Source organism: Carettochelys insculpta, chromosome 6 (genome assembly GCF_033958435.1).
Source record: "Carettochelys insculpta isolate YL-2023 chromosome 6, ASM3395843v1, whole genome shotgun sequence".
NCBI lineage: Eukaryota > Metazoa > Chordata > Testudines > Carettochelyidae > Carettochelys > Carettochelys insculpta.
In genome coordinates, this window is record NC_134142.1 from 105,520,781 (window position 1) to 105,809,138 (window position 288,358).

At 43.3% G+C, this 288,358-nt stretch overlaps 5 protein-coding genes, 1 long non-coding RNA gene and 1 other non-coding gene across 10 annotated transcripts; 3 read left to right on the forward strand and 4 right to left on the reverse strand.

Annotated features, from left to right (window-relative positions):
* Window positions 1–22,722: 22,722 nt before the first annotated feature.
* RPS13 (ribosomal protein S13) lies at window positions 22,723–31,919 on the reverse strand. Its single transcript, XM_074997735.1, has 6 exons — window positions 31,815–31,919; window positions 31,162–31,210; window positions 28,765–28,843; window positions 28,203–28,372; window positions 23,408–23,508; window positions 22,723–22,803 (listed from the first exon to the last, which is right to left on the reverse strand). The coding sequence occupies exons 1-6, from the start codon at window positions 31,835–31,837 to the stop codon at window positions 22,770–22,772; spliced, it is 456 nt and encodes a 151-aa protein (XP_074853836.1). The 5' UTR covers window positions 31,838–31,919; the 3' UTR covers window positions 22,723–22,769.
* LOC142015525 (small nucleolar RNA SNORD14) lies at window positions 28,442–28,532 on the reverse strand. Its single transcript, XR_012646179.1, has one exon. It is a non-coding gene; the product is annotated as a small nucleolar RNA SNORD14 (small nucleolar RNA).
* Window positions 31,920–41,663: 9,744 nt separating the features above from the next.
* Window positions 41,664–146,113, reverse strand: PIK3C2A (phosphatidylinositol-4-phosphate 3-kinase catalytic subunit type 2 alpha). 2 transcript variants are annotated; one of them, XM_074997736.1, is made up of 33 exons: window positions 146,011–146,113; window positions 127,894–129,064; window positions 118,037–118,137; window positions 115,810–115,967; window positions 109,754–109,874; window positions 107,795–107,906; window positions 106,235–106,314; window positions 106,030–106,093; window positions 99,777–99,920; window positions 89,903–89,945; window positions 89,606–89,816; window positions 89,392–89,514; window positions 86,801–86,968; window positions 82,086–82,197; window positions 81,700–81,842; window positions 80,298–80,486; window positions 79,562–79,655; window positions 77,417–77,511; window positions 76,363–76,543; window positions 75,660–75,764; window positions 69,656–69,748; window positions 68,826–68,955; window positions 66,129–66,265; window positions 64,592–64,761; window positions 62,281–62,437; window positions 61,441–61,550; window positions 53,665–53,872; window positions 48,580–48,704; window positions 46,586–46,703; window positions 46,411–46,492; window positions 45,928–46,037; window positions 45,571–45,696; window positions 41,664–44,885 (listed from the first exon to the last, which is right to left on the reverse strand). In XM_074997736.1, the coding sequence occupies exons 2-33, from the start codon at window positions 129,001–129,003 to the stop codon at window positions 44,703–44,705; spliced, it is 5,103 nt and encodes a 1,700-aa protein (XP_074853837.1). In that variant the 5' UTR covers window positions 129,004–129,064; window positions 146,011–146,113; the 3' UTR covers window positions 41,664–44,702. The 2 variants fall into 2 exon arrangements, with proteins under 2 accessions (XP_074853837.1, XP_074853838.1); XM_074997737.1 differs by lacking the exons at window positions 41,664–44,885; window positions 45,571–45,696; window positions 45,928–46,037; ... (2 more) ...; window positions 48,580–48,704; window positions 53,665–53,872 and adding an exon at window positions 60,730–61,075.
* An 80-nt stretch (window positions 146,114–146,193) lies between these two features.
* Window positions 146,194–153,835, forward strand: LOC142015496 (uncharacterized). The gene is made up of 3 exons (XR_012646162.1): window positions 146,194–146,293; window positions 146,383–146,537; window positions 150,874–153,835. It is a non-coding gene; the product is annotated as an uncharacterized LOC142015496 (long non-coding RNA).
* Window positions 153,836–179,423: 25,588 nt separating this feature from the next.
* On the forward strand, window positions 179,424–231,616 carry NUCB2 (nucleobindin 2). Of its 3 annotated transcripts, none has more exons than XM_074997739.1 (13): window positions 179,424–179,651; window positions 197,213–197,356; window positions 199,495–199,602; window positions 206,781–206,907; window positions 208,788–208,891; window positions 212,143–212,328; window positions 213,068–213,158; window positions 216,869–216,927; window positions 218,436–218,528; window positions 219,834–219,923; window positions 220,465–220,635; window positions 220,958–221,039; window positions 227,502–228,226. In XM_074997739.1, exons 2-13 carry the CDS (start codon window positions 197,213–197,215, stop codon window positions 227,621–227,623), a joined length of 1,377 nt encoding a protein of 458 aa, XP_074853840.1. In that variant the 5' UTR covers window positions 179,424–179,651; the 3' UTR covers window positions 227,624–228,226. The 3 variants fall into 3 exon arrangements, with proteins under 3 accessions (XP_074853840.1, XP_074853841.1, XP_074853839.1); XM_074997740.1 differs by lacking the exon at window positions 179,424–179,651 and adding an exon at window positions 230,310–231,616 and having other exon boundaries at window positions 197,195–197,356; window positions 227,502–227,543; XM_074997738.1 differs by lacking the exon at window positions 179,424–179,651 and having other exon boundaries at window positions 197,195–197,356.
* Window positions 231,617–240,814: 9,198 nt separating this feature from the next.
* NCR3LG1 (natural killer cell cytotoxicity receptor 3 ligand 1) lies at window positions 240,815–268,692 on the forward strand. The gene is made up of 11 exons (XM_074999041.1): window positions 240,815–240,933; window positions 243,535–243,888; window positions 245,668–245,994; window positions 246,669–246,779; window positions 248,452–248,850; window positions 250,606–250,917; window positions 251,983–252,297; window positions 254,120–254,431; window positions 255,836–256,150; window positions 258,043–258,102; window positions 265,601–268,692. The coding sequence occupies exons 1-11, from the start codon at window positions 240,849–240,851 to the stop codon at window positions 265,912–265,914; spliced, it is 2,904 nt and encodes a 967-aa protein (XP_074855142.1). The 5' UTR covers window positions 240,815–240,848; the 3' UTR covers window positions 265,915–268,692.
* A 14,821-nt stretch (window positions 268,693–283,513) lies between these two features.
* On the reverse strand, window positions 283,514–286,406 carry KCNJ11 (potassium inwardly rectifying channel subfamily J member 11). The gene has a single exon (XM_074999042.1). The coding sequence runs from the start codon at window positions 285,940–285,942 to the stop codon at window positions 284,743–284,745; it is 1,200 nt and encodes a 399-aa protein (XP_074855143.1). The 5' UTR covers window positions 285,943–286,406; the 3' UTR covers window positions 283,514–284,742.
* Between the last annotated feature and the right edge of the window lie 1,952 nt (window positions 286,407–288,358).

The following is a 288,358-nucleotide window of genomic DNA, read 5'->3' on the forward strand; positions in this document are numbered from 1 at the left end:
CCCCCAAATTATATTGTCCTTTACACCCTTAATATCCCATTAATGTCAACAAAATTCCATCAGTGTGAGAGGAAAATTTGGACTCTACATCATGGCAAAAATTGTAAATTCTAAACACAAGGTTGAATTGAATTTTATAGTAGTAGGCATCCTTCAGTCTACGTAAACTATGGATCGTGCCCTTTATAGTTTCAATTTAGGACTTAATTTACGGCGTCTATTGTGACTATGAACTAATAAAAATAAAAAGGGCAATCCCAAAACTTGTTTCTGATATACCTCCAGGAGAAATGGCATCAGAAATTAAAGACCATTCATTATGTTTAGTCATCAATGCACTGAGCTCTCAGAACATTTGTTGTACTACATCAGATTTTCACTTGCAATATTCAAATGTTTTGGTGGAAGAAAAAAATAAAAAATAAGCTAAGGCAGTCTGCTTCTCATATAACATCAGCACTGCTCTCTTGTGGCAAACACTTAAAGTGAAATATTTATCTGCACTAAGCACCACCATGCTAGGATATAGACCAGTCTGAACAGTGAAAGAAATACACAAACACCTGTCAATAAATACGGCTGCTGAAGTTGGTCATAAATAAGACAGAATAATGCCTAGGCTTTAAACTTCTCAGGTGTGAAGCATTCATCTGATCTTTTGTACTACAGCATTCATGCCAAAATTTCCTGGGAAAACACACCACTAACTGCTGTTATTCTATTTTCCATCCAATTCTTGAGGAAACTTTATCAGAGCAGAGTTAAGAGTCAGTCTGTTTGTTTCTACCCCTTCAGGAAATTCAGGTCAATGCCAGAAATGAAAGACAATTGCCTGTCCTTTAACTTAAGAGTCATATAGTACTTTAAAGACTAACAAAAAATGTATTAGGTGATAAACTTTTGTGGGACAGATCCACTTCCTCAGATCTATAGCATTTCCAGCTACTTCTCTGCCACTGTTCTTTAAGCTGTTGAGCTCTAAATCACTTGATACTTTGAATCAAAGTATCACTTGTAATTGAGTCACTTCCTCATTTTTCTGACCCACCCTCTGTACGGAGAATATAGAAGGCCGGACTTAGCAGCTAAGCAGCAATGCAAATACACACATAGACTCGCTCTCATAAACAATCCATGGCTTTGACTCAGTAAGGTTATTTACTCAAATTTGTCAAACTCAGGAGAAGCCCCACTGACTTCAGGGGGTTGCTGCCAGGTATAAAGCTACATGAATACTGAGCGCCTCGCTGAACCAGGGCCTAAATTTAGCAGTCAGTGTGATTTTAAAAATTGGTTTCATTTCTGTCCTTGTTCAAACAACTGGTAGTATTTTTTCCTCCATTTGAAAACATAGGATGTTTATGTACTCTTGCTAGAATGGGTTCAGAACTCAAAGCAGAGGAAACCGAAGACAGATTTGTAAAATTTAGGCATTGTATATTTGTCAGAAGCACCTGCCCAAGTAATTCTCAATAATTTCAATAGGAGTTGGGCACCTAAGTGCTTTTGAAAAATCCCACTTGATACCTAGATATATCTTGTAAAAATCTGGCCCAAATTACTCAAGGAGCTGATAGAGGAGGTTTTGGACCCTTTAGCTATCATCTATGAAAAGTCCTGGAAGTCCAGGGGGATTCCAGAAGACTAGAAAAGGGCAAATATAGTGCCCATCTATAAAAAGGGGAATAAGAGCAATCCCCTTGAGCTGCGTCTACACGTGCACGCTACTTCGAAGTAGCGGCAGTAACTTCGAAATAGCGCCCGTCACGTCTACACGTGTTGGGCGCTATTTCGAAGTTGAAATCGACGTTAGGCGGCGAGACGTCGAAGTCGCTAACCCCATGAGGGGATGGGAATAGCGCCCTACTTCGACGTTCAACATGGAAGTAGGGACGTGTAGACGATCCGCGTCCCGCAACATCGAAATACCAGGGTCCTCCATGGCGGCCATCAGCTGGGGGGTTGAGAGATACTCTCTCTCCAGCCCTTGCGGGGCTCTGTGGTCACCGTGGGCAGCAGCCCTTAGCCCAGGGCTTCTGGCTGCTGCTGCTGCAGCTGGGGGTCCGTGCTGCATATACAGGGTCTGCAACTAGTTGTTGGCTCTGTGTATCTTGCACTGTTTAATGAAAGTGTGTCTGGGAGGGGCCCTTTAAGGGAGCGACTTGCTGTTGAGTCCGCCCCGTGACCCTGTCTGCAGCTGTGCCTGGCTCCCTTATTTCGATGTGTGCTACTTTGGCGTGTAGACGTTCCCTCGCTGTGCCTATTTCGATGTTGGGCTGAGCAACGTCGAAGTTGAACATCGACATTGCCAGCCCTGGAGGACGTGTAGACGTTATTCATCGAAATAGCCTATTTCGATGTCGCAACATCGAAATAAGCTATTTCGAAGTTGGGTGCACGTGTAGACGTAGCCTTGGAGTATTGTGTCCAGGTCTGAGTACCACCTTTCAAGAGGGATGTGGAGAAATTGGAGAAGGTCCAGCAAAGAGCAACAAGAATGGTTAAAAGGTCTAGAGAACATGATCTATGAGGAAAGACTGAAAGAATTTGGCTTGTTTTGTTTAGAACAGAGAAGACTGAGAGGAGACATGATAGCAGTTTACAAGTACCTAAAACAGTGTTGCAAGGAAGAGAGAGAAGATTTGTTCTTCTTAGTCTCTGAGGACAGGACAAGAATCTTAAACTGAAGCAAGGGAGGCTTAGGTTGGACATTAGGAAAAACTTCCCAACTGTCAGGGTGGTTAAACATTGGAATGAATTGCCTAGGGAGGCTGCGGAATCTCCATCACTGGAGATATTTAAGAGCAGGTTAGACAGACATCTATCAGGGATGGTCTAGATGGTACTTGGTTGTGCTGTGGAGGTAGGAGACCGGACTGGATATTCTTATCAATAAACTAGGCATATACGACTTAGATGGGGCTACTATAAGGTGATTGCAAAACTGGCTGGATAACCATACTCAGAGAGTAGTTATTAATGGTTCTCAATCCTGCTGCAAAAGTACAACAAGTGGGGTTCTGCAGGGGTCTGGTTTGGGACCAGGTTTGTTCAATATCTTCATTAACGATTTAGATATTGGCATAGAAACTACACTGTTAAAATTTCTGTAATTCTGAAAAGTGGATTTTTTTATTACAGGAAGCTGAAGTGTTTAATTATCCTGCATCCTAACACAGTTGAAGGAAGAAATGAATTAAGAAAGGAAGTAAAGATTTGATATAATGCTGAAGTGAGAGATTATTCCTTCTTTCCATAAAAATGCCAGTAATCACTGAAGTAAATTACAAGAATGAGTCCCCAGAAGAAACTGCCAAACACTAGACTACTGAATTACAGTTAATACAAAACAATAGACACAGTTATGAAAAGAGCTGTACTGTTTAATTTATTTTACACCACATTGAATATTTTGTGAAGGGAAGCCTTACTACTTGTGAAAGACAGTTGGGAGAGGCATAGAAGGCAGTTGCAGAAGGCAGGACAAGAATTTTAACTGGATGTTTCCGATGGTCATCTTTAATTTTGCATTGATGATCTATTTACACATCAATATTCTTTCACTTCCTGAATTAGTGATGCCAGGAAATTCATACCTCCCATAACTATTGTATCATTCTGTCTGCAGATTCCAGTGATAAAAATACATGTGTAGAATAGCAATGCCATGCTTTCTCTTAAAGTATGAGGGCTAGTGTTTCTTCAGTGGTACCTTAGTCCTTGTATCATGATTTTTCAGAAAAGGGCAAATAGTCTGGTAAGCTTTGTGGCTGCAGAATTGTAGGGCACATGACAAAAATCAAAACGTGAATAGAGAAAATACTGGCACAAGCAGAATAACTTGAAGTACCTTTAACAGCTGAGGGACAGTTTCCAATTAAATGGTCAATACCATTTTTCATGGTTTCATATCACAAGCACATCAAATACAATAATAGCTTACCAGCTGCTGACTAGTTCTAAACTAAGACAAATATGGAATGCTTAAACATGGTATTAGTGATAAGCAAGCCAGAAGAAGCAGGGCCTTGGGTGGAAGAGGAGGAGCTGTGGCAGCTGGTCCTTAGTACCTCCTGGACTGTGCCACCCCCACCCCCTTAACATTACTACAGTGGTGGTGGCAGTGGCCAGAAACCGTAGGCCTTTGAATTTCCAGCGCCCAAGGAAGTTATCTTCCCCCACCCACCCCTACTCCCTATTGGCAGGCCTGGCACTAACATGTAAACATTAATCTCCAAGAAGGGTGTGCACAACATCAAGGAGCACTCAAGATTCAAGAGAGGGAAGGCAAGCAGAAGACATCAGTAAGATTCTCCAGCATCCTTGTACAACACTTAAAGTAGTGTTACCGCTACTCACAGTAATTCCTTGTCAGTGAGTCTCTGGTATCTAGCCATTAATCAAGGAAAGTAGCTCTGCAGTTCTGTTATTGCTTGCACAAGAAAGGTGACCTTTCTGGCGTAAAATAAACTGCTGTAGTTTCTGAGAATCTGTTACATTAATTCCATTAATACCTCTAACCAAAATCTACAAAAGAATCTGCTGTTCAGATATACACATTGACAAATCCTAGTGCTTCTGAAAAACAGTCAATTTAAAAAGAATTAGAGGGTCTCTTTATAGGACATAGAAGGACTGCCAAATAGCTGAGCTGTCATGAGGAACTTCAAAATGCTTTCATAAAGGGTGTTGTACCCAGTGATCTGTGAAACAAAGAAGACTTAGATTATCTCATGAAACAAGAATAGCAGCCATAGTAACAGTGGCAGTAATGAAGACTAGATTGGCCCAAGGTCAAACTAAATAGTAAGGACAAGAAGGATTTCAATAAGGGCTCTACTTTTTTATGCCTGCATTTGTGCACCCAACATGTTTGGGGAGAGGAGGCATTTGGGTACCCAGATTTATAAGATTCCACATGGAAACAGCATGTGCACTCATTTTGGAGTATTAAAGTGACTGTATTCATAAAGATGCCATTTGCTCATGCAAAGTCACAGTGCAAATGTAGAGGTTTCTTTGCAAACTATAGACCTAACAAGATAAAATTAAAGAAAGCTTTTAGTATATAGAGATGACTTTTCAGTTCTGAGGTTCAGCTGAGACTTCAACAAAACTGAAATCAGTCAGGAAAAGTTTTCATCAGTTATTTTGTAGTGGCTGGAGGGATTTCCTCCTGGAAAAGTCTGGGCACTCCAGTAGTTTTTTGGGTTTTTTTAGGTCATGTAGTCCCCACACAGACAATTGCTCCCTACTATTAATTAAAATCTATGGGAGATTTGCTTGGGTAAGGTTTCCAGCATTAGGTTTTCAGGGACTGATACCAAAGTCTACTGAAGTCAATGGGAGACTTTCCATTAACTTCAGTGAATTCTGTATCAAGTGCTAGTGAGCTGCCTTTATAATGCCATGAACAAACTAAGGGTAGATCTACTTTCGCAGTAAGTTGGCCTCAGATACACAGCTCCAGTTATGTGAATAACATAGCTGGAGAAGATGTACCTAAGGTCAGGTCACCATACAGTTGACCCCTGTAGTGCAGACAGGGGAAACTCTCCCATCCACTTACCTCTACCTCCAATGAGAAAAGTACAAGGATTGCATGGAGAGCAATCTGCAGTCAGTTTGGCAGGTCTTTGCTAGAACCACAAAATCAACTGCTGATGCACTGATCTCCCAGCTGTAGTGCAGATGTAACCTAAGATTTTAACCAGCTCTCTCTCTTTCTGATTCCAGTGTCCCAAAGTGCACAATAGCACTAGAATTGCAAACATCCACAGATACATATGGTACCACATTCTGTTCCCATTCACCCTCCACACACATACACACACACACTTTTCTTTTAAGTCATGTTGCTATATCACCATTATCATAAATCAGTATCTATTTAAAGTCAGTTACTGTGTAGAGACAAATTTAGTAAAGCAAAAAGCTCTTTTAGGATGACAATACTTATGTTCATGCAGAGCTGACCAGTACTATCTCACATATTGAACTCCAGAATTTTACACTGATTTACTCTAGGCACATCGCAAAAAAAAAAAAGCATCTGTTTCAATGTTAGGTTGCAAACATTGGCTATGTGATTCATTCATGCATCAATACTGCCGTTAAAGCAGATGCTGTAGAATGCTGATTTGAGCAATTACATGAACTTCATAGCTACAGGCCTGCTTGGGTTAGACTGATTCAGTGTGCCAGTTCACATGATTAGGGCCCTACCAAATTCACTGTCCATTTTGATCAATTGCATAGTTGTAGGATTTTTAAAATCCCAAATTCAGATTTAAATACCTGAAATCATGACATTTCCCAGTATGAATTGTAGGGATCCTGACCCAAAGAAAAAAAAAAAGAGTTGTTCTTACAGGGGGTAAGGACAAGGCAAAACAAACATATAGCAACTTTCACCCTGAAGGATCCCAAAGCACTATATAAATTTAACTGCAAGCCAGGATCACTAAAAGATGGAGTTATCCAGTTCATGGATCATAATGCTTTCTTTCAGATTCTTAAATATTTTTGTGTGCCTTTCATGTACTGGAAACTTTTGCCAAATTGCCAACATGCAGGAGTAACTGCACTCTGATAGATATATTTGCCTTTGCATTTTCCCTTACTGATGTGTTCTAGGCCTGGTCTACACTTAAAGCATATCTCCATAGCTATGTTGAATGGGTGTGAATGATCACACCCCCAAACACACACCAATAACACAGATATGACAACAAAAATCCTAGTATTGACATAGCTATGGCAACAGAAGAAGATTTCCATCAGTGTAGCTAGTAACAGAGAGGTAGCTGTGTTAGTCTGTATTCTAACAAAAAAAATAGTAGTCAGGTAGCACTGTAAAGACTAACAAAATGATTTATTAGGTGATGACCTTTCATGGAACAGACCCACTTCTTCTGATCTTTAGAATTTTCAGTCCAGATTCAATGGGGCTGTCCCACAAAAGCTCATCACGTTATAAATCATTTTGGTAGCGTAGCTAGTGGCATTTAGGGAGGCTCACACAAAATTCATGGAAATAAACGGGGAAGACCCACTGTATGGTGGCTTCAGAGGACTAAGGATCAGACCTTTGGTTATAGCCATAATTGCATTAATTAACTTTAATCTGCAGCACAGATGATTGATCTTAAAAACCCAGCCTTATATAAATTTTACAGTGATCCCAACTCCTATAACATTTTTGCACAATATGTGGTGTTTCTTTCATATTCCTTCGCTTAGGTCAAGGGCTGACCTAAGATTTTTCGCTTTAAATTTAAACAAACAAAAAACACACAAAAACAAAGAACTGGTATAATATATCAAATAAATAATTTCTTTCTCCTAATCCAGGATCTTCTGCATGCTATACATTTCCACCCTACTGAGTACACAGAATCATAGAAGTGGAAAGAACCTTGAGAAGTCATCAAGTCTAGGCCCCTGCACTCATGGGAGGACCAAGCACCATCTCAACCATTTCTGACAGGTGTTTGTCTAACCTGCTCTTAAAAATTTCCCTTAATGGAGATTCTACAACTTCCTGAGGCAATTTAATCCAGTGTTTAAGCACCCTGACAGGAAGTTTTTCTTAGACTCTAACCTAATTCTCCCTTGCTTCAATTTAAACTCACTGCTTCTTGTCCATCATCAGAGATTGCAGAGAATAATTTTTCTCCCTCCACCTTGTATCAGCCTTTTAAATACTTGAACACTGTTATCATATCCCTTTTCAGTCTTCTTTTCCAGACTAAATAATCTTAATTCTTTCGGTCAGTAATAACCCCCAGATCCCTCTCTATTGTACTCCTTCCTAAGCAGGAATTTGCCATTTTGTACATGGGAAATCAACTGTTCCTTCCTAAATGGAGTGCTTTGCATTTGTTCTGGTTGAATTTCATCTTTTTTACTTCAGCCATTTCTCTAGATCTTTCTGAGTTTTCATCTTATCTTCCAAACTACTTGTAACCCCTCCCAACTTGGTACAATCCACAAACTTCGTAAGTGTACTCTTTATGCCATTGTGCAAATCATTAACTGAAATATTGAACATTGCTGAGTGCCACATGTGGGCTACTCCGTGGCCTGGAAGCTATGGCCAGCCAGGATGTGTCAGAATGGGGCTGGCGGCCATGTGGCTGGACTGCTGCTGGCTGTGCTGGGGTGGCCCCATCCCCCAGCCTGGGGTGGCTGAAGTGCTGGTTACCTACCTGAGGGCCCTTCTTTCAAAAACTATTTTGAAAGAACATGCTATTGTAGACATGGCCTGAGTGTGTAGCATCATGTTCCAGTATAGGCTGTAGATAATGTGCTGGAGAGGTGTAAGGTGGGGGCTATAGGTGATGACAAGTGGTGTTCTGTTATTGACCTTCTTGGGCCTAGCTAGAGGTAGCTGGTTTCTGGGTATTCATCTGGACCTGTCAGTCTGTTCTTTTACTTTTCTCAGTGTGTAAGTTTTATGAATGCCTGGTAGAGATGTTTTAAGTTTTTTGTCTCAGTAGGGTTGGAGCAGATGCGGTTGCAACAGAGGGCTTGACTATAAATGATGGATCATGTGATGTGTCCTGGATAGAAGCTGGAGGCATAAAAGTACGTGTAGCAGTCAGTGGGATTCTGGTAGAGAGTGGTATTGATTTGGCCATCAGTAATTTGAACTGTGGTGTCCAGGAAATAGATCTTTTGTGTGAAATGGTCAAGGCTGAGATTGATGGTGAGGAGCACGTTAAAACCTCTGTGTAATTCTTTAAGATTCTCTTTACCATGGGTCCAAATGATAAAGATATCATCAATGTAGCTTAAGTAAAGGAGGAGTAATAGTGGACTAGAGCTGAGGAAATTGTTCTAACTGAGCCATAAAAATATTAGCATACCATGGGGCCATGCGGCTGCCGATAGCAGTTCCACTGATCTGGAAATATAAATTGTTTGCCAGATCAGAAATAGTTGATGGTGAGAACAAAGTTACATAGGTCAGCCACCCTAAGCCACCCTTAGGTGAGATCTGGAATAGTGTTCCTAATCGCTTGCAGTCCATCTTCATTTGGAATATGGGTGTATGAGGCTTCTACATCCCTGGTGGCAAGGATAGTATTACCAGGAAGATACCACTGACTTCTTTAGGAAACTACAAAACATCCAAACCAATATTCCACATGGTCTTCCCCACCCGCTTGTCCTATGTAGCGGATTTGTCAGTTTTCATTTCATTTTTTTTCTGTTAAATTCTGCTGTACCAGTTTACTTTCATCAGAATTTCCAGATCTGAAGAAGTGGGTCTGTCCCACAAAAGCTCATCACTTAACAAATCATTTTGTTAGTCTTTAAACTGCTACAAGACTGTTTTTGTTTTGTTTTTTTTAACTTTGGGAATCAGTTACACGCCCACCTTATAGAAGCTGTGTCGTGTTCAACTTGCCACCTGTGGCTCCTTGCATCTTCTTGGCCCTTTTATCAAAACCACAGCCTGGGAGATACAATCCTAGACTAGAGTTCCCCTCTCTAGTTCCCCTTAACATGCCCAGCGCTGGTCTGTCCAAGGCGCTTCTCCTTTGCTGAGAGCCAGTCCTGTAGTCTCCCTGGTCAGGACTAAATAGCCCACTGCTCAATTTCTTATAACAAGGCTGTCTCATCAAGCTACCCTCCAGTTAGCTTCCTATGAGTCTCTTCCTAATTGGCCAGGGGCCTGCACAGGTTCCCTACAGCCTGCTTTAACCCCTTCTTGGCCAGAGTGGGTCAGTCGCTCCACTACAAGCTCAATCTATGTTGTACTCACTAATTTGTAATTGAGGTCAAGCAAGACTGTATCAAAGCCCTACTGAAGTCCAGATATGCCATGCATACCTCCATCATGGCCTATTTCATGGCATGAAATAGAAACCTCCCTACCAGATTTCTCCATCTAGCTGAGCCAACTGCTGGCTTTTATAATCACATGATACGAAGCTGATCAGTCTCAGCAGGGAGGCAGGTGAGGGGAAGAGAGGGTAAGCTGATCCATCACAGGTGAGGCTGGAACTCAATCACCTTAACAAGACAAGTATCAGAGAGGTAGCTATGTTAGTCTGTATCAACCGAAACAAAAAGATGTCCTGTGGCACCTGATAGACTAACAGATATTTTGGAGCATAAGCTTTCATGGGCAAAGACCCGCTTCATCAGATGCATCTGATGAAGCAGGTCTTTGCCCACGAAAGCTTATGCTCCAAAATATCTGTTAGTCTATCAGGTGCCACAGGACTTCTTGTTGTTCTCTTAACAAGACAGCCACCCTCTGACTGGCTGTGGTATCTGGTCATGATAAAATAAATAGCTAGTAATATTTTTTTTTCTCTAGAGCAATGTTTCTGAAATTTTACATAGTGGGGAGACAGTTTTTTTCAGTACCTTTTTTGCGGTCCAAAAATATTAACGCATATAAAAAAAGAAAAATAAATAAATTTTCACTTTTTATTATTTATTCACAGTAATGATAGTAGATAGTGATAATCTGTATATTTTCCATGGACTGGTACTGGCCCATGGACCGCACTGTGGGAAACACTGCTCTAGAGGATTAATATTTTAGTGAAAGGGAGACAAGTATTAAAAGGGAACTACTTTTTCCTGACCATGGATACAGAACCTCTGAACTCTACGGCTACGTCTACACTAGCCCCAAACTTCGAAATGGCCATTTCAAAGTTTACTAATGAAGCGCTGAAATACATATTCAGCGCTTCATTAGCATGCGGGCGACCACAGCACTTCGAAATTGACGCAGCTCATCGCTGTGCAGCTCGTCCCGACAGGGCTCCTTTTTGAAAGGACCCTGCCTACTTCGAAGTCCTCTTATTCCCATTAGCTGATGGGAATAAGGGGACTTCGAAGTAGGGAGGGTCCTTTCGAAAAGGAGCCCCGTCGGGACGAGCCGCGTCAATTTCAAAGTGCCGCGGCCGCCCACCTGCTAATGAAGCGCTGAATATGTATTTCAGCACTTCATTAGTAAACTTCGAAATGGCCATTTGCATGGCCATTTCAATGTTTGGGGCTAGTGTAGACACGGCCTTACATGATAAATAGGGTCAGTCACTTGTCATCGGGCTACATGTTGGCATCTTTGAACATTAAATACTGCTAGATCATGCTGTTTCAGGAAATCTGTGGAACAATAACATAGTATTTTGTGTTCGCATTTTATGTTACCTAAGGGTAGCACAGAGTTTCTTTTAATTTGTCTTTAATTTTCATTCCTTGGAAAGTACATTTCTAGACTAATGCTTCGAGCACTCTGGAAAATGAGTGTCTTTTGTCCCAGTACTGTATACCAGATTGACTGCTTTTCACAGGTAATGAGCACCAATTAAGCTTATTGAAGGCTGTGAGAGCTGCGGGTATATACTGCTTTGCCTTTAATACTGGAGTATCCTCTCTCATTATGCATCTGCAACAGTAGCACTTATGGACATCTGTATGTCTAATGCCTCCACTGCTAGCCCCACTTTGAAAGCAGTGCCACTGCTTGGCTGCTCGGCCTATAAAGTGTGCCTCAAGAAACTCTTAGAAGTTCACCAGCACGTGAAGCTGACCGAGGATGGGGTTGCAAACAGGCAGCAAATAGCTGAAGTTTGGAAACCCAGGTATAGGTATTGAGGAAGCAGTATTAGGCCTTTTATTTGAAATTTTGCATATAGCCCCATAAAGGTTCAGGCCCCTTCTATAGCAGATAGAATAGAAGTGGCTGACAGGAATAGCATTAGGGTCCACAAGGCACATGAAAAACATCAATAAGACTTTTGTTCTCCCTCCACCTTGATGAAGACTATGGTCATTTAAAGGAGGGTTTCTGCTGAGAAGCCCATTGGTATTAGGGGTTTGCACAGTCAGACTTTTGCAGGCATAATGGCTAGTGATTAAAACTGAGATCTAAGAAGAAAGACTGTCTGTGCAACCTCAAGTCAGATGTTATCTCAGTTTTATATGCGGAAAAACGAAAGCACAGACAGGTTATTATAAACCTTTTGAGTCTGACTTCAGTGAAAGGATTGTCTTCAATTGGACTAGCTCATGACAGAGAACTTCAAAGTGCTATATAGATGCAAGGATGAATATTTAGTTTACTTAATTGGATCTGTAGACATCATTATTATTCTTACAATTAGGATTCCTTCATATAACTCTTTGATAATGTAGACTAAATAACGTGAATAAACATTTGAGCAACTGAACATCATTCCAGAGAATGAAACGTGTTTCTGTTTTCCCTATGAGAGAGAAGTACTGCTGCAGTCAAACTCCTGGCTGCTTGAATAGTGCTGTGCTTCTGTATAATGCAGCACTGCATATCAGTCTGAACACATCTCTGTTTTATTTTATATAATCTCACTATCTGCAGCATGACATTTCGGATTAGTCAGTTGCAGACAAATAGCTTAAATTTTTTCAGTTTGGGTAGGGAGAAGAAAATTATCTAATTGCTCCTAAAGTACATAACACTGCAGCAAGATGTGGTTCTGTTGCTCAAATAATATCATTATTTCATTAAAATGCACCATGCTGCTGCAAGGGATGAACGCTTCTCACATCATAATCCTCCCTATTAGGCCGATCCTGTGGATTAGATCAGAAGCAGCTCTTAAAGGCAAGCAGATGTCTGCTGTCTGAAATAGAATCTTTGGTACAAGCTTGTGAGGCTTAGAAATTTATCATAAAGCCAGGGTGCTGGGAGTTTTTGTAGCGGGAGTGCTGAGAGCTGTTGAACAAAAGCAGAAACCCTGTATATAATGGAAGCCACTTCAAGCCAGAGGGTGCTGACACCCCAGGCCGCTAGTTCCTGCACCTATGCATGCAGCTTCAGTTGCTGATGTGATTGCTGTATGCTAGAGATGGAAGACAGAAGTTGAATATTTCTAAAGAGTCCTGATGCAACCACAGGCTCTACATAGGCTGTGTATAAGGCTGTTAACTTGGAGTTTTGCTGGGTAGTATTTATAATTTAATCATTTCAAAGTATTGTAAACTTTTATATAATATCTTAACAATTGAAGTAGCTCAGATATATAGAAATCCAAAGTTCCCAGCTTCTGTTTTAAGTGTCCTAATTTGTAACTTTTCTCCTGGTAGTATATGTAAGGACACAATTAGTGGGTTAGTTAGACACCTTTACCCTTAGTAAGGGGCAGAGGGTAGCTGAAAGGCCCTGGGAGCCTGGCGTGGTCCATGAGACTCAGTTTTAGCTGTCTCCTTGTTAATCTAAGGAGGAAGTTAGTTGTGCCTAACCTATTCCTAGTACACTAAATTCCTCTCTCCGTAGCAGTAGAGTGATTCTGGATAGCCTATTGGAGAGTGGGCTTGTGGTTCTGCTTACTCGTTGCCAATGCTTTACAAAAATTAGCCCCATTTTACAGGAGAGAAACAGAGGAAAGTGAAGACTTGCTCAAGGTCAGTCAGCAAGCCAATGATATAGCTGGGAAGTGAACCCAAGTCTCCTAAACCCCCAGTGCAGTGACCTACCTTTAGGGAGCCAGCATGCCACTTCCAAAAGTTTTGACAAAAAAATTCCCCCCAGCAGGGAAACTAAAGTCTATTAAGAACCTGACTATGCAGGCCTGATACAGATAAGTCTCTTAGGAACATGGGTGGGAGTTTTCCTTTGGCCTAGTACCTGCACAGGTAATTGTTTTGAGGTTTTGCTAGCATTGAAAGCCATGATAGAGGCAAAATAATCTATTTGCTTAAGAAATGGTAACAGGATTAATTCATGGGAAGCACGTCACAATCTTTGCACAGATGCAGAAAGAGATAAATAAAATTCCTGTGCTGATGACCAAAATTTGGACTAACGTCTGTTTAGTAAGATGCCGCTAGTGCTTCCAGATTAATTGCTTGCTATTCCTCTATTTATAAAAATTAAAAAGTCATTAAGTGCTAAATTAGATACACTAGTTTGAATATCACATATCTTATTACCCTTCAGCAATTTGTATGTATAGCTTCTTTTCTTTTTATTAATTATAGACAAAATTGAGTGTCTTGCTAATTGATGTACTGTCTGTTTTGGTATAGGGATAACACCTGTGTATACTTAGGGATAAAAAAAGCTCACAACACTGCAAAGTTTAGGGATGCAAAATTCAAAGCCACCCACTCTGAGAGTTCAGGATTCAATCCAGCAAATATTTATTCATGAGCATAGTGCTTAACAGCTGCATTCTAAACCACAAGTGGCTGCATAACAGTCATGGCTAGAGGAACATCTAAATCTCTTCTACCTACCTCACAGGGATGCCAGGAAGCTTTATTAGGTAAAGCCTTTTGAGATCCTTGGTTGATTCTCATTACAGCAGCACTATTGTCAGCCAAAAATGTAATACAGAAGTATTGTTAAGGAGGCAGAGTTTGTGCACTAGCCTGAAAGTCAGAAGACCTAAGGTCTGTTTCTGCCCTCACATCTGTACAAATCAGGAGTGATACCAATTAAATGAGAGGCATTCGAATGATAAAAAATCAATGTTTGAGAACAGGCACCTGATATTCCTGGTTCTGCTTGTGCAAATCTCTGTGCCTTATTTGCTGTCTCTTCTTCTTCCCCCTCCTCCCAGGTAAATGAGAGGTAACCGGATTTACTTTCTTTTGCAAAGTATTTGAGTACTATAAATAAAATGTCCTGTACTAGTGCTAAGTATTATTACAGCTGCAGTTTCTAAAAAGTTACTAATTTTCAGCCCTGGTTTATTTCGGTTATTTTGCAAAATTGAATAAGGGTTGGGTGTGGGTGTGTGAAATTTTTCATTGTAACAAAAAGCCTAGTTTCCTCTTGTCAGAATTGTACCTGCCCACATACTGGATATATCCCCACTGTCCAGCTTTAATAGACTCACTTGCATCAATTTTTTTTAATGATTTTCCACATCGTTTCTCAAAATTTGTAACTGCTTATCCAAATCCAAAGCTTCAGCTATAAACCACATTGGGTATGTTTACACTAGCCTAAATCTTCAAAATGGCCATGCAAATAGCCATTTTGAAGATTACTAATAGGCATTGGAATACATATTCAGTGCCTCATTAGCATGCTGGCAGCCACAGTTCTTCAAAATGAGCTGATAGGAACAAGTGGATTTTGAAGTTTCCAGGGTCCTTTCTAAAAGGAGCTCTGTCTGGACGAGCTGCAGCAATTTCAAAGTGCTGCAGCTGGTGGCATGCTAATGAGGTGCTGAATATGTATTTGCATGACCATTTCGAAGATTTGGGCTCATGTAGATACGGCCATTGAGCAAGATTCCAGAGAGCCAGTTCCAATCTGCCTTTTCAGCTAAGCTGAACTTTATTTATGACTAGCACACATCCCACCACAGCTGAGCAGAGGATGGTTTCTCCAGCACAAGGTATTAGCTGCCTCCTGACCATATTCTCGATTTTTCCTTCCATCCATGTGCACAATAAATTTATATTTATTCATATGTGCACCTCACAAGAAGCACATGCTGGGTGCTGTGAATGCTCTGCTAATCTGCTGGGCCACATCTGAATTTCTTCTGCGGCCCCCCCCCGCGCACCCCATGCACCTAGCTTTCAGGAGACACTGCCTCCCCCCTTACCTATTGCAGAGTAACCTGAGATTGAGGGATAGATGCAATACTGTAGTAGTGCACCTTATTGTCTACATCTACACTTGGCCAAAATTTCAAATGGGCCGTGTTAATGGCCAAATCAGAGAATACTAATGAGGCACTGAATGTAATATTCAGCGCCTCATTAGTATGCTGCCAGCCATGGCACTTTGGAAGTGCCACGTTTTGATCATGCACGGAACATCTCATAGGAATAAGCAGCTTTTGATGTTTCGACATTTGCGGGGTCCCTTAGAAAAGGGGCCCGTGTAGATAAGCTGTGTGCGATCAAAAAGCGGCACTTTCAAAGTGCCACAGCTAGCAGCATGCTAATGAGGCGCTGAATATTTATTTCAGCGCCTCATTAGTATGCTCTGATTTGGCCATTAGTGCGTCCCTTTTGAAATTTTGGCCAAGTGTAGACATGGCCATTGTAGTGCAAAGTGCAATGGTTCTCCATCAGGAGAACTGCAGGAGCCATAAAAGAGGCTGCTTCTAACTACCCTGATTCAACTTGAAAGCCTCTTCTTTGGGCTGAAGAAGGAGAATGCTGACCTGGATAAGGGTCCTAAGTAAGCAGCATCAAAGAGAATAAAATATTAGCCCATAAAAATAGCCCAAAGGCAGTTGCTAGAAAACCCAGGCAACTTTTTAACTGTAGGTACTACCCTCACTCTAGGCAAAGCGAGCAGTAATTAGTTGCCACACTGTAGCTCAGGCTGACTGGTAGATGTCACAAGGCATGCTTCACGTCCTTTTGTCCTAATGCAGAGAAGTACAACTTTAGCTAACTCCCAGTAGTTCTAGGCTAGTGAGACCATTTACAGTTGTCTCTGGTATGTATTGTTCTGCCATTAGCATTAACCTTTTTATATGTATGTAAGGCCAGGTATACTTGGTCTGTGCTGATTAATGGCTTTAAAAAATCCTGATGAAAGGGAAGAGCTTGCACTAGTCAATACACTGTTCATTAGTGTTAAAGCCTTCCAACGTGCAGTCGAAGAAAAAGCTGTCATGCTGGAGAGCAAGGGGGAATCCTTAGCTCAGGAAACTGAGCTTTTCAAAAAAATCCTCCAGAATAAAAGGGCAATGAGCAGTTTGCAGCCATCCCAGTTGTATAGTGAATATTGCTGAATCATTTTCTGTTGCCACAGCATGCAGTGGTTGCAGGTTACTATGGTAAGGCAATGTATTATCATGCAGATTATGCCAAGTTGTTGCAAGGAACTGCCCAGCAACAGAGCAAATGTTTCACTTTTAAATACTTTCAGCATTGACAATGAAACATAGCTGCATAAGTGTGCATCTGCATCGGCCCAGCAACCCAGACGACTTGGAAGCCCAATCACACATGCAATAAATTTAATGGGAATTGTTCTGTTTACTTCAGTGGGAGTGGGAGCAGGCCCTTGAACGCCAGGCCACACGTGCAGTGTTTTTTAACTACACTGCTTGCTGCAAGCGTGATATTAACAGAGAAGAAACTGATCAGATGCCCTGCAGTCTGAAAGTACTGGTGGGAGGAGCCAGACCACAGATCTCTTCTGGGATCAAGGATATTCACAGCTGTAGTAATCATCAAAAAGATATGTACTGGGCATATATATTCTCTGTTTATCAACTATGAAGTATTAACCTAGATAATGTTCTTCTCTCCAAAGCATGGGGAAGATAGGGTTAATATACATTTTGTTATTGAGAATTAATTCATATATTTCATAATTCACACATTGAATACTGCACACAGGGAGAAAATGTGACTGGACAGATTTTTGAAATTCCATATTTTCCAGAGAAAGAACAGCATAACTTGCTGCCTTATGTTTTTAGCCACCATTAATCACCTCCTGCCCTATCTGATTGGTACACTCATAAATGTGCTGATAGTTTTGTTTTTTTGCTTCCCAAGCCCAAAGTTTAATATTTTCAGCTGCACAGTGGCAAAATGATTTATCACTGTGATAATCTGTGTTTCATTACTTGAAATAAATTACCTGAGGAAATCATATTTCCTTCTTAGGACTTGAAAATGGAGCTCTGGGCAGTTACAAAGTTTTGCGAAGATTACAGTTTGTGTCCATGAGCTGAGGAATGTCTTTCACAGTGGAGGAATGATTAAAATAAACAATCGCATATCAGCCAATCCTAAATGCACACTTAACATTCAAACAGCCCATTAAATCTTTAGACCACCCTGCAAACATTTAACTAAGCAGAGGCTTCATTCCATCTAAGACCCTTATCTGAGGCACTAATCTCTCACCATTGGCACCCACACCCACTCTCTACTAATGTCAAATACATAGTGATTTATTCCTTAGGCTGTAGGACGTACCATCCTAGGTCAGACTGTTGGCAGCTTCAAAGTAATGACTTGAAATTGGGCACAGGTGGCACTAATCTGAAATCACGTTCAGAAACTGAGACTGACAGTTGCATGGAAAAGCATGTGATACGTTGGGATAAGCAACCTGCCATCACTACACATTATTGTTCCAGAATAGTTGTCATGTGTTGAGCAGAGACAGATACTTCACGCTTTGGAGGAAAGGAACAATTCTATTCTCATGGCCACATTGGGCATCATTGTCCACATAGGTACTGCTCTTACCACTGTGCGTCAGTAGTCCTTCTGGGCTTCTATCCCATTGCATTTTGCACTGCACTAAGTTGCACCATTCTAGTGTTTTTTCCCAGTGAATTGTGAGAGGGCCTGTTTCTGGGTGCACGTCATGGAAGTTGAAGGCCCAAAGTAAATCAGAAGCATATGTCCTTACTGTGAAGCTGGCAGCTTACACTCCCCATTGAAAATACCTTTTAGCCTGTAACCCCAGACAAGGGGGATGCAAAGTTCCCCCCTGCTTGGTGAAGTTTTTTGTATGAATGGGGAATCAGGCTACTACTGAAATGAAGACCATCCCTGGGTATGGCAGAAAGAGAGAGCACACCCAGGCTGATAAACCAATGGCTTTCAACCAGCATACAGTGCACTTGTGTGCAACAAGTGTGCCATAAAAATTTCATCCATTTCCTTTCCCCCAACTCCGTGGAATGAATATAAGAAATTTTCATGCCACACTTAAATGATGCCTATGCCAACCAGGGGCTCACACAGCAAGGCTGCTAGAGTCCCAGCTAACACAGGGCAGTCCATTTCCCTTCCACAGCTGCTTTGCAAAGCCTCCCGGAGGGGAACTTGCCCAACCTTGCACTAGCTGGAAGTCAGGCAGCCTTGCTATGTGAGCCCTCAGCTGGGTGGGGTTCATCAATCCCACCCCTTCTAGCTCCCCCCCCCCCCCCAAAGAGTAAGATTAACCATAAACATAACTCAACATGACATTTATGAGCAATCAATTCAGCCAGGAAAAAGTGGGTGTGGCATGAAATTGTCTCATTGAAGTGTACCCTGTTCATGAAAAGGTTGGGAACTGCTGCAATACACTCCAGCTGCTAGGGAATCAGGTTGCTTCTTTCTCTATGCCTAAGATTCTGTTACATCTAGTAATTCACAAGCCTGTCCCTAACTTTTAATAAAAACACAGGGATGGGCACCAACAGCAGGAGCGCTGCTCAGGGGCAAGGCACAGGTCTGGCTCCAGGACTGGACAGTAGCTGCTGCTTTAGTGCCGATCACTGGCAAGCTGCTTTGGCTCAATCACACACAGTTCCCTCTTGCGCAAGGTTCATCCTACAAACACAGACCACACTTGTGGGGGGACACGTCACATCCATTGTTCTGGAAGTCTGCTGGGGTCCATAAAATCATCCTCACACCACCCAAAAAGTTGAGACCTACAGGTGCAACAGCCTGCAGGAACTCCCACCTCCTCTGCCACCATGTGCTCCTCCCACCCGGAGTGGGTCGTGTACAGGGGCAGACTCACTGGGGGGAGGAGCATATGGCAGTTCCAACGGCAGGTATACTGAGTGGCAGGGCTTTTTCTAGGGGAGAAGGGGGTGGAGCTGCATGGTCAGTAAACCCTTGTATTTAACAGATTTTCAGGAATAGTGGACAACCCCACCCCACAAGTCCGTTAAAACAAGGGTTTACTCTGTCTTAGTCCCAGCCACACCCTCCAGTTCTTGTTGCTGCTGCCCAGGGTCTCTGTCACTGACCACAGATTCCAGCCACCAGCCCTTCTGCTGCTCAGGGTCCCATCTTTTATCTGTTTGCACCCTCACTGTCTCCAGTTGGGACCATAGTGTGGGGCGGGGCAGGGGATGCTACAAAGCTTGGCACTGTGGCCAGCAATGAGGACCCTGGGTATGGGGCTGATGGCATGGACCCCAATTACCAGCGGGGCCATACGGGGTGCAAATGCCAAGAGTACTGCAGAGCATCATGTGCTCCTACTTCCTGTGTAGTAAGTACAGGCCTAGTATGAGGCCTTAGGCCTGAACCAAAGTAATGGTCAAGACTTTGCTAACAGAAAGCAAAGTGCAGCTGTGAGGTAAAGGAATGCATTACTCACAGAAGTTGGCAAGAAGAGGGTTGCTAGTGCATAAACATACATACCTAGCATATTGAAGTAGGTACATGCTACCAGAACTCCCTACCCCAGAAATTGCACAGATAAGAAAAAATAGGCCAATCCATCCCAATGACAGAGGCAAAAGGGTAGCATGGCAGGTACATGGTACAAAAACTCCCTACCCTGGAACATCCCACAAATAAGAAAATAGACCAATACATCCCAATGACAGGGGCAAAAGGATAATATGATGGATAGAGTTGTTTTGTTCAAACCAACATGTACAAAGGGGGAGGTGGCACCTAACTACGTAGAAGGGGTGTACCTCAATACGTCAGGAGTGATGTGTAAGTTGTTTGTACCTGTGTATAAGAATGTAATCTTGGGATGTGGTCTGGGTCCGGCCGAGGGGGCAGTGGAAAGTCCCGCCACTGACTGAGCCAAGTCCATTGACTGTGGGTGCATATTTGTAGTATGCCCTGACTTAGACTAAGAAATCTACAGGGAACTACTACTGTATCCAATACGGCAATAAACCTGGCCGACGTGCCTTCGCACCTTACTAGACTCTGGTCACTGGGGGTTCTCTTCGCGTCTGCTGCGTCAGCTATCTGCAGAGCCGGGGCAGCACACAGAGGGAACACACGCACGCAGCCAAGTGATACATTGGAGAGAGCAGAGCACCACGCTGGTGGCAACTCTGACGACATCCTGTACCTGCTGAAAGGCACTGGCACTCTGTGTTGCCCTCCCCTGGTTTGGGAAATTCCCTGGTTCAGCATGAGTTGGGTCTCAGAGGTGCCAGACTAGAGAGGTTCAACTAGTATTTTACTTGGATCAATGTCAGTATCTTCAGGCCAGCTAAATCTCTTGGAGACTGATACAGAGATTCTGTTCTAATTTGAATCTGAATTTCTGTCTGAACAAATCCTAGTGTAGGCTTCAAGGGCAATTATGACTCTGCCACTCTGAGGTCTGATTAAAAAGCTGAGAAATCAGATACTTTGTTTTAGAGGAGCGGGAGGTTGAATAATCTTCAAAAGTTGAGAAAATTAAATATTTAAACATTTGCCAGACTCTACTGCTGCCAACACAGGTAAATGGATATAGCATGGAGAATGGACTGAGTGTGGATCTTGTTAGATAATATGGAGATACACTCATCCCTCATTAAATGAGTACTTCATTTATATTTGCTTAAACAAGGGACACACTTACCTACCTTAGTTCACTCTATGAGTGAACTTTCATACCAGCCTTACCCTACTCCTCATAGCTCCAACCTCCCTTGTCTGACCTGCTCCTGCCAGCTCCGCAGCTCCAACCTGCTGCAGCCTGACACCCCACTGCTGCCTGCACTCCCCATGGTCCCAAACTGCTGTAGTCTGATGCCCCTGCCCACACCTCCACTGCCTGACCTCTGCTGCCCTAAACCTCAGCAACCAGACCAACCCCGCTGTGGCTCTGCAGCCTCCTGTACCCCTCCATGGCCAGACCCACCTGTGGCTCCAAACCATGGCAACCAGACCCCCTACTGGCCTGCAGCCACACCCCACCCCTGCCAGCCTGACCCCCCACCAACCTGCCACCAGATTTTCACCCTCCCTCCTGCCCACACCCCAAACTACCCCCAGCTTTAACCTTCCCCAACCCAGGGTTCGCTCACCTTTCAAAAGCAGTGCCACCTGCTGCCACTCCTTCCCTGACTTGGGAGCCCTAGGAACTAATCAGAGACTTTTACATGTAATTTAATAGGAATTTAGCATGCCTCTTACAAAGTTTCTGCCTAGGAGCAGAAAGTTGGGAACCAACTGTGCTCGTAAAGTAACGGATGAGTGTACACATCTCATAGAACTGAAAGGGACCTGAGGTCATTTAGTCCAGCCCCCTGCCCTCTTGGCAGGACTAAGCACCATCCTTGGCATCTATTTGCCCCTGACTCCTAAATGGCCTCCTCAAGGATTGAATGCACAACCTCCCCCACATCTAAAAAAAAGCATACTAGATTTAACATTCAAGATGAGACACTCTACTTTTATGGACAGAAAGCCTAAGGTTGCACAAACTTTGCCCTTCCATCAAACCAGATAACCAAAATTTTTTTTTAAATAACAGCAATTTAAAAATCTGGTTTTTTTAGAAAAGGCAGTGAGCAGGGCAGCAAAAGTGGAAGATGTGCATAAGAGTCAAGCACAGTTACACTGGGGTCTCAATCTATTAAATCAAGATGGACCAGACAGCCTTATATACAGTCGACTGGTACACCTGCAACTGGATTATATATTTTCTTCTACTGGTGGCTAATTTAGCCACACAGATCCACTAGACTCAGGGAATGCTATGAACAAGGAAATCCTACCTCTGCAAAATTCAAAAATGGGAGGGGTGAGCTGCAACATGTGTTGAGTCCTACCCATCTTTTTATGTTTAGAAACTAGCAAGATGGCTCCTGTCACTACATTTACAGATTAGGGTGGGCACAGGCTTCACTGAGAACCTATTATTTCGAAATGCAAAGATGTTCAACTCGTACGACCCATAATCCAGTATACTACGCATACCTCCACTTTTTAACATCCTTATGTATTAGATATAATTTACACCCACCCAGTTGCAAAACTTAGCTTTAATGACACATCCACACAATTTAGAAGACAAACACAGGTCTTTAATACGACTTTATTTTTCTAGTAAAAAGAAGAGTGAACTCTTATGCGACCAGAGCAGAGGCTGTGGATGACTCACTAGGAAATAAAAAAAAAATAAATAAATTATTTTCTTCTTATTTTGTATATTGTCAGAGCAATGGCAACTTCTCAGACAACTTTGCTGGTAAAAAAAAGATCTGCTTCAACTGACTTTGCTTTGTTTGACTGGAGCAAAGAACAGACGAGCTAACTGAATTTAGGCTTTTCAGAATTACAGAAGCTCACTCAGACATCCAAGGAAAGCTTAGCCAACACTAAGGAAAACCTTTCTAGTGGAAACTGCAAATGGGTGAGTCAGTCATCACAGTGAGCAGTCTGACCTAAGCAACTGAGTGATGTGAGAACTAAAAAATAATTTGAAACAAAGCAGATGAGACTGCAGTTTACACAATAATGTGTATTATAAAATACTGTGTAATAAATTACTCTAGCTGATGCAGTCACTATATCCACCTACAATTTCACTGGATTTTCTAACCCAGTTAAGTCTGGAACCAGGCACTGCCTTGCTTATTTACCAGCATATTTATTGTCCCTCTCACAGTTCTGATCCCTAGAATAAGGGTAGGGAACTCAACTCCACTATTAAAGAGTCCTGTTGGACATCCTGGTTGCAAGTAACAAGAAAACAGACACTTACTACTTCCAGTTGGGTGGGAGTACTCTCTTGGTCTTGTAGTAACGAGCCAGCCGGTGAATTCTGCTCTCAATCAGAATCAGACGAAATTTGGCATCTTTATCCTTAGAAAAGAAAGATGAAATAAAACAAACATTCTGATTAGGACATCTGAAGAGCTCTACCTATACTTTGATCAAAGTCTGCATATCAACAGGGAAATAGCTGTGGATACTACTCAGATATTTGATAGGGCCATCAACCCCAATGAGTTTAATCTCGCTCTTGGAGCCACGAACCAGACTTAGGGGACATCTACACTAGTGTTTCCCAAATGGGGTTCTTGGAAGTGAAAATAAGGATCCTGCAAGAAAATTCCATTATGATATTATCCCTTTAAAATATAAAATTTAATCATTTATGAATTTTCTTAAAAACAATTTTCATTTGTACATGCCATGGTAAGTGTCCCCATGTAACGCCAGTTTAGCCAGAGAGGATGATGATCACTACTCAGTGCTGCATGTTATGTATCACTGTATATCCCAGCACTCATTCTCAAGGCCAGTGAATCATTTTCGGACAGCTCGTGTCAAGAACATTCAGCTTTATCAAGATGTGCAAGTCGTCACTTACCCTTCGCCAGCATACACTTATGCAAAACTGGGTTCTTAAATTACGCAGCAACAAAAACAAAACACAGAAATTGACTCAATGCCACCCCAGATAATGCAAATCCAACTTTCATAGAATCACAGAAGAGTAGGACTGGAAGGGACCTCGAGAGGCCATCGAGTCCAGCCCCCTGCCCTCATGGCAGGACCAAGCACTTTCTAGACCATCCCTGAAAGCCATCTATCTAACCACTTCTTAAATATCTCCAGTGATGGAGATTCTACCACCTCCCTTGGCAATTTGTTCCAATGTTTGATCACCCTGACAGTTAGGAACTTTCTCCTTATGTCCAACCTGAACCTCCCCTGCTGCAATTTAAGTCCATTGCCTCTTGTTCTATCCTCAGAGGCAAGGAAGAACAAGTTCCCTCCTTCTGCCTTATGACACCCTTTTAGAAACCTGAAAACTGCTATCATGTCCCCCCTCAATCTTCTCTTTTCCAAACTAAACAAGCCCAATTCTCTCAGCCTTTCTTCACAGGTCATGTTCTCTAGACCTCTGATCATTCTCATTGCTCTCCTCTGGACCCTCTCCAATTTCTCCACATCCTTCCTGAACTGCGGTGCCCAGAAAGGGACACAATACTCCAGCTGAGGCCTAACCAGCACAGAGTAGAGCGGGAGAATGACTTCTCGTGTCTTGTTCACAACACACCTGTTAATGCATCCTAGAATCATGTTTGCTTTTTTTGCAACAGCATAAACACTGTTGACTCATTTAGCTTGTGGTCCACTATAACCCCTAGATCCCTTTCTGCTGTACTCATTCCTAGGCAGTCCTTTCCCATTCTGTATGTGTGACACTGATTGTTCTTTCCTAAGTGGAGCACTATGCATTTGTCCTTATTAAACTTTATCCTGTTTACCTCAGCCCATTTCTCCAGTTTATCCAGACCCTTTTGAATTATGACCCTATCCTCCAAAGCAGTTGCAACCCCTCCCAGCTTGGTATCATCTGCAAACTTAGTAAGTGTACTTTATGTCAATATCTAAATCGTTAATGAAGATATTGAACAGAACCCGTCCTAAAACAGACCCCTGCGGAACCCCACTAGTTATACTTTTCCAGCAGGACTGAAAGCCATTAATAACTACTCTCTGGGTACGGTTATCCAGCCAGTTTTCACCCACCTTACAGTAGCCCCATCTAAGTTGTATTTGCGTAGTTTATTGATAAGTATATTATGTGAGACCATGTCAAATGCTTTACTGAAGTCTAGGTATACCACATCCACCACTTCTCCCTTATCCACAAGGCTTGTTATTCTATCAAAGAAAGCTATTAGATTGGTTTGACATGATCTGTTTTTAACAAAACCATGCTGGCTGTTCCCTATCACCTTACCACCTTCCAAATGCTTGCAGATGATTTCTTTAATTACCTGCTCCATTATCTTTCCTGGCACAGAAGTTAAGCTGACTGGCCTGGAGTTTCCCCGGGTTATTCTTGTTCCCCTTTTTATAAATGGGTACTATATTTGCCCTTTTCCAGTCTTCTGGAATCTCTCCCGTCTCCCACAATTTTCCAAAAATGATTGCTAAAGGCTCAGACACCTCTTCTATCAGCTGCTTGAGGATTCTAGGATGCATTTCATCAGGCCCTGGTGATTTACAGACATCTAATTTTTCTAAGTAAATTTTAATTTGTTCTTTTCTTATTTCAACTTCTAAACCTACCCCTTTTTCCACTAGCATTCTCTATGTCAGGCATTCCTTCAGATTTCTCAGTGAAGACCAAAACAAAGAAATCATTGAACATCTCTGCCATTTCCAAATTCCCTGTTACTGTTCCTCCCTCCTCACTGACCAATGGCCCTACCCTCTCCTTGGTCTTCCTCTTGTTACCAATGTATTTGTAAAAAGCCTTCTTGTTTCCCCTTATGCTTGTAGCTAGTTTGAGCTCATTTTGTGCCTTAGCCTTTCTAATCTTGCTCCTGCATGCTCATGTTGTTTGCCTATATTCTTCCTTTGTAATTTGTCCTAGTTTCCATTTCTTATACGATTCCTTTTTTATTTTGAGGTCATGCAAGATCTCCTGGTTAAGCCAAGGCAGTCTTTTGCCATGTTTTCTATATTTCCTATGCAGCGGGATAGCTTGCTTCTGGACCCTTAATAATGTCCCTTTGAAAAAGTGCCAACTCTCCTCAGCTGTTTTTCCCCCTCAGTTTAGCTTCCCATGGGACCTTACCTACCAGCTGTCTGAGTTTACCAAAATCTGCCTTCCTGAAATCCATTATCTCTACTGTACTGTTTTCCCCTCCTACCCTTCCTTAGAAATGTGAACTCTATGATTTCATGATCACTTTCACCCAAGCATCCTTCCACTTTCAAATTCTCAATAATTTCCTCCCTATTTGTTAAAATTAAATCTAGAACAGCTTCCCCCCCGGCAGCTTTTTCAGCCTTTTGGAATAAAAAGTTGTCTGCAATGCAATCCAACAATTTATTGGACAGTTTGTCCCCTGCTGTATTAGTTTCCCAACATATACCTGGATAGTTGAAGTCCCCCATTACCACCAAATTCTGGGCCCTGGATGATTTTGTTAGCTGTTTAAAGAAAGCCTCATCCACCTGGCTAGGGGGCCTGTAGTAGACTCCTAGTAGGACCTCATCCTTGTTTTTTACTTCTGAGTCTAACCCAGAGACTTTCAACCTGTCCATCTCCTACATCCATCTCCACCTCTGTCCAAGTGTGTACATTTTTAATATACAAGGCAACACTTCCTCCCTTCTTTCCCTGTCTGTCCTTCCTAAGCAGGCTGTACCCTTCAATACCAACATTCCAATCATGAGTATTATCCCACCAAGTTTCTGTGATGCCAACGATATCATAGTTGTATTCACTTATTAGTACTTCCGATTCTTCTTATTTCCCATACTTCTTGCATTTGTGTATAGACATCTCAGACACTGATTTGGTCTTGCCTCCCAGTTTTGCCCTGGCCCAATTTTCACTCTCCCAGTGGAGCCCATACTCCCTCCCATTTCAGGTTCATCTCCCAGGTATCCATGCTCTCCACTTACCTGCCGGCTTTGCTCCCCTGCCCCCGTGGAACCTAGTTTAAAGCCCTCCTCACTAGGTTAGCCAGCCTGTGTCCAAATGTTAAATCGCATATAAAAAGAATTGCCACAAAAATAAAACTTCCAATGTAATGCATATTAGTTTGAGCTTTTTTTTGGACATTAAATGTGATTTTTGTTCTTAAATGTGTACAATTAAACTACATGTTGACCTTGTGACCACGTTTAGCATTTGTTTATTATCCTGACTTACTTGTGGTCTGTTTTTTTAAGCTCCATATATGAGACTTATCAGGGGATCTGCAAAATGCCTGCAAGTTTAAAAGGGTTATGTGGCCAAAGAAAACTGGGGAACACTGACTGATCTACACTACCCAGGATTCGATTTTGCACACCTAGTGGGGATGTGTGAAATTGAACCATCAGGTGAACAGTCGACTCCCTGAACTCATTCTCACGAAGAGAAAAGGAGGTTGACAGGAGAAACTCTCCTGTCAGCTTCCATCACTGAGAATGGCCAGATTGGAATCAATATGCCTATGATTGACCTACTATGCAACCACTGTAGCTGGAACTGTATCTACAACCAACTTTAATGTCTAGTGTACTCCTGGCCTCAAGTTTAAGGTAAAACAATAGTGCTAACAAAACAGTCAAGTCCAAAGTTGTTTGTATTATTTTACATGCAATACAAGGTTTAGCTTTATCAGCTGTGCCCCTAACATTTTACATCAAATAATGACCAACATCTCCTAAAGAAAATTCGTAACTTTGCCAGCCAAGCAAATATTTTAATCATGTAAAGATTGGAAAACAAACTCAACACTTAGTATCAAACACTTACTGTACTTTCTATAACTGTATGTAGTATTAATTCAAATATTTATGGCAATTTCAGAAGAGTATCACAAGTTTCTTCTTAAATTCAATTAAACTAATAAAATAAGGGAAGCTACAGCAGAGTTTCTCCATAGTTCAAGAAAAATTAAGAAAAAGCAAATATAATTCTATAATTCAGCTGATCAAACACTCCTCTGGGTTTAGCATAAGTTTTAAAGGTACTTCTATCTTGGTAAAAACCCTTTTTTATACCCTTTTGCCACTTCAGAAAAAGGAAAGTTTACCTTTCTGTTTCTCTCAAGATGTTTACGAACAGCAACGGCCTTCTTGATCAAGTGGTACAGATCCTCTGGAAGGTCTGGAGCAAGTCCCTTGGACTTAAGGATCCTCAAGATTTTGTTGCCAGTGACAAAACGAACTTGGGCAACACCATGAGAGTCTCTTAGGATTACACCTGAAGTTAAAGTTACATACTTTACACCAGAAAAACTTGCTAACATTTCTACTACTACATTACAGAGGCTCACTCAGACATCCAAGGAAGGCTTAGCCAACATTAAGGAAAACCTTTCTGGTGGAAACTGCGAATGTTTGGAAAACAATCATCACAGTGAGACACTTACATCTTACAAGAGCAATGCAAATGCTGAACCCCAAAGTGCTTTAATGATTAGTTTTACCTAATCCCTCCAGACCTCCCATATTGTAAACAGGAAAAGAAAATCAAAACACATTAAAAGTTTTCCATTAAGATGATAAATGTCATCAAAAGTTTTGGCAAAACTGAGAATTAAATCCAGGTTTGTGGTTTTATATCCGTTCTTCAGAAGAGTTCAGAAAACTTACCAATCTGTGAGGGAGTCAGACCTTTCTTAGCCAGTTTGTAGATCTGCTCTTTTACATCATCAGAAGTAAGTTTTAACCACTTAAAAAAAAAAAAAAAAAAAAAAGATGTAGACCCATAGTGATGAGGAAGTATCGATTACAAACAAGAAACTACACAGCTAATATTTTTAAAATCCATTAAGTCTAATTAAATATTTGTGTGCACTATAAATGAGATTCTTAGCATGTTTCACCATCAGCACAAAGCATGCATGGATCAGCACTAATAATTAGAAGCACGCATCTATGTGATTTTTCTACAGTCTACAGGTTGGAAGTAGACTGCTTTATAGTGTCCAACAGCATGAACCAAATTTGGACTAGCACAACACCATAACAGTTATGAAACAATTACATCACCATGGAGTTACCACTAAACTCATGGGAGCAATACAACCATAGGTTGAACAACTCTTATCTGGCACACTTGGGACATGACCATGCCGAAAGAAAATTTGCTGGACCACAGGAGGCCAATGTTGTCTAGTAGCATCAACAACACTCCCACTGTTTTCTGGGCTCTTAAAAGATTTTCAGGGCTAAATTTACTATAAAACAACAACACAGAACAGTGAGCCAGGACTGATGGCTATAAAACTGGAAGTGCAAGAAACTTCACCTCACCCATGATAACCAGCTAAATAAAATCAGGCCAAATTATGGATGTTGCCAGATGAGAGAGGTTCAACCTGTACTATGATCTCATTATCCACGGTGCATATAGAAAACCAATTCTGGTAAAAACCAAAGTCAGAAGCGAATCAGAAGTGATTCTGGAGAGTGAATTGTTAAAAGGTATTCTGTGGCTTAAAGATGGTCTAAGTGAAGAGATGACTACTAACAAAGCAGTTCCACAACAATCTGATAAAAACTAAAAGGAAATAAAGGGACTCATTTGTAATACCAAGAAAGTCCCCCCCACCACTGGATCTTCAGATACAGTCTCTAGTAATTTGATTTTACTGCCTGATTTAAGCAAACAAAACAAAATTTGCAGGGCTTAGCTTTCTACTGACAATAGCTACCATCCTCAGGCTATATCAGTAAGATTAGACACCAACCTGTGTCTCTGCTCGTGCAAATCACGTAACGAAATATGTACGTACTAGGAGCCATACTTTGCTTTTAAAACAAAAAGCAGTCAAGTAGCACTTTAAAGACTAGCAAATTGGTTTATTAGGTGAGCTTTCGTGGGACAGACCCACTTCTTCAGACCATAGCCAGACCAGAACAGACTCAATATTTAAGGCACAGAGAACCAAAAACAGTAAGCAAGAAGGACAAATCAGAAAAAGATAATCAACGTGAGCAAATCAGAGAGTGGAGAGGTGTGGGGGAAGGTCAAGAATTAGATTGAGCCAAGTATGCAGACAAGCCCCTATAATGACTCAGAAAGTTCCCATCATGATTTAAACCATGTGTTAATGTGCCGAATTTGAATATAAAAGCCAGCTCGGCTGTTTCCCGTTCCAAAACAGTGCGATAATTCCTTTTCAGTAACACACATACCTTTAGGTCATTGACAGAATGCCCCATTCCATTAAAATGTTGACTAAGTGGTTTGTGGATCTGGAGCGTTTTGATGTCTGTTTTGTGCCCATTGACCCTTTGTCTAAGGGAGTTAGAAGTCTGTCCAATATACAAAGCATCTGGGCATTGTTGGCACATGATGGCATATATGATGTTAGTAGAGGAGCATGAGAAAGTGCCCATGATTCTGTGAGTAACCTGGTTAGGTCCAGTGATGGTATTTCCAGAGAAGATATGTAGACAAAGCGGGCAGCAGGCTTTGTTGCAGGGAAAGGTTCCAGGACTGGTATTCCTGGGGTATACCGTTTTGGAAAGAGAAACATCTGAGCTGACTTTTATATTCAAATTCGGCACATTAACACATTGTTTAAATCGTGATGGGAACTTTGAGTCACTATAGGGGCTTGTCTGCATACTTAGCTCAATCTAATTCTTGACCTTCCCCCCCACCCCTCCACTCTCTGATTTGCTCACCCTGGTTATCTTTTTCTGATTTGTCCTCCTTGCTTACTGTTTTTGGTTCTCTCTGCCTTAAATATTGAGTCTGTTCTGGTCTGGCTATGGTCTGAAGAAGTGGGTCTGTCCCACGAAAGCTCACCTAATAAACCATTTTGCTAGTCTTTAAAGTGCTACTTGACTGCTTTTTGTTTTGATAGTGTATAGACTAGCACAGCTTCCTTTTCGTTTTTAAAGTGGGCAAAAACCAGCATCCACTAAACCAGAAGTGTGTGAAAATCAAGATTATTTAACACCATACACCTCAGCTGAACTCATATCAACTGTTAAAAAATTAATGTAATCTAACAAGCAACCTAGACCTTTACTTACTGTGGGCACACTGCGTCTATAGGGCAAGGCTGACTGAGACAGGCCCTTCCTGTTTAAAAGAGAGGAATAGGACACCGAGCAAAAAGATTAAAATAATGTTTTACACTTAAAAAAAGTGGACAGCGAGGCATCACGCGCCTGGGGCGGATATAACTTAGCGCAATCACTACCGCCGAACCCTTCTTTGGACCTCGGCTTTCCCCGTTTGGAAGTACCCCCCGGTGGAGAAATGCATCGATTAGCCCGTCCCAGCCCGGCCACTCCATTAACTGCTCGGCTCTCGCCACTGCTACTGGCCTCGCTCCTCCGAGGCAGGCCAAAGCCTTTAATAAGCGCCACTGAGACACATCCGAGGGGTTACAAGCGACGCTCCGAGGAAGATGGGTCAGAGCGGCTACCGCCGGCGCTGTCCGCGGCTAGGAGCGGGGTGAGGGCCTACCTTTGCCGCGGGGCCCTGCTGAGCGAAGCCAAACCCGACCTGGGTCCCAAACGCGGGCAGGGCCCGATATGGGGACTCGGCGCCGCGCGGGGGACAGGTCTCGATCTGCCCGACCCGCCTCTGGGCAGTTGCTTCCTTCCCCGCTAGGCTGGAACGCTGCGACCTCCACGCAGAGCCCCGAGGGAACAAACCCAGAGCCGTTACCGCAGCTTACCCCGGAGCGTGCATGCGACCCATGATGGCGGCGGGCAGCGAAAGAAAGACCAGAGCGAGGCGAGTGCCGTGTGTGTCCCCTTCCGGCGGAAGACACGTCAGTGCATAACTCCGCCCACTCGCCTGTCGGCCAACCGGACAGGTGGTATCCTCCAACGAGGGAGGGCCGTGAATCCCGGCGTGCACTGCGGCTCCTAGCAACTGAACTTGGCCGGCTCACGCCTAGGCTCGGACGCCGGTAGGTGGCGTCCGGGTGCCCCAACTGAAAATCCAGCCCCTCACCCCAGAGTCTCACCCCGCTGAAGGGGAATGTAGAAGCCTGGATCCCCAATCAAACGTATATCCCAGCCAGAGGGCGCAGGTTAGACCCGCAGCGCCCTCATCTTTGTAGCTGTGGCAAGATGCAGCAGTGGAGTGAACAGCCAGGTAGGAATGACCCAGCAAGGATACGGCCACAGCTACGTGTACACGTGCCCCAAACTTCGAAATGGCCGTGCAAATGGCCATTTCGAAGTTTACTAATGAAGCGCTGAAATGCATATTCAGCGCCTCATTAGCATGCGGGCGGCCGCGGCACTTCGAAATTGACGCGGCTCGTCCCGACGGGGCTCCTTTTCAAAAGGACCCCGCCTACTTCGAAGTCCCCTTATTCCTGTGAGCAGATGGGAATAAGGGGACTTCGAAGTAGGCGGGGTCCTTTTGAAAAGGAGCCCCGTCGGGACGAGCCGCGTCAATTTCGAAGTGCCGCGGCCGCCCGCATGCTAATGAGGCGCTGAATATGTATTTCAGCGCTTCATTAGTAAACTTCGAAATGGCTATTTGCACGGCCATTTCGAAGTTTGGGGCTAGTGTAGACACGGCCCACGTGTGTAGACAGCTTCCGCAGTCCGAATAGGTACAGGGGGTGGTACAGATTCAGATCTTATTAACGTAGCACTGCCCCCTGTCCTAACCTGCCTAGCAATGTGTTCCTTACTTCTCTTCATCTAGGGCCCCAGAAGTACTGCAGTTTCCAAACAAAATAGCAGTCCAGTAGCACTTTAACAAAGTAATTTATTAGACGGTGAGCTTTTGTGGGATAGAGCCACTTCGTGGTCTGACGAAGTGGGTCTATCCCATGAAAGCTCACCACCTAATAAATTACTTTGTTAAAGTGCTACTGGACTGCTATTTTGTTCTGATAGTGTATAGACTAACAGGGCTATCTCTCTGCCACCATTCAACCTGCGGTTTCCAGATCTGTTTAAAAATTTATACCCTAAAGTAGTTATATTCTCCTATTATTAAATTTGGTGACATTGACAAAGGCATTGGTTCAGATTCTTGCCCTTTATAGCTACGTCTACATGTGAACGCTACATCGAAGTAGTTTATTTCGATGTAGCAACATCGAAATAGGCTATAACGTCTACAGGTCCTCCAGGGCTTTCAACGTCGACGTTGCGCAGCACCACATCGAAATAGGCGCTGCGAGGGAACGTCTACATGCCAAAGTAGCACACATCGAAATAGGGATGCTAGGCACAGCTGCAGACAGGGTCACAGGGCAGACTAACACTTCCGGGGCAACAGCTAGCTGCTCCCTTAAAGGGCCCCTCCCAGACACACACAGCCTGCACAGCACACGGTCTGAAGAGCCATAGGCACACACACCTCGGGCAACGCAGTCATGGACCCCCAGCAGCAGCAGCCAGAGGTCCATCAAGCCCTCCTGGCAGGAGCAGGGCGAGCCCTGCTCCATGCCATGCGGGAGGCAGCTGAGCACTTCCTTGCCACACCGGAGGAGGAGGAGCAGCCTGCAGGGGAGCAGGACTCAAGCCCCAACTGTTCAGCACCCCAAACCACCCCCGCCACCTCCACCCTCTGGAGCTACCCCACTAGCACTGACTGGTGGGAGCGGCTGGTGCTTGAGGAGTGGGACGACGACCGCTGGCTCAGGAACTTCAGGATGAGCCAGCAGACATTTATGGAGCTGTGCCAGTGGCTCACCCCTGCACTCAGGCACCAGGACACCACCATGCGGTGTGCCCTCCCAGTGGAGAAACGGGTCGGCATCGCTGTCTGGAAGCTGGCCACTCCAGACAGCTACCGATCCGTGGGGCAGCAGTTTGGTGTTGGCAAGGCCACTGTCGGGGCTGTCCTCATGGAGGTAAGAGGACCCACGGGGGGAGGGCAGGGGACGGAAGGGCAGGGCAGGGCAGGGGAGGGCCCCGCACACCCAGCTCACCCCTCATTGGTGCTCTCCCATGTACTTTCCCTGCAGGTTGTGCGTGCCATCAACGCCATGCTCCTGCACAGGCTCGTGAGGCTGGGGGACCCAGATGCCACCATCGCTGGCTTTGCCACGCTGGGCTTCCCCAATTGCTTCGGGGCTCTGGATGGGACTCACATCCCCATCCGCGCCCCGCAACACAGTGGAGGACGCTACATCAACCGCAAGGGCTACCACTCAGTGGTCCTGCAGGCCTTGGTGGACAGCCGGGGCCGGTTCCAGGACATTTATGTGGGCTGGCCTGGCAGCACCCACAACGCCTGGGTTTTCCGGAACTTGGGCCTGTGCCGCCGGCTGGAGGCGGGAACCTACATCCCCCAGCGGGAGATCCCTCTGGGGGACACCACCATGCCCCTCTGCATCATCGCAGATGCGGCATACCCGCTCCGGCCCTGGCTCATACACGGGCCATCTCTCCGCCAGCCAGGAGCGCTTCAACCAGCGCCTGAACCATGCGCGCCAGGTGGTGGAGCGCTCCTTTGGCCACCTCAAAGGGCGCTGGAGATGTCTCCTCACCCACTTGGATGCGGGGCCCACCAACATCCCCCAGATTGTGGGTGCCTGCTGTGCCCTACACAATCTGGTGGAAAGCAAGGGGGAGGCCTTTTTTCAGGGCTCGGCTGTGGAGGCCAGTCGCCAGGTGGACCCCGAAGGGACCCGGGTCCGGGAGGCCCTGCGGGCCCACTTTGATGATGAGGCCGCGGCGTGAACTCTGCAAGGCCCCCACCGCCCCTCCCCTTCCTCCACCACACTCCCTTCCCCTACGCCCACACCACGGAGCACCCAACCGCAGCCCCCCCCACACTTTTCCTGGACAAAAGACAGCACGCACTTGTGGCTAAAATTTAACTGGTTTTTCTTTGAGAACTTTGTTTTTTTGAAACTGTAATTAAAACAAGAACAAACTATATACAAGATGTGTGTAACAAAAGTAATGTGTACAAATAAAACAATAGTAATAAAAAAGTTTCACTAAAAAGAAAACCAGGGATGATAAAGGGGAGAACTATTTACATAGGGGGGATGGGGCAAAGGGGGGCACAAAAAAAAGAGAACTAAAACTGTCCATCATTGTCCTTTTTTAAAAATCAACTATATACAAGGGGGGGATGGGCCACGTCCTGGGCCCCGCGCCCCTAAAGTCCGGCACTGGGGGTGGGCGGCCGGGAGCCCTGCCGCGGCCGCAGCCCTGTCCGGGGCTGGCTGGGGGCGGGGCGGACCGGAAGATATGTCCGGCGAGTCTCAGCTGGCTCCAGGGGTCCCTCGGCGGTCCGGCCTTCACTGGTGGATGGCGGGGCGACGGCGGACAGGACGGCGACAAGTGGAGCAGCAGGTGGTGCGGCGGGTGGAGCAGTCAGGGCGGGCGCTGCGGCGGCCAGCGCGGCATGGGTGGCCAGGTAGTCCGCAAGGCGGTTGAAAGTGTCCATGTAGGCCCCCCATGGCTCTTGGCGCCAGGCCAGCGCCCGCTCCTGCAGTTCGAGGCGGGGTTGCTCCACCCGCAGGTGCTGCTCCGCCACCTCCAGCTGCCGACGGTGGATGGCCAGCAGCTGGAGGTCCGTCGCCGTCGGCTGGTGGTGGTGCGGGGTCCGCCGTCTAGCCCGCCGTGGGGCCGGTCGGTCCTCGGCCAAGGGGCTTGCCTGGAGCGATGGCCCCAGAGGGGTCTCCAGGACCACTGATGCCTCGCCGGCGCTCTCTTCCGGTCCTTCCAATGGTGCAGCTGCGGGACGCAGGAGAGGAGGGGGGGAAGAAGAATGGAGACAGGTGTTAGTGTGGGCCCCGAGCCGTGGCCTTTGTCCCCCCAGCCCTGTGCTGCAGGTTCCCCATCCCCGTCCCCGGGAGATGCTGCTGTGATGGATGGGGTTCAGGGGTCCCCCTGCACTGCACCCCGTCCCCTGGTGGGAGCGACTCTCACTTCACTCCGCAGGGTCTGACAGGAGAGGTTTCTTAGGCCACAGATGCCCAGTTTCTCCCAGGAGTGACAGCACCAGCTGTCAGAAGAGACAGTCCTTCCAACCCGTCCTGGGGAGAAGACCCCAAGGGGTGCCCCTCTGGGATGTAGCTTTCCCCCTCCTCAGGCTGGCTGCCTTCCAGCTCTCCCTTCCCCTAGCCTCTACCTGCGGACACCCCCCCCTCCCCGATTCAAAGCCAGCTCGGCTCCTCCCTCCTCTTTGTTCAGGGCAGAGTTGTCACCTGCCAGCTGTAGCCCCAGGATCATCCTTTGCCCCTGGGAGCTATTCGGCTCTTGTTGCTCATATCTAGCCTGAGTCTCCCTTTTGCACTCCCCCCACTCCATCACATGCTGCTGCTGCTGCTGCGGGGTGTCCCACCCCCTCCTCCTCGGGGCCCCTCGAGGTTCCACTCCCCCCTGCCCCGGGGATGGGGCATGGCACTGTCGTGCGGGGGGGGGGGAGGGCAGGGGCTGATGCACTCCTGTGAGGGACATGGCCCTGCTGTCCTTGGGGCCATGGCCATGTGAGCATGTGGGGGGCCCTGGACACATATCTATTACCCCCGCCCCTCAACCCCAGGGGTGTACACCAGAGGGGGGTACATACCTGTCGGTCCACTCCCACGGTCCGGAGATCCCCGGGGGGCGGAGGCCCGGCTGCTGCTCCGGGATGGCAGGAGGAGCATCTGCAGCCCGGATTCTGCGGAGAAGGAGCCCCCCTCCTCCTCCTCCTCCTCCTCCTCCTGCCGCGATGGCCCGGGGGTGGGCTCCGGGGGGGGGGGCCCCCGGGGTGCGGGGCTTACCTCCGGGGCGGACTCTGGGTGAAGGGCCTGCTGGGGCTCGTCGGCCGAAGTATCAAGGGTGGCCAGAGGGGAGGAGGTGTGCCGGGGGCCCAGGATGTCCCTAAGCTCCCTGTAAAAGGGGCAAGTGATGGGGGCGGCCCCAGATCGGTCGGCTGCATCCCGGGCCCGGGCGTAACCCTGCCGCAGCTCCTTAACCTTACTCCTGACACGGTCAGGAGTGTGGGCAGGGTGACCCCAGGCGGCCAGGCCCTCGGCCAGCTGAGCAAACGCAGCCGCGTTCCGCCTCTTGCTCCCCATTACCTGGAGCACTTCCTCCTCGCTCCAGAGCCCCAGCAGGTCCCGCAGCTCGGCCTTCGTCCAGGAGGGGCCCCGCTGCCGCTTGCCAGCCTGGCTGCCCGCCTGGCTGGGCTGGCTGCCCTGGCTCCCCTTGGGGGGGGGGTCCCCTGGGGGCGCTGGGGGGGGCTGCCGGGCGGCCATTGAGGGTCCTGTGCCTCCTGTGGCTGCTGAGGGACGTGCAGGCTGGCCGCACGTCTGAGCTGCTGCCTGCACGTTCCCTCAGCTTCCTGCACAGGAAGGGACGAGGAGGGGACCTTTAAGGGGCTGCTCCACGCGGCCACCATTGAGCTGAGGGGCTGGAGAGAGCATCTCTCAACCCCTCAGCTGATGGCCGCCATGGAGGACCCCGGAATTTCAAAGTTGCGGGACGCGCAATGACTACACGGTCCCTACTTCGACGTTGAATGTCAAAGTAGGGCGCTATCCCCATCTCCTGATGAGGATAGCGACTTCGACGTCTCGCCGCCTAACGTTGAAGTTAACTTCGAAATAGCGCCTGACGTGTGTCGCCGTGACGGGCGCTATTTCGAAGTTAGTGCCGCTACTTCGAGGTAGCGTGCACGTGTAGACACGGCTTATATCTATTTAAGTTCAAGAGTCAAAAGGTTTCATTTTTCTTGTAAAGCAAGAAACTGAGCTTTGCAATTATAGCACATTGTACTTGTGCCAGAAGAGGGAGCCCATCTTAACAGCCAGCATAAGATGGGCCATCAGCAACTCATTCTAGTACCATTCAGCAGGTGTTCTCAGAACATCTGAGCACCCTGCTGCAGTGCTCCAGTAATTGAGATGGGCAAGGACAGCTGCACATATACTATTATCTTATTTCCGTTACCACAATGCAAGAAGAAAAAAAATATAATTTTCCAATGCTTAACACTTTTAATTCCTGAAAAGAAATGTTATATTTTTGTATATTTGCTAGAAAGTTGTGCTTGTTTAGTCCTACAGCTGGAACATAACCATATTAGGATTCCTTTAGGAAAAAAACCTGGTGCATGTGATTGTAAAGGGAGAAACATCCTGAAAAAGTTGAATCCTTCAAACAAAACTCTTAATACTAGTAATAGCAATTTCTCCATTACACGTTGTTACTGAATTTATAATCTAGTAAAGGTAAATCATTAACTACTTTCCTTTTACTTCAGTTGATTTTTAAAACCTATATCAAAACATTTCCTACACGTAAGTTTTACAGCGATGATTTATTTTTAAAAGGCATCAGGTTGAAAGGAGAAGAAACATTAAGATAGGTACGAGAGTATGATTCTAAAACATGGAAAATCAATTCCCAAATTAAGTGGTAAATGATTACACTCATCCCTCACTCTATGAGCACAGTTGGTGCTTGTAAGTGAAAACTGGTAAGAGGAACACCAAATTCTCATTAAAATATCCGTAAAAGTCTCTGATTAGTTCCTAGAGCTCAGTGAAGGAGTGGCAGCAGGTGGCACTGCTTTTGAAATGTAAGTGAACCTTGGGTTTGGGGGTTGGAAAAGGTTAAAGGTTGGGGGCAGTTTGGGGCCATGAGTGGGAGGGAGGGTTAAAACCTGGTAGCTGGTTGGGTCTGTGAGGGTTTCAGGCTGCTGAAGGTTGGGTGTGTGGCTGGCGGGGAGGTGTCACCATGCTGCAGTAGGTTAGGTCTACCAGGCTGGTGGGGAGGGGAGAAGTGGGGGTCAGGCTGTCATGGGGCTAGTCTGCGGGGCTGGTGGAGGTAGTGGGGGGAGTGTCAGGCTGCTGTGGGGCCAGTGGAGGGCAGGGTGGTCAGGCTGCTGTGGGGCTGGCGTAGGTGCAGGGTTCAGGCTGCTACAGATTGGGGCTGGTGGCAGGGGTCAAGCTGCTACAGGGCTGGGGGTGGGGGGCAGGCTATGGGGGTTTGGAGTCTGCAGGGGGTGGTCAGGCAGCAGGGGGTTGGAGCCACAGGACAAGGGTAAGGCTCATATTGGCAGGGGGAGTTCACTTGTAGAGTGAACAAAGGTAAGTAAAGGTGTCCCTTGTTTGAGTCAGTACTCATTAGTACTCCTTTAGCTGTAGCTTGGCTTATAGAACACTAGAACTGGGAGGGACTTCAGGGTCCTTGAGTCTAGTCTCCTGCCTTCACAGCAGGACCAAGCATCATCTATACTCTCTCTGATAGACATCTAACCTCCTCTTAAATATTTCCAGTGATGGAGATTCCACAACCTCCCTATGCAATTTATTCTAGTGTTTTACCGCCCCAACAGGTAGTTTTTCCAAATTTCCAACGTAAACTTCCCTTGCTGCAGTTTAAGCCCCTTACTCTTTTTCCTGTCCTCAGAGGCTAAGAGCTATTTCTCTCCCTCCTCTTTGTAACGTTTTTAGGTACTTGTAAATCACTGGCCGTGTCTACACTAGCCAAAAACTTCAAAATGGCCATGCAAATAGCCATTTTGAAGTTTACTAATGAAGCACTGAAATACATATTCAGCACCTCATTAGCATGCAGGCAGCCACAGCACTTCAAAATTGATGTGGCTCGCCACCGCATGGCTCATCCAGATGGGGCTCCTTTTTGAAAGGACCCTGTTTACTTCCAAGTCCCCTTATTCCTACGAGCAGATGGGAATAAGGGGACTTCAAAGTAGGCAGGATCCTTTCGAAAAGGAGCCCTGTCAGGACGAGCTACGCGGCAGCAAGGCACGTCAATTTCGAAGTGCTGCAGCTGCCCGCATGTTAATGAGGCACTGAATATGTATTTCAGCGCTTTATTAGTAAACTTTGAAATGGCCATTTGCGTGGCCATTTCAAAGTTTGGGGCTAGTGTAGACATAGGAAGGAATAATCAGCTTCACACATACAGGCTAAGTAGAGCACTATGCATTTGTCCTTATTAAACTTCATCCTGTTTACCTCAGGTCATTTCTCCAGATAATTTGAATTATGACCCCTCCCAGCTGGGTATCATCTACAAGCTTAATAAGCATACTCTGCCACTATGTGAATTGTTGAAGATACTGAACAAAACCTGTCCCGAAACAGATACCTGCAGAACCCCACTTGTTTTGCCGTTCCAGCATGATTGTGAACAATTAATAACTATTCTTTGAGAACAGCCAGTTATGCATCCACCTTATAGTAGCCCCATTTAAGTTTTATTTGCCCAGTTTATTGATAAAGAGATCATGCTTGAATGTTATCAGATGTCTTACTAAAATCTAGGTATACCACATCCACCACTTCTTCCTTATCCACAAGAGTTATTATTCTATCAGCTATCAGGCTGATCTGGCATAACTTGTTCTTCACAAATCCATGCTGGCTGTTGCCTATCACCTTATTTTCTGACACATGGTTGTAGGTGAATTCCTTCATTGCTTGCTCCATTATCTTTCCTGGCACAGAAATTAAACTGATTGATCTGTAGTTTCCTGAGTTGCTCTTATTTCCCTTTTTATAGATGGGCAGCCTGCTGCAATCTCGCCCAACTTTCAGGACTTTCCAAAGATGATAGCTGAAGGCTGAGGTACTTCTATGAGGTCCTTGAGTATTCTAGGATGCATTTCATCAGGCCCTGATGACTTGCAGACATAACTTTTCTTAGTAATTTTTAACTTTTTTTATTTTAATCTTCTAAACCTACCCCCTCACCAGTAGCATTCACTGTGTTAGGTATTCCTTCAGACTTCTTGGTAAAGACCAAAACAAACTCATTAAGCACCACAACCATATTCAAGTTGTGTTGTTTCTTCCTCCTCACTGAGCAATAGGCCTACCCTATCCTTGGTCTTCCTCTTGCTTCCAATGTATTTATAGAATGTCTTCTTGTTACCCTTTGTGTCTCTAGAACAAGAAGTCTTGTGGCACCTTATAGACTAATAGATATTTTGGAGCATAAGCTTCCATGGGCAAAGCTTATGCTCCAAAATATCTATTAGTCTATAAGGTGCCACAAGATTTCTTTTTGTTCTTGAAGCTACAGACTAACACAGCTACCCCTCTGATTTATGTCTCTAGGTAGTGTGAACTCATTTTGTGCCTTAGCCTTTCTAATCTTGCCCCCCTGCATATTTGTATTGTTTGCTTATATTCATCTTCTGTAGTTTGTCCTAATTTCCACTTTGACTCTTTTTATATAAGGTCTCGTAATTAACCCAAAGCGGTCTTATGTCATACTTTGTATCTTTCCTACACAGTGGAATAACTTGTTTTTGGGCCCTTAACATCTCTTTGAAAAATTGCCAATTCTCTTCAGTTTTTCCTCTTAGTCTTGCATCCCATGGGATCTTACCTACCAGCTCTCCAAATTTACCAAAATCTGCCTTTGTGAAATCCTTTGTTTTGCTGTTCTCCCTTCTACCATTTATTAGAAGCATGAAGTCTATGATTTCAGGGTCACTTTTTCCCAGGCTGCTTTCCACTTTATGTAGACTTCTCCTTTGCTTTCAAATAAAGTTGCATACAACTGAGGGTACAATTTGGCCTCAGATTTCTTTTTGCATGGAGATGGGAGGAAAAAGAGAAAGCACAAAGTTCTTTACTCAAGAATAGTATTTAATGTAGGACAGTTATGGAGTCACATAAAACCCATTCATTACAGGTAGAGTTTTGATGGCAATAATGTACATCTTCATTAGCTATCAGTATAATAGAAATATTTGGTTCTTACAAAATGTATAGACAATGTGAGGCAGACTACCATATTTGCTCCCAATGTGTTTAACCATCTGTGAAATATTTACATTTTAATCACAGTATGAGAGTAAATCACAAGAAAATTGCGTATGGTTTGTCAGAATCGTGCAATATTGCCCAAACATTTTTCCCCCTATGTAACATGCATATCCTGAAAATACTGGAAATAAGATTTAATTTGAAAAAATCATAATACTAGAAAGAGCAGTCACTTTAAGGCAAGATACTGAGATGTCTACATGATCTTATTTTTAAAATTATAGAAGTGAGAACTTCTTAATCAAAGATTGCACGTTTCTACATATAGGTACCAGTAGATCATAAAAAGGCAGTAATAAAAACTTCAGTGCAAAGTCCTAGTTTAGGTTATTTAGTAGAGAAAAATGAGGTGGTAACTATTCTGAGAGGAAGCCATTATTTTCCCTATATCAAAACATAGGCTCAGAGTATTTTATTTCTGACTGCAGAGTGGATATGTTGCATAAAATGCAGTATTTTTACTATATCAAATAAGGTATAAAAAGCTGTTGAGACTATATTCATTTTAAGACACCAAATGAATGTAGTAGCTAATTTCTCAGTTTTAATGTGTTTTTCTCTCATGCTTATTTTATTTCTCCTTTAATAATAAAAATATTAACAGATAATCAAAAGGCTTGACCACCGCTTTTTTCCCTAAATCCATCGAGTAGTGCAAAGAAATGCCAAGTCAGTGCAGTTCCTCTAATATTTTAGAGAGGACCCAAGACTAGACTTTGCAAACAAAAAAACCCATGACCCTAAAAAGATTTAGCCAATGTGAATTTTGTAAAAGGGAGGGAAAGGCACAGAAATCAGTCGAGCTATGAAGAATATTGTTAAACCAGAGATCAGGTCAAATGCTAACAATCATACAGTACTATATATTTTCTAACCAAAGTCCAGACAACCATTACACTCGCAAAAATCAATTTTAAAAAAGCATTAGGTTTCTACTTATATTTTTGTGCTGTAAGACACTGTGCTGTAATAACACTGCAAAAAGGCAGCATGTATTGCTTTAAATTTATTTAACAATGGAACGTTTCACAAAAACAGTAGTCTACTTTCCTGTATCTAAGTGACTTGTGGTTTTCATGATGGAATGGAGTTAAGTCTTAAAAACATCAAGTGAGCAGGAAATAAAAATCTAGTTATATTTACTAGGTTACTATTTACATGCTTTTCATCAATTGAATGAAAAATTATGCAAAAAGACAGCTAATAAAACTGGGATTTTGGAATTATTTTAATCAGCTCCCTTTAGTAATGACCTAGTTTAGCAATCAGACATTCTTACATTTTTATTGTAATCATTCCTAAGAAATTGGACTGTGGGTGTTTTAGGCACCATAAGAACATTCAATTGTACTTTGCTCTTCTAGTTACAAAGATGAACTGGTCATTATATTTGGGGGTGGGGAGGGCAGTGAATCTGAAGAGCAAATAAAATGGATTGTCAGTTTCCTGTTCTGTGTCTTCATCATTGCATATTTTACTTTCCTGGGTAGTGGCAATCAGTACTATGGTCGGTCATTGTCAGCCTTCATTGAAAAAAGTGTTCTAAAACAGTGCTAAAAATTGTGCAATTTACACAGTCTTCACACAGCTTTGTCAAAAGAGAATAGACTGTGGTCACCATAAACCCATTAGGTGAATAAGAAAATGTATACAGGTATAGTGCAGCCAGGCTCAGAGTAACTAAATCACATACGTGAGATAGTAAATTATATTTGCACCCTCTGATATTTTAAATACATCATCATACACAGGAGTAACAGTTATTTTTACAAGAGGTGAGGGACTGACAATTGTAGTTTGAGCCAACTAATCTAACAATGCAAATCATTTTGGACTTGGAACATATCTGCTGTTGAAGTCCTATGTTCTTCAAGTAAGGACAACCAATTACATGAAGTTGTAGGGTAGGGTATTTTTTACTGTGCAAATATCATTTGTGGCCTGATAGTTGAACCCACGTCCCTAGATGAATAGCTAATGCATTTGGGGATTGCACTACTGAGAGCCTTTAAATGTTAAGAACGGTTTTAAAATGCTAGAAGACCACACACTCACCTGGTACCACAAACTACCTGTTATCCTCAAAGTTTGCAAATGATCAGTGACTTGCACAGAAGACTTCACTTAAACAGACTGATTAGTCTTACTTAGATAGCTGGTAAGAAACTCAAACAATGTCTAGAAAACAAGAGTTTGTTAAACCTGGCTAACAGGTAAATATTTTTTAAATTTCAGAAATTAGGTACAAGAAGTAATTGAATTGCAAGTAAGGCACCACTATTTACATCTCCCATTTTGGGCACTCCGTCTGATAAAGGTTTCAAAGGCATTTAATCCCAAAATTTAAACAATTTTTTCCAGCTGTTTTGTCCAATTCCAAATCTGACCATTTTACTGATCACTGATGCACCAATGAATTGCGAATAGTGGGTACATCGTCATGCCCACCGTCTTTCTTCTGGCATTCCACAGCATCTTGCCATATATAATGAAACACAGGTAACAGAATATTGTACTATATCCACAGGCAAGTGATTAAAATGTGGCTGAACTGAGACAATGAAGCCAAAAGAAACTATCTGAATATTCCAGGGATGATTTAAAATATTAGTTACCTGCAAGAACTAGGATTACAAAATTAATTTACATTAATGCTTGGATATTGTCACATAAGCACAACACAGGTGGTTTCTAAAGAGCCTGTCATTTCAGCTTTGTGACAGCTGGTCCAACACCTGTTGAAACAGTCTCATTTTAAAATGTTCAAGTTAATTTCAAGTAGAAAGAAATGCACAAGTGAGCAGTTGTTTCACTCCTGGTATTGTCAGCTGTAGGAGTTCACAGACGTGTTGCAGCCGTCAGTTTATACCAGTTAACAGTCTCTTTGCTCAAGTTGAAATCCTTTAGGGACAACGTAACTCCACCCAGGTAGATGTTCTCACGCAACGATTCTGCGCTGAGCACACTTAACTGAAGGTCCCTCTGCTTCAATGTCTCCTTACTGTATCCATTATAAATAAGCTATAAAAAAAAAAAAAACAGCCAATGAAAGCTACAACAATTTGTTAGATGTCCAGAACAAATTGTAAGGACTGTTGGTTGGTAAATCCCGGGGACTTAGAGATGGGCTCCTGGGTTATTCTCCAGAGTCTACCACCAACTTTCTGTGTGATCCTGGGCAAGATTACATTTCACTTATCCTCTCTGAGGAGGGCATATTTCTCTGGCTGCTGAGTAACTTCACAGAGTATCCCAAATAGCTTGGATAGAATGCTGTTTTGTACAAAAACTTCTAAATCCAATCAGTTCTGAGCAACCAGAGAGCAACTAGAGATGAGTTAATGCTAACGTGTTTTGTGAATTCAAATTAGAGTTTGCCAGTCAATATTTGGTTCTAAGATTGCCCACCCCATCCTTCCAGAGTTAATCATCTTTACTGAGAAATTTCTCCTTTACCACATTTAAGGTATTCCTTAATTGTAATTGCTTAATTACACCATCTTTTTTGGATTATGGATAAGAAGCAGGGGAGAATAAACCTGGAACAGGAGCGTGCACATTCATAATGCATAATCTTTTGAGGGTGCAACGCAATTTACTGACATGTTTAACTGGAATTATTTGTCAGGCTTTAATATAAATTGTAGTATTGCATTTATTTATGAAAAAGTTACAGAATCTTTACCAAATAACCCATTTTTCTTACCATTTCATTGAATGTTGGGTTCCTTGTCTTCCGTGTGATTTTGGTTTTGCGTTTGGATGTTTTGTTTGTATCGGGAAGTAAATATGTTTTTACATAAGGATTTGGATCTGCACCATCTTCAGTAACCTGTAAATACAGGGAATGAAGGTTAGATATACAACTTGAAATGTCTGAGTATCTTTCCCTCCAAAGAAATGCATTAGATGCCTGTGTTCACCACAATTATCTACCAAGATCAACTGCTCATAATCAGACTAATAGAAGATAGATGTTTTTATAGATATTTCCATTCTGTCTCTCACATACACACTAACATACCACAGTATTCTGTGAGAGTTATTCACTTTCTTCACTCACCAGGTCTTTAATGTGCATCACCATGATAAACAGAGTGCCATTTCTATATGAGATGGACAATTTTACTTCTCCTCCCACTTTGCCCGAGGTAGGACTTGATGGACTTGCATCTAAAAATATGCACACAAGTTATTTTCCTTTACAAACTTTTCCATCTACCAATTTACTAATTAAATGTACTGAAAAAAGAGAATTAGTGAGAGTACTGGACTATATTTGATATGATTTTTAAAAAGATTAAAAAAAATCATGAATATACATGTTTTGATAGTTCCTTAAACCATACGATATAGGATTTGCCCCAATGAAATTTGCAAAGTAAAGGAGTCTTGAATGTAACATAAAGACTGTTTTTTATGAGGGGAAATGATTAAACTATGGAATCATTTCTATATTGTGCAGTACTGTGGTACTTTCAAGTCTTTCATATTATATTGCAGTCATCCAATTTACCACTTTGTCCCCAAAAACTAGTGTTCCTACCTGCATGCTTAGATAGTCCATCTATTCCTTCAGCTTTTTCATCACGGAGTAAAGGGTGAAAAAATGTATAAACAAGATCACACTGCATTTGGGGAAAAAATGTTACATGTTAGTTTAATATGTATTAATTTGTGAGAGTCTGAACTAATTCCGCTGAAGTTCTCTGAGCAGTCACCTCTGACACCTCTGCTGAACTGTTCATCACACTCTGTATGTAGCTGTTCAGCTCTACTTTTCTTTTGGCTGCTACATCCTTTATGTGAGTTCTTCCCAGAACCATCTTATTAGGAAAGCTACAAGAGAACAAGATGCACTTTGTTACTAATTTTACTGGTGTAAGTTAAGATTTAAGTATAATGTCAGTCCTGAAGTGTTGATATGTATTCTTGGCAATGAAGTCATGACTTGAGACAAAGCACATTAGTGTATTTGCTTAGAACATAACTATTGCATTTGCTATATTCCATGTTACTAACAAAAAATACTCTCAGACACATTAAGGTTGCAAAGTCTGGCACTCTGCAGTGCTAGAAATAAGGCTGCATTGTGCAAGTTGAATTCAGCCCCTTTGGGTATATACAACGCGATGCAGTCTTTAAAGTACATGGACAACATACTAACATTGACATACCTTCTATTGCAACATCTGCCTTAAATGAACAATGAATAAAAAGCTGCTCAGTGTTGTTTTCTCATTCTTCAATGTAGTTCAGAGTGCCTTATGCATTTTAAGCATAGCGTCCACTGATTTCACATGCAGTTGCGAATTAGACCCAATGGTCTCAAGACAGGCACCCAGGAAAAAATCAAATAGACAATTTGTGATTGTCTGTGAAAAGGTCTGTTTACAGGACTTGCCCAGCATCAGAGAGAAACTCTGACAGAACAGAGAATACAAATCAAGGGCAGCATTCAGCTGCCTTAATCATAAGACCATCTTATTTTTCTGCCTTCGTAGGCCTCATTCACTACACACACCTCTTGCACCTTGTGAAGCAGGGGTCCTAGAGACAACGTCCTTCACTGCATAACCCTGATTTGTACCAGAGCAAAGTCCAGCCTGTACACTAAATGAGGCTAGGGTCCTGTGGGGAAAAAATAGCATATGCGCATCTACATACACAAGGCCAATTAAGATTACCCAGCCCTTAATTCTAGCACTGAGTGCTTGACTTTGCAACCTTAATTTTCTGTAGTATGTAACCTAGCTTTTTCTTTTTTTTTTTTCTTTTTAAATAACCAAGACAGAAGTTCCATGATGTGTCATATCAACTCACAGGGGTCATTGGCAGGAATGGATTCTTGAGCTACATCACACCAACCTCTACCACTTGAGCTAATGCAGTTATTGACAGCAGGTAGACTGACTGGTTATCATCCTGTGTGGGGACCAACATCATACTGGGATGGGATACTTGCCCAGTGGGCTTCCATAATTATTTGCTGATAGAGTTTATGCTAGTCAACCACCCACACCTCCTGCTCTTGTTTCAGTCAGACGGCTTTTTCCTCCACAAGGCCTTGGCCCAGCAGAGGCAACACAGAGCACAGGAGAGAGAGACTGCCTGCTCTCAAATCCAGCCCTGGTACAGCCCAGCAATTGCAGAGCACATCCTGACCTGTTACAGCCTGAAAACTGCTCAATGCACACAAAGTCTTTGGGGAATTCAGCTGCCAAAATATAAAAGTCATCTCCACTGAACACATGCAAATTGATTTTTCAAAAGTTTACATCTTGGCCAAATATGAGTGGATTTTTCAAGGAACAAGGTAGATCCTTTACCAGATTTTATTCCAATCTTATCAGGGCATTATAGAAATGGTTGTGACTTAAATGGCAGCAGCTCTTAGACATTTCCAAAATTGAAATAACAATGGATCTTTTAAAAGAAAAGGGTGTGTATATCTAAATGATATGAACTTAGGAAAACGTAGTGCAGGAAGCTGATGTCTTGCTATGACAAGAAACTTGCCCTCTTCAAAGAAAGGCATCAGCTATTTTTGCTGTCATCTGCAATTAGATACATTTCTGGATATGAGCCAAATAGAGAAGTTATCCCCCTTTATTCCAACATTTATGCTAAACACTAAAAATTCAGTGAAAGAAAACTTTATAGAATCCCTTTTGCTGCTTATACAGGACCGGAGCTATCTTAATTAGGAACATACCCTGGTAACTTCCAAAGAGGAAAGCGAATACCAAGTTTGTTATGAAGTTCTTGAAACTCATCAAATGTCCGGAAGACAAATGTTGGTTCAACTTGCCCCTCTCTCAAGACTCTCACCACATAGATCTGCCAATGAAAACAGTGTTTTATGTTCTTATCTTCATAGGAGGACATTAAGTAGGTTCCCCTTGTAAGTTAGATTTATGTTTTAGCGCGTACAAATGAAGAGAATAGCACTAGTTTGGCTCAATAGTTACTTCACTCTTCTAAACCATGGTTCAGATCCCACACCAGGATGTAGGTTTATACAAATACATATACTAAAGTTTTTAATACAGTTGTAAGTTTAGCCTTCCATCAAGTGGGCAAAAATCTCACGTATGCAAATTTCCCATGGCAGTTTTCAGCATCCTTGTCTAAATCCTATCAATGGAACCAGTTTAGGAGGAGCTCTGTGAATCAAACAGTTGACATACTTTTGAAACGCACAAGCACAGCATAATCTCCAGGAGTAACAATATTAATCAGAAGACAGAGTGAATACACACACACACCTCAGATTCTCAATGATTCCACATTTTAAAAAAATGTAGTTTGGTCAGACAACTGCACAGAGCCGAACAAATCTATGATTACCCACAGACCATGTTTTTGGAATGCATGTAGATACAAACTTTGACTCAGCACAGGGCTGTACAATGATCATTTAATCAGATGCAGCAGTAAAATAAACTAAGTATATTCCAAATGAAACAATTATTCACATTATGCATCATAAAATAATCAAAGGGTTACTAAGAAAAAAATCAGACTATAGAGAAAAAAATCAATTGGACTGTAGTAAAAGAATAATATACACAACACAGATTGCAATATATAGATATTTATAAACCCATAACACTACGTGCAATACTGGTCACCAAGCCACAGGATAGGTTTTTTGTTTTTTTTTTTTTTTTTGGAGAGAATGCTGTGCACTGCAACAAAGATGACAGAAGACCATCTTAAAAAGAGAAAAAAATACCACACATGCTTGAGCAGAAAGCAAAGGCAAAGCAAAAGAATTGTAAAACAAAGACTGAGTGTGTCAATAGGCAGATGTTCGTAGTGTCAAAGCTGTGCAGTTTAGAAATTTGGTTAAAATTTAGTAAACTAAGAGAAAGAACTCCAAAGTTTACCTGATTAGATCAAACACCACCAGAAACCCTCACTAATCTGGCCATTTGATAATTCTAAGACTCCAGGAAGTCTCACCACACTTTTTGAACTGTTAATAGCAGTAAGATATATTACAAGAGGCACTGTTGTTATAAAGTTTTATCGAGGCTGTGCATCAAACTGCTGCAAGGTTGATGAAGTAATCCAATCTTTTTTCACATTTCCTAGTTTGAATTACACCTATCCCTCGATTTATGAACGTAATTTGTTCCACGAAAACTGTAAGGTGAAAATTCAAAATTAAAGTTGAAATTCTCATTAATTTCAATATAAAAATTGACCGGTTTTTGACTCCCCAAAAAAGTTATACGCCACTATACAATCATAAAAATAAGAACAATCCTACTATATTGCTAGTCAGTTCTTAGATAGTGGTGAAGAACTCGCGTGGACACAAGTTTCATGGGATTATCTGTATCATCATTGGAAACAGATGTGTAGCGATTTCAACCTCCTTAACTGGGGTTTTAATCTTCAGCTTTTGAGGTTGAGGATCAGCTGACTGAGTTTGGGAGGAAATGAGGACGACGAGGGTTGAAAAAAATTACAGAATGAAGAAGTTTGTACTACAGCCCTCTTTTTCCTGTTGTGCAACTTCTGATAGCCTGAAACAGCTTCATAAATTTGTTGCTTGCACGTTGAACACCATTTTAAGTTTGGGTCATTGTCATTGAGAATTAGTAAAGCTGCCTCCAATGCACAGAAGAACTGAGTGTGTTTTAGTGTCCAGCGTTGTGTGGTTCGTCCAATATTTCCTCCTCCTTTCTGATAACCTTTCTGCATCCAGATGAATTAATTCTTCATTAGTCAAATCTTAACTGTGTGACAACAGGTCTTTATCATCATCTGTATCTACCTCATTGAATTCTGCTCGAGTTAATCCAGTTGCATGATAGAATTTGAATGTCTTTCACTTCACCCTCAAAACCACAGAAATCATGAACATTTTGACAATAGCTTTTTCCAAACACCATTCAGGATACTTTGAGTAATTTTATTCCATTCAGTTGCAGTATTTTCTACAGCCATCTTGATGTAGTTCTTCCACAACTGCTTAATGGTTGGTTTGACTTCTGTCTGATAGAGATACCTCATCCCTAGTTGCAGATAGTAAACTTTAAATGTAGCAATGATGCCTTGATCTGTTGGCTGAAGGATGGAAGTGGTATTTGGGGGCAAAAAACCACTCAGATGTTATCAATGTCAAAGACTATGGTGATATGAGTGGGAGTATTATCGAGGATCAGCAGATGTTTATTATCCAGATTATTTTCAGCACAAATATTTAGAGATGAATGGTAGCTTGTTGTTACGTAACCAGCAAAAGCCTGCTTTGTCACGCATGTTTTTCAATTAGAACACCGGACCACAGGTAATGATGCCTTGTTTAAGCCTTTAAGCACCCTCAGATTTTCCAAATGATAAACAAGGAGAGGCTTCAATTTCACATCTCCTTCCACATTTCCACCAAGAAGTAGTGTCAGTTAATCCTTTCAGGACTTGAAACCTGTTGCTTGTGTTTTATCCCTTGAAATAAAGGTTTGAGAATGCATTGTTTTCCAGAAGAGCCGCATTTCATCAACATTAAAGGCTTGTCCTAGAAAATATCCACCATCAATTATTCATTGCAATGCGATTGGGAAAATGTTAGCTGCCTGAATATCAGCAGATGATGCTTCTCCTGTAAGACACAGACTATGATAATGTGAACGCACTTTAAAGCGCTCAAACCGACCGTGACTTGCTTTGAACTTTACTTGGGTGGCCCCAACTTGCCTCTCCTCTGCGGCTTTCTTCTTCAGCCTCCTCAAACAAAGACAGGGCTTTACTCCGTATGATGAGAAAGCTCAAAGACATGTTCCATTCATTATGGCTGTTGATCCAATGTATTAAGTCTATCAAGTTTACACATTATGGCTTCCCTGGCCTTTGTTATTCAATGCAACTTTTAACTCTACCAACATACACTTCTGACATTTCTTTCTACGTGAATACCATATGCAGGGTTGATGCTGCCAAGTTCATTTTGATTGCTGGCCCTTTTCAATTCTTTTAACAACTTCAAGTTTGGTAGCCATGGATATTGCTTTCCTTGGTTTTTTGGCCTTTGTGACAGCTCCTGAAGAAACTTTCACATTTAGGACCCATGATGATCACAAACAACAAAAGATATTGGAAGATTAAGATCACTCACAGTCAGGAGGACACAAATACAATGAAGCATGTGAACCAACTGGGAAGAGCTGGGCGGCTGAGGGAAATGAGACAACCTCGCACTGAGTTCTGCTATATTCCTCCATGCTTGTTATTCACAAAGCAAACACTCGGATGATTCTGATTCTTCTTTGTAGCAAAAGTGTTTGTAAATTGAAAAATAGGTATAAATTTAGATTGTTGTAGTGAAAATTCATAAATCAAAAGTTTGTAAATTGAGGGATAAGTGTAATCAGTTTTTAGCATAAATTAAGTTCTATTGCAAATGAATCCTTTCGTAGTAAATTTAAAATTATATATAGCTACTTGAAGGTTGCTTATTGCAGATGGCTTTTGTACTTGGTGTGTTGGAGGATTTGTATATATTTGCAGTGGTGGAGAGCTCTGGGTGGCAGGAGCTACACTGGTCAACTGGATCAAAATTCAAGTTTGGTGAACTTATATCATATGAAGTAAGTATTATAGTTTCCTTTCTAAAATTAGAATTCTGGTCATAACAGTATGTAGAATCCAGTGAATATTAGTGACTAACCCCCTTAAAAACAGGGACTGCTAGAACTGTCTCCACATATGATGGAGCTGGGTCACCTAGGCATAGTGTGACTGGCTGCTGGAGACTATATAAAGAAATACCCCAGGATCAATCTGGGGAAGATGAGGGGTTAGAGAAGACCCTGAAGGAAGCCACTCCACAGGGAGTTGGCAAGAGACCTATGAGATCAGAAGAAAAGCTACCTGGGAGAAGACTGTACCCTCTCTTGAGCCTTCTGAAAGGTCTCTGGTAGCTGGGACCAAGCATTTTGAATTACTTTGTTTGATATACATTGTGATGATAAAGCCAGGCCAGAGGGAAGAACCTTGCACCAACTAATGTGGGCTTTGTTTTACCTACCCCGAATGGTGCACCTGCCCCTTTTCTTACACAATCTTTCACATCTTTAACTAGATGAAAGATGTATATTACATATACTGGACTATCACTGCATATCATTCACTCTCTTGCTTTAGAATAATAGTTTAGAGGACGTTATAATTACAGCAGCAGCCTGAGACCATTATTTTAGACTAGAGCAATACACAGAGGTTCAGAAAGGCAACACAATTTGGAAATTGGACAGTTCTGGTGTCAGGTTTGCCTAGTTGTACTATTTTCAATTTAAGGTTGCACCTAGAAGTCTGCTTTTTCCAAAGATCATGGGGTTCATGATCCTATTCTGTCCCACATCATCAAAATCTTCAGTTTGAATCCACCAACTATGGAGTGATCAATTTCAATGCTTGCTGCCTCTAGAGTCTGTATTCTGGTTCTCAGAGCCCCAAGTGAAAGATTCTGAACAGATTGGCAGAGCAGCTGTACTCAAAGAAGAATATAGTGATTTATTATATAGTGTATAATAAACTAATATTTCAAAGTTAAGCACATTAAAGATATGGAAAAGTAGGTGCGACATGCAATAACCATAACTGTCCTGACACCATGAGGAAAGAAATCCAACAGGTCTTCGAAAACAATTTAATCCGGATCCACAAATAATAAATGCCTTAATTATACTGTTATTGCATAGGTCTACTACAGGGCTGTTTGAGTGGTGGAAAGAAAATGTGGTGGTAGCAGAAAGCACAGCATTTAAGGACAAATAAAACTCAAACTTACATAATGTTTATCTGGATTGTATCTCTTTTGGTATGTAAACACGGACACTTCTTTGATTCGACCATCTTGCCTAAGTGAATATGTTTTAGGAGAAAATGTGAGAATGGGCTCATCGTTAGAAGGTAGGCCTGAAAACCGCAGCTGAGCCAGGTTGTGAATGAAGAAATTAAACTTCGTGGCAACGCTTCCCAAACTAGATTCAATCAGCCTATAAAAAAAGAAAGAAAAACTTCAAATGATAGAACACAATTACATATTCAGCATACACATTCCAATTTTGTTAGTCAGCACCTGAACTTCTAAGTTCTAATCATCTCAGGATGGGGGTGGGGAAGAAGCAGTGTTAGTCTGTAGCTTCACAAACAACAAGCAGTCCCGTAGCACCTTAGAGACTACCAAATTTATTAGATCATAAACTGTTGCGGGTTAAGACCCACTACTTCAGCTTGGATTGTTTGTCTCCTCCAGTCATCTGAAGAAGTGGGTCTTAGGGCATGAGCTTTCATGAGTAATAAATTTGATCACTAAGGTTCAACAAGACTGCTTGTTATTTCCAAGTTCTTGAGTATAAATAAACCCTTGATTTAACAGGCTAATGGGGGGTAGGGGTGTCTGTTAATGCTGGAAGTCTGTTATATCCAAATGGTTATACTGTCTATTGATGCACTGACCTTCCCAGCTCATCACTCACTCCTGCTTTCTGCCCCCTCCTTCACTTCCCCACCTCCTGCCCCATTCTCTCTCTCACACCACCATCTCCCTCTCCCAGCTACCAGGAGAGAAGAGGAATGCTGGCCTGGCTCCTTCCACCTCCCGCACTCTCAGTGCTGTGGCTCCTCCAGCCCCTGACTCCAAGCCGCCCACATGAAGGTAGAGCCTTGCTGTCCCCAGCCTGCCAGTGAGCATCAGCAGCCATGGTGTTCGAGGTTGCTCAGTGCCACTGCAGGCAGTGGTGGCCGACCCCCAACATGCTCCATGCACATGGGGCGGGGGGGAAGAGAGCTCCTCCATATCACCACAGGCCACCCCCACGCTGGTTCCACTGGCCTGTGGCCCCAGCCTCTGTAGTGGCTCCTCCAGCCCTGGCAGCCCCAGCAGCAGCTCTGGTGAGATTTCAGCATTTATTTCGGAAGGGCAGGGGGGCTGGCAGACAGCATCCAAAGTCCGTTATATCAGGGTCTGGTAAATCGAGGGTTTACTGTATATAATATCCTCACTAAGGCAAAAGGACACATTACATTTAGACTAAAACATGGTCACTGTCCACTGACATGACGATGTTCTTTCATTTATTGAGCTATCCAATACACAACTTCTAGGTAAAGTTCAAACAAAGGTCATCAAGAATTTGTCAAGGCTGTACCCATACCACTTTTTTCATTAATTTAGGTTAAATATTCAATGAATAATACACTAAGAAACCCAGTAGTTCAGGGTTGTCAGCCAAGGTGCCCTCTATTCTTCCCCATCTAGGTGAAGAAAAAAAAACTTTGTTACATGCACAAAGCACATGTGGATGCATAAGTAGAAAACACATGCTGCCGGCTGTGGACACTCTGCTAATTAGCTGGGCAGCACCTCAGTCTCTCCTGAGTGACCACCCAAGCACATATCTCCCAGGGAACACTGTTCTCAATCCTTTTCTTTGAGCCCCTCCTTCCCCTGCTACCCCCGCCCCCATGCTCTTAAACAACAGTTCCCAACCTTTTCAGTAACACTGCACACTTCAATGAGACAAAATTCCACTGCACGCCCTTTTTTCCCCCAGCAGAACTGATTTTCATAAACATCACATTTACTTAGATTTACTACGGTTACATTAGTCTCACTAGAGAGTTTTGGAACATAAGATATGTCAACACTAGGAAAAAGTCAAATTTTCTGAAGTCGGCTTTTTACCACTAGATTTCATATAGTCAAAGACGAGTGTCAACAAATGTCCAGAAAGTTAGTGTCTCCATTACCTTAGCTAGGTTTGACTGTGTCAGCAATGCATTGCGAGTACCTATTATCCCACAGTGCCTGCAGCCCCATTGCACTCTGGGTTTTTGCACCAGCGAGTTATGGGGGAAAAAATGCACCTCAAGCACTTGCGGGTGTCTCACATCCCAAACAGCAATGCTCCCAGCTCCTTTGCCATTGGAAAACAAACAGCCCAAGGAATTTCACACCATTTTTGGGCCATTTTCCCAAAGCCTACCACTGGTTCATGCCACTGCATGACACCACCATGGATCCTGAATAGCTGTAGCACTGTGTGTTATGGCCACTTCCTGAACCGTCATTCAGTATTTTATTAGACAAAGCCAATGGGAGGATGAGATGGATGAGGGTGATTTGGATGATACTGAAGAACAGGAATGCAGAGCTGTTGGCTGCTCTGAACACATTGCTTGTAGTGGAGCCCCTGTTCTGGAGATGTGAAACCAGCACACGCTGCTGGGACTGCATCGTTTTGGAGGTCTGGGACAACGACCAGTGGTTGCAGAAATTCTGCATGCGCAAAGCCACTTTCATGGAACTTTGTTATTTGCTGTATTGCTGCGCTGCAGGGCAGGGGACCAGCATGAGACCTGCTTTGACAGTTAACTAAGTGGCATTGTCTCTATGGAAGTTCGCAATGTTTGACAGGTGTTGGACAGTGGGAAATCAATTTGGGGTGGGCAAAATCTACAGTGGAGCTGCAGCAATCCAGGTAGCCAAGGCAATCAGTGCCCGTCTACTGCAGAAGACCATGACTCTGAGAAATGTTCAGGACATAGTGGATGGCTTTGCTCCCATAGGGTTTCCTAACTGCAGTAAGACAATAGATGGAATGCACATCCTCATCCTGGCCTCAGAATACATAAACTGTAAGGGGTACTTCTCCCTGGTGTTGCAGGCATTGGTTGCTCGCAAAGGTCATTTCACCGACATCTGTGTGGGATGGTTGGGAAAGATGCATGATGCACACATCTTTAGAAATTCAGGTCTGTACAGAAAGCTCCATGGTGGGACTTTATTCCCAGGCCAGAAAATCCAGATTGGCAACATGGATGTTCACACAGTCATACCAGATGACTGTGCTTACTCTGCTCCCTTGGCTCATGAAGCCATAAAGAGGCACTCTGGACTGCCTGAGGAACTACAAGCCAAGCAAGTGCAGAATGGTAGTAGAATGTGCCTTTGGCCATTTAAAAGTCAGATTCAGGTGCCTTTTGACCCATTTGGACCTTTGCCAAGCCAGCATCCCCGCCCCCCCACGGTTGCAGCCTGCTGTACTGTGCATCATATTTGCAAATCAAAGGCAGAAAATTTCACTCCAGCCTAGAGGGCAGAGGGGGATGCCCTGGGCAGTGCTTATGCACAGCCAGACACACGGGCATTCAGCAATGCCCATGCAGAAGCAATGGCAATTGGACACTTTGAAAAATAGCTTTATAAATGAGCAGACAGCCACATGAATCTGCTGCATTTAAGTACTGTGATACCACGCAAGCCCCCCAACAAGGATGTGTTTGACCTTTAGAAAAGCACCTCCAACTCCCCATGTAAACCAATAAATGATACCATGGTTTTCACAGGAACATTTTTATTGTGGGGGGGAGGGTTATGATTTAGGAAGCAAGAAGGGAATTCTGGCATCATGTGTGGTACAACGTGAGCCCTTTCGTAGTGTGGAGAGGTCCTGGGCGTGGACTGTGAGACTGTCCTTACCCTCCCACCCTGTGTTTGGGGCCCAGGCAACAGGGTGAGGTGGCTGCATAATGAGTCCTGTGGGGGGTGTCCCTCTGCAGTTCCACCATGGACCGCAGGATGTCTTTGATCTTTGACAGCTGTCCAAAGCTCTGCTGAGTCCTAGTTCCTGGAGTGAAGCATGCTTTGTCAACCCTGCTGGGTCCATTTTCTGTCAGCAATGGTTTTGGCTTGCTCCCTTGTACCTTTTCAAGCTGCTGCAGGATGAGGTCCTGGGTGGATCTTTTCCTGTGTTGCATCACAGCAACTTTGTCCCGCCCACTCATGCTGCCTGTTGAAGGACAGTCAAGGTCAAAATTTAAATACAATTTTTAGATGTGACAGTGCACTGACCCATACAATGAATGGATCTATTTCATAATCACTGCGACTCCTAGAAGAAGCATGTGATGTTTCATTAAAGTTTGACCCCTTAACATCATTGCACTGCTCCCTGGCCACTTAAATTTCCCAGGACTGCCCTGTTGCACCACGTGGCTGGCAGGCTGATGTCTCCTAAAAGTAACAGTGAAAAAGAAAATATGCTCATACTGTGTAAGCACAGGGCTGGAAACTTTGCCAGAATGCTGTGTGGTGCCATGAAGCCAGATTACTTATTACTTGCCAGGCATGACAAGTGTGCTATTGTGGAAGCCAGAATGAATCAGACCTCCCCAAAAAAACCTCACGCAAAAAATAAATACCTAGATGAGACTTTTATTGAGATCTCCAAAAAGGATAAGCACTCCACCCCGCTAGAAACACCACCACCCTGTTCTAAAGGGCCTAGATCTACCGCACCTAACCCACAACCCACTGGTAACAGTTTAAAAAATATGCTCAGCACACGTAAACCTATAACCCCAACCCAGCCACAACCTGCATTTAGCAGTTTAAAAAAATATACTCACCAAAAGAGCCCTCTCCAGCATTGCTGGATCCCAGAGCATCAGGTCCTGATGAGGGGACTGGCTCCAAGGTGACGAGCAGCTCTGCAGGGTCAGGATCAGCCTCCTTGGATCTCTAAGTGGCGGCATCCTCCTTTTCATTGACCTCCGCCTCCTCTTCACCCTCTCATCTCCCCTGAATCCTGAGCAATGTAATTGCAGCATGGGTTTCCCAGACGCTCTGCTTGCTACCTGCTAACGCTGGTCCTGTCTTTTACATGCAGAAAGAGTTATTGGAGCACAGCTGGGTCATGGAGTTCTAAGATCAGTGGTTTTCAAGCAACGTGCCATGAAACTTCGGCTAGAGAAGTTATTATTCCCCTCTATTCGGCACTGGTGGCCTCATCTGGAATACTGTGTCCAGTACCGGGCCCCCCAGTATAGAAAAGATGTGTATGCATTGGAGTGGGTGCAGCGGAGGGCAAGGAAAATGATTCGGGGGCTGGAGCACATGACCTGTGAAGAGAAGCTAAGGAATCTGGGCTTATTTACTTCACAGAAGAGAAGAGTGAGGGGCAATTTGATAGCAGCCTTCAACTTCTTGAAGGGGGGCTCTGAAGAGGATGGAGAGAGGCTGTTCTCAGTAGTGACAGATGGTGGAATAAGGAACAATTGCCAGAAATTAGAGGGAGAGGTATAGGTTGATATTAGGCAAAACTATTTCACCAGGAGCATAGTGAAGCTCTGGAATGTATTACCTAGAAAATTACTGGACTCTCCATCCCTAGAGGTTTTTAAGTCCTGGCTTAACAAAGTCCTGACTGGGATGATTTAGTAAGGGTTGATCCTGCTTTAGGCAGGGGAGCTGGACTAGATGACCTCCTAAAGTCCCTTCCAGCCCTAGGTTTCGATGATTCTAACTTCCCCTCACTGTGGCATTTTGCAGAGCCATGATGGGTGGGGTTGGTGGGAAACTGATGTAACCTGTGCCCCAGCTGGCACAGGGTTCATCAATTCCCTGCCCTCCCAGCAGCCCTTTGCAAAGCCACTGTGAGGGGAAATGGTGTCCCTGCAGAACCCCATTCACACTGAGAGGCAGCTGAAATGCTGCTTCCTGGTCCAAACGAGCTGGCAGGGAGCCTGCCCCCAATCCTTGCTGTGGCAAGGTGGAGGGAGGTTGGTGGGAGCCTGTGTGAGCTGAGATGTGGTTTAAGTGCCACGTCCTGACTCCAGTGGGCTGGCGAGGAGGGGAGCCTGCTTTAAGTGGTTACTCATTTACTCCACATCCCCAGCATGGCATTGAGCAGATTGTGAAAATGTCTGCTCACTGTCTAAAAAGGCATAATCTGTGGTGGATCTGAAACAGTGATGCATCCGATCCTTGTTTAGTTCATAAGCACCACTATGGCCATGTCTACACTACAGCATAAGGTCGATTTTAAGCCACTTAGCTCGATATTACAACGAATGTCTTCACTACAAATGACATTAGGTCGATTTTAAGGTGCACTAAGGTCGACTTTCTCACCCCGCCCCTCCATTCCAATGTAAGGACGAGTTCGAATTAAAAGGTCAAATTAATGCCAGTATGGAAACAGTGTTACTTTAAATCCTTTTTACTGGCCTTCAGAGGTATCCCACAATGCTCCACAGATGTCTGTTCTGGCCGCTGCACTCCAGATGTGCAGGAAGCAGGTAACGGGGAGCCCAGGAATTTGAATTAATTTTCTCTCTGACCAGCATGGATAACACACCTCAGTAGCCATCACATCGAGCCCCCATCATGTGTTCTCAGAGTTCTGGTTCTGATCTGAGTCCTCAGGGTCACAAAAGAGCCCCAGCATGGAGCCATACTGAGCTCCCGGATCTCATTTCTGTGTGGGTGACAAATCTGTGATGAGCTGGCTGCAAATCAGCAAAAGAAGTGTGAACAATTATGGGAAGATTTTCCAGAGCATGATGGAGAAAGAGTATGCCAGGGACATTCACCAAAGCCAGGTCAAAATCAAGGAGCTCGGGCAGCCATATCAGAAGGTGAGAGAAGCAACAGGCAATCTGGGATATCCCCCATAACATGCTGCTATTACAAGCAGCTTGATCCCATTCTTGGGAAGAAACCAGTCACACTCCCTGAGGGTTGCATGAAGATCTCAGGAGACCATCCTCATCTCTTCTACAAACTAAATAAGCCCAGATTCCTCAGCCACTCCTCATAGGTCATGTGCTCTAGCCCTCTAATCATTTCCTTTGCCCTTGCTGCTCCTGCTCCAATGTATCCACAACCTTTCTATACTGGGGAGGCCCAGAACTAGACGCAATATTCCAGATGAGGCCTCACCAGTGCCGACTAGAGGGGAAAAATATCTAGCTGAAATTTCACAGCACACTGCTTGAAAACCACTGATCTAAGAAATCCATGGCCCAGCTGTGCGCCAATAACTCATTTTCTGCATATAAAAGACAGGACCAGTGTTAGCAGGTAGCAAGCAGAGCAATTGTCTGGGAACCCCATGCCGCAATTACATTGCTCAAGATTGAGATGCAGCCCTGGGGTCTTCAGATCCATGTGGCATGGCAGTGGCTTTCTGCACTGAGCCCCAGCAAATGCAATCACACCTGCAGCCCACCAGGGGCCCCTAGATTCCTGGTTGAGAACCACTAGACTAGTTCACTTCATGAAAAGTGGATGCTGTGAAAATATTTATAATTAGATTTCTGAACTGTTTCCAAAATGTAGGAATTGCAGTTTCAGTTGAAGTTGTTCTTTGTACAATCCAACTTTACGATGACAGGATGCCCACTGTAAACAGCTTTAAAAAAAAGAGTCATATTAGTTATCAACTTAGGGAATGTTTCCTTAGGAAAGTGCAAATCTGACAGACACTTCTAAGTCCAGCTGTTTAGCTACAACTACTCCAAGCATTCTATGCATTAGACTTTTTATAAGTTTTTTTAATAGAATAGGGGCAACATTTTAGCATTTGAGCAACTGACATTATTTTACTGATTTCAATTAGTATTTTGCTTAATAGTTAGGATAACTTCAAGAATATTAAACTTTTGTAAGTCTTAAGTATTTCAGTGTCTTGTTTTATGTCACAGTTCACAGCTTTTAATAGAAAAGGGTGATTAGTTTGTATATTTTGGTTCTATTTCATCTGTCTTTTATCAGTACCTTGTAAAGAAAATTGTAGCTTCTGCATCTGTAGTTTGGGGCTGCAGAGCATCTTGGACATATTTTAAGTCTTGAACTCCAGTAAGTTCTGGTAGTCCTGATGAAAGCATCTATAGAAGAAACAAAGTTTTCTTTCCAATGTAAAAATATCAAAGCTATTGCTATATTTTATTAATTAAATGCTAAGGTTCAAAACTTAAGGAGGCATCTGGGTACTACTATTAAATATTAGTATTAACAACTACTCCCACCACATATTGTCAAGTATCAGAGAGGTAGCCGTGTTAGTCTGTAGCTTCAAGAACAACAAGAAGTCTTGTGGCAGCTTATAGACTAACAGATATTTTGGAGCATAAGCTTTCATGGGCAAAGACCCGCTTCATCAGACGCATGAGTTGGTGGGTGGTTTCAGAGGGGTATTTAAAGAGTGGCGTCTCGGTAAGAGGGAGTGGCTTGCAGCTTACAAAGGCAGTTTCTCTGCTGTGGGTGCTAGGTGCCACAAGACTTCTTGTTCACATATTGCCAGTTAACATCCAAGCTGAACAAAAAATAATTTGGAAATTTAATATTTAGCAGTTAATGTAGTTTTAATTTCTGTAGCAAGAGGCAGGAATTCTACACACTATTTTGGTTTGCATAGTGGAAAAATGAAGTGAAAAATCTCTAACAGATACCCCTGGTATTTTCACAGGAACACTAAATTTCCAATTTGTAACTACATATTCTGAGATATGCAACTTTTAAAAGAGACTCGATTTGTCAGACTAACTCCCTAGGAGTAAGTTTACTAAAATCTACAGTGAAACCACAAAGAAAATTATGTGCAATAAAAACTATTACCAGTGAAAGCAGGTTGAGAAAGAAGCTTGCATGCTTCCTTATCAAATTATAAGCTTGGCAGCAGAGGTCCACAAACAACTGGAAACGAATAGTAGGTTTTTCACCACCATTAATGACATAGGCCATATCTGAAGTTAGCACAAAAGGAGCGCGATCCCTGTTTAAAAAAAAAAAGTTTATTGCAATGACTGTTTCTTGGACTTTCATGCACTACTAGTTGCACTTTGCTAAATGTAATTACTGTTCTAAAACAGTATTTTTCCCAACAGCTTGATCCACATGTTTTAATCACTGAACTTGGAGTGAGCAGGTTAATCTCACAGGGTAAGATCCAGTCTTGCTACTTCTAATAAAGAGCCAAAATTTCAAAGGGAAGAATATTCTTTTCCAATTTAATAGCTCATTAATACCTGGACACAGATTGAAACTTTAACACCAGGAAGTACAATTACTAGCCACAAACATTTAAATTAGTTTTAAAGTGTAAATGAACTATATTTGAAAAAAATCCACATACAGGGGAATTAGATCTTTTTTCTTTTTTAAATGGAACCTTAGATATTGATTCAGGACTTCCAAAGAACTTCAATCTGATCCTGACCAAAACACCAAAATACCATGCAGCCAAACATGAATTCACTTCCTCTTAGCTTTACCCACATACTGAGTCAGAAAAATATGGATGTTTCAACTCATCCTCTATATACGTGTTACAGGAAAATGTCTTCATTCGTCATTGGTCTGTGACCTAGACAGTGCCATTTATGTCTTCCACACTCCAGAGTATATAGCAGATAACGTCCCTGGGGTCTCACTAGATCTCATTCAAGTCTTGATGTGGTTTAGGGTATTCCATCATGCAATAAGTAACTGTATACCTTCCACAACCACACAGAGAAGCTATGCCATAAGTTGTACACATTTTCTTTATTAATCATAGCATGGTAGCTGGGGTCAGAGCTCCCCAACCATCTCCACATTTAAAAAAAGCTAAACTAATCTAGTCTTAGAAAGCCCTGGTCATATTTGGTTTTTACAACAATTTTCTTAAGTATTTTATTTACTGATTTGCCCAAAGCTCACTGCGTCCAGGAAAAATTCATTTTAAAAAGTAAAATCCTTAAAAAAAAAAAAGTGAGAATATAGAAATGAAATGTCATAGATTACATTTGTGCCAATTAGCACATTTTGGTCTTCCAGTTGCTCGAATAGTAACAAAACTATTTCAAAACTAAATCTGTGAGCCTCATTTTTACATGAGCAAGACAATTCCAGTATGCAGACACAGCCTTCACACTTTGGTGTTCTTCAAGCACAGTTATAACTACCAAAGCTAACTGCTGGGGATGACTGCAGAGACTTCTCAGAAGCCTGGTCATCTACAATGACAATCCAAAATAGACTTCGAAAATTGGGTAGTGCAAATTAAAAGTAATCACAGTAAGTGATTTTTCTAGATGTTTTATGCATGTGGATTCCACCCATGATGCAGTTGTGGTCTCTAAACAGGAGTAACTTTCTCTCTCTCCCTCCCTCTCTCTCTCTCTCTCTTTTTTTTTTTTTTTTGGCGCAGAGTCCACTGGGAGTCATGCATGGCCATGTCTACACTAGCCCCAAACTTCGAAATGGCCATTTTGAAGTTTACTAATGAAGCGCTGAAATGCATATTCAGCACTTCATTAGCATGCGGGCGGCCGCGGCGCTTTGAAATTGACACAGCTCGCCGCTGCGTGGCTCATCCCGACGGGGCTCCTTTTCAAAAGGACCCCGCCTACTTCGAAGTCCCCTTATTCCCATGAGCAGATGGGAATAAGGGGACTTTGAAGTAGGCGGGGTCCTTTCGAAAAGGAGTCCTGTCAGGACGAGCCGCGCGGCCACGAGCCGCGTCAATTTCGAAGCGCCACGGCCACCCGCATGCTAATGAAGCGCTGAATATGCATTTCAGTGCTTCATTAGTAACCTTCAAAATGGCCATTTGTGTGGCCATTTTGAAGTTTGGGGCTAGTGTAGACGTGGCTCATATGGTTCATGTGCTCACATGCTCCCCCACCCAAGAGCATAAAGGGCTGGATAACCTCAACTGCTACTCAAAGTTTTTGCCATCCAGAGTCCCAAAGATAAGAGTTTAAGCTACAGGAAGGGAGAGTGGATTGAGGGATCCATATGAGGGGGACTCACATACAGAGCAGCTCGAAGAGAATGCTAAATCCATACCAAGGACAGCGATAAAAATTTGCATGTTAAAATCATGCGAGAAAAAATGCAAAAAGGAAATAGCTTGCATTCTCAAATGCAGAGCTGCAGAAAATACCTTTTAAAACTGCCAAACATCTGTGCATGGCCCAAAAACTTTCCAAAGTCAATATGAAACATATGTCCCGTGGTTCGAAGCATTATGTTATCATTGTGACGGTCACAGATTCCCAACACATAGGTGGCTACACAGCATCCTGCGCAAGAATAGATGAAGTTTTCTGAAGCCTGAAATTAGCAAAAAGCAATGAGAAAAAATTATTTCAGTTTATGCAGGGTTCACTTCTTACAATGGGCAGGTGACTCTGGACAGCTGACAATTCTTAAGTAAACTTCCCTCAGATTATTTGGGAAACTACTCATTTAGTGAACAATTCTGTATGTCATATACTGCTAAGGGGAAAGGTGATTTGTTCGTTTTGAGGAGTGGGGGTGTGAGAAGGCAGATAAGGTAGAGAAAAGGCTGTTTTGAGATAAAGCACAAGAAAAAGAACATTTGTTTATTGTTTGTATGATAAAGATGAAGTGCTGCATCCAAAGAAGCAGCAACAGGAGAAGGGGCCATATCTCCTAACCATTGTTTCCTCTAACCTTTTCCATCCAGGTGCAGATTTTTCTCATGTGTGCAGCATAAATTTTTCTACATGCTCCAAGGCATGTGCACCACCAGTTGAAACGAAAACATAGCTGTGGGCACTATGCTAATCTGCTGGGCAGCATTTAAATCTCTCCTGAGCAGCCACACAAGCTCACAGCTTACAGGGGATGCAGCTCCTAACCCAAAACCAATACTGAGACAGGCCCTACATTACAGAGTTAGGTCAAGATAGGGCAGCTTATGTTAACATAATTACATAAGCACATATACTACAACGTACCTTCCGCTAAAATAAGTCAGAACTCCTCCTCCACATAAGGCTCAAATGTTATATTTAAAGATGCTGCAGTGTCCATGTAGACACACTATTATTCACATCACCTGTTGGCCATTAGCCCTGAACAGGGCTGAGAGCTAAAGCCCCTAGCTTTGACAGTCAGCAGGCTCACAACTGTGAGCCCTGTGTCCCGCTGACTGTTCCAGCCATCAGAACTTGGGTGGGGAGTGGGTGCGGGGCGTGAGGCCATGGTGTGAATTCTCTAACTGCTGGGATTCAGAAGTCAGAATCCTACAATGTCCTATGTCAGTCAGGGGAAGCATTCCTGGTGAGGATGCGAACAACCAAATGAAGGAGCAAGTGTAGAAAGGAACAACTGCTTTGATTATTGTAGCTGTTCGTCGATTTAGATCAATTTCATTGAGCAATGCAGACTATCCCTAAACATCGTTCTTTCACCTACTAGTTATTTTGGAATGAAACTTTTCCTACATTTGGAAAGCATTTCCATTTCTGAAATGAGTCCTAAGCATTAAACTGCTGTTTCTGGAAGACTCCTTTCCAGTCCTACAGTTAATTGATTGTTTACTTTTCAGAAAATTCAACTTCCCAAACAGCTTAAGACAAAGATTGTTGGAAAACTTAGTGACAGAATAAGAATAAGAGCTATATGCTCTTGTAGTTTAACACACTATTTTAAAGGAAGATTATGACAATTACCTTTTCATATTCTTCCTCTGTAGGATTATACTTTCGCAGCCATTCTGCAAGTGGTTTGTCCTTAAAAGATCCAGTCACTCCATATTCCACTTGAATTTTCCTAAGCGTATCTGCAGCAGGAACAAGCTCCACCATTCCTTTATGTAAAAATGTATTATATAGTGAGACAGAGAAAGCATATATGAGAAAAAGGACTGCTCTGGTTTGAACCCTACTTTTTAGATTATATTTTTCATTAGCTCATTTGTTACGAAGTCTAACACATTTCAAAATGTAGAGCCCAACTCCAGTTTCAAGAAGTGAAAACACATCTGTGAACTTGGTTAGTCTGCTAAATGTCTCTGCAGGCAATTTTACAATGTATACGACGAAATATATATATAGCCACATTAGGCTTGGGTGTTAAAGTGTGTGGCATATAGCAGGTAACAACTACTTAGACCCTAAAGCTATCAACTGCTAACCATGCAATTTTTGTTTAACTAATATTGGGTATAATCATTGGATAATGATTGTGCAACATTTCACATGCACTCGGAGGTAAGTTAGGTGACTAATTCTGTAGCATAAGAGGACCCAGATCAACTTATTTCTAGAACACAAAGTTCCAACTATGGGGCTTTTTGGTTTTGTTTTTTCCACAGTTTATGGAGAAGGCAGGGAAGCAGCATGCATAAATTGGTAGAGCTTCCACTTTTGTTTGCTGCAATGAAAGTACAGTAAATCCTCGAGATACATGCCACTTGAAGCCACGTAACTCACTTTAACACGAGTTAAACACAACTTGAAGCTGCTCTGTGGCTGTGAGCCTGTCTACTGTGGGCCACTAGGCAAGCTAAGAGCCCCTTTTCCCTGCCTTCCCCCAGCCACACAGCTGTGGGGTAAGGCAGGGAGAAGCAGCCAGGAAACTGACCAGCCCAAGGAGCCGAAGGGAGCAGGGATCCAAGCTGCCCCTGACTCCTGTCTCCCCTCCACTGGCTAGAGCCAGGAAACTGACCAAGGCTGTTGCCCTGCTCAGTTTCCCAACTCTGCAAGGGGAGGGAATCCAGGCTGCTGCCTGGTTCCCAGCTCCCCCCAGCTTGCAGGACCTTGGAAACTGAACAGTACATGGCTGGTTAGTTTCCTGGGTCCCTCAAGCAGCTGGGAGCTGGAACCAAGCAGCAGCCTGGTTCCTGGCTGCCCTGCACTGGCCAGGCCAGGAAACTGACCAGCCATGACCTGCACCGTTTCCCAGCTCCTGCAAGTGGTGGGGAACTGGAAACCAGGCTGCTCTCCTGGTTTCCCACCACTTTGCAAGTGGGCTGGTCAGTTTCTTGGCTCCTGCAAGACCAGGGGAGCTGGGAACCAGACTTGCACGAAAATTTGAGTTACACGGGGCTGTAGGAACATAACCCCTATGTAACTTGAGCGTTTACTGTACTTCAAAAATACTTCATTAGGAGACCAAAGAGAAAAAAAATGAGGCATTACCTCATTTGTCAATCTAGAGCACAATTTTAAACTTGGAAGAAATACTTTCTGTATGCTCCAAAAGTAAAGCTTTCAGATTCAAAAAAGCAGTTATTCTCAGCCATGTTTCTCTGGATGCCAATACCTATGGTACCTGAAGTAGTCATTTGTGCTTTCGTGGGTGTCCCTGAGTCAGTTCCAACTGACTTCAAAAGAGAGTTACAGGATTTCAATGCTGCTCAAGATCAGGCTTACACTTACTGTGACCTGGGGCCCAAACCCAAGCCCCACTACCCAAACCCAAAGTTAAGTCTGAGGCAAGACTCTGGTTACAGGCCCCGAGCCTGGGGCTGAAGTCCTTGGACTCTGGCCTCCCAAGTTGGCGTTTGGGCCCCACATAAGGCAATGGGGCTCAGGCAGGCTCAAGCTTCCATCACCCCTTCTGGGGTCATGTAGTCATTTTTGTTGGCAGAAGGGGGTCATGGCAAAATGAAATTTAAGACACCCGGCATTAGTCCATCACCTGTGCAGCATATCTTCTGCTATTTACGCTCCAAGGCATTTAAAGTATTTTGAACCAAATCCAGTAAAAACAAGCATTGAAGAAAAGGCTGCCTCTTTCCTGTGTAAACATGGTAGAATATGTGATGCAAAGTAATTGGATTTTTAAAATTTTCTTTTCTAAAGTCTAAATGTGTTAATACAGGTGCACAAGTATGACATGAACCACCCTGTAAGGCTGGGTCATCCTTTCTGATGGACTGATATGATGGCAGTGGCTGCAAACATTTTAGCAGCTCAATTTTGCTAAATAAATACATCTCTGAAAACATACACTGGGTGCTGGAATTAGCACGACTACTGTTTTCCATCCTTTCTGCTCAGTTCTGGTTTTCTCTAATGTTTTTCTGCCATAGTCAAGTGTTTCTCTTCCATTCCATTGATTAAGGGTAAGGATCCCAGAGGGCTCAGCAGTCAAAAGCAGAGGTGTATCTCCAGCAACTGGAAGCAGACTATTGGTAATTTCAATCAGTGTAGTTTCACAGCATTATTACACTTGAAAAGCTCTCTTGTTCTTGAGTGCTGAATTTCTCTCTGGAGCTCTATTCCTAGCAATCATTGTTACACACACCTGCCATCCACCAGGAACCTGTGGGTTTGTAACTGATTGTGGCATGAAGCCAAGAATGTACTGCAGATCCCTTTTGTGGGGAGGTATATTGGCACATGTCTGTCTGGTTACTGCACCTCGATCTTTTCCAGTTGAGAGGCACTTGAAGATAACCATTCGTAGGTCCAGTCCCCCCTGTAGCCAGATTTTGTCCATAATTTTTATCATTTGTAAAGCAAGCATATCTTGACGCAAATCTTCTCCAACCTAAAAAACAAGCAGAGAAAGGATACTATGAACAATGAACTACACAGATTATATTCCCCAGTAAGAGAAACTACGCTTTTCTTCCTAAACCCTGAATGACTCTTCCTCTGCTATCAAGTGTTGAAAAAGGGCAAATGATGGGCCATAATGAAACTATATATGCTGATCTACTCAGACACTTCAATAAGTCCTTGATATATACTGTTGGAAAGATGAAATTTTTTTTAAACCTTATAAATTTCACAATGAGATAGGAGGAGGTAAAGCTGCTCTAGTGGTTAGAGTGATAGATTTAGCCATGGGTAAGAGATTCAGTTACTAACTCTACTGTGGACTGGGTGTGACTTTGGTAAAGTCAGTTTTATCTGCCACTCCTTCCCACCTGTAAAACTGGGAAATAGCACTTTAACTGTTGTGAAGATAATACAAATATTGTGGAGAATTAAGATCTGACCCATGATGGGGGCCACGTAAGTGAAAAACCAGTTTGTCAACCTTCTAGAAATATGAGTCACTCTTTTGGGGTATGCTATTTTCAATCATCCTGTTACTTAAGTCAGTTTAATTTCCGAATATAAAGCGCAGACTCACAACATAGCTACTAGCCTGTAAATGTCACAAAGCTAGCTGATGCCAACAAAACTGGCTATCAATCCCATATCTTTTCTCCAGTAGAACGGGGGCAAGGCAGCAAACTTACTTTAAACATAACATTTATTTCTTCTCCCAGAGGATCTGCGTTCACCAGTGTGACTTTTAGTGGTACTGCATTCGAATTGAAAAAGGAGCATGCCTACAAGTACATTACAGTTTAATCATTAGCAGAATAATGGATAGGAATGTTGATTTCAAATAAAATATTAATAGTTTGCAGATAAGATTATTTAAAACTATCATGCCACAACATTACTAATATTTGGAATGTTTGCACATCTTATAAATAATGCAGGTTCTGAGATCAATGAATTGACAATATACCACAAGCAGCATCTGTAGAGTTGTCGGTTACAAACTCCCATTCCTGAGAACACACCACAACTAGCAACCAAGTGTTGCTGCTTTTGAGAGATTTGTAAGAGTTTAAAATTGTGGAGCTGACATTTAACACTCTCATATCTGACATTCATAGTTGAAAGTTGAGACAATGAAGCATTTTTGAGCTCATACCACCACACTAGAAGTCTAACATTTTGGAATGGAGTTTAATCTTCCAATCACTATCTTTTGAATGCCCAGTTCTGATACGCCTGTTAACAGTAATGGCTACATTCCTCCTTTTAGTCACTCTGCACCCTCCCTAATAATTTCTTCTATATGCTTGCATACAATTGCCATAATATTTTATTGGCATGTGTATTTTAATATGCAAGTATCATTAGCAAATGCATAACCTGACATTTTTTCATCTCTTAAATAGGGTGTCTGGCAGTTTGTAATCATGAATGTTTCAGCTTTTTCCAGAAGTCTGCACACCATCACCCATTTCTCCCAAACAGACAGTGGAGCACGGCTGCAGTGTTTTTTAGGGGCCCTGAGATAGGGGGGTGGAGTAAGGTCAGACTCTCTGCCTCAGGCTAGTCGGACAGCAGGAGAGAGAAGTTACTCACCGTAGTAACGGTGGTTCTTCGAGATGTGTCCCCGTGGGTGCTCCACATTAGGTGTTGGGCTCGCCCAGGCGCCGCAGGTTGGATCTTCCAAGCAGTTTCTGCCGGACCGCGCATGTGCCAGTGCGCGCCGCTCCCTTGCGCGCTCCTGGCCACGTGCACGATCCAGTCCCCGCCAGTTGCTTGACCAACCGCCTCGGATTCTCCTGCAAAACACTAAACAGAGATCCGAAGCGGGGAGGATGGGCGGGTGGTGGAGCACCCAGGGGGACACATCTCGAAGAACCACCGTTACTATGGTGAGTAACTTCTCTTTCTTCTTCGAGTGTCCCCGTGGGTGCTCCACGTTAGGTGACTACCCAGCAGTAACCCAAAATAGGAGGTGGGTAATCGGATCATGTGCAGCTTGTCCCCGAGAGGAATGCTGTCGAGAGCTGGGTATCCTCTTGGAATACCCTGTGAAGGGCGTAGTGCTTGGCGAAGGTGTCATAGGATGACCAGGTCGCCGCTCTGCAAATGTCTTTTAGCGCAACGCCCTTGAAAAAGGCTGTTGATGCCGCCACCGCCCGAGTGGAGTGAACCCTGGGCGTGGCCAGTAAAGGAGTCTTTGAGTTCGTAGCACATTTTTATGCAGGATACGATGTGCTTAGAGATTCTCTGCAAAGCGAGACCTTCTCCTTTCGATTTGGGAGCGAGAGAGACTAGGAGTCTATCCGTTTTCCGGAAGGACTTGGTCCTGTCTATATAGAAGGCTAGCGCCCTCCTCACGTCCAGGAGGTGTAGGCGCGCCTCTTTGTTAGAGTTATGAGGCTTTGGATAAAATGAGGGTAAAACAATAGGTTCGTTAATATGAAACTCAGAAGAAACTTTAAGAACAAAGGCTGGATGCAGCCGTATGGTTACCGCCTCCTTGGAATACACTGTGCAGGGTGGCGTTGCCATAACTGCCGCAAGCTCGCTCACCCTGCGAGCTGACGTGATTGCGAGAAGGAAGGTCGTCTTTATCATAAGGAGGCGGAGGGAAACTGGCTAAAGGCTCGAACGGTGGTCCCGTTAGCGCACTAAGCACCAGGTCCAAGTTCCACGAAGGTGGAAGCGGTTTCCGAGGGGGGTATAGGTTTACCAACCCTTTGAGGAACCTGGTAACCATGGGATGGGCGAACACCGTGTGCCCTTCCTCTTCATGTCTGAATGCCGAAATGGCGACAAGGTGGACCTTTAACGAGGATAGTGAGAGTCCTCCTCTCTTGAGGTCCAGTAAATACTCTAATATTACAGGTATAGGCACCAAAAGGGGGGCTAACTGTTTGGTAGAACACCATGCCGTGAAGCGAGTCCACTTCTGCTTGTAGGTCTTCCTGGTGGAAGCCCTCCTGCTACTTTCTAGGACTTGTTGCACTTCCTCCGTACATGTGCTCTCTAGGGAGCTGAGCCATGGATTAACCATGCTTGTAGTCGCAGGCCTTGGGGGTGCGGATGCACTATGGACCCCTGGGCTTGCGTGAGCAGATCCAGCGCCACCGGGAGGGGCATCGGTGGACGGTCCGACATGCGCAGGAGTAGGGGGAACCATTGCTGTCGATCCCACGTTGGGACTATCAGGATCATTCGGGCTCCTTCTCTCCTGGCTTTCTGCAAGACTTTATGGATCAGCACTGTTGGAGGAATAGCGTAAAGCAGGGGGCCCCTCCAGGAGATCGCGAATGCGTGTCCCAGTCCTGCCCTGGAGCAGTATCGTGGGCACTTCTTGTTGTGTTGAGTGGCAAACAGGTCTATCTGGGGAAAGCCCCATGCGTGAAAAATCGGTCGCAGCAGATGTGGATGGATCTGCCACTCGTGCGTGAGTGCAAAACGCCTGCTCAGCTGGTCTGCCTTCACATTGTGAGCGCCTGGTAGGTATGAGGCTTTCAAGGTTATATTGTTGGCGATGTACCAGTTCCACAACCAGACTGCTTCCGCACATAAGGCATGGGACCGAGCTCCTCCTTGCCAATTTATATAAAGCATGGTGGAGGTATTGTCTGTACTGATCCCGACTACTTTGCCTTGTATATGGTCTCGAAAGTGTCTGCAGGCATTGAACACCGCTCTGAGCTCCAATATATTTATGTGCAGTGACTGTTCCGTGGAGGACCACAGTCCTTGCGTCACCTCTTCGCCCATGTGTGCTCCCCACCCTATGTGGGAGGCATCTGTAGTAAGAAAAACTGATATTTGTGGTTGGTGGAAGGGTACCCCGTTAGCATGTTCTTGGGGTTTACCCACCATTGCAGGGATTTGTGCACCTCTGTTGTGGGCGACACCACCCTGTGAACGGTGTGTGCTGCCGGTTTGTATACGCTCACCAGCCAGTGCTGCATGCTGCGCATGTGTAACCTGGAGTTCTGTACTACGAACGTCGCTGCTGCCATGTGGCCCAGCAGCTGTAAGCACGTCAGAACTGGCACCGTAGGGCTGAAGGTGATGACTTGCACGAGGGAACCGATGGCCCGAAAGCGTGTCTCTGGTAGATACACTCTCGCTGTAATAGAATTTATGCGTGCCCCTATGAACTCTATGTCTTGTGTGGGGTCCGTCTTTGATTTTGCCAGATTGATAACCAGGCCGAGCGAAGAGAATGTGCCTGCTGTGACATGTATCATGCGTAGTACCTCCTCCTTCGAGACCCCTTTGAGTAGGCAGTCATCCAGATACGGGAATATAAATACCCCCCGTCTGTGCAGGTAGGCTGACACCACTGCCAAGGTCTTGGTGAAAACTCTGGGGGCCGAGGAGAGGCCGAACGGTAGGACCTTGTATTGAAAATTTTCTTTGCCTACCATGAACCGGAGGAATTGTCGGTGAGCCGGATGGATAGTTATGTGAAAATACGCATCTTGTAAGTCGAGGGCTGCGAACCAATCTCCATCATCCAGTGCCGTAAGGATGGAGGCGATTGTGATCATCCGAAAGCGTTGCTTGCGCAGGTAGCGGTTGAGGCCTCGAAGATCTAAGATGGGCCTCCAGCATCCTGTCTTTCTCTCCGTGAGGAAGTATCTGGAGTAGAACCCTTTCCCTTGCAGTCGCTCCGGCACTCTTTCCACTGCAGCTGGGGGCTGTGCGCTCCACCCGTCCCGCTCGCTGTTGCTGCCGGCAGGGATCGGATTGGGGAGAGTTTCTTCCGTTTTTGTGCTGATGGGGTTAGGGACATGGCTTTCCTTTTATGGGCCCCGGAGGGTCCCTCCTGCTGCGGCCGCTCCGGCATGTCTGGCGGGAGGGCCTTGTCGAACAGCAGCATTTTCAGCCGCATTTCCCTGTCCTTCCTTGCTCTGGCTGTTAACTTGGCGCAGAAGGAACATTTCTGAGCGACATGGGATTCCCCCAAGCACCTTATATACTGACTGTGCCCATCAGATGCTGGCATCGCCTCGCGGCATGACTCACACTTCTTGAATCCTGAAGAGGACATTGTGGTGAGTCTTTGAGTTGTTAATAGGGTACTTAGCACCTTCTCTGTGCTTGTTCCCCTCTCGGATAAAGCCTGCCGCGGCAGGAGGGCTAATGGCCCTAGGCTCCTGGCCTCCGGTACTCTGCTTGTTACTAGGATTGGAAGCTTTGAATTCCTTCCCTTTCTTTGTTTTTTCTTTTTGAAAACCACCACCGACTAACTTAATCTAAGACTGAAGAAACTTTAAAACAATTAAAACGTTAAATACGCTAACTCTGGCCGTAGCCTGAGCAGATTCCGTCTGCAGCCGATGGCGGTTAAAGAGGAACTGGCGGGGACCGGATCACGCACGTGGCCAGGAGCGCGCAAGGGAGCGGCGCGCACCGGCGCATGCGCGGTCCAGCAGAAACTGCTTGGAAGATCCGACCTGCGGCGCCGGGGCAAGCCCGACACCTAACGTGGAGCACCCACGGGGACACTTGAAGAAGAACTCCTGTTACACGGGGCTAAGCCCAGCTCCCTGTTCTGTTGATGCAACCTGACACACAGGGTCACAGTGCCACTCAGCTTTTGGCCCAGCTGCCTGTCAGTCACAATAGAGGAGCCTCCAGGCCAAATAAATCAAATGTTATTGTGACTGTGTGCCAGGTTGCGCCACCACTCGTTCTGCCCCCTTTCCGCTGGTAGCCTGGGGTCCACTGAACATGTCTACTACCCAGCATGTGGTGAGATAAATATATCCATGACTCTCCCTATATGCTTTCACAGCATCTTAGATTGTCTTAAGTCCCCAAACAACTCCCCCCACCCATGATCTGAACATCAGAGACAAAGCATTCTCCATATGCCCCAGGATTTTGGGATTTACTCCTTAAAAACTATTGTTGGATGTCAAAGTGGCAATAAGTTCATGCACGTACTCAACTTATTTTTACCCAGGAGATGGTGGGCAATGCCTTTAGCCTCGTAAGGGAATGGAATTATTGTTTTACAATCTCAGTATATGTATTGTGTAATGCACATGTGTTGTACTATTAAACATGCAAGACTGTGTATGCAACTTGCGCTTCAGAGGTGCTGAAGACTGTTTGACCTTGCACAGATTTTGCTGTTGAGCATATATCCACTCCCTTCCACTTTGTGTTCACAAGCCTTCCCAGTTACATACAACCCCCTTATTTTAAAAATGACATCTTTGCCTCCCTAGCAGGGCGTATCCAAGGATCACATTCTATCACACAGCTGGCTAGCTTCATCCTATAATATATCCCTCAACATATTAGCAGCCCATCATCTTGTACATTTCATTCTCCTTTGGCCACTGCTAGAAGTGGTCTAACTTTTCCATTCACATGCTTTTAACTTTCCTCTGTTTTCACCACAATGTTTTCATGACTCATGCAAGATCAGGTCCTTGCTGCTATGTAAGGAGAGCTCCACTGATAAAGTAGCAAATTAGTAAAGACCATCCTTATTAAACCAGACCTTGGTCTGGCTGTGCACCAAATACACTTCCATAATCTTTGTCTCTGCTCAACTACTTTAATTTTATTTAAAAAGCTCCCTCACCTATGTAACATTTGATATATACGAAGTGTTCCTTTGTACATGTTTATCATTTTCAAGAATTTACAAGCCTATAATGCGGATTTGAAAATCTTTCCACGCCATACCTTGACATTTAGTTCTTTTGCCACAAGGCTGGGATTGAGGGGCAAACGACATTTGTGCTTTACGAAAAAGGTCTGTATACGTTCCATACCACTCTGCAGGACAACCTGAGAGAAAAAAAATTGTTGAACTGATATTCATCCATCAGAACAGTTACAGGGAAGTTTCTAACAGGCAAAGTAATTTTACAGAACTACAAAGCCAGTGCCAATTCCTGAACAGTGCTATAGGATTATGACCAGTCAATTTCTATTTTACTTCTCATCCAAAAAGCTTATGTCTTCATCAACACAGCCTTAATGCCATGCCGGTGAAATGTGTCCACACTGCCTGAACAAGATGCTATCACCTCAGTCTATTATAAATGTATATTAGCAGGTATCAGGGCCCCATGTTTTATGAGAGGATGGAGCCAATTCTGCAACAACATCAATTTATTCCAGTGTCTTTTCCTTTCCTCCCATTGTAACCACCCCTCCCACAGAAGTATGGCTACCAGTTGAAGATCAGTCATTAACAACACGGGCTGATATTTTTAACAATCACTCTGATGAAACATTTAACATCTCTTGTTGAAATACATCTCACTATACTTCTATACAGGGTTGTATTTAATTAAGTTTGTATACAAACAAATTTACTTTAATATTGAAGTCAGCTGTACCCCCTTTTAACAAACAATACTGAAAGTTAAGCCTTACGCACCTGTCTAGCAGAGCCACTTGTTTGCTTTACTTTTTCAGCTATTACCCCTAACAGTTGTACCAGTCTGGTTTGCTTCTCCAGCTCTTCCCTCAGCCCCTTGCCACACACTGAGAGGAAGGCACCAAGGATATGCTCATACCTGACCCCAAATTTTGCATCATGTAGGGTATCTTTCAGAAGCCTGAAATAGCAAGTATTTAAGTTAGTAGTTTTCCCTACAAAGCAATACAGTAAACCCTTGATTTTATGGGCCCCAATTTAGCAAGCTTTGGGAACAAATGGACATCCCCCATTGTTCCCAGATCAACCCCCCCACCCCCAAAAAAGGGAACTTATTGCTGCCATGGCCTGCAGGAGCCGCCACATGCTTCTCCCACTCGAGTGGGGCATGTACACAGGCAGACAGCACTCTCACACACACACACACCCCCCTTGGTGGGAGGGGTGCGTGGTGGCTCCAGCAGTGGTAGCGGCTCCTCCAGCCACGCGTCAGGAGCAGGGTGCTCCAGCCATGCACAGCAGGGTGCCTCCAGCCATGCACGGTGGTGGCTCCCAGGCATGGCAGGGTCTGACTGTTCCTCCTGTGGTGGCAGCTCTGGTAAGTGGCATGGAGTTTTGTTTTGCATTTTTTCCCGGTGGGGGCGGGGGGGGTGAGGGGCTTGAATTGAATGGACTTTCGGTAACAACAGACAGACCTTCCCCCATTAGGCTGTTAAATGAAGGGTTTACTGTACTGCCTCTCTAAAATGACTATTCTAGATGAGTTCAGTAGCAAGCCTTTTTTAAAAAAAGTCAGTTAACCAATATTGCACAACTTTGCACACACATCAAAAGCTACTGATACACAATATGTAATTCTGAGAATTGTATGTTTGGGTCTCATGGATTCATTTGGTTTCATTAGAAGGAATACTTTATATTTTGCACATTATCCTAGCTTGACTTAATATCCACTGATCTATTGCTCATGAATGAAATTTTATCAGACAGAAAATTACTTTGTTCTAGAGACAGCAATCTTACTGTAATCAAATAATCAAATATATGTTCTTACCAATATACACAGTGTGCTATTCGAATATTTCCTAATGCCCGAGCCAAAATGAATCTGACTAAAGAGCTGTCCAGGTATGTTTCATACTTCAATGCCTAAATGTAAGAACATTAGTCAATTTTTAGATTAGATTATACACACCCTTTGGTTGTTCTGGGGAGTTATCTACAAAGTTTAACAGTTCAGTGATGACCACAGGATTTTTAGGGTTCAGAGCAGAACAAACCTACTTGAGCTGGTATTACTTGATGATAATGTAAAAGTGAGGTGATTGAAGAACTAATTTAAAAAACAGACAAGTGAAGCTGTAGTGGTATTGTAAAAGAGTGACCATTTTTTAAATATAGATTATATAGTAAAACAAATTACTGAGTATGATGCTTTGCAACTCATCCTTACTCAGACAACAAATGGCCAAAAATCAATATCTGCACCAGATTACCATGTCATTAGCCTATAGCCTTTCAAGATCACACGCTTGCTTTCTGCTAAAAAAACCATGTAATTTCTTCAAAGAAAGAAAAAAGAAAAAAAAAACCCGAACGCTTGTCATACAAGACCATTTAAAAAAAAAGTCCGAACAACTGGAGTTACAGGCTTGCCAGATTTGTATCTATATAGTCTTACATTCCAAATGTAGTTTATTTTGAGGCAGCTCTATCTCCAGTGGTTCTTTACACATACCATCCTGATTTGAGACCAACACAGCATACCACACTTGGCTATTCCATTTCTATATTTTTGTACTTTAAGAGGCTACCCACACTAGTAAGGAAAAATCCAGTCTCTGTATCTATATGAGGCATTCGGCAATGTGCTAAGTAAGACAGCATCAGATCTTACTAATTCTCTTCTCATACCACTATAGGATAACTTGTGCCTCAAGATCAAGGCCAACTCCACACTTAGATCATTTGGATAGAAAAGGGATAAACAAAAATTCAAAAGATACAAGATGAAAACTGATCTCTTAATTTATATAACAAACTACTACCAGTACATCGCAGTTCCTTCTTTCAGCAGCTATGCACAAGGAGTCATGCAAAGATAAGGTGACAATTGGTCTTTCAGCTCAACTATAGAAGAGTATGTTAAGAAATAAACCACTTTGTTAGCCTCCAAAGTTAATCTTAATACTTTGTGGTATCCTCTCAGTCTCAAAAGAAAAATGGGGAAAAAAAATCTCATCCTTAGTACAACAGAAGACTGAAAGGATTGGCTTACGAGAAGAATATTACAAGTTTAAGGCTAGATTAGTAACACAAGCAAAATATTAAACTATGTGATCAGTCACATGCCAACTCTTCACACATCCCCTGTACCTTTCAAAATGCATGGGTTCCCCCATCACCACACACATTGCTCTCTCTCTAAAACAGAGAACGTATCCCCATCATCCCTTGGGCAAGCTTGTGTAGTACAAGAGCGCAATATGGTGTTTTCAGCTAGCATGAAGAAATGGAAGGAACTGTTCCAGTAGCCAAAAGAGCTATTTTGAGAAGATGGAAATCTTCGGTTCTGCCTTCATTCACAGACTAGTTTACTGAGAGTACTCTACTACTGTGTTAATGGAAAAAATTATTAATAGGAGCACTTGGGGAAAAAATTACAAAGTCTGGTTTCACTTGAAACTACTGCTTACTTTTCAAATTCAGTACATATTAGTCTCCAGTACACACAGGTTGTATACTCATTTACCTATTCAGCCATGTTAATTTATGGTTTTCCATGACACGACTATGGGTTCAAGGATTTCTCCCCCTCCCTTCACCCCACCAGGTTTTGCAAATAGCATATAAATAATAAAATGCAACATTGTTTCCATTTTATGCATGAATTTATCTGTTTTGTTCCATCACATTTGCTTTTCGTATAAAAATGAAAATTAAGTTTAGAAAGTAACTTTTTTAGTACCTAGAACTGTCACATCTAGAAGGTGCCAGTATAATCTAATTTTTTTTTTTGTTCTACCTAATGAAGCATGTAAACCCAGTATTTTAAAATCACATACAGCACATCTCTGCACCTATGGTAACACTACTAAAAAGCACACAAATGTACGTTTTGCTTAAACCCCAAAAAACCCCAAAAATGACTGTGAGAATTCCAATGCTAGAAAATGTACAAAAGGGTAAGCAATGTCACCTGCACAAACTGGGGAAGGAAGTCTGTTAGCTCATCATCACTTATTGCTTCAATCCAGTTCACAGCTGCGCTTCGCACTTTCTGATCTGCAAACCTACAAAAGCATCAGAAGTCCATGTTAACTCTCATTTGTTTTATCTTCAGCAAATACATACATGAAACACCACTAAATCTTAGGAGCTAACCTTTTAATGATAGTAGTGCTTGTATGCCCCCAAATATCAGGCCCCACAAATACAATGTACAGTATAAACAGGTGCGGGAGTGCCTACCTCTCTAACAATTATTATTAGATAGCAAACATTTTCATATTAAAGGGATAATTATGAGGTCAGTTACTGAAGTCTACCCTTACAATGTCACAATAAGGATGATTGGGCTGAGTTTATCAAAGAAATTAAATCAGCTATTGAAATGTAGACAAAAGCTTGGGTTTTTTAAATATAAAAATTTAGGCCATACATTACAAATCAAGAGAATTCATAATCCTCCTATGAAAGATAGTTTAGAGGTCATCTTTTGTTCCTAATCAAACCTTTTTTGTGCACTTTTTAAATTAGAAGCCTGTTCAAGTAGGTATCTCTAACCATGAGAGTCAAGGAGAAAATTCAAGTTAATGGCGACCACAGATTGTAGCAAAACACACAGGGCAGACATGACTTGAAATGCATTTTGCAGCGTTCTACAAAACTTGTAACTTATGTTTTTGTTTCTATAATTTATGGAGTTCACTTACTTTGAATTCAGTAGTTCCAGTGCAGACAAAGGAGGTAGCGGAGGCCACTGTTGTAACAGTGAGTATATTTCAGGCATATTTCCCCAGTCCCAGTATGGAGCACTAGCTAACATTTTTGGAAGGCTGTTTGCATGTCCATGGCAATAATGTCGCTTCTCCCACAAAAATTCTTTATCTCCCTTTGAGAGCCTGCAGACAGTGCAAACAGCAGTTTGTAACAATGATCATTACTGCTACATAGAAAACCGAAGCATTTGCCGAAGTAGATATGGTTGGATACCTCCAACATTGACTACTACCTAAAAATTTCAAGTAGACAGTCAGGCAGGTACTGCTGAAATGGGAGCTTGTTGCTCAAATCAATCACAATTTTATCATTGTAACTTTCAGTGAAAACCAACCAGGGCAGGGCACTGAATGATATACCTCCAGCATTAGTTCAGCACAGATGACATAGGAATATAGCCTACAATATCCTAATTTAACCTAGTGCTCTCCCAAGCTCATATAGCAGCTTGGGGAAGCCTACTTCAATCAACTGTTCTGTAAAAAGTTAACTTACTACATAGATTTTTAAAAAAGGGTCCCTGTTCCAAGTTCTCCTGAAATTCTTTAACAAGGACCGCACACCTAAACCCAGGCACAAAAGCCTCATTTACGCAAAGGAAAGGGGCGTACATGGACACAGAGTGTGTGTCAGCCTGTAGAAATGAGGACAAGTTTAGGTGATAAAAAATGCTGTCACGTCTCCCTCCCACCTAGGGTATAAAAAAAAAGGATTCAAAATATAGTCACACACAAGCTCCTCTTGCAAACTGCATTTCAGCCATATTAATGGAGAATTTTGGGCTGCTCATGAACTAGACAGTGGAGCATATTTTAAATACAGAATCCTGGTCAGTAATCCTCTTGTAATAAAGGAACAGATGTTAAACAGATACATTTATAAAACTGCATCAGCTGCCACCTTTAGTAGAACTCTAGTCCTCCTCTTTCACTTCCTTCTCCTGTTCTCTCATTCTAGCTTTACAACACTTTAAATAACCAATGCCCTCATTTCCCAAGAGCCAGAAATGCAGTCAGAACGCCTGCTCAGTCATTAATTTGCCACCACTTTCCTATAGTCCAAGAAGCTCCATGCAAGCACGATTTGCAGAAAGAGGTCAAAAGGAGAAAAGTCTCACATGGAAGATGTCAGGGTACAAGCTGTATGTGGGAGGAGAGAGAGAGAGAGAGGGAAACAAGTCGGTGGTGTAAATTCAAGACCACTTTTTTGGGATGCATACAAAATACTGATGTCAGTCATAGGACTTCAGCGCAATATAGAGGAATTAAAAGTTACATATTTAATCCGTCTCCACAGCTGCTGACATGTAAGAAGATATAATATAGGTGAACATACCCAAGAGTGCCATCTTTAGCAAGAATAGCAAGAAGACGTTCCTTTACATTTTTTTCCAAAGTTTCCACTGAACGATGTACCAAACCAGTTGCAGCTTGAGGAATTTTGTATACAATATCAAAAGCCAGCATGGGAAAGTCAACCTGAAAACGTAAAAGAGAAGCCAGTCTTTAAAAGCTTTCAGAAAGCTGAAAAGGCTCCCTGAACACTAACCTACATTACCAGTGGTCAATGATCAGTGTTTACGCATTAGTATTTAGTCTGGCATCACTTACTCTACCTGACAATGAAGAGGTTCACTCCCTCCCCCCAGTGGTGCTTGCAGCATTCCAGCCATACACACACACACACAAAAAACAAAAATTCAAAAAATAAATAAATACTACCTGCAATACTATTCTTTCCATGAAATTTCCTCTTTTATGGGCAGTTCCTGATGCAGGAGTCACAGGTGATGAAGTCCAAAGAAACAAGAGTTTAGTTCCACAAGTTAACAAACTTTAAAAAAAAAAAAAAAAAAAGCACATTTCAGTCACTATGCCTGGTGCCTACTCCTCAAAAAGTTAATTGGTTGTGATAAACAAAAATCTCAGAAACACAGTAAACACCTATCAGAAAGCATGATGGTAGTTCACAAATGATGAAAAAAACAAACATTTGCTGCATCTGCATATTTGAAATGATCAATACACTCACTATAATGGCAAAAAAAAGTCACAGATTGTAGATGTGCTTAAACAGAGCAAGCCAAGTAATGTTCCTTAAGAGAGAAAGCTTTTTTTTGTTTCAAAGAGGGTCTTTATTAAGCTTCTAGACTCAGAACATGTGAAGCATGTAATTTGTTAGCAATTGTAATTCTGAGCAGACAATAAATATGATCACTATTAAGATTTTATTCTTCTGTATGTTCATCTAACTCCCATACATTTCTCTAGCTTTCAAAATGCTTAAACCTGTAAGCAACTCTTAACCAGCAGAGGCAGAAGGAAAAAAGCTCAATATTGACCTTTACTAATATCCTACGTCCCTCGCCTCTGACAAATGAAATGGAGCACAGGCTGCCCAGATGGACTGAATAAAGCTTTCGGACAAAATACTCCACAGACAAAAAACATGTACCAACAAGGGGATAGACTTGGGATTTTTTTCCTTCTCTGGCTTCCACGATTCTATCGGAAAATGCAACATTTTGCTAATACCTTCACAATACTACTAACCAATTACACTAATTGGTACGAGTCACTAATTCTATACTTAGAGTTCCAACAGTTGTTTGGGCCTTTTACAGAACAGATCATTCCTGCCTGAAATAGTCAAAAATAATCTTCCAGTCAATAGTTTAATTTCATGAAAGATGTCAGAACAGCATCAACCTTTCAGTACATTGACAGATACCAGCTGGGACGGAAGAGCAGGAGGAGAGGAAGAGGCAGTCTTTATTAATATGATGCTCATAATGCAAAACACAAAATAAAGTATGCAATTAATTGTGTGGTGCCACTGAACAACAACTGAACACAGATCTAACCTGTGTAATTCTTACTGTTCTTTCAAACGCTTATTAATTCCCTTATGTGGTAGCAAGAACAAGAGAGCTGTATCCTAGAGAGAGTTGTATTCTTTCAAACCCACACTTCATCAAAAGTGCTTCCAATCTGCCTTTAGATTCTCAGAGCAGTGACTTCTGAGTCTTCAATGTTCTAGTTCGCAGCAATTTTTAGATCCCCTTTTTATTGATGTTATATGAAAATGCAGCTGGAGTATTTGGTTTATAGCCCTCAACTACCCTGGCCAGCATTCAACTGCAGTAGTCCAGTCAGTTTCTGGAGCATTTCTACATCTACTTCATGCATGTTACTGGTTTATCTCTGGCCCAACATGTTCTAGATCCCTCATGCTTCAGGGAATTGAAATAGAAATATATTACTTCACATGAAAATGCTATCTCTGCTCTTCAAACTGTTGATAGGCTTCTCTCCAAGCAGCACAACATTAAAGACATAATTACATTGATAACTTCATATTCAGATGCAGACAAGCAGTACCCGATTTGGAAAAAAACTTAGAGACAGGATCACAATACTAACTCCTCAGCTGTGTACGGACAGTTGTGTGTCACAGAAAAGGGGTCCTCAGATAGCATACAGCCACTCTAATGCATCATCCCCTCATGAGTGGTGCAGCACATGTGGTCAGAACTCCTACACTGAAGAGTTTCCAGATATTGGACTGGTCTTAGAGTAGGTCTACACAGTCATAACACTTGCAAATGCCAAGCACCACAGGCCAGGTCAGCTGGTTTGCGCAGTGGAGTTAAAAAATGGAAATGTAGCCCAAGTCCAAAATGTCTATACTGTAACTTTATGGCCCAAACTTCGCACACCTGAGTTACCCTACTCAGGCCACCCTTGGCCATGTCTACACTAGCCCCAAACTTCGAAATTGCCATGCAAATGGCCATTTCAAAGTTTACTAATGAAGCACTGAAACACATATTCAGCGCTTCATTAGCATGCGGGTGGCCGCGGCACTTCGAAATTGACGTGCCTCACTGCCATGTGGCTCGTCCCAACAGGGCTCCTTTTCGAAAGGACCCCACCTGCTTTGAAGTCCCCTTATTCCCATCTGCTCATGGGAGTAAGGGGACTTCGAAGCAGGTGGGGTCCTTTCGAAAAAGAGCCCCGTCGGGACGAGCCGCGCCAATTTTGAAGTGCCGCAGCCACCCGCATGCTAATGAAGCGCTGAATATGTATTTCAGCGCTTCATTAATAAACTTTGCAATGGCCATTTGCATGACAATTTCGAAGTTTGGTGCTAGTGTAGACACGGCCCTTGTGTTGTACTGCAGTGTAGACATACCCCACTCTCAACAAGCTTAAGGGTAAGGAGCAGAATCACTCAAGCTGCTTCAAACTGTGCCTGGGTACCAACCCGGTGCAGAACAGCTCAAGATCACCAGAGCGGAAAAGTTTCACACCTCAGCTTTGTTGAAGAAGGTCTGTATCTGGGCCAATGTTTTCAGCAGTGCAGCACTTTAACATTTAGCACTTGATCCTGACATTGTTTTAACTGCACACTTATTACACCTTGTAAAAGTGATTTTAAGACCCATAATTAAGATTTTAGTCATTAAGTCTGGTATAGCATGTCTGATCTATCTTCTGATTCTTCTCCCAGGAGGCCTCTGAATATTCTCACTTGCAAAATCCAAGCACCTCATGAGCTTCTAGACCCTCCCAGACAGCACTTTATTGGCGAATTATCTCCTGGAGAGTTTCAAGTGGAGAGGCCCCAGCTGCCTTTTAATTCCTGCTGAACAGGTGAAGGTTTAAAATTCAGTGTTCAAAATGGTTCCGTAGTTTCAGTTTTCTGCCTGCTCCTTCGTACCTACTTTTGTTTACAGTTAAAACTGTTGCTTTTCAATAAAAACAGGGAAGAAAGGATTTCTTTATGGCAAAGGCACTGTCTGGATCAGCAAAGACCAGAGGGGCTGCCTCAAAAACCTTTCTAATGGCAAAGGGTCGTCAAGCATAGTTGATTAAAATTGGTACTGTGCAAATCCAGCACTGATTTTTAGGGAGCCTCTCAAAGTTCATATTTATATATATAATTATAGTAGACGAGACTATAGGCATCATTATACAGGCAAACACTGGTTATCAAAACACTCCATTTTAATCGGACACCACCTGAGACAGAATGGAATGAAATGGAATGTACGACAACTGTGGGGGGTGGATAGTCTCCCCAGCACAACACAACCAGCAGTCCCCCCGAAGCCAGCGGCAGCTCCCTGCCCAGAGCAAGCCAGGGCAATGTTTTGTTCCCTGGAAGTGGCAGCAGCTGCCCACCTGGGGAGCTGGCAGCTCACCCCAACCAGCTGGACCGCCCCCACCCCCGCTGGGGCCAGCCAGGGCTCAGCAGCTCAGACCCCAGGATCACCTGGGGCTCTGTGCACAAAGGCAGGCAGGGGCTGCCCACACAGGGCAACTGGGGTTCCATGTCCCAGCCACCAGCTATCTCCTCCTTGGGGTTGGCTGGGGCTCCAGCCTGAGATCAGCCAGGTCTCAGCTTCCCAGGACCAGTGGGAGCTACTCGCTTGGGGAGCCAGCCCCAGGGACCCACTCTGCAGCAGCTGGCATCACGCAGGCCGCTCCAGAGAGCTGGACACAGTCACTTCAGAAGGGGCCCAGGCAGGCCTCCCCTTCTGGCTCCCTCTCCCCACAAGACCCTCAGCCCACATCTGCTTATCCAACATTTTTGGGTATCCTGATTATGTTGGATATGCCGGTCCTGATTATGTTGGATAACTAGGTTTTTACTGTACTTGACTTGTAGCTCTCTCAAAGTTTGATTTGGTTTATCTTTTTAAAAAATTTACACCAGACGTTAAAAAGATTGAGTCTAGGAAAATCTGACTGCTTTCTCGGCAGAGAAGAGCAACTAAAATGATTCAAAAATCTAAGAAGTGTGACCTATGAAAGATTTAAAAAAACCCTAATTCTTTTAAAGTTTGGAAAAAAGAAGGTTGTGAGGGGACATAGTAGATTTCCACTACCTAAAAGGATGTTACAAGGAAGAGGAAGAAAAATTATTTTCCTTAGCCTCTGAAGACAGGACAAGCAGCAATGGGTTTAAAGTTGCAGCAACAAATGTTGAGATAGGAAGTTTTTCCTGACATCCAAATTGTAAGGGCGGCTAATTACTGGTATAAACTGCCTAGGGTGGTTGTAGAATCTCCACCATTGGAGATATTTAAAAACAGGTTAGATAAATATCTAACAGGGATGATAGATGGTGTTGGGTTCTGCTATGAGGGCAGAGGACTGGACTTGATGACCTCGAGGTCCCTTCCAGTTCTAGTATTCTATGATTCTATAAAGGCAGAATCACTTGAATAGCAACATCTTGAACAGAACTCTGTTTACTGCTGATCTTTCACACCTAATTAAAAACAGACTGTTCTGCGTGGAAGTAAGTCTTACCTTTGTCAGTCTTGAAGAGCGACATGTATGTATGTATTCTGCATGTATGGAGACCATCTAAATCCCTACAAAACACTCACGGCATTACTTAAAATTAATGTATTTTGGATACTTACCGTCTAAAGTCAAAAAGAGGTAAAGAAACTTGACCCAACATCTCTGGGCCCTTTCTCTGTTTGTTTGAATCAGGGGAGTTTCCACTGTTCTGATTTAATATTCCAAACAGAGTAAGACCCAAGACAGATTCCAATGGCAACTGTGAAATCTGGATCGGGAAAATGATTCTGTAAAAGAAAAGAATGTTATTGAAGAATCAATAGTAAGAAAAGAGGATTAGCATCTTTAAACGAAGTTACAATACGTGCTGACTTTTTTGTTCCTAAAAGGAAGCAAATTAGTGTTAAACATTAATATGCATATTTAATATATTCACATGTTGACTCAAACCTAGAGGCAGTGTTTACATATGCCTCTCCCTTTCGGGGGGAATTTAAATGACACGTATCGGAACTGGTTAATGAGGCGCTGATATGAATATTCCCAAAGCAAATTGGGAACAAGGGAATTTCAAAGTCTGAGGTATATTTTGAAGGGTCCGTGTCTACATAGCCAGTTTGTGTTTTGAAAGCAGAACTTCTGAAGCACAACTGGCCCTCATTGTGCTAATAAGGCACTGAATATTCATATCAGCATATCATTAACCAGTTCCAATCCATGCCATTTCAACACCCCTTCTGAAAGGGAGGGGTATGTGTAGACACAGCCTAAGTGTCTGAAACAATTGCTGAAGGGTGTACGGCAACTATCGTGCATCACATTTAACTTTAAAAGTACCTCTTCTGGAACAAAATGTATTGTGAAAATTACATGTTCTTTTCAAAGAGCTGGACTGTCCAGTATAATTAATTTTTCTGCTTATTAGGACCCATAGATTTGATTTATCATCCTCTTTTAATATTAAAGGGAAACTTTGGGACAATAGGGCTGTCTGCACTAGCTCCTAACTTCGAAGGGAGCTTGGCGAGTAGGGTATCAGAGTATTACTGAAGTGCTGCGGTGCACATGCAACACTTCATTAAGCTAATTCTCCCCCCACGGCAACTTTGAAGTGTTAAACTTCCAAGTGCCAGCTTGCATATAGCTGCAGCTAACCTGCAGGTACTTCGAAGTACCCACAGGTTAGCCGAGGCTACACACGAGCTGGCACTTGGAAGTTTAACACTTCAAAGTTGCCGTGGGGGGAGAATTAGCTTAACAAAGAGCTGCATGTGCACCACAGCACTTCATTAATACTCTCCTGACACACTACTTACCATGCTCCCTTTGAAGTTGGGAGCTAGTGTAGAAACAGTCTAGGTTTTTCATCCAAATGAAGTGTTATTTCATGTAAGCATTTACATACTCTGAAATAGCACCCAAAGTGGAATCTTCAGATATTGCTAAACACTCATAAAATCCACTGGACGAAGTATTGAAGTATTCTGGAATTTTACTGTAATGTCAGTTATTGCAGCCATCTTGTTCAATCAGTTATAATGTCACGCTAATCTTCCTACAATAAATGGCCTGGAATTAAGCAGAGAGACTACCAGCCTCCCAGGAATATACTGCTCTGTTATCAGCAGAGATGCTCAGCCTAGCTCCTCCTCCTCCTCCTAATAGAAGGCAGCTACTCGGGTAATGTCTGAAGTCCTGAGAACTCTGCAATACTCTTCTGCCCTAGTGTAAAACTAGGTGTGGTGTCTTTTGCCTTTGAAGAAAGGGGTAACTAAACTGCAGGCCAGTATGCTAAGTTTGTAGGCATCTGGATTACAAGATGTTGCCTAGTAGAAGAAGCAATTTGAACTGTGTATTTAAATTATTCATGTTAAACAAGGGGTAAGGTATTCAAAGCCTGTATCTGCACATTTTTTACTGTTTTAAGTGAGAGTGGTAGTGAAAAAAGGAGTGCGACTTTTAACCCCCAGGATTAAAATGGCATCAATCCAGTTTCTCATACTCACCTCAAAAAAAAACCACATTAGCTCAAGACAGTTAAATATTCTCACACAGATCACATTTAACATTAAAAAAAGATTTTGCTATCACATGAAGACAATCTTTAAATGCTCAGTTCAGTGACAGCCCTCCCAAAGATGTTTAAAATTGCACTACCTACAACCATGCGTATCACATTCCAAAGGAGTGTAACACCACACTTTTTGCATTTAAGTGAAGATTACTTATCACTGAAAAACGCATAGAGACTTCAATGAGAAGGGCAAGATGGCAACCTCTGTGTTGCAGGAAGGCTTCCCAGGGTACTTACAATACCATAATAAGTTTTTCCCCTCCCTAGGCATTTGGATTATAAATGAAGTCTTTTCCCAGTTTTCAGTTTTGTATCTACAAATTTTGCCCACAAAAAGGAAAAAACATTTTTATACAGCCCAAGTCTCCCAAAAAGTTTATATATGTCAAAAATCAGCACTTTAGTAGAAAGTATTCGCGCCTTCCCTCTAACCCCACACTTTTTCAAAATTAGCTGGGCAAAGTAGTGATGTAAACCAGATCATATTAACATGTCAGGCATCTGTGATCACAGTTACTAAAGAGGGCAACAGAAAGTTTAAGAAACTGAATTCTATGAAATATCTAAATATGGCTTGAACGTACTATAATTAAATAGAGTAATAGTTTAAGGAGCTGAAATACTCAAATTACTTACAGTTCATCCCATTTAATCAGATAGAAGAAATTCTTGTATGTGCCAACCTTCTTTGACTGAATGGGTTTAAACAGATCTTTTCCATTATGGGTCAGAGAGCAAACCAAGTAATATTTTTCATAACTGGAAAGGAAGAGCAAGTATGTTGAAGCAAGAAGAACAAAAGATGGATAAGCAGTGTGTAAAAAGGACATTAGTTTCATAAAATACTCACTTTGACACCCAACCAGTAAGAATTCCATGAGCAGCAAATATTGTGAACTGCAGATGCTCTGTGGCAGTCCAGGCTTCCTTAGTGCTTCTATTTTTTGTTGCAGAATTGCTGCTACTGCAGCATGCATTTGAGTGGAGGCGAAGCAGATCGTAGATTGCTGCAGTCAACTGGTCTATACTCCCTTGCACAGGGTTTTCACACTGCAATGAACCTAGATTATAACATATCTTTAATGCATCTCTTCCTGAAACCACCATCTGAAAATGATGCTGACGAAAGATTAAATGCTCTACTTACCAGCTGAACTGCTGCAAGTATTATCACCAGGTTTTAAGGTCCCCTGCATAGAAAGTTGTGGCAAATTTCAGAAAAATATTGATGCACCTTACATCCAAATAACCCTGAATTCCCATTTTTCTCAATCACAAGCTTTGCCATTTGAATACATTGTCATACCTGAAACACTGGGCCAAATTTAAGTTCTCTCAAGAGCCCCTTGTCACTCCCATAGTACAAAAAGTCCATAAAGCTAATGTATGTAAATATCTGAGGATAGAGAAGTTACTCACCGTAGTAACGGTGGTTCTTCGAGATGTGTCCCCGTGGGTGCTCCACAATAGGTGTCGGGCTTGCCCGGCACCGCAGATCGGATCTTCCAAGCAGTTTCTGCTGGACCGCGCATGCACCGGCGCGCACCGCTCCCTTGCGCGCTCCTGGCCACGTGCACGATCCAGTCCCCGCCAGTTCCTCGACCAACCGCCTCGGGTGCCCCTGTAAAACACTAACAGAGATCCGAAGCGGGGAGGATGGGTGGGTAGTGGAGCACCCACGGGGACACATCTCGAAGAACCACCGTTACTACGGTGAGTAACTTCTCTTTCTTCTTCGAGTGTCCCCGTGGGTGCTCCACAATAGGTGACTACCCAGCAGTAACCCAAGATAGGAGGTGGGTAATCAGATTATGTGCAGCTTGTCCCCGAGAGGACCGCTGCAGAGAGACGGGTATCCTCTTGGAATACCCTGTGAAGGGCGTAATGTTTGGAGAAGGTGTCGTAGGATGACCAGGTCGCCGCTCTGCAAATGTCTTTTAACGCAACGCCCTTGAAAAAGGCTGTTGATGCCGCCACCGCCCTGGTGGAATGAGCCCTGGGAGTGGCCGATAAAGGAGTCTTTTCGAGCTCGTAGCACATTTTTATGCAGGATACAATGTGCTTTGAGATTCTCTGCGAGGAGAGACCCTCTCCTTTCGATTTGGGAGCGAGGGAGACTAGGAGTCTATCCGTTTTCCGGAAGGACTTGGTCCTGTCTACATAGAAGGCTAGCGCCCTCCTCACGTCCAGGAGGTGTAGGCGCGCCTCTTCGTTGGAATTATGAGGCTTTGGATAAAACGAGGGTAGACCAATAGGTTCGTTGATGTGAAACTCGGAAGAAACTTTGGGAACAAAGGCTGGATGCAGCCGTATGGTTACCGCCTCCTTGGAAAAAACAGTGCAGGGTGGCGTTGCCATGACTGCCGTGAGCTCGCTCACCCTACAAGCTGACGTAATTGCAAGAAGAAAGGTCATCTTTATTGTAAGGAGGCGGAGGGGAACCGTGGCCAAGGGCTCGAACGGTGGTCCCATTAGTGTGGTAAGCACCAGGTCCAAGTTCCACGAAGGTGGAATCGGTTTCCGAGGGGGGTATAGGTTTACCAACCCTTTGAGGAACCTGGTAACCATAGGGTGGGCGAACACCGTGTGCCCGTCCTCCTCATGTCTGAACGCCGAGATGGCGGCAAGGTGGACCTTTAACGAGGATAGCGAGAGTCCTCCTCTCTTGAGGTCCAGTAAATACTCTAGTATTGTAGGTATAGGCACCAAAAGGGGGGCCAGCTGTTTGGTAGAACACCAAGCCGTGAAGCAAGTCCACTTTTGTTTGTAGGTCTTCCTGGTGGAAGCCCTTCTGCTACTTTCTAGGACTTGCTGTACTTCCACTGTGCATGTGCTCTCTATGGAGCTGAGCCATGGATTAACCACGCTTGCAGTCGCAGGCTTTGGGGGTGCGGATGCACTATGGACCCCTTGGCTTGCGTGAGCAGATCCGGCGCCACCGGAAGGGGCATCGGTGGACGGTCCGACATGCGCAGGAGTAGGGGGAACCATTGTTGTCGATCCCACGTTGGGACTATCAGGATCATCCGGGCCCTTTCCCTCCTGGCTTTTTGCAAAAAACTTTGTGGATCAGCACTGTGGGAGGAAACGCATAAAGCAGGGGGCCCCTCCTCGGGATCGCGAACGCATCCCCCAGGGACCCCCATCCCAGTCCTGCCCTGGAGCAGAACCGTGGGCACTTCTTGTTGTGCTGAGTGGCAAACAGATCTATCTGAGGAAAACCCCATGCGTGGAAAATCGGCCGTAGCAGATCGGGACGGATCTGCCACTCGTGCGTGAGTGCAAAACACCTGCTCAGCTGGTCTGCCTTCACGTTGTGCGCACCCGGCAAGTATGAGGCTTTCAAGATTATATTGTTGGCGATGCACCAGTTCCATAAGCGGACTGCTTCCGCGCATAGGGCACGGGATCGAGCTCCTCTTTGCCTGTTTATATAAAACATGGTGGAGGTATTGTCTGTCCTGATCCCTACTACTTTGCCTTGTATGTGGTCTCGAAAGTGTCTGCAGGCGTTGAACACTGCTCTGAGCTCCAGTACATTGATGTGTAGTGACTGTTCCGTGGGTGACCACAGTCCTTGAGTCACCTTTTCGCCCATGTGCGCTCCCCACCCTATGAGGGAGGCATCTGTACTGAGAAAAACCGATATTTGCGGCTGGTGGAAGGGTACCCCTGTTAGCAAGTTCCTGGGGTTTACCCACCATTGTAGGGATTTGCGCACCCCGGCTGTGGGCGACACCACCCTGTGAACGGTGTGTATTGCCGGTTTGTATACGCTCGCCAGCCAGTGCTGCATGCTCCGCATGTGTAACCTGGCGTTCTGTACTACGAACGTCGCCGCTGCCATGTGGCCCAGCAGCTGCAAGCACGTCAAGACCGGCACCGTAGGGCTGAAGGTGATGACTTGCACGAGGGAACCGATGGCCCGAAAGCGAGCCTCTGGTAGATATACTCTCACTGTAACCGAGTTTATGCGAGCCCCTATGAACTCTATGTCCTGTGTGGGGTCTATTTTTGATTTTGCCAGATTGATAACCAGGCCGAGTGAAGAGAACGTGTTTGCTGTGACACGTATCATGCGCAGAACCTCCCCTCTCGAGGCCCCTTTGAGCAGGCAGTCGTCCAGATACGGGAAAAGAAATACCCCGTCTGTGCAGGTAGGCTGACACCACTGCCAAGGTCTTGGTGAAGACTCTGGGGGCCGAGGAGAGGCCAAACGGTAGGACCTTGTATTGGAAGTGTTCGTTGCCTACCATGAACCGGAGGAATCGCCGGTGAGCCGGATGGATGGTTATGTGGAAGTACGCGTCTTGTAAATCGAGGGCTGCGAACCAGTCTCCATCGTTCAGTGCTGTAAGGATGGAGGCGATTGTGGTCATCCGAAAACGTTGCTTGCGCAGGTACCTGTTGAGGCCGCGAAGGTCTAAGATGGGCCTCCAGCCTCCTGTCTTTTTCTCCGTGAGGAAGTACCGGGAGTAGAACCCTTTCCCTTGCAGTTGCTCCGGCACCCTTTCCACTGCCCCTATGAGCATGAGATGGGCCACCTCCTGCCTGAGCCTCGCTACATGGGAGGGCTCCTGGAGGTGGGGCTTGGGTGGAGGTCGCGACGGTGGGAGCGACTGGAAGGGGATGGCATACCCCGTGGCTATGATCTCCAGCACCCATTTGTCTGTGGTGATCCTTTGCCACTGGTCGTAGAATGGTCGGAGGCGATGGTGGAATAGCCGCTTCGGATGACCTTGTGCGATGGTAGTGATGGCGCAGCCCTGGATCTGTATGTCAAACTTGTGGCCTTTGGCCCCGCCCCGAGGATGCACGGCTCTGTTGTGAGCGTCGCCTGGGAGTTCTGTACTGCTGGTGCTGTTGATGTCGCCCTTGCTTGTAACCCCTGTGATACTGGGGGCACTGTTGCTGGTACTGGTACCGCCTTTGTTGAGGGTAGTACCTTTTCTTTGTGTATGGAGGGGTGTAAATCCCCAGGGTCCTGAGTGTGGCTCTTGAATCTTTACTGGAATGAAGGACTGAGTCAGTTGATTCAGCAAACAGCTTCTGCGAGTCGAAGGGAAGGTCAACTATCTTCGCCTGCAGATCCCTCGGTATACCCAAAGTCTGGAGCCAGGACTCCCTTCGCATCACCATTGCCGTTGCTGTGGAACGTGCTGCTGTGTCCGCAACGTCCAGAGCAATCTGAACTCCCGTCCTCGCAGCTGCGTAGCCTTCTTGCACTATGGCCTTGAGCACCGGCTTTTTGTCCTCTGGAAGCGAGTCCATGAGGGAGGTTAACCTGGAATAGTTGTCAAAATTATGGTTCGCTAAGTGCGCTGCGTAATTTGCCATTCGCAGCGTTAAAGTGGAGGAGGAGTAGACCTTTCTGCCGAACAGCTCTAGCTTCTTGGCATCTTTGTCTGTTCCCCCTGTCTTGAATTGAGATGTCTTTGATCTTTGTTGCGAGGACTCCACCACCAAGGAATTTGGCTGTGGGTGGCTAAACAGGAACTCCATGCCCTTCACCGGCACGAAGTATTTCTTATCCGCTCTCTTTTGGACTGGCGGAATAGTTGCAGGGGTCTGCCATATCGTAGTGGCGGACTCTAAGATCGCTTCATCAAGCGGTATTGCTACTCTGGAGGAGGCCGGAGGTCTCAAATTTTTGAGGAGCTTATGGTGTTTCTCTTGCACCTCTGCTGTCTGGATGCCTTGCGTGAAGGCCACCCTCTTAAACAGTTCCTGAAACTGTTTGAGATCGTCCGTAGGATGGACGTCCCCCAGGGCCGTAGCCTCGTCCGGGGAGGAAAGCGAGGAACCGCTGGGGTACGTCTCTCTGGACCCTTCCGGTTCCTGCTGGTGATGGTACACCCTCTCGCTAGAGGTTTGCGAGGGAAAAATCTCGGGGTTCCATGACCAGTCCCCCCTGAGATGCTTGAGTCTCTGTCCCCGGTCGCAATTGCCCTCGGGGGTACGAGATAGTCTGTGGGGATCTTTCCCTAGTAGATTGCCGATGGTGTCTATGCCCCGCGTGGTAGGGGCGACCATGGCAGTATAGGCACTGTTCTTGGGAAGGTGACCTAGACCACTCCCTTGGTGCGTACCCTCTGCGTCTGGGGGAGGGAGATCGTCGAGACACTGGAGAGAGCGATTTTGCATAATAGTCTAGCGGTTCAAACCCCAGGAAGGGTGAAGGTGGTGCCATCCAGGGTGAGGCTGGTTGTAAAAATGGGGAAGGGGGCTCCGGGTAGGCTAGGGGGGACCCCTGCCTTCTGGTTGGAGTCTGCAACATGAGCGGAGGGCTGTGAGAAAGCAGCTCCACAGCCCTGTCCGGAGAGGGGCTGCAATGCCTCCTCTTGTGTGCAGCCTTCCCCCTCCCTGGAGGAGGTAACTCCGCCCCCTGACGCGCAGCGGATCCCGGCCCCGTCGGCCCTGTGCTAGGCATGCTCGAAGGCGGTGCCGCACGTGCGGTGTCCTTGTGCGCCTGCAGGCTACGTGCCTGCGCGCTCTGCACCGTCGGTTCCCTGGGGGTTGGTGCCGCTGCCTGCAGTGCCGCCGGTACCGGCGCTTGTTTAGCCGCCGCCCTGCCTGCGGTGCGGGGCGGCTGGCTGATTATCGGAGGCTGAGCTGCTTCCACGTGGCTCTCCGTGCCGCCGCCGATCAGCTGTTGCTGCGGCTGGGGGCTGCTCGCTCCTCCCGTCCCGCTCGCTGTTGCTGCCGGCAGGGATCGGGCTGGAGAGGCTTTCCTCCGTTTTTGCGCTGATGGGGTGAGGGACGCAGCTTTCCTTTTATGGGCCCCGGAGGGTCCCTCCTGCTGCGGCCGCTCCGGCACGTCTGGCTGGAGGGCCTTATCAAAAAGCAGCATTTTAAGCCGCATCTCCCTGTCTCTCCGTGCTCTGGTTGTTAATTTAGCACGGAAGGAGCATTTCTGTGCCACATGGGACTCCCCCAGGCACCTTATGCATCGACTGTGCCCATCGGATGCTGGCATCGCCTCTCGGCAGGACTCACATTTTTTAAAGCCTGAAGAGGACATTGTTGGTGAGTCTTTCAGTTGTTAAGCGGGTACTTAGCACCTTCTCTGTGCTGTTTTCCCCGTCCGATGGCCTGCCTCAGCAGGAGGGCTGATGGCCCTATGCTCCTGGCCTCCGGCGCTTGTTACTGGGACTGGATTGAAGCTGTCCCGCTTGTAGTTTGTTTGTTTGTTTGTTTTTTTTCAAAAACAACAACCGGCTAACTTGCAGTCGCCTAAGTACTTGAAAAACTTAAGAGAAAAACAGTTAAAGTCATTGAATACGCTACTTGGCCTTAGCCTAGTTGGATTCTGTCTGCAGCCGACGGCGGTTAAGAGGAACTGGCGGGGACCGGATCGCGCACATGGCCAGGAGCGCGCAAGGGAGCGGCGCGCACCGGCGCATGCGCGGTCCGGCAGAAACTGCTTGGAAGATCCGATCTGCGGCGCCGGGCAAGCCCGACACCTATTGTGGAGCACCCACGGGGACACTCGAAGAAGCAGCAATGAGTGGTCAAGACCAGAGCAAACCATTTAAATTAAGCCACAGGCTATGTCTACAGTACCCTGGAAGATTGACCTGCTCAGGGTTGATCTTCTGGGGTTCAATTTTGTGCATTTGGTAGGGATGCACAAAATCAACCTATCAGGGGTTGGCACGGACTCCTGTACTCTTCACAAGATGCAAGGAGTAACTCTCCCCACAAACTTCTTAAGTCGATCAGATCCTCTCACTGAAGAGAGGAAGCCTGACATACCTATTTAGCAGAACCTTTGATAAAGCCACTCAAATGGTGATAAAGCCATTTCACACACATTTGCCATCCCCTGCCAGTTTCTAAATGTATTGTGTTAGGCCTGGTCTACACTAGGAAAATGATACACAATTCTAGCTACGGAAATTGCATAGCTAAAATAGACTTATCTGGCCCTTCTCACTGAGGAAGGTCAAAAGAAGAGATTCTCCCATAAAGCTCCCTTATTCCTCACATGCTAGCCCTTTGCCGGCTTGTTCCTTTTATCCCCAATCATTCCCTCTAAAGAAGAGTCTTGCAGCCTCAGTGACAGTTTTGAGGCTTCCTCATTAGAGCCTGCTCAGGTTTCAAACCTAGGCAGCTCACCTTCTTCAATAAAAGGAGCGAGGGGAGCACTTGTTTCTCCTGGATGTCTGTGCTTCTTTTCTTAGATTTTTTTTCTTTTAAATCTTTCCAGAGCACTCTGGAACTGTAGCTCTGCCACAACTTTGACAGAGCCTCATGAGCAGTCTAACTTAGAATTCTGTCTTGCTGCATTCCATTTTCAATCAAGCAAGTGGGAAACGAGAATAACTTGTCAGAGATTTCCTGGTTAGTTTGGGAATGAGGGACTGATAGGAAGCCAGGCTTTTCTCCCCAGAGGAGCGAGGGTCACATTAAGACTGTGAGCTGGGACTTCTGGCCCCAAAATCTTCCATCCCTTGTTTAGCAGGAGTCCACTGGGACTTACCCTGAGTCAAGTGATCAGGTTCTTCTCTTGTTTTTGGAGTCTCCCCCTGCTCTGCATTGGGGTTCCTGATATTTTCCCTCCTCCTCCTCCCCACATCCCTTCCCAACTAGTGTTGCATGGGTCACTGGGTAAGGAGCCTCACCTTCCTGTCTGAGCCATAATCCCAAATTAAGACTCCAAGTGTGGGCAAAAGGTGGGCACAACTTACCATCTCCTGAGCCTGCCTCACCTGTAAATCAGGGCTTGGATTTAAACCTGATGCTTTACTGGCTGCTCTGCCATGCCTGAAAGGACCAAAGGAGCCAAAATGGAAACACTTAAACTGAAGGCTTAGGCAAGCTAGGGAGAAGGCAAACATTGACAGAAAAGTTGAAATAGGAGAGAGTGGGAGGGGAGAAAAAGCCAAAACCCTCAACTGTGTTTTGCTGCAGAGGCAGAAATCTAGCAGCAAGAAAGACCAGAGATGTCTTGGTCAGAGCAGATGACATTGAACACTGATTTGCCTCCATGAATTTCCTGCAACGACAGGAAAGCAGGACAAGCATTCTCCAGAACAGAGGAAAATACCAGAATTGAGTATAAATGTACAGGAATGTTACGTGCCTAGGCGAAACAAATGGGGGCTTGCTGGTCAAATTCCAACTCTTAACTCTCACCATGCAAATTCTCCCTTAATTTTAGATTAGCACACACTTTACCTTCTTGTCCTAATTCAGGCAGAGAGACTATAAATGATTAAATTTAGATGCCAATGGGATGGACTGTCAGTTAAGACATGGGTGAAGTGAATCTTACATACCTCATGTCTACGTGATAGGAGTGTTATGAATTTCTGTGGTATACTTATATTTGTTGCTGACATGCTCAAGTAATGCTTTAAGGTTGTTTAGTCAGACAGTTAGGTTTTTATCTAAATTTACTGCCTAATAACCTTGCAGTTTACCAAATATCTTACAGCTTGGCGGGGGGGGGGGGGGGGGCCGTTAGTTTCCACTAAAGAGCTAAACACTTTTACTCAGAGGCTGCCACAACTCCATGCTATTTATAAAACAGAGACTCCAACAAGTGTTACACACATACCAAGCATTACTAAAACATGACTGTAGATATATTTTTACCCAAAGATCTACTGCTACGCATTAAGACCTGTGGCAAGTGCTAAACATTTTATGTAGCATTTGGATGGGGACTATAAAAGCATTCCAATTACACACAATTTCTTCCTTCTTCAGAAGTAAGTTTCACTTACCCATGCAAGTGTAATTCAAAGTAAATATTTATCATAAGAAATAAATGGAATTTTTATATTAAGAGATTACAGGAGTATATTGTTTGTAACCTTTTATTATGAATTCATGATTCCATCCTCCATATGTGATGAATTTTACATTATAAGCACCATGTTTATTTTGACAGTTCTCTGATCCTGAGCCACAAAGGAATCTTAGAATTGCTCTAGCAAGCTCTGGAGGAGAAGTGATTTTTTTTTCCCCTGTGACATTCCATGTCTCGGACACTTTTAACGCCGTTTTTTGCATTTTTCCATGACACATTTAGCTTTTCGGAAGCAGTCTGAAGCCAACAACTGGCTCTCTGAGTAGGCCTGAGTAGCCTCTATTTGTTAACTAGTTGGTAAAGTTTAAGTATAGAGCTCACAACCCTACTTCCCAACAATCTGCCTTGAAGTCGGTAATCACGCTCGAGTTGCTGCAGGCAACTCTACAAATATTACAATGATCACAATCATGAGCCCAGGGAGGTAGTAGCCAGTGTGATATTAGCATAGTGGAACAGCAGAAGGCACGGCTCTGCAGACATCTGGTTTGTAAGTTTATGGCAGTGTTTTATTACTTTCTGACAAAACATTTTCCTTCTAATGAAGATCACCATTTGGTTTAAGTCAGACAGACCTCATGAAAAAGTAAGCCATCTTCAATGAAACAAACCTCAAGGCAATTTTAGATGAGAATTCACCTAATTCGGGAGCATGTTTGGTTCTAGACTCAAATCTCTTCACTCTTCAGATAAAGTTTCGAAGAGCTTTAGGTAGTTCACATACTACAGGCTCTTAAGAAACGAAGACAAGTTCCTATCAGTGCAATTCTTTGCAAGAGGGCACACACTAACCATTAAAGCCTCATTCAAATTTAGTGAGCCCATGGCCATGGATAAGTCAATGCAGCACAATCTCAGGTTAGGGTATAATACCTGCATAATGTGCAAAAATACCAAAGATCACACTATCTTCAAAATTTTTAAGAAGTCATGACTATTTACATATGAAAGAATACCAAGCGCTCCCCATAAATTAAATATTCTTTTGAATAGGTTGAAAAGGGAATTTTTTCACCAAGTCTTCTACATTATTTATTAGAGATGTCTTTAAACTTATTTTAAAAACAATCCTACTTAGAAATGTTGCAGGATATTTCAGTTATTACTGATTTTGAAATTATACTTTTATCAATATTTGTTATAAAAAGTTATTTTATCAGAATGCCACTTAGCGTGTTTAAGTGTACATGATAAACATGATTACCTCAGTACTTTTATGCCTTGGAAGATTGACAGCTCTCTTTAGCTTCTTTACAGAGTCAGTTATTGCTTGAGTTTCTACTCCATCCAATGCGTAACAGATTTTTCTTACAACCTTGATTACATGATCTACTGCTTTATGTTGGGTCTAGTAAGAAAAGTACACCAACAAAGAAAGGAAAAAGTTTGACTGTTAGCAGAAATTGAGAGTACTGCAGTCCAAAAATAAAATTTTAGAGGGGAGGTCAAAGAACAAACATTTTTTGGATAGATCCTCTGCATTGCATTAAAAAAAGTACAGTTTTTAAAAGTATGATGTCAACCTTTAAAGTATCGCAAGTCATGAATTTTCCTTGAACTAAACTACTTATGACTAAATTACCAACGTATGAATCACAGGACTAGTATATAGTCTCCAAGAAAAAGCTTGCAATAACTTCTAGCCAAATCTTCTGTCTCCACCACTTAGTTATATTCACATCTATGTTTCAAGAGAGAATTTCAGTAAGACAGTTAGGGCCAAATCCTCAGCTACAGTAAAATACATCAGCTCCAACAGAAGAAGGGACTTTAAGTCAGAGGGGTTCCTTTCGAAAGACTCCATCTACACAAGCAGTGTGCATTCTTAAAGTGGCACTTTCGAATAACGCACACCTGCCATTATGCTAATGAGGTGCTGCATATTCATGTCTGTCATTAGCATCTTCCAAACTGTCTTATTAACATGCCCGCTCAGAAAGGGGGGAGCAAATGCAGACACAGCTTAAACGTTTACATGTACAAACTTCTTTTGTGATGGTCACTTGCAAATGTTTTACATCTAAAATGTGAAAAAGTTAAATTACCTCCTGATGTGAGATATTTTATGTACCAATATGGAACAAACTAAACTATTTATAGCAAGGTAGCATCAGCTATTTAAACATAACTAGTTCCACAATGTAAGTAATTTTATATGATAATGCATAAGCAATTTTTTCAACAAACTCAGGAAGACCGAAACCGCTCCGACGATAACTATTTAAGTTTGAAGGCATTGAGAACTGTGATAGAAGTAAAAGGCTCTCAAAATAAAGTAGTAAAACTTAAAATATGTTGAGATTTGCTTTCAAAGATATAAGTAACAACCACAAAGTTTAAGAATTACAGCCCTGCTGCTTACATATTCCTGGACTGAATGTTCATGAGCTGAAGACATGACCAACATTCTCACATAAATCACTGACATCTCTTTTTGGCTCAGCTGTAGTTGAATCCAGTCACACCCCTGAGAGAGGTACCTCTTCCATCCATAGTAAAGATATGAAACCCAACAATATGGATACTTATTCTTGGCAATCTTCTTCACCCTGTTCACCTGATCTTATTCGAGAGAGTAAACTATTGCAGCAACAAGATAGCTTGGACACCACCACAATGTACCAAGTAAGAACATTCCAATTCACCACTACAATGATCAACAATCTTCCACACAAACCTCCACATGGCTGGACTTTACTAAAAGCAAGACAGGAGATTTACAATACACATTTGTTTTCTCTACAGAAGAAAAAGGACTGTAAACTATCTAAATTCCTACTTTCCACATGGGGCTACAATAGTGGTACCCTTAACTCACCCAGCAATATTGTCAATCCATCCAACTACACACTCAGCCCAGCAGATGAATCTGCCTTTCTCGAGGACTCTTTCTGCCCCACCACCCCCACAAACTTGATACAGTTCTGTGGTGATCTGGAAGCCTACTTTCACCATCTTCAACTCAAGGAATACTTCCAACATGACACAGAACAGCGCACTGACCCATAGTTACCCTCCCACCTACGGTATAAGAAAAAGAATTCCTCATGAACTCCCCCTATGGTCAAAATGACAAACTGGACCTATACACAGAATGCTTCTGCTGGCGTGCACAGGCAGAAGTTATGGAAAAGCGACACCACTTACCCCATAACCTCAGCTGTGCAGAACGCAACACCATCAACAACTCTGACATTGTCATCCAAGAGGGTGACAAGGGAGGCGCAGTTGTCATCATGAATAGGACAGACTAACAAAAGGAGGCTGCCAGGCAACTCTCCAATATCACATTCTACAAGCCTCTGTCCAAGGATCCCACTGAGGAATACACAAAGAAAACAGCACCTCCTCAAGACCCTCCCTACAAAAACACAGGAACAAACTTACCCAGACACACCCCTTGAGCCCAAATCAGGTTTATTCTACCTACTGCCTAAGATCCATAAACCTGGGAATCCCGAACGCCTCATCATCTCAGGCATTGGCACCCCCACCACAGGATTGTCTGGATATGTGGACTCTACTTAGACCTTATGCTACCAGCACCCCCAGCTTTCTACAAGATACCACTGACTTCCTCAGAAAACTACAATCCATTGGTGACCTTTCTGAAAACACCATCCTGGCCACCATGGATGTAGAGGCCCTTTACCCCTGAAGATGGACTCCAAGCTGTTAGGAACATGATCCCTGATGAGACCATGGCACAAATGGTGGTGGTGGTTTGTGACTTTCTCCTCACCCACAACTATTTCAGATTTGAGGATAAATTATACCTTCAAATCAGTGGCACTGCTATGGGCACTCACATGGCCCCACAGTATGTCAACATTTTTATGGCTGACCTGGAACAACGCTTTCTCAGTTCTCATCCCCTAGCGCCCCTCCTCTACATGCGCTACATTGATGACATCATCATCTGGACCCAGGGGAAGAAGACTCTTGAAGAGTTCCACCATGATTTCAACAGTTTCCACTCCACCATCAACCTTAGCCTGGACCTGTCCACACAAGAGATTCACTTCCTGGACACTACTGTGCAGATAAGTGATGGTCACACAAATACCACCCTATACCAAAAACCCCTGGACTGCTATGTTTATCCACACACCTCCAGCTTCCATCCAGGGCATACTACACAATCCATTGTATACAGCCAGGCACTAAGGTACAACCGTATTTGCTCTGATCCATCAGACAGACACAAACATCTACAAGACTTTTACCAAGCTTTCCTCAAACCACAATACCCACCTAAGGAAGTGAGGAAACAGACTAACAGAGCCAGATGGGTACCCAGAAGCCACCTGCTACAAGACAGACCTCGCATTGAAAACAAGAGAACACCACTGACCACCACATACAGCCCCCACCTAAGGCTTTTCCAACACATCATCAGTGATCTGCAACCTATTCTGAACAGTGATCTTTCACTCTCACAGACCTTGGGAGGCAGGCCTGTCCTTGCCTACAGACAGCCTGCCAACCTTAAACAAATCCTCATCAGTCACTATAGGTCACAAAACAGTAACTCTAAGCCTGTAAACAATCCCTACAACAAACCTCGCTGCCAACTCTGTTCACATATCTACATCAGCGATATCACCACAGGACCTTACACCAAACCATACCATCAGGGGCTCCTTTATCTGCACATATGCTAATATATTTGCCATCATGTGCCAGCAATGCCCCACTGCAATTTACATTGGCCAAACTGGACAGTCTCTACGTAAAGGAATAAATGGCCATAAATCAGACATCAGGAATGGTAATGTACAGAACCCTGTAGGAGAACACTTCAATCTCCCTGGACACTCAGTAGCAGCTTTAAGGGTAGCAGTCCTGAAAAAAAGACATTTCAAAAATCAAATGGAGAGAGAAATCTGAGCTGCAATTTATTTGCAAATTTGACTCCATTAACCAAGGATTAAACAGAGACTGGGAGTGGCTCACACCTTACAAAAGGAGCTTCTCTGCCCTAGGTGTTAACATATCCACCTTAGACTAAGAATGGGCCATATTCCCCTCCCCCCCCGCCCCATCTGACTTGTTTTTTCCTCTCTTCGTACATACTACTGATAAAGGGCCTTTTCCACCCTGACTGAACAGACCTTGTCAGCTCTGGCCCTCCCTTTTACTGGGACCCCACTCCTTAAATACCCCTCAAACCACCCCGCCACTCATGCATCTGATGAAGCGGGTCTATGCCCATGAAAGCTTATGCTCCAAAATATCTGTAGTATATAAGGTTGCACAGGACTTCTTGTTGTTCTTGAAGATACAGACTAACATGGCTACCTCTCTGATACACTACAATGATGTTATCCTTGAGAATTCAACATTAGCAGTGATAACAGAGGCAGACTGTATACAAAGCACTAGCAACAGATTAGAGTTAGCACCTTAAAACCATTTTAAGATATGCACATACTATTGTAGATACTGATGGCTTCTCCCTTTACGCAGAAGATTGCTTAAATGCTAGTTTTAGTTAACAAAAAGAAACAGTAGGATTTGAGTACAAGAGTCTCAGTTTTATTTAAGTTCTCTTTTAACTAAGTTCTCTTTTGAGACTGTTCACCACAGTGAGATGATGACTTGGTAAGAAAAATATTGCTCTTATGAGTAATTCTTTAATGACTGTATAAATAACTGAGTTAAATACTTTCTTCAGCTGCACAGGATTTTATCAGTAACAGAGAGTAAGCCGTGCTAGTCTATACACTATCAAAACAAAAAGCAGTCAAGTAGCACTTTAAAGACTAGCAAAATAGTTTATTAGGTGAGCTTTCGTGGGACAGACCCACTTCTTCAGACCATAGCCAGACCAGAACAGACTCAATATTTAAGACACAGAGAACCAAAAACAGTAAGAAAGGAGGACAAATCAGAAAAAGATAACCAGGGTGAGCAAATCAGAGAGTGGAGGGGTGGAGGGGAAGATCAAGAATTAGATTGAGTCAAGTATGCAGACGAGCCCCTATAGTGACTCAAAGTTCCCATCACCATTTAAACCATGTGTTAATGTTCCGAATTTGAATATAAATGTCAGTTCGTCCACTTCTCTTTCTAAAACGGAGCGATAATTCCTATACCCCAGGAACACCAGTCCTGGAACCTTTCCCTGAAACAAAGCCTGCTGCCAGCTTTGTCCACATATCTTCTCTGGAAATACCATCACTGGACCTAACCAGGTTACTCACAGAATCACGGGCACTTTCTCATGCTCCTCTACTATCATCATGTGCCAACAATGCCCAGATGCTTTGTATATTGGACAGACTTCTAACTCCCTCAGACAAAGGGCCAACGGGCACAAAACAGACATCAACACACTCCAGATCCACAAACCAGTTAGTCAACATTTTAATGGAATGGGGCATTCTGTCTGACCTCAAGGTATGTGTGTTACTGAAGAGAAATTATCGCTCCGTTTTAGAAAGAGAAGAGGACGAACTGACATTTATATTCAAATTCGGAACATTAACACATGGTTTAAATGGTGATGGGAACTTTCTGAGTCACTATGGGGCTCGTCTGCATACTTGACTCAATCTAATTCTTGATCTTCCCCCCCACCCCTCCACTCTCTGATTTGCTCACCTTGATTATCTTTTTCTGATTTGTCCTCCTTCCTTACTGTTTTTGGTTCTCTGTGTCTTAAATATTGAGTCTGTTCTGGTCTGAAGAAGTGGGTCTGTCCCATGAAAGCTCACCTAATAAACTATTTTGCTAGTCTTTAAAGTGCTACTTGAATGCTTTTTGTTTAGGATTTTATCAGTTTTACATGCATGAGTGTTTTGTTTTTTTGTTTAAAACCAGATCAGCTAGAGCAGCAGGCAAAAGACCGAACAGGCTGGCGTGCTCTCATACAACACACATATGACGACTTTGAAGAGCAGCGATGTGTACACCTCTGATGCTTGAGAGAGGAAGAAAGCAAGAGCAGCAGCCACACCAACAGAGCCAGGACAATTCCCTTGCCCCCCCACGGTGAACACCCATGCCGTTCAAAGCTTGGACTCCTCAGCCACATGCAAGTCCACAACCGATGAGCCTGTGCAAGCTCTAGACATCAGACTACCTATGAGTCGTGCTGTCTTATATAAACAACACTAAAAACCATAAATAACTAAAATAATGGGAGGTATTACATCTCCAACCTAGGTTATATATTTTTGGCACTTGGCTTGCAGCACCTCATTTACCCTTAAAGTCAGATAACACAATTATTTAAGTTGTATTCAATGGGAAAGAGAAACAAAGATGTGAAATCCTAGAACTTGGGATGTGATTTTAAACAGCAAGAACTGACAGACCCTCTTAGTTTTTGAGATGTCATTATTAGTATTTTTACAACTCTCACTAAAAGAAGTCAAGACATGTATGGAGACTACAAGATGATTCCTACACAAGGTTCAGTACAGCTCTAATTTGAAGGAAAAAAATCCTACCTCATTTTTAAGAACCATGTCCTTCTGAATATGGTAAGCTCTCAGGAGTTCTTCAACAGAATGCCTGGAATACATGATAAATTTTTGTACACAAGTGAAGTTCATATTATACATCACCTTCTCCTTAAAGGCAAACATAGTAAATTGTTTTAAAATTTAACAGAAGACGACTTGATCACAAAGGATAGAAATTACATATGGTTACCTTGGAATATTTTCTCTGAAAGGCTTTTCTACATGGTAGAGGTATTTTGTTAAATTTGTTGGTGTCCTATCATCTTCTTCCTAGTAATGAGAAAAACATAAGTAATTCAGTCACCCTCCCACCCCCATCTACTCATCTCCTTGATTCCTTTTACTATAAAAAACCTCTGATCTCATAACTGAAAACTAAGTTCCTCTTTTAACTAATATGAGATTGTGGGGGAAGACAGTATTTAACATGAAAAACCAGTTTCTCTCATTCAAGTCATAAATGTAAATAAATATTTTAGATACAATATTTTTAAGAAAAGACTATAAATACACCTCTGTCCCAAATATTAAAAATGGATACTTAATGTTATGCTACTAAATTCATATTTAAGCAATTAAATTGACACCATTTTTTGATGCACAGAGCACCCAGTGATTACAAACAGCAGCTCTTGCTGCACAATATATTCCACCAGAGGCCCTTAAAGAACTCAAAATAAATTTTGACATCCTTCAACATAAGGAAGTACAGATTGACTCATCTCTGCCTCCATTTCCCAGAGTCACAGGGAATCTAGATCTCTCCTTTGTTGTATTCATTAGCCAGAAGATTGTTCTTTCCTTCTATAAATCTAAGTCAAGAATTTCAGGACATTTTGGAATAGATTTTCCATGAAACAATTTGACTTGAGGGCTTAGGTCTACTTTTTCTGAGAGCCAATTTAGTTTTCACTTGCTCATGACCCACAATGGAATCCTTCAGCATGGCTGCTGTTTGTGTAATTGGCTTAATTTCTGAAAAACATTAGTTAGCCTCATTCAATAGCACTACTTTCTCCTGGGTTTGAGGAGGGCAAGGTGGAAAAGCTTCCCAACTCAAAGATTACAGCAGGAAACAATTACGCCCTCCTCTACTCCCTTCCTCACAAAAACATCGTATCCCACTTGAAAAAAAAAAAAAAATAGTATGAATGGTACCGTGATCCATACGCATTTTTAATCTGTTTTGATATTCAAAGAAAGCCAAACAACATATTATGGCTACGCATACATTAAAAGCATCTGTCTACAGAAGTTACTATTGGAAGAGACGTTCAGACAAAACTTCTGTTGACAGATCATGTCTACACATAAGAGCAGATCAATCTTCTGATCTGCCCTGTCAACAAACAACGGCCCCCTAAGGAGTCTACACAGCTTTTTGTCAACAGTTTTGGTCAACAAAACACAGTTTTGTCAACAAAACTGTAGTGGAGACGTAGCCTATGTGAATTAACTAGTCCATTACTAGCATGATAAAGTTATAACCATCAGATTGCTACTTCCATCTGTTAATGTCAACAAGTATATGAGGAGCATAAAACCTTTGCTATATTTTCTTACGCTCAGTCAAATGTTTAGGAAATTTAAAGCTGAAGAGATTACAAGTATTTGTAAATACTTCATTAAGATTTTACCCATTTGGAAGCATATTCCATATTCCATCAAGATGAGGTTACATATATAGTTTCAGCAATATATATTTAAAAAAATCAGGATTATTATAATTGGGAATTTAATTTGTACTTACTGTTCGTGCCAGTTCTCTGCATACTACATTATGGGTCAAGAGCTGCAGTTTAATCTCTGTGTCCCACTTTCGACAGTTCTGAATGTACTCATGACTTCCTATACAGTGCTTACTGTTAAATAAATGAATGATGTAGTTACATGCCATTTCAAAATATGCAACTAAAGTTTTGTTCCCTCCCTCCACACCCCCCAAACAGTACTCAAATATTCAAGAGACAGTCCTGACTGGGTAGTCATCATTTAGAAATGCTTTGAAAGTTAAAAATCTAAATTTGACATTAATGAATTCAAACAGCATTTGGTCCTGCAGAATTTTCAGTCATTAAAGAGGATTAAAAGTCTTGCTGGGACACAGGATGTGGGCAGCCTTAAAAATTTAACAATTTACAAAACCCCAGCAGCATGCCTGATCAAATACTTAATTTGGAATTGCCAGTTAAGAATTCATTTTAATTCTAGTTTAAAATCCATTCATTCCTTCTGTGCCTGCAGATTCGTTTGCCAGGTTGCTGAGATCTAAACAGCAACTAAAAACTAGAAGCCTGCATACAAACAAGGCTTGCTCATTCACCGCATGATTTAGATGGCAAATAGGCAGATTTCTAGGAAACCTTTCAAGTTGTCTTGGTTTCTCTCTCTTTGCAAGATATGGGATCCCTGCACAGGCTGAGTTGTTAAAACCAGAAACAAGTCCCCATATAAACTTAAGTCTTTACAAATTCTTATTCACGAAGAAAAATGGGACACTTCAGGTGTGAAGACTTCTTCAAAACTTTTAAAGAAGGGAGAATTTGCTTAGTTTTTTTTTTTTTTTTTAAATTCATGAAGAATTCAAGAACCCCTGTCAAACTAAAGATTCTCTAACCCCCAACCAGTTACAACCTCTGTGCAATGATGGTTTTTCCAGAAACAGCACAAATTCTACTCATCTATGATAAAATAAACCAGCAGTCATGTAGCACTTTAAAGACTAACAAAATATTGCATTAGGTGATAAGCTTTCGGGGGACAGACCCACTTCTTCAGATCAACAGAATTTCTAGTACAGACTGACAGTTACATAGCACAGAGGTCCAAAAAAATGACAAACTGACAAATCAGATACATGGAACTAAAGGGGCTGTGAGAGAGAATCTATACTTTTAAATGTCAGAGGAGTGGCATGACACGTTTTTCTTAGGAGAATCTCTCTACCTCACACCCCGCTTCTGGTCCATTCATTAATCTGGAAACTGGCTTTTCCATTCTAGCATGTATTGGACTTTTATTTTCTTCTACATCATACATCTACTGATCAGTTTACATATCTGTTGATTCTGCTTTCCTTATGAGAATAATCTTAAAAACTGACAAATCAGTTTACATTTCATTTTTTGGACCTCTATGATATATAACTGTCAGTCTGTACTAGTAATGCTATTGATCTGAAGAAGTAGGTCTGTCCCACGAAAGCTCATCAGCACTTAATAAATCATTGTATTAGTCTTTAAAGTGCTACATGACTGCTGGTTTGTTTTGCTGGAATACAGACTAATACAGCTACCTCTCGGTTACTATTCATCTAAGGTAAGTTAAAAAGGCTACATGTGTTTTTCCAAGTGTGTTCCACCTCACATTCGAAAGGTCAAGACCAGGCAACTTTTACAAGATTGTTCTCATAAGAAAAGCAGAATGAACAGAAATGTAAACTGATCACTAGATGTATGATGTAGAAGAAAAGTCCAATACATGCTAGAACGGAAAAGCCAGTTTCCAGATTCATTAATCTGCAGACAGATTACTTACACACATGCACACTTCTTCCCCACTGCCCTCCCTACCAAGAAAAAACTTGATATATTCAAATTCTAATAGTCACTAAATTCAATTTTGCAAATTTACTTTTTCCACATTTAGTGGGTAGATTTTCTAGTAAGTGAGTGACCCTTAAATATCAATAAAAATTAAGTTTGCTTACTTTTGTAGAACTTCTTCTTGACCACAGACTTTCAGGATGTAACTGCTAATATCCACTTCATTCAAGTCATCATGTACCCAGCAAAGTGCCTGCATTATGATAAGCTCAACAGTAGAACTCACTGTATAAAAAAAGTGTGAAAGTTAAATATCACTGTACATCTCTGCTACTGCAACTGTAGTTCCTTAATTCATTACCTAGATTTGCTTTTACTGAAGCAGACAACATTCTGCTCAACATGCATAAAGGCAAGAATTTATATCATGACTTATCTCAATGTGTCTGAAAGCACATTAACTACTGAGTTTTCTGTAAGGCATATGAGCTCTCTGTGTAAAATTTTTACGCAAGACAAGATGGATTTGTTTGGGGCTGTGACCCCTTTTGGGGTAAGTTTCTTAAGACCCCAAGCCCAGATAGCTAAGCCCTCTCAGAGCTGAACTGGTTTACCACTTGTGGTGCTCTGCAGGGAAGCAGTAATCCCAAATCTATGCATAGGATGGGGGAGACCAGATCTTCTGGATCAGCAGGCCAAGATGGTGAAGTCCCAGAGGACAAAAAAGTGGACAATGACAGGTTCAGCACCCCATCAGACTTGCCTTATTTAAATTAATTTCCTATACTTATTTCCACCTACACTGGATCAGTAGAAATGACGAGTTTACAGAGAAGAGTAGTTTTCTATTGGTCAGTTGACTATTTGCCTCATTTTAAAGAGATAAGCTAACAAGTCTGTACATGTGCATAAACATCTCACACAGTTTGTTCTCATTATGAGTAGCCTGATGTAATATCTATAACACTGTAGTTTGGCATTTGTGAAGAATGTAAGAATTCTAGGAATCTTAGTAGTAGGCATCCTTCGATCCCGAGGGATCATGGGTTTGCGACCCAGTTGGACTGATTTGAGCAGCGTCTTCTGTGGCTGTGCAATCCAATCCAGGAGTGGCAGTCCTTTCCGCACTGTGAGTGGCAGTAGGCAGATGTCGCTCTGGTATCACTGGCACGGCTCTTCCTGAGGGCTCTCCTGTCTTCTGCTTCCTTCACCAAGGTAGTTTCATACATAACAAGAGCTTTCTTCACTCCCTGTTTCCAGGCATGCCTGTCTGAGATGAGCAAATGCCAGGTGTTCACACTGATAGCGAACGCGCTGAGGTCATGCCTGCACGTGTCCTTGTAGCACAATTTAGGTCGCCCTTTCGGCCTCTTTTCAGACGCCAGTTTGCCGAAGAGGAGGTCCTTCAGTATTCGGCCATCCATCATGCATGAGACGTGGCCCAGCCAGAGCATATGCCTCTGAGAAGGGTGAGCATGGAGGCGGTGCCTGCCCTCTCAAGCACTGCGCTATTGGGGACCTTGTCCTGCCACGAGATACCAAGTATGCGCCTAAGGAAGCGCATGTGGAATGTGCTGAACCACCACTCTTGTTTTGAGCGCAAAGTCCCTGTTTCACTGGCTTACAGCAGTGTGCTCAAAACACAGGCTGTGTAGACCTGCACCTTGGTGTGTACAGTGAGCTTACTGTTAGCCCATACTCTCTTCGTCAGCCTGGAGAACATTGTGGCGGCTTTTCCAATGCGCTTGTTGATCTCGCTATCAAGTGACAAGTTGTCCGAGATTGTCGAGCCTAGGTACACAAACTCATGGACAACTTCCAGTTTGTAGTCTCGCACATTGACAGATGGCTCGTTACCCACAGCACAGACTGTGACAGACCATTCACTCGTGTGTAGTAAGGTGCACATCCAGCCACGAAGATTCTTTCGCTCCACAAAGGAAGGGAGGCTGTGCGTTGACATTGGCAAGACTCGTGACCCTTCAAAAGTATGCGAGTTTGTCCAAGCACTTGAAGAGGCCTTGCCCCACCCGAACGACACTGATATCAGCAAGAGATGGGAACAACTACGGGACGCTATCTATAATACTGCGATATCTACGTTTGGTAAGACAGTCAAGCCTGCTGATTGGTTAGAAGCCCACACTGAAGTGCTGACACCCCTGATTGAGAAGAGGAGACAGGCACTGACTGCATACAGGTCCTCTCCCAGTGAGGTGAACCTGCGGGTGCACCGGTCTGCTCAGAGTCAAGTGCAGCAGGTTGCTCGGCAGTGTGCCAACAGTTACTGGCTCCAACTCTGCTCTAAGATTCAGCAGGCCACAGACACTGGTAACATGAGAGAAATGTACGAAGAGATCGAGCAGGCCACCAGTCCATCACAATTAGCTACGACAGATCAGGAAAGGGATCTTGGAGTTATAGTGGATAGTTCTCTGAAGACATCCACGCAGTGTGCAGCGGCAGTTAGTAAGGCAAATAGGATGTTAGGAATTATTAAAAAAGGGATCGATAATAAGACAAAAGATATCATACTTCCCCTATATAAAACTATGGTACGCCCACATCTTGAGTACTGCGTGCAGATGTGGTCTCCTCACCTCAAAAAAGATATATTGGCATTAGAAAAGGTTCAGAAAAGGGCGACTAAGATGATTAGGGGCTTGGAAAGGGTCCCATATGGGGAGAGGCTAGAGAGACTGGGACTTTTCAGTTTGGAAAAGAGGCGATTGAGGGGCAATATGATAGAGGTATATAAAATCATGAATGGTGTGGAGAAAGTGAATATAGAAAAATTATTTACCTTTTCCCATAATACAAGAACTAGGGGACACCAAATGAAATTGATGGGTAGTAGGTTCAAAACTAATAAAAGGAAATTTTTCTTCACACAGCGCACAGTCAACCTGTGGAACTCCTTGCCCGAGGAGGCTGTGAAGGCCAGGACTCTATTAGGGTTTAAAAAAGAGCTTGATACATTTTTGCAGGTTAGGTCCATAAATGGCTATTAGCCAGGGATAAAGTATGGTGCCCTAGCCTTCATAACAAGGGCAGGAGATGGATGGCAGGAGATAAATCACTTGATCATTGTCTTCTGTTCTCCTTCTCTGGGGCACCTGGCATTGGCCACCGTCGGCAGATGGGATGCTTAGCTCGATGGACCTTTGGTCTGACCCAGTATGGCCATTCTTATGTTCTTACAAAGAAAGACTGCCCCACTTAAGTCAGCCACAGGCGAGGTCCTGAAGGACAGAACCAGGCAGATGGAATGCTGGGTGGAACACTACTCTCAGTTGTATGCCAGAGAGACCGTAGTTACAGAGAGCCCTGAATGCCATCAAGCCTCTGCCCACCATGACTGAACTCGATGCTGAGCCCACCTTGAAGGAACTTAGCAATGAGCTAAAAGCACTCTTCTGGAAAAGCCCCAGGGAAAGATGGTATTCCCTCAGAAATCCTCAAATGCACCAATGGTACCCTAGTTTCAGAGCTGCATGGAATACTTTGCCAATGGTGGAGAGAAGGCAGTGTACTGCAAGATATGAGGGATGCTAACATCGTTACTGTCCACAAGAACAAGGGTGACAAAAGCAATTGTAACAACTATCGCAGCATCTCCCTTCTCAGCACCATGGGGAAGCTATTTGCATGTGTTGTTCTGAAGAGGCTCAATGTTCTTGTGGAGAGAGTCTACCCTGAGTCTCAGTGTGGGTTCAGAGCTGAACGGTCCACCATAGACATGGTTTTCTCTGTTAGGCCACTACAAGAAAAGTGCAGGGAGCAGAACAAACCTCTGTATATTGCCTTCATCGACCTGACCAAGGCATTTGACCTCGTAAGCAGAAAAGGTCTGTTCGCAACTCTGGCTAAGATCGGCTGTCCCCCAACTCTGCTCAGTATTATTAGGGCCTTCCATGAAGGGGACCGTCGTATACGACGGATCCACATCTGAACCCTTTGAGATTCTCAGCAGAGTGAAATGGGGCGTGTGCTGGCTCCAACACTGTTTGGCATCTTCTTTGCAGTTTTGCTCAAATATGCCATCGGAACTGCTACAGAGGGCATCTCTCTCCACACAAGAACGGACAGCAACCTCTTCAAACTGTTGAGGCAAAGAGCGAAGACCAGGGTGCTTACGAAGCATCTAAGGGAGTTCCCTTTTGCTGACGATGCAGCTATTGCTGCTCACGCTCCGCAGGAACTGCAGTTACTCATAACTCGCTTTGCGGATGCATGTATGGAATTTGGCCTCACAATCAGCTTAAAGACGACCCATGTGATGGGCCAAAATGTGGCCAACGAGCCATTTAGGAATCTACACTTTTAAATTTGTCAGAGGAGTGGCATGACACCCTTTTCTTAGCAGATAACTAGGCCTCAGAGCAAAAAGATTTTTAGCTGCACAGGGATCAAAGATTCCCTTTCTCCCACATGCAATTCATCATCTCCTGTTCAGGGTAGGACAGGGAAAAGCAGTTGTCACTTAACTTCCTTTCCAAGGATTGATGAAAGTTAACAGTATTCACATTTACAGCTGAGTTTTACTATACAGTAAACCCTCGATTTTACAGACCATGATTTAGTGGATTTTGGGAAAAATGGACATCCACCAGCCCCCATTGTTCCTGAAGCCCACTTAAATCGGGGTCCGTAAAACCCTAAAGCCTGTCCTCTGTCACCCCCCTGCCCCCAAAGTAAGGGACTTACCAGGTCTGCTGCAGCTGAACCCTCCACAGTGGCCTGGACCCACCACCAGAGGTACCACACACTCCTCCCACCAGGGGCAGGACACATACTTGGGTAGATGGCACTCTCATAGGCACTACACCCCTGGTGGGAGAAGCGCATGGCAGTGGCGGGTGGGTGGGCAGTAAACTAACAGGCTTTTGGCTTTAACGGACACCTCTCACCCCATTTGTCTGTTAAATTGAGATTTTTCTGTACTGTGCAGTCTTGTCCCTGAAAAGGATATAACCTCTGCCATGTTCTTCATGACAGATTAAAACTTAATTCCAAGAGCAGTATTTATGATTGAATTCTGCTGTTTTGCAACTGGCTAGCTGAATCATCTATACTTTTTTGGAAACTGCTTTAATGTGCTCCAGAACCTGGGCACTTCATTTAAATCAAAGTCCCAAAGCCAGCAAAAGGCAACCTAAGCTAATGAATGGGCCGCAAGAGTGGCCCTCCATCTCACTAGGTTGCGAGATTATCGTAACCAAGACAGTCTTTTGCGATAGGGTAGTTTTGCTAACTGCACTTGAGTACCTAGAATTTGCAGGGTGTGCTGCGGTTCCGTCAGCAGTGCTTTGACTGGATGCAGAGGGAGCACATGGCTCACAGCCAATACTGTATTTCATCAGAATGAACCTCACTTCAAGTTTCCTTGCTTTACATGTGTGTCACTTTAGATACTGGTAGGAAACAAACAGAAACCAGCAGAATCTCGTAACCCTGTATACTGCAAAAAGTCTCCCAGGTCACACAAAGAACCCAGACGACCTGCATGAAGCCACGGGCACAGGTTGCCTACTACAGCTCTAGCCCTTATGATAGCAAAAATAACTTTTGAAGTTTCAGCAGAATAAAAAAAATGGAAGGATGTCTATCTGAAGTTGTAGCTCATCAGTCAAAGCTGTTTCATGCTTTTGAATAGCTTCATTTCAGTTGTTTCCAGTACATTAAAAAAATTAAAACAAGATTTAATTCACAACTAGGCTGTGAAAGGTCCAAAAACAATTTACATATACATGTAGTCCAAGAGGAAACTTTCAAATGAAAAGGCATTAAGTACCAGAAATGTAAGTGTCTAGAATGAGTGTGCCACCTAAACATTTAAAATTAGTCAGTCAAGAAGTACTTTAGAATTCCAAATAGATATGTTAATGGTTAACTGGTCAGCCTCACCTCTAAGGGATGATACAGACTGGTACAGTCAACTGATGGAAGTGGAACAGCCCACGTCCTCAACAGAGCCGGGGCATGCGGGGGGCAGGCACATTCCAACCCAGTCCAAGCAGCCCATCTGCAGTGGGGCAGGGGGAAATTGCTCCAGCCCTCCTGGTCCCCCCACTTCCCATTTATTCAGTTAACTAGTTAAACTTAATGTTTATCCTTTAACTAAAGGGGAGTTTATCCCTAAACCAAAGGAAGGATTATTAATTTTTAAATGAGTCAAACTATAAAAGTGAATCATGAACCACAAAATGAAAACACTTACCATCACATGTAAATATCACTGGCTGTTGGAATCCTTCAATTTCTATAGAAACCTTGATACTGGCATTCTCCCCACTTATGTTTCTTTGCAGCATGACTGGACTGAGCACAAAGCCTGGATTTGTGTGCTGATTGTTATAGGGAAACTTGGTCCTCAATCTACAAACAAAGAGGGCTTTAGTTTATTAAGTAGTCTATGCGTAAGTCCCTCTTCTGTTACACACAGAAATGCAGTTGCCCCACAGCAGTGCCAAAGTTCAACAAGCAGCTGAAAATGCTTTTTTGTTTAAGTCTTGTAAACCAAATAGCTAATGAGACAAATGTACAGGTTGAACCTCTCTCATCCAACACTGTTGGGACCTGACCAGCGCCAAATGAGAACACTTGCCAGATGACAAGGGGTCAATATTTTTTAGCACATTACCAATGCTTCCATTGCTTACTGGGCTCTTAGAAGACATTTAGAAGTAAAATACAGCTAAACAACAGCACAGAACACTGAGAGCCAGGACTAGTAGCTGTCAACAAGCTTTATGGGACCACAGGAAACTTGGCCACACCACTGTCAATTGGTCATCAGGCTAACTAAAATCATGCCGGACTACAGAGTTTGCTGGATGAGGGAGTTCCAGATTAGAGAGGTTCAATTTGTATGTAATTTTCACCTCATTAGAAACTGGTCAAAATTGAACTATTCACCTTCAGTAAAAAGCAGTCACCAGAAAATACTATTACAATTAGTTACAATATTTCAAGTCACTAACTTTTTGCTGACACTACAGCAATGTTATAGGACATTAGGAATAGAGGGCTTAATTAGACGGATCATCATACACCAGTTTAAGTATCCTACCTCCTTATAGTGATTAACAGGTGCTTCAGAAGGGGAAAAAAGGAAATCCCTTCTGTTGCAGCATATAGGAGCACTCTTAGTAGTGTAAATTCTGAAGTGGTTATTAAGCTACATATAAAATTTTAATTGTAGCTAATTCTGAAGTGTTTGTATTTCTACCCAAAACTCAGTTTTGCCTCAGTATCCCAGAGAAGCAAGTTCCACAGATTGCAAGTCTCTAAAAGTATCTTCTCAGTTTTAATGTTACACCCAATGAAACAAAGGTATCTCCATTCTATATTCTGAAAGGGAGACTAATTAACCAAACTGCTCATTCACTATTTGGTACCTTTTATACCTTTATTTCCTTTAAACTAAGTATTCCTAATCTTTTAGTGCAGTGGTTCCTAACCTGGGATTGGCAGACCCCCAGTTATTGCAAGGTGTCTGTGAAAAAAGAAACAAATGATCACAGAAAATAGGTTTTAAATAAACTGAAAAGTTACAACCAATTATTTTTAAATTAAATATCTTCCAATAATGTTAACTTTTGTCTTAAAAATCTATGTTGTGGTTTCCTTTTTTAATTTAATGAAGTGTACGTAGCTGCTAGAACTGGCTTTGATGGGGGTCTGAATGGTATGAGGGAGTGATTGGTGGGCTGTACTAATGGAAAGGATGGGAACCACTGTTTTGGTGTATTTACAGATACAGAAAAACTTTACAATGTTAGTGTAACAGGTAGGGACTTCCAAACTCAAAAGAAAACAGGTCCTGATCTGAAGAGTAGTATTCCATGCCTCTAGTCAATTTTATCTTGCCCTTTATGTCTGCTTTACCACTTTTGAATTGGAGTGACAAGACAGAACAAAGTAATACTAGTTTGCTAATTGTATGCATCTTTTCATAGACAAACACATCCCTACAAAAATACAGCATCCTGTATATAGTTCTGAAGCAAACAGAAGGTGAGAAAAAGGAAGAAATTTGAGATGAGATTGAATAACATGAAAACAAAGAATAGAAAAGGAAGAGAGAAAGGAGGAAACAAAAATGTGCTTATGGAACAGGAAGCTGCAGGAACCAAATGCAACCAGTCATATCAGTAGACTAAAAAAAGAAAGGCATGCAAAAGGTGTCTTAAAATCCTACTTTTACTGTCTAGTAGAAAACAACAGTAAGATATATGTTACTGAAAGAAAGCAAAGGGGGATGGGGACAGACTCTTGTCAGGAAGAGAAACACTGAAATCTGCTCAATGAATCAAATTGTGCAGGACTAGTCAGTCCTATGGACTTTACAGTGAAGTTTCCAATATCTGATTTTATTATTTCTTTCCAACCTGAACACTACACCATTTAATTATCTAAGAGTAAATTTCCAATCAGTAACTTACTTTGTAATGGCTTGACAAAAGGCTGCCAGTTCTTGATTCTGCTCTTCAGTACCATGAACAAGTGCATTTTCTGTTGTCAGGCTAGTGGTCCCATTGTCTTGCTACAATTAAAGAATAAAAATAACTTTAACCATGTTGAAAACATGCTCCTAAAAGCCTTCAGATTGCTAGTCAGATCTCAAAAGCAATGTAGTGTTTGCCAGCTATATTTCAGTTACAAGTTGAACCTCTCTATTCTGGCACCTTTGGGACCTGATCAGCACCAGATGATGGAAGGTCAATATTTTCTAGCACATTACTAACACTTCTACTGCTTACTGGGCTCTTAGAAGACATTTGGGGTAAATTAGAGCAAAAACAACAGCACAGAACACAGAGCCAGGACAAGTGGCTATAAAACTTTGAGACCACAGGAAACTTGGTGACATCCATATGTGGTCATGCAACAAACTAAAATCATGATGAATTATGGAGTTTGCTGGACAAGAGTTCCAGATTAGAGAGGTTCAATCTGTACATTAAATGTGAATGTACAGATATTAGCATGCACGTACTAAGTCATTTGGTTTTAAGTTTCAATTATCAGAATTGATTCTGCATCACCACCTAATTGGAAAGGGAACACTCACTGAAGCGTGAAATTTGTCTGAGATAGCTGCTTATATTCAAGATACATGACAGCTCTCTCATCAATATAGCACCAAGTTCTCAGGTAAACATAGCAGATATTAGATAATGTTTTCACCCTTAAGCCATAAGGCCTACACCCCCAATTGTCCATCTTGTACTTTCTAGCCAATATTACTGGGGGAAAAAAATGCCAAGACCAGACACTAGGTGTATTCTCTAACTTATGCTACTGTACATCTTTCACATGGCCAGTCAGAGAGTCAAAATGGATTTAACAAGAATTACACTTCTCAAAAATCAGTTACTTACAGCATTCCATACGAGCAATAATGCAACCCCTGAACCCACAGCAGTATTCTAGCTGTATAACACCTGAGACTCCAAACTTTGAAAGTGATAATATTTGGAAAATTCTGGATTTACATCCAACAATTTTTAAACTGAACTGTTTAAATCAACCCCATGACTAACAACAAAGGAGGACGAAAGCACCATTGCAGCCTAAATGCAAGCCAGAAACAGACTGAGCAACTGCCATCTCTTCCCAATTTAAGAATCTCACACTGAGCACATTACATTTTGGGGGGGGGGAAATAGCAGCAGCTGTTCTCACTGCTCCATTCCCTGCTCCCGTGATTCTGCCCCAGGAAGTGCAAGATAAAAACTTAAGTTATTATACCTGAGCCTGAAAATACCCTGAAGAAAAGGATGGCTTTCTTCCCACACAGAGGCTTAGGGGAAGGAATGAAAAAGAAAAACATACTGGAAAATAAAGAACCTTAGAATCCACCAGTTAAAGATTCCCGGCCTTCTGGTCTAGCAATTTGGGGGGATGGTATAAATTTGAACCAAATTGAAAACAGTCTCCTAAAAAGGATGTTCTATGGCTGTCCCCAGCTGAAGAATTATGCTCTAACTACTTCTCTCCCTTGCCTGAGATAGCCTTGATACAAAAAGTTATGTTGGCCCTACAGTCACTGGGACTTCCTGATGAGAATTTTTGGGCAACATACGTTTCCTTTGCACAGGTTAGGCAGCACTAATGGAACAGGAAAATAAAAAAAAAAAAATCTGCCCCCAAGGCACTAATTTAGGCCTCTGAACCTTCTTGAAACATGTTCAGTTCTCAGGCTAACAAGCATGGCACCGCCATTGCAGCTGTGGTGAGGTGAATGTCTAAGTTATTGACACCAGTTCTTGATCAATGATAGAAATGTTGAAAGATGTGCTGTAAAAACAAGTCACTGGGAATTTAAGTATTGTTCTAGTAAGACCCTCAAAAGTAAATAGGTAAAATACTATGTATGGGGATACAGAGGACTGTTTACCCTCATCATCTCCTTTCACAACACTTTCAGGCATCAGAATGGGAAGAAACTGTCTACAGTTAGTCTTGAAAGAGCTGAAACATTACTATTTAATTCACAGTGGGAATGTTCAATCATATCTAGTTCCAATTTTATGACTGCTACCTTAACTTGGTGCAATGTGAGCTACAAGTGTCTTCTTTGGTAGTTCATTCTGAAGAAAATATCAGTTTATTTCAGAAATGCCTATTTTGTATTCATGTAGTAACTAATAGCAGTTGTCAAAATATTTGTGCAACTTAACTGGATGTCCAAAAATTTCAAGTTTATTTCAGCAAGAGTGTACAATTGTTAAGCCAGATAACGCCATTTTAACACAAAACTATTTTATATATAAATATGGCTTGTTGACATCACCATTTTATTGTGATTACTTGAACTTTAGAGCCTTCTGCCACCATTAAAATTGGCTCAAAATTATAATCACTTTTGCTTCAAATTTAAAGCACAGTTTTGTCACATAGCCATGCCATAGCACAAGAATGTTCTACTCAGCAGAAAAAAAAAAACACACCACTATGAAGCAACACGCACAATTGGTATTTGCACTTCAACTGTGCATTTTAATTACTACTAATAAACAGGATAACCCTGTTTAACTGATGTATTGGGTTAGTGTTATCAGTGTATTTACAAACTTCCTGTAAGCATCTATGCTTCAGCAGATGCAATATGCTGGTTTACTTTACAAAGAATTTGTTCAACTCTACATGAAATATTTTTTATCATTTAGAATACTGAAGCGTACAACACATATGCAGACTAGAAACACGGTGATCCAAACTTGTCTGGTCCAGCCCAAAAAGTTTACAGTGCTCAAAACTGTACAAAGTGCTTGTTTACTTGTGGAAACAATGTACATTAGAATTGTATAATTTCTTAACATGTTATGCACTCTGACCTATCTGAAGTGGTGCTATGTTAATATGCCCTAGGAACTTTTAGTTCAGTGTCCACACACACACACACACACAAGTACACTCACACCTCTAAATCATGCTGTTGTGCCATGTAGGCAAGCCCATAGTTTGTTTTATGAACAGTTTATTTTGTAAACTGAATTTAGAAACATTACAATTTTGTTTGCCTTAAAAAGTGACACACATTTCTGCAGAAATTGTTTTAAGCAGATGTAGTTACTAGTGATAAAATTAATCTGTATCCTTTCAGCTAAACTAAATTCAACAAAAAAAAAAAACAAAAAAAAACCAGGCAATTTACTTTCCAGGGATTCCCAACCCATGGGTCAGGACCCAAACATGGGTCGCCATTAGATTTTCCAAGGGTCACCGGCTGGGCAGCTGCGAGCCGCACGTGGCTCTTTAAAGAGCCATTTGTAGCTCCCACCACTGACTCCTCCGGCTCCCAGCCCGTCCTGCCACAGCGAAATGGAACTCAATTCAATTGGTTTAACACCCAACAGGAGGACAAGCTGGTAAACCAATTAAACTGAGTCCCATTTCAGTGCCACAGGGCAGGGAACTGCCCACGCTGCAGATGGGGGAAAGGAGGAGGGCGGCTGGGGGAGCAGAGGGAGCTGCACAGAGACAGTGGCAGCTTGGTGAAGGAGAATCGGAGAGCAGCAGCAGCACCCATTTGAGGTGGGTAAAGGGAGCAAACAAGTTTTTCCACCAGGGCAGAGCATCCCCCAAACTCCCCCTCCCGCCCCCAGTTTTCAATTGGGTCACAAAGTCTTACTGAATTGTCAAAATGGGTCACCATCTTGAAAAGGCTGGGATCTTTAGACATTTAAGTGTATTATAATTAGGTTCACTGTTTGGGATTTTCCTAACCCTCTTGTGCAAAACTGAGGAAAATGGAATAAAAACTGTAAAACCATGAAAACTAATGTGGACGTGGGGGCAAGTACAGATTATAACACTTTCAACAAACTTAACATTTTTAAATGAACTAAACCACAACATGATACCTCTGAGTAACTCAAATTTATAATTTACTCAATAATCCAGTACAGTTTATTATGACAATACTGAACCACACACAATGGAACAGGAAGTTAGCATGCTAAGAGGAAGACCAACCCTTGATAAAAGTTCAATTCATACCATGTAAACTGCAAGTCAGGAAACAGTAAAAATCAAGTCAAGGCTATCACAAAATAGCTTTAGAAGTTAAGTGTTTCATCACACTTAATCCACCAAGAACAGCAGGAAACGTTCTATTAGAAACACTACCGCGTACATTTAACCAGAATCAAAGTTCTGAAAAAGAGTATTCTTATTTATACACCAGCTTTCAATTCAAAATTTGCAGAAGAGGGTTTTTACCAATAATGAAATACAGGTTAAATCTCTCAAATCTGGCACCCACAAGACATGGCTGGTGCTGAACAGAAGAATTTGCTGAATCAAGGGACATCAATACTGCGTACCACATTCCCAATACTACCACTGCTTACTGGACTCAGACATTTATGGGTAAATTAGAGCTTATACACAGAACACAGAGCTAGGACTGATGGTTGTAAAACTTTATGGAACCACAGAAAACTTGCCCACACCCATGGTAAGCAGACATCTGGCTCACTATGGATGTTGCCAGACAAGACTGTGACTGACTAGAGAGGTGTAACCTGTACAGGTACTCCTGTGATGCAACACGGCAGCTTCGGTAAAATATGGAGATATATCTCGGAACTGGAAGGGACCTTGAGAGGTCATTGAGTCCAGTCCCCTGAACTCACAGCAGAACTTATCACCATCCCTGACAGATTTCCCCACCCCGCCTCATTTGCCCCAGAAACTTAAATGGCCCCAACTGAACTCCTAACCCAAGGTTTAGCAGACCAATGCTCAAACCACTGAGGTATTCCCCACCCTACCCCACAAGTCTAATATGACCAGGACCTTTGAAAGGCCTCCTCAAAGTCACCCTACAGCCCAAAAAAAAATTGGGTAAGACAGAAAACAATAACTTAAACCAAAAGAACTTCAGAAGAATGTTTAAGGAGGCATACTGTAGTGAAAAGATGAACTTTGACTAGGGTTAACAGTCTGTTCTATGGAAAAATGCTCCATGGGATCACTGAACCAACATTCATTTTATGTATTATTCAAAACATGGTAGCTCCTCCTGAACAACATTGGTAACGCCCTGAGAGTGTACAGATTCAGTAATGGCTGAAGAAACGCCCCCCACAGAAAGGGAGTTAGACTTCCTTTAGTACCACAAGTTTTCTTCAGAGTATTTACTTTGAAATATTTATCCAATTTACAAGTTCAACTTATTTGTCACAAATCACAAAAGCATGGCTAAAAGCCATGAAACATCTGATGTTTCTGGGAGAAGACATCTGAAACGTCTGTCATTGTTAAAAGGTTGGCTACAGAAGTTAACACGTGCACATGCGCGCGCGCACACACACACACACACACACACACAATTTGCCACTCTGAACACAAACTACAGGGAGAATAACCTCAGATCTCATATCTTGGAATTACACACAAGACAAAGTTATACTCAGATTCTACTCCCCAGGCAGCTTTTCTAACCTCTAATCTCTTACAAAAATAGAGGGAACCATAGTCAGGGGAAAGACTTCCAAAACATGACAGCCAACCAGAACAGCAGGAAACATTCACTGACAGAAATTTTACCAAGAGAAAATTAAATTAATTTATGGATACTGCTTTATCAATATTTCTCTCTAGAATGGGATCTCATACTCCTGGCCTGTGGGCCCTCTACATCCTAAGCTTTTCCCTAACCTGGTCCACAAAATGTTTTGAAAAAGTTGTTCTATCAGGCCAGTGCAGCTGCTGTTTGAGGGGAGAGGTGGGCTCCATGTGGGAACTGCTGCACACATGGCTCCCAGCAGTACCAAGGCCCCCAGTGCCCACATAATCCCAGCTGCAGTGGGTGCTACTCAGTCTTGCCAAGTAGTGCTGGCTGCCTTTGATGCAAAGTGAATTGTGCTGGCTCGGGACTGGTCTGAGCTGACACGTTTCCGCAGCACGCAGGGCAGGGCTTGTGGGTTTCACTTTTGGTTACGGGGTGCGGGGGGGGGGGGAATCCAGAACAAGGATGTGGGTGTTAGTGGGGGGGAGGTGTGTCCCAGTGGTGAGAGGGTGTAGGTGTTACCAGGGGGTGGGGGGTGGTCCACCCCAGTGCAAGGACATGGTGGTGTCAGGGTGAAAAAATCAGTTTTCATGTCTCTTGTACGTTCCTGATCCCTGTCTGTGCAATATGATGGTGTCTCCCTGTGTGTTCAAGAGCTCATTCTGTATTGCCAACCCTAGGAGTACAAAATATGAATCAGAACCTCCCACCCCCAAAAAAAGAAAGGCTTCTTGAAATCGCAGTGTGGCAAACTCTAAAAACTCCCTGGGAAGTGAGGTATTGTACAAAATGGTATGCTTTTTTTTTCGCCTTTTTTTCCCCTAAAAATATGAAAAAAAACCACACCACACACCATCTTCAGTGACATTGGACAGCTAGGAGGATTTGAGGATGGCTCTGACCCCAAGGCAAATTGAATTTGAGACCCATGCTCTAGAAAGAGCATAGTTAGAAGAAAGTCTTGGAAAAGATTTTATGGAGCAAATTTAGAAATGCATTTACTTTATAACAAGTATTTTGTAGTTGCAAAAGACTATCCACACCTTTGTCCTGTATGGGTGTTGTGTGGATAGTGTGCATTGTTCAAGTAACTGCAATACCAAAGCGCAATTCTCAAAGCAGTCAAATCCTCTAAAATTCCATTTCTGTGGTCATAATTTTCACAAACACGACTTTGCAGATGGAATTATGGCAGAGAATTTTCCTGCAAAAGTCTTTAGAAATTTTAATGCCTATTTTGACAAGCATAATGAATTCTATGGTGAAAGGCTATTCACCAGTATAGTAATTCAGGAAAGCAAATCTGGCAACATTAAAAGGTATAACTGCCAAACAAAATTAGCCTTTTGTTCCATCCAATCCTGTACCTTGTTTGACAGTGGCCACCACTTACTGTTTCACACACAAGACTCCCAACACTGAGCAGATGGGAGATAACCTGCCTACAAGAAAGGTCTCATCACAATTCCTAATAAATTAGTTTTAAGGCTTGAAGAATGAGATTCTCTATCATTTCCATATTTTTGTTTCAAGATTAACAACTTCAGTCATTCTTGTCCCTATAAACATTTGATTCCTTCTAAATTTTGGGAAGATCTTGGTCTCAGCATCCTCTGGTCAGGTCCCACTGTCTAGTATACAATGTCAGAAAAAACACAGTTTTGAATTTGCCACCTTTGGTTTATATTTGTGACAAAGCAAGGACAACAAAAGCACCATTTTGTATATCTGCACCACGTCCCTTCTACAAGTAAACAACCTCACCTTTCTCAATTTCTTGGTCTCAAAGTCATGTGTCTTCCTAATCATTCTAACTGTTCTCTAATCCCTTTTCTAATTCTGTATTGTCCTCAGATGGAAACACCACCGATTTTCATAATGCCTTTACATGATCTTTTTTGATTGCGTACTTTCACAGAGACACTTCAAAGTTCAAATCAAGCTAATTTGTTTCTTCTAGAGCTAAACTAAGTTAAGCATGTACACCTGACAAACGTGCTGCCAATTGCTGGAAGAACCAGATCTGCATGAATCAAAGTATAAATTACCTCACTTCAGCATTCATAACACATTGTGCCACGTCACTGATTAAAGTGCTAGCAGCAACACTGGAAAATAGTAAATGGCTTGTGAACAGATTTTTTTTTCTCCACATTAATTTTAATTCCCACAGAAGATTTAGAATGTTACACATGGATACATATTCCTATTCAGTTACAACAAAACCTGTATACCTTTAAGATGCTTGCAATTCTATAGTTTACATTACCCAAGGAATGTAATTTCAAAGGTAACATTTCTGTGGCAACTGATTTAAGGTATCCAACAAATCTTCCAATCAGAAAGCAGAGGGGTTGCTGGCGGGACCTAGGAAACTGACCAGTTGGGGGGGCCCCCAAGCAGCAAAGAGATGGGAACCAAGCTGCCCCCTGGCTCTCAGCTCCCTGCCACTCTGGAAGCCCAGAAACTGACCAGCTTTCCAGCTCCTGAAAGCAGAACAACTTCACCCCAATTACTTGCGTGAAACTTGGAGATACATGGTGGTTGCAGGAATGCAACCCCCACATAACTCAAGGGTCTACTGCATCAAACAAGTTTCCCTGGGGAAAAATTTTTTTGCTACTTTAAACATCAAACACACAATGTTTCCTCTCGGCAAGTATATCCACTTGAATATTCCTCAATATTATTTGTCTGTAATCATTTGTTTCCATTGTGCAATATCAACTGGCGTGCTGATTTTGGATGTATGGAAAGCACAATTTCACTAACATAACTGCCAGAGTAGACAGCCTATTTGCCTTTTTATGATATTGTCAGAAGTTTTGACCACCTGTAGCTCTAATTTCAAAAGGAATTTGTCAATGCTCAGTAATTCTGAAAGTCATGTCAGTGGCAAATATTAGCAGCTAAGTTGCTCTGGATCACTTAAACCTTCAACATGTTTGAGAGAAAAACCCTAGTAAGAAGGTTTTATACAAAGGATGGAATCCCTACTCTTTCACTCTAATCCTGGTAGGATAGAACAGCAGCCTTGCTGTTATTATGACCCCAAGAACTGAAGTGACATTGCTTATGGGTTCATTCTTCACACAGATTTAAGGAAAGGTTCAATGTATTTATAGGGCCACATGCCACAACCAACCTCTCATAGGGTGCAGCCCAATTCCTGAGTGTCTCCTCAGACCAGCATCTGATGAAGTGAGTCTGTGCTCACGAAAGCTCATGCTCAAAACTTTTCTGTTAGTCTATAAGGTGCCACAGGACCCTTCGTTGTTGTTACAGATCCAGACTAACACGGCTACCCCTCTGATACTCCTCAGACCACTACTCCCTGGCATGAAAGAGATCTATTTATACAACAGAACTACAGCAATCCCATGCAAATGGCCACGTGGAGGTGCAAGGTTTGGTCTACAATAATCATATGTTCCAATTCAGCTGTTTGAGGACAAGTTTAAATAACTGCTTAAGCTGATGCAACTTATATCAGAGACATGACCACAGACCATCTTCACTAGACGTACTACAGCAGCGCAGCTACATTGATATAGCCCCTTTAGGGTAAGCCTGTCCTCTGTAGTGATTTAGAAGAGACTGGAATCCATTGGTAAAAGTTCAGTATTGCAAAAACTTGTCAACTGAAGTTTAACAAAACTGGAGCCACTCATTAGAGCTATCAAATATTTTCACATTCTGAATGTGAAGGACATGATATGCCTATCTGCATATAGTTTTCAGCGAGGTGCTTGAGCTCCAGGAGCACAGGCATCAGTTTGGGTATGTATATTGTTGAATCATGGAGTTAGTAAAGGTTAGTATTTATGTACTAGATGACCCTCATGTTAATTTAATCTTCATGTGTGAAATATTAAAAATCCAAGTACTATAGCAGAAGTTGCCATACAGACAAACTTTCTTTTAAACATCCAAAAAAAAAAAAAAAAAAAATCACTCTTCCTCTCATTGAAGGGGGTCACAGAACAGCAAATGCATTCTACAACTTCAGTGAAATAGAAAGATGTCTTGAAACACAGCTACTTAAAGACTGAGTTCAGATTGCACTAAAAAAGCAACACTGACTATTCCAAAATTCAGCAAAATTACTCAACAGTCCAGTGACCACTGGCTTACTTGATTTATTCCTACCAGTAGTTTTGATTTATGGTATATACTAAGGACAACAAAGGTGCAAATTCACATTTACGTATCTTGAAAGATATAGCCCATATTAGAAAGTTTAACCAAGCAATTTAAAACGCTGCTAATGAATTATACCTGTGGTGTTTGGCCCTGTAACTTTGCAAGCTGAGTTGTTCGAATGTTTAAAGACTGGCTTCTTGTAACTGTTGCCCCAGAAGTGGCTTTTCCATTCACATTTCTTTCACAATGACATGTTACTAGCAATTTTTCTTCTAGTAGCACAGCTTCCCATGGATCTTCTGCAACTGTACTCAAGGTCACCTTTGCATCATCCTCTGTATTATACAAAATCTCCACATTATCCACTTTTGGTTTACTTAGGGGATCCAAGTCCAGCCAATCAAATTTACTAATATCACTGGAGTTTTCTGAGGTTGATAGGTTAGGTACTATGGACTTAAAACCAGACATCTCCAAGTCAGTGCTAGATTTCCCATTTTTCAAGAATTCTGAGGTGCTGGCTATTTTGTCAAATACTTTTGCCATTTCTGGGGTGAGTGTTGGAGGATACATAGGCAGGCTTCCTCGTGGACTGAAGTGTGTAGGAGTTGCCAATGGGTATGAAATGTATTGGGACTGCCCAGGAAGACTTAGATAAACAGGTTCTGTAGATTGATAGGTGGTCATACATAGGTGGAAGCCATTCTGAAATACACCAGCTTCTTTATTATAAGAAGCTGATGCATAAAGAGGTGAAGTGCAAGTAATAGGCCCAGGTAGCCCAGGTGTCCACAGTCCTCTTTGACCAGTGGGTCTAATATAAAATGGTGAAGAAAATGATGGGCTCAGAACAGGAGTTGCTGGTAATGCAGGTACTTCACTGGATTCAAAATTTTCATCTAGCAGCAGTTTCTCTAATTCAGCATGGGTCATTTTATCTATATCAATGGTGCTTAGTTTATCTTCCACTCTTTTTTTGACAACAGACTCTGGAAACACCATGAGATCATGGTCCTGTTTATGAGTTTGTGCTTTTTGTCTGGTGCTGCTTAAAGACTCAGAAGTTTGCCTATTACCAATTGACGCTCTTTCCTTTTGCATTTTAGCTAATGCCTCAGCTTCCATCTGCAATGCCTCTTCTTTGTCCACATCTCTTGACCTTGCAGGTCCCAATGAAGGAGATAAACGCTGTTTAAGTCCATTACTACCGGATATCTGAGCCATAACGTGAAAGCACATGTACATTTAAAGATCCCTTCTTCTTAACAATCTTTGGCCCTTGACTTGGAAAACAGATTCAGTAGACCTGAAAAGAAAAAAAAAAAAAGATGCAACATTAGCAAGACGCACTAAGGCATACCTTGTATACTAAGTACATAAAGAGCAGTTTGCATTACAAAACAAAGGAAAAGCTTTACATTTGAACCCATCTCAAAATATCATTTTTTTCTAGATGTCTAACCAGTTACTAATCTTTCCTATGCAGTTTGGAGTTATTTGTACCTAATTTAACTGTATGTTATAAAACCATACACACAGTTCAGAGCTTAATTTCATTGGACTCTCTGCAATTATTATTACATTATCAGCAATGTGCTACAAAGAAGAGCTATGTTTTGACTGGAAGTGAAGGTCATAGTTCAGTAGCTGGGGCTGTGACCAAAGAGTTAAGAGAACTGGTTTCAAATTGGGAAATCTGAGAGACTTTTGGACAAGTCATATAGCCTCTTTGTGCGTCAGTTTACCATCTGTAAGATGGGAAAGTTCTCTGCCTTACAAGTGTACTGAAGGACTGAGTACCAAAAATAGAATGCAATCCTGATGCATGCCCCAAAAGAACCTCCTCCAGTTCACCACCAGTTAAGTTTAACAAGACAAAAAGGACACATCAGACTGATGACCAGTGTCCCATACTTAAGATGCATCATTATTGGCAATGTTAAACTCGCAGTGAAGGATTTCATATCCCTTGGAGGAGTTTCATCATACTTTATCATAATTAAATTATGCATTTAGAAAATGCTCTGCCACATACGAGCAACATATCTATTTAATTCCTATCAAAGCAATATAAGCAGGTATGTCTCATTACATAAATGAAGGCAGAGAGCCCAAGACCGATGAGCAAATCAATAGCACGGCTGCTTGATTCACAATCCCACAAACTAAACTATTAGGCAGTGTTTACCAACACTAAATTATAAATTAGAACACATTTTAAAAAGCATCACTATTCCACAGCAAATTGCCACAAGGACTCTAGACTTGTGTCTGAATTTTCCATGTTCCCCATACTATACTTATTTCCACTTTCCTATATGGGTGCTAAACATGGACAACTTGTTGTCTGTAAAGGCTAGAAAACTTTTACCAACAGCTGCTGATGTATACCTGTTAAATTGCAAGAGAAAAATCATAGATGAGTTTCTGGGGAAAAAAAAAAAAAAAAGGAGGGGTTACATAAACCAGAATGACATGGTGCTTATTTAAACAGTGTTAATGGGTTAGGAACACCCTCCACTTAGAAAGCATTAGGCACCTTAATCAACTGTATAACAATCTGCAAAGCAAAACAAAAATTGAATTGCCTGCATTTTTGGTTATTTATCATGTCTACAGTTTACAAAATGTTCTTTTTAAAAAACAGATTTTCAAAAAAAAAAAAAAAAAAAAAAAAAAAAAAAATCACAAATCAATCTTCCAAACAAGAAGAGCCCAGAAGGCAACTAGTGACATAAAACAAGCCATGAGAGTGTGAAAACTAAGCCTTCTTGAGGCAATTGAGGAAATGATGTTTAATGCAGCTGTTTACAACTCTGCTATCAACTTTTATTACATCTGGGTCTTCTCAAAAGGTAACATTTTGGAGAAAGGAACTCTACATCCTCATTCGTCAGTTAATGGTGGAGAATATGCATATCTGTGGCTCCCAAGTCCAGGAAGACCAGAACTGATATTTCTTACACTAAGGTAAAATAAGGCTTCTTGTTGAACATTTCAGGCACTCTTTATTCATTGTAAAGCAGCAAAAAGACCAACATTTACAAGTCCCCTCAAAAAGCACATTGACAGAAACTAACATGTCCTAAAAGAACACCTGTTGTGATAGAAGTTGTCATGTGGAACCCTACAACAGCAAAATAATTAAGTTTGGCGAGGAACATATTTTAGAATTGCTGGAGAGCCTGCAACATACATGGCATCATACATACAGGGCTCTCTCTCCGCCCAAGAATTCACAGAGGACTCAGTTTTGAGTTGAGATTATCATAGAACCAAACTACTAGAGCTGCAAGGAACCTCAAGACATCCAGTCCACTGCATCAATGACAGGACCAATCATCTAACCTGCTCTTTAAAATCACCAGTGATGGAAATTCCACAACCTCCCTAGGCAACTTATCCTAGTGCTTAACAACACTAACATGAAGTTTTTCCTTCATATTGAACCTAAAACCCCCCTTGCTGCAAATTTAAACCCATTGCTTCTTGTCCTATCCTCAGATGTTTACTTTCAGGAACCTAAAAGGTTGTAACAATGAGGAGGGAGAAAAATTATTCTAGTTATGTTCCCTCTCAGTCTTCTCATTTCCAAACTTAACTAACCTCAGTCTTTCAATCATCCCTCACAAGTCACGTTTGTGAAACGTTTTATTATTTTTGTTGCTCTGCTCTAGACTTCCATCAATTTCTCCATATCTTTCCTGAAATACAGGGCACAGAACCGTACACACTACTCCAGTTATCGTCAAATCAGTGCAGAGTAGAGAAGAATTACTTCCCATGTCTTGCTTACAATATGCCTGTTAAGACATCCCAGAATCATATTTCCTTTTTAGCAAGAGTCATACTGCTGACTCATTTGTCTTGTGGTCCACTACGACCCCTACATCTCTTTCTGCAGTACTCCTTACTAGACAGTCATTTCCTATTTTGTGTGCATGCGCGAAACTGATTGTTCTTTCTTAAGTGGAGTACTTTGCATTTGTCCTTGTTAAAGTCTATCCTATGTGTCTCAGATTATTTCTTTAGTTTCGCCAGGTCATGTTGAATTTTACTACTATCCTCCAAAGCATTTACAACCCCTCACTATTTGGTATCATCCACAAAACTTTATAAGTGTACTTTCCATGGCACTATCTAAATCACCGAAGATAGTGAACAAAACAAGTTCCAAAACTGATCCATGCAGAAACCCACGTTATGCCGCTCCAGTATGACTCTGAACTATATATAACTATTCTGAGAATGGTTGTCCAACCAGTTGTGCACCTACCTTATAGTAGCCTCCCTATCTTATCTAAGAGAACACGAGACTGGATCAAATGCTTTACTAAAGTCTAGGTATACCACATCTATCGCTTCCACCTTATCCACAAGACTCATTATTGTACCAAAGCAAGCTATCAGACTGGTTTAACAGGATTTGTTCTTGACAATCCATGCTGAGCGTTACTTATCACTTTATCTTCCAGATGTTAGCAAATGGATTCCTTAATTATTTGCAAGTTAAATTTCCTGGGCTGTCCTCATTTCCCTTTTTATAGGTGGCACTATATTTGCCCTTCTTCAGTCTTCTGGAATCTCTCATCTTCCATGACTTTTCAAAGATAATAGAGGAGAAATGGGAGCCATTAGCTACCAGCTTCTTTAGTATTCTAGGATGCATTTGATCAGGTCCTGATGATTTTAAGACATCTAACACTTCTAAATGATTGTTAAGTTGTTCTTTACCTATTTTAACTTCTGAACCTACCTCATTTTCTCCAGCAATAAAAGAGTATCTCATCAGCAAGCACATATCACAGACAGCTAATCAACACTACACATCCATTACTACAAATCAACCCCTCTTCATATGCAATTGATATTTTTACATTCATAGTCATGTCTGTTGAGAAAGGGAAGGTAGTACAGAACAATAATCCAATTGGAAAAAGGAGAGTGGCTTTCTTTACCTCCAGCAAAGAATCCACAACTTACTCTATTGAGAAAGTAGTCCACAAAACTAGTTTTCATTCACTATTCCCAAAACGGAAGAGTTGTTACATAAACAATTCCCTCTTATGCTTAAAGCCAAAGAGTTTAGTTTCAAGTCTGTTAAAACTTACAAAAGAAAATCCATACCTTTTATCTGAAAGGTCAAGTCAGAACATATACCTAAGCCATATTTCAAAGTTTAACTCAAGCAACAAGGCACCCCAAAACACGATATATTGTGCCAAAGTCTCTTGAATAAATGTTTCGTGTTTGTGCTAGGACAAAGAAGTTACCAATTTCTGTTGACTGGGCTTCAAACTGCTGTGGGAAGTGGGAGGAAATCAAGCAGGGTTGGGAAGCAAAGGCCTTTTGCTGTTCCTTTGCTCCAAATTTTATACAAAGCCTTTAAAGGAGAAATTTTCACTGAGTAATATTTTGATTTCTATATCAGCTTATCCACTCCATCAGTTTATGATGCCCTATAGACATGCTACAAAAGAAGTGGATCAGATCCCCAATGCTTTGCATCTTATATAGTTGCACATTCCATTGGAAATTGGATGTAAAATAGAGAAGACGTGTCCCTCCAGAAACATTAGGGTTTCACATCCACTATGCATAGATATGAAAGGTGCAGGACAATAGATTAACCAGGCTTAGAACAATAAACCTGCACCAGAACTGACAGCTTAGATCTAAAATTTGTTTTTAGTTGTTACCTCCAAGCCTTATAGCTACAGATTAGTCGATGTCTTATTTCCTTTCTTGATTTCAACCTAAAATTCTCACAACTGGATTTGCGTTCTACACCCATTAACATACTAGTGCAGGAATATTGTTCCTGTGTGTTCCTTCTCATTCAAGCATTATATGAATACACAAAGAGAACCCACCTAAGGCATAACTCAAGGGGCACAACATCCACCTACAAACTTTCTTACAAGGCTGTCACAGTTAACATCTGCAATTAACTGAAAACAAAACATGCTAATTTTTTTTAACAGCAATAACTGCAAACTTCTGGGAAGGAACATAGGTATTTGCCACAGAGGGACATGACAGTGCCTGGTCTGGCACAGTAACCAATTCTACCTCCAGAGAATGGTAGAGTAGAGAAGAGGAAGTGGCTCCCATCCTGGTTCCAGTGGAGAGGCTGGTATCCTGACCCCATGACGCCCCCTAGGCTCTGGGTAATGACACCCCTCCCACATCATGCTCCACTGTCCCTGACTGGTCCCTCACTCTGGGGACTAACATCCATCAGCTACACTGTGCCTTGCTAACCTAGCCAGCTCCTCACTCCAGGAACCAAACACCCACCCCCCACACTGTGTCCCATTGTCCCCATCTGGCTCCTCATTCCAAGCCATCTGTGGGGCACATCTCTATCTCAGGGTCTCTGCACCACCACCTCCCCTGCAGCATGCCGAGCCCCCGAGGTAAAATCCACCTTCATTTGCATACAAGGGCTTGCTCAGTAGCCTGCTAGCAGAAATCATTTGTTCCAGCAGCAGCAAGACACCTCCCTGGACCTTCTCCTGCACCTTGCTCCCCCCTCACCCCACCCATACCTCTCCAAGCACTGAATACAGATTTCTAAAATGTAACTACTCAAACAGAAGTAAGCACAGAAACACAAGAACTGCATCCAGAATTTACCCTTTTAATGCAGAATTCACACCTCTCCCTCTCCAGAATATTGACACTGAAGGGTGATGAGGAAATCCTTACCCTTCAGTAAGGTAAGGCTACTCTAAAGAAAGAACAAGTAGGACTGGGCAGATCTGTAGGCTCTAAAAGTTTACTTTGTTCTATATTTGAGTGTAATAATGTAAAAGTAATTCTATATTTGAAGTTCAATGTTCGTGATAGCAGATTGCATTGCACTAATTGCATTTCCTGTGGTGGTTTTTTTTTTTTGCAGAGCAAATATTTTTATTGAAGATACAAAGTGAGCACTGTACACTTTGCATTCTGTGTTGTTACTTCTCACACCAGTTGCTGAAGAGGCAGCATTGTGCCTGGTTACTACTCAATCTTTTATACCAGCGTCAGATAGTTAACTAGATGTGCACAGATGACTGATATGGAGATAGGAAATGAGGGACAGAGCTTCACAACTACTAGAAGTTGTAAAGTAGTGTTTTTCCCTTCAACATTAGAGATTCTTGGGTGCTATAATGCTAGATAAGTGTCCACTATTTTATCTCTCTCTGGAGTGTACATTTTGACCTCGCTCTGAGCAACTCTGGGCACTACAGCTTGGCAAAGTTCTGAGTAATAGTGCAAAACTGGTACCATTTTTAACAGTTTCTTAGTTACCCAGAGGCTTCTGAATAGCTACAGGAAAACTGCTTTGAGTTCAAGTATACTCTGTTGTAGCTTTGGAAAATTAACAAGATTCAAGGGATTCACTGGCTCTATTCAGAACTCTTTGGGCAGCATTGACCACCAAGAATTACATAGTTTTCCAAACAGCGCCAAATTAAAATTCAAAGGCAACAGAAGCAATAGAATTTTCTGATGAATTAAAAAAAAAAAAAAATCACATCAGTTACACAGGCTATTTTCAAGCAATAAATGGATTAAAGTAATAAAAATAAGTAAACCTTAAGCTTTGAAGAAACTGACGACTTGGGTACGCATACTTTTCCTAAAATAAGGTTCTCTCTCCATGGATAAGTGAAAAATTTCAGGATCTGATTTGTTATCAACCCCCAATATTTTGGGACCCAGAGATATTATACAATGCTACACATCTGATGCAATACAGCTATGATTAGCAACAAATAAAATAGCCCATACTTAACTGTTGGGCTCACTTAAGGACTTTAAAAGTTCAGAAGACCTACTTTCTTACAAGGTAAATCAACAACAGCTGAACACTTTCACTGACAGAAAATAATTGATAATCAAGGAAGGCTCAGATAGTCACAAGTAGATTAATGGAAATCTACACATCTAGTTTTAATTTATACCAAGCAAATATTCTGTCATTGCACGTGTTCAGTTTTGATCTTGGCATTTAAACCTTGTGCTTAGGGCTTTCAGAAGCCAAACAATGTCTAAGCCTCTTCTCCGATTCTGTATCATTGGCTATACCTGGACTGTGGCTTTCTAATAGTTAAACACACACACACTTGACAGGACTGCAACACCTCTAACAGGCTTTGCATCACATACACCAACATTTTAACATTAAATTCATGATTAATATACCACAGTTATTACTCCCTCAATTTGAGCTAATACAAAAGAAGAAACTAACTTGTTTTTAAATGTGGGCTGCAAACACCTGCCAAAATGTTTTAATATACCAGAGCAAAAAAATGCCTGAAATTGTAGTTTGTCAAATTCAGAAGCTAATTAGAAGTAATTAGTTAAATTTCCACAATATTTTCAAAGAGTGGGAAGGGCAGAACTCTTTTCTCAGGGTTTAGGATTCATAGCAGCATTACATTTAAATTCAAATGCCAGTAACAAGAGAACTGAAATGCCCACATTTTTACTGATCTTGTGTTAGAAATTCAGGAAAGGTGTTTGTGACAAATGGAATTCATTGGAAGCACTGGGTCCATCTACCAGCTGGTGTAACTATGGTTTCATTCAAGTCTCCCTAACACTGCAAATAACCTCAAAAGACTCAAAATTGTTGCTCAGATGTCACCTACTGCAATATACTGTATCCAACACCATTAGAATGTAGTTCAAAGCTAGGTAGATCTGTTTGCCTTCAGGAGTACGATCCTCAGTACGAATACTTAAACAGCATCTGTCAAATCCCTTGTTTAAAATTTACTTGATTGCAATATTTTATTTGAAAATATAATCTGACAGTTACCCTTTTCCACTGTGTTGATTTTCCCCTACAATTTGAAACTGAACTAAAGTACTTTGTTTACTAGCATCATTTATGTCAACATAGGTGTAGATCATACCTGTTGTATATTATCCCCATCACCTCTGAAGAATACAACTAATGAACAATGATGCAGTTCTATTTACAAACAGATTTAACAACCAGGTTTTATTAAGGTTACTGAACAAAATACCTTTCCCGGTTGCTATGCTTTCTTGCTCCACTTCTGGGAAAAACTGTCACCTGATGTCTAACTCTATCCCCATTTCAGAGCTTCCAGAAAGAGGAAAAAAGCCCCACCCCCACGAAAAGACAGGGAAAGAGAGGGAGCAGAGTCATCTGAGGGAAACTCGAGTGCTAAAATGCATATAGCTGATGGGATCAGTATTAATTCCCACAGGGAAACACCCTGGACTGGGAACAGAACATCACATGAGTGCTTCAGTTCAACTCCTCTGACCCTTTCCCAGTGTTCCCTGTAAGCTACACATTTGGGTGGCCACCCATGAGAGATTCATATGCTGCCCAGCTGATTCTTGGCGGTCACTCAATAACGAGTAGAGCATCTTCATGTCAATCACCTATTTGAGAGTCCCTTGATGGCTGATCAGTTTGATTCTGGAGCCCGGCTGATTAGCAAAGCACTCGCAGCCAGCAGTATGTTTCTAATGTTGATGTACATCTGCATGTCTCAGTGCAGATGAAATTTATTCCACCCGTGTGTGGAATAAATTACAAGGAATACTGCATCTCCACCCAGGAAATTTAATCCATGTGTATCACTCAGATAGGGACTTCTGTGGAGTCAGAGGAAAAATGTCATAAAATGGACCCCTTACCTTCAGACTGCAGATTTTTTGTGCTTATCCTTTTAAAGAAGCATAAAAGAATGTTGAGCGTGACATCAATATCCAAGAGGAAAGAACACAGAAGGTTCAAATGGTTTGTTTTGTTTCTGCTATATAGTCCAAAAACATCATATGAAAGCTAATTACATACTGAATGACATCCAAAACATAAATTGGTCCATTTTTACCCCCCAGCCAGAGCTGAATTAATCTGTCTTTAGCAACAACAGAAAATAAAAAGTTATTTACAGCAGGTATAATGCTATTTGATTACATTTAGTAGGCCCCAGACTGCCAACTATTGTGTAATCTTTGTTTTCATGACTCCAAACTGAGTATTTCTCCCAAGCAATAACTTGAGATACTGTAATACATGCAGGCCTTCTGCTTATTAAATATAATGATTTTATTAAGCTATTAGAAAAGCTGTACTATTTTATTTGAAAATCTGTATCCATATTAAGGTTGGGAGGAAACTGCAAGATTAATCTAACACCACCTCATCTGCTACACATAAGGCTACCATGTAGAAACAAGATACTCCCTCAGTTACAATTTTCTGGTTTTGACGTTCGAACGGCGGTGTTGCTACTGAGATTATTAGGGTTGTGAATTTATAGTTTTAGGTGGAATGTGGAAACAATGAATTTATTCCAGAGTACTTTTATTCCTCCAGATTTTGAACCCCCTAACAAACTGAAAACTTCTCAAATCCCAATTAAACTTCCCTATTATTTTGAACAGGAGGTAATTTCACCATCTGCTCATGCTACATTTAACATTCTTGTCCAACTGTGCTTAAGTAGATCAGCAATTTCCTGTCCCAAAATAGGAAGTATTGATCACAATTTCATTTAACGTGTTATTTATAATAATCCAGTTCAGTGAGATAAAACAGTATATTCACGTACAGTGGAAATTTTATCATTTTCTATGAGAAACTTTACAGCTACCAGCAATCTGACTACCCACTGAGGTCCTAAAATTTCAGCTCCAGTAACTATAACCCATAGGCCTATTTCCAACCTTTTCAAACTAACAGCTTCCTGTACAAATCAAAACAAAAAAGCAGTAAAGTAGCACTTTAAAGACTAACAAAATAATTTATTAGGTGAGCTTTCCTGGGACAGACCCTCTGAACTCTTTTATATTCAAATTTGACACATTAACACATGGTTTGAACTGGGATGCGAATTTTCTGGGTCATTATAGGGGCTCTTTTGCATACTTGGCTTAATCTAATTCTTGCCCCCCCCCACTACTCTCTGATTTGCTCACCTTGATCATAAAGTGCTACTTTAAAGACTAACAAAATAACTTGTTAGGTGAGCTTTCATGGGACAGACCCACTTCTTCAGACCATAGCCATACCAGAACAAACTCAATATTTAAGGCAGAGAACCAAAAATAGTAATCAAGGTTGAAAAAAATCAGAAAAAAAAATGATCAAGGTGAGCAAATCAGGGAGTAGTGCGGGGGGCAAGAATTAGATTAAGCCAAGTATGCAAAAGAGCCCCTATAATGACCCAGAAAATTCGCATCCCAGTTCAAACCATGTGTTAATGTGTCAAATTTGAACATAAAAGAGTTCAGTGGGTCTGTCCCAGGAAAGCTCACCTAATAAATTATTTTGTTAGTCTTTAAAGTGCTACTTTACTGCTTTTTTGTTTTGAAAGTATATAGACTAGCACAGCTTTCTCTCTGTTACTAATGTACAAAACAAGTTCCTTAAAAGTAAATGTCAGCTGTGTTTTTTGGGGGGAGGGGGCGGTCCCTTTGGCTGTATTGTTCATAAATATCACAGAATTAAGCTACCACGTATTTGCTGAACACCTAATGATGGTTTAGGCTGAATTTACAGACTACAGATTTTTCCTGTTTATGAAAAAGCTATCACTGCATCTTCAGCAGATAGGTGGAAAACCTGAACAAGATAAAATGACCCAATAAAACATGAGAGAGTGTAAAACCAAATGACAAGGAATTTATAGCATGATATTCATAACAGCAGGCAAACTCTACAAGTAGAGAAAAAACATGATAAACCAGCAGTGTTGCCACACTTGTGGTTGTCGCCTTTCCATATTTGCCACATTCCTCTCCCCTACCCCCCTGCACTAAATAAATGCCCTTCTCCTTCCCCAGAACCAGGCACGCCACCAGCCCCCCAGTTTTAATTCAATGCCAGCAACTCACTAGAGCCGACAGAGCCACTGCCAGGGCCGCCACAGACGCAGCAAAGTCATACTCCAGAGGATTGATTGTGGCATGTCAACACACACAGTAAGTATATACATACTCCCTGTCAGGGACCATATCAGTCAGGGTATGTCTGCACTTGTGCTAACTGTGTATCTGGGATCGACTTTGTTCCCTGGTGTAGACCAGGCCTAGGACACTGAGCCATCTGACTTCCCTCGCACTCCAGCCCCATAGACAGGGGAGATGGCGGTGAGGGGACTGAGGTTTAAGGCTTCCCCCAGGTCACATTAAGAATTCTGGAAGTCCAGGGAAGAAATAAAAAATAAGAGGCTCAGTGTGTGGAAGGGGACTGTTGGTGAGCAGGATGGGGATGTTGGGTCTGGATGGGAGGGAGGATACAGAAGTGAGCTGGGGGTGAGTGCCTGGGGTATGGGAAAGAGGATGGAGTGGCGCATCTGGATAGGGGAGAGAGGATCGGGGGATGGAGGTAGAGGGCCTAAATGGGCCATCGGTGTAGGAGAGAGCTGAGGGTAGAGAGGTCTGGTCTGGGCAGGACAGAAAATGCATGAGGTGATAAGGTAGGCCAGCTTTCACCTCTGCACATGGGAATCCTTGACTGGCCAATGGAAGCAGTGAGGGGAAAAGCCTCCAGGAAATGTTTTCTTGTATTGCCATTCCCCTAGCTGGGTAGAAGGGGGAGCAGCAGCACACACAGCACTTCCTCCCCAGCCAGGCAGAGCCCATGAGCCCAACCCAACTTATGGCTTGCCTCGATCTGGTCCACAAGGCTCCAGGCTCCCATGCCCCCACACACAGTGGGCAGCAGTCATTTGCCCAGGCTCCCAACTGCAGGAGGAGCTGAACCCCAAGTCTTACAAACTGCACACAGACAAACCACAGGCTTGATATAGCCCCTGGGCTGGAGTTTCCCCACCTCTGCCCTAATGTTTGTAAACAGATTTAACAAATATATAACAGATGTCAGGGTGATTAAAGTCCCCCAGGAGAATGAGGGCCTGTGATTTGGAAGCACCTCTTAAGTTGTCTGAAGAAGGCCTCATCTAATTCCTCCAATGATTTAGTGGTCTATAGCAGACACCAATCACAGCACCTCTGTTGCTTCCACATCTATGATTAACCCAAAGACTCTCAATGGGCTTTCTGCCCTTTATATACTGGAGCTCTGAGCAATCATAATGCTCTTACACACAGTGCAATTCCTCCTCCTTTTCTCCCCTTGCCCATCCTTCCTGAACAGTTTTATACCTGTCCACTACAGTGCTCCAATTAATTAACTCTTCCCACCAAATCTCCATCATTCCAACCACCTCATACTACTTTAACTGTGCCAGGGCTACTAATTATTCCTCTTGGTTTCCCAGACTTCTTGCATTCATGTACAAACACCTTAGATAATTAGCTGATTGGCCTATTCTCTCTTCAAATCAGGGATCCTCCTTTGTTGCTCTTCCCATGCCACCCATTCTCAAAGGTCTTCTGAAAACCCGTATGTTCCACAAAATATTCCAAGAAAGATCATCACTGGCTGTTATTTCACCTATGACCCCCAGCCCCTTGTACTATGCTAGAATTCCACATATTCCACAATTTCACAGCTGGAAAATTTGTTTTAGAATCTAGTCTTTGCAACAAAGCTGCATCAACCAAGCTTTCAAGTTAAATTTCTATTCTATTCAGAGAATTCTATCAATCCCATCAGTATCTCATCCAAACTCCTATTTAGCCTTTACAACCACAAAGAAAATCTTCTGAACAGCAATCTGATACATGGCTGGTCTCTGGCTAATATTTTTCCACATTCCTTCTGCTGGTGCTGAATGAGACGTAATGATACAAGGTGCTGGTGACCAGCTGATGACATAATGCACTGCCATCAGGATGTCCAAGGCAGATTGTCTGCTGGAGCAAATAGAAATATCTTTACTGCTACAGAACTATGTCCCCCACACAGGAAATTTACACAGTGCTTGCACTGCAATTGGCAGATTCTACTCATTTACTTTTGCACTTAGACAAGTGACAAACAGCATTGTTGTTACTAATTTATGACAATTAAAACAAGTGCACTGTCAATGTATACTGATTGGTGATACATATTAAACATTTAGAGTTATGGAAACTGCTGACTATGAAGCCCTCTATACAAAGTTTTTCTTCACTGGCACAATACAGAGTTGTCAACAGAAGCTTCAGAGTCTCAGTATTAGCCGTAGTCCATGTAGGGATGTAGAGGTGTTAAGGACAAGAGCAGATCATTTACTATGTTTTTAACCAGGCTTTTGAAATCCATATGCCATGAACTCAATTTACAGCAATTAATTTCACTGAGGTAACACAGTGGTAATAGCTGAACTGAGAACAGTATATCCTACTGCAAACTTCTTAAGCCTTCTAATTCCCTCCTACCTGCAAACAAGAAGCTTATGAACTCTGCACTGTACATAATAAGCACTAGACACTTAACATACACCAAATACTTGAAATACTGTAAGCTCTATGGAACATGCAAACAAGACTCACTTCTTCCTGTCTATTTATGCTGCCTATTTTATGATTTGAGATGAGTTATAATGTTCACAAGTGGTTAACTGGAACAACAAAATACTGAATAGCAGAAGCTTCCAAGTTTCTTACAGCACCTCTCCCCAACAACATACACACGCTTACTATTAAAATAGTTAAATTATTGCGGATAAGCTTGCCCACAAAAATTTGATCATGTGCACTCTGAAACAACAACATTTGATTTCCAGTCATTTTCAGAATGTGCAGAGTCCATCATTATTTTTAGCAAATATTTCCTCCCTCAGTTACTTGCCAAATCTGGAATCCAGACTTCTGCACTTTCCTACAGCAACTAATACCATAACCACCATTTCTGATGTATAAAAAGGTACAAAGACCGCTGTATTAAATGTCTGATGTCATAGGCTGATGCAGGATAAATAAAGAACTCTCGCCTTGCTGAGTAGTTAAAAAGCCATTTCCTCATTTTTTTAAATATTTAGCTCTAAGTAACAAATTACTGAACACATCCATATGGCATCTGATGTATACTCTTTAAACAAGTTTAAACTTTGCTATATTTTCCACAATAGAAATGGAATACGACAGTGAATTCTGTACCACCTAGTTACTAAAAGGACACTCAAAATTCAGACAAAAAAATTCCCCTTTTACTTCAGTAAGTTAAATTCAAAACATAAGAATGCATTTTACATGGTGGGGTTGGAATGCTAAAGAAAACACAGCCATACAGTTGTTAGTTCTTTGTTAGTTGCCCTTCAATGTTTTTTACAGGGTATGCTGAAGGGGCACACAGCTCCAAAACACAGTGGGAGCATTGTATTTCCAGGTATTTTTCTGACTGGTGCTATTATTGACTTCAGGAGTTAAAGTGAATTTCAAATATCAGTTTACTACATTCCAACAGCATCTAAAGGACCACACAGACATTTAACCAAAATGAAGAACTGACAAGGAACAGTAAAACAAAGAACGACCGAATGAAAAATCAAGACCCTGGTATTTAGCATAACGGATGGTTCGAACAGGAGAGGCAGACCCCACAGAGAATAGGTAGATGATATAGTAAATTCTGTAGACTAGCTCTGCACCAAACTAAGCCACCCCTCACTGGGCAGGGAAAGATAGAAGGAAATAGTAAGAGGCATCAGACACCACTGGTCACTGAGCCCATGGTTGTTGATGATGATGAGTGGAACAAAAATAATCAATTGTACCAAGCTATTCATCGATGGTAGATATCTAGAACCCAGAATATGCAGATATAAGGATTTGTATCTGCATCTGGTCTACAAATGTGGTCTGCTGAAATAAAATTTGAAAGCACACAAGGATCAAGAAATACTATTATATTTTTGATTAGCAACACAGGGTAAGTCAATTTAAAGATAAGAGGGAATAAGATAAATGAAGTTTCGGGTATTACATGTGCTTCCAGATGCCAATTTGAGGTTTTACAACTTCATTTTCCTATTTTTAAGCAGTTTGCTTCTTGATTACTGTTGAGAATCCAACACAAAAAGGGAAAGCCACCAAGACTCTGTGCCTACCTTTATTTTCGTTAATTTGCAGAGGTGAATCCTTATGCCTGGCAGAGCCCCATCAACAACCACAAATGACCATAGGCAATCTGCTAGCAAGATCAACATTTAAAGATTATACAAAAACTCGCCTAAAACTCACTACATAAAACACTTCAGATTCACAAAGCCAACTAGGCAAAAAGATGTTTCTTGTCTAACCTCTCCACTGTGATTTTCTCTAGGTGTTATTTACATGCAACAACTGATAAACCATCTTCAGAATGAAGTACAGTTTTTAAAGAGTGATTATTCTCCTTTCAAAAGAAACACCACCATTCAACTAAGTCAACACAAAACAAACTATCACAACTTAAAAACAAGGAATTCATTTTTTCTGTCTTTCTTGGTCTAAACTTCTTCCACCAGCCACTTTTAGTGCTTGCTCCATCATTTACATATTCCTGCTGTCTTTCCTCACAGCACTGTATTTCAGCGTCTCCTGCCTTCTCTCGCTCCTCCACCTTTCCCTTCCATAACCCTAAAGAGGACCTGTTAACATAACCCAGTTTAACCTAGTTGATCAGGGCTATCACAAAATCTCTCTTTTTCCACAACTTAACTGCATGAGACAGTGATGAAGTATTATGCAGAAAAGCAAACTGCCTCTGACAGAATGAGGGACTAAACTCCATTCAGAAATAACAAGCTTTATCAGTGGACTACAAAGCGCTTCCCTTTTTATAAAAATTTCTTTCCTTTTGTTCTATCTTTCCCTTTCATCTTCTTTAGGGTTTCACTCAGCACTGCTACACATTGTACATTCTCAACAGGAGTTGCAAAGGTCTCCTCTGCAAACATTAGGCTTTCCAGTTACTTTGCATTGCTCAGTTTCTTCAACCCAGTTATTTATTCTGTAAGCAGCAGAACACCAACACCTTCATTTCACTGTTTCTGGGAACACATTAACACAGTGGCTATAAACATCACTGAGATTAATTCTCCTTTCTTTCACATTCCATATCTTGTTTCCCTCTTACAGACACTTTCTTAATAGTGTCTTATTCACTCATTTCTCCTCCCCAGGCACTGGACAGTCTTCAAAATATTACACATACTATCAAAAACTGCTGATGCATGTTTTTACACTTTCCTGTTATGTCTTCAGTAAAGAAAAAGGCTTAGACTGTATACTTCTACTAGCTATTACACAGAGGAAAGTGATTACATGTCTAAAAAGTACTTTAAAAAGAAACAACTCTGCAGTTTAAGAACCAGTGAAATGCTTAACTCTGCTGGAACAATAGGGTCAAATATGAACACATGATCAGTTAAGGTTCTCAGCCATCCAAGATATAATAATCAAAAGTTAAGAGAGTTTAACTTTCATAGGTATTGTCAGAACTGCAGCTCCAGAATTCAGCTGATCAACTATTAATGGACTCACAAATAGGAGGGGGACATGAAGATGTTCTAGTCGTTATTGAGTGACCACTGAGAGAGGGCAACTGAGATCCCATTTAGTCTGCACTGGCTTTAGAGGGGAAATGGTACTTTAATGTAAGACCACACGTTTGATTCAATATGCTGGGCCAAAGTTTTTCTTGCCTTCACAGTACTCCACTATGCTATACACCAACTTGGACCTTCATCCAAGGTGGCATCCCCAGCTTCATACCTGTGCACTCACTGAAATGCAACCTGATCCTTTAGCGTGAAAGATGCTGTATAAGTGTTATTCATAAGACCTTACAATAAAATGTTGTTCTACCACTTGAAATGATGCCACTAAAGAGGGAAAAGTTACTAAGCACTTTTAAATAGCAATTTCCCACCTCCCCTAGGCAAACTTGAACGCAAGTAAAGGAAGAGACATTTACAGTAATGGCTTCAGACCTGAGGCGATCAGAAAGCCCCTCAGCGCGACCTTCCCCCGGGAGGCATAAAGTCACCCTGAGGGGCCTCAGCATCACTTCAACTCAAAGCCCCCGAGAGCCGGGGGGGGGGGGGGGGCGGCAGCAAGAGGCCCGACCTTGAGGGAGAGACGCCAAACTGCCGACACAGCTAGTCCCCCTACCCCGACTCCTGTGTCTCGCAAGGGCACGGGCTGGCGCGGAGCCAAGGCAACTCCTGGGCGCCAGCCTCAGCGGCCTTAGCCCCGGCGACAGGCACCCGAGCAACGGCCAGAGCGCGCGGGACACGGCGCCGAAGACTCACTCCTAACCGAGAGGGCGGAGGGCAACCCCAACGGACGAGCGAGTCCAGCCACCTTCGAGAGACCCAGCGCCGCTCTCACCTCACAGCACCACCGCCCCGCGGGAGCAACCATTTCACTTCCCAGCACCGCCGCCGCCGCCGCCGCGGAGCAATTCACTGGAGGGACAAGCCTGCCGCCGTGCGCTCACTTCCGGCCGAGCGCGCACGCCCGCCTGCTGGGGGCGGGGCCACTCTGAGGCGGGGCGGGGCGACGAGGGTGTGGGGACTGTTGCGTTGGAGGAACTCACAGAGTCCACCTGCGTTGCTATTGTTACGTCATTGTTTATGGCTGGGATGACGTTGGCGGGGCGTAAAGTGCAGGGGTGAGTAACTCGCTGCCTGGCCCGTTGCACATATCATCGGTGAGAGGGCAGTCAGCCGCCCTAACTTCCCCCTTTCCTACTCGAACTAGCCCTCATGCTCACTGGCTGTCGCTGTGGGGTGACCTGAGCACGAGACCGAGTCCATGTTCCAGCAACGTCTGGCTCTTGCTGAGGGAAACCACGCTGCAGAAGAGCCGTTGTGTTGTGTAGCAGCGAAGATCCCTGCCAGGAATTTTTCACCTGGGTATGCATCCCTGAACTACTCTTGCTTTAGGGGGGTCATTACTAGCATCCAACGGGGTTGGCTCAGTAAGAGGCTTGAGAGTCAAAATTCAGTAAGGAACAGAGAGGAAGCCGTGCTAGTCTATACGCTATCAAAACAAAAAGCAGTCAAGTAGTACTTTAAAGACTAGCAAAAAAGTTTATTAGGTGAGCTTTCGTGGAACAGACCCACTTCTGTGGTCTGAAGAAGTGGGTCTGTCCCACGAAAGCTCACCTAATAAACTTTTTTGCTAGTCTTTAAAGTGCTACTTGACTGCTTTTTGTTTCAGTAAGTAAAGTTGTGATCAGCAACCCCATTGCTGCATTGCCAGACAAAACTTGAGTGGCATTGCAGCCCGGCACACCAGGTTACAATGCCCCTGTTTGGGGACCCTCTCGAAGGGATCTGGAACAACGTGGTTCTTCCCAGCCCCAGCATGAACAGACGTTTATATCAGCAGGCTCCATTCAAGATCATTGTGAGAATTTTCCTCTGACCCACCAATGATCTGCACAGGCAGGAAAATGCCTAATGTCATTGCACAAACACCAGTCTCCCTCAGCTGTGTCAGCTCTAATGAGGAGACTATCATGAAGGAGATTTAAAATATCTGGTGCAAAACATATTGCATCAATATAGACATATTTCACAGACTGCCTTCAGTTTATCTACAAATCCTTAACCAGGCTGTATGTACACCTCTCAAAAGGCCAGATATTGCCATCAGAATGAATTGCCATATCTGAAGAAAAGAGATTTGCGGGGGTAGGGCTATTCATCACAATTTCCTTACCATCTGATCTAAGTCAGAATGTTCAGAATTACTGGAAACTTGCACAACAAACATTCTTCTATGATGCTGCAATTCAGTGCAGATACAATGAACTTCCTTTATCACAATACTGTGGAGGAACGATGCTTAGTGTGCTTTCTGAGGGAGAGAAAGCAAACAAAGAAATTTGGAATGACAATAGAGTCTGACATAGTTTGTGACATTTAATAGTAGAAGCAAATAATTATTTGTCAGTGGAAAAGGTTACAGTGTAATCAGGCATATCTTCTATTGAATAAATATTCAATTAATGTAACTTTACAATATATCTCATAGCTCCCTTTTGAGTGCTGAACTTTTCCAAACTATCAAACTCATGAAGTGGGTCTTTGCCCACGAAAGCTTATGCGCCAAAATATCTGTTAGTCTATAAGGTGCCACAGGACTCCTTGATGTTCTCGAAGATACAGACTAACACAGCTACCTCTCTGATACCTATCAACAAAATGACACCATATTCTCAATATCCCAGGATGTGTCACTCACAATGATATAATTACTGTGACTACTACATTTTATTCAGGTAATGAAATACTTTTGCCATTGTGAGAGATCACAAAAATATAAATCAGGCTCAGCAGCACATGAAAAACTCTCAGTAAATTGTTCACTTCAGGAAGAAATTATATATATTGCTTATTTGGGATAGACTTTCCTGCATTTTTATATTGGCACCCATTATAGCAATATCTGACCACTTACTGTAAGGATTAATCAGTTAGGCTCTGACCCTGGACCATTAAAATCAATGGGACCGTTGCTATAAGATCAAGACCTTTAAGCCTAATAGTGAAAAGACTTTGCATTCATAACTACTGTAGAGGACTTGCAGATGGGATTTTTAATGATTATATCTGTAAAACACAATAAAGATGCTACTACCTAAAATATGACTGCATGGGACTGGATCAAACATGAGTTATAGAAATTAGAGCCAGAGAGGGACTAATTTAGTAATTTATTCCATTTCACAAACCACAAATTCATTTCACAAATCTTTGTTGTATTATCACGTCTATTTCCAAATCTAGTTAAAATGTCATAAGCACCAAGAATTTTGTCATTTTCCTGGAAAATTATTTCTGTCTAATATAGTAGTTCTTGCTCTCAGGAAAGTTTCCATATTTTCAGTCTTTTTTTTTTAAATTTTATAACTAGTTATCTAAATAGCTAGTCTATTTAAACAAATTCCTGAAGTGCCCATCACACTATGATATAAAGGTATTGATCCCCTGGTTTGTTTGTTTGTTTGAAAAGAAACTTTATAATGATAGTAATATGTAGTGGGATGGTCCTTGTTTCTCAAAAACATCCATGTTCCGTTTGCACATTAATTTACACCCTTAGCCTTTGTACCATTAGATATATGTTAATAGAGTTCCTATCCAGCTTTTGGCACTAGTTTTCTATGTACTGTGTGTCTAGTAGGAGTTCTGTTATATGTAAGGTATCATAGCATCAACACACTTTTTTGAGCAGCCATACTTTCAGTGATGAGTGGCTCCACATATGTGGTTTTGCCTCTAAAAAGGTAACTACTTGGTAGAAGCCCAGCTTGTCAGTTGGACAAAATTATCCCTTTATTTGAGCTGATGTGCAGAATGTTGACACAATCTACTGATTTGTTTATGAAGGCATAATTATAATTACCTCTCTTTGCCTTGGGTGAAAGAATGGTGTCATCCTTAAAATATTTATGAGACAGGAAATCAGTGATGTGAACATTTAAATTCTGTACACGTGTATAACCAGTGTTGCTATTTTGTCCCTGTACATGCTATCAGTGATACACTAATAAAATATCTCAATTGATCTTTTCAGAGATGCTTTTTCAAACACATGTTTTGTAAGGATAGACTTGCATGGCAGATAGATTGGAAATAAAAGTTAGTTCTTTCCTAAATAAACATTAGAATATAAAACATACATTAACAAATATTTGTCACTGCAAACACTTTCTCAAGTAATGGAGAATTTTTTTTAAGGATTAACTCTGTCATGACTATGCTCACCATCCTTGACACTTGGAGGACACTAAGCTTGATTCTCATATATAATTTGTCTTAATTGCACTTTTCTTTACTCTGTGGTTCTGTATTACATCTTTTTACTATTTAAATACATTCTATAGGAAAATTAATGATATTTTATGAAACTTTATTAATAATTACAAATGTGGATTTTTGAACTACTAATTAAACAAATGTCACACAATTTTTTTTAAGCTTATAGGGTCTCCTCCAATGCCTATGAAATTGATAGAATTTCTCTTAGGGTGTGTCTACACTAGCAAGTACATTCAAAAGTGCAGTCGAAAGACGGCCATCTTACAAAATAACCCATGGAGCATCTACACACACTCCACAAACTTTCGAAAGTAACTTCAAAAGAATGGGGCTGTTCCATCGAAGTTGGTCCTCTGTTCCTGTGGTGGGAAGAGCACCCCCTTTTGAAAGATTATTTCAAAAGAGAACAAGTGTAGACAGTCCACAGCCTGTTATTTCAAAAGAGGGAGTGCTCCATGGTGGCGATCAGCTGGCAGAAGGCAGCGCCACTCAAAGCACAGGTGGAGCTCTATGGCTCCAGCATCCAGCCGCGTTTCAGGAAGCAGGCTCCCACAAAGCCCCAGGCAGGAAGCTGAGAGTGTGCAGGCAGCAGGGAGCCCATGATGCTGCACAGTCCGCTCCCTGCCGCAACACCTCTGCCAGTCCACCCTGGTCTCCGGCATCTTGGCCAGCACCCCAGAGCACCGCCCATGCCAGGGCCCCCCCAAGGACACCAGGGAGTCCTCCCAGGAGGGGAGCCAGGCCCTGACATGCCAGGTCCCCTCATAGACCGAGGCTGACCTGCAGGACCTCCTCGCCCTCTGGGAAGACAAGAAGGTCCTACACCAGACGGGGGTCCAGCACGGGAATGCAGCAGCGTTCAAGTGCCTCACCAACAAGCAAGCAGCTATTCATAACCTAGTCAAGTGATTGCCAGTTCATCTGACCAAGATCTCAGCTCTATTATTTGTATTGCTAGCTATTTTTTTTAAATGGTGAGAAGAAGCTCAAATGCCATTATGAGTTAAACTGCACTTCACTGAATAGGAGGTTAGTACTGGAAATACACTGATCATGAAGGGCCTTAACCCGTTTCCACCAAAATTAGAAGGAATTAGGCCATAATGTAGAAATGGGGAGCCAAGTATGCCTGTCACAAAAGCCTAAAATCCTGATACTGACATACAGACCAGTCACTGGGAGCCATTGCTTTAAAAACAGGGATTAGATCCACAGAGCTGAGAATATGACCCAAAACAGAATTTAAAAAAAGATTTGGTGCAATTTGGTTCTTGAATTATGTACACAGAGTATAAAGGAGAAGGGGGAAATTTTAATTTTCAGTAACTAAAATATATTGTTTTATTTTTCTCAATGGATTATTCATATGAGGAAAGTTTCAGAATGGTAGCTGTGTTCATTTATTTTATTTTATTTTCAGCAAAAAAAAGTGCCACCAGACTCCTTGTTGCTTTTTCCTATGAGTGAAGTTACTCATATGCATGCAAGAGCAGAACTTTGTTCAGGAAAACTACAGGACAAGATCCATTTACATTTGGGCTACTCGTTAAATATTTAAAGATATATATAGTTACTTTGACTTTTGGATAACTAGCTTTACAGATGATGGAAATAATTACATTAAAATATTTTCAAACATACTCGACTATTATTAGTTAAAAGCCATGTCTGCACGTGCACGCTACTTCAAAGTAGCGGCACTAACTTCGAAATAGCGCCCGTCACGGCTACACATGCCGGGCGCTATTTCGAAGTTAACATCGATGTTAGGCGGCGAGACGTCAAAGCCGCTAACCCCATGAGGGGATGGGAATAGCGCCCTACTTCGACGTTCAACGTCGAAGTAGGGACCGTGTAGTCGTTGCGCATCCCGCAACATCGAAATTGCAGGGTCCTCCATGGCGGCCATCAGCTGAGGGGTTGAGAGACGCTCTCTCCAGCCCCTCAGCTCAATGGTGGCCGTGTGGAGCAGCCCCTTAAAGGTCCCCTCCCCCTCCCTTCCTATGCAGGAAGCTGAGGGAACGTGCAGGCGGCAGCCCAGACACGCAGCCAGCCTGCACGTCCCTCAGCCACCCAGAACAGGGCCAGCACCTGCCATGGCTGCCCGGCAGCCCCCCCAGCGCCCCCACGGGACCCCACCCAAGGGGAGCCAGAGCAGCCAGGCGGGCATCCAGGCTGGGAAGCGGCAGCGGGGCACCTCCTGGACGGAGGCCGAGCTGTGGGACTGCTGGGGCTCTGGAGCGAGGAGGAGGTGCTCCCGGTAATGGGGAGCAAGAGGCGGAACGCGGATGCGTTCGCTCGGCTGGCCGAGCGCCTGGCCGCCCGGGGTCACCCTGCCCGCACTCCTGACCACGTCAGGAGTAAGGTTAAGGAGCTGCGGCAGGGTTACGCCCGGGCCCGGGATGCGGCCGGCTGGTCTGGGGCCGCCCCCGTCACTTGCCCCTTTTACAGGGAGCTCAGGGACATCTTGGGCCCCCGGCATACCTCCTCCCCTCCGGCCACCCTTGATACCTTGGCCAATGAGCCCCAGCAGGCCCTGCAGCCGGAGTCCGTCCCGGAGGTAAGCCCCGCACCCCGGGCCATCGCGGCAGGAGGAGAAGGAGGAGGAGGAGGGGGGCTCCTCCTCTGCAGAGTCCAGGCTGCAGATCCTCCTCCTGCCGTCCCGGAGTAGCAGCCGGGCGTCTGCCCCCAGGGATCTCTGGACCGTGGGAGTGGACCGACAGGTATGTACCCCCCTCTGGTGTACACCCCTGGGGTTGAGGGGCGGGGGTAATAGATATGTGCCCAGGGCCCCCACATGGCCATGGCCCCAAGGACAGCAGGGCCATGTCCCTCACAGGAGTGCATCAGCCCCTGCCCCCCCCCGCACGACAGTGCCATGCCCCATCCCCGGGGCAGGGGGGAGCGGAACCTCAAGGGTCCCCCGGGAGGAGGGGGTGGGACACCCCGCAGCAGCAGCAGCATGTGATGGAGTGGGGGGAGTGCAAAAGGGAGACTCAGGCTAGGTATGAGCAACAAGAGCCAAATAGCTCCCAGGGGCAAAGGATGATCCTGGGGCTACAGCTGGCAGGTGACACCTCTGCCCTGAACAAAGAGGAGGGAGGAGCCGAGCTGGCTTTGAATCAGGGCGGGAGCCGCAGGTAGAGGCTAGGGGAAGGGAGAGCTGGAAGGCAGCCAGCCTGAGGGGGGGGAAAGCTACACCCCAGAGGGGCACCCCTTGGGGTCTTCTCCCCAGGATGGGTTGGAAGGACTGTCTCTGACTGCTGTATTGTCACTCCTGGGAGAAACTGGGCATCTGTGGCCTAAGAAACCTCTCCTGTCAGACCCTGCTGAGTGAAGTGAGAGTCACTCCCGTCAGGGGACGGGGTGCAGTGCAGGGGGACCCCTGAACCCCATCACAGCAGCATCTCCCAGGGATGGGGAACCTGCAGCACAGGGGTGGGGGGACAAGGGCCATGGCTCGGGGCCCACACTAACACCTGTCTCCACTCTTCTTCCCCACCTCCTGTGTTCCGCAGCTGCACCATCGGAAGGACCGGAGAGCGCCGGCGAGGCTTCAGTGGTCCCGGAATCCCCTCTGGGGCCATCGCTCCAGGCCAGCCCCTCGGCGGAGGACCGACCGGCCCCACGGTGGGCAAGACGGCGGACCCCGCAACACCACACGGCGGCGACGGACCCCCAGCTGCTGGCCATCCATCGCTGGCCACTGGAGGTCGCGGAGCAGCGTCTGCGGGTGGAGCAACACCGCCTCCACCTGCAGGAGTGGGTGCTGGCCTGGCGCCAAGAGGCATGGGGGGCCTACATGGAGACATTCAACCGTCTCGTGGACTACCTGGCCCCCTGTGCCGCGCCGGCCGCCGCAGTGCCCGCCCTGCCCGCTCCACCCACCGCACCACCCGCTGCTCCGCACGTTGCTGTGCCGTCTGCCGTCGCCCCGCCACCAAGGGCCGGACCGCCGAGGGACACCTGGGGCCAGCTGAGACTCGCCGGACGTATCTTCCGGTCCGCCCGGCCCCCAGCCAGCCCCAGACAGGGCTGCGGCCGAGGCAGGGCTCCCGGCCGCTCACCCCCAGTGCCGGACTATAGGGGCGTGGGGCCCAGGACGTGCCCCCCCCTTGTATATAGTTGGACTTATGTATTTGTGCCCCCCGTTTGCCCAGTGTCCCCCCCATGTAAATAGTTCTCCCCGTCCTTGCAATCCCTGGTGTTCTCTTTTTTGTTACATGTAAATATATGGAAACTTCTTTATTATTCACTCTTATGTTATGGTTTAGTTAGTAGGTCTTGTACATAGTTTTGTCGTGATTAGTTCAAAAACCAGTTAAAAAAAGAAAACCAGTTTCATTTTACCAACGAGTGCGTGCTTTTATTTGTCCAGGAGAAGTTGGGTGGGGGTGTGCTGTTGGGAGCTCCGTGGTGTGGGCATAGGGGCAGGGAGTGTTGTGGAGGAAGGGGGGAGGGGGCGCAGTGGGGGGCCTGGCAGAGTTCACCCCGCGGCCTCCTCGAAGTGGGCCCGCAGGGCCTCACGGACCCGGGTCCCTTCGGGGTCCACCTGGCGACTGGGAGCAGCGGGTGGCTGCACGTCGCCCCTGCCGGCTTCCACAGCCCAGCCCTGAAAAAAGGCCTCCCCCTTGCTCTCCACCAAATTGTGCAGGGCGCAGCAGGCACCCACAATCTGGGGGATGTTGTTGGGGCCCGCATCCAGGCGGGTCAGGAGACATCTCCAGCGCCCTTTGAGGCAGCCAAATGAGCGCTCCACCACCTGGCGCACGTGGTTCAGGCGCTGGTTGAAGCGCTCCTGGCTGGCAGAGAGATGCCCCGTGTACGGGTGCATGAGCCAGGGCCGGAGGGGGTATGCCGCATCTGCGATGATGCAGAGGGGCATGGTGGTGTCCCCCACAGAGATCTCCCACTGGAGGATGTAGGTCCCCGCCTCCAGCCGGCGGCACAGGCCCGAGTTCTGGAAAACCTGGGTGTCGTGGGTGCTGCCAGGCCAGCCCACATAAACGTCCTGGAAACGGCCCCGGCTGTCCACCAAGGCCTGGAGGACCACTGAGTGGTAGCCCTTGCGGTTGATGTACCATCCTCTACTGTGTTGCGGGGCGCGGATGGGGATGTGAGTCCCATACAGAGCCCCGAAGCAACTGGGGAAGCCCAGCGTGGCAAAGCCCGCGATGGTGGCATCTGGGTCCCCCAGCCTCACGAGCCTGTGGAGGAGCATGGCGTTGATGGCACGCACGACCTGCAGGGAAAGCACATGGGAGAGCACCAATGAGGGGTGAGCAGGATGTGCGTGGCCCAGCCCAGCCCTGCCCTGCCCTGCCCTCCCCTGCCAGGGCCCACCTGCCCTCCCCCGCCCCGTGGGTGCTCTTACCTCCATAAGGACAGCCCCGACGGTGGCCTTGCCGACGCCAAACTGCTGTCCCACGGATCGGTAGCTGTCTGGAGTGGCCAGCTTCCAGACAGCGATGCCAACCCATTTCTCTACTGGGAGGGCACGCCACATGGCAGTGTCCTGGTGCCTGAGTGCCGGGGTGAGCCACTGGCACAGCTCCATAAATGTCTGCCGGCTCATCCTGAAGTTCCTGAGCCAGCGGTCGTCATCCCACTCCTCAAGCACCAGCCGCTCCCACCAGTCGGTGCTGGTGGGGTAGCTCCACAGGCGGTGGCATGTGAGGCGGGGGGTGGGGTCAGGGTGCTGCAGGGTTGGGGGTTGATCCCTGCTCCCCTGGGGGCCACTCCTCCTCCGGTGTGGCAAGGAGGTGCTCAGCTGCCTCCCGCATGGCATGGATCAGGGCGAGCCCTGCTCCTGCCATGAGGGCTGGGTGGACCTCTGGCTGCTGCTGCTGCTGCTGCTGCTGCTGGGGGTCCATGACTGCGTCGCCCGAGGTCTGCGTGCCTGTGGCTCTTCAGACCGCGTGCTGTGCAGGCTGAGTGTGTCTGGGAGGGGCCCTTTAAGGGAGTGGCTAGCTGTTGCCCCGGAAGCGCTAGTCCGCCCTGTGACCCTGTCTGCAGCTGTGCCTGGCACCCCTATTTCGATGTGTGCTACTTTGGCGTGTAGACGTTCCCTCGCTGCGCCTATTTCGATGTGGTGGTGCGCAACATCGAAGTTGAACGTCGACGTTGCCAGCCCTGGAGGATGTGTAGACGTTATTCATCGAAATAGCCTATTTCAATGTTGCTACATCGAAATAAGCTACTTCGAAGTAGGCTTCACATGTAGACGTAGCTAAAATGGCATAATACTGTAGTTGCAGTTCTAGAGCTGCAACAGTCGATCTTTGGCGATTTAGTGTAGCAGCACTAACTTGACTTTGTGGGGAGCTTACAAAATCAAATGTAATAAAATCAAATTGATCTCATAGTCTAGATGAAGGCTGAGACTATTCAAGAGTGTGATGTGAGCAGGATTTAAACTGCGGTTGGCAAACTGGGCCCTGTGGGCTGCATCTGGCCCATACGATCTTTTCATTTGGCCTTTGAGTGCCTGCTGAGGAGCAGGGTCGGGGACTTCCCTTGCTCTGCATGTGCCATGGCTGTAAGCAGCTCCTGGAAGTAGCTGCATACCCCTCCCCTGGCTGCTACATGGAGGCATGGCCAGGGTGCTCTGCACACTGCCTCCACCCCAGGCACTGACTCTGCATCTCCCATTGGCCAGGAACCAAGATGTGGCTGTTCAGTCAAAAAGCTTGCCCACTCCCGATTCACAGCTGTCTGCACATTTAATTAGAACTTGTATAAAAGCTTTGGTTAAAGGGTTTTTTTGTTTGTTTGTTTTTTTAAAAAATAATATTTTAATTTAATTCCACCAGGGGGAGACAGTTTCATTTTGGACACCAAAAGATTGTACTACTTTATCAATAATATGTTTGCACAGCTTTCAGTGTTTGTGTGTTTTTTTTAATTTTCTCTGAATGTCTTTTCTTGAGTAATTGTTTCACTCTACAATTTGTGTATGTTGTTCAAAACATGTTGCTTACAGCTACAGATATTTATGCAAGAGTGATGCTGTTAAAATATTATTGTGGGTTTTTCAGGAACTGGTTTTCAGTTTTAGTATTAGATCGCTGGTTAACCTGGAAGAGGCGAATAGGTTGGCATTACATCTTATTATAGTTTTGTCTCATTGCTATGCAGCAAACTGTGTAGCTGTGTGTAACTTTTTCACTGTCAGTACAATCTATCTACCTGTGGTACTTATATGAATTCCATCAAAACTATAAAAATGCGGACTTGGACTAGCCAATATAAAATATATAATATTGGGCAGAAAAATATAAGAAAAACAGCATTCTGCCATACAATTAAAAGACAGTGGATGCACATAAAGCTACGTTTAAAAAAAAGCTTTTGTAAAGTATTGCTGTGGGCAAATCCTTTATATCCTATATATACACATTCTTTAGTTAACACTACAGCATAGGACAAATAGCACATATTTGTAACAGATTGTACTCATTTAGCTTGACAGTTCACCAAAATAAATTATATCTGGAAGGCTTACTAAACTGGCAGGTAGTGATAACTACAAATTAAATATATTTTATTCGTTTGTTTTAAAAGAACCAGTTAATTGGTAAAGTTTGAATTATAATAATCCATATCATAAGGCTTTCATTTTATTTGCTTTCTCGAATAACTGTCACATAACAAAATGCTAACAAGAGGAGTGATAAACGTTACTGTTTTTACATCTATACTTCTGTTATAAAAACTTTACATTTTTATAACAATGAGAACATAGCCACAGAGATTTAAAAAGGTTCTAATTAAGAATGCAATTTCCATACTGGACATAATTCTGAATACCTCACTTAAATGTCAGAAATACAAGGAACAACATATCTCATCTTCCATTCTCTTTCTGGGGAATTTCCTGGACTTCTCAGAGTATGTGTGTTGTTAGCACTCAGACCTTTAATTGCAGAGGCAAGGTATCTTACCTTCAACAAAGAATACTTTTGTTTTAAAATGATAGTCACTAAAGTGTTAACAAAAATGAGTTTTGAACATTCTAACTAAACATGCCTTCTCTTCATTTACTCAGTTTCTAATCTCTTGGCTCTTCTGTGTCATCTTTTCACTAGCTCTCCAGACAACAAAGTCTTCAAGGGGGAACGTGATCTCAATCACTATTGTAAAAATGGGCACTCGCATGCCTCCACAGTATGCTACCATTTTTATGGCTGACTTAGAACAATGATTCCTTACCTCTCATCCCCTCTTACCCCTCCTTTACTTAGACTACATCGATGACATCTTTATCATTTGGACCCATGGTAAAGAGACTCTGAAAGAATTCCACAGAGATTTTAACAACCTGCATCCTATCATCAATCTCAGCCTTGACTATTCCACACAAGAAATACATTTCCTGGATACCACAGTACAAATCACTGATGGCCACATCGACACAACTCTCTAACGGAAATCCACTGACTGCTACGCTTACCTACATGCCTCCAGCATCCATCCAGCACTCACCACACAATCCATTGTTTACAGTCAAGCCCTTAGATACAATCACATCTGCTCTGATCCTACTGACAGAGACCGAAAACTACAGGACCTCTACCAAGCATTCTTAAAACTTAATTACCCACCGGGAAAAGTAAAAAAAACAAATTGACAAGGTCAGAGGAATACCTGGAAACCAGCTACTTCAAGATAGGCCCCAGAAGATCAATAACAGAACAGCACTTGTCATCACCTACAGCCCCCGACTCAAACCCCTGCAATGCATCATTGAAAACCTACAACCTATTCTGGATCATGATGCTACACTCCAGAAGCCCTAGGTAACAGGCCTGTCCTCTCCTATAGACAACCTCCTAACCTAAGAAAGATTCTCGCCAGCAATCACAGGCTACACCACAGTAATACTAATACTAATCCTGGACAGACTGGGCAAAACCTTCGCCAAAGAATAAATGGACACAGAGCTGACATCAAGAAACTCAGTACACATAAGCCTATCAGTGAACACTTCAGTGGAGTAGACTATTCTGTTAAAGACCTGAGAATGTGTGTCCTGGAGCCAAAAAAATTTAAAAACAGATTAGAGCGAGAAATTTGTGAGTTGGAATTCATATTCAAATTCAACACATTAACACATGGTATGAACGGAGACATCAATTACCTCATGTATTACATGGACTGCTTCCCTTCCTTTGATGCTCGTAATTATCTCAGGCAGGACAATTAACATCCCCCAACCTCTCATCTCCCTCCTATGTATTTGATTGGTCAGTTTTTATTGCTTTTTTTTTATTTTGGTCCTCTGTACTTATAAATGTCAGTCTGTATTGGAAATGAGATTGATCTGATGGAGTGGGTCTGTCCCACAAAAGCTCATCACCAAATAAATCATTTTGTTAGTCTTTAAAGTGATAAATTTCTGCTGTTTTGTTTTATTGTAAAAAATAAGCAGGGCTTGGGGAGACTGTTTTTTTAAAACTGCAGAACTTGAAATAGTGAAGCAAAATAGATCCTATTATTTAATTTGCAAACGGAATGAATAATTAATGAATTTAAAGATAAGGGACAAGATGAAGACAGCAAGTGAATGAAAGAGGGAGACTGACTATTTAGCATAGTTAAAATGGTTGTAACTAAGTGGAATGGTTGAAGTTAAAGAGACAGTTCCCAAAGTTAGATCTATTATTATCGTATAATCTTTCAAGGAAATGTGAGACATTGCTTAAAAATAGTGGAGAGAACACTGAAGTCTAATTTCAAGGAAGATGATTCTTTTCAAGTGTATGGACCAGCGGTTAAAAGGTCTTTTTACACGAAGCTCAGCTCAGGCCTGGCATAGGTAGCAACTCATGGGGAGAAATCCTTGCTTCAATGAAGTTAATAGGAATTTCGTCATTGACTGCAGAGGGGCAGAGTTTTCTAATGAAATGAAGTTACACCAATGCTAAATCTGGACTCAATCTTATATCATATTGTCTATATTTCCTTGTAACAGGATGCTGCAGTATGTATTTTGTATGGAATAAAAGATTAAAAAGTAATAGCATCCACTGCAGCTAATATAATTCTTGGTGGGTTGAGAACAGGTTATATTCTTGTCTTTTATTGCTTTGTTCTGTAGATACTGGGCATTGTTCTACAGTATCACTGCTGATTTCCTCTTGTCAGCAATCCAGGGATGTATCGCACGAATGTTTTTAAATAACATTTGAGCTTAAGTCAATAAGGCTTGCTTTAGCTCCTGTCTATAATAATATTTTAATTTATATAACCCGTTTTACACAAGGATGTCCAAGAGTTTTTAAAAATACGTATTATGATCCCCATTGCTATAGATGGGGAATATGAGAATATTTACATCAACATTTTTAGACATGTCCACTAATTCTGAATGCCTAGCTTGAGACACCTTTGGGCCATGCACAAGGATTGTCTTTACCTGAAATGGAGCCGCTTTGTAACTGGCAGTGAGTATCTCTCTTCTCTGTCTCACATACCTGTCCATATCCTAATTCGATTACTCAGTCTGGACACAGAGTTCAGGATCTGTCTATGGTTATATAAAGTAAAAACATTGACTTTTAATGTGCTGAAAAGTTAAAAACTTGGTCTCCATGTTGCTGTAGATACAGTGTTCTTTTCCTAGCAGTTAAATTCCAGTACCACAACTAGTGAGAGAACTAAGGGCACATTCTTAATATTCCATTAGGTTTATAATCAGCAATATGATTGGCTTTCCGTTTAGCACAGACACCAAATATTCTTTGCTGGACAACAATGGAAACACTACTTATAAAGGTAGTGGCATGGCTCTCAGACCAGATACCACTGGAGCAGAATTCAGATAGCAGAACACTGAAATCTGCATGCTTATTCAAAATTTTAAATTTCTCTCACTAGTTTTAGATATTATAAAACAAAACATCCCAGAGGAAAAAGCACCTCCAGTTCTTTGTACTTTTGTTTTTCTCACATAGATTGGGGACTGGGAGTTTGTTTGTTCAAAGTCAGGACTCTTCTCTTACCCGTTATATCATTAAACCGCTCGAGAAAACATGCTGCATTAGGTAAAAGTACCTATGTAGATATATAATAAAACTAGAGGGTCACACACATTGTTGCTTATGCAGGTCAAGCTGTACACCCACAGACTTTCACCCATACAAGGGTTGAGCAGTTTGCCCACATTTCAACAAGTCCCCTCAGGTGTAGCCCCGGCTGTCCATTCCAGCCAGGCCCTTCCCTCACAAGCTGGATCCTTGCAGTCCTTTAAGCCTGTCCCACCCACCCCAGCCAAAATTCAACTGATTTTGATCAAAATTGGAAGACTCAAAAGTTCAGGCTCGGGGTGGAAGGTCAGAGTAGGTAGTGAAAGGTCAAGCTGGGGGGTAAGGTGGCTAGCCAGAGTAGGGAGTAGCAAGGAGCCCACCTGCGTAGAAATTTTCTGGAGCAGGTTAAAAAGGGCCCACCAATACTCACCATAGCCCTAAGCAGGTGCAACAGGTGATAAAGGCCCAAAGGGCCACCAGCCACATAACACCACCCACAGCCCAAGAACGGGCCACCACAACTCCCCTCAACCCCAGTCCTGCCTCTTCCTCGAATTGAGGTGTCCTGGCAGATACTAGCATCTGGGGTCCCTTTCCCGCCCCCTCACAGGCAATGGCGAGGAAAGCAAAACGCAGCCCCAGCACACTTTGTTCTCCCATCTGCATCGTTCCATTTCTCACTGGGGAGTGCACCATGCCAGTGGTCCCAGCTCTCCCCCCAAGCAACACAGCTGGAGGAGCAGAACAAGCTGGAGCCATGTTGCTCCACTGCCCCCACTGCTGCTGTGAGCGTGGAGGCGCTGGGGGCAGCAACTCCTGCCAGCTCCTGCCTGGCCCCTTCTCCTCCCACCCATGGCATTGTGGGCATGTGACCCTTCATTCCCCACTTTATGTCGCCCTTGTCCCTAAGACAGTGGTCACCACCTGGTCGATCACAATCATCTGGCTGATCCTGGGGAGTCTCCCAGTCAATCACAATCGGTACTCAGCAGGCTCCCTGCTTGCCCAGGCCCCATGCTGCTGGCCCATTCTCAGGGGCTGCCAGCGTGGCCCCATGTGTGTGGTACTGCCTCCCCACAGCTCCCCTTGGCTACAAATGGGAAAATGTGGCCAAAGGGAGCTGACAGGGAGGTGCCAGCAGAGAGGGGCAGTGCACTGAGCCACATGCCCCTCCCCCCTCTCCCGAGGACCACTAGGGCTTATCGACCCCTTCCAGGAACGGCATATATACCCCTGCATGGATACAAATGTCCACCCTTGGATAGATATTGGTATCTGTTGATCTTCAGGGCTCTGCTCCCAGGAGATGCTCCAGGAGAGGAGAGGAGAGGAGTGCAGTGCTGTCACTCCCAGGAGTCAGCACCCTGCGCTGGCAGCTGCTGCCCACCATGTGGCTGCAGCACTCCTGGCCCTATCAGCCGGGCTGTACAATCCCACACAGGAGATGTGGTTCACAGAAGACCTGGAGGCAGGATAGCCACACAAAAGCTGCCAGCATGGGAGGGCTGGCTTCTGGGAATGGTGGCACTACGATCCTTTTCGTTGGCCCCACTGACTCCTGGGAGGTGAGCAGATACTGATATCTATCCACGGGTAGACTGGTATCCACTCAGGGCTCTAGTGTAGGGCTGGGGTCAAGGCCAAGGCCAAAGCCAAGGCTAGGGCAGGCAGGATGCCTTGCTGTGCTGCTAACCTAGCACCCCTGGAAGTAGGGGGAGGGATACCTCAGTGGTTTGAGCATTGGCTTGCTAAACCCAAGGTTGCAAGCTCAACCCTTGAGGAGACCATTTAAGGGTCTGGGGCAAATAGATTTAAAAAAAATCTGTCAGGGATGGTGCTTGGCTTTGTCAAGAGGGCAGGGAACTGGAATCAATGACCTCCCCAGGTCCCTTTCAGCTCTATGAGATGTGTATCTCTGTATATTATTAAATACTGCCATGCTAGAGCCTGGACTACAGCCCCATCCCAGAGCCATTACCCCCTCATGTGTCCCTGCCTCTGAGCGCTCACTCAGAGCCAATACTCCTTCCTGCAGTCTTGATCCCCCTCCCAGAGCCAGCATGCCCTCCTGCATCCCTTTCTACCCCTGCAACCTCCTCCCAGTCACACCACAAGCCCCCTCTTTAACTCCAACCCCTCCCCCAGCCCAGTAAAAGTGATTAAAGGTGGAGGAGAGAGGGAGGGGCTAGACAAGATGGGCCTTTTGGGAAAAGGGAGGGACCTCAGAAAGTTTGGGGCAGGGTAGAGCTTGGGTTGCCCTTAATTCCAAAACTCATCTTAGGCATAAAGAGACTGGGGAACACTCCCCTCAGGTCACTGCTTCATTCCTGTATTCAGCATGACCAAATAGTAGTTTTAGTAGAAATTTGGCTTTTCCAGTTTTCACGAGAATCAAAAGGTTTTGCTCACCAATGCCCACAAAGAACATTCCCTGAAATGTTAGAACTGATCAAATGTTTTTTTCAAAAGATATCACCTACTAGCAAAGAAATATTTGATTACAGGATTTCACTTCTTTTGGCTGGTGAGAATATTTTGCAGCAGTGCTTTTTTTGTAAATTAAAAAAAGAAGAACTGGTTCTCAGCCAGCTCACACTCACTCTCCCCACGTGATCCCGTGGCTGGGGAAGCTCAGGTGAGTACAGGCAAGTACTGGCACCAAAAAAGGAACACTTTGCAGTTACATTGTGCTTCCCAACTGATGATTTCAAAGGGGCTTTAATTAGTAAAGTTTACACTTAAGACATCCTCTAGATCTTTGAATCCCCTTTCAAATGTCACATTAGTTTGAAAATTAAATTAGCTTCTTGAGCAAATGACTATAAGGCCAATAATCCACTGGTGGATTTCTTGAACAAAGCATTTCTTATATAAGCATTGACTTATTTTTCTACCTGGTATTACAGGCATCTAACTAGCCTCATTTTTTTCAGGGTCAACACAAAGCCTCTTAACACTATCAGACACTGTTACTCATGAGTAAAACACTCATTCAGCAGTAAAAAAATGGTCTATTTTGATCAGAATTCAATATGCACAGGGGAAACGTGATATATGCTGACTGGAGAACACCCTGAGAGGAGGACTTAGACCACCATCACTAGAGCACTGCTTATCTAATTGCAAAAGACAGGCAGATATGCCACTTGAGGTAAAGCTATTCATGAAAGCATTTTAAGAACCCCTCCTTGATCTTCATGACCTCCTTTGATCATTTTAAGTATAGTAAAGGGAATTCTGCCTGGAGGCCCAGGATTTATGGTTATAGCTGATCTACTACAAAGAGTAGACATCAACTGTGGAATAATTTCTGCTCAGGAAATTCTTTAAAACCTCAAAGAATAGTATTAATTAAAAGCAATATATGAAGTTGTGTAACAATACCCATCTCTATCTCTGCAGGTTCAGAGGGCTGTATACTCATTTCCAGTGCCTTTTTTGTGAGAAAAAAAAAAAAAAGAGGAGCTAGTACTGAGCCAGCTCCCCACCCTGCCACCAGTCAATCCTATGGGTGGGGCTGCCGAGGTGCTGGTGCTCAATATTGGCAAGTACCAGCATAAAAAATTCACTGCACAATTCAACCAGTGTAATTTAATCGGACAGGTAAAGGTTGTGTATACACTCATAATGGATTTTGGGGAGGGTCATGGGCAAAATATTCATTGATGCCAGCTCTTGAAGTCCTCCCATTACTAGGCTCATAGTGCCAACTTCAACTTTTTAAACTGACGTAGCAACTCTGCTGCTACCCCAGACTTTCTATGGGAGCCTAATCCTGCAATCACAACATAGGTATGAGTCTCACTATGACTTGTCTATGACTCAATTTACCAGTCTATAAAATGGGCATAATTCCTATCTAACTGAGGTATTGTTTGCAAAGTGCTTTGAGATCTTTTGATGATAGAGGCTTTATTTTACCTGGATTCTTTTCAGGAGTTTGTGGTAATGTGGTTGTTAGGCTAAAGAAGAGGTTGTTGCAGTTATCAAAACTTTTGACTGTCCTATTGTGTCTCAAAAGATCTATTGTCTCATGGACACCTCTCCTTTTCGTGATCCTTTAAAATATCTTCTAGTCCTATTTACAGTTACTTAATATCTTTTTGGCACCTACAGCTTGTGCTCATACGTATAAGTAATGAATATTTAGCTGTCACTTTGTGCCCTAGAGCATGTTACTAACTTCTTTATTCCTCAGTTTAACAGTCTGTACCTAGTGCATAGGACTGTTGTATATCACTTTGGATCTAAGGCATCTAAAAGTACAATGTGTGCATGTAATGTCATTGCTATGGTTAGATAATGTTGGCCTCTTTAAAGAGCTGACTACTACTATTATGTGCTTACATTTATTTAGTGGTTTCTGCAAAACATGCTCCTACAATAATCCCATTGTTGTCAGTTACAGCAGTTTGGTCCATAATCTTTATTTTATTCCTATAAAAGTGTCTTCGTGCTTTTTACCTCTTTCTTGCCTCTCAAACTTATGTCAGCAGCATAACTCATATAAGCTTGCCAGAATTAGCAATCAAATGCTAAAGTAAATGTCTACATAGATATTCAGCATTTTGGAACAAAGTTCATGCTGTTCAAAGCATGTGATATAAATACATCAGTTTTCCCAAAGCTGGATTTATAGTCTTATTTATGAAACCTTGGGCTATGATTTATTTCTACTCTTCTGCTGTTGGTGGAAGTGCATGTTTCCATTTCCTAGCCACATAGCTTGGTACAAGCAAATCAACTACAGAGCAATGCTCCCTCAAGTTTTTTTTTTTATTTGTGCACAATGAAAATGCAAGTTTGATTCCTATGAACGTGTTTGAGAGAGGGAGGAAATGTACACAAATCAATGTCGCACCTTTTATTGACAGAAGGGCTCAGTGATTGATATATGTAAGAAATAATAATTGAATCAAATCCCTAGTCATTTGTGTATGATAGGCTTTCTGTAGGTCACGGTTTCCCAAACTGGGGGTCATGCCCCCCTGCAGGGGTGTGAAGAAATTTCAGGGAGGGGAGTGAGGCAAACCAGCCCCGCCCCCATGATCCCCCTCACCCTTTGCTTCTGGCTCTGAGCCCCTGCCATTTTACATGGGTGATCCGGCACAGACGCCATAAAAAGCAGGCAGCCGGCAAAGACCCACATGCAAAGGTGAGAGAGTGTGGGTTGGGGGTGGGAGGAGGATGGGGTTAGATAGGGAGCAGGGGGTGCCTGGCTCAGGTAAGGGGGATGGGGATGGGGTAAGAACAGGGGTCTGGTGATGTCTGGCTTTGTGGGAAGGGAGGAGCTGGGGTGGGTGGCTTGTGGGGCTCAGGCAGCTGGCTGGCTTGCAGAACTCATGGGACTAGGGTGGCTGGCTCTTGCATCGCGGGGCTCAGGTGGCTCGGACTGGTGGGCGGGTGGCTAGCCTGGGCAGTGTGGGGCTTGGGCAGGCCACTGGGAGAGCTGGCCCTCAGCTGGGGCAGGGAGGTGGCTGGCCCCAGTGGTGCGGGTCTTGGGTGGGTGTCTCTGGCAGCAAGGGTCTGAGGTGGACAGGTGGCTGTCACAGGCAGCTCTGGTGGCTGGCACAGGGCTCAGGCAGATGGCCAACTGGGGCTGCACCAGGCAACAACAAGGGGCCAAGAAAAACTAGTTGTGCTTATTTTTAGTTTTAAATAACATTTTTATATCAAGTTTTGGTGTTTCTTTTAAATTATTAATTGAATTTTTTGTTAAAAGTGGGGTTGGATGATGGTAAAAAAAAAGGAGGGGGAGCATGAGGGTTGCTCAGAAATCAAAAGGGGGCGTGATGCCAAAAAGTTTGGCAACCACTGATGTAGGTCAGTGTGAACCATGCAGTGATGTGCTGGAGGGAACCTACAGGAACACCCAATTATAATTCTGCTAAAGGAGTGAAGATTAGAATGATTTCCCTGCCTCTGACGAAGACACCTCCTGTCGGAGATTATTTATACCTGTGGCTCATAAGACCACCTCCAAAAAGAATTTTTCTTTTTTGCCTTTGGTGTAGAGAAGATGGTGGCTATTGCTTAGTAGCCCCAAAAGTGCAGGAAGGAACAGAGCCCTGGATCCAGCAACAAATTTCCCCAGCCTTATCCAGGTCAAATTACATAAGTAAACACTGCTATACAGTTAGTATACTCAGCCTGTTTTTCAGGAACAAAACAATGATATTTAGAGCAAAAGATAAAATATGTTTTTGCCAAACCCTGTTTCCTTCATCCTTAGTTATGCAAAAACATGATTAGACAAAACAATGATTACACAAAACACTTGTGTACCATAGTGTGTCTGGTAAAGGATTTGTAAGTCTTCAAGGTGCCAGTGGACACCATATTGTTGGTTGCTTTTTTTGATGAAATAGTCAGTTCTCTTAGGATCATTTCTACAGGGTACAAAATTAAAAGACCACAGTTTTGGGTTATCAGTTTACACTCCCTGACTTGTTGCCTATCAGTCACATTCTCCTCAGGTGCACAACCCAGACCTGGGATTTTTACTGATTTTTTTAAAAAATTAATCCTAAAATCTGCCAGAGGCCTTATTATCATTCCTGTTGCAATAGCAGATAAGGACTCTAAAACAACAGGGAAGGCCTGATTCATCATTGCTTTGCATCTCATGAGCTGTGGACACACTTGGGCAAAATTTTGAAAGGGCCATGCTAATGGCCAAATTGGAGAATACTACTGAGGCGCTGAAATGGATATTCAGGAGCTCATAGCATGCTACCAGCCACAGCACTTTGAAAGTGCTGCATTCCCATCACACGCGGCTCAGCTACACAGGGCCCATTTTGAAAGGACCCCACAAACGTCGAAATTCCTATCAGCTGACAGGAATAAGGGGATTTTGATGTTTGCGGGGTCCTTTTGAGAAGGGCCCCATGTAGCCAAGCCACGCGCGATTGACATGTGGCACTTTTGAAGTGCCGTGGCTGGCAGCATGCTAATAAGGCACTGAATATTCATTTCAGTGCCTCATTAGTATTCTCCAATTTGTCCATTAGCATGGCCCTTTTGAAATTTTGCCCAAGTCTGGCCACAGCCATGTAGTTGTTTATACCACAACAGAGGAAGGGCAATGTGGGTGAAAAGTGCTGCCAAATCAGAATGATAACATATTATGCCTATCAAAACAAAAAGCAGTGAAGTAGCACTTTAAAGACTAGCAAAATAGTTTATTAGGTGAGCTTTCGTGGGACAGACCCACTTCTTCAGACCATAGCCAGACCAGAACAGACTCAATATTTAAGGCACAGAGAACCAAAAACAGTAAGCAAGGAGGACCTCCTTGCTTACTGTTTTTGGTTCTCTGTGCCTTAAATATTGAGTCTGTTCTGGTCTGGCTATGGTCTGAAGAAGTGGGTCTGTCCCACGAAAGCTCACCTAATAAACTATTTTGCTAGTCTTTAAAGTGCTACTTCACTGCTTTTTGTTTTGATAGTGTATAGACTAGGAGGACCTCCTTGCTTACTGTTTTTGGTTCTCTGTGCCTTAAATATTGAGTCTGTTCTGGTCTGGCTATGGTCTGAAGAAGTGGGTCCGTCCCACGAAAGCTCACCTAATAAACTATTTTGCTAGTCTTTAAAGTGCTACTTGACTGCTTTTTGTTTTGATAGTGTATAGACTAGCACGGCTTCTTCTCTGTTACTATATTATGCCTATTTTGCACTGGTACAAATGGTGACATAAGATGCAGAACAGGTTGAAAGTCACACAGCTCCTGCTCCAGAGACCTCACAGTTCCACCGTTTCCCCAAACTCCCAACACAGCTTAAATCTCCATGGCTATATCAAGTATCAGAGAGGTAGCCATGTTCATCTGTATCTTTGAGAACAACAAGAAGTGCTGTGACACCTTAAAAACTAACGGATATTTTGGAGCATAAGCTTTTGTGGGCAAAGACCTGCTTCATCAGATGCATGAGTTGTGGGGGCGGTTCAGAGGGGTATTTAAAGAATGGGGTCTCAGTAAAAGGGAGGGCCAGAGCTGACAAGGTATTCAGTCAAGGTGGAAAAGGCCCATTATCAGTCGTATGTATCAGAAGAGATAAAAACAAGTCACATCAGACAAGTGGATACGGCCCATTGTCAGAGTCTGATGTGGAGATGTTAACACCCATGTCAGAGAAGCTGCTTTTGTAAGTGGCTGGCCCCTTATCATGAATAAGTCAGACTATGAATAGGAGGCAGCCAGACAACTCTCCAACACCACATTTTACAGACCTCTCTCCTCTGATCCCACTTTGTAATTCCAAAAGAATTACAACAAATACTTAAGGAACTTCCTGCTGCTACTTGGGACCTTATTCACTCAGACACACCATCTGAGCCCCAACCTGGATTATTCAATTTACTTCCCAAAATCCACAAACCTGGAAACCCTGGACGCCCTATCATTTCGGGTATTGGCACCCTCACCACTGGACTATCCAGTTATGTGGACTCCCTCCTCAAACCCTATGCCACCAACATGCCCAGCTATCTCTGAGATACCACTGACTTCCTGAGGAAACTACAAAACATCGTAAAAGTTCCTGACAACACCATCCTTGCAACCATGGATGTAGACGCTCTGTACACTAATACTCCACACAAAGATAGATCACAAGCGATCAGGAATACCATCCCTTATGTCACCACAACCAGTCTGGTGTCTGACCTCTGTAACTTTGTTCTCACCCACAATTATTTCTGATTTGGGGACAATTTATACCTCCAGATTAGTGGAACTGCTATGGGCACCCGCATGGCCCCACATGTCGGTTTCTTCTTGGGGGTAACAGTATTTGTAGATTAAGTGGAAACCTCAAAGGAAGGTTGACCGTCCTTAGCACAGATCCCAGGACCCAAGTTCGAAGCCTGCTGCAACCCCCGAGACGGAAGAGTGCCACCTGGTACGCTCTGGACCCCGCTAAGGCCTCCTGGAGAGAAGTGGCTAGCAGAGACGTCGAGACTAGGACAAGGGTTACGTTTAGAACAAAGTAACTAGTATCTTTATTGGGTAACAAATCAGATTTAAAAGTATCAACACTAAAAGCTAACTATTACTGAATGTTTTATCAGTAACTAAAACTTACACTTAACATTGTTTCCATGGAGTATCTCGAACTGAAGTTTTTATTTATCCGGAAGGCAAGAAAGGCTTAGTTATTAGGGGTAGGTTTGAATAGGTATGGGGTTTTATATCCCCTTTGCTTCCTTAAGGAGAGGGGTGAGGGCGCTACTCCTCACCTCCTCCCAGGGTCGGGGTTGGTGCCTAGGAGGCCATTAGGGCTGTTCCGTTTTTCGGAGGCTGCTGCTGCTGTCCTTAGGCCTGACCTATAAACTGTGATCCTGGGAGGCAGTTGCTCTCCTACAGGCCACGGAAGTGGGGAAGTGAAGCAGAGAGGCTATGCTGTCACCTGACTATATTTGTACACGAATGAGATAAGTATTATAGGTATTTGCTTAATAAAATTAATGCTATATGGAAATAATTATTAGTAATTTGGAAACAATTATAACAATAAAGTACTAAACAACAGTAATAATACTAAATAAAACGTGAATTAAGTGTCCTTTGGTATTGAGTCCAGCGTGAGGCTTTTAGGCCCGGCCGTGGGGTCAGGCCCCCAGGCGCTGCCCCTCCACCACCGGGGAGGTGCACAGCAGGGGCGCGACCCCTGCTCCCCCAATTGGGGGTCCTGGAGCCCCGAGCTGGTTCTTTGAAGCAGTATTAAGGTGTGTGAGCACCACGTAAAAACGCGGGCTTGGTGGGTAAATTATGTGTCCAGTCCAGTTATGTCGTCCAATCCGGTAGATGGGTCTTGTCCAGTGTGAGTCGAGTCTGGCTAAGACTGGCGGCCTCAGGGATTAGGCGACCAGGTACGCAGTACCCGCCTTGCGGCGGGCCAGTTCACCCCCTGGCCGCTGTCCCACTGAGGCCGCTTGCTGCTCCCTCGAAGCTCTGTGCTGTCGAGATAGCTTGGGAGCACTGGCGCCGCTGTAAAATGGCAGCGCTAAGTGATTTCAGCCAGTGATTTTAGCTAAGTGATTTCAGTCAGTGATTCGTGATTCAGCTAGGTGATTTCAAGCTCTTTGCTCCTGAGAGCTGGCCTGAGGGACAGCCACACCTCCCTGTACAGGGTCACAGAATCTTGTCTGTGTACCCAAGGGCCGGCGAATGGCAGGTAAGCCCTGCTTTTATAGCATGATTCTATGAATAATTCATGATCCAATTACCATATTTGGCAGTTCTCAGTCAGGTCCTCTTTGGGCTTAGAAAATTCTAGAAAGTCAGGTGTTCGTCCAATCAGAAACCATGATTCAAACACCTGCTCATTGATTATTCATGAGTTCAGGTTGCCGGGGGAGCTAACGGATAAAAAATGACCGTTGGTAATGCTGCCAAATGGCAGCCTGTGACACTTTAGAATTTCATGTGTCTGCACTGTTTTTACACAGCCCAAGGCCTGTAATCCCTGGCCCACGGGGACGATTACGTCCTTAGGTGTTAAAAAATCCTGACACCACAATATGCTAATATGTTTATGGATGACCTGGAACAATGATTCCTCAGCTGTTGTCCCCTATTACCCTTCCTTTACGTATAATACATCAATGACATCTTTATAATTTTGACTGATGGTAAAGAGACTCTAGAAGAATTCCACGGAGACTTTAACAGTCTGCACCCCACCATCAACTTATGCCTTGATTACTCCATGCAAGAGATACGTTTCCTGGACACTACAGTACAAATCAATGATGGCCTAATCAGAACCACACTCTACCAGAAACCTACCGAATGCTACTTACCTACATGTTCCTAGCTTCCATCATGCACACGCAGCTAGATCCATTGTTTACAGTCAAGCCCTTAGGTACAATCACATTTGCTCTGATCCTACTGACAGAGACTGAAAACTACAAGATCTCCACCAAATATTCATAAACCTGAATTACCCACCAGGAGAAATAAAAAACAAATCAACAGGGTCAGACGAATACCCAGAGACCAGCTACTCCAAGATAGGCCCAAAAAGGCCAACAACACAACACCACTGTTCATTACCTACAGCCCCCAACTCAAACCACTGCAACGCATTATTAAAGATCTACAACCTATCCTTAATCAGGATGCCACACTCCAGAAGGCTGTAGGTGACAGGCCTGTTCTCTCCTACAGACAACCTCCCAAACTTATGAGGATTCTCACCAACAACCACAGTCTATACCACAGGAATACCAACCCTGGAACTTTTCCTTGCAACAAGGTCTGTTGCCAACTTTGTCCACGTATCTATTCTGGAGATACCATCACTGGACTTAACCAGGTTATTCACAGAATCATGGGCACATTCTCATGTTCCTCAACTAACATCATATATGCCATCATGTGCCAACAATGCCCACACGCTTTGTATATTGGACAGACTTCAAACTCTCTTAGACAAAGAATTAATGGGCATAAAACAGACATAAAAACACACCTGATTCACAAACCTGTCAGCCAGCACTTTAATGGAGTGGGCCATTCTGTTAATGACCTGAAAGTCTGTGTTTTACTGAAAAGGAACTTTCACAGCCGCTTGGAAAGAGAGGCTGCTGAACTCTCTTTTATATTCAAATTTGACACATTAACAGGTGGTTTGAACCGGAATGGCAATTTTCTAGCTCATTATAAGGACTCTTTTACATACTTTGCTTTATCTAATTCTTGACTTCCTCCCCCTCCTTCTGCCCCTGTGCTCTCTGATTTGCTCACCTTAATAGTAATTTTTCTGATTTGTCAACTTTGATTACTATCTTTGGTTCTCTGTGCCTTAAATATTGAGTCTGTTCTGGTATGGCTATGATCTGAAGAAGTGGGTCTGTCCCGTGAAATCTCATCACCTAATGAATTATTTTGTTAGTCTTTAAAGTACTACTGGACTGCTTTTTTGTTTTGAGCCCATGGGACGGTCTCCATTTTCTACAAAGAAACCTACAAGTGATCTGTTTTGCAGCCCAAAGAGGAAAGTTATAATTTTGTGAACCCAACTTCCTCATAGGACTTGGACGTTTGTGGTTGTTTATGCAGTATGTGAAACCTAATAGGTAGGTTTCGCAAGGTATGAATTTAACAAAAAGAGAAAACGTATTACAGTATTTCAATTATCCAGCATACAAAAATGTTTTATGTGCCCTACAGGACACAAAGAAGATACAATTTCAGCTCTAAAGTGTTCACAATCACAATCCTGCAATCACAGCCATGTGGATGGATACGGTTGCAAAACTGGGACAAAAATACAACAAGCAAGACAAATCTGGTATGAAGAGATTACCATAGACAATACAAGCAAAATATGAGAGGTGATGTTAGGCACATCTCTTGTTGGGTACCTGTTGTTTTATTATTACATAGCACACTCTCCTTGTCTTTTGAGTCGATATCTCAGCCCTCTGCTTTTCCATCTCTGCCCTGGAATAGATATGTGCGTTTTGTCTTCCGCACACGTGAATTTAAGTGTGTATTGAGGGTGAAGGTGAGAACGAAAGACATCCAGTCACTGTACTACTGCTACATATATATACATATATAATTAGAATGAAGTAGAATACAACAAGGGTTGCCAATTTTGGTTGGACATATTCTTGGAGACCTATCCCAGGACAAAATCTTTAATTCAAAATTAATCTTTAGTTCACAGAATCATAGAACTGGAAGAAACCTTGAGAGGGCCTCATGTCCAGTCCCCTGAACTCATGGCAGGACCAAGCACCATTTAGACCAGGGGCCTCAAACTCACAGCTTGTGGGCCATTTACAGCCTGAGCAGTTTCACAATCCAGCCCAGAAATCTCTGCGGCCCCAGGTGTGCACCTCTCTACCTGCCTCTGAAGTCACACTCCTTCTCACCCCTGCCTGCCCTCTCCCACCCATTGCAACACTTCTGCCGAGCCCCCTCCCATGAGGGGCACAACTTCTGGAATAACCGGAGAGCCCCATGTGGGACAGCAAAGGGGTTGGGCCTTCCACATTCACTGCCCCAGGAGAGGGTGGAGCAAGAGCAGGAACGAGCCATGAGTTTGAGACCCTGATCTAGACCACCTTGATAGGTGTTTGTCTATCCTACTTGTAAAGCTGGTGGATTTGTTTAAATTGTTCATTGCAATTGGATGGAGTTATTACGTTGTCATGCATAATCATTTTAGTTTAGGTTGAAAGACATGGGCTACGTCTACACTAGCACACTACATCGAAGTAGCCTATTTCAAAGTCAGAACATTGAAATAGGCTACTTCGACACGTATCATCTACATGTCCTCTGGGGCTGGTGCTGTCGACATTCAACATCGAAGCAGCAACAAGAAACATCAAAAGGAGACGCCCCAGAAGGAAATGTGGAGCGCCATACACACAAGCACTCTCTGTCGAAATAAGGGGCCAGCAAAGCCTGCAGACGGGGTCATAGGCTGGATTAGCCCTTCTGGGGCAAGAGCAAGCTCCTCCCTTAAAGGGCCCCCCAAAGACACATTCGGCCTGCACAGCACGAGGTCCACAGAGCCAACAGCCAGTTGCAGTATGGACCCCCAGCTGCAGCAGCAGCAGCAGCCAGAAGCCCTGGGCTAAGGGCTGCTGCACATGGCGACCATAGAGCCCTGCAGGGGCTGGACAGAGCGTCTCTCAACCCCTCAGCTGATGGCCGCCATGGAGGACCCCACTATTTCGATGTAGCAGGATGTGGATCATCTACACACGCCCTACTTCAACATTGAATGTCGAAGTAGTGCGCTATTCCCATCTCCGGATAGGAATAGCGATTTCGACATCTCGCTGCCTAATGTCAAGTTCAATGTCGAAATAGTGCACGGCATGTGTAGACACAACACGTGCTATTTCAACATTATGCCAGCTACTTCAAAATAGCCGGCTAGTGTAGACACACCCATGGTGACCATCATTTTGGTTGTAATTCTTGTTCCTTCTGAAAGGGCAGGAACAGAAAGAGTGAGAACAAAGAGTGGATAAATAAGTGATTACCTAGCAATTGGAAAGGCATAAATGGTGGAAGATAGGGAGTTGTGGGGAGTTGCTGCTCTGGAGCTCAGTCCTATAGTCCTATCAGAAGGACTCAAACATCTCTCCTTCATGCGTAGGCACATACGGGGGCATCACCCTGGGCACCAGCTTGCCTGGTCACCTAACAGTTTGGTCACATTAGAAGTTTGTTGCTTTGTTGGGGGAGCATACCCACATACACAGACTTGATCAGAGTAGGTAGGTCTGACTTGCACACAGAGACATTGCAAAGAGGGATACAGTGGGCCCGGATAGGGAAACCCACCTGTTTAATCAGCTGGATTGATCTTTATGTTGGTGCTGTGTGGCCTAGTCCAGAAACCTCCTCGTGGGTGTCTACAAGAACAGGAAGCAGACAGCATCAGTTTATCTAATCAAGTATTTTGAGTAAGGTATGTGTATGAATCATCCTTTAATCACCAGTTCTGTTTAAGCCACCCCTTCCCTTCCTCCCTCGATAATAAGTGCTGTTGGATGACAATTGTGTGGTGTACTTTATTTAAAAAAGGGACTTTATCTCTGAGAGATGAGCTTTGCCTTGTGAACTAAGTGAGGGATTATGTAAAGCCTTCTGCAATCTTCTAAATCATCAACAATTTCCTCAACACTGCTCTTAAAAATCTCCAATGATGGAGAGTCCACAAACTCCCTAGGAAATTCAGTAGAGTTTAAATATCCAGACAGTTAGGAAGCCTTTCCTTATGTCTGACCTAAGCCTCCATTGCTGCAACATAAGCCCACTGCTTCTTGTACTATTGTAAAAGGTTACGGAGAACAATTCTTCTCCCTTGTAATAACCTTTCAGATACTTGAAAGCTGCTATCATGTCCCCTCTTGGTCTCCTCTTTTCCAGACTAAACAAACCTAATTCTTTCAATCTTCCTTCCCTTCCCAGCCCTCCCTATCTCCTATTTTAACCCAATCCCCCATCCTCAGAGCCAGGCACATCCCCTTCACCGCCACAGTAATCTAATGGCAGCGACTCACCAGAGCTGCTGCTGCTGCCGTCACCATCGCAGCTGCCCTGTGTCTTTTCCTCCAAATGCTAGGGAGAGATACATGTGCAGAGCGGTGCACAGCGCTCTCGTGGGTGCGAGCATTTTATTGGTCAAAGAGCCGCACAGTGAGCATATCCCCCGGACTATTCTCACATATCCTGTACACATACCATGCCTTGAAAAACACTGCTGTAAACAAGTCAGAGTACAACAATGTTACAAAGGTATTGGCTAACTTAGACTCACATGTAGGAGATGCACACTGTTGTATGGAAGAGACTCCTGTCTGGGAAAGTGTAAGTTGCTCAGAGTAGCATGCCCAGCGAAAATTGCCAGTGACCCTTGTGGCACCCCAGTGGTCTGGGGGTGGTACAGTCATAGAAGGGGTGCTCCCTGAGCTGGGCACTGCCTCCTGCAAGTGGCAGCATGACATGCTGCTGCTTTCACTGCAGTATTTCCAAGTCTGCTCGCTGACCAAGGCCCTGCTAATCTCACTTGACATTAGAGCCCTGCAACTGTGCAGATATCTGTTGCTATCTGCATATATAAATTTTATATCTGTGCAAGGCTCTACAAATTGCTCTGCTGTTACTCCAGCAGCTTCAGAAGAGGTGCATGTCCTTCCCAGCTGCATGACCTTTATTATCAGCAGCCTCTGGGTGAAGCGGTCCTCTTCCTATTCATAACCCCTTCCTGTGTTAAGTTCCTCCTTTTAAACATCTCCTCTTCTAGGCTGAACAAGCCTTGAAGGTGCATCTCATTAACATGGAACAGGCCGAGGAGAGCTCCTTAGCCTGCTCTATACCCGTGGGAGGGCATGTCCCTGCTTTGACCCACCCTCCAACATTTTCTTTTCTAACTTAGCGCTGTTCAGCGATGCCAGAGTACCTCTCCAGGCGCGAGCCTGGGCACTTATTATGGAGACTCTGGGCTGCCCAGACACCAATGTCCCCCTCTCAGCTTTACTGATATAGTCCAAAGGAGAGGATAACCTCCACGGCTGGTACCAGCTCAACTGCAGGAGTTGCTGGGACAGTGCCAGAAGTTGACACCAAACCACCTTCAGACTCCACTCCGGATTTTCTGTCAGGGTTTACTCCCTTAGCCTTGCTCCTTCCCAGGATAAGCCACAAGGCAGTGGGGTGTGGAGAATGTGGTTAAGGATCCCACTACTTCATACCTCCCTGTCACCACAGCTCCCTGTGGAGCAATGACCTCATATCCCCGGGACCCTCCTCCCCACCTTTCATGCCCCCCCCAGCTATCATCACCATAGGACCCTCCCCAACCCACTACCCCCATCTGCTCCCATGTCCGCCCTCCTCACTGCACTGGCCCCTCTCCCCCCAGCTACTCTCAGTGCCCCCAGGTCCACCTTCCCCCATCACTCTTCAGGCTCTTCTCTTCAGAGACTCCTTTTCCTGATAGTGCTGCCTTGCAGGGCACAGGTGGAACACCATATCTGAAAAGGACAAACACGGGGCTCCTCCCTCGGCAAACTCCCTTCCCTGTTAGCTGCTGCCCCCTGTTCACTGAGAGCTCCCTTCTTATAGGGAGAGCTGCTAGCTGGTTAGGCCTGGCTCAAATCCTTGCCTCCAGTCTAATCAGCCCTTGAAGGCTCACCTGGCAGGAAACTCCCCCAATTCACACCTTGCAAACTGCTCCTCTCTGCTCCACACAAACTCAGGCACACAGGCAGCTGATCAAATTGCCCTTCTCTGCAAAGTAACATAGTTGCACAGACAGACAGACAGACATTCACCCACCAGCTCACCACACAGCCTCCCAAATCCCACACTCACCCAAACTCCTCTGGGAAGCTTTGCCCAGAGGCAAACTCCCTTCCCTGGTAGCTGCTGCTCACAGTGTTCGCTGAGAGCTCCCTTATAGGGAGAGCTGCTAGCTGGTTAGGCCTGGCTCAAAGCCTTGCCTCCAGTCTAATTAGCAGAAGGAACACAAAGTGGTTCCTCCGGATTTATACAAGGTGATGGTAATTTAGTGCAGAGCCATGGCAAAACCTTGCTGGCAAGTCCTGAAATATATCTGTGTGCCAATCAAGGTGGGCTGCTACCTCCCAGTGCTCATTTATTGACACTGCAATTTACATTGCTAAAAGGGGTATAAATGGTCAGGTTGTCTTTTGTGCATGTTTTCTTTCACGAATCAGAACATACTGATACTTAGCTGCCTGCACCCTAGAAACAGAAGGTACCACCTGACCATAGCATTGCATGTAACAGAATCTCACCCCCACATATCCCTATAGTAGATCTATGACTTGGTTGCATTACCAAGTTCTCAAATATTGATTTAAAGATGTTAAGTTACAGTAAATCCACTATTCACTCTAAAATCCACTACTGATCTGCACTGATCGTATTATGCAGAGAAAGGCAACCCACTCCACCGCCCCAGCTCTCTGCCAGTCTGTGCTAGGGAAAAATTATTTTCTGAGCCCACTTATGGCAAGCATTTAGACCAGAACACCTTAGAAAGAAGGTACTGTAACAACTCCAAGCACTCCCCATCTAGTGCACTACAGATGGTTCATGGTCATTGTAGTATGCACAATAGACATTTAATTGAGTTTGCATCTTAGACTCAGTAGAGTAGCCATCTTAGTCTGGAGCTTCCCCAATAACAAGCAGTTCTGCTACTCCTTAAAGATGAACAGGTTTATTTATTAGATAATAAGCTTTATTGAATAAAACCCACTTCCTCAGATTACTAGATAAATGAAATGCTCATTTCAATTGGTTTCCCTCTGAATACATTGTAAACTTAAGATAATTTTCTATCACAGCAAATTATTGATAAAAGTATTAGCAATTTTCCCATAAATGGCATACCAATCTTCAAACTGAAAACTCTTACTTGTGTACACATTAATTCTAATGTTTGAATCCTGATTTGGAACCAAAGTTAGACTGTCTCTACACTATCCCCCTTCTTTGAAGGGGGCATGGAAGTAACACAGACCGGGGAAATATCAAAGCAGCACATTTATGCATATGAAGCACATCATTAGCATAACAGCAGCCACGCAAATTTCAAAGCTGCTAACTTCGAAGTACTGACAGGCAGTCTAGATGCAGGCGCTTTGAAATACGTGTCCAGCTTCAAAATTCCCGTACTCCCATGAATCCCCATGCTTTATGTCCATGGGTAGGTACCTCCATGACTGTAGATGCAGATTTCCGCAGTTCATTTTTCCAAATACAAGATTTTATATCTTCCTAGGACTCTGTGTGTGTGTGCCTGCTCCAGCGCCCAGCCTCCCGCATCGGACACCCGGCAGGGACAATCCCCTGCCCCCATCCCACACAAACACTCTTGAAAAGGCAGCTGCTCTGGTGGTGCCTTCGCCGGGTCAGTTTCCGCAAGAGGTTCTCGTGTTCGATGAGCCGCAGGAACCTGCAGCAAACTCACGCGCACCTCACGCACGGCTGCCGGTCCCACAGCCAGCCAGCCCTTCCGCCCTCACCCCGCGCAGGAACTCCTACGCGCCAGCGACCCTCCTCCCCATGGTTCCCACCCTCGGGGGCCACGACTAACCGGCACGCTGAGGCTAAGGTTAGCCCAGAGCCGGGGGAAAGAGCGCGGGATTTAGATCCCGCCCCGAGCTCCTCGCACCCCTGGGAAGAAGTAGGGACAGGGCCCATGACGTCCCAGTCTGAGAGGCGGGGACGACAACCCCAACGCGCTGCCGAAAGGTGAACTAGCTCCACCCCCTTCTGCCGGCGCCGCCACGTACCTTCTCGCTTCAACCCTACTTGAAAGCCGTTTTCCCTCCCGCGCAGCCTAACCTGCGGCCCCGCAGCCGCCCAATCACAGCCCTACGCGATGACCAGAAGGGGGTCAGGCCCCGCCAATCCGCGGTGCCCCGTGGGTGGGACCTATTGCTATAGGAACCGGAGCGGGGTCTGGCGAAAAGGTGCTGCCAGGGGTGCAGGCGAAGCAGCGGCGGGAGGAGGTAACCCCGGCGGTGTCAGTGGAGGCTGCGGAGTCCTGCCTGGCACAGTGCTGGCCGAGAAGCGGCGGGAGGTCTCTGAAGCTTACTCCGCGACGGGCACACGCGCGGCGCCGGCTCCTATCCCTTGGGAGCGCGGGAGAGAAAGGTGAGATGCCCGAGCCTGGACTCGGAAGGGGGGTTGCGCACAGGGGCTCTCCTGGGTCTCTTGCCTCTAGGTACCCGGGTCCTGGGTTTGCCGCGGCGCAGACCAGCCACCACCCGAGGTGTCCCCCATCAGGTGACAAGCACCTGGCTCGATGACGAGGAGGCGGGAGGGAGTAAGGGTTAGGAGACCCCAGAGGTCGGGTGTGTCTTGAGGATGTCTAAGGATGGAGCTGTAATTCCCTCCATCGAGAGCCGGAGGGTGTGAATCCCAGGACAGGAGCGGTACTGGCTCAGGTGACCTGAGGGGATGGAATGGGGGCTGGCAGCAGAAAAAAAAGTGAGGTTCAGTAGAACTTAGTGAGGCCCTCTCACTTGGGGTGTAAACTCCCCCCAGAAGACAGTGGCAGCCCCAGCACTGGGGAAAGGTGTTGCAGAACTGGGTCAGTACAAGCCTGCTTTGGCAGGTCCAGGGGGCTAATGGATCCTGTGTTGATTCTCTGAAGGTTGTTGCCTCTTCTACACGTTCAGAAAAAGGCTTATAGCATTTTAAAAAGCTGCATTCCGAGCCTGCTACCAAATATCTGAAATAAAATATATGTGCTTATCTAGTTACCTGTTGATACTACATACTAAGGAATCTTCATGGTCAAATTCCTGCTCTGAGATAGATAAGCACAGCTGGCGCTACCCTAAGACCAGAAAATGTGCGTAATGAAAATTGTACCATACATGGTATTGTGTCAGTATGTAACAAATTCAGTTATTCAAAATATTCTTGATAGATGAGAGAAATTTTAGTATATCACAAACTCTGACCTTAATCGGTAGCTGAGAAACTTTAGATAACTAGCAGATATTTTTAGGAATTAATCTCTCAAGTGCTTATGCAAATAGTTCATACTCATCTACACTGTTCCTATTGAAAAAGAAATAGGTTTGAAGAAATGACACTTGAGCAACCCATGGGCATGTGTGTGTAAGCAGCGCTACTTTTAACATACCGGCAGTAGACAGTTGATTGACGGTTTATTGTGCAATCAGAGTGAGGTCTGTGGTTTTCCAGTTCTTCCAGGAACCAAAAATCCCCAAAACTGCTGTTCACAATTTTATAGTGTAGTGTTCCAAAGCACTACTGTTTGCAGCAGTGCTACTGGTATTGTGACCCAGGTAAGGGAGAAAACTGTATTGTGTATGCAAATGAAATGTGACAGAAGGAAAAAGTTTAATTTTGTCTATTAAAATGTCAGTTTCTTTTCAGACTTTAACAAAAACACAACTATGTGGCTTCCAGAACAGTTTGGGGGTGTGATGCATTTCAGTGTGGATGGATGGGGATTTACAGTGGTACTGCCCATGATACAAATATTACCTGTGGGAAAGATAACATTCAGTATTTTCAAGCTCAATACATCATAGTAGTGGAGACACTGAATGAGATACAAAGATGACTTACATTTAAAAATAAATTAATACACGGTCCCTGCAATGGCCTTGATGCTGCAACCATTTTGGCTCAGTCCAGGCAGAACAGAAACTCATGTGGAAAAATTCTTACTCCCAACGCTATATAGCTACTGAAGAACCATTTCTTAGAGTTTACTCAGGTCCAGTTTCTGGAGTAGTTCTTGTGGGCCCTTGTACAACTCTCAACAAAGGGTGTTGAGAAAATACACATAGGCTGTACCTACACTATCCCACTTCTTCGAAGGGGGGCATGGTAATCAGCCTAAGCGAAGAGTACTAATGAAGTGCTGTGATGAATATGCAGCACCTTATTAAGCTAATTATCCCTGTGGTAACTTCAAAGTGCCAGCAGGCTGTGTAGCTGCGGGCACTTCCAAGTCCCCTTACAACTTTGAAGTGCCCTTACTCCCCAAAATTTTGGGCACTTGGAAGGCGTGCAGGTACTTCAAAGTGCCCGTGGTTAGGCAGCATGCCGGCGCTTTGAAGTTTGCAACTTCGAAGTTGCCATGGGTAGAATTAGCCTAATGAGGTGCTTCATGTTCATTGCAGCCCTTCATTAGTATTCTCTACTCAGGCTGATTACCACGCCCCCTTTGAAGAAGGGAGATAGTGTAGGCACAGCCATACTGATGGATACTTCTGCTCCAGCTCCACTCCATCCTTTAGTTTACCACACAGGGAACTTGCACAAAGCAAGGTACCATGCAGGCAGAGCTTGCATTGTGAAACAGAACCGCCCCAGTTCTACAGTAGAAAAATCTCTTTGTTTTGAGTAAGGGCTAGATTTGCCCATTTGTATATGAAATGTCTGTGGAATAAAATAAAAATATTTAAGAATTGTCAATAATGAAAATAAAGGACATGAACATGTAAACCTGTGTTTAAACAATATCGCAGAAACCCACAATATTAATGATTATATTCTCCCACCTACAGTCTATACATGACTTTCACTAGCATTGAGACTTATGTATGCAATTTTTGTGTCTAATTTATTGAGTTAATGGAGGGTATGGTTAAAAAACAGTTCTAACATCCAGTACAAAAATAGTCAGGATAAATTTGTTAGTTGTGGTTTAATGCAGATAGTTATATTGTCTTTTCCTTGGCACAAGAAATTGTGTACCAAACCAAAATCTAAGCTCTTAGTCATTTTTAAAATAAGATTTCTTTTAGGGAACTTGTTAACAAGTTGACTGTAGTGTTGCTCAATATAGAATATTAGCTAATATAAAAGAATATTTCTAATAAACTATTTAGGTTTTTTAGACATTCTAGACCTCGCGTACAGCTATACAACTCTAGTTCAATCATTGCAATTGTACAGATAAATGTGATAGCGAGCCAAATTTCTCACTTATCTTACATATCACAGATATGAAAATATTGACCCATATTTCTGGTGATATGCTGACTAAACAAATGTTTTTATAAAGAGAGAGAATGTAATTCATTCTTAACTTAAAAGACCTTATCAGGGTTGCCATAAATTGTACTTCTGTACAACAAAGTTATTTGCCTAGTGATGTGTTATATCTCTGTCTTTGTTTGCTGAATAACCAAAATAAATATCACAGAAACATTTATTAAATATACTATATAATCTACTATATCTTTGTGAGAGTTTGTCTGTCCATCTGTCCTCCAGATGGGGGAGGGAGGAGACATGCACCCCTCCCTGTTGTGTCTGTTGCAAATGCAGGGTTCATGGAGAAGTGCTTCTCACCTGGCCCCAAGCTGCTGTGCTGAGGGAGGGCTGTGGTAGTCCTCTTTCCCGGGAGCAGCCTGCATATTGAACCCTTCATCCCCAGCCCAGAGCAATGATTTAAATGAAGAGAAACAAAAACTGAGTTCATGACCCGAGCAATGCCTGGTAGATATTCTAGTGTGTAATATATGGATCATTTTTGGCTGCAGAACTGCTTTGCTGTACCCGAAGTCACTGGAGTATTTAATGCCATATCCTGCTCCTATTGAAGTTGATGGCAAAACTCACATTAACGTTGAGTGGGACCAGGATTTGGACATAAAACGTAAAGGTCACTGGAAGGATTAAGCAGTTTTTATCATCTTAGAAGTGTGTACATTGTAATCAATTTCAGGTGTTTTTCTACATAATAAATAGCAGTTTAGTAAACAGACATGTACTGTATGACTTATTTTTCTCATCCTTGTTGACATTTCTCTTTAAGAGCCAATGGCCAGCTTTGTAAAGATACTGAGACACTTAAAGATAGCTGCCCCGTGGGATTTTCAAAGGAGCCTGTCTTTAAAAATCTTGTCCCTACTCTGATCTTCATGGAGCAAAATTTCTACTGTAATCTTGATAAGCTCAGAGTACTGTTTGTATTCTTTGTGCGATACTGAGAATATGGTTATATATTGTAACAGAGCGATTATTTTTGTTGTGGTGCTGAGAGTTGTCAGAATGCATTTGGGTGTTGTGATTTTTTGATTTTGAGTTAGACACAAAATATTGTTCTGGATGTTTTGTGCTGGTTGAACTGATCATTGCATTGTACAACCTTAACCATAAGAATTTTTAAAGAGAGAAATACAAATTGTTCTGGGAGCGTGTATTTGTCATGGCACCAGTACAAATCCGCCAAGAAGTCTTCAAAACAATATAGATTTTTGAAGTCAACAGGAATCTTGTTCAAGTTAAGTCAAGATCTGGCTCATTGAGTTAAAGAGGACTACTTGTATGAGTAATTGGCCCCAAGAGGATAGTCAGGTCTTGTATGTACAGGGATGCTTAGGAAAGTTGATCTGAATTTACTTACGATGTAAGTAGTTAAATTGCATTAAAGCTCTGCATGTACACTTGTTTTCACAATGAATTTGGCCTTAACTTGACTTAGTGAATTCAGATTAACTTTCCTGAGTGTCCCTGGGTGCAGCAGCCCTCAGTTTTTCTGGACTAACTTTTCTAGGAAAAAATAAAAGTAATTTGCATGAATTGGTCAGAGCAAAGCATTACATAATCCAAGTAAGAGTCTGATTCCTCTCGTTGAATGAAACAGTCTCATTCATGCTGTTGTCCCTTTATTCTAAAAAAATGATTATCAGAAAGCCACTAGGAAACAGAGAAGCTGTCTCTGCACATTTAGTGACTTTTTTTAAAGTAATGAAATGTTACCATTGATATTCCAAAGGATCGGTGCCAAGAAGAAAGAAGTCAGTGGCTACGTCTACACTAGCACAAATCTTTGAAATGGCCATGCAAATAGCCATTTTGAAGATTATTAATGAGGTGCTGAAATACATATTCAGTGCCTTGTTAGCATGCCGCCAGCTGCAGCTCTTTGAAATTGCTGTGTTTCGCTACTGCACGGCTCATCCAGAGGGGAGCCCTTTTCTAAAGGACCCTGGCAACTTCGAAATCCCCTTATTCCTATCAGCAGGTAGGAATAAGGGGATTTCAATGTTGGTGGGGTTCTTTCGAAGAAAAGGACCCCTGTCTGGACGAGCTGCGTGGCAGCTAAAGGTGGCAATTTCAAAGAGCCACGGCTGGTGGCATGCTTACGAGACACTGAATATGTATTTCAGCGCCTCATTAGTAACCTTCAAAATGGCCATTTCAAAGATCTGTGCTAGTGTAGACATGGCCAATAAAGGTTTGCAGGATTGACCCTTATGAGGAGAAGGTGTAGGCACATGAGTAAGGATTCAGGCTCAGACCCTATATACAAATTGCACTAATGTCATATGACTTTGTTATGGGTTCAAAGGGTAAATAAAATAATGCACTTTTGTTTCATTACTCCTGACCCATACGTTCATGTGTTTGTGGTGTTCTGCAACATCTTCTAGTGGCATCTGACGTGGCTTTGTTCAATAATAAAGTGTTGGACTATTGTCATCAAAATGATATATATAATGCTGTCAATGTATGTTGTGGTTTGCAAACTGAACAAGGCACGTTCTTTCTGCTGAATATGAAAGAAGAATTAGCCACCATGGAGAACAAGCTGAAAAGATGCATCGGCTTTGGACAGCAGCCATGGGGAGAGAAAGGAAGGACAGACAAGATGCAGTGGAAAAACTATTGGAGATGACAAAATAAAAATATGAAGAGAAAAACATCAGGGGAAATTTATTGTGCTACCTTTGCATTTATTACTAAAGAACAGTTTAGATTAAAAAATTACCTTACAAAGTGCTCTATAAAAATATATAAGAGATGGGTGCTGCCCCAGAAAACTTCTGATTTAAATGGACCTTAAGCACACTGTGGTATTGCCAGTTTCCTTAACTTTTTTATCGCTGTGATTAGAGCATGTGTCTGGGATGTTGGCAGAGTGACTAGATGCCCCAGTTTTATAGAGACAGTCCCAGTATTTGAGGCGCTCTCTCTCTTTCATGGGTGCATATTACTCCCTCCTACTCCCATCCTGTTTTCTTCACACTTTGTATCTGGTTATCCAAGATGTGGGAGATCCCAGGCTTAATTCCCCTATCTGCCTGATGGGAATACAGGAGATCCTCAAGTTATGCCGGGGTTGCATTCCTCACAACCCCCACGTAACTAATTTCACATAAGTCAGGGGAGACAGAAGCCAGGTGACAGCCTGGTTCCTGGGCTTGCATGAGCTGGGAAACTGACTACCCCACCAGGGCTGGTTAGTTTCCTGATTCCCAGAGTGGTGGGGAGCAGGAACCAGATGCTGGGTTCCCGTCTCCCTGCCACTTCCATGTGCTGGCCAGTTTCCTGGGTCCCATGAGTGGTGGGGGGGAAGGAGAGTTGGGAACCAAGTGGCAGCCTGGATCCTGTCTCCCTGCCACTGGTGGGAGCTAGGAACTGACCAGCCCTGGTGGAGTTGTCAGTTTCCTGGCTCCCTCAAACCCAGGGGAAATGGGAAACCAGGCTGTCATCTGGTTCCCAACTCCCCTGGGATTGCAGGAGCTGGGAAACTGACCACCCCACCATGGCTGGTCAGTTTCTTGGCTTCCAGAGTGGCAGGGAGTAGGGAACCAGGCTACCTCCTGGTTCCCCACTCCCTGCCATTCTAGGAGCCAAGTGCCACTTCTCCCTAGCTTCCCCCCCATGGCAGCGGCTGTCTGCCCACCTGGCTTCCCCCAGCTGGGAAAGCCTGGTGAACAGACAGCAGCAGAGCAGCTTTAAGTTGCGCTTAGCTCACATTAATGCGAGTTAAGCGCAACTCGAAGTTGTGCATTTTGACGGTTTTCTGTACAGGATTTAAGTTAGGCCTCCTACCTCTCACGATAGTGCTTTAACCACCGGGCCTTTGGAAATTGTGGGTCTTTCTCATGCTGTTTTACTGTGGGTAAGGAGTCAGTGGAGCCCAGGAAATGTATCCTGGGTCTCGCCTCAATGAGAGTCTTTAACCAGCAGGTTACAGACATTCTCTGATGCCATCACTAGGTAGGTATTTATCCAAAGTGGATCAGTTTCAACAGGAGAGATTAAGATAAACCTGGATGAGAATATGATAGGCTACGGTTACACTACAGCAATCTGTTGACAGAAGTCACTACTGGAAGAGATTTCCTGACAATGTCTGTTGACAGAGTGCAGCCACAGCTTTTTTTTCCTCAACAAAAGGCACTCATCCTCATCATGGAGAGGCAGAAGGTTGTCGGTGGAAGTGCCAGTGTACTGTTGAGAAAACGCGTTTTGTGTATGGATGTTCCACCAGTTCTGTCCTGGTTTTGTCGGCAAAACTCACTAGTGTAGTTGTAGACCTAGAGGTTACGACACTTTCCTGAGAGCTGCAAGGCCTATGTTCAAAACCTTTCTTCCTGTCAGGCAGAGGAAGGAATTGAACCTCTATGTCTCTTACGTCCTGAGGGAGTATGCTAATTCCTGGGCTGAAAGTTATAAGGAAGGAACCACTGTTGATGATGATGTCCCTTCTGGCCAGATTCTGTATGGGCCCTGTCCCAGCAGGCATGCTTAGAGCATGGCTTTCGCTATGGGCTCCAGAGGCAAGGTGTGTGAGTAGAATGCCTGTCTTCACTGAGTTAAGGATCCAACTGGGGCTTAGTTCTGAGGTATGTTGCAGAGGCATAAATTTACATACTTAAGGGACTTTTATGGTGAAAATGGAGTTGCCAAGGCATTTTAGAATCTACAGGTTTAGTGAGCAGCTGAGCACAATTTTTGAGAATCTCGGGGTTTCTTAAAGTTTTCATTGAGGTGAATTAAGTGGGGAATTAGGTACCTAAGTCCTTTTTGTGGATCTGAGCATAAGTATCTTGCTCAAAGCTACCAAATGGGCATATTTAATAACTGAGGTCAATCTAAAAGATCCTTAGGAGGATCTAGTATTTGTCAAGTCTCTCTTGGTTTCTATATGTGTAGTTTCATCATATCATGCTCCTCACCAAAGTACAATAATAAAAGTAGGAAATCATAGCATCTTGTAGCACATAACATGGTGTAGCACATAATCAATATGGCTGGAATCGCTGTCTGTGTTTTATTGCTTTCATACCTGCTTCATGTGATAGAAAACAAGTTTTCTAGCAAAAAAGCCCATTTGTGAGTCATGTATGCCTGGATCTATGTACATTTTGGCAATCTGACAATTTTGTGCACTTAAAAAATGCCCGGTAGATTGTTTTTGTTGTTCAGTTGTATGCCTTGCTGTTCAGTTGCCTGGTTTATACACATCACCATCATCGTGTATGCATATGTTTATAAAATATTTGTGAGCCTCAGTGTTTGAGGACTTATCCCATAATATCAGCAATACTGTAAAAAGATACTGCTTTCAAGATTGGAGCTATTCTGGTTTTTGATGGTTAACTAACTCTCAAAAGGGAATTTTTAGTCTTGCTAATTTCAATATTTATAGTAACAGAGAAAGCCGTGCTAGCCTATATACTATCAAAACAAAAAAGCAGTCAAGTAGCACTTTAAAGACTAACAAAATAATTTATTAGGTGATGAGCTTTTGTGGGACAGACCCACTTCTTCTGACCATTAGCCATACCAGAACAGACTCAATATTTAAGGCACAGAGAACCAAAAATAGTAATCAAGGTTGACAAATCAGAAAAAAAAAAATCAAGGTGAGCAAATCAGAGAGTGGGGGGGGAGTCAAGAATTAGATTAAGCCAAGTATGCAAAAGAGCCCCTATAATGACCAAGAAAATTTGCATCCTGGTTCAGATCATGTGTTAATGTGTTGAATTTTAATATAAAAGAGAGTTCAGCAGCCTCTCTTTCAAGGCTGTTGTGAAAATTCCTCTTCAGTAAGAGACAGACTTTTAAGTCATTAACAGAATGGCCCACTCCATTAAAATGTTGGCTGACCGGTTTGTGGATCAGGAGTGTTTTATGTTGCCCTGCCCTCTACTCTCTGATCTGCTCACCTTGATCATTTTTTTTCTAATTTGTCAATCTTGATTACTATTTTTGGTTCTCTGTGCCTTAAATATTGAGTCTGTTCTGGTCTGGCTATGGTCTGAAGAAGTGGGTCTGTCCCACAAAAGCTCACTTAATAATTTATTTTGCTAGTCTTTAAAGTGCTACTTTATTGCTTTTTTTGTTTCAATATTCATATTTGTCTACTTAAGATGTAGTCCAGCAGAGGTTTTTTGCCTGTGTTAGTCACTGAAACATGCTTTGAAGCACCTGAGAGTATGTTTAGAAACTACCTGCCACAGACCACTATTCTTCACAATCTGAAAGTTCAGTCCTGTTCCTATTGAAGTCAATAGCAGATTGTCTCCCACTTCAATGACAGCAGGATTCAAAGTTGCTGTAGTATGGCTTCTATTTTCTTTCAAAAACTTCTCTCATATTAGCAATCCTCTTTTCTGTTGAGTCCCTCATTCTTTAAGATTTCATTCTATATTTTTAAACACTCTCCTGTGACTTAATGCCTAGAAAAGTGTTTTGCTTTCAGTGAAAGCTTACATAATTTGTTCTATTTATGGACCTCACTATTTGTAATGTTTATATTACTGCTTTTGTAAGTTGCTTTCTCTGTGTATTCCAAGAAACCTTTATTCAGTGAGTCCTCTAGGACTGTAATACTTCCCAAATGAACTAAAAGTATCTATTACAGATAGGACATTTGATATTTGACCTGAATATTATGCTGGTTCTGTAGGTAGTAAAAGGATTTCCCGTGTCACCTCTCTGACATAATTTGCTAAACAACATTCATTTTGCCAGTGGATTGTTTTATTGTACAGTACTTTCAGATTTGAAAGCAAATTTGATGAGTAAGATGGCAAATATAAAGCATTTTAAATCTAGATGACCTTTTTAACTTTTGTGAATAATAATAAATCCTTGTTGACGAAACAAAGCAAGGATTCATATATTTCCCTGAAAGTTACTAGAGGTTAGAATGCCATTGATTTACTATCTACACAGTTAATGAATTTGATCCAGGCTTGTGCATGGTTTTTTATATTATATGACTTCTGCATAAGGGAGGAATGAGAGTAAAAACTAACTCCTTTTTACTCTGTAACTTACATAGTTTCCAACGGGTACATACAAAATTGCTGGATGAAACATGACTTGACCAGAAGTTGTTGGTTTTTTTTGTTTTCCCCCCCCCCCCCCCCCTCTGGTGATGGGCCTAGATATAAAGATGATACAAAGCTGAACAGCAAAAATGGAAACAGCTTTTCTATCTTCTTTTTGTAAAGTCTCATTTGTATAGTAAACAAGAATATATTATATATCACAATGTATTAGGTCTAATTTTTTAAAGGTGATTAAAGATTTATTTCTAAGCATAGCGAGTGGAAGGTATTCAAAAATTAATTTCTGATTTTATAACACAATTTTCATTTTTGCATTGATCTCTCAGCTGGTGGAGAGCTAGATGTTTGGAACCAAAGATCCACAAAGACTTAGGTTCTGTTAGTATAAATATATCCATTTTGTTAATTTTTTGCTATGTATTTTAAAAAAAAAAAACTATGAAGATGCACTGTATACCATCTACTCCATACTATTTTCCTCAAGAAATTTAAAATTCTCTTGGTCCCTTCTAGTCCTATTACTACAAGAACTATTGCTTTCTCCTTTTGCCTAATATCTTTAATCAGTGACAAAGGTGGTGCCATCAGCCTGTTTCACATCTTTTGTTATATGCCACACAGCAGTCATTTCAGCAACTCATAATAAAGACTGTCCAACTCTAAAGATTGACTCATAATTTAGTCACCTAGTCTTGCATGCAGATTTGATAAATGTAATCTCCAGACCAAGATGCGTCAGAATCTGGTGACTGTTTTGACCAGGTTAATAATATTTTGCTATTTTAGTAATCCTATTTCGCTTGCATTTTTAAACGTTCAACAGTTTGGGTTCCTCCAAACTACTCCTGGAAACCCATGACCCAGGAACTTCTTGCTGCCCAAGGTATGCATAGCATTTTACAGGGATTCCATGTGTCCAATATATGCATAAAGGTAGCATTTGAAGCCCCTTCAGAGAACCAGTAGGCCACTGGTCATCATAGTTATTATAAAATGGGTAATATTTAAGGAGCTATGTCTGTACTAAAAATTGTGTTTTAAGGCAGTAACTAGGTGATATGTCTCAGGTTTTTTCAAGCATGAAGTAACAAACTTCTTTCTCAATCTGGTTGTTATATATTAGGCTTTGTATGTCATACTGGATGCTTGTTTGCATACTGTGCCTAATACTAATAAAGATTCTGTGAGAAAAATTTACAGGAGAAAATAAACAGGATCTTTTTTAACTTATAAGTAAAGACAGAAGATTTCTGGAGTATATCTGGGAGTACAGAGGTACACCCAGCATCTTTCAGGGATGAGGCAAGCTAACAGTGTGTTTGTCTTGTGAACAGTCAGTTGCTGCCAAGCTAGTTTGTAAAATTCTGGAAGGACTTGTAGAGCATTGCTCCGTAAAACAGGAAAGTAATTATAAGGGGATCTGGGTTCTGGAATGCTTATTATGATTTTTATTTTCTACATGAGCATTAGTTTCCAGTATTTCTTCTCAGCGCTCTTTTTCTAGACAAAAATGTTCTGGAACTCAAGTCCTGCCAGTAGCCTCAGCGATGGGATCCTCAGGTGGGGTGGGAAAAGGTGCCCAAACTCCGTTCTGGTGCATTCCACCAGAAAAAATGAAAAAAGCCCTGCTTCTATTTGCAGTGCTGTAGCTTGCTAAATAAAACACTCATTTTCATTGTACCCATGTCTGTGTGCTGTGTATGTTAAAGTGAAGAGGTTATCTTAGGTGTACCTATAACCTGAGGGTACTGCTTCTTTGGAAGCAGTGAATCTGTGAATACTGTGAGTCCAGAATAACAGTGGCGAGACCCTTGCAGAGAATTGCTTTGAGGGGTTGGGGCTGGAGTATGCGTAATTGCTAACCTGAAGAAGGAACACATAATTTAGGGCCTGTATAGGCCTGTGAGTGCTTGTGTTGCCTATGGTGGGTGGAGTAGGTGAGCTGCCTTACGGCAGGTACAAACAAGGCTTACTTGTGTTAAAGTCAGGGTGGCAAGGTGCCTCGCACACCTGTATCTCCCAGGAAACCTCAGAAAACTCGGAATTCTGCAATAATAATTCTAATAATATTTCCCAGAATAAGCATAATAGTTCTGTAATAACATTCAGTGCGTGATTGGTGGCAGCACTAACAGCTCTTGCTAGATACTAAGGACTAATGCCAGATTTAACCCACTAACTTCAGAAGACGTATTCTCTCATCATGCAATTTTTTTTTTTTTTGCTGATTACTTTTTTTATAATGTAATGGAATCTTAATGAATCCCTAGGATACTTTCAGTCCGTGAAATGCTCAACAAAAACTAATATTGATGTTATAGTGCCTATTTCTCACTTTATTTCCTACTCAGCAAAAGAAATACGCAGACATTATTACAGACTATATTCAAACACTACTCTTTGTTTCTGTTTTTATAAATAAAATAGGGAAAGTATATTAAGCTAGCCTGGGGAAAAATAAATAGTAGCAATTTAATTTTTAGCATTCAGTGTGTCAGCACAGGATCAGCTAAGATCAGACAAAAGTGCAAAGGCAGTAAACTTCTCAACTGGATACTTAATTGTACATCCAAGAAAATTGGAACTGCATACACTCTTCATCTCAAAGATTTGCTGTCATTGAATCTAAATATTTTGTGACAGTATTATCTGCATGGCTAAAGTTAAAGAACTTTAAAATTGCCCTGGTAAGTGAGTACAATTATCTTGGTTTGGTTCATGGTACATTTGTTATATATTATTACATCTTTCTTTGATATACCAAAGCTAATTGCACAGAATGGCACGTCATTGGAAGTTTTTAGATATTTTCTGGCGATTTATCTACACCACTGATGTTGCAAAAGAATATGCAAATACCACATCATCTGTTACTGTGATCTATCCTATTAAATGAGTAGAAGTGCTAAAACTACTTACACCGACTATAAAGCTATTACAAACAACAAGCAGCCATGTAGCTCCTTAGCCTGGTATATACAAGAGGTGTTATTTTGAACTAATTCTGTGAACACTAGACAACCTGTTATTTCAAAATAAGTGTTATTTTGAAATAATGTAGTCCTGACTTTGAGAGGAGTAAGCGCCTATTTCAAAACAGTTATTTAGTGTGCATGGGCAGGGGCTGTTACTCTGAAATAATTGGCCTCCTGTGGGCCTGGCACAGCATCAGACCTGACCACTCTAGGCACACCTGCAGCCAACTCCACTGCTCACGTCCCCTGCAGAGCCATAAAGGAGCCAGCAATTGGTAGAAGGGCCTGAGCTGCAACTCAGGGTAGTTAGAGAGAGCCATGAGCAAGGCCAGAGCTGCTCCCACCTGGTGCCCCAGGATGCAAGTGAGCACCATCCTGGACCAGTGCAGTGATCCTGGACCTCATATAGGTCTGGGGAATGGTGAGCACTCTCCAGGATCTCGATACCATGTGGCAAAATGCCAAGGTCTATGGCTGGATTACAGCCAGCTTGACGGGGGCAGCACATCCTGACTCTGGAGCAGTGCCAGGGTCAAAATTAAGGAGCTGTTTCAGGGCTACTGCAAGGCCCCTGAGGCATTCAGCTGCCCTGAAGTAGCACCTCAGAGGTACTGCTATTATGAGCAGCTGGACACCATCCCGGGAGGTGAGAGAAACCACAACACTGTCCCATCCACAGTCATGGAGTCTGGCTGGGACACGCCCAATGTCATCCTTGAGGTGCCTGAGGATGATAACGGGGAGAAGCAGAAGGAGGCCAACTACTCTACCATATCTGCCAGCCTGGAGGTTCTGCTGACCCTGGAGCTGGTCCCCCACTCCCAGGATGCCCCCTCCCCCATGTCCCCACAAAGGTACTTCAGGCAAGTTAGACACCATCCCCTATCAGGTGGAGTTCTGGGGAGTGGGGGGCAAGCTCTCTCCTCTTGTGGACCACAGTGTCTTTTCTTCATGTGGTCCACCAGTCTTCCTGCAGAGGCCTGCCTTATTGCAGCCTCTGTGGTAGGACACCTTCCACAAGAAGCCACCTCTAAGTTGTCTGGGGTGAATGACCCACACAGCAGTGCTACTCACTGCTCAGGCAGCAGTAGTACCCAGTGTAGCACAGTGCTGCAAGGGAGACTGATGTTGTGCAGGAGAAGCATGCCCTGGGTGTGGGGGGAGGCAGAGACGGGGAAACCAATGTCATAGTGGCATTTACCTCTAACACACACTTCCCCCAAAATACCTGCCCCCCCTCGCAGTGGGCACAGATAGGAGTACTTTCTGTGGAGGACACTGAGTGATGGACCCCGGATGTGCATGACTAGGGCAGAAAGTAAGCCGTGCAGTTCCCACTCCCACCTGCAGGCCCATAGCTAGGCTGGCACATTCCCATGCCTGCTTGTCCCTGAGCCATGGGTGTCAGTGTTCCCCTGGAACATCTGTGCCCCTGCTGGACAGTGCACACTGTCTGGGCAACACATGGCCAAGCTCAAAGCACATTGCCAGCATTTGAAGCAAGACCTGTGTCAGCTCAGGGATTGGAGCTGGGTGTCATACACGGAGTTTCCCGTGATGACAGCCCTCATAACCTCTCGTCACAGTTGTGCCAGCTATAAGCGTGTCCCCACTTCTCACACCACCGTACCTGCATAGAATCTGCAGGAGGAAGCACTGCAGACCATAAGGTAGGGCCCAGAAGAGGAGTGGGCAAAGTGCCATGAGGACTGGGAGCACTGTAGTGCCACTTGGGACACCTGATGCACCAGCAAGATACTGTGGCAGTGGAGTGCCTGGTGTCCTGCATGAAATGGACCACTAGGCACATCCTTGCCTGCCCTTTCCAGTCTATAGGGGCTGCTGGGGCCTGAGAGCATGGGGTGGCGCAAACCCCTGGGTAGTTGCAGCCTCCCCATGACCAGGGGGCAGGCAGCAAATCCTCCCTCCCCTTCCCCCCACACATTTCAGGCTTCTGTCCTCTTCCCTCTCCACTTGCATGTCCCCCCCCCCCACCCAAATAAACAGTCTATTTTATTCTGGAAAGTGTTCTTTATTGTTTGGCCTTCAGGAAAGGGAGGGCAGGGAAATGGTGGGGAATAAAAGGGGCACACAGGAAACAGGGGTCCCTTGTGGAGATGCACATGGAAGAGTCTAAGATGTGGCCCTCCTGAAGACTGTCCTTCGAGGCCTGCCTGATGAGCACAGCCCCTTTATGTGCTCAGGGTAGGGCACCATGTCAGGCTGCTCATAGACCCTAGCCAGACGTTCTGTCTCTGCCCCCTCATGCAGGCAGAAAAGCCTCCCCCCGCTTGCTCTCACATGCTATGGAGCACACAACAGGTTGCAAGCACAAAAGGGATGTTATGCTTGTTGAGGTTCAGGCAGGTGAGAAGACACTGGAACTGCCCTTGGAGTTGACAGTGCACACTCAATCACCATGCAGCACCTGCTTAGCCTGGCACTGAAGTCCTCCTTGCCAGGGTCCAGGCTGCCCATCTACGGCTTCATGAACCAGGGAGCACAGGGAGGCTGTGTTGCTCAGAAGGATGATGGGCATGTCTATCTCACCATCTCTGATGATGCGGTCAGGGAAGAAGGTGCCAGCGTGCATCTTCCTGAAAAGGCAGAAGTTTTGAAAGATGTGTGCCTTGTGAGCCTTTCCTGGCCTGGTCTTTCCTTCACGCTGATGTCTGTGAAGTAGCTCTTGTGATCCACAAGGACCTGCAGTACCATGAAGAAGTGTCCTTTGCAGCTGACATAGTTTGCAGTATGATGGACAAGGCCAGGATGGGGATGTGTGTGTGTGTGCCATTTAGGGCCAGTCTGCAGTGGGGAAGCCCATGGCAGTAAAGTCATCCACAATTGCATCCACATTTCCCAGAGTAATGACCATGCACAGCAGAACCAGGTTGATGGTGTGGACAACTTTCAGGAGCACAACCCTGATGGTAGATTTCTCCACACCAAACTGGGGCAGTAGCTGTCTGGCATGGCAAGGTTCCACAGGGTGATATCATCCTCATACAGGAGTTGGGTCTCATGCAGGTGTGAAGGCAGGAGCGAGCCACTCTCAGAGCTCCTGGAAGATGACCATCATCATGTGGATCAGCCACTGCTGATCGTCCCATCTCTGCGGGACAGTGTGGTCCCACCAGTGAGAGCTGGTGTCATGCTGCTAGAAGCGGCACTGCACAGACTGCAGGGGATTGAGGGCACTGTGCAGCAGCAGGAACACCAGGACCTGGGTGAGGGGGTCCTTCTGGACAACCCTATCCACAGCTCATTTTTTGCAAATACAGATATGGATGCAGATGCAAATATTGTATCTATTGAGGGGGGAGAAGCTCTATTAATGGGCTATCAAGGATATTCCACACCATCATCTATGACCGGAGGAATGTTGGTTGCAACTAGGAATTCTAGAGAGCTTGGAAGAGGGTAAAACCAAGTTAACCGAGGAGGATTTTCACAAAACATTTTTCTAGTAACAGGGCAATGAGTTACAATGTCAAATATTAACAGCTGCAATGTTTGCCAGAGTTGCCATGGAGTTAGAGCACAAAACCCAGGAGCCCAGCAGTGCTTTGAAGCCACTCTGGCTCCATGTAGCAAGTGCAGGGGCAAGCAAAACACAAAGCTGTACATGCCTAGTGCATCCTCTTTATGTCCTGGGAGTGGGGAGGGCAGTGGTGGAGTGACTTGTAAGACAGTCATTCAGAGCAGCTTCCATAACTAAGCAACCATGGGAAGTACCCTTCCAGTGCCCTCCACAGAGTGCTTCTGGGTGCTCTCAGCTCAAAAAGGCTCTATTGCGTGTGGATGCACTATTTTGAATAAGTTTTGCTTATTCTGGGGTTTCACTGTATTGTGGATGTGTGTATTCTGAAATAGTTTTATCTTGGAATAATATCTCTGGAATAAGCTATTCTGGAATTACTCTCCAGTGTAAACATGACCTAAGAGACTAACACTTTTATTAGGTCATGATCTTTCATGGGTAAGACCCACAGCCCAAATGTTTAAAGGTCTCTCTATACCACCACATGCTGGAACAGTTTGGTGACTTCTTCTCATTATCCCCTGAAGTTATGGGGATTAGGGGAGAATCTTGGTTACAAAAGAGGCAAGTCCTGTACAGCTTTTGAGGCCTGATCCTGTTCCCATTATAAGCAATCACTGGAGTCTTCCCATTGATTTCATCTGTAGTTATATCCAGACCTCATTTTGTGAGTATCTTTCACACTGATGATCAAACAGGACTTTGAATATTTAAATTAGTGTATAAATCCTAAGGTTTATCATAGCACAAAACATGCTATAGCATTACTGATAGTACCACAGCAGTTTTAAAATAGTCTTCCTATAAACACAGAAGCCAATATAATAATCCTTGTAATGCCTCATTTTTCACCTCTGTGAATAGTGTACTTGCAACATTGCCTATCCTAGCAGTGCAATATTACTGTAATTTTTTAGTCTAGTGTGATCAAGATTTTAAAATAATCCTTGAGTATTATTTCTGTTTAACCCTGTTAGACTTTACTGTCCCTTAATGGCTGTATAATATATGAGATTATTGCTAGTGTTAACATGTTGTGTTCATATTGTACAATAACCTATTTTATTTCTGTTAAAAACCTATCTCTAATAAATGATGATTTTGTTTCAGATGAGGTGGAGAACCGTTCTATCAAAACACTGTGTTTTGTTGATGATATGTCTCCTAATCAGTTTGGAAGCAGTGCCTATAGACATAGACAAGACAAAAGTGCAAGGAGAACCCCATGTAGAAGAAACAAAAATAGAAACCCCAGTAAGTAAATGAAATGTATCTTTTAAAATTCTTTGTACTGAATGGCAGTACTTTTCTATTAGTAACAAGCTCATTGATTTTTTTTTTTCTTTTCATCTTAGTATTTGTTCATGACTAGTCCTCTGAGGTGCTACAATAATAAGTTTGTTGTTGCTGTACTCCAATAGGAAGGTAGTAGTATTTCACTGGTGTGTTCATATTTAGTGTTCAGTAACTGTTCAAGTCTCTTACTCCCCAGTGTGGTAGGACTGCGGCGGTAACAGAGGCAATGCACAAGCTCCTCCTGGGAGGGACTGCCTATTGTACAACTCCTCCCAACTGATGGAGTGGCATTAGTGGTTAGAGCCCTGCAAATACACAGATGTCCACGTCTGTGGATATGGATGAACTATCCACAACTCATTTTTGTGGATATAGATATGGATGCAGATACAAATTTTGTGTCTGGGGGGTGGAGGGCTCTAGTAATTAGCTATCAAGGATGTTCCACGCAGTCATCTACAACAGGAGCAATGTTGGTTGAAATTTGGAACTCTGCAGAGCTTGGAAGAGGTTTAAACCAAGTTAACAAAGGAGGATTTTCACAAAACATGTTTCTAGTAACACAGTGCAGTGAGTAACAATGTCAAATATTAACAGCTGCAGTGTTTACCAAAGTGCAAAATGGAGTTGCCATGAAACAAAATGCATGTAGAAGCTTTTAGTTGTTAAACAATAACATTGCTGTTCAGAGAGCACAGAGTGAAGTCTTGATACTACACACAAAATCTTAGAGAATGGTAGTTCTATACTCACCTGCTTCAGTTTTAGCTAGAAAGGCTCCTCTGGATTATTTGTTTGCCCCAGCCTGGCAGGGCAGTCCCCGTAGGGATGCCGGATCTATATGGGGTCCCTCTCACATTTTTCTACAGGCAAGGGGCCCTGATCCACATGTATCAACCTGGAGACTTCCCCATCCCCTGTAATTAGGAATCAGAAGTGCTGTTTCTTGACGGTGCAATTAATTCCTGCTGCCACTAAAATCCCCAGTTCCCTATACCTCTAGAGCAGGGATCAGCAGAGTGCAGTACACAGTATATCCCTGTGACTAACTCCCTCCTCATGTATCCCCTCCCCCTAACCTGTTCCCTGCCCATACAGCATTCACATGTATAATTGGTCTCCATCACAGAGACGGATTACATTCTCATCTAGGATCAAATTGCCGCCGCCACCACCCATGACTCAAAAACTAGCACCTTCCAACAGGCGTCTGTTTCAAAACTTCTTTTTGCCTAATAAGCTTGTGATTGATTTATCTTTCGTTATGTAAACTGAGGGTGGCATGAGTTCACACCATCTGTCTCAAAGAAGACTAAGGTCTGGCTGTGATTCATCCAGACATCTGGTACCTTGCTCTCTGCGGTACAGAAGGGAACAGGTTTTGGGGGATCCCTCAGTTTGTATCACCCTAAATTTGTATCACTAATGACTGTAGCCTTAGGAGGCAGATTTTCAAGCAATTCAGAGTAACTTGATTTATAGAGCATTTAAGATGAGTTTTAAAGCTCCTGAAATGGTAGGAGTCAGTGGAAACCTCTGCTGTTTTTCCTATAATGTGCCACTTCTGATGGGAGTGGTGAAGTTGTGGGATCCTAGGTCCTGCTACTGCAGAGAGAGGAACCCCAAGACTGAAAAACACAGGGAAGAACCTGTGGCAGAGAGATAAGGACCATCCCCAGCCCCGGCCCTGCCAAAGCTGGGAGGGGAAAAAGGGCAGTGGAAGTGGGAAGGGTGGGGAAAACCATTGCTGGATGACAGAGACTGGCTGTCCCTCATCTGTACTATGGGGGGTGGGGTTGTGTAGCGGGGCCACACTAGTCGATGGTCTCACCATCCAAAAAGAAGGCTCCATCTGTTCCTCTGAAGCAGAAGCCAGGAAGGGCAGAGTCAGGGTCAGAGGAAATTAGCATGTGTATGATGATTGTGCAAGCCAACAAAACCAAATTCGTATCTTGTTGCTGATATAGTGAGTCAGTGCATTATGCTCAATAATACTGAGGTTTGGGGCTGTGTGATTTAGATTAAATCCTTGCCTGTGTATGAAAATAAAACATTGGGACATATATTTTTCTCATCTCAAACTTCTTTTCCTAAAGGATACTGGGCTTTACTATGATGAATATCTCAAGCAAGTGATAGATGTCCTAGAAACAGATAAACATTTCAGAGAGAAACTTCAAACAGCTGATATAGAGGAAATAAAGGTATGTGCAAAGATCAACCAAATCTAATCAAGATAAGCTTAGACCACTACAAATCAATAATAGTTTGAGGTGTTAACATGTTCACATTTTTCTATTCCTCTTAATTTTTTTATAATACTGTCTTTGTTACTTTTTCATTAGCTTGTACAATTTAAAGTAGACCCTTTGAAAGAGGTCTTTTTCTCTGCAGCTATAGTACAGCTGTCCTGTTTTCTAAAGAAAATGTTCCATATCAGTCTCCCAAGAGGTTTAAATTTGATTAGTAATCAACTACTTAATAACCAATAACACTAGGAATCAACTAGTTAGTTATCTTGCTTTTGGGAAACAGTTATTCTTCCTCGAGTGTCTCTGTGGGTGCTCCACGATAGGTGTCGGGCTTGCCCTGGCACCGCAGGTCGGATCTCTCCAGCAGTTTCTGCTGGACCGCGCATGCGCCAGCACGCGCCGCTCCCTTGCGCGCTCCCAGCCACGTGCGCGATCCAGTCCCCGCCAGTTCCTCTTTAACCGCCATCGGCTGCAGACGGAATCCACTCAGGCTACGGCCAGAGTTAGCGTATTTAATGTTTTTAAAGTGTTTAGAGTTTCTTTTTCAGTCTTTTAGCTTAAGTTAGCTTGTTATTGTTTTCAAAAAAAAAAAAAGAAAAGAGAGTAAAAAGTAAAGTTTTACAGCCTTAGTAGCAAGCGGAGCAGCAGACGCCTGGGGACGTAAGGCCATTAGGCCTCCCGCCGCGGCAGGCTGAGTCCGAGAGGGGAACAGGCACAGAGAAGGTGCTAAGTACCCTATTAACAACTCAAAGACTCACCACAATGTCCTCTTCAGGATTCAAAAAGTGTGAGTCATGTCGCGAAGCGATGCCAGCCTCCGATGGGCACAGTCAGTGCATTAGGTGCCTCGGGGAATCTCATGTCACCCAGAAATGCTCCTTCTGCGCAAAGCTCACAGCCAGAGCAAGGAAGGACAGAGAGATGCGGCTGAAAATGCTGCTCTTTGACAAGGCTCTCCAGCCAGACACGCCAGAGCAGCCTCAGCAGGAGGGACCCGCAGGGGCCCATAAAAGGAAAGCTGCTTCCCTAACCCCATCAGCGCAAAAATAGAGGAAGCTTTCACCATCCCGATCCCTGCCGGCAGCCACAGCGAACGGGACGGGTGGAGCGCATAGCCCCCAGCCGCAGTCACAGCTGAGCGGCGGCTGCGCGGAGACGCACGTGGCAGAGGCTGAGCCTCCGATAATCAAACAGCCGCCCCGCACCGAGGGCAGGGCGGCGGCCAGGCAAGCGCCAGAACCAGCGGCACCGCAGCTAGCGGCACCGACCCCCAGGGAACCGGCGGTGCAGAGCACCGGGGGAGACCACCCGCGCGGCACCGCAGCGGAGCGTGCCGAGCGCAGCGCAGACAGCGGGGCCGAGATCCCCGACGCGGAAAGGGGCGGAGCCAGCCCCACAGGGGAGGGGAAAGGCAGCACAGAAAACCTGGCACCGCAGCCCTTCTCCAGACAGGGCTGCAGGGCTACTCGCTCTAAGCCCTCCACTTATGCTGCGGACTCCAACGAGGCGGCAGGGGTCACCTCCAATATACCCTGAGCCCCCATCCCCGTTCCTACAGCCAGCATCACCATGGCTCGGACCACCATCGCCCTTCCTGGGCTTTGAACCCCTGGAGTACTGCCACAAATCAGTCTCTCCATTATCTCAATCACCCAGACGATCTCGCTCCCCCAGACGCAGGGGGTATGTGCCTCCAGAGTGGTCCAGGTCTCCATCTCCGGAACAGTGCCCGTGTTGCCATGGTCGCCCCTATCACGTGGGGCATAGACACCATAGGCATACTCCCAGGGACAGATCCCCCCCAGATGGTTCAATATCCCCGAGGGCAATCGCAGACGGGGACGGAAACGCAGATATCTCAGGGGGAGTTGATTCTGGAACCCCGAGATTTTCCCTCGCAAGTATCTAGCGAGAGGATGTATCACCGTCAACAGGACCCAGAGGGGTCCAGAGAGGCTTACCCTAGCGGTTCCTCGCTATCTTCCCCTAACGAGGCCACGGCCCCAGGGGATGTCCATCCTCCGGATGATCTCAAACAGTTCCAAGAGCTGTTTAAAAGGGTGGCCTTCACACAAGGCATCCGAACAGCAGAGGTGCAGGAGAAACACCATAAGCTCCTTAAAAACCTGAGACCTCCGGCCTCTTCCAAAATAGCTATTCCGCTTGATGAAGCAATCATGGAGTCCGCCACCACAATATGGCAGACCCCTGCGTCCCCTCCGCCTATAAACAAGAGAGCAGATAAGAAGTACTTTGTCCCGGCGAAGGGCATGGAGTTCCTGTTCAGCCACCCACAACCAACTTCTCTGGTGGTGGAATCGTCTCAACAGAGGTCGAAAACTTCTCGGTACAAGACGGGGAACGGACAAAGATGCCAAGAAACTAGAGTTGTTCAGCAGAAAGGTCTACTCCTCCTCTACCCTACTGTTGAGAATGGCGAATTACGCAGCGCATCTAGCGAACCATAATTTCGACAACTACTCCAGGCTGACTTCCCTCATGGACTCGCTTCCAGAGGACAAGAAGCCGGTGCTCAAGGCCATCGTGCAGGAAGGCTACGCAGCCTCGAGAACAGGAGTTCAGATCGCCCTAGACGTAGCGGATACGGCAGCACGCTCAACAGCTACGGCAGTGGTCATGCGCAGGGAGTCCTGGCTCCAGACATCGGGTATCCCGAGGGATCTGCAGGCGAAGATCGTTGATCTCCCCTTTGACACGCAGAAGCTGTTTGCTGAATCAACCGACTCAGTCCTTCATTCCAGTAAAGACTCAAGAGCTACTCTCAGGACCTTGGGGATTTACACCCCCCAACAAAGACGATACCAGTATCAACTACAGCGTCCCCAGTACCACAGGGGCTACGAGCAAGGGCAACATCAACAGCACCAACAGTACAGAACTCCCAGGTGACGTTCTCAACAGAGCCGTGCGTCCTTGGGGCAGGGCCAAAGGCCACAAGTTTGACACACAGATCGAGGGCTGCACTGTCACTACCATCGTGCAATGTCATCCGAAGCTACTATTCCACCATCGCTTCCGACCATCTTATGCTTATAGGGGCAGTGGAAAGAGTGCCGGAGCAACTCCGAGGGAAAGGGTTCTACTCAAGATACTTCCTCACAGAGAAAGACAGGAGGCTGGAGGCCCATCCTAGATCTTCGAGGCCTCAACCAGTACTTGCGCAAGCAACGCTTTCGGATGATCACAGTCGCCTCTATACTTACGGCACTGGACGATGGAGATTGGTTCGCAGCCCTCGACTTACAAGATGCGTATTTCCACATAACTATTCACCCGGCTCACAGGCGTTTTCTCCGGTTTATGGTAGGCAAAGAACATTTTCAGTACAAGGTTCTGCCGTTCGGCCTCTCCTCGGCCCCCAGAGTCTTCACCAAGACCTTGGCAGTGGAGTCAGCCTACCTGCACAGACAGGGGGTCTTTATATTCCCATATCTGGACGACTGCCTACTGAAAGGGGCCTCAAAGGAGGAGGTACTTCAAAAAAAAAAAATGATACGCGTCATAGCAGACACGTTCTCTTCGCTGGGCCTGGTCATCAATCAGGCAAAATCAAAGACAGACCCCGCACAGGACATAGAGTTCATAGGGGCACGTATAAATTCCATCACAGCAAGGGTTTATCTACCAGATGCCCGCTTGCTCGCCATTGGTTCCCTCGTGCAAGTCATCACCTTCAGCCCTACAGTGCTGGTTCTGACGTGCTTACAGCTGCTGGGCCACATGGCAGCAGCAACGTGTGTGGTACAGAACGCCCGATTGCATATGCGCAGCATGCAGCACTGGCTGGCAAGCGTCTACAAACCGGCAGCACACACCATCCACAGGGTGGTGTCACCCACAACAGAGGTGCGCAGATCCCTGCAATGGTGGGTGAACCCCAAGAACATGCTAACGGGTGCCCTTTCACCAACCACAAGTATCTGTTTTTCTCACTACCGACGCCTCCCACATAGGGTGGGGAGCACACATGGGCGAAAAGGTGACGCAAGGACTGTGGTCCTCCACGGAACAGTCACTGCACATAAATATACTGGAGCTCAGAGCAGCGTTCAACACCTGCAAACACTTTCGAGACCATATACAAGGCAAAGTAGTATGGATCAGTACAGACAATACCTCCACCATGTTTTATATAAGTCGGCAAGGAGGAGCTCGGTCCCGTGCCTTATGTGCGGAAGCAGTCCAATTGTGGAACTGGTGCATCGCCAACAATATAACCTTGAAAGCCTCGTATTTACCAGGCGCTCACAATGTGAAGGCAGACCAGCTGAGCAGGCCACACACACGAGTGACAGATCCGTTCCGATCTGCTACGACCGATTTTTCACACATGGGGATTTCCCCAGATAGACCTGTTTGCCACTCAGCACAACAAGAAGTGCCCACAATACTGCTCCAGGGCAGGACTGGGACGGGGGTCCCTGGGGGACGCATTCGTGATCTCGTGGAGGGGCCCGCTGCTCTACGCATTTCCTCCCACAGTGCTTATCCACAAAGTCTTGCAGAAAGCCAGGAGAGAGAGAGCCCGACTGATCCTAGTAGTCCCAACGTGGTATCGACAGCAATGGTTCCCCTTACTCCTGCGCATGTCGGACCGTCCACCGATGCCCCTCCCGGTGGTGCTGGATCTACTCACGCAAGCCCAGGGGTCCATAGTGCATCCACACCCCCGAGGCCTGCAACTGCAAGCATGGTTAATCCATGGCTCAGCTCCCTAGAGGGCACGTGTACGGAGGGAGTGCAACAAGTCCTAGAAAGTAGCAGGAGGACTTCCACCAGGAAGACCTATAAACAAAAATGGACTCGATTCACTGCATGGTGTTCTACCAAGCAATTAGCCCCCCTTGCTGCGCCTATACCTGTAATACTAGAGTATTTACTGGACCTCAAGAGAGGTGGACTCTCCCTATCCTCGTTGAAGGTCCACCTTGCCGCTATATCGGCTTTCAGACATGAAGAGGAAGGGCACACGGTGTTTGCCCATCCCATGGTTACCAGGTTCCTCAAAGGGCTGGTAAACCTATACCCCCCTCGGAAACCGCTTCCACCTTCGTGGAGCTTGGACCTGGTGCTTAATGCGCTAACGGGACCACCGTTTGAACCCTTAGCCACGGTTTCCCTCCGTCTCCTTACGATAAAGACGACCATCCTTCTCGCAGGGTGAGCAAGCTTGCGGCATTTATGGCAACGTCACCCTGCACAGTATTTTCCAAGGAGGCGGTAACCTTACGGCTGCATCCAGCCTTTGTTCCCAAAGTTTCTTCAGAGTTTCATATTAACGAACGGATAGTTTTACCCTCGTTTTATCCAAAGCCTCATAACTCCAACAAAGAGGCGCGCCTACACCTCCTGGACGTGAGGAGGGCACTGGCTTTCTATATAGACAGGACTAAGTCCTTCCGGAAAACGGATAGACTCCTAGTCTCTCTCTGTCCCAAATCAAAAGGAGAAGGTCTCTCTTCGCAGAGAATCTCGAAGCACATCGTATCCTGCATAAAAATGTGCTACGAACTTAGACTCCTTTACTGGCCCCGCCTAGGGCTCACTCCACTAGGGTGGTGGCGGCATCAACAGCCTTTTTCAAGGGCATTGCGCTACAAGACATTTGCAGAGCGGCGACCTGGTCATCCTATGACACCTTCGCCAAGCATTATGCCCTTCACAGGGTATTCCAAGAGGATACCCGTCTCTCGACAGCGGTCCTCCTCGGGGACAAGCTGCACATAAACCTGTTACCCACCTCCTATCTTGGGTTACTGCTGGGTAGTCACTTATCGTGGAGCACCCACGGGGACACTCGAGGAAGAAAGAGAAGTTACTCACCGTAGTAACGGTGGTTCTTCGAGATGTGTCCCCGTGGGTGCTCCACCACCCGCCCATCCTCCCCGCTTCGGATCTCTGTTTAGTATTTTTCAGGAGCATCCGAGGCGGTTGGTCAAGGAACTGGCGGGGACCGGATCACGCACGTGGCCGGGAGCGCGCAAGGGAGCGGCGCGCGCCGGCGCATGTGCGGTCCGGCAGAAACTGCTGGAAAGATCCGACCTGCGGCGCCGGGGCGAGCCTGACGCCTATCGTGGAGCACCCACGGGGACACATCTCGAGGAACCATCGTTACTACGGTGAGTAACTTCTCTTTAGCTTTATCCTGCAAAATGCAAAGCAAAGCTTTAAGAATTCTTCTAAATTTAGAAAGAATAGCATAGTGTTGAGTCGTTTTTTGCATACCCTGGCCTGCACTGCTTCCTGCAGCTCCCATTGGTAGAGAATGATGAACCACTGGCCAATGGGAGCTGTAAGCAGCCATATCTGCACACATGCAGGTAAATAAAGCATCTGGCAGCCTGCCAGTGGCCAGTAGCCACTGCTGGTCTCGGGCAGAGTGTGGGAGAGACCTTGATCTGAAGGGATGGGGCCAAAGGCAAGTCACCCCTCATCACCACCCAGGCCATGGTGCCCCCTCTCCCACCAGCACTCAGAGCTGCATGGGTGGCACTCCAGTGCTCTGACAGCAATTCAGAGTGATCCCGGGGTCCAGCAACCCCTGTAGGTGGTGCAGGTGTGGCTCAGAGTCCTAGACCCCTTTGAATTGCCAGACCCTGGTGCATTTGCTCTCCTCCATGCCAACCCATCTACAGGCCTGCCAAGGGCTAATTATCCAGATGTTGCTGCACATTCCTACAGTACCCTGCGGTGGCAGCTATCGTGCTGATTCCCCCTCAGCTGTCACAGCCTTCAGCAAGGGTGTGGTGCTTGCATCACCATGTTGGTCTGCAGTTCTCTGTGGACCAAATGATCATAGCTGTTCTACAGAATGGTGACTTCCAAAGAGATCTTTATATATAGCTACGTAGCTGTGATTCAGGGATCTGATTTATTTATGGTATTTGGAATTACAGATTTTTCAGAAAGGCTGTTAAGAGTCTCATTGCCCTGCCCCAATATCTATTTTCTTAAATTTACAAAGCTAATATGCGCTTCAAGCAAGGTTTGAGATACTTGAGATGCTCAGAATTGCCAGTGACTACCATGAGTAGATACTCACAGCCCACACATGGTGGGCATCTGAAAACTACAACATTATTGTCTATTTTTTTTTCTTATTTTAACAGAGTGGAAAGCTAAGCAAAGAGTTAGACTTAGTAAGTCATCATGTGAGAACCCGACTAGATGAACTGAAAAGACAAGAAGTGGCCAGGTTAAGGATGCTAATTAAAGCTAAAATGGATTCCTTCCAAGGTAAGAATACAAAATATAATTCAGACAGAATTAACAGATGGCTGCTCAGAATCAATCAGTTTTGTTCTTCTCGGTGGCTCCACTCCAGCAATAATGATTAAACTGATTTGGAATGGTAAGAAGGTTCCAGTCATCCTTCTGGGCTGGAAAGTATGAGGGAATGCCCTTCTAGGAAATCCAGGAGAAGAAAGGAAGTAATCTGCCATCTTACTTATAAGGACTGATGCTGATGATGGGTCTTTTAGGTGCTATTTCTCAGATAATGGTTTCCCCAAGTTTTACTCAGATAGTGGTTTTCCCCCAAGATGTTCGTCAACTAAACATCATATATGCCATCATGTGCCAGCAATGCCCACATGCTTTGTATATTGGACAGACTCAAACTCTCTTAGACAAAGAATTAATGGGCATAAAACAGACAGACATATAAACGCTCCTGATTCACAACCCTGTCAGTCAGCACTTTAATGGAGTGGGCCATTCTGTTAATGACCTGAAAGTCTGTGCTTTACTGAAAAGGAACTTCCACAGCCGTTTGGAAAGAGAGGCTTTTGAACTCTTTTATATTCAAATTTGACACAGTAACACATGGTTTGAACCAGGATGGCCATTTTCTAGCTCATTATAGGGGCTCTTTTACATACTTTTCTTTATCTAATTCTTGACTCCGCCCCCACCCCCTGTTCTGCCCCTCTGCTCTCTGATTTGCTCAACTTGATGATAATCTTGATTACTATTTTTGGTTCTCTGTACCTTAAATACAGAGTCTGTTCTGGTATGGCTTTGATCTGAAGTGGGTCTGTTCCACGAAAGCTCATCACCTAATAAATTATTTTGTTAGTCTTTAAAGTGCTACTGGACTGCTTTTTTGTTTTGATAACATAGAATTGTTTGATACTGTTAGTGTATTTGATGTCTTACATTGTGGGAAACAGCTCTTACAGAAGGGAGGGGGAAATATTTGCTGCATCTTATTTGGACCCCGGGCCTGAGTCCAAACTGCATTGTAGTTAGTACAAAAGGAATCAGAACTGCCACCATTTTGATAGGATATTGGTTCACATCCACTGTCGGCAGCTGTAGGTGATTTTGCAAGGTGTAAGGCAGCAAGGAATCGGCACCTTGTTCACCTTGGATGATGCTGGTCAGCAATTTGACACTCCAGCCGAGTCCATCACAATTATAGAAACAGCTGCTTTAGACATATTTAATGGTAATTTGCATGAACTAGAAGTAGTGCAGTGTCTGTTATGAATTGTGAAATTCGAAATGCTGGTGATACCTGCTTTAATTTCTGCCTGTTAAAATTATAGTGTAAAAATGTAATACTCTACTTTGGAGGAGGAGTGCTGTATAAATTAGTAGAGCAGCTGTAGGGAACTTTTTTTTTCAGTCAGGAGCCACTGAACCACAGAAAAGTCACGCACTGACCTGGCTCCTGAGTGATTAAACTCACAAAAGACAAACCTCACTTGCAAACAGCTCGAGGTGCTGGAGCTCCACTTGAGTCCAGCATAGGGGCACTGAGGCTTGGAGCTTATTGCCACAGCAGGCTGAGCTGAGGGCGGGAGGACTTCTGGCCTGCAGCACAGAGTCCTGCCATGGCTGAATCAAAATAAGTAAGGGGCTAAATCCAACCAGCAGGCTGTGAGTTCCCCACCCCATGCAGGAGGCTCAGTGGAACTAGACCAATCTTCCTTAAGCAATGCTAGTTTAAAAATGTTACTGTTCTTTCATCAAATTGCAAATAACTATCCAATCCCCAAGGAGCCTCACATATTTGCATATCACCAGCTTGTATTGGAAACCTTTTAACTTCCAGAACACTCTGTTTTATGTTCAAAATAATGTTTAAAAACATTTTTACCTTGTTCTTTCAGACACTGGCATAGATCATCAAGCTCTCCTTAGACAGTTTGAACATCTCAACCACCAGAATCCTGACACATTTGAATCTAAAGATTTAGATATGTTGATCAAAGCAGTAAGTGTTATATATAATGTAGATATTTACTTGATATTATTGATCCGTATTTCTCAGCACTAAAAGCAAATCCTTTTGCTTTATCTATACTAATCTTTTGTAAAGATCTCACATATCTTAATCTTAGAGGAACTCAGTTGACTCCATTGTGTATTGGAAAGCTTCTGTGCCTTTGGTGTGTGTTTGCCACAGAACCTCTTAATTTTTCAGTTAGCATCTTATAGCATTCTAATTCTTGTGCTACTGTAAACAGCTTTGGGAACAAAACATGACATGTCAAGTGCATGTAAATTCAGTTTAGTTTTGATAGATGCACATTAAGCCTGTAGAATATTTCCAAACTATATTTTTATGCCTAAAATGACTTCAAGTTTGTCACATAATTACTTCAAAGTAAGGTAACAATTACCCCTCTCAAAATGGCCAGAGACATTTTTAGATTTACCTTATGTATGGCAAGCTGCAATGCCACAACACAACTGAATTTCAAATTTCAATATTAAAAGTTGTTTAAGGGGGGTTACTGTACAATAAATTGGTAGAGATTAAGTATATATCCATCTTGTATGTGGTTGTTGCTCAGCTGACAGATCAGTGAGAGGCAGTTTGGCTGAGGGTATAGTGAAAATGTATGCCTCTCATGGAAAGCAAAATTTTAACCACATAGCACATAGAAGTTGGTTGAATGATTTTGCCCAGAAAATTTGGTGTGTTGTCTATTTCAGTATTCTAATTTGAAAATGTTCCCTCCTAATTTACTCTGTCCAAAAATCTTATCGGTGAAGAGCATCATTTCAGAAAAATTCTGGTTGGTAAGGAGATGGTTCTTTTCGTTCCTAAACCATTCTGCCTTCATTTGCTTTCCATTTAACAGAAGGAATGGCACAATTTAAGGGGAGGCTTAGGGAGCTATTTGCTCTTCATTGTTTTTAAAAACCTGGGCCATTTGTAGGTTATTTCTAAATAATTGGAGAGGAAATATCTTGTGAATGTGAACATCCTTCATGGGTTAGCATGAGAATGCCAAACTTCTTTAATACTATTAAATATATTAACATACAAAACTGAAAACTTCTCAGTTCCAAACTGCTTCCAAGAATAAGCAAGCCTGCATTAACCAGCCCCACTAAAGGTATGTGTGTACTGTTATGTGGCCTTCTTTCAAATGAAGTTAATTGGCAGTTAACTCAAAGAAATTCACAGGATTGTAAATGCAAGTCTAGACAGGCCACAGATATAGACTGTTAGGACGGGAAGGGACCTTGAGAAGTCATCTAGTTAGTCCTGCTATGAAGGCAGAGGACTGAAGTATTACTTAGACCATCCATGACGTGTGACTCCATGTTTATTTGTTAAATCCTAGGATGAATCATAGAGATTTGTGTCCTGGAATACACACCAGTAGAGAGAACACTAATATTTACTATTTTAAGTGGATTAAGCCAATTCATAATAAACCTCTCTTATTCTGGAGTAAATATCCACACTTGGAGTTAATCACTATTTGAAAATAACTCTCCATGTAGATGAGTCTTAGAACATAAGAACAGCCATTACTGGCTCAGACCATAGGTCCATCTAGCCCAGCATCTTGTCTGCCAACAGGGCCCAGTGCCAGGTCCCCAGCGGTGGTGGACCAAAGACAATGATCAAGCGACTTGTCTCCTACCATCCATCTCCACCCTCTGACAAATAGAGGCCAGGGACACCATTCCTAATCACTGGCTAATAGCCTTTTATGGACATAACCTCCATGAATTTATCTAGCTCTTCTTTGAACTCTTAAAGTCCTAGCCTTCACAGTCTCCTCTGGCAATGAGTTCCACAGGTTGACTGTATGCTGTGTGAAAAAGAACTTTCTTTTATTAGTTTTAAACCTGCTACCCATTCAAAAAAATCAATTTGTCCCAGATCCATAAATGGCCCCCTCAGGGACTGAACTCACAATCCTGGGTTTAGCAGGCCAGTGCTCAAACCACTGAGTTATCCCTCCATTTAATATAAACCTTCCAATATTATCCATTTTCTCTCACTGTATTTAAAGTAAGCCATATTTACAGATCAAGGGCTAGATTGTAGAGTTGCCATGAAACTTGAGTAATGGACAATCTGGAGAGTCTTGAAGGCCAGAGGAACCATGATGATCCTCTCATCTCACCTCCTGCACATCACAGGCCACAGAACCTCACCCACCCACTTCTGCAATAGGCTTGTAATCTGTGGCTGAGTTAAGGAACCCATCATATCCTGATGTAAAGACTTCTCGTTATAGGGAATCCACCATTTACTCTAGCTTATACCAGCAGGTGACCTGTCCCCCCACGCTTCAAAAGAGGGTCCAAAGCCCCCAAGGTCTCTGCCAATCTGACCAGTGGAGGAGAGGAATTCTTTCACAGCCCCAAATACGGGAAGCATGTGGGCAAGACCCACCACCAGACACCTGGGAAAGAATTCGCTGTAGTAACTCAGAGCCCTCCCCATCTAGTGCCTCATTTTCTGGCTGTTGGAGTTACTTGCTAGTATCAGCTGTGGGTAGTCCATGTGCCATTGTCGGTAGTCACATCATACCACCTCCTCTGTACATTTATCAGGCTCTCCCAGTCTAGGAACAAATCAGTGCTTTTTGCCCTTCATTCCTCCTTTTGAAAGGTTTTTGTAGTACTTCGTTCCCCTGAAGGTTAGAAACCTTTCTCATTTCAATCCTTTACAAGCTGATGGCCAGTTTACAACTATGTGTGTGTGGGTTTTTTTTTTGTTTGTTTAAATTGACCTTCACTCTTGGTTTAAAACAAACTCTCCCTGCTGTATCTTTTGATGTTTGGTACCCACTGCCTCTCAATTCCTGAGAAGTGTACTGTGCTAGCCTTACATTTATTGCATCTTTGTAGAGAGAATGCAGTCAGAACTATGCCTATTCTCTGCTCCCTGACCACTTATCTATGTGGGATGGAGCGTAATGCCCCAGTGTAAAATGTGGGTACAGGAGAGCAAAGATGCCTTACTAGCTCCCTCTTACACCAGTGCGTGAGTGAGGAATGCAACTCAGCTGATTTCTAGGACATTAAATGATGCGAAGTTGATTATCTCTCCCATCTCAACCTGTTCAGCAAAACCAGATATTACTCTACGCTTTGTTGAAAGATGATGCCCAGTTAGTTAATTTTGTATTTGGTAAAGAAATGGCAATATGACCAGTCATTAACATTTACAAGCAATACGGTCTTTTCACTATAAACATTTCTCACTTGCAGGCTACAAGTGACCTGGAAAACTATGACAAGACACGGCATGATGAATTTAAGAAATATGAGATGATGAAGGAACATGAAAGGAGAGAGTATTTAAAATCACTGAATGAAGAGAAGAGACGGGAAGAGGAAGCCAAATATGAGGAGATGAAGAAAAAGCATGGAGATCACCCCAAACTAAATCATCCTGTAAGAATACGGTGTTTTACATTTCTTATCTTTCAAGAGAAAGCCCTGCACACCAAAGAGCAAAGGCTTATAACAAAATTAGCCTCAATAACACCTTATTCATTCACATATGATGATCAGCATTAAAACGGATAATAAAGACTGAAAACTCTGTGGATGGGACTTCCAGAAGTCTCAAGATCTAATTCCCTTTGAAATCAGTGAGCCTCTTATAACCGTGTTCACTGGAAGCAAAGAGAAATGTAGGCTGAGTGCATTAGAAAATCCTAGCCTACCTGCCTCTAATCTTTGCTTTGGTTGGTGCACAGTTATGTGATATAGTGGCAAAATGCTTTCTCATAAAGACACCACACATTATTCAGGATTATTCTGGTCTCTGTATGCTAACACTGCAAATCCCCACGTTACCCCTCCGTTATATGTGGGCAATAAGAAAAGACTGAAATTCATTTTAGACTTAGGACCTGAACGAGGGGCTGCGCAGAGCGATTCCAAGTGTTCCTTTTCCCCAGAGGCTGAGCATGCTGCTTCATGGCACTCTGACCCATTTGTGACATCACAGAGCCTGACTCAGACCCCATTGAAGTCAATGGAAGAAGACTGCCATTGATTTCTGTGAGTTTGGATCAGGCCTGTAAAGCAGGGCCATTCTAAAGGTTTCTGAGAAACTTAACTCCAGTTTAGTGCAATAAAATGGCATCATTGCTCTGCATGATTTGTATTTGTAACTAATCTACAGGGAAGCAAAGACCAACTGAAAGAGGTGTGGAAGGAGTCGGATGGGCTGGATCCTAATGACTTTGATCCAAAGACATTTTTCAAGTTACATGGTAAGTGATTAGATTTAATTTAAAAGGTAAAAGTCAAGTGATTCTTGCTTTATCTATTTGCTTGGGAAGTGTTGTCTTCTATTGGGAAAGAGTCTAGGTCACACAAGTTATTTGGATGAGTCCAAAAGGACAGAAAGCAGTAAATCAGCAGCTTTGTCAGGTTCAAACCATTCATGCAAGCACTACGTGTATCATTATATTGCTACACTCTCATAGACTGTTTCAAAAGTAATGAGCAGCCCGGAAGATGCTTTTGAGGAAGAGGGGGCTTCTGGGAGGAGGGTTTCCTTCTGGAAAATCCCTGCCATCCACCCATCTACACATGTGTTTTGGAGTCCGGAAGAACGTCTTCTGGACTCCAAATCACGTGGCCATATGCTAATGAGGCATGGGAAATTTACATATGTGCCTCATTAGCATCTTCTGGGCTGCTCATTACCGAAGGGGCACATGTAGAAATGGCAATTTGAATGTTTACATTGTTCCACTTGTTAATCTTGGAAAAAGGCTTAAGTGTCTCCAATAGGAGTGCAGTAACTGTATGCAGCAGTGCATTTAAATGACACACCTGGGTCTCCAGTTGCCAGGTATTTTTTTTTTTTTAGGGAGAATGTCTTTCATTGTCATTTTGGCCACGAACTATGCTCTCAGGATGAGCCACAGAGAGACCATTTCACCATCTCACTTTACCTCAATAAGTGGAGTGCCAGTCATTCTACTGTCTTTGGAAAAAGAGAATTGGACTCCTTCCGAGACTGTCCTGGTGCTTTTGAAAAATATAAAGCTGCCTGTAATAATTTGAGTTTCTTCAACCAGAACTTGAAACAGTAGCAGAGAGACGTAAACTTTGTCATTGATTTCAGTAGGGTGTGCACTTTTAAGAAATATTGTAAACCCTTAAATCTCATCAATTAACTACTTCACTGCTAAGCTATGTGCAAAGGCACGTAAGCCTTATCTACATAGTTGGATAACAGGCTGTATGGCATGTAATTTCTAAAGTGCGTTAATGAGTGGTGCATTAATTGGTCTGCGTAGAGCAGTATTGTGCAACTTTTGGTCTAAGGGCTGCATGTGGCTTGTCAGTGTGAGCTGCTGGCAGGCTGCCAGACAGGTTGTTTACCTTGCAGCCACAGATACAGCCAACCACAACTCCCTGTTAGCCACAGTTCGCCATTCCCAGCCAGTGTGAGCTGAAAGAATCAGCAGCTAGTAAGTTGCTGCATCCTACCCGACTTCCCACAGCTCCCATTGGCTGGGAACAGTGAATTGCGGTCAATGGATACTGCGGGCATCTGTTCCTGTGGATGCAAGGTAACCAGGCTGCTAATAGCTTACTCTGACTAGCTGCACATTGTCCACTACTGGTGTAGACCCTGCTGGCGTGTACTAAGAGTTTTCTGGAATGCTTTAATGCACTAGTATTTCAGCTCTTTGAAAGAGTGTACGACATCTTAATGCACTGTTATACAGCATACCCCACCATGTAGTCAGGCCCTTACTTGATGCAACTGGATGTGCCTGGCAATGTGCTGTTGGTTTAATGAAGGGCTGAACAATAATTAGTGGAGGAAACTAGATTTGGTTTTGACTCACTCAGGCTGCATCTACATGACAAGATGAATTTGAATTTAATTCCGTTTAGCTCAATTTTACCACATGGCTGTCTTCACTGTAAACACCATTAGCTCGATTTTCTTTTTTTTTTTGGGGTGCACTAACCTCAAGATTACCTGTCAGATAACTGTGATTTTGTATAGCATCAAGCTCAAATTCAGAAGTTCGATTGAAGGCCAGTGTGGAAGCGCCACATCTTAAAATCAAATTTTTTAGCCTCCAGAGGTGTCCAGTATGTAACCCACAATGCCCCTCTGCTCTTCAGTAACAGGAAGAGCCTGATTTTTCCAAGTGGGAACAGTGAGCCTTTAGCTGTGGGGTTATGACAGGCTGAGAAATGGCTTTTCTTTCTTTCTTTCCATGCTGTTAGTGAGGTGTGTGCATCTATCCTTTCAAACAGCCCCTACAAGGAGTTCACAGCTGTCTGTATGCTTGCTATTTTTTTCTGTGCTGCCTAGCATCAGCCCCTGTCCCACCGTACCATGCATCAAGAAGGCTGTGCTGGGGGTCATGCTTGCATAACACGCTGAGAAACTTCTTCTCAGAGGTTTACATTTGTGTGCAAACCTCCTTCCTTCCCATACAGGCGCCACACAGTCTGGGTCTTTCCCACGCTCAGGCACATCACATGGGTAGCCCCCAACCCTACTGAATAAAAGCATGTGCCTGCTGTGTGGTCCTGGCTAGGCTGCCAGTCGCATGGGAAAGAGAGGGCTTTGCTGCCACCATGGGGAAGTCTCCTCCAGTGGTTAAGATACTGGGGGCTTTGCTGTCACCGTGGGGAACTCTCCCCCAGCAGTTAAGATACTGGGGCTTTGCCACTGCCATGGGGAAGTCTCCCCCGGCGGTTAAGATACTGGGGGCTTCGCTGCTGCCATAGGGAAGGAACAGCTCAACTGGTCATCTGGCAACACCCCACCCCCCTTGGCCCATACCTGGTCTCACTGCTGTGTCTCTCCCAGTGGCCAAGGGGTCACTGCTGCTGCTGCCACAGAAAAGTCTCCCGTGGCAGCCAAGGGGCTCACTGCCCAAGGGGGAGAATATTTCAACTGGTCACCCAGCGACACCCCTCGCCCCCCACCTTGGCCCATACCTGGGCTTGCTACCACGGGGGGGAACCAACAATTCTTTTTTCTGCGATGATGGGAGATGGGATGGATGGCCAGTTGAGAACACAGTCGATGCAGCTGTGTTGGCAATGTAATGTGTGGGGAAAACAAAAATTCTTTCTTGTAATTTTGAGTGTCTTCTGCATTATTTCCAATGGATTGACATATTTTCATGGATTGGGAAAGGAATGATGAAAATGCAATGGGGGAAGATGATGATGTCACAACCAGCGAGCGTACCCAGAATGCTATGGGGATGAGGGAACTGTGGGATAGCTTTCCACAATGCACTACTGCAATAGTTGATGTTAGCCAGTATGTTTGTGGCAGCAATGACTTGACTTTGTGGGGAGCAAGGTGTGAAGTGAGGATGGTCAAAATGGATCTTATAAATTCCAAAATTAGAAAATCAATATAAATAAATTTTAATTTATCTCATAGTGTAGACAAAGCCTCAATTCACAAGGGGAAAAATGCATACGGTGAAACTAAGGCCAGCTCCACCTAAAGCAAAGAAGTTCTGAACTGGCTGATCTTTTCAATCCTGGTTTTTGAGTGTATTCTAAATTTTAGCCACTCTCAGACATTCAAAAGGTATTAGATTTTATTTCTTTTTAGCTAGGAATCCAACTATAACAGTATGGTTTCTTCTTTTGGGTCCACTTCAATAAAACAGAAATAGCCAGCTCTTGCCATTGAAAATGAACATAGAAGTTCTCTGATGTAGCTAATGTAAAATACTATATAAACATTTATTTGAATTAGACTAGACAGTTGCTCAACCATTAAAGTACTACATAATGCTCAAATTAAGAATGGATGGCCTTGTAGCATGAATAAGGCTAAGATTTTGTCCTAGTTATTTTTAGTAGTAATCTGCTCTATACTGTATGCAGACATCTGCTTATCTGACCCACTGAGCTACTGCATTCATTATTTTCTGTATTTACTGAATTCATATTTTCAACTCTTGTGCTTTTATAGATGTCAATAATGATGGCTTCTTGGATGAGCAAGAATTAGAGGCCCTGTTTACTAAAGAGGTAAGAATAAAAGAACATTTCAGATCATTCAATCTGTTGATGCTTCCTACCCCTTTCTAAATGCACATTTACTTATTTTCAGGCCTGAAGGCAAAGGGGACAGTTGTCCCCAGCCCCATGTTTCAGAGGGATCTGGAGTTCTGGCTGACACTGGGGCTACTTTGGCATTTAGGTACCATGATGGTGGCGAGAGATCCAGGCCCCTTTGGGTGCCCTGGTAGCACTATACCACAGTTCTGGCTGTGTACAGCTGGGCTTACGGGGGAGGGGAGGTGCCAGCACCAGGGTACGGGTGATGCTGCAGGCTGAATGCCCTAGGCCGCGTCCCTGCTGGGGCACAGAGTTGGGGGCTGTTGCAGCTGTTAGCAGTGCTGCTTATACTGTTTTGATTTAGACTACAAACAACATTCACCCCCAGGTCTGAGTGAAATTGACACTGAAATTATTCAACACATCAGTGAAGGAGAGAAAAAATGGTTTAGCTATTAAGGCAGAGGGCAGTTTAATATCTTGCATGGCCACAGACTCTTGTGTGACCTGGGATAAAGTCACTTGGGCCCAGATTTTAGGTGCTTAACTGCCATGGATTTCAATGGAAGTTTGGTATCTAAATACCTTAGTCCCTCTTCTATGAAAATGGGAGACATTAGTACTTGTCCACCTCACAGGATGTTGTGAGGATATATACAATGGGGATAATCACAACTGTGACGGGAGTCATGTTGCTGAGCACAGGTAGACTAAATAGATTCTCACCTTTCCTGCATGTTTTTTCTCAGGTGAAGAACGCCACTCACACACTTCTAACAGCTTAATTTAAAAATAAATAAATAAATTGTTCCTGTTCTATCACCCAGCCTCCTGAATCTCCTCACTACTCATGAGCCAGTGAGGAGAGATGGGCCTGACAACTTGCCCTCAGAGTTAACTAGTTCAGGCTATTCTGGACCAAAGCAGAGGGTGAATTCTAAAGTGCAGAGCTCTTAAAGTGAAAACCATAACCTGAAAAATCCACCCCAAAACTAGGGATAATCAGCGCAGATCAAAGAAAAGAGAAGAAAAGTATGCACAAAAAAAAAGACACCACTTCATAATGGACATGGGGTTCAGCATCAAATTTGTGCCCAGGTCCTGGTGTTCCACTGAATTCATTTGGGCTCCTCATCTGTACTAAAGCAACCAGGGTCTAGATTTTTTTCTATGAATTTAAAATATATCACATGTAGAGGACAATACAGTAGTCCACATGAAATAACAACAGGTTTCACTCTGTGCTACTGAAAAGCACACTTTGTTTAAAAATATCATGTGAAAATAAGTTACTGCTTTACCTAGAGCAATACAGTTCCCTTCTGATTTGCTGTTCAGCCAGAAGTGCCTCAGCTGTGTGTCATGCAAATTGGCAAAGCTTTGTTTTTAAGCAGCATTTTACATCATTGTCTCAAATGTGCTGTGTTCTGAATAAGCAGCCCTTTCTTCCGGCTAATGTTTTTTGCATTTATTTTCAGCTGGAGAAAGTGTATGACCCCAAAAATGAAGAGGATGACATGGTGGAAATGGAAGAAGAAAGGCTAAGAATGAGAGAGCATGTTATGAATGAGGTGTGGTCTGAAAGTTAACAGAGTTGGCCAAACCCTGCTCTGCTGTACTTGTGCAATCCCACTGAAGTCAGCGAGATTGCCCAGGTACAGCAGAGGGAAATTTTGCCCAATTTACAGTGTACAGCTTTACACGCATACACCAATTCAATGTATCCAGTGCTGAAATCCCAGGAAATACCTTCTCTGCTCTCAGAAAAAGATGTTGGATAAAATTGCGTGGAAAAGTCCATGTTCCCTCTTACTTAGAGTTCCAGAATAATCCATGCTGTGGAGTAGGCATGGACATCTCTACAGATGGCCCCAGGATTCCCAGATATTATCTGGGAATCCTGGGGCATGGAGCAGTGCAGGGCTGGCCTCTGTGCTGCTCCATTAGCCTGTCTGTAAGGTCTGTCAGAAGAGCTCCAAGCCAAACAATTTTGCTGATGTCTTATTGCATGTATCCAGCTCTCCCACCACTTCACAAGGGGTCTGACAGCAATGAATGCCAACATCCATTCTTGCAGCTATTTCCCATGGGTGTTCAGGTGGGAAGAGATGATGCTATATGGAGCTGGTGTCCTCAAACCATACCACTTCCACACCCAGCTACGCTCCCAAAGCTTGAGGGGGCATTGAAGTTGTACTTCTATTAGTTAGAGGGAGAGCCAGAAGGAGGAATTCTGGGACAGTTTTATTGGGTTTTTTTTTCTGCTATTTTAATTCCATCCTTCTAAAATGGAGGGTTAGGATGGACTACACAAGCAAGCTTATTGACAGCAAGCTTTCAGTCAGCTTTTAGTGTGATCTGTTGGAGGTGAAAAGCCAAGAAAACTGAATCCTAGATATCTAGGTCATAGAGGAGTTCAGAATCCTGGCTTGCAGTGGGGACAGTTCAGAAACATAACACTGTATTCAACCTAATCCTGCACTAGTGTCGTAGTGAGACATTCCTGTGAGAGAGACAGCAAACTGTGCCCTCAAAAAGAACTCTGAATATTTTCTCAGGAATATGCATCTGTCAGTTCTCTTGCTAATTCATTTATAACTTATTAGGACTGTGCAGAATATTCTCAAGGAATCTTAGAAATTTTCAAATGTAAGATCATTTGCTTTTTTCCTACTAATTTTGTGAAATGGTGATAGCTTTCAGAAAGGATCCATGAGAAAGGTTGCTCTTTTGCACTGAAAATGAAAGTAGGACTCGTTTAACATGCAAAAACAACCGCATGACTAATTGTACTTTATAAATGTAGGTTCAGCCCCTCCAACCCCCCAGAGTCTCTTATATTGGCCAAAGAAGTGTTATATTTTGTTTCTCTTTAGATTGATGTCAACAAGGACCGATTAGTAACTTTACATGAGTTCCTGAAAGCTACAGAGAAAAAAGAATTTTTGGAGCCAGATAGCTGGGAGGTAATAATAACAATACAGTATGTTCCACCTAGAACATGCTATCAGTCTAATCACGAAACTAACTGACATGTTTGTCTCTGACTTTTCATTTTGACTCCTCTGTGGTGCCTGCCTGCATACTTTGGTTAGAGGCATTACCTAAATAAAATCTAGGTGTTAAGAACATAAATTACAAAGATCTTTTGCCATCATGTGGATTATGTGAAAGCCTGTTGCTTGCACAAGGTGTTGAAACAGAAAAACATTTTGGCTATGGATTTCCTTGGTTGTAGAACAGTTTATTTAGAAAAAGCCAAAGTGAATTTTTCCACCACATCCCAAATTCTGAGCAAGATTCAAGCCACTGCCTCATAAGTGGAAGTGATGGATTCCTTTACGTTCCCATACATTTTTGGAAGTGTCAAAACAACATTTTCTGTGTTGGTAAATTTTACACTCCAGCTGGTAGTCATAGCATTGTGAAGATTATTAATTTCTGTTTGCAAGTTGTATTTTTTTGATTCCAGTGTGAAGAATCTTAATTCTCTACATTTTCTTGCAGACTTTGGATCAACAGCAGCTCTTCACAGAAACTGAACTGAAGGAATTTGAATCACATATTTTGCAGCAGGAAGATGAACTCAAGAAGAAGGCAGAAGATCTTCAAAAACAAAAGGAAGAGCTACAGAGACAGCATGATCAACTACAGGTTCAGAAACAAGAACTTCAACAGGTGTGATCATTGCAATAGGAGGAGTCCTCCCATTTGTGGAGCCTGACACTGAATTTTAGAAAGGCAGAGAGGTACTACCTCTGGAATCATTGCCCCTTTGGGGAATGTATGAGCCACATGAGCTGCAGATAAATTTTAAACTCACATTTCCTACACCAGGATACAACCTATGATTCCAGATTACACCAGTTAAGCTGACCTCTGTTTGTTTCCACTGATGACTATTACATATAACAAGTATGTGTTCTCTCAAAAGCACGGGATTATGATGCCACTGAGTTCAGACCCCTACTTTGTTTTTTCTCTTCCCACCCCCACCCAGGTTGTACAACAGATGGAACAGAAGAAGCTACAGCAAGGAAGTCCTTTATCAGGACCAGCTGGAGAACTGAAATTCCAGCCACGTATGTAAATTCTCTTACATTATATTATGGAAAAACTTTTAAATCCTAAGGTCTCATTTCAAAAGCGGGATAATAGCTCCTTTCTTTCTGGGGAAATTGTAAGTATAGTTTTTCAGCAGTGATCCATTTTAGTGAAAGTTGCAGATCTTTCTTTAGAAAACATCAATATTTTCCTATTAGTGCTCACGATCACTTCTACTCAAAATACATTATTAAAATATCATTAAATCTGATAAATATCAGATTAAATAACTTCCCAGGAGAAACTGGAGTTCATTTTTGTAGCATTTCAATTATGGGGTCATTATGATAGCATTTGCCTCATTTCACAGTGAGCATGTGTTGCAGCCTTTGAGTCCCCAGAGATGCCTTGAGATGTAGGAGATCCAAGGTCTCAGAGTATCCAAGGAAAGATGGGGGTGTTCACAGAGAGCTAGTTTGTTATTTTGGGGTCTCCTTGCACCACATAGAACCCTAGTACTCATGCTTCACCATATGTTCCAAATGTGTTTGTCAGCAGTGGAAATCTGCAGGTACTAATGCTGTTTTCACCCACTGTAGCTTCCAGGAGGGAGCAAACACTGATCCCTGACCTTGTAGGTATTCTTTCCCATGGGTATTTCCTCATGGATTTTCTGGGTGAATCTGTTTGCTTATAATTGCTAGAAAGTACCTTTCCCCTTCAGCCACCTGCTGAAGATGTCATCTGTTCAGTGGCTGTTATCACATCAATGTATCACTAAATACCTGACAACAATATGCATGCAGAGGAGATATCCATGCTGGATTTTTTTATTTGCCCAGTGAAGTGAAGACCGTTTGATCATCTCCTCTTATTAGAAGAGCCTTTGTCCATGTGATCTGCCAGATGAACATCTTTTTTTCCTTTTGAGATCGAGATGGCCATAGACCATCAGTTCTCACCAGATTGGATCACAGTCCCAATTTCATGGGGTTGCTAGGGTTGGCATTGGATTTGTTGGGCCCCCCAGGAAGAGAAACAGAGTCTGAGTGCCTCCACCTGGAGTTGAAGGCCATGGGACACAGGCTTCAGTCCCTGCTATCCCATCTGGGGTCATATAGTATTTTTTTTGTTGTTAGAAGGAGGTTACGGTGCAATAAAGTTCAAGAACCCCTGCCTAGCTTTTTTTTCAGGAAGAAGGGTGCTGTTGAAAGGTGGATTTCCTTTTGAAAGAACCCTGTCCGCACAGCTGCTTTGGCTTCTGGAAATGACTCTTCAGGAAGCCAGATTATGCAGAAATATTCAAATGAGGTGCAAGATATTTAAATTAATACCTCATTTGCATTTCTGATTGGCTGCTTTTGCATATTCCTGCCAAATGGGAGGGGCTGTGTAGACACTGAGGCAGTGTATGGCATGTATCTCATCCCCAAGGAGCCTTATTAGTCTGGGTCCTGACATCTCTTGGAATAGTAGCTGTTCTCTGATTAATTGCTGCTGCATAGCTAACAGAGGATGCTCAAATGTCTTGACACCCAACTTCAGTGATTACAGTTCAGTCTTAAATATGCCGCAGTTCAGTTGCTAACCCACTCACTTTGGTGAGTAACCGTAATTCAAGCATAACTTCGAGATAATTTTGATCCCTGAACTTTTGAAAGGAATAACATTGTTAGGTTTAGTGAACAGGATCCTAGGCACTGTTGGAGGATACTGGAGATAAGACTACATGATCTAATGGTCCTTTCCCATCTGACTCTTAAGGTGCCAAAACCCTATATATAGAAAAGTAATTCAGAGATATATTTCATGCTGTACTGAATTCTTAACTGTCGCTTTGCTATTCGTGCCGTTACAGTTAACTGTTTTTCATGAGTGCTTGGCTCCCTGTGTCCTCAGACTCTCTCTCTTCCATGTAGGTCGCTCCAAATGAGAAGTCTGGCTTATTCATATCATATAAACAAGAAAAAGAAACAAGTATCAGAGGGGTAACCGAGTTAGTCTGTGTCTTCAAAAACAACGAGTCCTGTGGCACCTTATAGACTAACAGACACTTTGGAGCATAAGCTTTTGTGGGCAAAGACCCGCTTTATCAGAAAGTAGAACAGGTTCTCTCCTGAGTACTTTATGCAAATACCTGTATAAGTGAGTTTTGTGGCAACTTAGTATTCTTTTCATTGTCTTGTTTTCCACAGAAAGTCTCTGTGGTCTGTATTATGCAATCTGATTATGCATTAACAGGGTGAAGATCAAAGTGAAAATGTTCTGTCCAGTAACTGCAATAGATGACATTTTGGCTTCAGTCGCTGTTTCCACACATAACAGTCTCTGTAAAATTCTGTTCACTGTGACTTATCATGATTATCTCTAAATTAGGAGTATGTGCTCCATAAACAGGGAATTCCCATTCACTCTGTTGAAATACTGTATTTAGTGGGAGAAGAGAAAAGTAAGGCTAAGGTAGAGAAAAGGTGGTGTTTCTAAACATCGGAGAAAATCTGGAGTAATGCTACTGACTTCACTGGAGTTAGTATAATTGACCAAACAGATTACACAAACACAAAGTATAGAACCCCACCTCCACAATTTAGTAAAACTCCACGGTGTAGTCAAAGATGCTGCTGACTATTAGACCAAGTCAGACTCCTATGTCTTGTGGATGCTTACACCATTATTGGGAATAAGTACAAGCCATTTATACCAAGTTTCTCCTATTTATGGCATGTAACAGATTTCCTTCAAAAATCAATTACATATATTGTAAATGCTTACTGGAGTGGGTGTGACCCCAGTGTGTATTAATTTGGTGAAAACCATGGAGCCAGTGCATTTAATCTGCCATATCCTTGGCTCCAATTAGGGAAAATGTGAGGAAAAAGAGAAGATCTGATCAGAGCCCTAAGGGTTCCAGCCAGTTCTGATAACTGACATTATTAAAGGGCAGGTGAGGAGATAGTGAGTTGAGACTGTAGGCATGCTAGGGAATAAAGTTCAGTCAATAGTTAACATTTTAAACAAAATTACTATGCGTGTCTCTTTATGGATCAAAGGTTCACTTTATCCTTGTTAACGTGACACGTTTCAGAAAGGGCAGATTAATCTAATCTCCAAAGGATCATGACGATGAACACAATGGACTAAATGTTTCAGAGGGAAACAGTTTTGTGTGGAAATAGCTAATAATCCAAGAGGAAATTATACATGTTGTCAGGTGTTTTTAATGTAATTTGGATAGAACATTTTTTGTGTGTGCATGCATGTGCACATGTGATGTTGCTCCGATACATGAATCATTGATTAACTTTGCCTAAACCAGGCCATGGAGACTTTTGCTATCAAATCAGACATTTAAAAGGAATAGCGAGGGTGTCAGGATCCGGACAAGGGTAGTCAGGAGCACAAGTCAGAGAAGGATAAACTGGCACTGCACAAGCAGAATATTTCAGAATCAAGTTCCATGCCAGGGTTGATACCAAGTGTCAGAGTCAAAAATCAGGTTTCAGAGTCCAGGTCAGAAAAACTGATAACTCCATCTTCATATCTTAATTTAAAATTCTCTTTTTTACTGTATCCTGAGACAGAAACTTAAGTTGCCCCTTTAATCTTGCATTGCTAGGGAGGTGAGCCAAATGACCTAACAAATCTTTTTCCATCTGTAACTGTAGATTTTTTCTGATTCTCCAAAGATGGGGTTCTACAGCTTCGCTTGGAAACATATTCCAGTGCTTAACAAACATTTATAGTTGGGTTCCATTTCAGGAAAATCTTTTTAACTCTTCCTTGCTGCAGATTAAGCCAATTCATTGTTTTCACTGCACATGGAGGCTAATTAATCACCACCCTCTTGATAACCACAGTTAACATTTTTGAAGACTCTGGCCCAGTTTTCAGGCCCCCCCACTCAGTCTGCTGTTCTCCAGACCAAGCGAGCTGACAGCCTAATGGGGCTCCTGGGCAAGATGGAGAGAGAGGTCAGTTTGCACTCCTGGAAGGGGTGGGACCAGCTCAGCCAGCCCTCAGCACTACCTGGACTGCCCCCAACCTTGAGCACCCTCTGAAGTGCACTGCCCTGGGCTCCAGTGATGATTCAAAAGGCCCAGAGGCTCCTGGCCACCACCACTACTGTGGCAGTCATAGCCAGGAGCCCTAGGCCCTTTTGAATCACTGAGCCCCAGGGCAATTGCCCCCTGACCGACCGACAGACAGACACACACGTCAGCACAGCTGATCCAGATTAACATGCCTGGTACTTTAAAGTTTTCCTCACAGGTCAGGTTTTCTCAGCCTTCCATCATATTACGTTTTGGTCTCCTCTGGACTCCCCCTTACCTGCATCTTTCTTAAAGTGTGGCATCCAGAACTGGACACAGTACTGCAGCTGATGCTGAGTAGATCAGGACAATTACCTCCCATGTATGATAGAGGTGACTTATGGGAATTGTAGCAGGGAATACCACCCATGCCCTGCACTCCCTCCACCCTTGCTGTGCCCCCACCCTCCTCTTGCCGGGGAAGCACCATGCCGCTTCTCGTGGGTGCAGGGAGTCTTCCCTCACAGAAGTAGCATGAGCTAGGAAGCTGCTACTGCTTTCAGGCCCCTCTGCTCTGGGGGAGGGAGGCGCACCACCATACTCATCAGAAGCAGCATGGCACTCATGGTGAGCGCAAGGAGGGGAGCTGGTTGGTCCTCTGTGCACTTTCCTCGTATTGCCTATGATGGCACTCATGTTAACACACGCCAGAATGAAATCCCTTTTCTCATAACTAGCACGTTGTTAGCTAAGGTTCTATTTGTGATCCAAAACAACCCCCAGATAGTTTTCAGTGGTACTACCACTTAGCCACTTATTCTACATTTCATAGTTCTGCATTTGATGTGGTCTTTGCAAGCATTTTACGTGTCTTTATTGAATTTCTTCTTGTTGATTTCAGACCAGTTCTCCAATTTATCAAGGTCCTTTTGAATTCTCATCTGGTCCTCTAAAGTACTTGTAGCCCCTCCCAGCTTGGTGTCATCTATGCATTTTATAAAGCACACTCCCCACTCCATCATTCAAATTATTAAATTAATATACCCAGGACCAACAGACTCCCACTAGGTACATTCTCCCAGTTTGAAAGACTTAGTAGTATCAATGGTTCACTGTCTGTCAGTATTGTGCCTACCTTTTTTATTTCCTAGCCCACATTTCCGTAGTTTGCTTCTGAGAAGAGCAAATGAAAATGTGTCCGAAGCCTTACTCAAAAAAAAAAAAAAAAACCAAAAAACAAGACATATGACATCTACTGTTCTCCCCCATCTACTGGGCCAGCAACCCTATATTAGGAGAAAATCACATTTGGCTCAGCATGATTTGTTCTTGACAGATCAGTGTTGGCTTTTTCCCATAATCCTAATTTCCTCTAGTGGCCTACAAACTGATTGTTTAATAATTTATTGCAGTATCCTTCCAGGAACTGAAGTTAGGCTGACTGGTCTGTAATTTCCCAAGCCCTCTTCTGTTCTTTATGAAGGCAGATGTTATGTGTGGCATTCATCACTGGGATCTCGCCAATCCTCCATGAGATCTTCAAGATAATTTCTGTCTGCTTTGTGTAGGTCCTTCATCAGATCCTACTGACTGTACTTATAAAAAGAGGCTTTAACCCTATTCTAGCTTATATTCTGTTTCATGCAAATGCTATGAAATGTCAAGGCAGGTGACAGAAAAGTTTTATTTGGAGACATTAAGAAAGCCATGTTGTACGCCTATAGCAGAAATACCAGATTTTGTTAAAAATGTCTTCCATCAAGTGAAGAGAAATTTGGGTGAATTTGCTACTTCCACCTTTGTCCAATTACACATCATGCTTGGCTTTGCAAGATACCAACATGCATCTTTTGTATCCATAATCAGAATTGGTACCCTTTGTTGGTAATTAGTAGTGGGCATTCCTTTGGTCTACTAAGTGCAGGTACAGAAGATTTAACCTACATTAAATTAAGGTACCATACAACTTTGAAGATTCTGGATCCTGTGCTTACTACATTCAGATTTCCCTAATACATTCTTTCAGCACTCTAGTAAACTTTTGTATTGTTCAAACAAAAAAGTCCCACTTCATTGGGCTAAGTTTGTTCTAGAAACTCCTCTTACCCTTTATACTTTAAAAGGTTTCTGCTTCTGTTTTACTCATCTTTGTAGTATCTGGGAGGGGAGGGCATGAATGGACCTAATTCCACCAATCCCACTGTTGGGCCAGCAAGGGGAAAAAGAAAAAATAACAGTAGCAACAGATTTGTTGAGAATGAAGCAACTGGTAGCCTGACCTATAATCTAACACTTGTTAATACTGTTATGGAACCTAATTGTCTTAATATTGATAATGTGACCATTTATTTTCAGTGAGCATATTGCAGCTATAACTACACTGGGACTTTGTCATTTTCTTTCAGGGGGTTCTCCAGTTTGAGATCAATTTACTTAAGAGACTGACACTGTTTTCTTATTGTTTTACAGCTGGGGAACATCCGGTTGTAAATGCACAAGACCATCTTGCAGGTGATCAGCCTTTACCTCCAGGGCACATACCAGTTCAGGAAGCAGCTGCTGGAAGTGATCATGTTCAGATTCGCCCTTAACCACTTGTGCCTCAACTTTATACCATCTTTATTTTTGGGGGGTGGGGTTGTGAACTTGAACAGAAATCAGAGTAAAATATAAAGTGCCCACTTTCTTCACTGATTAGTAGAGTCATTGGGAATGTTACAGCTGCACCATTCAAAATAATCTGATGTTTTTTAGATCAACTTAATCAGTGCATCAGAGAGAAAAACTAGGAGATCAATTCTAGGCTAAAAGGGAGCAGAAGGGTTGCAGGAGAGGAATGGAAGTAACAAAAAGGCAATATCTCTCCATTTTCTGTGAGCAAAGCTCCAACAGCTCAGTCCCTGGAGCACAGAAGTCCTTATTACTCATAGTTAGGCATTAAGCAGAAGCTAGAGAGCCAGCTAATCCTGCCTCATACAGAAATACTTTCCAGAATCAGCATTTGGGGAAAGTAGGCTCATGAATGGAGGTCTTTGGTTTCCAGTACCGCCAATCCTTTCCTCTTAGACCAAACAAACAAAAACAAAAACAAAGCTGCTCTGATTAATTTCAAGAAATGTGCACTTTTAAAAATCTAACTGCAGCAAAGAATTCTGGAGTTTCATAGCTATCTATAAACATGAACTTGACTACCAGCTTTCCAATGGAATACTGTATTTATTGATTGAACTGGCCTCATTGTTAAGATGAATGCAGTGTAGCAGCTGGGTGTTCATCTTGCGGACTGGCTAGTAAGATGGTATTCTTGTCCCTCTTTCTTTCATCTAGTTGCTCCGAAAATTTTGCATGCTATTAAAATGAGTGGGGTTTTGGCTGATTGAAAAGATAGGGAGAAACAGAAAAGGACTAATTAATCCTACCTCCTGTGATAAAACCTTCCTTTCAAAATCCACAGTATTTTCCAAACAACTTTTTTCAGACCTGCTGTTCTGACTGCTAGAGTCTCACTGGTTTAACATGATTCATGCTCATTAGTTTTCCAGCAATCAGTATAATTTTATGAGATTCCCTGAAACAGACATATTTTGACCACTTATTTCTGGTTATTAGTACCAAGCTGGCTTCTTCAAGCTAATCCAAGCTTTTAGCTGAAATTGTTTGAGCTACCTGTGAATTTTGCTAAGAGGGAGAAAAAGACCCAGTGCATATTTCAGACCTAAAGGAAGCATTGAAAAGCCCAAACTCAGTTCCTTTAAAAACAAACGGGAGCCAGCCTTCTATAAAGAGAAAACATTGATATTAGACATCAATACAACCCTTCCTCCTATCAGGATCATTCAGAATTCCTTCCCATTCTATGGCTAACTGCACCAATGTCACAATGTGGAATAGGTTGTTTTTTAAATAAATCAAAGTAAGCATCTGTTCTGGAGAGGTGCAAGCTAGCAGGAGTTATGCTTACTAGAGAAAGATGGATATTTGCAAAGTCTTTCAAGCAGTATTTTCTTTTTTTGACAGAACTTTGAGTCAATTGTTTTATAGCCTCTGAGAAATTAATCAGTTAGAAACCCTCCACCCCACAGTTATTGCAGATTTCTTCATGCTGGACAAAGCATGTGCCTTGTCTCTAATCTAGTTTTAAATTACTCATTCTTCCTTGGGGAACAATTCCTGAAGGTCTAATAGAGCTGTCTTGTCAGGATAATCAGTTTTGATTTTTTTTTTCTCCATTTCATCTTGTTAATTGTACCTAGGCCACAGTTCCTTTCCTCCGTGACAGTGAAATGGTTGAAGCAGTGGTAGCTTTCTTCTCCACTCGTCTGTTTAATAGTTCACTCAAGATGTAGATCACTTTAAGTCTTTCCACAAATCTGTCCACCTGGGTCCTGCGTCTTCCCTTGTTACTCTTATATCAGATCAGTTTTTTGGCCAGAGACTGACTTACGTTTCTGCAGATCAAACCTCTTACTAAGAATCCCCTCATAAAGGAAGTCTGTAGCAGTTGTAGCCAGATCCAGTAGAGTCACATCAGCATGGCAAGATACAAGACAGGCACCCTACATGTAGAACAGGACATTCACCAATGGACAGCCCTGGCATTGGTTTTGTAAAATGATTCTTGGGAGGCTGAGTTCAGCCAAACTATTCAAGAGTAGTTCATGAGGGGAAACTTGATTTGCTCCCTCCGCTACATGGATTTTACTGCTAGACAGGAGATTCAGCCATAAGTTTGCATAACACCCAGAATAAAGGAACTATAATCCTTGTCTGAAGTCCCTAGGCACTGCTCTAATACAAATAGGTCCTCTCTTTAAGTCTCTATCATAGTTGTTTTCAATCCCCACCAAATCAGTATAGTTGTATTTAATGCAATACAGACCTTTTCAAAATGAAAAATAAAATGGGATTTGCCACAGATCCTGCCTGTACCCTATGAGATACATGCTCCAAGTTTAATAACTGCTTTACTCAAACCTTAGATTTTTCTCCCCTGTTTAAGGGTAGAATTTTACACCACTGGTCAAGCCCTATTGTAAGTGCAACATCTATGATCTGGTAGCTGATTGTAATCATCTGTATCTTACTTCAAACATCAAGGTGTTAAGAAAATACAGTGGTATCTAAGTGCTAAATGTAAATGTTTCTTTAACTTTTTGTCTGCCAGCACAATTGTGACCACCCTGATGCAATGCAAGGATAGCCAAAGCTTTCATTTGTCAGTTTCGTGTGGATCACCATTTTTCTGCATGCAAATCTCCAAACAATTTTATGCTGCAGCTGTATCACTCTATTCCAACCAGCAGGGTGAGCTCCCACCTCCCAGTAAAGCAGTGCACACTGTCCTATTTTATGTGTCTGCTGTCATTCTGTTTTCTTGCTATACAGTGTTATCAAATTAACTTATTTAAATAGACTTTTTAAAAAATGAAGTATGGAACGCTTTAGAACAACAACAAAAAGACAGTTTTCCCCCTCTCAATTGTTGGATCAAATACAGCTCTAGTTCTGTCACCTTTTGAAAACTGCCCTACAATGTTCATATTACCCAATTTGCTAGTGGATGATGGTTTACATTGCACAAAAGCTTACCTTAATGGTTTCCTCCTTTACTGGCTGCAGAGGTGAAAGAGTGAACAGACATGGACACTGAATTTACTCTCAAAAGTTTACCCTTTGGGTCAGAGTTTGACATATTAGTACACCGATTCTGGCTTAAAGAGTTCCTTTGTGGGAACAGTCACCAGAGTTCAATCTGGCACTTTTCTCCCATCTTAAGTACACTTAAGTACTTTTTGGGAAAGCAAAGTAAAAATGCTGCTTTGCTGTGAGTTCCCTGTGTCAGGAACCCTCTGTCTTAGCAAGAGGTTGTGTCCTGTTCCTGAAAACATGCTTATAAACTCAATGTTTGACTTGTAGCTTGGTTACTTTAATTTCTGCAGTTTCCTGAATGAAACTTATTGGGGGTGCTTTCTCATACATAGAATAGACTAAAAAGTGTTACCAACTTCGAGCATGCATCTCAGCTGAAGATTCTGTCACCACACTACTGATTCCTCAGAAGCCTGGAAGATCATAAGTACAAATAAAAATGTTTATAACTAAATGAGAAAAGAGAAAGCGATAATGGGTCTCTTACTAGATTTTCAAAGATGTACCCGGGACTGAAATGTCATGAATACCACTACTTTCAGGCTTAACTTGGTTTTGTTTTGTCTTAGAAGCCATTAAAAGAAAATGTAATCCAACTTGGGTTTGATCCAAAGTCCAACACTCTAAAGGATGTAAACATTGAGTTTCACATTTTTTTTTTAATTTTATTTTTGGCGGTGGGGGGGCGGGTAGGAAAAGGGGTAGGTTGGTCAATGTTGTAAAAATTCATATTCTCCAGTGCAATATTTGTATAAAAATGTTGTCCCCCTCATAATTTGTATAGGTTAGATTTTAATTGGATTAAATTGAAAAACTCAAAGCAAGATATCTGGTGTTTCCTGTGTACCAAATTTGGCCTGTGAAAGTGGAGTGGATGACAAAGGGTTGATTACTGAGTGAAGTGAAATAATTTGCATGTTATTTGCTCCTCTTGGTGAAGATGGCAAGTTAATCAACACAAGGGACCTTCAGATGAGAGTCTGATGTAAAGCCACAGGTGCAAGAAAAGTTACAGTTAAGGCTTACAGTCTATTCCTAACATCCTCTCGTGTTCATGTGTGCATGCTACTATGTTAGACCAGTCACTGAATCGCAACATCTATGACTTTTAAACACAGAGCATCCCAGTCTTTGTGATTCAATTTCCTATCTAAAGAGTGGGGATTAACAGACCCAGAGAGACGAGACTAGGCTGGGCTGGTACATTTTACAGGCACTGCCCTAGGGGTACTGAACTGCAGGTTGTTGCACAGTGCCTGCAGCTTTGTCGCAGCCTGATATAGTCACAGGAGCAAGCTGCTGGATTTACAGTTGCCAAGTTTCCAGACTGGATATCATTGCTGCTAACGCTGTCCAGTTGGGAAGTTGGCAACCCAAGCTGGCTCCCATCCACTGCTCAGGGCACTACCTTATTGTGACAAGAGTATGAGGGAGGAAAATTAAAGGGAAACCACTCACCCTTATCGTCTCAACCTCGTCCAGCAGAGCCCCCAGCCCTCCCTCAGAGAATGGCAACAGGAGAGGTTTGCCCCCTAGGTAATACTGCAGGGTGCTCCTGTATTTCAGAAGTGAGCTCCAGCCCAATAAGGGAGGGATACCAGGTTCCATAAGATGAGTGGGGGTGTAAAGGATCAGGTCCAACTTTGCCTGTCCCTTGGCAAAAGGAATATAGGGGCAGAGCATGAAGGGAGTAACTAAGTGGGACTCTCCCCGCTCCTGGTTTGTGACTTGGACATTGCTAGCTGCTTAGTGGACACATATCAAGTTCCCACCTGGGTCTCTTTTGTGGGCTAACCAGGAGGGCCTCAGTCATGAGGTAGGCACTAAAAGTTTCATCCACCTGGTGCAGGAGCCAGAGTTACCAGGTAACTTTTTTTCTGGGTTACTGCATTTTCAAATGTGGCAAGAGGACCTAGAAAAATATTTTAGCTCGAACTAAAAATTTCTGTGGGCTCTTTAGCTGGTCCTGTTGCCATCCACACTGGAGTTTCCATTCCACTGTAGTGACCAGACACAGAGGTGTATAGGATGACTTCTGAACCTGGCACCAGCACTGTTTTTGGCTCACTTTGGTAATTTATTAGTCAAGGGAGAGGATGCAAAGAACCTAGTTCTAGGGAAGTTCCTCTTGCTAAATGGAGAAACACTGCGGAAGGGCAGAAAGACAGGCCAGCCAGAACAGGCAAAAGGATGGCTGGGAACCCAGAATACAGGTCATCCTGGCCAGGTCCTTTCTAGGATGAGATATAGGTGAACTAAGTACCTGACAAAGAGAAATAGTCTAACACAGTGACATCTACCCCTATGGTACCTACACAAATTAATTGTAACATCTACTATGCTAGTATATCCAGTCTTCACTTAAAACAGTAAACCAGAAAACTCTACCATACTTAGTGCCAAGAGAAGAGTAGGGCTTACAATTTGAGTTGCAGTCTTATGAAATAAGGTTACATGTAGGAGAAGTGTTGCAAAGTAAGACAGAGACGAGGCTGGTGAGGTAATAAGTTTTATTAGACCTATTCTCCAACTAAGGGTGAAGACATCAAAATTGGTCATGACCCCCTTTGAATGGGGTCACTAGGGCAGGCTTAGATTTGCTTAAGCCCAAGCCACAATGCCCAGGGCCAAAGTCCAAGGGCTATAGCCCTGGGTAGTGGGGCTCAGGTTGCAGGCTACTTGCCACAGGCTGAAGCCATGGAGCATCAGCTGTGGTCCCTCTGTGCAGAGCACCAGTGGGGCTTCGTCTTTGTCGTCCCCTCCTTCTCTCCCCTCAACACAGTCCCCACAGACTTTAATGCACACAGTGATTATGTCAACTTCGTAGCTGAAGTAGCGCAATGGCTGGGGCTAGTGTAGACAAGGCCTGAGATGAACTCACACAGGAAAATAAGGAGTGTTTGTCTTTTATCACCTTTGGATGAACACTATTTACAAAATGCTCACTCTGTATTACTCTTTTATGTGAGTCCAGCATTCCTGAGAGGTGCGAGGCCATCAAAGTATCTTGCCAGTGACAGATTACTATCCAACACAGTGTCAGGTATACTGGATGAAAGGCTTTAAAGGACTCATCAAGGCTTCAGTTAAAACATAGGACCCTCAACTTGTTACAGCAACAAATCTGTACCACCAAGAAAGCCAAGTGACATTTACATCTGAACCCAAGCACCATGCATTTCAATTCACTATTGAAGTCATCCATTGCAACAGAATCAAAACAAAAAGCAGTCAAGTAGCACTTTAAAGACTAGCAAAGTAGTTTATTAGGTGAGCTTTTGTGGGACAGACCCACTTCTTCAGACCAACAACAACTGTGAGGACCTACCCCCTCACCTTCAAAGGTGACTATTTAATTGTTTGCTCTTTAAGCAATTCGGTGACACTGCAGAGTCAGAGCCTCCTGCATGCCCTATTTAGTTCAGCACATTTAATCTAGGCTGTACTCTGCACTTGCCCTGTGCAGGATCAACCCTAGTGCCTTAAAACATATAAGAACTATGTCCATGTTAGTTACTTTGCTAGATAATCATCCTGATTAATTTCCAGAAATCTCTACTTCTCTATCTCTTTAAAGAAACACTCTCTCCCCCATTTAGCTTAGCCTCCTGCCATTTCTGAGGTAAGAATGACACCTGCACTGCCTAACGTTAATGAGACCATCTGTTCTGAGGTTTCCCTATTGGACTTTGCACCTAACAATGTGTGGTATATGGACTGAGGACAAAATCACCTCAAGAAAACCGTCATAAAAACTCACCTTGGTGAAAATGGTATGTGTGTTTTAATACAGTTTACTCCAAATGCAACAGACAGAGATAATGAATAATCAGATGTGAGGTTACTCATCCAACATCTGACACCTGTACATAGGAAGCTTTTGTACTGAAACTGAGAGGTGAGCTCAATTGGTTAATTCCTAAAATCAGACTCTGCCACCCTTTCTCATTTTGAGTAGTACCTTGCTCTGAGTATTCCAATGAATGTCACCAACACTACTTGTGAAGTGCTACTTATCATGAGAGAATGTGACAGTAAGTATATTTGAATCTCTATATAAGTATAGATATAAATATCAATGTATATTTTACTACCTTGGAAGTTCAGTTCCAAACCATAGTCCATGTTCTGCTCTCAGCGTTATGCACTGAATTAACTATCTTCATTTTCTCATAAGATGGATCCCAAAGGTTTACAGAGAAAAGGCCTTGTCAGTTTATATTGTTAATCACTAAATGGAAAGGTAACATCTCAAATAATCCTAGTTAAAAATTGACTTGTTTAAAAGGCTTCAGAGAGAATTCAATCCAGGAAGTTATTTGTGTGCAGTAAACTCACATATCCGACAACCCAGGACTGGGAAGTTGCTGGATATTCAAATATTCTAGATAATAGAGAGGTATACCTAGCAATGCATAACACTAAAGCAAAATGATTAGATATTAAACAAACATGTATGCAGAGTACTTTATTTACCAACAACAGTACAGTAGTCCCTCGACTTATGTGAGGGCTGTGCTCCCATGCTCCCACATAGCTCACATAACTCAAATTTTGAGTAAGTCAGGGGGCTGCTTTTTCCCCATGGGGCGCATGTTGTGCAGCCAGGGAAGCAGCAGGAGTACCTGGAATTCCTTTTGAAAGGTAAATCCTGGGGATTGGGGGGCAGTTGGGGAGGGTTAAGCCTGGCGGTGGTTTGGGGCTATGGAATGGGGGCAGAAGGGTTAAGCCTGAGGTGGGTTAGGGCTGCAGGGAGGGTAAGAAGGAGTGGTGAGACAGAGCCTTGTGGCCCTTCAGAGGAGTGACCTAGAGCTGGGCAGGGTGGGTGAACCAGAGCCCAGCGCGGGGGGTGTGTGAGCTGGAACCAGGGCTGTGTGCAGGGGGTGATTAGCTGGAGCCAGGCGCAGTGGAGGTGAGACAGAGCTGCACAGGGTGGGAGTGAACCATGTCCAGGGGGATTTGAACTGGGCTGGGGAGTGTTTGAACCAGTGCTGTGCATGGGGGAAGAGGGGGGGTTGAACAGGGGCCATGTGGGGCGGGAGTTGAACGGGGGCCACATGCATGACGGTTGGTGAGCCAGAGAAACGTGGGCTGGGGGGGTTGAACTGGGGCTGAGGGGAGCAGAACTAGAATGGAGTAAGGGAATGTTGAAGTGGGATGCTTATGTCGAAGCTGCCCCCATCTTCACTGTCAATCTGAAAATCGATGTTTGTTCGCATGGCTGCCATTATGCTAAAGTTGCGCTGAACATGCATGTCAGTGCCTCATTAGCTTGCTTTGAGTTGTTTCATTACTATGGCCCCTCCCATGTGACCATGGTAGTGTAGCAGCAGCCTTAATTTAAAAAAAAAAAAAAAAAGCACACCAGCTAACATCATTATCTGCATTAGGTACAGCTGTGTCCAGACTGATGGCTAGCGTTACTAGTTTCCTTCCCAGGCCCCTTGACCATCTTATTTTTTTCTCTTTCCTTTTTCTCTCCCTCCCTACACTCCTCCCCCGACCACCTTCTGTTTCCTAAAACTTTAACTTAGAAGCACAAAGCATTTGCTTTTGCAATACAGTTCAATAAGAAAAGGCAGCTAAAATCAACCCCTTAAGGCACACAAAAGGGCTTTCTAGGTAACAAGATTGTGTTGTGTAACTTTCTAGCAACTTATTTGCAAGTGAAAAAGACAAAAAAACTCATATTTCTGTATACCTTTCTTCTCAGCTGTGCCTTTTGTCTTAAAAGAACACATATCAACAATTTAGGGTTATTTAAATGGATTCTCCCCTTCCCCCTTGTAAAAGAAATGTATTATAGTCAGTAGATCAGCAACGGAGTTCTCTTTTTGTTGAGCATTTGTGTGCAACCTAACCAAAATGTCCTGGTCTATGAGTGAGGCTCCTAGCAATACAACAGTAATATAAAGAGCACTCTACAATAAATGTAAAAGAAATAAAGGAAAGTGTCAAAATTAAGGCCTTTTTTTTGTGTGTTAAATACATCAACATGTGTAATTAAAAACCTATTAGCTAGCTAGTGCAATGGGAGTTTGCCTGCAGTAACAGATTCAGAACCAGAAACACAATTAATTGTTTAATGCTGCATACATGAAGAAGGGCTTTTAAACAACTCTGTACCTCCTGATCCCAAGATACCTCTCTCATTGCTACAACACATCATCCAATGCTCATACTAAAGAACCCATATTAGTGTCATTTATACACCAAGAAATAGGGGACAGTGACTTTTCAAGTTATTTTCATTGAAAAACACATACCAGAACAGGTGATTGAGAGTGAATGTTTACAAGGGCACATATGGTTTCTGACTATACCAACAAAAAAACAAGCTGATCTATGACAGCTGCCCAGCTTTAGAGAAACAGAGCATAGGAAAATAACAATGTCAAATAACCTGAATTTCACAAAAGGAACTTAAGCAGCAATTTTTAAAGCCTTTTTATATTTTTAAAGGCACATTTTCTTTTGTTACCAGACTATATATTTCTAGGTTCAGTTTTACCACATGCTGCATATTTGTTTTGAGTGTGGTTAACAGTGCTGCTGCAGGAGGACTTTGTCTTCTCATTGCAAAACAGTGCTTCACAAATAATAAAGTCAGTGTGTTAATACTATGAAAACGCAGAAATATATTTGCAGTCTCTTAGGTGTTCACATACGTAGCAGTCTGGATAATGCCAGGGAGTATCTTTATATGCTTGAAGTATGTAAATATATAACAATATTGTCTCAGAGCTCTTACCTCCTCTTCTGGTGATACAGCTGCTCCCTTAGTTTCCATTTCTGTAGCAGTGGATTAGCCCTCAAACCAAACTGAACTCCACCCTTCTGAGGTATTAAAGGTCCAACAACAGCTACCTTGGTCAGCAAAATAAATCACCTGTCTGTAGTGGAAAGCCTGACAGGAAGTTGAGCCACTCTTAGGTGGTTCACAAGCCTTGCTTCAGGACACAACTCACTTTTTTCATCTCAAAAGCACTTAGGAAAGTCTTGTGGCCGTCAAAGATAAATATGACCCACCACTCCTAGTCTCCTCATTTCTTTTGACACGCACACTTTCTCTGATACACCTTCAGCTGCTGCCCAAGCTCCTTCTAGAGTCCAGCTTGCAAAAAAAAACCAGACACCCCCCACTGTTTCAGTCTTTCACTGCCCTGAGAAAAGGGTTCTTTCCCCTGCACCCCAGGCACTCCTTCCCGGAATGCCTCGCTACAGCCTACAATTCCCATAGCCCTCTCAGAAAGCCTTGGTTCTGTGCCAATCTGGAAAGTGCACCATTCTGGTCTGTAGCAAGCAATATTGTATGCATATAGAATATTTCTAATGTTTTAAAATGGTTATTTCTGAAGCTTTAATAAATTTACAGTCATTGTCATGAGCTCTTTAGTTAGGGGTACATCCATTTAATTGTTCTACGTGACAGGACATTACCCTGCATATAATGGTATGTTTACTCTGCGAAAAAGAGACTCATGACAGCAAGTCACAGAGCCTGGGTCAACTGACAGCTTCACAAGCTTTGTGCTACAGGGTTAAAAATAGCAGAGCAAATGTTTGGGCTCCGGCAGAACTCTGAGCTCAGCTGGGGCAGAGGAGGGTGGTAGCAGTTCTCTCTAATCTTTTCCATCCATGTCTGTCTCTATACTAGCACCCCCTTTCAAAAGGGGGATGCTAATGAGAAACTTTGGGATAGGCTAATAAGGTGCTGCAATGAATATGCAGCACCTCTTTAATAGAATGGTGGCCATGGAACTTCGAAAGTGCCGCTTTCGATTGCGTGCGGCTCATCTGCATGGGGTCCTTTTCAAAAGGACCCCTCATATTTCAAAATCCCCTTATTTCTGTTTGGTTACAGGAATAAGGGGATTTAAAAGTGTGAGGGGTCCTTTCGAAAAAGACCCCGTGTGGATGAGCCATGCATGATTGAAAGCAGCACTTTCAAAGTGCCACATCTGCTGTTATGCTAATGAGTGCTGCATATTGATCACAGCCCCTCATTAGCATATCCCAAAGTGTCTCATTAGCATCCCCCTTTGGAAAGGGGGGTGCTAGTGTAGACATAGCCCGTGTGTGGAATATATTTTTATGTGCAAGGACGCATATGTGAACGTGTGCCCCAATAGAAACAAAAAAACCTATGGCTGTGGCCACACTTGGCCAAAACTTTCTCAACTGAGAGGAATAAGGGGATTTTGAAATGTGCAGGGTCCTTTCAAAAGGGACCCCCGTGTAGCCACGTGCATTCAAAAGTGGCACCTTCAAAGTGCCACAGCCAGCAGCATGCAAATGCTAATGAGGCACTGAATATTCAGTTCAGCACCTCATTATTATTCTTCAATTTGTCCATTAGCATGGCCATTTCAAAGTTTTGGCCAAGTGTGGCCACAGCCTATCTTTAAGAGCAATGCTTATTAGCTGGGCAGCATTTGACGCTCTCCTGAACAGCAACACAAGCACCACCGATCACTCACCCATTGCCCTAGCACCTGCTCAGCCACTGTATCTAGGCCTTAACCCTGGCAATGATCAGCCCAGCCAAGCCTCCCTTGCTGGTCAGCAAAAGACTATGCTCTGCTAAGCTGCCCTTTATACATGGCCTTCCCTGGCCCAGACTGGCTGCTCCAGAAAGCTGTCTCCTCATTGGCTGGCTTTTCACATGCTTCTTCTGACCTGTTTTTTAGCCCTCTTTGTGCCGAGTGGGGCAAATGCCACACTACACACCCAAAAAAGGAAGTGATGGTTAAAATAAATATCATGATCAAATTTACAATTCAGTATTGTTATTGAGTAAATGAATAAACTGAAATAATAAAATTAGTAAATTCTTTGTATGGCTATGTCTACACTACAAGATAAATTTGAATGTAAGGCAGTTAGTTCGATTGTACCAAGTGACTGTCTTCCCTGTAAACACCATTAGCTTGATTTAGGGAGCACTAATATCGATATCATATCATTGAAACCACCTGATGTAGCATCAAGTTCAAATTTACAAGTTTGAATGAAGGCTGGGGTGGAAGTGCCATGTCTTTGAATCAAATTCATCAGCTTCCAGAGGCTGAGTGGCACTCCTGCTCCTGGCTCCCTGCCACTCTGAGGCTGTGTCTACACTAGCCTCCAAACTTTGACAGGAGCATGTTAAGTAGGGTGTCAGGAGATTACTAATGAAGCACTGTGGTGCATATGCAGCACTTCATGAAGCTGATTCTCCCAGGTGGCAGCTGCGAAGTGTTAAACAACAAAGAGCACTGCACATTTTTATTCTGTGTAGTGCTAGAAATCAATATATTTGAAACTATAGACAATATTCAAAATATGTAATAAATTTCAATCATATTCAATTATTTCAGTGTGATTACTTTTTACACCCAGGACTAGTTTTTTAAGTTGTCGGTGCAACTTAACTGTTATTAATTGGCAGTTGGAACAGGCCCTCAGATTTCTCCACCCGACAGGGAGCCACCATCATGCTACAGAATGAGTTTTCCTCACAATAACCAGGACATGTTGCCGCCGGTGTCTGGACTCAAAGAAGCAGAAATGTTTAATTTTCACATATTTCTCAAGCCAGGCAAGTCTACGGACTGCTAGTATTTGAAACTAATGGGCAGGTGTGTGCTCTTTTGTTTTGGGACAAGTGAGTCTACCCTGAGTAGTGACTGAAGGGCAACCTGTCATCTAACTCGCTGAGCATGTGTAGCCCAGGTAACCCACACACCTACGTCTGTTAACTCATGCAATAGGTGCCTTATTTATTTCCACATCAACACCCCCACCCCCATTTTCTGACACTGTCTCTAGTTTTGGACCAGATTTGGTCTCCCAGGCCAGAGAGTGGCTACCACTAGTTTAGCAGCTCCCAGATTCCCCCGTTTCCCTTTCGGTGGCCATTTCCGCTAGGTTTGCCACCTGTCTGGGGCAGAGGGATGGAGGCGGAGGCGGAGGCGGCGGGGACTACGGAAGCTGATCTTACAGAAGAAGTAATTCCCGGTTTCGTGTCACGCAAGCGACGGCCGAGCCAGCCCGGCGTTTGGTCTCACGAAGGACTTGTACTCCGCCCACGGGCGGCAACTACCGCGCGAGAGAAAGTGAAAGCGAAAGGCCCTGCTGGCTTAGACCGGTAGGCTGCGGAGCGACCACGGACCACCACCAGGGGTCATGTTGTGGGCAGGGGGCTATGCGAGGCAGCGCTCCTTGCGGCTGCTGCTGCTGCTGGGTCTCGGCGGCGTGCTCCAGCTGGCAGGTCAGCCGGGAGGGCGATCCTGGGCCGCAGCGGGCGACCCTGCTCCAGGATCGGGCCGAAGTGCGGTGCCCGCGGGCAGAGAGACATGTTGGGGTGGGGGTGAGGACAAGTGGGGGGAGGTTTTGAGGGGCTCCCCCGACCCCGCATCGCACAGCTGGTGGTTGGGTTTAGTGCTGCAACTGGGCCCTGGTGCGCTTCCCTGGCTGGGACCGCCCTCCAGCCTCTGATCAGTCAGTCGGATTGGGCTTCTGCCCAAGGCTGGAGGGTTAGTTACCCTGACTGTTTGCTGTTTAAAGCAGACGTTTAATATATTTAACTTACAAAGGGACCTTTGTCTAAAACGTCCCAACTGGAGACTCTGCCCCTTGGAGACCTGATGTGAGTCAGTGCCAGCCCCCACTCTGGCCAAGAGGTCCTCCTCCTGGTCCCAAAGTAGATAGCGTGGAAGTGCTAAATGGCTGTTTTTCTTCTCTTTTCACCAGCAGGGTTAGAAGCAATTGACCATCTAACATAGCAAACACCAACAAAAATGAAGTAGGGTGGGAAGCTAAAATAGGGAAAAAACAAGTCCCAATTAGACAAGTTAGAGATCTTCAAGTTGGCAAGTATAATCCCAGTCTATAAAAAGGGGAATAAGAATAACCCTGGAGAATTAAAGACCAATCAGTTTAATTTTGGTATCCCAATATTTTGAGGAGTAAGGGCACTTCCAGGCACCTGCGGCTACACTTCGAAGTTGCCACGGGGGGAGTTAGCCTTATGAAGTGTTGCATATTCACTGCAGCACTTCACGAGTAATCTCCCATCGCCCTGATTACCATGCCCCCTTCGAAGTTGTGGGGGCAAGTGTAGACCCAGCCAGAGAGTAGTTAAAGGTTCACAGTCAATCTGGCAAGGTGTATTGAGTGGGATTCCACAGGGATTGGTCCTTGGTAAAGTTCTGTGCAATATCTTTGTAAATGATTTAGATAATGGCATAGAGAGTGGAATGTATCATTGAAGGTTAAGAACAGGTTAGACAAGCAAACACCTGTCTGGATTTTTTTTTTTTTTGTTATACACCCATCCCTCATTTAAAGAGTACTTTACTTACCAGTACTCACTAAAATGAGGGACATGTATACCTACCTATGTTCACTAAATGAGTGAACTTCCCCCGCTTATATGAGCAAGCCATTGGGTCCCTGGCTGGGGAACAGGGAGACCTGCACCCCCCCCCAGCCTTAGAACCCACCTGCAGCCCCAACTTCCTCCAGTCTTAGACTCCCCCCAGCTTCAAACAGCCCCAGCCTTAGACACTCCTCCTCCTGCAGCCTCTTCACTGGAGCTGCTAGGCTGGGTGTCTCCCTGAGCCCTCCTGCTCCCAGCAGGTAACAGTCCTTAAAACCAATTAACTCAAGTGTTAAGCTTTCAGCACCTAAGCATAAGGTAATTGCTATCTCTACTTGCTAGATATCTGCCTGAGGCAGCAGTGTTAAGAAACTGCAAATGGCTTCTTTAACAGCCACATGCAGCTCAGAACTGCCCAGCTGGCAACCCTGAACAAATCTAATGGTGACTCATTTTTGGGTCCTGACCCGTAGGTTGGGAATCCCTGCACTACATACATACACTACATCCTATTTCTAGTGCCAAGCTATTCAAATACATTAGAAAAGTACCTAAACTCAACTGGTTTATGTCAGGTTACAAGCACTTGAAACAAATAGGAGACTTTTGCATGTATTTTAATGGGAATTTAGTGTCGATCTTATGAGTTTTTTGCCTATGAGCAGAAATTTGGGAACCAATTGTGCTCTTATAGCGTGGGATGAGTGTAGTTCTCATTGGCATGGGGGGGAGTGGACTACAAGATCTATTTAGGTCCCTTCCAGTCCCACATTTCTATTATTCTATAAGGTGGAATTGGTAGTATTGTGTCCCTCTTCCCCTCATCCCATTGATGCTGAGAACCCAGCAGCACAGGTTTGCCTTTAGAGAAGATGGATAAGTGATTCCTAGCTGGGGGAGTCTAGTGCTTATGGCATTAGCCTGGGGACTCACTTGGGTTAAAGTTTCTGCTCCACTACAGCCATGTTTCTTGGCTGTGGGCCAGTCCTTCAGCCTGTGTGTACATAATTCCATGCATAAAATGGAAATAATTGCACTTCCCTACCTCACAGAAGTGCTGTTAGGATAAAATATATAAAAGTCTGAGGTGCTCAGCTATTATGGTAACAGGATCCATACATATATATCTGGGACAGGCAGCTAAAATTCACATTTCTCTTTCATCAGGTGCTGCTGTAGTCCTACCACAAAGCTCCAGTATATTTTATGTAATAGGCCACATATGCACTGCTTAAATTCCTCCTGCATTGTAGTTCCTAAGGGCGAGCGCATCAAGTCTGTGTTATTTCTATTATTTCCTTGAAATAAAAGCACAAATGGTTGTCAGTTTAGGGAAGAAAGCTTTCTTGAGATTTTCACTGAGATGGGTTACAGACTATTGTGGGTGAGGAAACAGACTGCTAAAATTTTGAATGATCCTTGAGTCGGTAACTCATTTAAAAGGAACTTTTTGTGATATAATTCTCCAAACATACATTTTCTATTTTGAAGAAACGCTTCAAGTATTGATGAGAAGTGAACCATTGACAGTGTCACTGAATTATAATGTTTCCATACCATGCAACATTTCTGGGTATGTTACGCCAGAATTAGATATCAAGAAGGTGGGCGTTACCTGGTTTCATAAGACTCAGAGTGCAGACAAAGAACAGGAAGTATTCGTATTTCATACTGGACAGCATATTCCCTACAGAAATGGAGCCAGCATGTCTGACAATGACCTGAAAAGAGGAAATGCTGCACTCTCTCTACCACAGATACAGTTTAAGGAAGCAGGAATATATAGGTGCTATGTTATTGTCACCCCTTCTGAGGCTGATGGAACAACTATTTTACAAGTGGTTGGTAAGTGATTATATTGTGGCTTGTATTATGTACTGTATCATGGGGACATGAAGGCAGAATATTCAAATGTAGGAGACCAGCTTAGTTTTACTAGTTATTCATCCCACTGAGCTTCCGTGGAAAGAGTAGGAATTGCAGGATATCAGTGGAATAGCTCAAGAAATTAGGTAAGTTGGCTGTAATAATGGCGGGAGTTTGTCAAGCACAGCGTAGCCTAGGGAACCTACACGGAGACTGGGGGTCTTCGTTAGGCTAAAATCTTTGTGGTAGTTTCTGTATTTCTCCATCTTAGTTTACTTTGAGATGGCACACTCCCTATTCACTATGGCTACGTCTGCACTAGCACATGATGTCGAAGTAGCCTATTTCAGCGTAAGAACATCGAAATAAGCTACTTCGATGCATATCGTCTACGCATCCTCCAGGGCTGGTGCCATCGATGTTCAATGTCGAAGTAACGACGGAGAACATCGAAAGGAGTTGCCCCGGAAGGCAGTGCAGAGTGTCCACACGCACACAAACTCTCCCTGTTGAAATAAGGGGCCAGCAAAGCCCCAAGCTGCTCCCTTAAAGGGCCCCTCCCAGACACACTTGGCCTGCACAGCACAAAATCCACAGAGCCGACAATTCGTTGCAGACCCTGTGCACGCAGCATGGACACCAAACTGTAGCAGCAGCAGCCAGAAGACCTGGGCTAAGGACTGCTGCACGTGGTGACCATAGAGCCCCACAGGGGCTGGACAGAGTGTCTCTCAACCCCTCAGGTGATGGCTGCCATGGAGGACCCTGCTATTTTGACGTAGCAGGACACGGATCATCTACACATGCCCTACTTCACTGTTGAACGTTGAAGTAGGCTGCTGTTCCCATCTTCTGATAGGAATAGCGACTTCAACATCTCACCACCAAACGTCGATTTCAACATCGAAATAGCATGCGTCGCATCTACACGTGCTGTGAGCTATTTCAACATTGTGCCAGCTACTTCGAAGTAGCCGGCTAGTGTAGACGCACCCTATTACTTTCATTATCCAATCTTTAAACTTGCAATGGCATTTTCAAGGTCTAGATGTGATCCGAACCGATGATGCTCTATTAATTCTTTATGTCTAGACTACAGAGATGTTTTGAAAGAAGCTCTTCCAGAAGTTCTCTTCCAAATGAGTGCATTCATACACAAAAAAAGCAGCTCAAAAGAGAGTGATCTGGTCTTTTGAAAGGGAGTGGCCCCACAGCCCCTGCCCCCACTCTCTCTAAAGAACGGGCTAGGGATCAAAAAAGTCAGGCACCCATGAGGACTGCTCTTTCAAAAGAAGGGTTCTACAGAGCATCTTTACACTTTTCTTTCTAAAGCAGATTTCAAAAGAAGGCGCTCTTCCTGAAACCGGAAAGGAAGAGCAGTTTTGAAAGGAGTGCCATGTTCTTTTGATTTAATTTCGAAAGATACTTTATGTGTAGACGCTCCCCGGGATCTTTTGAGAGAGCTCCTTTCTTTTGAAAAAAGTTGCTAGTGTAGACACAGCCTGTATGTTTCCTTTACAAATAGCAGAGAACAAGAATATCACAAAGTCCTAATGAAAATCAGTGCTATTTAGATACCAAGTAGCATTCCCTATTGTGTTCAAGTTTCTGATAAAACATGATTAGATTAGGGGGAAAATATGAAACATTGCATGTATCAAACATTTGGGTAATGGGCATGTTACATCAAAACTAACACTATTAAAGTCTCAGCATAGCTTTCATTATGACCATAATCTACTTTTTTTCCCCATACAGCTCAACCAACTGTTAACTTGACTCCAAAAGAAGTTACAATAGAAAGTGAAAAGGAGAGGACCTTGTCGTGTGAAGTGAATAAGTTCTATCCAAATTCAGTTGGCATTACATGGACAAAGATTTCAAAGAATAGCCAGGACAACAGTGTAGCAGCAGAGGATATCTGCACAGGAGCCTCTGCAGAAAACAAGGATGGCACATTTAATGTCACTACTAAATTGAGGCTACAACCGTCTTTACAAGATAATGGAAATATCTATAGCTGTATTGTGAGTCATGAAACATTTCCTGCCAAGTTATTTCTCAATAGCACTTTGACTGTCACAGGTATCCATCCCCTTTAGAGTCTTCTCTTCCTTCTTTTGATATGTCATATATTCCAGAAAATGGTAGCTAGATCACTTTTAGAGGAGGTTGAATAATGTGACATTTAGTGAAACAGCTAGCCTCCTGATAGGCCAGCTAGAAAAACAGGTGAGAGGAGTGGCAGAACTAAGGAGCCAATGCTGTGAAAAAGAGAGGCTGAGTTTTGTTCCATTGACACATTGGAAATTAGAGCTGTTGCAGGTATGTCTTTTCACTGGCATGTATTTTCAATCTTAGCAACTGATGACAATATTTCTGTGCCTCTTTGAGCTCTCCAAGTTGATCCAGATCTGTCTTTAACTTGTTTTGACCCTGCAATGCATGAGAAAGCATTTTGATTGTCTTTATCCTTGGAAGTATGCAAATATGTCATGTTTTGAGTGGTCATTGCAGTATCCTTAGCGCTCCCTTATTATGGCCTTTAAAAGCTCGGATTCCATATATCCAAAAACACCTTGCATTCCTGCTGTGGTTTCGTAAGCAGTTCAATGGACAGTAATTTTGGCTGTACTCCTCTGTGACAACTGAAGCATTCAAGGAGGAAGCGAAAAAAAGAATTTTCACTAGATAGTCTTTTAAATTAAATATAAGCAAGCATAGACTCATCTAAATTTTCTTGTTTTTTTCATTCACAGCCCCCAAATCAGATTTGAACAGTATAATTGGAGCAGTCATTGGAACAATAATAACCTGTATTATTGTGCTTGGTTTGGGTTCCTGTGTGTACAATAAGCGTTTTAAGAAAAGTAAGTAGTTAGTGTGCTAATGACATCTTAATGGAAGCTTTTAGCTCTTGTGAATCTTAGAATTCTAAACATAACACTACAGGTTGAACCTGTAGTGCCAGATCAGTGAACTCTGCAGGCTCAGAGTGGGGTCTGGCTGGACACCTGGCTGAGGCTGGGAGTGGAGCCAGTCTGGCAGCTAGATGTCCAGTGATGGCTAGGGTCTGGCAGCCAGCACCACCCAGGGCTGGGAATGGAGCCATTCTGGCAGATGGGATCAGATCTGGACTGGTGGCCAGGAGTCCAGTGGCTGGGAGAAGAGTCAGTCCACTGTCTGGGGGAAGGGGGAGGGGGCTGCTAGCAGCATAGCTGGATCGGGAGCATAGCATAGCCAGAGGGCTGGCAGCTGGGTCCAGCGGGGTGGTGGGCAGAATAGACATTCCCTGCTCTGGCAAACTTCCTTGTTCGGGACCGGTCAAGTCCCAAGGGTTCCAGACCAAGCAGGTTCAACCTGTAGTGATAAACCTATAAGAATCAATACATCAAAATGCTCTTCAAACAACCACCAGCTATGAAGGTCAGCCAAATCTCCCCAAAGCTGTGTACTTTTATTTCCCTGGTTATCCAAAACCCTGTTCTCACAAGGGCTATGTCTAAACTGCAGGATTCTGTTGGGAGACCAGAGGTCTCTAAGCAGAAGTCTGCCGCGTCAGGAGCACTCTGTCAACGTCCCTGTCTTCCTTGTTCCATGAGGAAGAAGGGATGTCTAAGCAGAAGGGGTTTTCCAGACATTTGGTCCCACGCGGACTGGCCAAATGGTGGGAAAGCCTCTCCCGACACAGCTGTTACCAAGAGTTACAAGAATGCAGTGCACAATTTGCGTATCTTTTGCCAACAGTTCAGACATCTAGATACAGCCTAAATGCTTTCAATGCCTCTGAAGCCCTTTGGGGAAAAAATAGGAGTCGTTTTGTTTTTGATGAAAACATTTTTAACAGATTGGAACATGACAGCAATCAATCAGGAGAAGCAACAGACTTGGTAGGAAGGGCTCTGCTTTCTTATACTGTCACAAAAGAATTTGCTCTAAAAAGCTGCCTATTATTAGTTTAGTAGCTGAGAGTGTCATTGTGGATTCTTCCACATACAAATACAGTACCACTAGTAACAGGAACTGACTTAAAGTGATAACTTTTAACAATATGAAGAGCTTTGATTTTAGTCCTAACTGTACAGAAAAAATACGGAGACATAAAAAGGAAGATTTACACTTTTTCAGATCACCTTTTCATGAGTAAGGTTCATGTGAAAGACTGAAAATTTGAAGACTGTTATGTGTCTGGCTATGTAACCAACGAGAAGTCCTGTGGCACCTTAAAGACTAACATTTATTGGAGCATAAGCTTTCAGGGGCAAAAATCCACTTCTTCAGAGGCTATGTAGTCAGTTATCTGCCACTGTGGACAGAAAACAACAATTCAAGGATTATAATTAAGGGAACTCAATTATAAATCATATTAAAAACATGCAGCATTGGTAAAGATAATTAGTGTTGATAAGCACTGTGCTCTAAAATATAGAAATACAGAGCAACTTATGCACCAGAGATAGAAAAATTGCAGTTAGGTTTTTAGTTTGTGAAGAACGATGGTGTAGAGGATAATAAAACTAACTTGTGTATTGTTCCTTGCAGTTCCACCAACAGTAATAGCATTCATAGGGAATGCTGAAATGAAGCATTTGGAAGATGCTTTTTTGCATTGCCAGATTTCCGGTTTCCGTCCAAAACCTTTAACTGTATTTTTTTTTCTGAAAAAATATCAAAAACAAAAGGAAGAAATTTACTTTTGGAACAGCGAAAAGGGTGGCTTCAAACAAGATGAGGAAAGTGCCTCTCTCCTGACTACATCAAAGACTTTTCAGTTTCACATATATTTGAATCTACTAGAGAATGGCACTTTCGAAGTTCCGTGCACGATTCAAGTAACCCCAGATGTGCATGAGCTTGACAAGGCAGAACTTACTCTTGAAGTTACACATGAGGCTCTTCAGAAATGTCCTCTTGTTCAAAACATGCAGTTGAATGTCACCGGTAAGCAGAGTGCTTTGCAGTATGCAACAATTGAGAATATCAGAACTGCATATACTGAGTCAGACCAACGCTCCATTCTGTCCAGTATCCTGTCTCCTACAGTGGTCATTACCAGAGCCCCAGGAACAATGTGCAGAACCGGGCAATATTAGAGTGGTCCAGCCCTCCTAGCTTCTAGCAGTCAGAGGTTTAGGGGCACCCAGAGTATGGGGTTTGCAGCTATTCAAAACTTAAATCCAAAGCTAATTTTGAAGTTATTTTTGTTGACATATTCATTGTGTAGGTGGTAATCTGTGTCATACTTTAGAAGTAATATTAGTCTCAGTACAGAATTCTCAGGCATCTTCTCATTCTCCCCAGAATGTGTAAAGTCACAAGATGGTTCCCTAGTTTTCATTTGGAATCCTTGGAAACATGTATACTTGTGAATGACACACTGTTTTAAGTATTCAAAAGATATCACGTAAGTTTTGCATTAGAAAACTAAAAAGCTACACTTGAGCTGTACTTAGTCAAGAAATAAATACAAGTGCTGTGACACTTGCCTTGCAAGCTTACTGGCTTGTGCATCCTGCACCACAGAGGACATGGTCCTTGGCATGTTAAAATTAAAGTGGCTACTTCAATTGTTGTAGATTACCAACTCTCATTTAAAACCAGGGATTACTGTCTATTGGCCCCGTTATCACAGACCTTTTCTGCTGTGTCAACATGGGTGAGTTTAGTTGCTCAAGATTGCATAACATTTCAGTGTTGGCATGGTAGGTGTTACGTGTAGATGGAGAATTATTTTTTTCCTCTGGACATTGACATTACATGCTTGTTTTCAAACTCTTTGTAAATGATCTGTGGTGTCTGGTCCTGAAATTTAGCATGTTGGGTCTAGACTGAGAGGATAACTACATGTGCTTTCTCAAACTTATTGCTTAGAAAAAAAGATGTATTAGCATGTGCAGTTATATATACAATGCATTAACACAACAGCTTTCTGCCTAGAGGGAGCCATATAGAACATCTGCTTTCAGTTCAGTATGTTATACTGATATATGTCCAAAGGTATATTTGTGGGCAGTGGGGTAGATTTTTCCTGAATAAATATCAGAAAACATATCACTTGCAAAGAACATGCAGAAAGTAGAGGGAATCGTGAATTAAACCTTTACTACATTTATTTTATGATTTTGATCTTTTAAGTTCACTTTTAGCTGTATCCTAGGTCAGTATTTTATTTGGCCTACTGTACAATAGTATTTGAGTGAAATATGAAACTTGGGAAAATGCACTTGTCCTTCTAAAGTCTCACTAGCTGCAGGTTTAGGAGGGGCTCTCAGCATAAGAACTCTGTGAAAACATAAGGAGTAATAACTGCTTGTCTCCTGACTCCCAGGTGAGGAAAGGCTAATTTGTGTTCATGAGTTTGCAGCAAACGTTGACAAGAGAGATGTGACATTGTGGTAAATGAAGGAGTTGGTATCAGTTAGAGCACTGGTCTAAAAATTTAATGTGGGGCCTCAAGTTTTATGCAGTAGACGCTCCTGTATGCTGAGTGCTAAGACTTAGGATAGCAGAAAGATGAATGTGAGGGAATAATCTAAACATAGGGCTGCTGCAAGATGCATGGCATCCCTAAATCCCATTGATTTCTATGAGAGCAGATGGTGCTAATTACCTTTCAGGATTGGTCATGTGCTTGATAATCAAATTTTAAAAAAGCTAATTCTTGTACGTGCAAATCTCATTGGTTTTCCTGTTTAGCCATGCCAGTGTTGGATCCAATCCTGTGTTCTACAGATGTGCCACGACCAGATGAGCCTATAACTTTGACATGCAGAATTCATTCTTTCTTCCCTGAAAAAATTAACTTGGTTTGGTGTAAAGATGATGTTCCAGTGCCAGAAAAGCCCTTCATTAGTGACGTGGCAATGGGGCCAGATGGACTTTTCTTCTGTACCACCAGCTTAACATTACTTCTTACAGTTGAGAACATAGGAAAGCGATTCATATGCAAAGCTAAAGTTAAAGACTCACACCAGTACAAAGAATCTTTTTGGACGCTGGAAAATTTGAGTAAGTTAAACGTCAAACTTTTCTTTTAGTAGAATAAAGATTAATGACCATCACCAAAACACAGCCACACACACCCACACAGTGCTTTTAAACAAAAAATTATCAATCTTTGGGTCACTTTCTGCAGTTACTCAGGTATTTACTTGTAGATGGTGAAATACAACCCTCTACAGAGGGCCAGCAGAAGGCCGAGGCATCATCAAAGTCACATTTAGTGGGTTTAAGTGCTTCATAGGCCTAGAATTGCTAGGTCTCTGCATGAGGTGAATTAACACGGAGATTAAAATCCTTTGGTAGACAACACACAGTTTTAATAAGTAGGAGTTTTGGTGTCATCTCAGTGAGCTAACATTAAAATATGGACTTTTACACATGAAAAAAACCCCATACAAATGATGGGGGTTTTTTTAAGTGAAGGTAAGAGCCTGTTCTTGCTCTAGGCCAGATCTTACACTCCTTAGCCAGGCAAAATACCCTTTGAATTGTCTGACTAGATAATGAGTGGGTAAGTGCAGGATTTTATACTTTTACTATCTAAAAAAGAAAATTAAGAACAAATCCAATGTTTTCTTTAAAAATCCTTTGGTTCAAGTTGCCAACATTTCTGATCCCAGCCTGATAACTGAAACTTTGAATGTGCAGGCTTCAGGGAGGTTGTGGATATTTGTAAACTACTCCTCAGAAATATGGTGTTTTACTTTCTGAAGCATTCCTCTGGAAAATCTTCTGTCTGTCTCTTATATAAATAAGACAAGATTTCAAATAATGAAACAGACTACCATAGAAATAACACTTCTGTTTCTGATAGAACAAGGTATTTCTTACGATAGTGTATTTTCTAGGGGCTTTACCTTTCCCCTTCAATTTTATTCCCATTTTCTTCTGTTACTTTTCTCCTTCCTCTTCTGTTGCTCACATGTAGCTGTTAAGATCTTTGCCGTCATTTGGAACAATATTGTGAATTTCTAATGAACAAAAACACAGCAGGAGGTCTGTGTTTTGCTTATGTTTTCTCTCACCCTCCTAATTATTCTCTTTTTGCTTTATGTCTTGTTTTATTTGCAGTATTTACTCCAAAACTCTCTAACATTGTATGTGAGCCCTGTGTCCCAGAGAGTGGGAAAGCTGTCACGCTATCTTGCCAGGTGAGGGACTATTACCCAGCACAGTGTCAGGTGCACTGGAGGAGAGGCTTTGAAGAATTCATTAAGGCTGCAATTAAAAACCAAGACCCTCAGCTGGATGCAGCAACGAATCTGTACCACCAAGCAAGCCAAGTGACATTTACAGCTGAACCTGAGGACCATGCAGTAGAGTTCTTTATTGAAGTCAGCCATTACAACAAAACTATAAGACAGTCCCATGCCCTCATGTTAAAAGGTGACTATTTAATTGTTTGTTCTTTGTGGAAGGCACTCCTGTTCTCCACTTTTGTCTTCTTTATCCTATTTGGGAATGGGACAGCTCTAGAGCAGAAGTGGAAGCTGTTCAGACCAGCATTGAGTCTCCTGGAGATATTTGGTTAGTGACTCAAGTGTGGTGCCTCTTCTCCCCTGGCTATTCCAGCCACAGCACATCTCCTTCCTAACTACAGCTCCAGACGCAGTTGTGGTGTGATAGGGAGTGAGCTTGCAGTGGAAATTCTGTTCTGCCCTCTTTATCACCTCATCTTACTCCACAAGATTCCATTCCCTATTCTTGCCTTTGTATATAGCAGGGAGAACAGAGTATTTTAAGTAAAACAGTTATTTGTCCCAGGGTCAGTAGACAACAGATTTCTCACAAGGAATCCTACTTTAACAAGGCAGCATGTGCAAGATAGAAACACTTAGTGAGAAAAGGTACAGTTTGAGAATTTCAAAAGCACTGAAGATTTGAATACCTCATTGCCGTTCTTGCTTATGGGAACTAGGTGTCCCAAACCCTTCAGCACATTTGACGAACTCAGACTTAAGAGATTCTTAGAAGCTTGAAAAACGTCCGAGTAACAATGAGAAAACAAACTCTCAGTAGTTATGGAACTTTTCTTTCTTCATGTCTTTTTGAAGATACAAAGTATGAACTGACTTACTGGGAGCTCTACCCAAGGAGGAGCTATTTCATAGAAAAGTTCCATAGCTGAACAGTTACTATGACATATGTCAATGGGGGGAGGGGCGGAAATCAGACTTCACAGCTTTTTGTAGGCCAACCTATTGCACACACCTGGGCCTCTTGCATCCCTCCATTCTCTACCACAAGCTCCCTGTATGCCACCCTCCCATCCCCCTCTATATCAGGGACTCTCTGGCACCCTCACACCCTCTCATGTCAGGGTCTGTCCCACCCTTCCAGTCCATATCATTGTTCTCTCTTGTCCTATTATGCCAGGGTTGCTGTGCTCTCCCTCCATTCACCCTCTCCCGTGGTAAGTTCTCCATGTGCTCCATTTTCCTCCTTGCCAGGGTCCCCTATTTCTTCATTCCAGAGGCTTTGAGTCGTTCCCAACCCTAATTCCTCCATGATCTCTACTCTCCCTATGCTAGTGGTTCTGAGTGTCTGTCTATCCCACACCCCCAGTTTTATGTTTGTTTTTTCCCCCTGATTTCTGGGAGATACATTATGCAGGATGTCATCACATTAAACTTTATTGTGAAAATGGACAGAGCTTAGATGGGGGAGGGTGTGAGAGAGAGAGAGAATGGGTACCAATGATTGGTTGTTGGAGTTATAGATAAGTGACTGAAGCCATTGTCTGTGCTAACCAGCTGATACTGTCCATTTTCAAGCATCACCCTTTCCATTTTTCACAAAAGCCAATAACATTCTCTCCACTAATATCTATAACATTCCCTAAAATTTTGGAATTGAGGAGATGCAGCACGTAAGTGATATTGCATTACATTCAGACAAAACCAGAGAAATGTCGTCATACTGATGTAGGCCCACATCTCTTGGCCAATTACACACATATATTTATGGGGGATGAAAGGTTATTTGTGTAATATGTTTAAACTACTAGAAGCAGTGTCACTTTCTTAGCCCTGGCCCTTTAGTTACTTTCTCTGTATCAGACACATTAGCCATCAGCTTCATGATTCGTCTTAATTATCCTCACACTTCTCTACATACATTTAACATTAATACAAACAATAGTAGTACACCCTTACACATGAATTTTGTTTATGTGGATAATATATTTCTCTTTTCTTTTAAAAAACAGGTTTTCCAAGAGTTACAGATATTATTCTTAGTCCAAATGATGCAGAGTATGGAAAACCCCTCTCCCTTACCTGCAAAATTATGGACTTCTATCCCAACGATATTCAAATCCGTTGGTATCGGGAAGAGAGTGAAATCAAGAATGATTCTGCAGGTCAAGAACCAAAGAAGGATTCAAATGGCCTTTTCTATACATCTTCTGCTCTTCAGTTAAAACCTTCTGTTCTAGATTATGGCAAAAAGATTAGTTTAATGGTGATGCACAAGACTCTGACAAAGCAGATTACAAAAAGTGTGTACCTAAAACTCCCAGGTATGTACAAGAAGTCTGCGAGTCTGTGATAGAGTGATGTTTGCTAGAGCTTGTAGAAAAAAGTACTTTAATTTTTACAAAGGGCCAGATCCACCAAGTATGTTACAGGAGGTTGTAAATTATACCTTTTAGCAACAACATTATTCATCTGGTGACTGCTTGTCCTGTTTGTATTTTGCCAGGGACAATTTAGGCCCCAGTCATACTTGGATGGGCGTCCTACAGATGTCTTTTTGAAAAGACATAGGACTAGAGGTTCAAAGGTGTGCCTAAAGATGTAGATAGGAACCTAGTAAGAGTTACAAAAAGCACCTATATGATATCACTGTCTGATTACAGTTGCTTTTTAGAGGGAGGTGGGAACTTACCCCCATCAGACACATCCATCAATCTAACTAACTTCAATGCCTTTTAAGCACTGAAGACCTTTGTTAGTCTGTCCCCTTGACAATATCCAGTTGTTGGCTACTTTTGGTGTAGTGGCAGTCCATAACATGCCCCCTTTAAACCACCCTCCCCTTTTTGCCCTCTGCAACACTTGTGCATTGGTTCACACTGGTGTAAAATTGTGTTAAATCCAAGGTTTGTCTTTTGCTGTACGTTGAATATTCTACATTTCAGAAGGTTCTGAGATTCCCTCCCTCCATCCTGCCCAAAAAAATGTATTTAAAAAGAGGGGTGTCTTTTTATTTTTACGTTTCTCCTAACATTTATCTTGTTGTAAATGGGTGTAATCACCTTGCAGTTAGACATCCACTGCTGGTCGGTATAAGTTAACTCTGGCTCTGAAGGGTTGGATTGTGGGGCTGTAAATCTTCAGTGTAGATGTTAGGAATGCTGGGGTGAGGTTGGGGTTGGGGGTGTCCCAGAGCCCAGGTTCAACCCGAGTCTGAAGATCTCTCCTGCACTTTTACAGTCCCACAGCTTGGGCCCCACAAGCCTGAGTCGGCGGACATGGGCCAGCTGCAAGTGTCTAACTGCAAGGTAGACCTACCCTTATAGACTGTCTCCCACTTCAGAGGGGAGAGGGACGTGTATTTTGGAGGGTGTGCCTAACACATGCATTCAGTCACAGTCCTCATCATTCTGATGAAGTGCTTAGCAGCTCTTGCCACTCTTAAGCCTTACTCATGCTACTGGAGAAATGATTTAGTGGCAGAACTCATTCTTGCAGGATTAGATTCCCTGGCTTTCTCTGTTCTGCTTAGCACTTTTAACCAGTGCTTATATGGCAGACTACTGTGAGCATGCCTTGCACAGGATCATGCCCAGGTGCCATGTGCCTTTAAAAAGAATATTTTCTATTTTGCTGGTTAATTTTCTTTTCTTGATAATCTCTTCAAAAGCGTCCAGGAGGATTTTAGTGTATTGTGTTTCTAATGGAAAATTATTTCTCCTTTTTAGCAAAATCTCCTGCCGTTTCTGAGATTAGAGCAATACCCGCCTCACCCAAGGTCAATCAGAGTGTCTGTCTTGAAGTTTCCATATCAGATTTTGCACCCAAAAATATAAAAGTTACATGGTATAAAGAGTGGTCAGAATTACCCGCAGATAACTGCCCCACAGATGTTCAAATTGGAAAAAATGGTTTATGTTTCTCTACTGTGAGAATACAATTTATTACTACCACATCTGATAATGGAAAAATGTTCAGGTGTGAGGTTATTCACCCAGCAACAAACTCCCACACAGAGAAATGGTTTATATTGAAACTTGGAGGTAAGTTGGATTTTTAATGAAGGGCTTATAATGGGGGGCATTCACCTCTTGAGTACCTGCTAGCAGCTGAGCATGGAACTGCAGTCTTTCTCTCATCCCAGTGCTTCCTGGGAGCTCTTATCTTATCTTGGTGGGTCTTTCTTTATTGGATCCTTTGGGTGTGACACAGAATCCAGATGAACTACTTGCTGGGTAGTAAAGAATCCAATAAATGAACAAGCCTAGCAGAGGCTAGAGGACGTTTAGCCCTTGCTTTGAGGCTTTAGCTTTGGCCCTCAAATAAGACCAGTGCTTGGGATTTATGCCACTACCGTGGCAGGGGAAATCCAGTCCTGCGTGCGTATAGTTCAGGTTCCAGTCTGGAGACACTATAAAGAACAGCTACACACTGTTTGATTTTAGTTTGCTGCGGTTTCTTTCTCGGGTCTCTTCTTACTTGACCCCCTGTAGTGTCACCATTCTCTCAGGGCTAAGGTTTCTAAGTTCCCCTCTTTCTGCAAAGTTCAAACCCAGTTTAAGTAACAGCAGCACAAAATAAACTCTGGTTCTCCCTCAAACTCCTGTAATCGGAGCAGAGAACGCCTCTCCTTGGCTCACAGCTAGCAACTAGCCTCTTAAGCTCTAGAGGTGTTTTTAATCTGAGCCTGCTGGGCTCTTATCTGCTTCCATGAAGCCTTTCTAGGCAGGCTTGGAGCACCCACCTTCACTATTCTGAACTGTTTCACTTTGCTGCGTCCTGGGATGGAACAAAACAGCAGTCACGTAGCACTTTAAAGACTAACAAAATTATTTATTGGGTTATGAGCTTTTGTGGGACAGACCCCCTTCTTCAGCTGGGAAATTCTATAGATCTGAAGAGGTGGGTCTGTTCGACGAAAGCTCATAACCTAATAAATCATTTTTAGTCTTTAATGTGTTACATGACTGCTGTTTTGTTTTGTTAGAATACAGACTAACATGGTTACCCCTCTGTTGCTATTCAACATCCTGGGATGGAGTATAGCAAAGCAGTGTGGCCTCCTTGGGGGGCCACAAAGGCCAGGTGGATTCCATCACAGAGTCAGTTTGAGATTTTGGAGGAAGGTGCTACCCAAATACATCAATTTAAGTGGAACTGGCTAATGAAGGAAGGAGCAGATTTTGAAAATATTTAAGCAGGTAAATTATCCATCTTTAGCACCTAAATATTTTAAAAATCTGCCACCAGAATTCTACTCAGTATGAGTAAAGAAATCAGGATCTGATCTTAAATAAGTGTTGGTCTCTGTATAAGTATCAATGTACAGTTCACTGCCGGGGAGACTCATTTCTGTACCTTAGTCCAGCTTTCCCTCCCCATGTCATCCACTGAATCAACTTTATCACTTCTTCAGCGTTACAGGGAAAATGGCGTGTTATATTATCATTAGAATGGAGACAGAACCTTTGAAGATACTCATGCTTAATATTTAGCTCGTTTAAATGATCAGGGAAAAATAAGTGAAATGAGTTTGTCTATGGGCTGGATCCAGAGCCTGCTGAAATCACAGAAAATGATTGTTGCGTTTAAAAGAGTTTGGAGCAGTAGAGCCCTCTGCAGACACAATTTATATCCACATCTGCAAAAATGAGTAGTGAATATCTGCATCCACATCTGCAGATGCAGACAGCCCTGGGTACAAAGCAGATATCTGTGGATTTGCAGGGCTTAATGGATCCAGCTTTCTCACAGTGAATGTTAAAATAGATGTATTAAATAACAGGGAATTAGAACGTATTTTTAAGCATGCCATGGAATAGTAAAAAATTTCATAATGGGTTTATAATTATGTTTTCCTATTGATACAGTAACTACTGTGCTGATAAATGTATGCTTATTATAGGTAACATGCTATTTCTTCCCTGCTTTACAGATTCTTCTACAAACACTGGAGATACATCCACTCTGACTATAAATCAGAACCATCCATTGAGTGAGTTTGATATCAAACTAAGATAAATTTCAGACCTTCCTTCTCATAACAATTGGCCAATTCATCACCTTATATTCCTCAGGCATGGGTGATGGAAAGTCTAGCGGGAGCTGTGAGAAGGCTGCAGTGTTGCCTGTTTATCCTCCTGCTCCCACTTCTCCTGTGGGATCAGGGATGTGTGCATTGGGGCAGGCGGGATGTTCAACCTTGCATAGAAAGGACCAACACAAAGAATATTAACTTGCATAGAGAACTTTCAGCTGTGGAACTCCCTTGAGGATGGCTGAGGAGGATTCAGGAGTTCATGTTAGGCTGGGCAGTTGGAGAAGCCCATAGAAGGAATGTGAACACACAGGGCTTCCACATGGGTGGTTCTGGCCTCCAGCATGTTCACAAGAGCCATGAGATTTAGTGATAGAAACGCCTTTGTGTTCCACACAGGGACATAGCAAACCCACCACTGCGCACCTCCAGCTGGAGGAATAATCTGCTTTAAGATCCACAAAGTGGAATTTACTTAGGAATGATTTGAACTTATGCCACTTTGTCTGAACTAATTTTGATGGAGTTCAGTCACCACAGGAGTGCGTCCTCATGTCCAGGAGTGGCATAACGACTATTTCCCAATATGGTATCCCAGAAGTGGTCACTCTTGGTCTGGTCTCTCTTCCTGTAGCTTGGCCCTCTGACTACATTACTACTACTTCAGGAGTAATAGAAAGCTTTGAAGGGGGCATGTAAATGAGCCCATGTCGCGAATAGCAATGAGGTGCTGTGCTGCATATGCACTTTGGGAGTAAGGGAACTTCGAAGTAGTGTGGATACTTCAAAGTGCCTGCAGCTAGACTGCTTCCTGCCGCGCTTTGAAATGAGCAGCTTTGAAGTTCATGCAGTGGGCATTATGCTAATGAGGTGCTGCAGATGCAGAGCAGCACCTCATTGCTATTCTGCGATCAGGCTCATTTACATGCCCTCTTTGAAGGAGGGGGCTAGTGTAGACAAGCCCATAGAATAGTTCAGTGTCCTCACAGGAAGGTCTTTGGCTGTAACTCTAAGCCCTTGGTCTTTGCACCTTTTTCTTAAGGCTTTCCGGTGTCTGTTTCACTGTCTCTTGGTTCATACCACCTGGGCCCTCACACTACACTGGGTTCCAGCCAAGATACGCTATAATCAGCATTCAAGTCCTGTTAGTCCCATTCCTTGCAGGTGCTTCTTTGGGCTCCTTCCTATCCAGCCTCTTTCCAGCCATCTCCCCAACATCCTCTCCAAGTTGAGCCTTCTCTCTTGGAAACCCTGAGGACCTGCTCCAACCGAGGGGCTAGCACCTCCCTAGCAGTTTGTCAGTCTTTTCTGCTCTTTAGCAATTAGGATCTCAGGGCTGCTACTTTTTCCCTGGCCTTCCTTCTTACCATTGCTATGTTCCCAAAGGGTGGCTGCAGACTCTCTTACCTGGCAGTGCCCCTTCCTTGTCATAAGAACGGCCATACTGGGTCAGACCAAAAGTCCATCCAGCCCAGTATCCTGTCTGCCAACAGTGGCCAATACCAGGTGCTCCAGAGAGAGTGGAATGAAGAGTATTGATTGAGCACTCTCTCTCCTGCCATCCATCTCCAGCTTCTGACCAACAGAGGGTATGGACACCATTCCTTACCCATCCTTGCTAATAGCCATTTATGTACCTAACCTCCATGAATTTATCTAGCTCTTTTTTTAAACCCTGTTATAGTCCTAGCCTTCTCTAGCACGGAGGTCCACAGGTTGGCTGTGCACTGAGTGAAGAAGAACCTCCTTTTATTTGTTTTAAACCTTTTGCCCAGTAATTTCATTTGGTGTCCTCTAGTTCTTACATTATGAGAATAAGTAAATGATTTTGCCTTGCTCACTTTCTTCACACCACCCATAATTTTATATGCCTCTATCATATCCCCCCTTAGTCTCCTCTTTTCTAAGCTGAAGAGTCCTAGTCTCTTTAATGTCTCTTCATATGGGACCTATTTCAAACCCCTAATCATTTTAGTTGCCCTTTTTTGAACCTTTTCTAATGCCAGTGTATCTTTTTTGAGATGAGGAGACCACATCTTTACACAGTATTCAAGATGTGGGCGTACCATGGTTTTCTATGAGAGCAATAAGATATTCTCCATCTTATCCTCTATTCCTTTTTTAATGGCTCCTAACATCCTGTTTGCTTTTTTGACTGCCTGTGCACGTTTTCAGAGAACTATCCACAGTGACTCTAAGATCTCTTTTCTGACAAGTTATAAACTAAATTAGCCCCCATCATACTGTATATATCGTTGGGGTTTATTTTTTCTAATGTGCATTACTTTACATTTATCCCCATGAAATTTCATTTGCCATTTTGTCGCCCAATCACTCAGTATTGAGAAATTCTTTTGACGTTCTTCACAGTCTGCTTTGATCTTACCTATCTTGAGCAGTTTAGTGTCATCTGCAAACTTTGCCACTTCACAGTTTACCCTTTTCGCCAAATCATTTATGAATAAGTTGAATAGGATTGTTCCTGGGACTGACCCTTGGGGAACACCCCTAGTTCTTGTCTTTGTTTTTTGGTTTAGCAACCTCATCATAGAAACGTATGACAGCCGTTTTCTTTGTTAGTTTTTACACACGTTTTTTCCCCCATATTCAGTCACTCAGTCTAGTTTCCTTTAGAAAATGTAACCAGGTTGGGTTTCCCCTCCCCCACCCCTGTTCTATTTCCCTGACTTCTCATTACCCTCTAGGAAAAACTCTTCAATTCCAAGGAGACTCAATTGTTCATAAAGGAACTATTTTCCCTATAGAATATTGTCCACGATACCATAGACCATGATCAACAGTTTCTGGGTTTCAAACAAATTACATAGCCCATCTTTACGTCTCCTAAATAAGTTTACCTTATTATTTAAGAGACAGTGACCTGCTAACATTCTAAAATTGACTATTTCACTTTTTCTTTCATGACTTTGGAATATGGCATTATCCAGTGCTTTTATTTATTTATTTAATTTATTGGTAGTTTAAAAAAAAAAAAGGAGCCAGTACTCAGCTGGCTCCACCTCTCCGTCTCTCCCAACCCCCAGCCAATCCCACGGCCGGGGCTCAGTACCGGCACAAAAAAACAAACAAACACCACTGGTATTTGATTTGAGTGTACATGACAGAACCTATGCCCATAGTTCCTTCCATGCCTTTTCAGGCTCCTTCGTGCCCACAGTTTTAAATTTCTGTTCATATAAAGGTATCTAAATATCCCTCTCCTCATTTTTCAGAGCCTGTTTTGTTGTTTTGTCAACCCTCTCATTTCCGAGCATTCCCATATGCACCACAATCTACACGGATACTTGGGCATTGTTTTTGTAATTAGGATCATTATTTCACTTACATAATTTCTGCTTTCCCAAGTCCCTCTTCTGATTCTCATATTGACTGGCAAGGAATCAGATAAAATTACAGCTGCAGCTGTTCATATATCTCATATCCAGTCTGGCACCAGCTTTATCACCACTGGTTCAACCATTGGAATAGTCACATAATTTGATAGCCTTTTAGATTTCTGGGTTTGAAGACTGAGAAGAGTTGTTTTTGAGGCTGAACCAAAAGCTTGGGCTCTGTTATCTAAATTGGATTTGTTAGTGCTATATATCCCATCATCAGTACCTTCCTATCTGCACCCCATTGTTTCTATTACTCTTTAAAGTAAGTGTGTTGTACTTTTATTAAGTATGTGACCTCTTCAAATAAATATCTATCAAACACTTCTAGGAACATAAATTTTTGGACTATCTGCATTTTTCATCATAAAGAAATAAGTCCAAATTCATTTGCAAATTTGACACCATCAATCAAGGTTTGAACAGACTGGGAATGGCTGGCCAACTGCAAAAGCAGTTTCTCATCTGCTGGTGTTCACATCTCCGCATCAGCTGCTGGAAGAGGGCCATATCCTCCCCTGACTGAACTGACCTCATCTACTCTGGCCTTCCTCTTGATCAGTACTCCCTTCTTTTCATGAGCCTGTTTATTTAGACCCGCCTCTGGCTCTCCCCTATGTGCATCTGATGAAGTGGGATTTTCCCCATGAAAGCTTATGCTCCAAAAAAATCTGTCTATAAGATGGCACAAGACTTCTTATTGTTTCTGTGGCTACAGACTAACACAGCTACCTCTCTGATACTAAGTCCAATTTAAATCCCTGGTATGTTTCCCTACTTGGAAATTCTCTGGGGTGCTTCCCTTTTGTCTTTTTAATTGTTATTGAAGTCTTTTTTGCGTAGGCCATATAGCAGAGTCATCTACAAGAAGAGGAATACTTATTCCTCTGTGCATACTTCCTGGAAAGTCATTTATCATAATGGAAAACAAGGATTGATAATAGACCCTTATGCTTACAGATGGAGCTCCATGAGGTTCTGGATTCCTTCAGGTGTCCAAGCATAAAACTGTTCCCATAGTTTTGTCACTTAAGAGGTCCCTTATCCTCCAAAAAAATTCTCACTTTTATTCCAGTTTTGACTAATTTATATTGGAGGCCTTCCCTCTTTAGCAGGTCACATGCTTGTTCAGTATCCCTGAAGAGAGTTATCATAAAGGTTTTAGTCCTTATGCTCTTTGCACTTCTGTTTCTAGTCTCACTGTATGTTCAATGGTACATCTTCCTTTTCTGAAACCACTTTGTACCTCATTTACATACATTTTTCCTTCAGGTGTCCTAGTTTCACATGTTTCATTTTGTCCATGACTTTCCCAATTTATAATGTGAGGGCAATAGACCTATAAGCATCAGATCTTGTATGTAACTTGCCTGATTTTGTAATTAGTCTCACTGGCGATTGTTTCCATTCTATTGGTAGCAGTTCCTATGTCATTATATAAGCACAACAGAATTTTTAGACTCCTTTCTGACAAGTGTTCAAGCACTTCATTACTTATCTTTAGCTGTAGCTGTATTTTTCCTTTTTGTAATGGTTGTAGTGAAGTTTTTATTTTAACACAACATCTGTGTAGAACAAAAAGTCCTATGGCACCTTATAGACTAACAGATATTTTGGAGAATAAGCTTCCGTGGGCAAAGACCTGCTTCATCAGATGCATCTGTGTAGTTTCTCCAGCCATTCAGTAATTCACAGGCATCCTCAGTAACCCCCCTTTTCAGAAAGCTCATTGTTTTAATTCCTATCATACTATCCTTTTGGACTCTTCTGTTAAAATGCCTGTCTTTCCTACATTGGAAACCTCACTTTCATTCACTTTTTCAATTTGCTTATGTATTTTTGAAGGCTTTGTTCAGTTTTCCCACAGAATTTTCCCCATCTTTCTGTCTTTTTTGAAAATTACTTGTGCCACTGCCTTACATGGTTTATAATTAATTCAATGTTTGCTGTTCATTCTGATTTGCAATCCTTATTCCACCAAAGAACCAGCTTTCTAAGGCGGAAGCAATTTGATGTTTTGTAGTTGTCCCGATCTGCTGTTGCCATGATTTCAGTTATTACTTTATCAAATTCTTCTTGGTTACCACTTGTACTGTTACAGCATAAATTTGCATCACATTTATTCTTGAAAAAGCCACAGTCAGCTTTTTGACAATTCCAGCTAAGAACGCCTTTTCTATTTTTGACATTTCCTTGCTATTTATTCGGTAAGTGTAGGGAAGTGAACGTATCCTGTTTCATCTTCTTTATGAACTTTCCAGCAGCATCTACTAGCTATTATTTGTTGCTGTTCCCAGATCCAAAATAGGAAAGAAGTCATCCACTGAAATAATCTAGGTTGTGCTCCTGTATTCAGTGTTAACAGATTTTATGTATCAAAACAACTTGTTCTAAGCACTTATGATTTAGCTCATTTTTCTCATTTGTCCATAGCCTAAGTCAAAATGAGGTATCTCTACACTACAAAGTAAAGTTGAATTTATTAAATAGACTTTATCACTAGATTTTTATAGACAATGTTGTGTCCACATATGCCCAGAATGTTGGCATAGTGTGTCTCCATTACCATTGCTAAGTTCCTCTGTGTCAACAGTGCATTGTGGGTACCTATCCTACATTTCTTGCACTCCTGTTGCATTCTGGTTTTCTGTGCCAGTGTGTTATGGGGAAAAAGATGCTCTGCAAGTGGTTATGAAAGTCTGCAAATTATGAATGGATTTTGACATTGATTTTTCTAGTTCTAAAATAAGAATTTTATATGGGTTATAAACATTATAAATCCCTATAAATATTTTTGTTCTGAATGAGACTCTAAATAGTAGTATATTCAAAACTTAGATTCTGTACACTCATTTGGCCACAGTTAAATCCCTCTTTTGTAAATATATGGAAGTAAACCTCCTGATGAGGTTCTGGCTGTATTTCTCCCAACATCTACTGATTCTTGCACACCCCATCCATAGCCCCACAAATTCACAAGACCTCTCTGTCAGCTTTCTCCTGGCTATGGCCAAGATGGCCATTTATAAGACCAAGAAGAGGAGGCTGACTGAGGAGCGACAGTAGGCCCCACAATTGCTGTCTCCCCCACCAATCTGTTCACGCATCCAGTCACAGTTCCCATGGGCAGTGTCCACAGGCCCCTCGACATCTGCAGGGACTGGTGGGCGCTGTCCCCCTCTCCCCCTACTGTTTGTGGACCCCCATCAGAGCCAATTCTACTTTCTATGATCATTTTTATTTATCTTTTATTTTTTTCATGGACCTCCTCCAGTACCCAGGTTGGGAACCACTGGTATAGAGCCATAGGTGGTTGGTTTTCTCCCTCCTACTAAGTAACTGAAGTTAATGGGAGAGTTTCTCCTGCTGACCTCCCACTGTGTAGATGGCGACAGAAATTGATTTTAGATAAGTCCACTCCAGCTACACAATTCTTATAGGTGAATCTAAAATTGACTTTAACTCGGAGTGTAGACCTGACTTTTTTTCCCCTGATCTGAGACCATTCCTAATCCCTTGTTACTTCTTCATGGGCCAGGGCAGCTTCCCCCACACTCCTCGTCAGTTTCAGGGTTCAGCCTCCTGTCAGAGGTCAGCTGCACCCCTCCACCCAACTTGCTCTTACAACCCAGCCTCACCAGTTTCAGCCAGACACCAGCATGCACTCCCAGCCCCACCCAATCCATCCTAACCCTAGCCCGCTCTATCCCACCTGTAGCCTACAGCCAGCCAGTCCCCTTTTTGCTACAAATGGCATCTTTGTATACTAATCGGTCTGCTCCTGCCCAGCTGGGCTTCATGATCAGTTAAGCCTGGGTCTACCTCTGGGTGCAGCCAGCTAACATAATTGACCTCTTGGACCCACATTAACTCATTCAGGCCCTGTGAGGTTCACACGCCATCATGTTAATGTAACAATAATAGATATCGGTGACATGTAAATGAAAATACATAACTATCAGCAGAGTATGTCCTAATCAGTGAATGCACCTGATGAATGAAATGGCCTGGTGTTGAGGCCTTTATTTTTAATCTTTTCTGTCATTTGTGTCTATCTTTAGGCCCTCGGCCCATCAGTCAAGAGGTTCATTCCCTGAAGATAGAGTGCACTACAAGCAACCCAAAGGTTGGTGAGGATGTGACACTTCGCTGTTTTGTACATGGAAGGACTGCAGACAGTACCTACATTTCCTGGTTCAAAGGAAAATACCTTATTGAAGATGGAATGGAGAACACAGACTGCGAGGATGGATCTGGTTTTATTACTTCTGTAACTTTTAAACCTGAAGAACAGGATAAAGAATGCAAGATCAGATGTGAGGTTTCTACCTATGATGAATCTTTTGAGGATTCATACATTTTAAAACTGGCATGATCTCCCTTCAGTGTAGAATGTAGCCATCAAACAGAAACTCTGTTTCAGTGTTTCATAGGTTAAATGAAGTTACCCTATTTAAAAAAAAAAAGTCCCTTCTTTCCAGAATTAAAACATTTATTAGTGTATACAAATACACTGTTCATGAAAACCAGGGCTTAAGAAAATATAGATTTAAGGTCCAAGCACTCCCAGATGATTGAAGTTGCCTGAACCATTTTTCTCCATCTTAAGTATTTTTCACTTTCATTTCTCAGAGATTTATATGCAGTACTTTTAAAAAAAAAAAAAAAAAAAAAAAGGCAGTACTGAGCTGGCTCCCAGCCTTCCACCCCCAGCCAATTCCATGGCTGGGGCTGCCAAGGTGCTGGTATTAAGTACCAGCACACAAAAAAAGAAGGTACTTATATGAGAACAAAGGAAAATGATGTTAACACTAACTGATTGAATCCTTAATTAAAATGCATTTTCACAAAAACATGGAAAAATTATTAAATTTTTAAAGTTGTAGTATTCTGGAAGGTTTTCATTGTAGCAAAGGGGAAGTATAGTCTGGGAGTGAATCTGAAGGAAATCTTCTCAGTGTAACTGAATGACAATTATTTTCATGTTCATTCCTGCTTATTTTCACTGTATCCTTTAAATTAACCAGAAAGATGCATGTAACCCATCTACAAATTCTTAAAAACATTGTTTTATAAATTTGTCTTAAAAAGGCATTGATACTATATCTGGAGAAGTTAACGAACTCTGGTACCACATTTATAACTTGAATTTTAGTGGTGGTGACCACACATGGCTCATTGATTTCTGTCTTGAACTGAACAGGTAAGCAAGAATAGAAATCAGTTTTTTTTGTTTTTTTTGTTTTTTTTTAAATATTTTGTATGTTCAGAATCACTAATTACTTCAGTGGACACTGCAAGGGGTTAACCTATTATTGTTCTTAAATATAAGAAACCTTTCAGAAGACTGCTTGAAGTACAGTCTTCTTTGCTAGAATGTTAAAGGAAAACTAAGCCTGATGGATGTCACACAATCTTTCTGGATCTGCTTTTAAACCACCATTATTTACATTGCTATATTGTAATCTGAAGCAGAATGATGGTGCTTTGAAGTCTGTAGAACACCATACCATATTATTTCCACCAGAATATTTTGGATTTTAAAGAAGCTAATTAAAATATTTACCCCTAGGTTACAGGGCTATAAAGTGAAGCTGAATAATTTTAGCTTGCATGTACTGTTTAAAAAGTTGGTGTACCTATCAAGAACCATGTATGCAAAGCAAACTAAAATAGGAAATATATTAAATTTTTAAAAAATGTTTTTTCCACTCTAATGATCCCTTAAAATGGAACAGACCCAAAATCACAAGAGAACTATATTAAGAGCACTAACGGTTGTCTGAATGTAAAAGTTTTGTATAACATGCCTCACTCAAGTTTAAAAAAAAAAAAAGACCTTTACACCAATGCAGAGCTACTCAGGCTGGGCGTCTGTGTAATTTAAATCAATTGATATCCAGAGAACTCTCAGTAGAAAAGTTGTGTGTGGACACACCACAATTCTCTCCAGTACAAGGACAGTTCAAACAGAGCAATGTTTGCATGTAGACGGAAACTCAGTTTACCGATACAGATGGCCCAGACAAGACTTTGTTTCCTCCTTTTGACATCATGCCATTGGAAAGGTTATGCTTTACTGAATATGATTATCCCTTTTCTCTGCATGTATCATTTTTGTACTTGAAGTGAGGAATCTGTGTATCTCTATCTCCTATTTGCTGCTTTGGGTCACTCCCACGACTCACCCTTAGGATCATAAAATCCTAGGGCTGGAAGAGACCTAAGGAGGTCATTGAGTCCAAACACCTACCCAAAGCAGGATCAATGTTAACTAAATCATCCCAGACAGGACTATGTCAAGGTAGGACTTTAGGGATGGAGATTCCACCACCTCTCTAGGTAACACATTCCAGGGCTTTACCCCTCTCCTCATTAAATAGTTCTTCCTGATATCTAGCCTAGACCTCCCCCACTATAACTTTAGACCATTGCTCCTTTTTCTGCCATCCATCATTACTGAGAACAGCCTCTCTCCATTCTCTTAAAAGCCCTCCTCAAGGAAGTTGAAGACTGCTGTTAAATCGCTGCTCACCCTTCTGCAAACTAAATAAGTCCCAACTCCCTTAGCCTCCTTTCATTTTGTTTGCCATCCACCAGACCCTCTCAAATGCATCCACATCCTTTCTATACTGGGAAGCCCAGAACTGGATGCTATACCCCAGATATTCCCCCTTTAGGGACAACAGTGGAAAAGCCAGCCAAGGCAAATGACCCATCAGCTAGTAAAATGCACTGTTCTCTACTGCTACTGACTCATAGCTGACAGAGTCAGGTGACCTGTTCACCTGACACTAACGAACTCCTTGGTCTGTTCCTCAGGAGGGTTGGGGGAATTAAACAAAGGTTTCATTCCTTGTTGAAATTCTAGTTAAGGCAGGGAAGGAAAACATTGATTATCTTCAGTGTGCCTTACCTCTGCCTCCCCTCCTCAAAGACATACTTGAAAACATTGGGGAACGAAGGGATTGTAATTGAAAGGGGTGTGACTGGAAAACTGCTGTACTCAGGTCAAGGAACACATGGCCTGTGGGGGGACTCCATCTAAACAGCATGTAGGGTGAGAAGCTATTTGTAACCTGTTTTAAATTAATTTATCTTAGATTACATGCTTTGTATTGTTTCCTACCTTTCTGAACACTTAAAATACACCTTTTCCATAGTTATTAAGCTTATTTCTGCTTTATTATGTAACTCATTTTGTGTACTTTCTAACGAAGGGAAGATAAGTTGTGCATACCCTCCTTTGCATGGAGAAGGGAGCAAACTTCATATAACTGGGTCTGTACTCCAAAGTGTGTGTGGGTGGACACACAGCTGGGAGCTATAGTAAATCCTTTAAGCTGAGTCCTCTCAGAGATCATCACAGGGTCTCTATCAGCAGCTGTTTGGCACAGCCTGTGTATTTTGCTGGAGGACACTTGAGAACCTAATTCAGCAAGAGCAGAAAAAAAGAGGCCCTCAGTTGACATAGCTGGGGTCCTGACCAGTGGTCCCTATAAGCTGAGCGCTTGGGCAACCACCCAGGATAGATTCATATATCACACCCCTTCCACCCAATTTTACAGTTTGCAAATGCTCCTTGAATAAGGACTTGGCTTTGAATAGCTGAGAGAAAATAATTGGCTCGCCAAGAGATTTATCCCTCTGACCATTAGACTGTTCTGAAGTTGCTGCTACATGCCATATCGTGACATACATACAGCTTTATTTCTGGTTCCTTCCTTCCCCCAAGGACATTGGCATACTGCAAGGGGGTGGGGCTATGAGGTGGCAGCATTTTTCCTAGAAATACCATGTTGGGTCAGAAAGTGGCATGTACCAACTCCTTCAGAGCAGTTTTACAGTTGCTCCCATTAAACAGCAAAATGCGTGCTGCCTTCAGCAGCAGAAAGGTTATTTGAACACTTTTTCCTCTATAAAACTTCACTGCAAACTGTAATATGTGAGCAAACAAACATGATGCCAATAGCATGAAATATTCTACCTCAGGAAAGGATTTCATATCTAAGAGATTTTACTGGGCAAAACTTTAGAGTTAGGGGGTGAGAGGCTCTCAGCTGAACTATTTTTAAGCCATATGTCGTTTGTAGCCACTCACACTAGACAATCACTAAAAATAGACGTGTAAAAGGGAAGTACTATGCCAGGTATTCCTGGTAGGCCAAATCCTGAGGGCAGATTATTTAGTAGCAGTAGATGGGGTAACCTCCCACTGCCACATAAACTGGCCATGAATTGGGCAGATTGATGCTCAGGACAGGTGACTCAGTGTGGAGTCAGAAGCAAGGTATATAATTGGGAGAGGAAAAGGAGCTTACAAAAATCCTTACCTCTCAGATCAGCTCTCAGTAACCCAGTACCTCTCCCTTACTGGGCCAGCAGAATCCCACAGCAACCTGCTATGGGAAGTGGGAAGGAATATCCTTGTGTTCTATAAAAAATTTCCATTTTCTTTTGTTTTTCAGTGGCCTTCTAATTGTCTAAATCATCACATATGCTGTTTCCAATTTCAGTGCTGTCAGCTCAAAGTGCCGCATATGGAGCACAATCATTTAAAATGTTCCTCTGGGGGAAGTAGGAAGAGAAGCCAACCCTTCCCCAACACATCATTAACATGTAGTGCCTCCTCACCACTTCAGAAATCATTAATTTTATCTTTGGCCATGGGTGGCTGGGGATCAATTATTTGACCGTCCATTTAGGAGCAGATTCCCTGCAACATCTGCTGAAGTTTCCTTTATAACTGTTCAGCACAGTTTGGCTGCATCGGTATGGTGGGATTTCCACTTCTTCAGGATACTATAGTAGCAGTTAGATCTTAGATACCCCATCAGCCCTCCTGTGGTTTGTGAAGGTCGTATCAAGGTGTAGTCCAAGGTTCAGTTTGCTTCAAGAACAGCTCTCAGAACAAGTAGTTGTGGATTATGAACCGTGGCATGTTGGGAGTAATTCCTGATACCTGCCAGGAGGTACCCTCTACTCCTAGCAAGGTCTCAGCACTGGCTGAGCGGGGAGCATGTAGGCTGCAAGCTGAGAAAGGGCTACTGAACTGTAATCCTGTTCTATATCCTTTACCGGCTACAGCCTGTTCCTAGTGGTTTGTCTGAGTGGGTCTTGTCTGAGGTGCATGCACACTGACACACCATACCACACAAAGGAGCCTCAGGCCTAGTCTCCTAAAAAAGTCCTATTAAAAGTCACAAGGCTTCCTCTGTGGTGAATAACCTCATAATGGGCCAGTGAATGGGAGGAGCTACATATGCAGTGAGTGCAGTAAGGGAATTATATAACCTCTATCACCTAAATAATTTCCCACAGCCTTAACACATGCCATCTCATGTCTTCTCTTCACTTGAGGAAGCGTCACACAAGGATTCCTCAAACTCCTGGTACACAAGTCTGAGCTCCAAAAGGTGAAAATCAATATATTTAAAGCATGTGTAAATGCACAAGACTTGGGGGGGGGGCCCACACATTTGAGAGACAGTGATTACAGTTCTCAGCATGATTGGGTGATGACGTACTGCAGCATCCCATGTGAGGAGAATATGACACATGGAAAATAGGGACAAAAGCAGAAATGGACCTGAGTGGAGACAGTGTTCCCAGGCAGGCCCATTGGCAATCAAGCAAAAAAGTGCATATGGAGCCATGTCTATTACTTTTATCACTTAGATTTGCCAGAGACTGAGATCACTAAAGTTCCTGGAGTTATTTCCTGGGTCATTTGGAACACCTAGTGTAATTCTGAATCATTTCCAAAGACAGAACTTTTGTAAAACTCTGTATTTACTATTCATTTGTTTTGCTCCTGAAGGAGATGGGAGACACTGAGGATATTGCAGCAGTGAGGGGGACCAGTAGGACAGTTTTTCCTTTAAAGGAGATGGACAAATGACTCCTGGCATAGGGCACTAGCCCGGGACACACCGGTATTAAATTCTCAGGTCCATCTTCCTGGCTGACCGTGGGCAAATCATTCAGTCTCTTTATGCATTATACTCCTCTGTGAAAAAATGGGGACAACAGCACTTCCTTACCTCTCAGGGGTCCTGGGAGGATAAAATACATAGAGTCAGAAGTGCTTAGCTATTATGGTAATGAAGTTTGTATAGATACCTGGGATAGATAGATAAAAATCACATGCTGCTGTAATTCTACCAGAAAGCTCCAGTGTATTATGTGATGTAAAATGCAGTGTGTCCACTAAGTCTCCTGCACTGTAGTTTGTGAAGGCCAGGGCCACCCATCCAGTCTGTGCTATCACTATTATTTCAATCAAATAAAAACAGATGGTTATTCATAAAGCCACTATTAATTTAGGAAGGAAAACTTTCATTAGAGTTCCATAGAGAGAGTTCATTAAAGATTATAAGCATGGAAACAGGCTACTAAAAAAATGGCATGGGCCTGGAGCAACTCCTTTAAACAACTCCTTTGAAAGGAGCTTGTACTGGACTTATTGCTACAAATATACATGTTCTATTTTTGAAAAAAAAAAAACCAAACCACCCTCTTCAAGTACTGATGAGAAGCACTTCACCGATATGTTACTGAACAATAACATCTCCATGCCATGCAAGATCACTGGGAGCCATAAAGCAGAACTGAGAGTTCAGCAAGAATGTGAGTTACCTGGTATCCTAAGATGCGGAGGGCCGATCAAGAAGAAAAAATATTTACATTTCATGCTGGAGAGCATATTCCCTATAGAAATGACACCAGTATGCTGCACTCTGTCTACCACGGATACAGTTTAAGGAAGTGGGATATATATGTAGGTGCTCTCTTATTGTCACCATTTCTGATGCTCACAGAACAGTAAGGGACTTTATTATATCATTTCTTTTACATCACATTACCTGGGGACCTGAAGGTAGAATATTAGAGTCCATCTTAGTGGTACCAATTTCTTCACCCCGAGCCTCTGTAGAAATGATGGGGGGGGCTGGGGGGGGGGAGAACTGAATTATAGCAGCAGAACAGCCAAGGTGTCTGATTTTATATGGGGATTGACAATCTTCATCAGACTGTCTTTGGTGTTTGTCCTGGTATTTTCCCATCTCTCTCCAGCACAGTTGCCTTTGAAAGGGCACAGTCCCTTAACTTATTCACTGTCACTTTCCCAGCTGCAAGCCCATCAGAAGAAAATATAGACAAACAGCCTTTTTGTCATAATCTCTAAAGTTCTGGAAAAGTAAGGTTTTCCATGATCAAGTCCTCAGCCTTGCATTGACGTTTTCAATATCCAAACGTGCTCTAAATGTGAGAGACTCTTAATTTCACAGATGCTCATTTACAAAGAGCAAAAAATAAAAGTATGATTGATCTTGTTCCTGAGGAAAAAAATGACTAGACTGGGGGAAAAACGAGCAATCCTGTAATGATCATTAAACATGGCACATTTCAGACTTTTAGCTAATGTGTGTGTTCAATGTATATTAAAATTTTTAAGTAGTTATAATATCCATCATGATAATGACAGTGATATAAGCTTTATCTCCATAGAGCTCACCAAGTGGTCAACCTGTCTCAAAAGGAAGTACCATGACAAGCAACAAAGAGAAGGCCCTGTCATGTGAAGTCAATATGTCATATCCAATTTTGGTTGACATTAACGGGATGAAAATTTCAGAGAATAATCAGAATAACAGTAACAGAAAATATTTGCACATGAGCACCTGTAGAAAATGAACACAGCACATTTAAGGTCACAAGTATACTAAGGCTGCAAGATTATCTATTATCAAATATCTATATAAGTATTGTGAATCACAAAACATTTTCTACCAAGTTGTTTCTCAATAGCACCTTGACTGTCACAGGTATCCATGACATAAGAACATAAGAATGGCAATACTGGGTCAGACCAAAGGTCCATCCAGACCAATAGCCTGCCTGCCAACAGTGGCCAGTGTCAGGTGCCCCAGAGGGGGGGTGGACCGAAGACAAATGAGCAAGCAATTTGTCTCCTACCATCCATCTCCAGCCTCTGACAATCAGAGGCTAGGGACACCATTCCTACCGTTGGCTAAATGCCTTTTATGGACCTAACTTCCATGAATTTATCTAGCTCTTCTGTAAATTCTGTTATAGTCCTGGCCTTCACAGTCTCCTCTGGCAAGGAGTTCCACAGGTTAACTATCCACTGAGTGAAGAAGAACTTTCTTTTATTAGTTTTAAACCTGCTACCCATTAATTTGATGTTCTCTAGTTCTTGTATTATGAGCACCAGTAAATAACTTCTCCTTATTCACCCTCTCCACACCTGTCATAATTTCATATACCTCTATCACGTCCCCTCTCAACCTCCTCTTTTCTAAAGTGAAAAGTCCCAATCTTTTTAGCCTCTCCTCATATGGGACCTGTTCCAAGCCTCTAATCATTCTAGTTGCCCTTTTCTGAACCATCAGGGTCTTAGCTCTTATGTTCCAGAATGCTGTGGCTAGATCCCTTTTGAAGGACTTGTCAACTCTGTGTTATCCCAGTGCTTCAGTGATGCCAGGCGTTGTCTGACATAGACAGGAGAGTCCAAGACCTGGCCATCCAGTGACATTCAGAACAGTAGACTTGCTGACATGCCAGGCAGAAAGAGAGTTGGAAGAGTGTCAGAGCAGCTGAGGACAGGCAGTTCAGTGAAAAGAAGGGATTGAAAACTATGACACCAACACTGAAACCTTTTGATATCAGGGATATTCTGGATAACCCATTTTAGTGCCATGTATTTGTGTTGGAAAGGGCAGCTGTCACATGACACATTTTAGGACCTTTCCAAGCTACTTGAGTTCAGCCCCAGCAGTGTTTTACAAAAGGCTGTTTTGACTCTACATTTTATTATCCTGATTCTATAGAATGTTGTTAATATTTAAGTTTTCAAGTGGGCATTTTTATATCCTTAATGGTGTCTACTTACCAGGGAAACATTTTGAAGCTGTGGTTTGATACAGCACAACGTGCCTGGCAGTTATTCAGAGATTTCTTTACTAGTGTAATCACTAGTTAAGTTTTACTCCTATTTTAAACTTTTTTATGACACTAATATCACATACTCACCAAGAAAAATAACTGGTCACCTACTTACTGTGAAAGGGTAGATATAGCCCTTTTTTTTTTTAAATATGAGGAAGCACAGAATCAGAATGTTCTTTTTTTCCTTTCTCAGTCACAGCCCCCACATCAGATTTGAACAGTGTAATGGGGGCAATCATTGGAAAATTAATAGCCTGTATTATTGGTCTCAGTTTGGATACTTTAATGTACAATAGTTTTTTTTTTTAGTTCTAAGAAGAGTAAGTAGTTTTAAAAGCGTACTGTGCTAATGATATCTTAATGGAAACTAATAGCTCTTGTGAATTCTTGAAATCTAAGACTTAACACTAGTGACAAGCTAACAATCAAAACATCAAAAGTCTAGTTACTGTGTGCACCATGATAATGTATGCTTATTATAGATTGCATAGCATTTCTTCCTACTTTATACATTTTCCTACCCCTAAAAGAGATATACCCATTCTAACTGTAAACCAGAACCATACAAGGTAATTGACAAGTGAGCTTTATATCTGAAACTGAAAAAATTGTAAAACCTTCTTCTACGAACAATGGCCAAACCTGTTGCTTGCTCCTCATCAGGCATGGGGATAGAGAGTCTAGTGGACAATGTGAGATGAGGCAATATTGATTGAGTGGCATCATCCTCTTGCTTTCCATTTGGGAGTCTCTGTGTGGGAGCAGGGATGCGCATATTGGGAGGGGTTGGTGCATGCAGAATGTACACAGTTCCACATTCACCCCTGTATAGAAAGCCACACAAAAGTTAATGCTGTCAACATTTGCACAAAGCCATGTGGCTGTTGGAAGCTCTGGGAAGGTAGCAGTGGGATTTTGTTGGGTTATGATAGGTAGGGCATCTAAAGAAGCCCACAGGGACCAGAAAAGGTTTTTGAACAGACAAGTCTCCCACGCAGATTGATATGGGCTCCAGATTACCCAGCAGAACTGAGAGATTATGGGACGGAACTCCAGCTCTATTTCACAGGCAGGGGGAGCAAAGTGTTGCCCCTCCATCCCCATGTGGGCAAGAATGATCCAGTGAAAACTCCACAAAGGGAACTTGTATATAGATATGTAGATTATTCCACTTTCCCTTCAGTTAATTTATGTATCATTAACAGGCAACTGTACATACAAATGTAAAAAATGAACAATAAAAAATGAAAATATTCTAGCATATAGTGTATGCATTTGATTACTAAAATGGCCTAGTTGCTGAGGTTTTTATTTGTAATCCTGTTTCCTGAAAATTGTATCTAGTATAGAAACAATAAAAACAAATTCAAATAATCTTTCAAAAAATCTGGTAAACCCAGAATTGCTAGCAGGTTCAATGCATTGAAAATCAGATCATTAGTTGTTTTAGATTAGGAAACATTTCAAAATACAAATGTTTATCATGATGTACTGTAATCTCAAACAAAGTGATGATTCCAGCATGAATGTACTTTATATTCTGCAAAATATGAAAGTATTAAATATGGGGGGGGGGAAACCCTCTTCTGATCAATGTGTATTCTTACAAATGAGCATTTTGTCCTCTCAATATTCTGGACTGTAAAGTAGCTAGTGAAAAGTTCTAGCCTCAGTATACAGGACTTTGAAGTGAAATTGAACAGTTTTACCTTTTGTAAACTGTTAAAGAGACACTACAATTTGAACAAATATCTTTCAGACACATGTACTTAAGTACAATGTACTAACCAGGATTCTTCTAACAGTGGAATGCTCACATGTAGACAGGACCTTAGTTTTCTTGTAGCTGCCATAGGTAAATTTTAGACAAGATTTTGCCTAGTCGCCATGGTTTCTAATAACCTATTTGTAAATTATACAGACTTCAGACAGTTACCATTAATGAAGTTTTTGATGGTACTCCCACAGAAGATACATATGCTTCCAAACAGGGTTTTATTTTTGTGACCATTCCTATCAAAATCAACTATCACTGCAGAAAAAAATTTATGGACAATTCTCAGCCCACTTACCTCTTCCTATTCCCTTATCTACAAACTACGTGGCAAACATATTGAACTTATTCCAACTCCCCAGGCCGGTTTTTGACTTTTCATTACTAGACATCCACCATCTCCTGTTTACTGCCAGTGCATACTCTTTGCCTTTGGAGCTACTTTCTCACACTACCTGTCTTTCAAATTACTGGTTTCCAACCCAACAGCAGAGCTACTAATAGCTCAACAAAACTTGCGGGGCTAATTCTTCAAAGCAGCAAAGAGGTGTTAACAGTAACAACCAGCCACTTTCCCCCCCCCCCCCCCCCCCCCCCCCCGGTATTGTGTGTACATTCCAGTAGCTTTTCAAATAATAATAAGTATTTATCTTAAATGAACAGGACCTCAAACAAAAGACATTGTTCAGGTAAGTCATTCATGAACAAAAGATTGTGCAAATCACCAGAGGTAAGATCATTTACCAGCTTCTTACAGCAAAGAGAAAAATTAAAACACAAAAGAGTTTACTCACAAGCTGGAAAGGTGAGAAACTGCAGTTGGTGAAGACAAAATTGCTCCTTTAGGGGCACAGCTGGCTCACCCTCCCAGATTAAATAGGCCAGCTCAGAGTATGCTCAGAAAGGTGCCCAAGAAAAGGGATCAATCATAAAGCAGGGAAATTTCCTAGGAAAAAGCCTAAGCACCTTGCTCCCTTCAAGCCAAGTTAACTTCCACAGAAATAAAAACAGAAGTACATGGAATAGCCCTCTGTGTCCTCCACCCTGCAGTCAGAATGCACTGCAGCAGCCCTGGGCACCATGGAAACTAGGCCAGCCATATTGGCAGACTAAGGGAGGGGACTTTTGTACAGCTGGTGCAATCTGTGGGTTTTGGCCAAGGGTTTCCCACATGCTCATCCTACATGTGTGTCTCTGCAGCAGGCCCAGATCGTTTTAGGAAAATATATCTTTGCTTACTAGAGAACTAGACTGACAAAAACAGGCCAAAGCAAGGGTCTGTATTTCTTGGTTTACATGTCTAGTGTCCCACTGAGAGCCCCTGTAGCTTTGTGGGAAGAGTGCAGGTTTCCTCAGAGCCCAGTCCAGGGGCAGCAGGAGGTGGGAGGGGTGGGGAAGAAGATTACTTTGGCTTTCCTGCTCCAGGTTGGAAAGACACTAGTCAGTACTGGGAAAGATAGCTGTGATTGGTGGGTTGGCCAGGCCAGGGTCATCTAGACCTGCATCTCCTTGGCAGGAAAGAAGGCAGCCAAGAAACACAGGGCCCTCAGAGTTACTGTCTGTGGGTATGCACAGATATTTCATATGCTGAACTCAGAATTAATAGGTGTGTTGGAAGACAAACAAGAAATGAGGTAGATCCTGAAAAGGCTCTGCCTTGGGAAATTTCTTTAAGTCTGTCATTGCAGACTCACATGTGATACTCGTCAGGCCTTTATTGTGTTCCAGTCTGAGTGGTTTGAAAAATGTCATAGTAGGCCAGAGCTGCATGCAGTATACAGCAACCCATAAACCCCTAGCACTGCAGGGAGATGATATCTAGACACTCTCAAGAATGTCTTCTGCTCTTTTAATAGCACAGCTTGGACTAGGGTGTAGATGTTTGTATCACATATCTTTCTCCAGTTGCTCAATCAAAAATAGAATACAGTCATTTGTTACAGACACAGAACAAGCATCACATAATCTTGTAGGACCTGACTCCTAAAGTTCTGAGTCTTCAAGCAAAGTTCTCATTGATCTTAATGGAAGATTCCCTTCAGTAAGAACTACAGGCCTGCACCCTCAGTTTGCTTTGTCTTTGGGACAAATTCTTCTCACACTGACTTCACTGAGATTATGTACTTGAGTGAAATTAGATTAGGCCCCGTAGATCTGATCCAAAAGCACAGTGAAATGAAAGAGCGTCTTTCTAGTGACTACAGTCAGCTTTGCATCAGGCCTGTTGGTCTGTTCAGTCCATTATATCTGACTGAACTGAAGCCAGGGTGAGGTCAAAATGCAGAGATCGCTAATCAATGCTGATCCTGCAAATTTAGAGACAATGAAAGTGTGCCACTGCAAAGGAGGAGGGGGCATATGAGAGAAATGCGTTTTAAAAATCCCACCTTCTCACGAGTCCTGTCACACCATCCTCAAATGCTTCCCACTTACCCACTACAGAGCTCCCATACCTCAGTGCTTCCATCAAGATCATTTTTTTCTTACTTTCTCTTACTGTTGCTCCCAGCTCAATTTGTATTAATTGCTGAGGGAAGACAACACAAGAAAGGATGCCGTGGGGCAATCATAGACTCTTACCTTCAATTTCATGGACTCGCCTCAGTTTCTATTGCTAGAGAAATTGGATTTCATGGAGTCAGGCATCTGCTAGTGTGGTTTTGTTCACTCACACTATGAGCATTAAATATTCTGTTGCAGAACAGAGGACTCAGTCACAAGCAGCAATGTGCTCTTCAGGGAACTTCTGATATTATGCCCCCTCATAGTATCTGAGTGTTTCACAATCTGTAATGTATTTACAATTATGATGCTCCAGTGTGGTAAAGGGCACTAAAATCAGTGTCACAGATGGGGAATTGAGACACTGAATGACTTGTGAAAAGTCTCACAGGAAATCTGTGGAGGTGCAGGGAATATGGCAGTAGTCACAAGCTCTTGCCCTAACCACTAGATGACAATTATGCCTCTCTTCCTTAGTTCAGTCATCACGTCCTCAGCTAGCAAGGAACAGTTTCCCTCATCCTGTCACTTTTGGTCTCCAACTGCTTTTTTATTTACCTTCCTGCCTACCCTCAGATTCCCTTCCTCTCTCTGCAACCATCCCCTCCCCCCACTGCCATGGAACCGGCCTGTCTTGGCACCTTACTGTCCACCAGTTGGTCAGAAGAGTAGCAGATTTACACCTTAGTAGAGCCATCACCCTGCCTCTAGGGCCTACAACTGCAGAGACTTCATCCCACATTTGACCAACCTCTAAAGCCAACATTACTAATAAGTCTTTGCAGTCATAGAGGCAACTCATAGAATTTTACAAAAGCTACTACTATAACTTTCTGAAAACCCACCTTTGCTGTAATACCCCAAAACTACCTGACATTGGCTAGGCACCTGATGCTCTATGACTGCTGCTTATACCCAATCATAACTGACTCACCATTAGTTTATGCTGTTTGTTGTAGCTGTTATCACCTGTCTCAAACTTTGAACATGAATGCCCTTGAGGAAGGTCTCCTTCTCATTATATGTATGTACAGCACCTGGCACACCAGACACCTTCCCCAGCAGGGCTCTGTAGACACTACCACACTACATTTATAGAACTCAGAACAGGGTTTCATCAAATGTAACAGATCACTTTATGAACGTCCCCTAAGCCTCACAACATCTATGTAAGCTGTGCAAGCACTCAGACAGGATGATATAACTGGGGTTTAAACACCCAGGCAGATACATGACAAAGGTTATTACCATTTTACAGATATGCTAGTGGAGCTAGTTAAGACCCTAATCCTACACATTTGTGATCTGCACATCAAGAATATCCCCATAAAAACATACAGGTGGACCCAGTAGCAAACTGACAATAGGCTGTGGGTAGACAGAGTCTACCTGTGCAGATGAACTTGCAGAACTAAAGCTTCAGTGACTGCAATAAAGGCACCAAATGTGTAAGTACTTGAGATGGGACTAGCACCCAGGATTACTGACTCCATCATGCACCTGTTCTTCATTATCTATACCACACTCCCGCTCACAATGTGCTGCTACATGAACAAAACAAGATGTATTGCGCTTGATTACTATCTAATTGCTGTTAGCAGACCCCTTATATTTTCCATTTTATTAACAAGAAGCAGTGACAATCATGAGGCTGTCACAACCAGTTTTTTGTGTTTCAGAAACGTAGGCAATTTCTTCAATGCTTTTTCCATAACAAAATCAAATCTGTGCTGGCAGCCCTACAATACTTAACCAGTGTATGTTTGTGTCTGTGAAAGTGGGGGTGGAGGATAAGGAAAAGTGTACAGAAACAATTACAACTTTCAATGCACAGTCCATTGACTAATAACTAGTATGATGTTATTAACTATGAATAAATAGCCAATCATGAGACTCAGCTACTGCAGTTCCCTCCCAACAAGACTTCAAGCAGGGTTCCTCTCTCACACACAGCTTGTGTGGAATGCAGTAGGGTCTTTAGTCACTGAATTGAGCATCTAGGATTGTATTACTTTGGTCCTGATTATGATTCCTATACAGGGTAGATTAAAACCCAGCAAAACAAATTGAAAATCAAAGCCCATCACCGTCTGCAGGTTTCAGCTTTATCTGATCCCTGTGCCTGACTGTTATCCAGTGCATCCATATTTTTGGTATTTAGTCATCTCAGCTTAGGTCAGTGGCTGATCAAGCTTTTGCTGTGGTGACTACCAAATCATGGCCCTTTCTCCTTCTTGATATCTGGTTCAGTTCCTCTCTCCACACCTCATTCATATAATAATCTTTTAAAGAAGTATTTTAAAATATATTTGCTATAATTGCTATTGGCCTTCCCCTTGTCCCTGGATGCCCCATGCATCTGTCTGAGTTTCCTTTTGGTTTTTATACTTTTTGTTGCAGACAACTGTAATATTGACTTTTTTATTGTGTTTTATAATATATGTGACTTGTCCCTTAATGCTTTGTGGCAGTGTCTTGTACAACTAATGCTGGGCTCTACGTTATCATTTTAGAAACATAAAGGCTATTGATTTCAATGGGGAGCTCTGCATAATATTTGTGGCACATATTCTTATTAACAGCGACTACAATTATGTTAAAACTGTGACAAATACCTTGAACAGCCTACAAATCTTTTGTTAACAAGAACTGACTGCTTTTCATATAATCCCATCTGTTAAATTTAAGCGTCGCCACCCCCTTATTGCTATATTAATAACTGCGTCATGAAGCTCAGCTTTTCACAGACTTATCCCGAGTTAAATGAGACAAAACGTATTTGTGAATAAATTTGTTCGTGTACAGTACGTGCTTGCAGAATTGGATCTGTTCTTTCATCATTCAAACACTTTAATTTACCTTGCTCAATATTTTGCCAAATAGAGTAATAAGCAGCATGATATGCGAGCTTTTTATAAGTGAATAAACAATAATGAACCACATTAGGGTATCTGATAGGGAATACTCCAATCAGATATCTTGGGTACTTTGGGAGAGTTCAAAACTCACATTTGTTGTAAATATAGCTAGAAAAGAAGTCATTTAACTTCATGCTAAGATATTTTTTCCCATACAGAATGCTAGCACTAAAGCACTAACTGGATCACTCAAAAGAAAAAATTTGCTTGGTCAGTGTAAACCCAAACCCCTGGAAAGCTTCAGATTTAGGGCGATTTCAAATCCCTTGTAAATAATAGTTGATGGCCACAAAATAAAATGGTCTTCACAAATTTTTAATGTCCTGAGGCACATTTAAACATGTAGCTTTATCCCCATGACATTTTCTTCAGAAATTTCTTTCTTGTGTCTTTAAAACCATCAAAGACAAGAAGAATTTAAACTGTATAAAAAAATACTGATAACAGATTAATGAAAATCTTGGTTAAATTCATGAAAATTTCAGTTAAAGCCACAGAAACTTTTTTTCTTTTTTTGTGATTCTTTTCTTTTTCATTTTCTTCTTTGAGAGTCCTTCATTTAGCATCTGCTCCTCCAATTCTGGAGAAAACTAGGTTTCTTGCAAAGATACACAAAAGATGGCCCTAAAAGCAGTTCAGTTAACAGCAAGCTCCTCCTCCCAGCTTCACCCACTTCATCTCATAGAAAACAAAGAGAATCCATGTAGCTTGAATAATACAGATCCCCATGAAGGAAGAGGAATCATGGGCACTTGCATGGTAGTGTTGCTTACATTGTTTCTCACATAGGACAAATCCTACAAAGCGCTTTAGGGCAATAACAGCTTCTAACCAATTTCCAGTAAACACCTGCCAGCATCTTTTATCGTGATATAAGGCACCACAGAGTCTAGAGAAAAGACAATGACTTTCAGGTCACTGAAATTTCTCTGAAAATATTTGTCTATGCATTTTATAATGACAAGATGGTAGGACAGTGACAAGTGTTAACAGCAGTGTAAGTTTTCAAAGGAGCAAATGACATCCACCTAAACCTAGGGGAAACATGCAGAACTACTTTTCAGGAGCAGAATGACATAGTGTAAACAAAGAATAGGCAAACAAAATTGCAATGAAATTGAATTTCAAAAAAAGTAACAACCACTAGAAACATTTTAGACCTTTCCTATTCTTTTATAATATAGCATTTGTTTTTGTTTTACCAAACTATAAAATGTGTATGTTCAAATTTTCCTTGCACGCTTCTACACATTAGTCCTATTTTGATCAGATGCTGTTTTCAACAGAGACATTGTCTTCTCTTTGTGAAACACCTACTATACTTTTAGCACTGTACAAATAACAAACAGTAACCCCCTGGAAAATTAGATACATATTTTCATGCTCCTAAGTATTCATTCAGCTGGCAGCCTGGATAGTATTGGTGCAAGCCTTAATATGGCTAAAATGTGTAACTATGAATATTATAAATGGTATTTCATATGTTTTAAACTGAACTCAGATTTTATCTCTCGAATTGCATTTCGTTTTATCATAGATACTGATTTAGTGAATGTGCAACTTTCCTGGTCCCTTTTAACCATTGTTTGCATTAATATGTTATGATACTGACAAGTCTAAAACACTGACCAGAGCAATGCTAGCAATTGTTTTCAGAGTGATCTTGTTTTAAGACGCAAAGAACGGTCATGCGGAAATGCCTTTGAATAAAGGACAGATAATAATGTAACCTCACATAGCTTCTCATGAAATATCACTATCACATGGTCTCAGTCTTGGCTACCCCCCCCCGCCCTCCCCCCCCACATACATCTGAGGAAGTGGGTCTTTGCCCCAAAAGTTTGCGCACCAAATTATCTGTTAGTCTATAAGGTGCCACAGGATTTCTTGTTGTTTATGATCCCGTATTAACAGCATACACAAAATCAACATAGCCAAGAGAATTTAAGATATGAAGGGAATTCAGGCTCAGATCCTAAATGAAAAGGAAACAAAAGGTGACCTGGCACCAAGCAAGGGGACTACATTGTCATGTAAGTCTCTCCCCTTCATAACCATCAATCACACTAACATCATTTTTAAACTTGAGAAAAAAATTGTAGCTGGGTGCATGCAAATACCATTTAATGTAATTTGGGTCTGCTTTTCTGAATCTTTTAACTGAATATGACTTTCTACATAATATCTCTGTATATAATTTTTGTGTTTGCTGGCATTTACTCTGATGTGTAGGACTGGAAGATGATTTTGCTAAGTGCCTTTTGTGGCAATGTGTTTGGTTGCTAAAATACAACCGCTTCATGTATTTCACTTTTTCCCCATGTAACACATTTCAATCACATAGCCATTAACACCTGCTATTATTTAGTGTCATAGTTGCATCATTCATGATCAGAAATGTATATTAAATATATTATTAAATATTTATTTTGTAAACAGGTTTTAAAATGCACAAACACATGCATTTCATACTGTCTTTACAATCAAAAGAGCCAAATATACAATATGGGCTGACTAAATCTGTAAATTTATTTCTTGAAGACATAATGCACCATAACTTAAACAGACACCTTCCTATCTGAACTTTTGGTGCAAATCTTACTCCATTTTTTTGGTCATTATTTAAACTTTAATAATTATTACTGTAGACCTTTTTCCTGTATTTTGTTTTCATGTTTATAAAATCAGTTTAAAAACATTAAGTTTATGTGAGGCATTGCACTACTGCAAATAATGTAACCTGCTAGGCTACAAATAAACAATTTTTGAGAAAAGGCATTATTCAGTGTGGATAAATCAATCCAAAAGAATCATGCAAATAAACAAGACAGTCTGAACTGAAAGCACAAGCAATAGAGTAACATTTTCCCATGACCAATGTTGCTTAAAATGTTACACACCTTTAAAAAAATATAATTAATTTTAATTTACTCTGCAATAAATAATTCCACACACACCTAGTGCTACCAACCTGGCTAAGAAAAATAAGAGGCCACCTCAGTGTTCTTATTTATTGCATCTTTCCTCTAAAATGGTGTCAGGAAGGCTCATCAGTTATGCTGAATTTGGGCTTTAACCTGATAGACCTCTTCCTGGTGCCTTTAGGGGACAATGGGATGGAGTCTATGATGCTTCTGTCTTCCTCCAGCTGCCTGGCAGTGCAAGAAGGCGTGGGCACTTTCACCGTGTTGCCAAACTTAGAGTAGTCCACTGAGTATCTACCATCTTCCTCTGCCACTATGGGGACAAACCTTTGGCCCCAGAGGATTTCGTCGGCCAGGTAGGAGGTCCTGGCTTGCGTGGTGATGCCAGTGGTCTCCACCACCCCCTCCAAGATGACGATGACTTCCAGATCCTCATGGTGGTGGAGGTGGAGGGGGGAGATGTCGTAGAGGGGGCTGTTCTTGTCTATCACATGGTAGATGATGAGTGGGGAGACCAGGAAGATGCTGCTGCCCCCCACTGGGTTCTCCATCTGGATGTCTATCTGGTTGAGGGGCACCACCTCACCCTCCAGGCTGGTGGTCTTCTTCACCACCTGCATGCGGATGGTGGCGCTGATGATCATGCTCTTGCGCAGGTCACCCACCCGCAGCATGAAGCAGAGCTTGCCCTCCCGCAGGGCGATCACCGCGTGCTTGCTGAAGATGAGGGTCTCGGCCCGGCGGTGGGCCTGAGCTGTCTTCATGAAGATGCAGCCCAGCATGATGGCATTGATCACCAGCCCCACGATGTTTTGCACGATGAGCACCAGGATGGCGGCTGGGCACTCCTCGGTCACCATGCGGCCCCCAAAGCCGATGGTCACCTGCACCTCAATGGAGAAGAGGAAGGCGGAGGTGAAGGAGTGGATGCTGGTCACGCAAGGCACGAACTCCCTGGCCGCCTCCCCTGGCCCCCGGCTGTTGCCCACCTGCAGCTGGGTGCTGTGGTCCAGGTCCCCGTGGGCGAAGGCGATGAGCCACCAGGTCATGCCGAAGAGCAGCCAGCTGCACAGGAAGGTCATGGTGAAGATGATCAGCGTGTGCGGCCACTTGAGGTCCACCAGGGTGGTGAAGACGTCCTGCAGGAAGCGGCCCTGCTCCCGGATGTTCTTGTGGGCCACGTTGCAGGTGCCGTTCTTGCCCACGAACCTGGCCCGCCGCTGCCGGGCGCGGTAGCGGGCGTGATCCGGGACATCCTCGGCCAGGCGGGTGAGCACGTACTCCTCGGGGATGATCCCTTTCCTGGACAGCATGGCTCCCCCGCGGCGCTCAGCGATGCCCCATGCCGGCCCCGGCGCACGCGGCTCCGCGCGCCCACCCCGCCCGGGCTCTGCTCCTGGGCCAGCCTGGCTGCTTCCTCCGCCGCTGCTGCTGCTCCGCGCTGGGCGAGCCCCAGCTGCTCACGCCAATCACAGCCCCGGCAGCCGCCCGGGCGGGCGGGGGCAGCAACCCGGGGGGCATCGGCTGCCAGGCTGCGGAGCGCGGCGGCTTCGCGCCGGGCCTGGCCCCGAAGGGGCAGGGGACCTGTGCGCTCTGCACCGCTGCAGCGCGCCCTGCCCGGCAAGCAGCGCCAGGGGGCGCCGGGGCGCCAGCGCCGCTCGCTCAGGCGGGCGGGGGACCCAGAAACCCGCCCCCTGCAGCAGGTGGGGCAGAGCACACCCCCTGGCGGGCTAGGGCCCGGGGCTGCACCAGCTCCGCCCGGGCCCCAACTCGGGCACAGGAAGTGACCTGCGGGGATCAGCCGCCCGCTCCGGCAGCGGCGAAATCGGCCTTCTGGCCCCCGCCCCGCGTCGCTGTAGATAAAGCGGAGGAACTAGCGGGAGGGAGAGGGGCTGATGCGACCCCCCCCCCCCAGGGCCCCTGAGCTGCAGCGTTCCGCTCCCGGAGCGCAGGCTGCGGGTACAGCAAGCGGCTCTGGTGGTTGAGCGCCTCGGTCCGCTGAACTAATCCCGTCGTTAGGTAGCGCGGGGCGCCGCAATTAAAGGGGGCGGGTTGACTCTTTTATTTGCATTTTGCGGCGGTCCTGAAAGCTAGCGCCGTTCTGTGCAAGGGCTGTTTCCTCTCAGCAGCCGAATACGGCAAGAACACAAATAAAATATTATGTTTTTAGTACAAGGGAGGGTTGGCAGCTTTTTCCAGGGGCGCAGGTTTCTAGAGAAATTGTTGCACTTGGTCAGCAGGTTCAGATCAGGGACAGAACAGATCGGGATAAGGCAGACCTCGATAAAGGTCACTCGACAAATTCATTAATAGCCTACATATTAAGATCATTTTTACTACTGGGAATTCATGAATCCCCCAAAAAAAACTTACTGGGGGAATTAGTATTTTTGTTCTAACAGTTTTAACCATTGCATATTCAACAATTAAAAATGCTGGCATTTTTATTGGATTATGATATTGGTTTAGCTGAATATGGCATAAAACTACAGAAATTCTCAACTTCCAGTTGCTGATCCATGTGATCAAATCCATATATACATCTCTTAGCTGGCATGGGCATGCTGGTATGTAGGCTCCATGTATATTTACATTACGTTACATTAATTATGCTACATAAGAATGAACACACTGAATCAGACCAAAGTTCTATCTAGTCCAGCATTCTGTCCCCTGATAGTGGCAAATGACAGGCACCCCAGAGGGAATAAACAGAACAGGCAATCACCAAGTGATCCAGGCCATGTTGCCCATTCCCAGCTTCTGACAAAAGCTAGGGGCATCATGCCTACCCATCCTGGCTAATAGCCATCGATGGACCTATCCTCCATGTATTTATCTAGTTCTTTTTTGAACCTGTTAAAGTTCTGGTCTTCACAATATCCTCTGACAAGGAGTTCCACAAGTTGACACTATGTTGTATGAAGAAATACTTCTTATACCTGTGAGTTTCATTTAGTGCCCCCTAGTTCTTGAGTTATGAGAACAAGTAAGTAAATAAGGAGAAGTTATTTTCTCCACACCAGTCATGGTTTTGTACATGTCCATCATATCCTCTCCTTAGCATCCTGGTTTCTAAGATGAAAAGTCCCAGTCTTTTTAATCTCTCTGCTTTTGGCAAGATTTTATTTTGTGTTTGTCTAACTTGTGCCAAGGACATGACATTTAATAAAGGGTTCTTTAAAAAGAGCCATTCCAAGGAAATTCAGAGGAGACTGCACTGGAATTTTTATTTAAATAGCAGAAGAGAGTGTGTTTCGGAATCATCTGTTCAGCTGGATAAGGAAAGATAGAAATATTGTTTACAGAGGCCCTGGTCCAACAAAGCACTTAAGTCCATGCTTAAATACAAGTTTGTAAATACATTTTAAGGACGGGCTTAATTGGTCAGGGTCTAACCAAACCAGCACAAATTTAATTTCTGGGAATTAATTATTTATTCCTCAATCTTTCAAAGAAAATGTATTCAATGCATAGATCATAAAGCAGAAGTGGTTTTCTAAATCCAGGAATCAGTGCTCCTGTATGATAGGTAGAGATGTGAACCATAGCAGGAAGGCATCTGACTGCAAACAACTGTTTGTTGGATAGATTCTGCTTATGCAGGCAAAAAGAAAGGAAAGAGAAAAGTCTTCATTTTACCCCACATGTGTTTTAAAACAACATTATAATTTATATTTGTATAAAAAGATGTGAAAAGTGCTAGAGGAGGTAACAGAAAGAAGAAAC

Bases quoted from the DNA above. Each gene is read 5' to 3' on its own strand.
- RPS13 (XM_074997735.1), bottom strand. From the start codon at position 31,837: ATGGGTCGCATGCACGCTCCGGG. The intron at 28,844-31,161 runs GTAAGTAAAGGT...TTTTTTTTTAAG, and splicing joins ATAGACGCAGTGTGCCCACA to TGGTTAAAACTTACTTCTGA. The intron at 22,804-23,407 runs GTAAGTGTCTGT...TTTATTTCCTAG, and splicing joins CTCCCACCCAACTGGAAGTA to TGAGTCATCCACAGCCTCTG.
- PIK3C2A (XM_074997736.1), bottom strand. From the start codon at position 129,003: ATGTACATGTGCTTTCACGTTATGGCTCAGATATCCGGTAGTAATGGA. The intron at 115,968-118,036 runs GTAAGTTACTGA...CTTTGTTTGTAG, and splicing joins TTTTGTCAAGCCATTACAAA to ATTGAGGACCAAGTTTCCCT. The intron at 53,873-61,440 runs GTACTGATAAAA...CTTTTTTTATAG, and splicing joins GCTACAATTTTCTTTACAAG to GCTGATTGAATCTAGTTTGG.
- NUCB2 (XM_074997740.1), top strand. From the start codon at position 197,195: ATGATGATTTTGTTTCAGATGAGGTGGAGAACCGTTCTATCAAAACAC. The intron at 208,892-212,142 runs GTAAGTGTTATA...TCTCACTTGCAG, and splicing joins TAGATATGTTGATCAAAGCA to GCTACAAGTGACCTGGAAAA. The intron at 219,924-220,464 runs GTAATAATAACA...ATTTTCTTGCAG, and splicing joins TGGAGCCAGATAGCTGGGAG to ACTTTGGATCAACAGCAGCT.
- NCR3LG1 (XM_074999041.1), top strand. From the start codon at position 240,849: ATGTTGTGGGCAGGGGGCTATGCGAGGCAGCGCTCCTTGCGGCTGCTG. The intron at 250,918-251,982 runs GTAAGTTAAACG...TTTTATTTGCAG, and splicing joins TTGGACGCTGGAAAATTTGA to TATTTACTCCAAAACTCTCT. The intron at 252,298-254,119 runs GTGACTATTTAA...TTTAAAAAACAG, and splicing joins CCATGCCCTCATGTTAAAAG to GTTTTCCAAGAGTTACAGAT.
- KCNJ11 (XM_074999042.1), bottom strand. From the start codon at position 285,942: ATGCTGTCCAGGAAAGGGATCATCCCCGAGGAGTACGTGCTCACCCGC.